Here is a 274531-nt window from a genome sequence, read left to right as displayed (position 1 = left end):
TCTGTATGGAACAGATTTTGAGATATTGCGAAAAAATCCGTTTTTGTATTTTGAAAAATTGGCCCTTCACTTCATCACAAATATCTCCAGTTGTACTCTACCGATTTTAATGATTTTAATATCATTTGATCGACAATTAGAAGACCTATCAATTATTCCTAGAACATTTTTTGATCACTATTACAATTAGATCTCTATTAGGTAATTAATTAAAAAATAATTGCTATTTCTTGCAAAATTTTGGAATTTTTTTTTATTTGACGGTAAATTACTCAAAGAAGAACGATTTTTTAAATATTTTTTATTCGTGGGTATTGAAATATGATCAATTACGAAAATAATGAGCGGTTGTTCATTGGAATCTAAATAAAAATATAGAAGTTATGAGTATTTTTGTAAAACATGGAAAAAAACAGTTTTTTTAGAGTTTTGCGTTTCACATATAGAAAGGTTATGCAATCGGTCGGAATTTCGACTTTTCAACCGAGGCTTGAAGGGCCGAATATCTTATACCATTCGACTCAGTTCGTAGAGATCGTAAAATGACTATATGTGTGTACGTGTGTGTCTATCTATGTATGTACATGTGCATGTGTCAAACAATCTCACCGACTTTTCTCAGAGATGGCTGGACCGATTTGTACAAACTTAGTCTCAAATGAAAGGTACTACCTTTCCACCGGTCGCTATTGATTTTTTATTGATCCGGTTTCCGGTTCCGGAGTTACAAATTGAAGAGTACGATCACACTGCAAATTCATATATACACTGGTACCACCATGATGTCCAAATGATGCAATACATATTAAAATGTGTGCAACATTACTTGTATTTGCGAGTCCAGATCGTTGATAACCCATCGGAGTCGTAACCGGAAGTCGAATAGAAATAACATTTAATAACAGTTTTAAGTGACGTAACACCTAAGTTTGGTCACATCGGTCCAGTCATCACTGAGAAATGGATGTACCTGTTATTCTGTATTTGGATTCTTCCGCCGGGGCTTCCGGAACCGTCAATGGTGGCCAACTTGGCCACCGCGACTTTGAATGATTGTTAGTGACTTAAAGCTACAAATCCAAGCAGTTGTGGTCACATTTTGGAAAAAAAATTCACCTTTTTACATTCATCGCCGTATACGTTGAAATCGGGATTTGCTGCGTGTTCGTGCTTATCACCGTGTAATTCTGGAACCGGAAGTCGGATAACTTAGAAATTCAACAGCAGCCAATGGGAACGTTGTACCTTTCATTTGAGACCAAGTTTGTAAAAATCGGTAAAGAATTCGCTGAGAAATAGGTATGACATTAACGTAGGGACTTGATAAGTTCCCCGGGGCATTAGGAACCATAATAGGTGGCCAATGTGGTCAAAGCGACTTCGGTGGGTCATCAATGATCTAGACACGCAAATCCTAGCAATGTTACACACATTTTAATATGTATTGCATCATTTAGACATCATGGTGGTACCAGTGTATATATGAATTTGCAGTGTTATCGTACTCTTCAATCTGTAACTCCGGAACCGGAAATCGGATCAATAAAAAAATCAATAGCGACCGATGTAAAGGTAGTACCTTTCATTTGAGACTAAGTTTGTACAAATCGGTCCAGCCATCTCTAAGAAAAGTCGGTGAGATTGTTTGACACATGCACATACATACACACACACACATACACACATATAGTCATTTTACGATCTCGACGAACTGAGTCGAATGGTATAAGATATTCAGCCCTTCGGGCCTCGGTTGAAAAGTCGAAATTCCGACCGATTGCATAACTTTTCTATATGAGAAACGCAAAACTCTAAAAAACTGACTTTTTCCATGTTTTACAAAAATACTCATAACTTCTATATTTTTATTTAGATTCCAATGAACAACCGCTCATTATTTTCGTAATTGATCATATTTCAATACCCACGAATAAAAAAAATTTAATAAATCGTTCTTCTTTGAGTAATTTACCGTCAAATAAAAAAAAATTCCAAAATTTTGCAAGAAATAGCAATTATTTTTTAATTAATTACTGAATAGAGATCTAATTGTAATAATGATCAAAAAATGTTCTAGGAATAATTGATAGGTATTCTAATTGTCGATCAAATGATATAAAAATCATTAAAATCGGTAGAGTACAACTGGAGATATTGATGATGAAGTGAAGGGCCAATTTTTCAAAATACAAAAACCGGTTTTTTCGCAATATCTCAAAATCTGTTCCATACAGAATTTTTTCAATCGCATTTTCGTTTTCAGCGGGCCATTTTACTACGGAAATGATAAAAATATTGTGAGGATACAAATCACTGTAAACTAGTGTTATTAATTTAGAAGTTGTCTTCATCGATGAAGGCACTATGCTGAATTAATGTCATTTTTACAGTACAAATATGATATTTATATCGCTTTGTGCTATTGGAATTCCCAGTAATAACTGCATAACATTTCCAATACAATGCAGACTTTTATTTTTTGTTAAATTTACCTATAACATAGATAATAAAAAATAACTTTTTCTTGGGACAATAGCGCTTTGTGGCATCTAGAAGCTAAAGTTGGAACGAGTTTTTTTTATTAAATTAGCTGTATAATTTTCTTTTTAACTTCGTCTCATTAGAATCCGACACTAACTTAGTGACAAGATTAAGCTATCGCCGGATTGACGCTAGCTTCAAAAATCGAAAACACTTTGTGCTGCTGAGCAAATCCCTAGTTTTTTTTTAATTTTCTTTCTATTTATACACATAAACCTCTAACAGAATATCAAAGCGACTTTTAGTATATTTTACGATTTGTGGTCTTCTTTCGAAAAAACCCAATAGCGGAACACGATTTATAGACCGATCTGGTGAACAAATGTGAGAACACTTGCTCGTTTTAAACTGAAACTGTCGGTTCGATCGTCCGTCGTTTCTTTCTCCGTCAAGACTCAAAATAGTTCGCTCACTGAACGATTCATTTAATCAATAATTCTAGATCGTTTATTCAAAACGACATATCTACAATGAGTGACTCTCTTTGTTTACTTTCTCTTTCGATTTTTACGGCGTTACTATAACACTTTTCACTTATTTTACAGTACAGATCGAAAGAGTCTGGTTTTGACTAGCATATTATGCAACAAGTGCGTTCAACTTATACTGATAAGAAGAAATCAATGTCTACCGTAGATACTGCTCTAAAAAAAATCCAGGTTTGGGGTGTGACGAAAACTTAGCTTTTCACAGTTCACAGGTTCGAATTGCTTGCCAAATACATTTTTTTACGGAATGCAAATTGTAACACGTTTTTACTGAAGAAAAATAAGGTTTTTAAAGAATTCGTCTCGTACTAAGGGACAGGGACGGGTTAAACAAATTTGTGACAATTTGTTGCATAGGGGGGGGGGGGGGGGGTTAATTTTAGGCTATTTTGCGTAACGTAATTTCATTTCTAATAAAGAAAACATTCCCCAAAAGCTTGGTTGCTAGGATCTTAATACCGAATGATTCTTGTCGAAAACAATGAATGCAGGTATATTTTTTGAAGAGAAAATAAATAGGGGTAATTAAAAAAAAATTAACAGTTAAAAAGTTATGATTTGGCAAGCGATTCTCACCTGTTGCAATTTTTCCTTTTCTTGAGGTTAATAAATCATTGAATACTGCTACGCAAACCAGTTTTGATCGTCATATTTCTGTAGGATTTCATTTTTTTGTATTGTTGAAAAAAAACTTTTCTTCGAATTATCTCAGCATCTGTTATCTGCGACACCCGTGGACACATTTGAATTAACATTTTAACATTTGAAGATTGAAGTTTTGCTCCCAAGTGTTGCTATTGCCGTCGTAGGGGAATAATTGATACCGACAGGTCGACACTACACTGGATCTTTCAATGTGAAAAATTAACGAGTCGAGGTTTTGCAGCATCAGGCATTTTCTTTCATTAATAACAACAAGGTAAGATAATAAAAAATAAATAAATAAATCTGAAAAACATAAAACCCTCTCCACCGTTTTGGCCGGAGTTAGCATCGACGCACTACCTCAAAACAACTCTCAGTAGGCTCACAGGAACGGGTATAGATTTCGTTGAATACTTAGTTTAGCTTAGCTTAGCTTAGTTGACCGCCCGTGAGTTTTCCGTGATTGATCAAAGCCTGTTGAAATTGCATATTAAACCAATTGTGATACTTGGGAGTAGTACATCATACTCAACGTGTAACCTAAAGAGACTAGGGTTATAGTATGATCAATAACGTAGATGGCCTCGCCCAAGCAGGTCAATTTTGTGATGGGAAGGAATGTTAGTTCAACACTTGTGACTATTATGACCGAGGAATTCTCTGCATCATCTTAGCAAGTGTCGCAGGATAGGATTGCACAGTAAACGCCAAAAATGTGAACTTAATTCACTAGAGGCCAAACCGTCAAATATATTCACAGGGTTTCTATGGAGGAATTGTTCGTATGAATATTCCCCACAGTCTGATAAAAATTGAAATTAGACATGGCTTACTATGATCGAGCTAAAAAAATTAACTTTTTATACTGACGAGGTAGAAAGTTGGTGTCTTCGACAAAGTTTTTGAAATACTCGTAGGGAAGAATTTTGTTGAAGAACTTGATTTTGTAGGACTAAAGGTTATCGATTCGTAAGGCGTTTTCTATGCCAACCCCCTTAAATCCAATTTTTTCGATATAACTTTTGTAACTTTTCGTGCAAACGATGTTCCAGACAAAGGTGTAGATATTAAAACTACATAATATTGGGGAAGACTGTATGTAAAAATACTCATTCGTTTCAAAGTTATTGAAGATTTTTACATTTTTTTACACCAACTTCAACTACATCTAAGAAAGAAAGGTGCAAATCAAAATGCACGAACAGGCACTTTTTTCACTATCTAGACTATGCACAATAAAGGTTTGGTCCGTGGCACTCTAGAACCCTATGAATAGGGTAAGCTTACTTTATCATGTTTTTTTTACTTTTTGCATATAGAATTTTTCTGGTTTTTCCCGTAAAATTTAGTATCCATGATCATTCCAAAGTTTTTATTACAAAGCAAGCGTACAAAATGTATAAAAGATATCCCAAATGAATGTGAAGAAATTCACTGCGAAATGTTAATGACAAGTTGGCATCTATACTCTCCCTATCAGACACGTTTCCATAATTAGGTTAAATGTCAAATTGCAAACGATATGTTTATTATGCGTAATAAGTATAATAAACACAACTACTAGCGTTCTTGATTCATCGGCGACCCAGAAGAAGAATGGATGGAAGAAGAGCAATACTGGCAAAGACCGACTATCATATGCGCGTCACACTTGTTGATACACTCAGAAAAAAGTAAACGTTATGCCTATTAATTTTACACATAGATTTTTGCAATTAACGGAGGCATATAGATACTATTTGCTGGCACATAAACCTAATGTGTGTATTTACAAGAAATATTAATCTTACATTCACATTTCATAACTATTAGGCACATAAAACTCCATTCTATAACAATATGCACATATAACTTATGTGTGTGCATACATAGTTTATACAGTTGACACATAGAAGGTATGTGTGCGCGTGATAACAATAGCATTTCTTCTTCATATGAATTTTAAGCGGTTTGAAGCAAATAGAATTAACGTTTGGATTTTTTTCAGTGTAGGGATTCATTGTGACTAGTGAAGGAGTTATCTGGACATCACATCATTGTTTTGAGAGTATATTGGAATTGAAGGAATCTGTATCTCTTCTTAATGCAGATCCTTGGCTTGCAACGACACAGCTGCCAGTGCCATGTGCCGAAAATGAAAACCAATATTATATTAAATTTGGAAGTATGTATAATCTCTCTGTATAAAGCAAAACTTGATTCATGCATAAAAAATCCAAAAGCGACGTGAAGAAATCTTCCAGTCTATTTCAGGCAGAGTCATCGATATAGAGCACTAATCTTACACGAAAAAATGTATTTTGTAATAGTAGTCATTACCTGGGCTATTGATCCGTACTATTCGACCGGCGAGCGAGCAATTTTTATTACATTGTTAGCACCGCCCCTTTTGATGACCTGGAACGATGCAACGCATAAAAGAAACAGTCTGTTTGAAGTTTTCAATGTTCAATATTCTTCCCAAAAAAAAAATCCAGCTGACTTGCCGATCAATGAACACCGTGCCCAAGTGATTGTCCCACAACAAATCGGTTCTTTCCACGACAATTCAATCATTCTATCTATTTAGTAAAAGTTTTAACTGAAATTTTTAAGCTATCATCTAATATTTCAAGAGAGATACAATCTTGTTTCGATCATTTTCTACAGCCATCAGTAGCGTGAGAAAAACTTTGTACCTGCGTTCAAAAGTGTGATACGACTTCACTCCGCGTCAAAAGAGCTCGAATCATTTCGCATCATCGTCCGAAGTTAGCCATTGCTGAAGGAGATATGTAGACAAGTATTCGCTGCCGAGAAAAAGATCTCCTCCAGTAGCCTCAATATACTATAGCCTTTGGGATGTCGCTCATCGAAAGCTAAAACAAAACGTGACGTTCAGGTTTTTTTTTATTTTTCCTTAAGCGGTCTTATTATCGCTAATTTTACCCGTGCTGCAAACAGGATTGCTTGCTGTGTTACGTTTTCGACCAGTGTTGCCAAATTTAATAAAAAAAATCGTTTAACTTTGAATTAGATTTTGGTTTTTCTTGAAACTTTTGCGATTTTGAAGGCTCATTATAGTTCATGATGAATTTCAAAAAAAGATCACAACGACATTTATGGAAACATGAGCTCTATGTCAAATAAATGAATAAATTTGAACCAACATTCTTCACATGTAGTCTTTCTTCACCCTCAAAAACGAAACAAATCGAAGTACAATTTCATCACTGGCGTCAAATATCGAAATCGTTAGCCTCCAATATCCAGATGCAACAACACTCGGTATCCAGGACCCATCCGGAGCCAAATTCCGCACCCAGTAATGTCCTTTCGGAAAGGGACATACCCACTCTTCCTCAACACGAGGCATATTGCTGTTGTCAATGAAGTACGACTGGTATTCCTTGTACGGTCCGTTTAATATATTGCATGCCTTATCCTTGGAGATCTTCATGGGGTACTCGTTCCACTGATTATTACCCAGTGGGCTATGCGCCGCTGTCAGCGATAGTTGATACTCGTCGGTTAAGTCTACGAAAAAATCGCCCGCTCCATCCAGTACCCAGGTGGTTCGATTGAACTTGCGTACCCGAATTCCGGAAAAGTTTGCCATATGGAATCCAGTTTGCTGCTCGAACCGTTCCAACTGAACCGTGACAGTGCAGTCCGCGAAGTAGATTGATTCCAGTACCAGCAGGCTTAAAAGTACCAATGTCAGGTAGAACATTGTAAGTGAACTGAAGCTGAAGCTCGACTACGGTTTGGGTTTTATAGTTTCACTGATTTCTGTTCCGTACAATGTATGCTTTACTTTACTAGCGTACTTGTAAACTGCTATCCAGATATTGATAACTCGGATAGAAACTCGACAAACACGAGACGGGCGCCCATAGAACAACAAATGATAGTCATCGAGGTCGCTGTAAACCCTACAACAAAGTCTGCTACGAAGCGTCCAGTCATTTATTATTGACACTAAAAGAGTTATCAATATCTGAGTACATACTAACGTTTTCGGAACTCCAGGTATACAATGAAACGCATAAAACAACACACGACACGTCAAGTCTGCAGTTTAGCTTCAATGTTCTGCTGGTCACATTTACTATTGTATCAGCTACTGCTACTGGGGTTGGTCGACTTCGTGGATTGCGTAACTAAGAGGAGTCACTGACAAAAAGGAAGCAATCAAAATGAAACACCAAACACAAGCTATGCACTAGTTTACGAGAGCAAATGTTGAAGCTTAGCAAGCCAAATGTGCTTTTACGGTGGTACAAAGGACGTCAACAACTTCCCGTACTACGAAGTCTGTCACTTTCAACCTTCCGGCTACAGGTTCAAAGATGATTCTGGTGAAATGTTCAAGAATTCACTTCAAGTTGAAGTGCTACCCGATCAAAGGAAACGAAACCGTAGTAGGGTGCATCAGTAAGTAAATATACTGTAATAGAATAGGAGCCGCCCGTATTATTATGAATTAGAACTAATTCTAGACTTTCAAATAGATTGGGGTTAAATACAGAATGTTCTTGATTGCTTCTTCTTCCAATTAAGGATGAGATTCGTCTCATTGAGTTACTGCGATTACTGATTCTGCTGCGTGGATCGTTCTACTGAACTTTCAACTACTGTCTTATCAGGATCTTTGTTTCCACATAAAGCAACTCGTGAATTTCTTGGATAATTGATTCAACTAACTTTTATTTATTCGCTTCCACATTCTTCACAAATATCCTTTTTTTACCCTCATAAACGCAATAAACTGAAGTACAATTTCATCACTGGCATCAAATATCGAACCTGTAAACCTCCAATATCCAGCTGGAACAACACTCGGTATGAAGGACCCATCGGGAGCCAAGTCTCGCACCCAGTACTGTCCTTTCGGAAAAGGACATACCCACTCTTCCTCCACACGCGGCATATTAGTGTAATCGATGAAGTACGGCTGGTATTCCTTGTACGATCCGTTGAATACATTGCATAACTTGTCCTTGGATATCTTCATGGGATATTCGTTCCACTGGTTATTGCCCAGTGGGCTGTGCGCAAATGTCACCGATGCTTGATACTCGTCGGTTAAGTCTACGAATAATTCGCCCTCTCCATCCAGTACCCAGGTGGTTCGATTGAACTTGCGTACCCGAAGTGCGGAAAAGTTTGCCATATGGAATCCAATCTGCCGCTGCTCGAACCGTTCCAACTGAACCGTGACAGTGCAGTCCACGAAGTAGATCGATTCCAGTACCAGCAGGCTTAGAAATACGAAGATCAGGTACACCATTGTAAGTGAACTGAAGCTGAAGTTCGACTACGGTTTGGGTTTTATAGTATCACTGATGTCTGTTTCATACAATGTATGCTTTGCTTTACTAGCACACTTGGTCGGTGTTAAGTCAGACCGGACCAAGTCGCAAAACATCAAAAAAAGAAGTAATGATAGCACTGGATAAAGAATTTCTTCATCTACATTCCACTTTTACCAAATTTGAAATATGAAACAATAAACAAGAATTATGGTAAAAATTATTTTCCAATTATAAGGATGCTGCGATTCAAACTTTAAACGCGTTTTTCTCGATATCAATGCACTGTCACTTAGTCCGGTCTGACCTAACACCGACCACTTGTAAACTGCTAACCAGATATTGATGACTCAGTTAAAAACTCGACAAACACGTAGAACAACAAATGATAGTCATCGAGGTCGCTGTAAACCCGGATGGATCTGCAACAGTTATACGAGATGCTATCGCGTTCAACAAAGTCTGCTACGAAGCGTTCAGTCATTTATTATTCACACTAAAAATTTATCAATATCTGAGTACATGCTAACGGTTTTGGAATACCAGGTATACGATGAAACGTATAAAACAACACACGTCACGTCTAGTCTGCAGTTTAGTTTCAAAGTTCTTCTGATCATTTACTATTGCTACTGCTACTGGGGTTGGTCGATTTCGTCGATAGCATTACTAAGAGGATTCGCCTGCTATGGGCCAAACAGGTTGCCAGCTTCACTGACTACGGAGTGACACAGAAAGTAAGCCAAGCTAATCTGGGAAGCTATGCACTACTCCACGAGAGTATATGTTGAATCTTAACGAACCAAGAGTGGTTTTATCATGGTACGATATGTTCATATGTTCAAAAGAGTTCGCTTCAAGTTGAATTTGCTACCCGATCAAGGGAAATGAAACCGCAGTAGGATGCATCAGTAAGGAAATATACAGTAATAGAATAGGAACCGCCCGTATTATTGTGAATTAGATCTAATTTTACACTTTCAAATAGATTGGGGTTCACTACAGGATGTTCTTGATTGCTTCCTCTTTGAATTAAGGATGAGATTCGTCTCACTGAGTTAGTGCGATTATTAATTCTGCTACGTGGATCGTTCAACTGAACCTTTAACTACTGTCTTATCAGGATCTTTGTTTCCACCTAAAGCAACTTGTGAATTTCTTGGATCATTGATTGAACTACTTACTACAAACTTTTATTTATTCGATCCAAACTTCTTCACAAGTATCCTTTCTTCACCCTCAAAAACACAATAAATTTAAGCGCAATTTCATCACTGGCATCAAATATCGAACCCGTAAACCTCCAATATCCAGCTGGAAAAACACTCGGTAGCCAGTCTCCATTGGGAGCAAAGTTTCGCACCCAATAAGACCCCTTTGGAAAGGGACATACCCATTCCACCCCGACGCGTGGGAAATTGGTGTATTCAATAAAGTACGGCTGGTATTCCTTGTACGCTCCGTTAAGAAAACTGCACATCCTGCTCTTGGAGATCTTCATGGGATACTCGTTCCACTGGTTATTGCCCAGGGGGCTGTGGGCCACTGTTAGCGATACTTGGTAGTCGTCGGTAAAATCTACAAATGTTTCACCGTCTCCATCCAGTATCCACGTGGTTCGATTGAACTTGCGTACCCGAAGTCGGGAGTAGTTCGCTAAATGGTTTCCTAACTGCTGCTCAAATCGATCGAATTGAACCTCCATGATCGAACAGTCCACGAAGTTGAGCGATTCCAGTAACAGTAGGTTCAAGAGTACTAATATCAGGCGAAACATTGCTGCTAAACTGAAGCTGAAGGTCGAACATCATTGTCGTTGTATGTGTAACACTAATGCGGCACTACAATAAAAGTTGAGGCTGTAAACTATTATCCAGATATTGATAACCTTACTACATAGTGTTACGTAATGCGAACTCGGACTAACTGAAACGTCATATGATGGTCGATAGTGACGCTATTAAATTGAATGTCACTGTAGCGGTTGAACAGAATTCGACTGGATTTATAAACGTCAGTCACGAAGGTACAGGTACGATTTGTAATGATTTTCGTGTTATCGATATCTAGCTGCATGCTAATGTTTGCGGAATTGCGTTGCGCATTGCGATCGGTTTCGAATTTCTACTGGTCATTGGAGCTGTGTGTGGTTGTCGGGCTCCGTTTGGCGACAGAAAATCACCTGGAACGGTTCCCATCTTGCCAACTTGATACGGATCGGAAAAAGCGAATTCAATGTAATTCTATGCGAAGAACATGAATTTTCACTCTATTCTAGACAAACATGTCAAACGTTCCTAAATGTGTGTAAATTGATCAAACATTTTACCCAAGAAATCAGCTCATGTTTCTTCTGCGAGTTCAAATCATACAGAATAAAGAAAAAAATATTCACTCTAGTTTCCTTTTTAGCAAATATCGCTGACAACTGTCTTTCGCGTCATCTGTAAGTTCCGCTTTTTTCCGCAATGGTAAGATTCCATATTCGGCCAAAACCGAACGGAACAATTGTGGTGCTTGAGAAAAGGCAACAGACGTTTTTCCTGGCTCTCCTGCACTTAAATTTCCTAATTGATGGTACCGGTTGCGATGTAAATGTCGTTCTTCAAGCCACAGAGACAGATAGCCTGTCATACGAAATATTTCTTTGCGAACTTCGACAGCTTGTTGTGCAGTGCTGAGCTCCTTCACGGTACTGATGGCAAACCAGCTAGACAAAAGAGAATGAAACGGTTAGCAGTTAAAGCAGTAAGCGATGCTTTTTTGAGTTACGGTTCTCATTCCAATGAATTGACAACAGTCAGACGGTTCTCTTCTGAATCTCTCACTCATTGGAATTATTATTGAGAGGAAGGGAAATTGACTGTTGTTTTATTAACAATATAAATACGGTTATGACGGTCATCTCATTACAAACAACGAGCTAGAATTAACAAATAGGCGGTTTCACATAAACAAGCTATGCATAAAAGAAACTGAAAGGTGGAGAAAAAATCAACAAAGCACCGCATGCTGCCTGAATACAGTACACTGATAATATTTAGTTTACCATACCAATCCAAAACAAATGGTACTCAATCTGTCTATCATTTCAATGCGTTCTTTCTCGCACGGCTTCTGTGAGAGATAGTTAACTGAAACACTATCCGAGGAAAATGGAAATGAAATAACGGTCATTTTTGTGGTGATACGGTCACTTCATATTTACCGTCCCAATTCAAAGACCATCGTGAGATTGCACAGCACTGTTGTTGTGTTTGAAAATCTTTGCCACCTTTTCTCTTCCAGTAGACGCTCTATTCTTGCGCTCAAACTTTCAGTCTTTTGAGTCTTCCGGTAAAGTTATACGTTTTTTTAACTTTCATACCTTTCTTCCGCTGTGAAATTATCTATTTATGTATTTACGATAATGTTTCGCCTGGAATATTTCGCCAGAAATAGCTGTCAAACCAAAGATTGGTTCAGTGGATGTTTATCGTTCTTTTACTATAAGTTTGTTCCAATACCAGGAGAAACTGGTAGTATTCCGCAGTAAGAAGCGTTTACTGGAACAAACCTTCTTTTTTACTTGTAAGCTGTTATTTGTTTCTGTCTTTTTCGTTTGTTCAGGTTTGTTCTAGTGGCTTATTTACTACAGCGCTGTGGTCACGATAGATGTGAAGAATACATTTAATAGCGCCAGCTGGGGAGCCAACACTGCAGCGCTGCACAGAATGAGGGTCCCCGACTATCTGTACCGGATCCTGGAGAGCTGTTTCCAGAGCAGATTGGGTAAATTTATTTTGGCCCTATTGGGAAGAATTCCTCACTATTTCAAACATGGACTCTGTCAGAAACTTGCTGTAAAGTCGACAAAAATGCCATATCAAATTCACTCAGTTGAAGCTTTTATTAATTTAAGAAACAAATCCTAGAAATACCCTTTCTTTATCTTCATGAATATGAGACACTTAATCAAAACATCGTCACTGGGGTCGAACAACATAGTCGTAAATCTCCAATAGCCAGCGGGGATCACATCCGGTACCCAGTCCGCTCTGGGAACAAAGTTTCGTATCCAGTAACGTCCCTTCGGATAGGGACAGAACCACTCGTCCCCGACACGCGGCATATTTGTGCTTTCCACGAAGTACGACTGGTAGTCCTTGTATATTCCGTTCATTATTTTGCAAACGTTGTCTTTGGAGACCTTCATCGGGTACTCGTTCCACTGGTTGTTGCCTAGCGTGCTGTACGACACGGTCAGCGAAAATTGGTACCTTTCGTTTAGATCTATGAAGAGTTCGCCTTCTCCGTCCATTATGGCGGTGGTCCGGTTGAACTTGCGTACCCGAACTGCGGAGAAGTTTGCTATGTGAAATCCATTCAACTGCTCGAACCGATCCAAGTGAACCTCTGTGATGCCACAGTCCACAAAGTTGATGGGTCCTAGTAGCAGCAGGTTCAGCAGTACCAATAGTGGGTAGAGCATTTTAGTTAAACTGAAGCCCAAGTTAGAACACAGTTGTGGTTTTATGCATTATACTAATGCTGTATGGTTTGTACAATGTAAACATCATATGCGACAGGAAAATTTATACGTGCACTTGTAAACTGTTATCCAGATATTGATAAATCGAACACTCAAAAAAAAGTAAACGTTATGCCTATTGATTTTACACATAGATTTTTGCAATTAACGGAGGCATATAGACACTATTTGCTGGCACATAAACCTTATGTGTGTATTTACAAGAAATATTAATCTTACATTCACATTTCATAACTATTAGGCACATAAAACCCCGTTCTATAACAATATGCACATATAACTTATGTGTGTGCATACATAGTTTATACAGTTGACACATAGAAGGTATGTGTGCGCGTGATAACAATAGCATTTCTTCTTCATATGAATTTTAAGCGGTTTGGAGTTAAAAGAATTAACGTTTGGATTTTTTTCAGTGAATGGAAACTCGATATATTTGCTGGCAAACAAGTAACATTTAGCCACAACCCATAGCGAGCTTTCCATTTCGTTTCAATGCTTCGATGAACACTGTTACTATTGGACTTGCTGCTTCTATTTAGAGCTGGGCTTAAGCCTAAAAAATCCGTGCGAAATTTCCAAAAAAATTCTAAAAATCTGTGAAATTTTCATCAAAGTGCCAAAAATCTGGTATTTTTGAAAAAGAATTTGTGACCAACAATTGCTAAATGTACAAACAAATCTTTGAATGTGGCAACCCTGATTTGGTCGTGCTCGGAGAAAGTGGGGCCCATATTATTGGCTCGAATCAAAATTCGTCGCAATGTCAATTGACGATAGGTTCAGCCGGAGTGTTCATTTGTGTTTACATTTTGCTAGCGTTGCCAATTTTGTGAACACAATCCAATGTGGCCACGCCACATCGCTTTTGCGCATGCTGTCCGACTTCGCTACCGCTCAGTCGGACTTAAACTAGAGATAGCCCCTACACGGAAAGGTAAAACAACCCACAGAATAAGTTCTTTTAACTTAAATTTAGTTAGTTTTCAGTTTGTCGTCGCTTTCGCACTTATTAGTGTTGTCAAAAACAAAGAGAGAGATTCGACTCAGTACGGGTCTTCCATGGAATAAGGTACTTTTTAGTTGTTTGAAGTTTACTCAAAATTAGGTAGATTCAACTTAAATTTAAGTATATTTAACTCAAGGTTGAGTATAAAAAACCTTTCAATGAGTTGTGATTTTTGCCATGGTTAAACGGAAACCACCTTCAACACGGTTTACCTAATTTTACCTTATTCCACGATACCCCGAGATTGAGTCAAAAGAGCTCAACTTTTGGTAGTTTTTCGTATCCGTGTTTACTTTCTCTTTCGATTTTTCCGGCGTCACTATAACACTTTTTACTTATTTTACAGTACAGATCGAAAGACGGTGATTTTAACTAGCATATTATGCAAAGAGCTGAGGGATAAATGTTAAAGTGACCGAATTATGAACAGAAGAGAAAGTAAACAGAGTAACTCATTGCAGATATGACGTTTTGAAAAAACGCTCAAGAAATGTGAACACAAATGAACACTCCGGATGTACCTATCGTCAATTGACATTTCGACGAGTTTTGATTCGAGCCAATAATAGGGGCCCACGTCCCGTTGGCTCGAATCAAAACTCGTCGAATGAAAACACAGTTCTTCTGTAGCGTCAAACTGGCGCCCAGGTGGTGAAATCCCTAGAGTTGAATGGAGAGCTGGAGCGTGGTACAATCGGAATAAAATTATCGAAGTCAGCAAAATGTAAGCACAAATGGACACTCCGGATGATGTTGTTAATCTTTTCCATTATATTCATCCAATACTTTATTTACGTTTATTCATATTATTTTGGTCCATTTATCAAATATCGTTCCATTTTATTTTATTTTTTTTATTTAGTCTATAGGAGCCGTCGCATTCTAGGTGTTACTTACGTTTAGTTTGTTTGTTAAATTTTTAGTTCAAATAAGTACTTTTTTAATCCATAATAGTATGCAGGTTTCATGTTGACTATATTGCTTGAATTCACCATTTTTATATTAGGTTTTCAATGTCTACACTTCATCAGCAGTAAATACACCAGGAGACTAATAAAAACGGGTCTTTATTGTACTGGTATCATTTATTTTCAGCAACACATGGAATGTCTCTATCATCACAACATTATTATATTAATTAAATTCATGGTATACGTTATATTAATTGCATGTTGTTATATGATATTCATTATAAATCATAATTTCCATTATATACATTATCCTGATAACATGAAATGCTATAAACACACTATATAACAATTGAATACTGGGAAGGGATGGGAGCAACAGGGTATCATACGAATTGAGGACTGGACGAGGGAACGTGGATAGCCAGCCCAAGTCACTTGAAGGAAACTTGTTTTCTTCAGAAGGTCTTATAAGAGTTTGACGCACCCTTCTCAAAACAAACCATCAGGTGGGTAAAGCATGTAAGCGAAATTTTTTACCTTTTGACTGGAATATTATTGTTGGAATAGACTCTTTTCCTACTTTTTCCTCTGCGAGGTATGCGTAAGTGCCTCTGCTTACGGGCCCGTCCAACCCTTTTTGATTTCCCTTTAGTAACAGCCATAATGTGAAGGTTTCACGATAAACTATTTCGGAGCTACTGTAAGTCTACCCGCATTCACTGGAAAAAACATTGAGCTGATGGTGGCTTCAAATCACATCACATTACATCACAAATGGACACTTCGGATGAGCCAACAAGGCTGGATGTTGTTGGCTCGAATCAAAACTTGTCGAAAGTAAACAAAGTTCATTTCATATCGCCAAGGTGGCGAAATCGTTAGAATTCAACGGGGTGCTGGAGCGTTGCCAGAAAATTTTTATTTCCAGATTAAATTTTACTAAACTTCCCAGTTAAGCTCAGCCGTCAAAAGAATTCGACGAAATTTTATATTGAGATTAATTTGATCAATGTTCTGCGGATTCTTAAGGGTTGCTTGGGGATTTATATAGTTGACACGGGAGAGGAGTATTAAGAGTTTAAGCAAAAATTTTAAATAAAAATCCACATAACAGAATGCAACAAAATTCAGTCATTTACATAGAGGCTGTACGGAATCACATTTTCAGGAAGTACAATAAAACATATAGTTAAACTTTTGTCCAGGTTTGTTTTATTCAATTTCATAGTCATATCCAAATGCACTTACCCCTTTTTACACTGTTCATAAGGTCTTGTATAGTCGTGAATCGCTGGTTGACCTCTTTTTAACTGGACTACTTTCAAGCAGGGTGGCCAGATAGAATTCCTTAATATCGGTAGGGTCACTAAAAGTTTGTCGGTAGTTATCGGTAGGCCGGGTTGTTGTCCCAAAAACGTAATATTGACATAGAATTGTAAAATACTGACAACACAGATCTCTGACCAAATCCAACCCAAAAAATGAATGTTGAGTAGGATGTGTCCAAAATCAATAAAAATCGGTAGTTTTCGGTAGGAATAACAAAATATCGGTAGTTTTGCCTTGGTCGTCTGGGAATCGGTAGGGAAGACCAAAATCGGTAGGACTACCGATAAATCGGTAGGTCTGGCCACCCTGCTTTCAAGTTGAACCTCCCCAAGTTGGACAGTTGTCCAAATAAAACGCATCTGAATGCCAAAATCCCATGTTAAAATTACTTCGACAATCAATCAGATTATGTTTGGAGATGTGAACAGATGCTTTTAGACCACCAACGTCTCTTTTGTGGAATTTTTGACATTTGTCAGTCGATTCAACTAGTGAATCGAATTCGTTTGTTGTACAGAGTGTGCGGTCCACCCAACGAATCAGCTCGTTTTATATGAAAATCCATTTTTCCCTTATTTTTGCTTCAGATCTTAGGATGTTTCATAATGTCCCAGCATTCCTCAATAGGGATCTTTAGGAGTGTGCGGGTTAGGGCATATTCTGATGCAGATTAGTACCGTGAGTTAATATCTCAGTCCTTTTTCAATTTTTTGGCCCGAAACTATTGAAAAAAACATTTTTTAGTTTGTTTTCTTTTAGGACAATAACACATCCAAACCCATGCGACTTGCACGACTCTATAGGTTGTCTTATCAGATCTACCATAGTTTGCAGATGAAACTTGGGATGGCAGGCTGCAAGCAAATTTAAAAAGTACCAGATCATGCTGTGTGGGGTGCTGTCCCGGTTAACAATGAGGCGAACGAGATATTTGCAGATACGTCATTTAGTAGGACAACTGTCAGTTTGCTGGTTGAATTTAATTTGGTTTTTTTTTAATTTAAAAATCATAAAAGAATAATTAAGGTGTAAGAATGATATGAGTGTACTCGTAAGGATACCCGCTACCAATACATATGAAAAACTGGCACAATTTTTCCAAATTAAAGATCCCTATTGGCCGCAATTCCAGTGCGTTCGGGGGACTGACCTCCTTAGTCTTGTACCACTCCAGAACATCTTTCGAGTAATGGTGCGAGGTTAAATCCGGCCAGAAAAGCGTAGGGCCATCGCCAAACCTCAGAAGTGGACGTAGACACCTTTGAAGGCATTATTTCAAGTACACCTGCCTGTAGACTGTTCCGGTTTTCATGGACGAGGTGGCTCCGCTTTCCACATGACGACGTTATGACGGACAGTAAAGAAAAGGAATCCAGGAAGCTACTGGAAATATGGTTTCACATAATCGCTCACCAGACAATGCGCTTTCATCAACAGCGTAGTGTAGAGCGTCTGCGCACGGGATTCCTGCCGTTCATCGCGAGTTGGACGTAAACCTGAACTAGTAGGATTCCTCTTGAAAGCTTTACACTATTCGAAGACCCATTTTGGTCACATTTTTTCCTTCCTATCTACGGTCAAACGTTCATCTCACCGTTTCAAAACACAACTTAACGTAGATTGGACCATTTCCATTTTCGTGCTAATGGAACGTTGAAAGAGGTCTGGATTTTCTAGGTTCGTGCGCAAGCTATGTTTACCCCGCTGATATGCCATTTTCGCAATAGTTGCACGATTTCTACTGTAACTAGTGCAATGTAAACAATACACATTGAACTAATGTCACCCAAAATTTCAACAGAAAATACCCGGTGAAAATAAAGGTACAGCAGTTTGACAGGAATGCAATTTGATTCCGTACACCCTTTATATTGCTTTTGGACGCGCCGTTTCATTTTAAATGACAAATGAAACTGACCGAATCTTCTGGAATGGCTGGAGTTGCTTACCGAAATAAATTGGGGGAAACGAGGCAAGATACTAGAATGTAGGACAAAATGCGCAGCTCGTAGTATTTAATAGGTTTCCTATTGAAATCTAGAACTCCGCCGGGGGGATTATTCTACTGTACCCTAAATGATGAGAATGCAAGTTTACCACTCAAGAATTTTAGAATCAGTATTCATGGATGATTGATTTGACAACTTACCGCGACTCGATCTCCACGTAATGTAATGTAATAAGTTCGTATATATCAATCCGTTTTTTTTATTTCAACCAACATTTTTCACATATAGCCTTGCTTCATCTTCATAAACACAATAAATTGAAGTACAATTTCATCATTGGCGTCAAATATCGATGCCGTATACCTATAATACCCAGATGGAACAAAACTCGGTACCCAGGCCCCATTGGGAGCAAAGTTACGGACCCAGTAACGCCCTTTCGGAAAGGGGCAAACCCACTCTTCCCCAACGCGTGGAAAACTGGTGCTCTCAATAAAATACGGCTGATATTCCTTGTAGTGCTCGTTGAGAAAACTGCACATCTTGTTCTTGGAGATTTTCACGGGGTACTCGTTCCACTGGTTATTGCCTAGGGAGCTGCGCGCCATTGACAGCGATATTTGATACTCATCGGTGAAATCTACGAAAACTTCGCCCTCTCCATCCAGTATCCAGGTGGTCCGATTGAACTTCCGTACCCGAAGTCCGGAAAAGTTCGTTAAATGAAAGCCCAACTGCTGCTCGAACCGTTCAAACTGAATCTCGGTAGCCGCGCAGTATATGAAGTTGATCGATTCCAGTAGCAACAGGTTCAACAGTACCAATATCAGGTAGAACATTGTAAGTCAACTGAGGCTAAAGGTAGAATACGATGCGGGTTATATGTGTTATATGGATGCCGTTTGGTTTGGTGCAATGTGTGCCAAACTACAATAAATGGCCTAGTTTGTACTTGTAAACTGTCATCTAGATATTGATAACTCAAATAGAAACTTGGAAGTTACCCGTGACGTGACAGGCACCCATGAAACGACAAATTACGGTCAATAAAGTCACTTTAAAATCGCATGGTTCAACATGATTGATGATATTGGGTACAACAAAGTATACCACCAAGATTTAATTCATTTTTAGTGACCCTATTAGAGTTATCGATATCTTGATACCCGTAAACGTTTTTAGAATTCTACGTATATGATGACACGTATAAAACAAGAAACACACGTTACATCACATCTGCAGTTTAGTTCCAACGTTGGTCTGGTCACAATTAGCTGTTTCTAGGGTTAATCGAGCCTTTGAAAAATGCTTCTATGGGTAGTCTTCCAGCTCTCCTTTGAACCCTAACGATTTCGCCACCTGGGCGCCAGTTTGACGCTACAGAATGAACTTTGCTAACATTCGACGAGTTTTGGTTCGAGCCAACAACCCTGTTCTGGGTCCCCTATTATTGACTCGAATTCAAACTCATCGAAATGTCAATTGACGATAGGCTCATCCGGAATGTTCATTTGTGTTTACATTTTGTTAGCGTTGCTAATTTTATTTTGATTCCTACGCCACATCTGAGACGAGACGGGCAGATAGCAAAAAATCGAACGTTAAATGCAGCCAGGAGATACTGTCAATCCAGCCAGTCCATTTAAACTATGTGAGGCAAAAAGAGACGAACGATAGAAAGAACAGAAAAAAAGAAACCATCTATCAGCAAGTCCCAGCGCCACATCGTTTTTGCGCCTGCTGTCCGACGTCGTTACCGCTCAGTCTACTTAAACTAGGGAAAGCCCTTATGTTTGAGTAAGTAAGCTTCCGACAGCGGGTCGGCGGATCCCCAGCGGCTTTGCGCCTAGTCCTAGTGCACCTAGAACAGCGGTTCCTGAAGGGTATCGGATGGTTACCGGAGTCCGGAAGGTTCAACTGGAGCCGGAATTCTTCTTGTTTCTAATTCATATTCCGGCTCCAGTGACACAACCGATTCTAACTCCTGTTGTGCTTAACTGGGAAGTTTCCTAAAATTTAATCTGCGAAATAAAAGTTTTCTAGCAACGTTCCAGCACCCTGTTGAATTCTAACGGTTTCGCCACCAGGTCGCTAGTACGGTGCTACCGAATGAAATTTGTTTACTTTCGACGAGTTTTGATTCGAGCAAACAACATCCAGCCAGTTTAACAGTCTATCACCCATTTGATGTTTCATGGATGTTAGTTTAGTCGAACTCCGCATCATATTCTATCATAGCTATGTTATCAATATCTGGATAACAGTTTACAAGCTTAAACATGACTATCATTGCAGGATGGTGTCGAGTTAACACATAAAACCCAATCGATTTCGAACTTCAGCCTCAGTTTACTTACCATGTACTACCTTTTACTGATAATTTCGCCCCTGCTGGTACTGGACTCGAACAACTTTGTGGACTTGGCCACGGAGGTTCAGTTGGAACGGTTCGAGCAGCAGGTAGGCTTCCATTTGGCAAACTTTTCCGGACTTCGGGTACGCAAATTCAATCGGACCACCTGGATACTGGATGGAGACACCGAATTCTTTGTAGACCTCAGCGATGAATACCAATTCTCGCTTACCTGGGCACATAGTTCTCTTGGTAACAACCAGTGGAACGACTATCCGATGAAGATCTCCAAGAGCCCCATGTGCGCTTTTCTTAACGGACCGTACAAAGAATACCAGCCATACTTCATAGATAACACCAATTTTCCACGCATTGGGGAAGAGCGGGTATGTCCCTTTCCGAAGGGACGTTACTGGGTGCGTAATTTGGCTCCCGCCGGAGTCTGGATACCGGAGGCGTTAGCAGGTGGATATTGGAGGTTTACTGGCTCGGTATCCGATGTCAATGATGAAGTTTTAATTAAGTATCTTCTGTTCATGAGGATAAAGAGAGAGCTTGATTAATGCTTGATTTTCCAAATAAATTGAAGTGCTGGTAGGGTAACAGGCATATTTTTTGAACAACGTTTAAATGAAGCTATATTATCTATAACCTTTCTCAGAATAATGGACCAGTTGTACGGTTTCTTAAACATCTATGTAATACTTGTTTAGCAGCAATGTCTTATTTTCTGCATAAATGAAAATAAATATTCTATTCTGTGCATCTATTCTCGCTGCAGTAATCCAATTATCGCCGCCTTGGCGTGTCAAATTTTACAGCATCGAAAAAAAGTCTGGTTGAAATGCTATGCCTTATATTCTATTGCGCCAAAAAATTCTAACTCGGTACTCAAATCATGGAGGCCATCGCCTTAATTTGCAAAGCGAAGTATTCTCATTTTTAACTCTATCAAAACGCACATGAAAGAATCCAATCAACGGTTAGAAAAAGAGCGCACTTAGCAAATAACCATGCGAAGCTAACACCTGATAATAACTAGTTCCACATCACACTTTGCATTGTCCCGAGCCGAATTTTTTGTGTAGATGAAAATAAAATCTCAGCAATCAGCAATCAGTTGAATAACTTGAAATAATTGATTGCATATACCCGAAAATGCATTACAATATATTTTCAAATTTATGTCTTAGTTTGGCCGCACTGCTGATTCTTTTCTGGGTGATGGATGCAGAAAGATTGTTTTAATTGTGGTAGTGTACCTAAAGTAAACATGGTAAAATAGTAAACGTTCGTATTTCTGGAACATGTATTACAAAACTAGGCATATCTTAGCGCTTAACGAGCGCTTTTATAGTGAATTAATCGTAAATGTATTATCATGCTAGAATTGGAGTATGAATCAGTGCAATGGTTAATACACTCTTTGCAAAATCAGGAGAAATGAGGCGGTAATTAAAAGCTGGTATATTTGGTTTTTCTATGAGTCGTTACGTCCTGTTTCGATTCACTTTGTGAATGAGGCGAACTGCCTCGGTTTCCCGTACAAGCATTTCCTCAAATATTAGCACGTATCAAAATATCGGTCATCCTGCAATTATAACATGGCGACTGTCTCTTCGTGGCGGCAGACGATTTTGAGCCCAGGTGTATTCTGTGTATCCAGTTTAGCAGCCGATCACCCATTTGATGCTTCATGGGTGTTATTTTAGTCGGACTTCGCATTATACTTTATCATAACTATGTTATCAATATCTGGATAGTAGTTTACAAGCTCAAACATGACTATTACAGTCGTGGTTCGCTGGTTGGACACTTTTTAACTGGACCGCTTTGTAGTTGGACATCCGCTAGTTGGACCATTGTCCAATTAAAAAGCATCTGAATGTCAAAATGTCATGTCAAATTCACTTTGACAAGCAAAATGACAAGAGTTAGAGATGTGAGCAGATGTATTTATACTACTAACATCTCTTTATACCAGTTTTTGACACAGCGAATCAAATTCGTTAGTTGGGCAGAGGCTGTTGCCTAACTAGCGAATCACGCCTGTATTGTAGTATAGCATCGACATACGCGAACGAACAAATTTGTCCACGAAGGTTCAGTTGAAACGGTTCAAGCAGCAGGTGGGCTTTCATTTAGCAATCTTTCCGGACTTCGTGTATGCTAATTCAATCGGACCACCTGGATCATGGATGGCGAACTTTTTGGAGAACTCACCGAACACAGCTCTCTTGGTAAGAACCAGTGGAACAAGTATCCCATGAAGATCCACAAGAATACGATGTGCATTCCAATTTTTCACACGATGGACAAGAGTCCATGTCCCTTTTCGAAGGGACGTTACTACGTGCGCAACTACGGTCCCAGCGGAGACTGGCTACCAAAGGTGTTATCAGTTGGATATTGGTATTCCAAATAGATTGAAGCGCTGGTCTATGCAAGCGTATTTCATTCCATGATTTATTCTGAAACCTGTAAGATATTTTAGGTCAGGTGCTTATGCGGATCCGCCGAACCTGTGATCCATTTATTTGTTCGGCTTATTCAAATATAGGGGCTATCCCTAGTTTGAGTCCGATTAGACGGTAGTGAAGTCGGACAGCGTGCATATAAAGCGATGGGGCCCATATTATTGGCTCGAATCAAAACTCGTCGAAATGTCAATTGACGATAGCTTCATCCGGAGTGTTCATTTGTGTTTACATTATGCTAGCGTTGCCAATTTTATTTTGTGTCCACCACCCAATGTGGCTATGCCACATCGCTTTTGCGCGTGCTGTCCGAATTCGCCACCGCTCAGTCGGATTTAAACGAGGGATAACCCCTATGTTTGAGTAAGCCGGGCAAACGAGTGGATCACAGGTTCCCTTGCTTCCGACGGCGGGTCGGTGGCCACCTCGCCCGGCGGATCCTCAGCGGCTTTGCGCAGCTTTGGTTCCTAGGCCTCGGTTATGCGGCTAAGCCGCATCGAAATGGTACCCCTTAAACATTCTAACTAGAATCGTCACCGTTGTGTCAACGGAGCCGGAATACGAATTAGAACCAGCCAGCATTCCAGCACCCCGTTGAATTCTAACGATTTCACCACCTGGGCGCCAGGTTGGCGATATGAAATGAACTTTGTTTACTTTCGACAAGTTTTGATTCGAGCCAACAACATCCAGCCAAGCGATGAACATATGATTACGGCCTAAAAGCCAACTGTCAAAATCCACTTTGAATGGAAAATCCAGACAAACCGTTACTAGTCCAACACAGTTCACAACAGTTTATGAAAGAGAAAACTTTTCTCTTTCGTTTACTATCAACATTTGTGATTGGCGTGTAACGGTTTGTTCGGAATTTCCATTAAAAGTGGCTTTTGATAGTTGGCTTTTAGGCCGTAATCAAATGTTTGTCGAGAAATGAACGGCTGGATGTTGTTGGCTCGAATCAAAACTTGTCGAAAGTAAACAAAGTTCATTTCATACCGTCAACCTGGCGCCCAGGTGGTGAAATCGTTAGAATTCAACGGGGTGCTGGAGCGTTGCCAAAAGATTTTTATTTCCAGATCAAATTTTACTAAACTTCCCAGTTTAACTCAGCCGGAATGCTGGCTGGTTCTAATTCATATTCCGGCTCCGGTGACACAACCGATTCAAATTAGAATGTTTAAGGGGTATCATTTCGATGCGGCTTAGCCGCATAACCGAGGCCTAGGAACCGAAACGGCGCAAAGCCGCTGAGGATCCGCCGGGCCAGGTGGCCACCGACCCGCCGTCGGAAGCAAGGGAACCTGTGATCCACTCGTTTGCCCGGCTTACTCAAACATAGGGGCTATCCCTAGTTTAAGTCCGACTGAGCGGTAGCGAAGTCGGACAGCACGCGCAAAAGCGATGTGGTGTAGCCACATTGGGTGGTGGACACAAAATAAAATTGGCAACGCTAGCAAAATGTAAACACAAATGAACACTCCGGATGAACCTATCGTCAATAGAAAATAGAGTTACTATATTAAGAGTTAGGTGCACACAAAAGCCGGCAAACTGGCAGCTCTTATTTCAGGAAAAAACACTGGCATCCCATGTAAATGTTCAAGATCTAGGTCATAATTTCATTGTCCTAAGTAAGAACTTTACGTGCACGAATAGAAAAACTAATTCGAAGATCTGATTATATGATTTCATACTTGTGGGAATATCCCTAATAAAAAATCTTATACACGAACTTTAATCCATATAGTGCAACGATTCCATATATTGTTTAGATGATACCCTGAACAGGTCGTTAGGCTCTTGAATCATAAGATGTTTATTAGGGATCTCTTGTTGTTACAGAAAATTTTTTTTGGTTCTTTTCGTTTCTCTACTCTCGATAACACAAGATAAGAGTAAAATAGTTATGACCATAATCACAATACCTTTTCCATATAAATGTGTGTCTCCGCCTAACTATGAATATAGTAACTATAATAGAAAATCCTCCCGATTTTCCCACCGACTAAATCGGCTTGCGTCGGCACAATCGGCCGACTATGCCGTCAATTAATCGGTCGATTGTTGCACCGACTCTTATGGACTTATCCAGCTGCGTTAGTATTGTGCCGTTTTGACGTTTAAATTGGGAGGAAAACAAATCATTTGCACTGTGAATTGGGAGGAAAACAAACCGCTTGTAGGCTTAAGGGGAGGGCGGTAGTATAAAAATGCGAGATCTCAGTGTGTGTATTTTAAACGTCAGATATCTCAATGGGGGTTTAACATGGACGTCTGCCGACGCGACAACCGATTAAATATGAACGACGAAATCTATTGAAATCGGTTTATTTCAACCAATTAAATCTATCGATTAGTTGGTAGTTTAAAACTGGAATCAGATTCACATAGATTAAATCTGGCGATTAATATGGTGACGAAAATTGTTCACCGATGAAACCCAACTTAGTAGGTTAATTAATCTGTCTACCTCGAAGCACCCTATTTCGTCGGTCGACTGGGAAATTTATGAACTGTCAAATTTTCTATGGGGCAGTCAATGTTGGATAGCGTAAGGTCGGTTCCAGGAAATAGTGCTAGGCGAATGCCGCTACGCGAAGCTTTAAGAGTTGTGTGAAGATCGTTATAATGAAGAAATTGTGCAGCGTTATGATCGTGTTGAATGGTTTCATTTAGTAGGTGTGCAGGTTATTGAAGATATCGCTAACGTCAGCTGGATTTGCCAATTCTACAAGACCACATTTATCCCCCAACCAGTACTGCCAACCAAACGTCCGAACAACATCGAAATCCGCCAAAGGGTAGCTTAACTCCATCGGTGGATCCAAGACCACAGTTGTATCTACTCGAAGTGGAGCATGTGGAACTCGAATCTGGGCGAAAAGTTCGAAATAAAGAGCTTCCTTGAACAAAGGTACAAGGTTCTTAAGGATTACGGTAACGAATCATCGCCATTGAAGTTGAAGATTCCGGATTAGAACGCCTCGTGTAAGCTCGAAGAAAACCCAGCTCTGGATGTCGTCCATCAAATTCGATATCTTCCAACTATTCGTTCCAAGCAGCATGATGTGCGTGCTCATTTATGTAGTCAGATGCAGTTGGCATAAGAGCAACATCGCTAGAGGAGTTGGTTGCAGACATGCGTTGCACTGTCTATCACGGAATTGATCGTCTACAAATCCTAGACCAATGTTCATTGCTTCAACGAATTCCGGTATACGGAGTGAATACTGTAACTTGTTCTGTTCCGCTTGCTTAGCTGCAACCCGACATCCAACCGTCGTTTCCAGTGAAATTTGGTGGTAGCTTCTTGCTATAGACACCGTATCGACCGCAGATAAATCCTAGACAAGCGTTCATTGCATTGGGGTTGATTGCGCACCTGTTGCTGTTTCTAAAGATTCTTCTGTAAGGAATATGGAAAACGTCGATCAGCTGGGGTTATCCGATAGAAGACATGGAGTTCAAAACGTTGTTGACGTGGACGGCGTTATTTCCGAAAGGGCGAGCTTTTGTAGATGTTACATATACGAGATTGTCACTTCTATCCATCCGGTCACAGCCGATATAGCCCACTCGACGTGTTTCGCGACAGCGAGATCTTAGAGTCGATGGAAGTTAGTGGAGTTAGATCTTGACGTAGCAGAACACCGCCGATGAAGAAACGTAGTGGACACATGTTCGTAATCTATCCGCGGCCAGTCATCGGTTTCGGAGCCCAGAAGCTCTCGGTGAAACGAGTTCTACTCGAGTGTACTCCCTAATTCGCCACAACGGAGCCGCACTCACATCTACATACTCATTTCGAAGCTATGGATCCTGTTAGAACTCCATAAGAATGTTCATAGTGTACCGAAAGTCACCCGAGTGCAAGGAATAAGTGGACGAAGATAATGGAAAGCCACCCACTGTTACGTTGCGTCTTCCTAAACGAGAATGAAGCTGCGCGGTATCCAGCTATCGAAACCATTCCAAATCATCAACGAAGTCCTACATCGCTACTGCAATTCTCAAAGCCACATACTAATCAGTCCGAAGAGAGTCTAGCGGCTCAAGAGAGATAGAGCATCGCCGCAGCCTCCTCTTCCATACTCTCGTTTAATCGCTATCAACCGCCCGTTTACCTACACGATGGTTGATTCTTTCGGACCATTAATGGTTCTGATTTGGACGACAACAGGAAAAACGGTGGGAGCTCCCCGCCACCTGTATAACTACTCGCGCCATTCATCTGCAGATCGGTTACACACTGATTATCGACTCTTGCGTCATGGTCATTAGGGTCATCTAGAACGATAGCGGCCTCAACGAAGAAGTAATCGAACAACTCGATTTAGAAAAAAAACTGGCTAACGAATTTAGCTTTAGTCGCACCCAGTGGACAAATCCGCCGATACAACTTCATAGGGAGAGCATGGTAAAGGTTTATCCTTAGCGTGAAACTAAATTTGACCACACTGCAACCCAGCAGATTTAATACCGACGGTGCACTACAGAACACCTTGATTGAAATGGGAAACATCATCGTCAACTCACGACCACTGACGGCCATACTCGTTAGTCTCGACAAATTTCCTGTGTTAGCGCCACATCATTTCAAGCTAGCGTCAGCAAACGGCTTGAGGTCTGGGGCTCAGTGCGATGACAACCCTGGATACAGGAAGACCTATTGAGCTCAGAATATGGCAAGCCTGTATCGGAAGCAATGGGCTCGTTATTATCACTTATATAACTAATCGCTGCGACGTCGTAGTAGTTCCAAAGTTTAATCGAAACAGGGACATTGCAATGCAAAGAGCTCACAATGGGCTGGGGTTCGTAGCACTACAGTATGGACAGCATCTGGTGGAATCTACGACCGTTCAGCGGTATCGTTAGTGGTTCTTGACGTAGATATTGGAGTGAATGAGGGTTGCTGGAAGAGCCTTCGCGCATTGCGTGCGTTACTGATTACGTTCCGTCGCGACGCGTCGCCAGTTACGACATAATTCATCCCACTCATCTTAAACGATTGTCTGCAATGCGAAGGGCGCAATCAACACGAAGGACTGTGATTCCCTTCACGACCTTCCAGCATTCGATCTGTGCAGAATTCTAGTTCAACAATTCACGGTATTCAATAAAAGTGATATTTGATGTTGTTCGCATAAGGCTACGCGTTACCTTTTGCGTTCTGTATCCAAGTGGTGCGAACCAAACTTGTACTGGAATTCGTAAATTTTGGCGAGATCGGAACCCGCCCTAGGAGATTTCACGGAATCGAACAGCCCTCACAACATCTGGTCCAATGGTCACAGCGACCAGTAGAACATTGAAGTCGCACAAAATGTGTGCTCTAAATTGGGTTTGTTGTTTTAAACGGTATCGGTAACACGATAATCATTACAAGTCATATTCTGTGCAGCGGTTACAGTTGCATTCAATTCAACGACAACACGGTTACCGTTCTGTGGAGGATATGTTCAGTTCATATACCTATTAATTCTACTTAGGTTAACCTATCAATATCTTGATAACAGTTTACAAGCACAAACTAGACTATTATTTTAGTATGGCATCAAATAAAACCACAATCGAATCCGAAGCTCGACATCAGTTTGCTTACAATGTTCTGCCTGGCATTGGTCCTTTTAAACCTGCTACTGGTACTAGAATCGAACAACTGCTTTACCACGGAGGTTCAGTTTGAGCGATTCGAGCAGCAGTTAGGTTTTCATTTAACAAACTTTTCCGGACTTCGGGTACGTAAATTCAATCGGACCACCTGGATACTGGACGGGGATGGCGAAATCTTTGTAGACTTAACCGATGAATACCAAGCAGCGGTGTCAGTGGCGTACAGCGCCCTTGGCAATAACCAGTGGAACGAGTATCCAATGAAGGTCTCCAAAAGCAAGTTCTGCAGTTTTATTAACGGAGCATACAAGGAATACCAGCCGTACTTCATCTACAGCACCAATTTACCATCCGTTGGGGTAGATTGGTTATGTCCCGTTCCGAAGGGTCGCTATTGGGTGCGAAACTTTGCCCCAGATGGAGACTGGATTCCAAGTAGTGTTCCATCTGGTTATTGGAGGTTTACGGGTGTGCTATCTAATGCCAATGATGAAATTTTAATTAAGTATATTTTCTTCATGAGGATTAAGACAGGATATTTGTGAAGAATGTTGGTTCAAATATATAAAAGGGTTGATATCTACGAGCGTATTTCATTTCACGTAGAGTTTGAGTTTATGGTAAGTTTTTCAAATTTGTTATCCAAGGACTTCGCTGTGATCTTGGCCATAGTCCAGCTTCAAACGATCTTGGTGTAAAAATAGCGAACAGTCTAGAGCATCTGAATTCAACCGGCGACAGAGGAAGGATTTTAAAAGGTTAGAGTTAACCGAAGTCCCATCTATGGTACTTTGATCGAAGCGTCTCATATGAGCCTGACTTTCGCGGATTTCTTAGGATCCAGTATAACTCCTAGTTGAAGATATCACATAAACTGTCCAGCATAGGTTGCTCTGTGGGCATAGCCTCCTCGTACTCTGCTATTTGTACATTCACTCGCTGTTTCAATTATGAGTCTAGTGCTTGTAAACGGCGAACTGTCATTGGATAGCTGTTGGGGAAGCATAGATCATTCACTTTCCATAGCAGGCGAGTTTCAAACCCAAAGTCCGACGACGGGTTGTCTCCTGCATTATTTTTCTAGCCCGCCTGTCATCGTTTCATTTGAGACTCTCGCTAGAAACAGTAACGCCAGCCCTTTCAATCATGAAACATGAACCTCCTCGGAGCTGTTCATTCAGGATCGGAAATGGCGTCAACGATTGGCAAGCGCCTTTTGTACTGGTTGGCCGCTCCAGCAACTGTAGATGCTATAGCCTAGTCGACATTTCGCGGCAATCGGCTCATTGCTTCCTTCTTCGTGCAATATCCCGCAATGTCTGCTTCGGAAGAAGTAGATGTCTTACTGTGCGGGATTTAATCGGTTTTCGTCGTACAGCACCCTCAACCTCGAACTTCACATGCTGGGATTTATACTCTTTTTTTGTCATATTTCCAGAGCACTGTAAGGCAAAGGACTCCGCTGCCCCGTTTACGCTTTGGCCAATACGACTAGCAGAATCTTTGACGGATGAAGCTTTGCAAGACTGCTTTCCGTGGTTGTTCAGATCCTGCAAAGCCCTTTCCGCTGCGCTTGCTACAGGCCTTTTCCGGTACAGTTGTGATTCGCTGGTTGGTCACTTTTTAACTGGGCCGCGTTTTAGTTGGACCTCCGATAGTTGGACCATTGTCCACCAAAAAAAGCATCTGAATGTCAAAATCTCATGTCAAATTTACTTTGACAATCTATCTTTCAATCTTTTATACTACTAACGTCTTCTTTGGAGTGTTTTTTACATTTGTCAGTCGGTCCAACTAACAAATCAAATTCGGTAGTTGGACAGAGACTGTGGCCCAACCAGCGAACCACGACTGTACTTTATTGTCCATCATAGAGAACGCTCCTGTTGATATTAGTTCCGATGAATGTGTCTGAACGAAGGTCTTGTCATTCGGCCTCTGCTTATCTAACTTAGGCAATTTACCGAAACATGACAGCTCGAAGGTTACTTCGCTTGCCGCGTTGACCAGCTCGGACATAAAATCTTCGAAAGTTGTTAGAGTAATCGTTGTAAGCTGCCCTTTGCAGACAGCCCACACAAGCCTTAGATTTCGGATGGCCGACCTGCTTTGAGGTGGTCCACGAGATCCTGTACCGCTAGCCCAAGCTTCATAAATGTTTCTAGCCGATCGTGCTACCGATGATGGTAGCTGTCGAATCTTTGTAATTCGGGCCGACCATAAAATATTTGCAAGTTTTTAACGACGACTTGTCCTACTCCGGTAGGAAGTAGTAGTCGGCTTCGTGTGCCGATTCAAGCGCGTGACCCGTCAGTGCTCGTTGTAAGCGGATAAGATGTTCCACGTCCGTGTATCCGCAAGCAGTCGTTAATTGCTAGAAACTACTGATGAATATCACCCAGTGTCCGGGGTGGTCGCTAAGCATGGGCAGCTCTTTACCGATTACCTGATGAGCTGCGATTATTTAATGTTGATGTTTTACTTTTTGCCTTTCTCATATAAAGAAAGGCTATGCAATCACTGTAAAAATCGACTTTTTAACCGAGGCCCGGAGGGCCGAGTATCATACACCATTCGATTCAGTTCGTCGAAATCGGCAAATGTCTGTGTGTGTGTATGTATGTGTGTGTGTATGTGTGTGTGTATATGTGTGTGTGTCATTTAAACTCACACAATTTTCTCAGAGATGGCTGAACCGATTTTCGCAAACTTAGTTTCATCTGAAAGGTATAACGCTCCCATAAGCTGCTATTGAATTTTTAGTTGATCCGACTTCCGGTTCCGGAGTTACGGGTTGAAGAGTGCGGTCACACAGCAAATTCCCATATAAACTGGTACCACCATAATGTTCAAATGATGTAAAACATATTAAAATTGATGTAACATTACTCTAGTTTGCGGGTCTGGATCACTAATGATCAATCAAAGCAGCTTTGACCACATTGGCCACCTATGACGGTTCATGACGCCCTCGGGGAACCCGCCAAGTTCCTAAGCTAATATCACACCCATTCCACAACGAATTCTCTACCGATTTTTACGAACTTAATTTCAAATGAAAGATACAGTAATGCCATTGACTGCTGCTGAATTTCATTCGGTTCTGACTCTTGCTTCCGGAGTTACAGGGGTGTTAGTAAGGATACACTGGAATTTCCCATATAAATCGGTACAATCGTAATACCTCAGAGGCTAAAAACTATTGAAATGGTCACCAAATTACTTCTAATCGTAGATCTAGATCACTGATTGCCAATCAAACATTCTTTGAATATATTGTCCACTATCGACGATTCCGGAATTCCGGGCATATTCCACAATTAAAGTCACATCGGTTCATCGGTGATGACTGAGCCGTTTTTCTCAAACCAAGTCTCAAATGGAAGGCAGAATATGCAGTTGCGTATTGCGTCGCCGCCCCCCCCCCCCCGTCTTGCCCTTACACCTCCCTCCTTCATCACTCCCCTCCCCTTGGACCACCCTCACGCCCAGATTTCCTTCATCCACCCCGTATACCGAAATAAGATGAAGGATTTCTGACGCATCCTCCACACCCACTCTACTAAACCCCCATTCCCTACACGTTCAAACGCATTCCACCAACCTTTGCAAATTATAATCACATGAAGATAACATTGAACTCATGCTTATTAAGCTAATTAAATATTATTCTTATATAGAAAGGTTATGCAATTGCTCCAAAAACCGACTTTCTAACCTCATATAACATTCGACTCAGTTCGCCGAGATCGCAAAATATCTGTGTGTATGTATGTGTGTATGTGTATGTGTGTATGTATGTGTGTGTATGTGCGGATTTGTTAACAAAATGTCCACATCGGTTACTCGGAGATGGCTGAACCGATTTTTACAAACTAAGATTCAAATGAAAGGTATAATATTCCCATAGGTTGCTATTGAATTTCATTTTCAACCGACATCTTGTTCCGAATTACGAGTTGAAGAGTATGGTTACAAAACAAAATTTGTTGATTTTTCCAAATCGGTTTCTCGGAATTTTCTGAACCGATTTTGACAAACTTAATTTTAAATGAAAGGTCCATCAGCTGCTGTTGAATTTTGTGTGGATCCGAGTTCTGGTTCCTGAATTACAGAGTGATACGTACGATCACGCAGCAAATCCCGATTCTAACGAATTCTGCGATGAATGTAAAAAGGTGATTTTTTTCCAAAATGTAAACACAACTGTTGAATTTGTAGATCTAGGTCCCCAACAGTCATTCAAAGTCTCTTTGGCCACACTGGCCACCATCGACGGATCCGGAAGCATCCAAAGTCAGAATAACGGTTATATTGGTTTCTCGAAAATGGCTAGATTTGCTCAACTTAGTCTCAAATGAAAGGTGTTGCGTCCCCAGAAACTGATATTAAATTCCATCTCCATCCGACTTCCAGCACCGGAGTTACGGGTTGTGGAGGTCGATCACATAGAAAACTCCGATTCAAACCGATACCGCGATGAATGCAAAAAGGTGCTCTTATATATACTTACCAAGTGTAATAAGAATGAAAGACATTTCCATAATGTTATATTGTACGAACCAGCTATTAAATCATAGTTTGGAGAAATGAGAAAGGCACAATTGCACCTCTAGGTGGATTAAAACAGGTTTTAAATGTATAATTACTTAAATCTATGGATTTTGTAATTTTAAAATTCTTGAATTTAAAATTTTTTTAATCCTTATATTTTAGATTTTTTTAAATTTTCATTGTTCAAGTAATAAATTTTTAATTTATTCATCATCAATTTTTAAAATTTTTGAATCTCTAAATCTTTAAACTTTAAAATTTTTAGGTTTGAAATTTTCAAATCTCGATAAACATATGATTACGGCGCAAAAGCCAACTGTCAAAATTCACTTTGAGTGGGAATTTCAGACAAACTGTTACTCGCCAATCGCATATGTGGAGAGCAAACAAAAGAGAAAAGTTTTCTCTTTAATGAAAGACATTTTAACAATTTTAACATTTCTCGACAAACATATGATTACGGCGTAAAAGCCAACTGTCAAAATTCTCTTTGAAAAGAGAAATCGGACAAACCGTCACCGGTCGCACACAATTCGCAGTTAATGTCCGATTTCTCTTTTCAAAGAGAATTTTGACAGTTGGCTTTTACGCCGTAATCATATGTTTGTCGAGAAATGTTAAAATTTTCTATTCCTAATTTTTTTTATATTCTTGAATATTCCAAATGTTTAATGAGTAAAGTTTGGAATTTTAGATTGTTATTTGTTTTGAAGCTTAAGTACATATTTGAATATTCCAAATACTTTCTTTTTCTTTTTGATTTTTATTGACATTTACATAAGCACAACGAAATCTCAGTTTTGTAGGCATAAATTTTCTTAATAAATAAAATTCTGAGACAGTTCGCTTACTGACTAGCATACTGGACGGTATGCTTATGATATCTTTGTGCTCTATCACACATTTCCATTGTAAGCAGTACAGCATTGTTAACATAACGCTTTCTTATAATTAAGCCCACAAAGCGAATAAGTTCCATAAGCTGGTGGTATCAGTAATACTCAAATAAAAAAAAGCGTGTTGGAATACATGTAGAAAGTATTTTTAGTGCTACTTCCTTTAACCATACCATAACTTAGTTAATCTTTAATTGTCATAGGTAATAATTTTTTTATTAAAAATTCCTGTTTTTATTGAAAACCCACTAACCGAACCAAAACAAATTCTCAAACACTACTCACCATATTGTATGGTACGAGTTGACATACTTAGACAGTGTAACGCATGCTGAACATAAACCGGCAACCCTATGCCTGCGCACTCATGCTGAGTGCACCCCACAATCTTTGCATCCGCCATTAACACATCCTTTTTCAGCATCCAACAATCAATCATGCAGAAGCACAGCCAGCTGGGTGGTCCCTTTCCCGGTAGCGCTTAAGATTTCACACATAATAATGCTTTACAAAATAGTAGATCTCGGATGCGGAAACAGAGCATATGTACGATGTGAGTTTCCTTGAACTAACAGCGCAAGTATTCGCTAAAAGGTATACCAATTATGGTCACAATAAATCGCAATAATCAGAAGCTGACCGAACGTTCTTCGGAAAGCACGTATTAATCACCCAAAATTCATTTTCACACAAAACACCTTCACAAAAGCAATTGTTTAAAACACTAATTTTCTCAGAAGCAACAACTACTACTAAAGCTGGAGTCCGCTTCGTGTATAATATTCCAGAGAAAGGGCTTCTATGTCATTCCCATTTTTGGACATGACCACACACATCACTACTAATTTCACATCAACTGTTTCATTTATAGTGGGTTCTATGGATTGAATCCGCAAATCTTCAAAAGGAGACCTACAAGAGTACAAGCTCTTTCCATATTCCAATGAACACCACCAGTAGCCCTTAGCTGGAATGCACTTCCTTTAAAAACTAAAAATAAACTGACATTTATTACTTTTAAGTAACTTGGCGAGATCTGCCGCAGGCGAGGCAGGTTATCTTAAACCAGAACTTGTTTATGTGTATTTAATATTAGTCCTTCCATTCGTTGAAAAACGTAGTTGTTTTTACTTGACCTCAACAACAGTTTCAATCGCTAGGTTCTCGTTAAAATTACAAATAACAAATGTGTTTTTATCATCCATACCCACGACATAGATGATAAAAACCTGTTTTAATCCACCTAGCGGTGCAATTGTGCCTTTCTCATTTCTCTAAACTATGGCACGGAGGCTTTTTATGTTCAACATAATCGTGGAAATGTCCATTACATTCTTAGTAGACTTTGCACTTATACACAATGGCATGCCAGCCACGAACTTGATGAGCTACGTGTCGACGGTGAAACACTTGAAACAAAAAAATATCATACTCCATTAGCCTAATCAGCATTAGATCAATGTTATCTGCTTGCTAACTCATTTTGTCATGCGGGGCTGGGTATGTGAAGAGGGCGAAAGTCCCATGAACGAACGACTCCCCAGCTTAAATTGGTATGGTTTGTGATATAGTGGTGGTTTAAAGATGATGGGGTTGAAAGGGAGGGGTATGAGGGCTGGATGGGGTGGTGGTCTGAGGGGTGATTTAAGGAGATTTTTAAAGGAGGGGCGCGAACAGTAGAGGGGGGGTGTAACCCCTCTCCGTAAACCATCAACTACGCCCCTGTTAAAATCCAGAAACCCTAAACGAGTCGAAAAAAAAATTTGGCCGGGATTAGGTTGACGTTTTTCAGAGTGATTGCATAACCTTTCTATATGAGAAAGGCAAAAATGTGCCAAAATCCAAAAAAGTGAATCGTAGTCAAGTTTTTTTTTCGAGTTTGCATCAAATCTCGACGTTTCATGCACCTTGAACACATTTAGCATCAAAAATAAAAATTCTATTTTTAATTTTTCCTATAGTTTATATGAGAAATTTCTGTGTGGCCGCACTCTGAAACCCGTAATTCCGGAACCAGAATTCCGATCGATCCAAAATTCAATAGCAGCCGATGGGAAGGTTGCACCTTTCATTTGAGACTAAGTTTGGGCAAATCGGTCCAGCCATCTCTGAGAAAAATGAGTGACATTATTTGACACATACGCACATACATACACACACACATACACACACACACATACATACATACACACACATACAGACTTTTTCCGATCTCGACGAACTGAGTCGAATGGGATATGACACTCGGCCCTCCGGGCCGGGATTAGGTTGACGTTTTTCAGAGTGATTGCATAACCTTTCTATATGAGAAAGGCAAAAATACAAGCCTCGACTTTCGCAAATAGACCCTAAGGGCCGATTTCTTCACCCTCGCTTAGCGCGTAAGCCTGGTTTAAACGTACTGGTGAACCTGGTTTAAAAGTTAAGCGAGAGCAAAGAAATCGGCCCTAAGAGATATCAGTAAAAAATACCAATCCTACACGGTTAAATAAAACAACCTGCAGCATAAGTTCTTTTAACTTACTTTTGAGTTGTGCGTCGCTTTCGCAATTATTAGTGTTGTCAAAAACAAAACGAGAGCTTCGACTCAGTCGAGGTCTTCCGTGGAGGAAGATACTTTTGAGTTGTTTGGGGTATACTCAAAATTAGGTAAATTCAACTTAAATTTGAGTATAAAAAACCTATCAATGAGTTGTGATTTTTGCAGTGGTTAAATGGAAACTACCTTCAACACGGTTTACCTAATTTTAAGTTCCCCCACGATACCACGAGATTGAGTCAAAGGAACTCAATTTTAGGTAGTTTTTCGTTTCCGTGTAGAAAGAAGCTGCGTTTCATTTTTATCTTGCCATTTACATGCCGTAGGCGGACGAAATCAAAATTTCTTCGCCAACCTGCCTAAAAAATATATGGGAACAGAATGAAGATTTACATACCATCAATTGACAATTCAATTCGCTCATTTTCCCTTCTTATTCTCACCTCACCTCACTAACAGCGTATAGACACTCAATCAGCTGTTCAGTAGATTGTTTATTAAATAATTTTGTTGAACGTTATCAGCGGAGTTCTTGTGGGTTTCAAAAATTCAGTAATATAACACCGCCTCAAAAGAATATTAAACACATGAAACAATATCATGCCGACGTCGATAGAAGATTTACCAGAAGAGGTAACATTGAATCACTATATTAGTTGTGCCATGCAGATAAATTGAACCGTTTTAACGTAGATGCTGCTAAAAATATTCTCCCACCTGGAGCTGGATGATCGCAAAACCGCGGGAACGGTTTGCCGTCGGTGGTCCACACTAGCACTCCGCTGCACGGATCTTCAGCTAGAGGTGGATTTTCGTGGACCCGATGGCGAGGACGTGTACCACCGCGTTCTACTGGCAAGTTCGCGACCTTACAAACACTTGGTTTTCTATTTCGGTTACGATTACGCAAAATGTGAACTCTTGCTTCACATTTTGGCCAGATTTGCTTCGACCGTGGACACACTGAAACTGCTGCCGAACAATTTCGTTCCGGTTGAAATCGAATTCCTAGCCAAAATAGTGGCACTCTGTCCGAATTTAAAGCGTCTGCACGTTGACGCATGTACGTTTCAGAACCAGTCCGATGTCGAAGTAAAAATTCCGCCGATGAACCATTTGTCCGACTTGTACCTGGAAAACAATCTGCTGGATTTACGAGAATTTGACTTTCGAGATGTGACACCGAACATCACAGGTTTGCATCTACAAATTGGCTACTACTCACAACGTCCTCAGCAATTTTTGCAGCATATTGGGCCTCGTCTAAAAGAATTAGAGGTTTGGTTTCTCACTGAGGATCATTTTCCCAGCGTTTGCGGAATGAACTTCCCGCTGCTAGAAAAAGTCAACTTTTACTGCGTTGATTCCAGTTTCGATGACTGCCATACGATCGAACAGTTGGCGAGGTTCTTCCAACAATGCAGCAAACTAAAAGAAGCAACCCTGCGATGCAATGTCAACGAACTTGTGCTGGGAAGTATGTCACAGCTTTGTGCGAATCTACAGAGTCTGTGCCTCAGTATCGAGGAACTGTCCGAGGAATGTTTTCTATATCTTAGCGAACTGCGTAGTTTGAAGGTTGGTAACTGAAATCGTTCATTTAAAAAAAAAATAATTTATCGTTTATCTAGCGACTCAGAATAGAGGACGCAAGGATCCATGCTCCCGATCCGAACTTTTGTCGTCCTTTCAAGAAGCTGGTGATGCTTACACTTTACTCGGTTCAGATCGATGATCCAAGCAAATTCAATAGGTTTGCATGCATTTCGTTTCCCGTGCTTGCCACGCTGGAACTTTTGCACGTTTGCTGTGGTATGAATCAGGCGACAATGTTCAAATTTCACAGCATCATTTGCTCCAGTCTGCTGTATCTGGAACGGTTGGTTTTACACGAATCGGTAAGGTCATATAATTTGTAGGATCGTTTCGTTTTCTTCTAATAGTACATTGATTAGGAAAAATTCCTGGATCTGGATCTGTTCTTTTACTTTGCTACCCTCACTAAGCTGCGCGAGTTAAGGCTAAAATTTCGTGGTCTGACTGACTACATCTGTCCGTATGACACGAATCTAGTTTTCGTTCGGAATTTAATACTCGATGTTGTACTGGTAGGTTAAGATTATTTGCGTGTAAATGTGACCAAATTCTCATTACATTCAAACAGATAAACGACGCCTGTCTGCTCAAGCTGCTGGAACTTTTGCCGGAGGTGAAACGGCTGCAGCTTTCCAGCGTGAACGGTTGCTCGGCGGATGGAATCCGGGCGGCCAGGGAGCGGCTGCCACTGTGTGATATTAGTGTTAAGCGAAGAGTGCGCATCGAAGAACGTTTGTCCTAGCAAACAGTTGTGCCGTTTTTTATTCTGGTCTTTACGAAGTTCTGAGAACGCTTACAGGATGTTGAATTGATTTGGAATACATTTTAGTTAAAAAAATGAACTACCTCAGCTAACGTGAGTTTTCTTGTCCCCGTGCTAACGATTGAGAAAATTGGGGAAAAAAGGCGCAATCGTCCAATACGAGTTGTGGTCGGAGGTTGGTTTTCTTGGTTTTTGGAATGGCAATAACTATCACTTGCCTCCGTGCGTAGAGTTATCGAATACAACCAAGTCCGACGGATTTTTCAGCAAGTTCAATTTGATTCCAGACATCGGGTGTTTCGTTCGCGAAATGAAAAGAGAGACTGACGTCTCAAATTTCATTGTTTTTGGGGGGGAAGGGGAGGAGTTGCTTCTCTAATCTTCCGGTCATCACATCGCATGCTTTGGTATACTTAGTATGTATAACAAACATGAAGATGTGACACAAGGTGCCAAGAGCGCGCTAAAATCCTGTCAATCCTATTTCTCATTGGATTGTCTGCTCTAAATATATCACCAGGGGACCATTCATAAATGATGTTGGATATTGACAATAGGGAAGAGCGTCACGTAACGAGATAAAAAAACTAAAATGAATTTTAGACATATCAGCGGATCAGGGATAAAAAACGTACAACATTGTTTATGAATGGCCCCCAAACAAACAAAGAATATTCCATAACGAATATCACGTAACATCGGTGACAGAGCATTGGGATCAAGGCCAAGTCCCTCCTGGGTCGTGCAAAACTGAGAAGCAACATCAATTTGGGCACAGATAGCAGACTTCCATTTATTTTCATTTTGTTTTGTTTTGTCTTTTCATTTGTTTCTCCTGCTACGATGTGTGCGGGAGAGCGGGACGGCCAAGGGAACGGAAAACCAGTGGCCCAAACAGATCAGGAACAGGAGGGAGGACTGCGAACAGGGAAACCGACAACAGAGGAGAAATCGTTTTATTTTTTTATAGCTACGATACTAATCACAATTGTTTTGCTTTTCTTGTTTCGTTTCAGCAAACCAAAATCTATACGGACTAGCACATACGAACAGTTAGGCTTTGTAGGTTCTCATCTTGAGAAATGACAATGACACTGTACGAGATGGCGCTGGGCCTGTGGCCTTCGACTGGCATGGTCCATTCTCATTGATTCGGAAGTCTTCTTGGCTGGTTGGTAGATATGTGCTCCTACTTGCAAGTTGATCAATTCGCTTGGGTGGGGGACATGTGGATCCTACTAGTTGTCGACTCTTTTGATCGTGAGTATGAGGCTAGTTCAGGAAAGGAGTGCAGGACTGGCACCTAAGAGATAGTTAATTATTCAGGACTTGTTCTTATGATTACTAAACTCGACCAAGCACACCGGCTCTCAGAAATGATAAGCAACCCTTTCGGGTCGGTGTGGTCTATTCGAGTCGAACCAGGCGGACATTCGGTTTATGGTTAATAGTGGATAAATATTTCTTATGCCTTTATTGGCAGAGATTCTTTTTGCGAAATCCTAAAATACCTTCACTGGTATAGCTACTCAGGATAATAATAATAGAAAAATAAAGGGTTTGCCTGGTCCATAATGTAATGAATATGTATATTGACTAGAACAGGGATAATCGAGTTATGTTATAAGATAGAGAAGAAACAGCACAGTTGATGGAAAAGTATTCGCGAGTAAGGACTAATACTGCTAGTATGTTTACCGTTTCAGTTAATAGTCGATTGATCTGCTTCGGACCTAGCAGACAAAAAGGAGATTAGGAAGAGACAGAAGCGGATTCAATGCAAAACGGCGTTACACGCTCTGAACTTGCGCCAAATAGTTTGTATGTATGTATGAAATTCGCGGACATCACGGCTGACTGCGATCTCTAATTTACTTAACAGTCGATTGATCCGCTTCTGACCTAGGGGACCCATGAGGAGATCAGGAAGAAAATAGAAGCGGAATCAATGCGAAGTTTTAATTGCGTCACTGACGACTTAGCACGCGTTGTTAGGAGCAGGATACATTGGACCAGACAAAATAGAGAACGTTACGTTAAGCTGCAGTCCCATCTGCCCGATAAAAAAAAAAAAACTAATCACAATTATTTTGCTTTTCTTGTCTCGTTTCAGCAAACCAAAATCTCTTTACTATATTTTCATTTTCTGTCTCCAATGTATCTGAAACTTGTGGGACTGGTTAACAGCCGGCGCCTGCTTGTGGAAGAAACTGGTGTGCTATACGGACTAGCACATACGAACAGTTAGGCTTTGTAGGTCCTCATCTTGACAGAGTCTAGATAGGCGGATGAACGTCTGCCAGGGTGTGGGCTGAGAAATGACAATGACAAGTTCAATTTGATTCCAGACCTCGGGTGTTTCGTTCGCGAAATGAAAAGAGAGACTGACGTCTCAAATTTCATTGTTTTTATTTTCATTTCTATAAAGGTACGCTACAATAGCGTAACCCTATTTTGGGAATAATTTTGTGCTGTACTAAATTATACCCGTTATTGTGTACACGACAATGGTTGGTAGTCAGGCCCCTGCTAGGCAGCCATTTTGTGCTAGCCAACATCTGCCTTTGTTAAAATCAAAACCCAATGATATTGCACGGGCGATATGGGCCTAGAAGCGGCTAGGCCCATCATATGTTGGCTACTGTCAAAGTCTGTATATCTCCATAGCGGATGACAGGAGTGACACCCCCTTGTTGGTAGTCCTTTTCGCTGCAACGAGATCAGATATCGACAAACATGATTACGGTTCAAAAGCTGTCAAAATTCTTTTTGAAAGGAAATTCCGCACAAACCGTTGCTGGCTAAACACAGTTCATAGCAGTTAATGAAAGAGAAAGCTTTTCTCTTTTGTTTACTACTAACATCTGTGATTGGTGAGTAACGGTTTGTCCGGAATTTCCTTTCAAAGTTTCAATTTTTTGAGGGAAAGCATTTAATTGCTGAGCAGTCGAGCAGTCCAATACTTATTATCTTCGTAACAACGATAACAATCCACAAGCACTTGTACTCAATCTTTATCGTGACTCCCAGCATCGAGCTAGAATGTATTCTTATCTTGCCAGGTTATCAGGTACAAATCAAATAACGACGATGCCATTAGAGCTTTATCTCTTTGAATGAGTACCCCGTATTAAAAACAGCCAATCCAACGGAAATTGAAACAATCCATTTTTCGCGTCAGTTGTGAATCATATTTTGGCCACACAACGTGTCTCAGCGATCGTCCTAAAATGCGTTGTTTGGTGAGAATAATCTATTTGTTGCTGCTTTTGCAAGTAGAAAAAAAAATCACTCACAAAAAGGTCCCAGAGAAGTAGATTGAATCTTTTCATTTCCAGTTTGCACAATCGATAGACAAAAAGTTCGTGACGTGTGACTTTGACTTGGGAGTCGAGGTTCTGCCGTATTTACCGGAAGAATGTCACAATTTGGACGAAATCACAAAAACTTTGCTGACAAGGGAAGCGGAAAGTTTCAAACAATTTCACGATAGATTAACGGATCACGAATCTCGAGCGGGTTTGGATACCGAGGACAACATTCATAAGGATTGGGCATTCCGGGAGAAACTATACGGAAAGGCTGAACCATTTCTATGTCGAAACGATACGGAAACGTTGCAAGACTACGCGGCCTGCATGATTGATAAACGTGCCGACATGGTTACAATGATTTTGGAAAGTGTCCAAGCACCTTAGACTAAAAAAATTGTGTTTCTTTCCATATAAATTTAGTAATAATCCTAAACAGTGCTGTGTCGTGTTTATTCAATACAGTAATTAATTGTAAAGCAAGAATTACACGTCATCGTTAAGCTCATCGACGAATTCAGCTACTAGATCACTCACTCGTAAGTCCACATCTTCCTCATTATCCATAACTTTGGGACGCTTTTCACTAGCATCAGAATCTTCTGCCTGTGGTCCTCCGTCCGATCTACGTTTTTGAACACCCACCGTCGGTGGAACGATTTTTGCGGCTGTTGGTGTTTCCTGTACTGATTCGTCCACCATCTGCACGTCATCGTCGCTTGAGTCGACATTCTCTGTGACCGAAATTTTAGCTTGTTCCGGAATTATTACAGAACCATTTACGACGCTATTTCCCGTTTCCGGCACTATTTCAACTTCATCGTCGTCGTCCGAGTCAATGCGAATCGCCTGCGATTCAGCCGTCTTATCGCTTGCCGATTTATGCAGTTCACCGGCATTGAAGTTTGCTTCATGCTCATCGTCGTCCAGTTTGTAGACAACCGCCGGAGTCTTATCCTCTTCTATAGTGATCTCTTCAACTCGAGCGATTGGTTCGTCTTCAACCGATGCTTCCGGTTCGTTATTCTTACTAGTCAACGACGATTCAGCTGGCTGAGGTTTTGAATATTGTTCAAATCTTATCGGCGGACTGTCCTCATCAAATGCTGTTTTCGTCGAGACAATAGAATTCAAAGGGTGCTTCTTTTTAGCCACCATCATGTCCTTGACGGTATTTTCTTCTACTGGGAAGTAAAACACCTCTTTTCGTGGATGTAGCAACGTTTCAGCTGTTCGCGCAAGGTCGGAGGCTTTCGAACGAACATCTTCGCTGGGATCCTGCACTTCGGCTAAATTGAATAAAACGATTCCGTACTGCAACGGAGGTGGACAAAGATGGTGAGGATTGATAATTAGGGCGCTCAGCGATGCAAGCAACGCCGCTCGGCAACCGGGTTCACAGTAGAGGTTCTGTCTGATTCCGGTGTTTAGTTGGGAGAATACCGAAAAGCAGAGCGACACGATTTTTTCCTGCAAGAGCTTATGCATGACGGGTTTGATGAAACAACCGGCTGCTTCCAATATTTTTCTTAGGCAACATAATGCGGCTAAGCAGAGCTCTTCATTACCGGAGTCTGTCTGCAGAAGTTTGGAATTGTCAAGTCGATTACTGGTATGGGTTTTAGCCAAGCTGGTCGCAGCGTTCTGTTGCTTTTGGAGTTTTTTTCTCGCTTTTGCGGAAAGTTTTTGCCTACGGATCAAAAATCTTTAGCCCCTCCCAAAACTAAATAACAACATTACTCACCCACTAGCGTTAACCTGCAACGTGACCTCCGCCTCGAACGGCGTTATATCCTGAACGATATGTTCCAGCACTTTGTCACCAATCTCCTCGATTCCGCTGGCATATTTGTTCGTCTCGCACCACAGTGCCATACTCTCGTAAACTTTCGTCCGCTGTGCCACGAACGACTTCATCCTGCCTTTGGCATCCACGGTCAGTGTACCTTTCAGACTCTGGTCAAACAGATCCGTCACTAGATTCCCAAACGGTAGCATATTTGACTTCAACACCAGTACCAAAGCATCCAACACTTTCAACATTCGCTCCTGAATCTGAGGTAGAAACATCCCGAGAGCTAGATTCTCCTGGATCGAATTTCTCGTCATAGTTTGGCAACTGACAGCATGTGCTCGGAGAATCACATTAAGAATTTTCATCGGTTTGAAAGGTTTCGCTACTGGATACGGTTCGAGAATGGCTCGTTCCAAGTAGCAAATCGCGTTCAATAGTCTAGTCACTACCCGTAGAGCTCCGGCAACCGGTTCGTCGTCTACCACTAGTTTGGGAAATTTAAGATATTCAAGATTTTCATCGACGTCAAACGACTCCGGCGTGTGGGCAAAGACTTTTCCCAGCAGATCGTGAATTGTGTCGACCAGTTTGCACTGATACTCTTCCCAGGTTTTCTTGTGGAGATTGCCGTGTTGGCCTCCGCCCCGAATTTGCTGCAGCAAAAGCAAACAAGTACCGGTGCGGTCCACAACGAGGGGATCTTCGCTGTCTACCAAGGAGAAGAGATAATCTTCGATTCGATTTCTTGATGGTCCACTGGGGCCCGGGTAGTAGCGCATGGCTGTTTCTAAAAAGTCCAACGTAGCAGCATTCGTTGAGGGGTCTACGGTGGTGGTAACGTTTTCCATTAACTTCGGAACGTTACTGATCATTAGTTTGTTGAGATCGGATGATTCTAGCGACTTGAGCAAGAGTTGTTCTGAAAAAATGGAAAGAATGTGGAAAACATTCGAGATTTGTGGAGTAAGTAATTTACATACTCAGTACATCGTAGGCTAGCGGAATGCTTGCAGTGTGGCCCTTCTGGTTGCAGATTTTGGCACATATGTTAACATAGTACTGCATCTTTTCCTCCAGCGTGTCCAGTGGGCACCGAGGCAGAAAGTGACACAAGGCGATAAGTCCTCGGTCGCGGGTCTCTACGCTACCAAGAAGGGTCCCAATTTTAACGAAATACGATGCGATCTCATGTTGAGGCTGGAAGCATTAACGCAAATAACGTAATATAAACAATGTTACAGTTGTTTGAGGGAATTCTATTCTCTGACCGGCAAGTGAGTACGTGTGTTGAACAATAATTTCCTATTCCTTAGAAATTATCGAGCAATAAAACGTAAAAGTGCACTTTCAATCGCATTTCGTGCCGATATTTATAATCTTATAACCTAGCCTAATTGTATTAATTATTCTGCATGTCGTCGTTTTCGATCGATCCTCTAAACATGCGGTAACTCACCTCCTTCCACATCGTTTGATGTTCGTCTAAAGCATCCAGTATTTTTCTAATGTTACCATCTTTAACCTCAATCGCGCCGCCAAATATTTTCGAAACTCCTTCCATGTTTGCAAACAATCACTATTTGGAGTTTTTGATTCTAATATAACACTAAAAAACGAAAAATTCCAGAGCACGTGCAAAACAGAACCGGCCGTCGTAAACAAACGACACTCACGCACTTTCAAAAACTTCAGATTCATCAAAACACTCAGTCGAATTGTCATTTGACGGTATACATGTTCATCAAATGCAGGGTGGTTCAAATAAATTTAAAAAAATACGAAGAGATTTGTAATTCAACGCTTTTTTGTGAAAAGGGCGATACTTACAAATGTAAACATAAAGTTTTTTTCGTACATGCGAATGAGGGCTTTAAAACGCAACAAATTAATCTAAAAATTTGGATTCTACAATATTGCTTTCTTAAACTACATAAAAAAATACAACAGGCGAAACTGTATTTTTATTAATTTAAAGTTTCGCCCTCCACGCTCCATGCAAACAAACAGGGCGATATTTATTTTGCTAGCAGTTTAAAAGCGAAACTGTTTTATTTCATATTTTTTTAGGATTATCAAGCTGATACCAGCTGTAAATAGTAACAATGATCGCTATTGAAAAAACCCGGACAAAAACGGTGGTGTAAAACGGTAGTTATTGTAAAAAAAACGTAAGGGCGATACTTCAATGCTGATAGATGGGACCGAAAAAGTAAACAATTGCCAAAGGGGCGATACTATCATTTTGTCGATTTAAATAGCAAAAACAAATTTTATTTTAATAATTTCAAATACTTTATGAAGTTTTGGGTTTCGATCACCGAATCATGCAATCTAGGATGTAAAAAACACAATAGTTCTTAAATAGGAAATAAAACCAAATCTGGAAACATTCACTGTTGATTTTCTTTGAATGGTGTCACTGCTAGTATCGCCCTTTTCAAGAAAAATTATTAGCTTTGTAAATTAGCGTTGAATTGTAAATTATTAGCTTAGTTGCATTCGATATGGTCGCCCTAATGAACATCTTATGATCCAAGAGCCTAACGACCTGTCCAGCATCAGGGTATAATCCAAACAATTTGTGGAATCGTTGGACTATATAAGTTCGTGTATATTTTTTTTATTAGAGCGGTGTTGAGTCAGACCTAACTAACAATTTACTTATTTCGAGAAGAAACGAGTTAAAAGTTTGAACCGCAGCATCCTTTACATGATAATTGGAAATTACTTTTTGTCATTATTCGCCAGCATTCAGCATTTCCTTCAACACTACAGCCAGTGGGAAATAACTGGTAATTTTCCACCGTGCGTAGCTACTAGATTGTGATCCGTCTGTGGAACGGCCACGTTGATCATGGTGACTTGGTGTCGACCCTTGTCACACATCAGTATATCTGGGCGATTGTGGGGCAGGAATTGGTCCGATAGAATAGTTCAATCTCGAGAGCGGAGCGCTCGAGAATTTGAAGCAATACTGTGATGTATTTCAGTTATATTTGAAAAGGGTTATATCTCAATATTTCAAAAGATTTTATTTTCCACTCATATTTTATATTCTTATTTATTTTTATTTATATCTATTTATGTTTCATATTTATGACATTGTTCTTCTCACTACAGGTTTAATGTCATTAGGCCAGCAGAGCAGAGAAGCAGCAGTATTTCTTTTCTAATAAGTCACCTGGATATATGCAAGTCAAGTATCGGTATAATATTGCATTCCCCACGCTTTCTTATAATACCAGCCTGCACTAGGCAATAGGCATACAAAAATAACATACAAAAATAACTTCCTGATAATGATTTACCTCAAGGCAAGATGGATAATCGCCTCCTCGTATACAATTTCAACTTAACCTCTGCAATCGGGCCATCTGTAATCTTTTGCAGGATCAAAGGCAAGAAATGTTTGAATCTTTTGCCAGATTTCTCAAGTTCTGATGGAGAGATATTCAGCTGTGATAAAAATATAATAAGTTTCGGGAGGTGGTAAACAGTATGAAGCAGGGAAATGAAATTACTGGCGACGGGCCTTTTCCGAAGGAGTGTAGAGTATATGTACCAGCTAATCGAGTTGGATGTGACGGGATCATCTCTGATTAAAGCTTGATTTTTTGGGATCTACTGACACATGCGGTTGTCTGTTTTAAAGACCCCAAGCTGCAACCAGTGAAGGTATTCAACTGCAAACGTTTGCAGTCAGCTTCAGTCGCAGCTGAAGGGAAAAGGATATGTCAATTTACTCTTAGCGTTTGACCTTCGCCGGTTCTGATATGCCGAACTCAAAACTCAACAAATGACTAAATACCTAACAATAAGTCGTCCCTTGTCCGTGTTCTTTGGATCCCCTAATATCGTCCCAACCACAGGCCGCTTTCTTTAAAGCTCAAGTCTAGAAAATTTCTCTCTTTAAATTCAACGACTGTATTAAGTTTGATAACTTTTTTTTTCTTAAACTTGGTCAGATCTTAACAAAATTACAACACTTGCTAAATGCTCACAGTTGCACAGAACAGAAAACAACTAAAACTCGTTGACTGGACAAAAAATCAGCCTTCTCTTATTTTGCTCCCTCGATCAAAACACCCACTTCAGTGGGCATCCTTCGCCGCCTGGGAGGCCTCAGCCTGTCGGTACTCCATGTAAGAAATGAACCCATCATGATCCTTGTCCATCAGCTCCAGAATAGGATCGATCAGTGATTGCAGCGTATCGTCATCCTGCGGAACGGACTCCGTCCGCTGTTCGCCTTCTCCGTGATGCTCCTCGCCTTCTTTAGAGTCTGCAAGAATAAATTAGTGCAAGGTTTTCGAATAACAACATACAAACTCCCCCGTCGCCTTTCTTGGTTTAGTAGCGCACTAGATAATGTTTATTAACTCGTTGCAGTTGCCATTATCAACCATGGTTAGTAAGTATCGAAAACGTCATGCAAAAGTGATAGCCAACTAGGATGAGGATTTTATGTACTCGGCCCATTCGATGAACCCGTCGTCGTTTTTGTCCATATTTCCCATCACCGCTTCCACAATCGTCGTCAGCTGCTCGTCGGTATAAACGTGGACCGGTTTTTCAGTCTCCTCCGTTTCCTTCCCATCCGAACCCTTGTGTTGTTCGTTTCCTGATTGCGAGGAAAGTGGTGCCGTGTTAGCGTTACTCTTGGAAAGCCAGGAAAGTTTAAGCACCCTTGCCGGTAAAAAGCACTTTTTATTATTCAAAATTTACAAATTTACAAGAACATAACAAAAACAGCACAACACCGTCATTCAGGGTCGTCCCTGCGGATAATCGTCGTTGCGGTTTGCATGAACATCGGACAGTCGATATTCCAAGTAGTCGACGTACCCGTCCTGGTTAGCGTCCATTAGGTTCAGCACTGAGTCGACGATACTTTCCAAATCGTCGTCGGTGTAATGGATGACGGAACTTTTTTTCCCTGTCGTCTTGTCGTCTGTTAGTAGGTATGGAATGAACATCGCATGCGGTTAGTACAGGATGCGCTTAGCAGTTCACAGTGCGACGAAGGTGGCGCAATGGATGCCGACCATCACGTGTGCTGTTATGTGTGTACCCGTCGATGTAACCTGTAGATGCGTTATACCAACACCAAAACAAAACTACAGTAAGATCGATGCTGTGTGACGATGTTTGAAGATTATAATGATTGTACATGATGAATGATTTGCGACAAGCACTATCTTAGGTCATCGTTTTACGTCTTAATTAAAAAAAAACTATTTGCTTTATATGTACAATCAACATCCCTTAATGTTATTGTTTGTATTTTCTATCAATTTTGTGCTTCTTAAAAATTCTCGTTGCTTTACATTTACAAAAATACACGATCATACGTATCTTGAGTCATACAAAAACGAGTTGAGAAAGTTTTTTCTTTCTGAAAATAAATTTGACAATGAGATTGTTGTTTTACAACATAGTCATAATAGTTCAGCTTCGCTCAGCCAGGAGGAAGCTGCATCTTGTGCCATTAACTAATACTTTCAATTTCAAATCTCGGAATGTTTCGTCAAATCATGATCCATGACCCCATGATTATGCGTTATGGTTTCTGGCTCGGTTCGGTTGGGGGACTGCTGTCCATTGAAAGGTGGAAAGTTAAAGAATCGAGATTGCAACCAGCAGCGATCACCACGATCACTGCGGGGGTTGCTGTTCGTCCTGAGTGGCCGCCTTGTGCTGCGCCCGCACAAACTCCGGATAATCGATGAAGCCGTCCTTATTGTGATCGTCCGAGCTAAGGATCGGATCGATCAACGCAGACAGCTCATCGTTGGAGAAGATCTTGTCCTGGTGAGCGGGTTGGCCGGGTTGTTCCTGGTTTTTACTTTCTTCTGGCGGATGCGGGCGTTCGTATGTGTGTTTGTGTGGATGGGTGAAAAAAAAATCGAAAAATATCCATTTGGTCAACGAGGTCGTTCACTTTTGAATTCAAATCGTTGGAACTAATGTGCTCGGGTTCTTGTAAATATTTTTTTTTTAGGAAATCAATACAAAATCACATGTTTTATATTTATTTTATTTGTCAAGGATCGCGACCTTAGCTTACAAAAGCCGTTTGACCTTTTCGTATTTAGAAAAAAAAAATGATAAAAAATAAACGAATTTTATTCACAGTGTGATTCATCGTCTCACTGATTAATCGCATCTTCTTGGCGATAGACGACAATAAATAATTTATCAAACTAATAAAAAAGTGGTTCTACTATCAAGTAGAACTAATTTTGGATTTTTCTCAACTGGCTAACATTTTTATCAATTGAGAACGTGTGTTTCCATGTGTCGATACTTATTTGGGAAATAAAATTTTAGTTATAGCACGCTTCACGTGACAAGCAAACCAAAACAAAATAGGTGATAATTGAAAGAGGCATATTTCGTAAGGTGTGATTGCGACTTCCTAATTCATCTCAGTTCCTCTATTTTGAACCCATTAGTGAAGGCGGCATTTGCATTATCTGCTCCGTGTATTGCCACAGCCTACAGTGATAATACTAGGAACAAACTCTATTTCATTTTTCATTTCTCGAAACTCGATATCAATCTTCGCCCTTATACCTACAACGGAAAACGGTTCTCAAATTCGTGGCCTTCCTTTTAGCGATTGCGACGCTGATTGGTGTGAAATGGAAAACGATTTTTTTGGTTCAAATGGAAGGCAACAAACACTGGACATTGGTTCCGATTTAGTCAATGTGATACAATGACTAATGAGATGAATACCGGATCGTTCACCGCCTAGATTGTAATTTTACAATTGCCGATACCCTCATACAGCTGCGTTGGTATTGTCCTGTTTCAATGTGTCAATTTGAAGAACATAATCTATATAGTGCCGCCTATTTATTATGAACCCTGTGCAACCGACAGCGGCTGTGTAGGATGGAAACATAGAAATGATTAGTGCTCTACGAACTATTGATACCAGTGTCCAGTCTTTCCCAGTTTGATACAATGTATAGTGCTCTAACGTTAGACCAGAACCCCACCGACATCAGCACAAATGTTGGCGTTCTTTCACTGCCATGGATGAAGAATTAAAAACAAAACATTACAAATTGTGGACATATTACTACAAATTGAACCGGCAAGCACATTTAGCCACAACGGGATGAGAAAATGTCTAGAAGCGAGCGGTACTCACCGTGCCAATGGATCAACGATTTGATCAGCTCACAGCCGTCCAGTTTATTATTATTGTCCGCATCGTGCATCTTGAAGTAGTGGAACTGCAGCTCCTGTTCGCTCATTTTGCTGGTATCGATCGGTACATCCATATGTTCAGCGATGTGTCTAAAATAGAAGGCAGTCGATAATGCGTTGCAATCCTTATCGATTACTAGGCACACTAATCTAAGCTTGTTGAAGGGAAATATTGGGGCGGCTAATTTTGGATTGATAAGCGATTTCTCTTATCAGTATCTGCTACTTACTGCTTCTCATGTTGGATGTTGTTCGTGTTCAACACCTGCTGGGGTTGGCCATGGTGCTGGGCCTGACCGGGATGATGCTGTTGCTGCTGTTGTTGTTGATGTTGCACTGGTGCCTGCTGTTGATGTTGCTGGTACTGCGGCTGTACAGGAACCTGCTGCTGTTGATACTGAGGTTGTTGCTGTTGCTGCTAGAAATTATGAATACGAGTTTAGCATTCTTATGAGACACTGATGTAGAGCACTGTATAGAGTATTTACATAATGTTGTTGCTGTTGGTGTGGAGGTTGCTGATTGTTGTACTGTGGCGGAGGTGGTTGATGATATTGTCCTTGCTGCTGTTGCTGGTTTCGAGGATGACCAATGGTGTATAATGCAATTAATGTTTTAAATTAATGAAAATTCCAACATCATTGAAATTCTTTGCACTTACATACTGATTAGGATTGACTCCCGGTACGACCCGCTGACCGAATGCCACCACTGCAAACAGTATCAAGGTTAACGCAAGCTGTTTCATAATTTCCCGTTGCACTGGTTTTCTTATATAAAAATAAAACTTTCACTTTCCAGCTTGCTTAATCTCGTGGGCTCAACGAGTGTCTTTCGTATAAATGTCAGATTTTCTGGAATAAACGTTACACAACAAACGGTTACAATTCGCTAGCTAAAGTTGGATCTAGTCTCCGGCAGCAGGTACAAACGACACGACACTTACCTGTAGAACGTATAATAGCTACTTGAGGCGCTCAATGAAATATCCACGTATGTTTCTTCAGCTCTGCCACTGCTGCTGTTGCTGTTTCATCTCACTGGCGTTTGACAACGCGGAATGTTTACAGAGGTGAAGAAACAAAAAAACATGGGATTCTGACATTAGTACAAGCGTGAGGGTGTTTCGATGCATGGTTGCCTCAACTGTTGTCTCGGTAGTTATTCGTGTGTAACGTTTTGAAACGCTAGAGTAACCAACTTGATGCGGACTTTTTTGCGTTTTGTTTTTAAAACTGCGTGAAGCGAATTGATAAAAACTTTTATACATTCTAGTGTATCATTTCAATAACATTCTGTAATTTTCTATTAAGTTTTCGTGGAACATCTCTGGGAAAAAATATGATTTGCGGTGTTACCTGCCTCACCTACTTCACCGATTTCTTTCAAATTTTGCATAAACATCCTATGTTAAACCCCAACGTTGAGTTTTTGAGATAAGAGGGTGTTTACTCGTTGACTCGATTAAGGGGGTGTTTACTCGTAAAAAGGCAAAATAATTCGTGAAAAATAGAAATTTTTATTTCAAATGAGTAAAAAAACCCCTTAATTGAAAAATTATCTCGAAAACTCAACGTAGGGGTTGGGCATTTTTTTACATAGAATGTGTATGCAATGTTTGAAAGAAATCGGTTAAGCAGCTTTTGTATGGCAGGTAACACCGCTAATCATGTTTATCCAGAGACGTTCCACAAAAAGCTTCGTCACCGAGTTTTTTGTCGATATTTTTGCATAGAAAAATTACAGCATATTACTGAAATGATACACTATAATTAACAAAAGTTTTGATTAATTCGCTTCACGAAAAGTTCTAAAAAAATGCAAAAAAAAGTTTTTTTCCGCTGAAACCATTACGAAAATCCGAAATAGGGATCTTTAATTTGGAAAAAAAATGCCTCAGTTTTTCATATGTATTGATAGCAGGTGTCCTTACGAGTACACTCATATCATTTTCAAACCTTAATTATTCTTTTCTGATTATTAAATTAAAAAAAAAACCAAATTAAATTCAACCAACAAACTGACAGTTCAATATTAATTCGTCAAAAGGGCGAAAGTGTTTTTTGTAAACAAACTTGTTTCGCTCATTAGTCTGCTGCAGAGTGGAATTTCATGAAAAATATGCGTTAATGTAAATTTTGACCCTTCGTAGAAGTAATTTCAATGGTTTTCTGCTTCGAAATTATAGTAAATTAAGAGAAACCATCAAAATAATAGTTCGTTTACAAATCTTATTCGCCCTTTTGCAAATTTAATATGGAGTTGTCCTACTAAATGATTGCAAATATCTCGTTCGCCTCATTGTTAACCGGGACATCACCCCACACAGCATGATCTGGTACTTTTGCAATCCGCTAGCAGCCTGCCATCCCAAGTTTCATCTGCAAACTATGGTAGATCTGATAAGGCAACCTATAGTGTCGTGCAAGTCGCATGGGTTTGGATGTGTTATTGTCCTAAAAGAAAACAAACTAAAAATGTTTTTTTTTCAATAGTTTCGGGCCTAAAAATTGAAAAAGGACTGAGATATTAACTCACGGTACTAATCTGCATCAGGATATGCCTTAACCCGCACTCCCCTAAAGATCCCTATTCCGGTAGAGGCACCTAGGCCGCCCTGAAATGAAGGGTACGCCGGGCAAACAAGAACCCGAGTAGTGGACTTAACGCTACTTACACAGAGGGAGGTCATTGAGTGTCGATTTATCGGTCTACTCGGTCAACTATATAAGGCTAATAAAATATATAAGTATAAATAAAAACCTACTAGGGTTAGAGTAGTAATAATTGTAGTTTTTACTATTATTGTACAATTGTTATGTGCTAGTCGTATATCTGTGTGTGTTAGTCTGAGTATTGGTGACAGCTGGGACAAGGAATGGATACAGAACTGACATTTATGATAAAACAGTTGGTAATCTTTTCTAGGATTCGTTGGTCATATTTTTCCGGTGCTCAATTCGTTCATTCGATTTGATTCATTCGGGAAAAACGAATTGGATAAATTAAAGTAGGATTAATTCATCGGTAATGGCATTTGCTGGCTTCTTTTACTTCCTTAGTCTGTTTTGATGTGCTTCCATTCGTCTGCTTTTCCACTACTCTTATATACCAAAAATATTAACGGTCAATTTATATATCTTTAATTAATATCTGCACCTTTTTTACTTTATTCGGCACGTCATGTTTCCTTCTACTACTAAAACTTAAATTAGATTCATGCTAACACTCACAATCTCTCTCATTCCAAACGTACAAACGTTCGTGGCATTCGCGATTACATAAACTTGGTCACAAACGCGAACATGCAATTGCAATCATCCACACATACTTACGCCTGCGATCTGGCCAACATTAAAACACCCCGGCAATTAAGCGAACGTTTTGGCATCTATAAATTTACAAACGCGGTCTTAAGCATTACCCGCTGCTTGTGCGATAATGGATCGGTCACGTCCAGAAGTCCCTAGTCCCGGTCCTAGCAGCCTAGATTCATGCTTTCAGTTGGACCAACAAAAACATTGCGCTCATATTCACTAGACAACACGTTCCATGGCGACATGACCGGGAACTTTAGTGATATGGGAAATCTCACTCTCTTCTTGCATTCAGCACATCAACATACAAACGCTTAAGACCTTCGCGATCATTCACGCACACTAAAACCCGCGGTCTCGCAAGCATGAAAACACCCCGGTGATAAAGTGAAAGTTTTACCACTAATATTCTTATAAACGCGGTCTCAAGCGGAAACTTACAGACGGCCGATAATGCATCGATCACGTCAGGAAATCTCTTTCTTCGGGTTTAACAGACTAGGTCCATGCCTTCAGTTGAACCAATAAAAAATGGCGCTCATATTCACTAGACAACACGTTCCATGGCGACGTGACCGGGAACTCTAGTGATACTCTCTTCTAGCATCTGAATTGTGCAACGAAAATTAAGTATCAGATTAACAATCTGTGTACCATCATCCATGAAAAACACGGGAATATGCGAATGAACACACGGTTATAAAATCGAAGTTACACACGCGGAGTTATATACACGTTAGCACACGCGACGTACAAACGCACAGCCGAGCGAACACGTTGCATTCGATTTGATACAAGTGCTTGAGCCCTTCGCGATGATACTCGCACTCCTCAAGTCCCTACGCTCGCACATATCTGAACCGCACAATGGATATCACATTCAGAATGACGGCCCGTAACAATTGGTCTTAAGCAGTGTTTTAGTGGGTGACATTCCCCATCTCGTCTGCAATTGTAGTTAGTGATTCTGACGGAGAGCCCTGCCGAGACCTTAGCTCTACAGCTCCAGTAGGACAACTCTCGAAAAAAAAAATACATATAATACATATTATAGTAAAAAAATGGAAACAAATAAACAATCAAAAAAGACAAGTTAATCTATTAAGAGATCTGTAAAGAAACATTGATATTACAACGACAAGGTAAATTGGTATTTTGAACATAAAAAGGCAAGAACGAACAACAATCACGCTGACAACATATAAGATTATTCATATTGACAATGATATTTATATGGCGCCCATGTGCTAATTCGACCTAGTTCAAACTTGTATCGAGGGGGCAAGCATCTTTGGGTAGGGCAGAAATGCCGATCAGACCAGCTCTACTCCAAAAAAATGTACTATAAAGAAACTATAAGATAACATTGTTTTAGAACGACGATCACAAATTGATTTTCGATCATCTCTAATAGCATCGAATGACATCCTTCCACATCCGAAGCATTTTTTTTATTTAGAAGAGAGAAAGAGATACTCGTAGCAATGTAGCATAAATAAATTGTGCATAATTCATGCTTTTTTTCTTATCGAACATTGACAATCTCTCAACATTCTGCAGATATGCTTTCAGGTGCACGAAGTGTTTTCTCTCCGAAATGTTTGTTGCCGGTGGGAGGCATGCGCATCACATGCCACGTGCTCCAACAAAGTCTGGTGGATTGTATAGAACTCGTAAAACTGTCCCATGCAGAGGCGTACCAACGAATGGGTACCAACAATATAAAGCTTTTTTCGGTTCAATAACTCAGATAGCCATGAATCTTTTTTGTTTCTGTGGTGAAGCTTGTATTGACAATAGACTCTATAGCGGCCCTTACACGTTCAATATTTTCGTCAATACGAGTATTGACGATATTGTTACAATATTTCAGTCCCGTTTGAAATCCACATCGTCAATAATTTTTTTTCCATTACACGTACAATACTTTTGTCAATACACTCTAGTATTGACAAAAATATTGAACGTGTAAGGCCCGCTTATGCTGCAATGTGATTACTTTTGACTCAGAAAGCTTAAAAAAAACTATCGGTATAACTCGGAAAAGCTAAGCTCTCGCACATCACACTGATCGGGAAAATCGTCCATCCACCCACACCAACACAAACAACCCATCAACCATCATCTTCCTCCTACAGCAGGTATGTATAAACTCATTTCTACTGACCGAACTCGATGAGAAATTTCGCGATAAACACACCATTTTCCGAGAGAAACGACGGCCACCAATTGAGTTCGAGTGAGCATAGATCTGCCTATCTTTCCTACCTACGGGGCCCCGATCTGTTTAGGACTCTGATAGTGCGGCATACGGACGAAACATCCTCCAGCACCAGTCTCACGAATTGGTTCGCTCCGTTCGGTTCGATTTGGTCCTTGCTTTCGGATTCACCCTGCTGCGCTGCGGCATAAGCTGTCTCGTCTATGGTATCGGTCGGTGGCTCTCCCTCCCCCGCACACGCATTCTCAGAGTCTGCAGCATTCTGCAGTACAACGGTGCGTGGTTCAACATATCCGCATCGGTCGGTTTCCTGCTGTACGGATTACGCCAGAATGTCACAATCTGTCGCATTCGGACGATGGGATTAGGTCGCTGTCGACCTAGCTCAACCACTTGAGGGGATCAACCGGAAAGAAGAGTGCTCGCTTTTGTTTGGATAGCAAATCAGTGTTGTGTTTGCTGAAGTCGGCCACAAAGTCGAGGTGAAAATTGAAGGAAAACTCGAATCGAAGAAGTATTTGCTTTGGCTGGCGGGCCTCCGGGGAAGTAGGTGGCGCAGAAGAAAGAGAGCAAAGCGAAGTGTTATTTTCTATATGCTACGAGAATCGGTCGTCAAGTGTCTGTCCGCTCCGCTGGCTGACATTAGCGTATCTATGTGAGGCATCCGAACGCAGAACAAACTCTGCTCGGTTTCTCTCGCAGACACCAGGTTGTAAACATATTGTGCCAGTCCGAGTGGTGGTGTTAGTGGTAAACAAAGGATCCGTTCTGCTGGGACGATCGAAGGTTTTCATTATAAATTGTGAGTTTGAATTTTTGATGAAGCTGAGTGAAAAGTGGAACAGAAGATTGTTACATTTTTTTCAATTTTACGTAAGAGAGGCCCCCGAGAAATAACCACATAAACCGGTCAGCAGTCGGCCGGCTTGAAGCAACAGAAAAGAGCGCTTTGTATATACACCGGTGGAGGTCAAACGGTGTGGTTCTCGGCGTACCAAGGTACAAACAGCTGGCGGTAAGTGAAGTCAGACGAGGTTATAAATAAATTCTACTCAGCTAGTGTAGATTCAGTTCCCGATAGAAGTCTGTTGAATTATACAGGAACCTGCTGGGGAAGTTATGATTGCTTGTGCTTTTGTGGGATCGGATCTTTTCTCGTTGTAACTATTTTATTCATTATTTGTCAATGTCAAAAGTGGTTTTATTTATTGAATATTGCAACACGTGCCTCTATAACTGTTGATATGAAACAATAGAACTCATTACAATAGTAAGGAGAGACAATATTGGTGAAATCGAACGATTCGCAGTAACTCTGTGTATATGTGACTCCTGTCAGCAGAATACAAATGGTATATTTTCGTAAGATATCAAGGCTGTTCCCAATGAGCTGGCCACTTCTAATTTTCCGATCGGTGTATTCTAAATCTTTGCTCTCAACGGAGTACTATGGCTCAAAACTTTTCATAACTTGCCCAACTTAGTAATCTCTAACCAATTGAATGTCGCTAGAACTAAGAAAAAGTTTCAAGATAAATGTAGTTAAGCATTGAGCAAGAGTTGGCTCTTCCATCATGAAAACTTCCATGCTATGAAATGATGAAAGGCGCTCAGAAAAAGTTCGAGGATCACTAGGAACAGGAAGAGTGAACGCTGCCCGACTTGCGCCTCCCCCAACTCAGGTGCAATAACAAAAGTTTGGGCGAAAGAAAATGTACGGTGAACTGGACTTTTTGACATCTTTAATATATTTGGGGTTCATAAACGGCCATGAACAACGAAAAAAATGTTTTAGACATAGGACCAATTCCCTGTTCAATTTTATTTTAATTCTATTAAAAGTTGCGGAAATTTCAAATGTACAACTATTATTGAGAAATTACATTTATGAAAGTTTCTTTTGATTTATACAAGTGCATTTTGTTGAATATTTTACATAGACTTTAAAATCCAAAAAATCTTAAAAGCGTGATGTTGATATTCCTCTGAATTTCTCATTCTTCAATCTTTTTTGACGTAGGACTACGTCTTTGTTTTCGATATGGGGGTGCACTCTGCAAATTCTACAAAAATGGTATGTAACGAAAAGTGGTCCAATTTTAAACGCATATAATTTAGCCATCTCACGATAAATTTTCAATTTTTTTGCGCAAATCGCCCCGAAATACTTCTAAGAATAGATTCCAATAGATAAACCCAAAGATTTTTGATATCATAGCATTAAAAAATTAAATAATATACAACCTTGTCAAAATATCGCGCATCAACACACAGAAGATAGCGCTTCCCAAGCCCTGTACGACGGATTGGTGTACCTAGCGCGCAACGCTAGCGAAGCAGATCACTGCGCTGTGTTTTTTACAGCCAGTGTAGCTGAGCTAGAAGTCCGTTACACTGGCTGTGGAGGGACGTTACCCTGTGTCGTCCAACAGGCGACCGCTCCAACTGCTTCCTAAATGCCGCTGTAATGTTGCCAGTAAATTTTTAGTTTAACTAGCACATGTATTTGCAATTTGCGCTTGAAATTAAGTAATGTAGTGGTAGTAATAAGCTTCCCATATTGGTTTAAACGCAAGGACAGTTTTTAAAACAGGATTTGATTAATTAGTTTAGCTCATCTAAGCAATTTTATCAATTCTGTAATTTAAAAGGAATTTTACGGAACTTGGTGAATTTGGCCCCACTTGCAACTGGTATAATCAACCTGCACAAAGTGTTGCATAACGCAGGGCTGTTTTTTGGAACAAAATCATTCAGCCCTTCGCTATGCAAAATCACGATATTATGACAGATGGGCTAAGCGCGGCCGTTCCTTTCAATCGGGAAAGGCCGCGTGGAATTTTGGTGAAACGCGCTAATAGTGCCGTAGTGGTACTAGTTGTCTCTTTCGCTCTACCCATCATCATCAGCGTTGACTTATTTTGCATTGTACGCTTGGGTTCAATGTTTGGGGTGAATGTGTTGGTAGGTAGGGGATTTGGCGGTAAAATGAACACGTTATGCAAAGTCATTATTTTCTAACTAATAAGTGAATGAGATATTACACCTTATGTTTCTTGTTAGACATGTTTTGTACATATCTGGTAAAAATACTTCGTCATAAACACATTTTTTCAAACATGATTCTTGATTTCTAAACATGTCCAAAAATGAGACATGTTTATAGCGAGTGGGTAAAATGAACATGTGTCCGTAGTAAAATGAACAGCTTCTGGTGACCTGCAAAATGTCCTGTATGTATGCAATGCGCAGCGTTGGAAAGCATTTTCCGATCAATGCTAATATCCCAACAAATCATGAGCTTTGCATACACACAGGGCATTTTGCAGGCAAAAAAAATTGTCACGGAAGAATTGAATTTTACAATCCTGTGGCATCGAAACACATCTACAAACTTGGGGTTATTCATGGGTGTTTGAACTTTTAGGATCTGTTTGAGAGCAACTAGAAAGTTTGTTCTATACATGAGATGTGATTATATTGTCTAAAATTTGATTTTTCTTCACCGGTCCGGGTGTTTTTTTCCCACACACTAAGTACTAAGAAAATAAATATTTTACATTAAGTAGTATAGTCCTACGTCTACAGTTCGTGCAACCCCTTAGGGCTGCCCCTTGTAGTTTTTAGTTCGCCCAGCAAGATATGATGAAAAATGGCGTATTTGGCGGATAGTTTCTTCCTATCAATATAATTTTTTGAGTCAGTGAAGAGAATTTTAATAAAATATCCCAGAGCCTGTGACGGTGAATTTCAGTCTAACGATTTGTAGAGAGGGCCTCCCGATTTCTGGTCAATGGTTATAGGCTTAACGGTATCGCAATCATAATTACTAGTATTTATTCCATAAAAACTCATTTTCTCCTTGACAAAGAGAACATATTCATATTGCGACATAAATTTTGGTATTATTGATATCGGGCCATCTCATCTTAAACGTACACGGGAATTTTTACTCTAAATTTATTGCAACAGTTCATGTTGGTACTTAGAACAAAGGTATCTTTTTTATTTCGATACTGATACTGATTACGTTCCAAAACATTAAACAAGCAGAATCATTTGATACGCAGAACAACTTGAAGCACGTTGTCGAATGTAATGACATTTTATACAGCATCCTAACATATGTAGACCGTGACACTATTGAAGTTAAGCTACATGACTTGGCACCGCGTACTAATCACGCTGTTATCAAACAACTCATGTCAAAATAGAGTGAAGTGGAAACCATTACGGAAGACACACGGACAAACATCTTCCCAGGTCTCCGCAACGGAGTTCTTGTGGTGAAAATGCGGCGGCCAAAACCTATCCCCTCATATCTAACCATTTATGGCAAAACACAAGGTGTTACATTTAATCAGCGAACAATGGTGACCTACCCAAGGCAGATTCCTACGTGCCAGTTCTGTGATCAACCGCTACACCACGGAAAACCTTGCTCGGAGGTTGCTAAAGAAAGTCCATCCGCTACGGCCAAGACCGGTACACAGTCGTCGTATGCTAAACTACAACCGGTTGTTAAACTAACGACTGCGGACCGCGCTTTAACAAACACTAACTCAACGATATGGCCCGGACCACTAAACCAACTACCGTTACGAACAGCGAAATTACAACAATTACACCAAATGCTTCCAAACCAACAACCACCACCACCAAAAATGAATCAGATGCCGATGAAGATCGATCTACAACAGCGACGCGTAAGCACACAAAAAAAACAAGTAAGAAAAACCGACCGTGAGCAACATGAATGCAGTACCGATGACGACATGGACGTGAATGAAAACGCGAGAGAAAGCGAACTGAATGACCCTCTAGTTGCGGCAGCAAACTAGAAACAACGCAGCTGTTTCACCGCCAAGGAAGAGGATCTCAACACGCAGCAGCAAGCTGCGTGAACAAGAGCCGTTGGATAGTCTTAGTGAAAATTAATTTTTATTTTTTACATATTATAAAAATCAAAAAAGACCCACAGCTCAGTTATACTAACGGATTGAGCCGTGTGAAATAAACAAAAAACAAGCACTACACTAACCGCAGCTAATAAAATAATGAGCTCAGAAACGATTTCTTGACATTACGGGACAAGTGAAAGTCGAAGTCATTTACTTTATCGTCGGTGGTGCTGGCAGTCGATTGGGAAGTAGTAGGCGCATCACAATGATTGGACACGCTGTGCGTAGATTCTATTGTTCCAGCATTCGTTGGTGCGTGAGCAACAACGCCGGTTTGTTTGTGATTTAATTGATGCTGCTGAGGCCTGTGGGTTGGCTGTTGTTGTTTCGTTAGAGGTTTTTGTACATGGTTTCCCATAGTGTGCCTTCTTGTTGCAGAACTGGCCCGTAGGGGTCTGTTCTTTATATGTGCAGAGCGTGATTTGAGATTTGATAACTCCTTTTATTTCGTATTGAAGGTTCAGGTAAGAGCAATAGGTTTCGGCACTCGCATTCTCGGGGCATACACGCCTTCGGAAATACCTGGAAAAATGTATTTATTTACCGGTTGCCAGCGTTCCGTATTCCGGCATGATGGTTGTAACAAATTCATTGCTAGTACCCGGGGAATTCAGTGGCGAATCCGAGGGAAGGGTTCTGAGGGTCCGGATCCCCTCCGAATTTTTTTACTTGTTGAGAAATTTCAAATTAGTTTCATGTTTATACAAGTTTCAAACTCAAAATCATGCTAAACCAAATTTGACCAACAAAACTTATAATATTCATTAAATAAGGCTATTACGTATTACGAATTGCGCAATTTTCATTTTAACATCGAAATTTCAGACTCCTACCGAAAAGTTTTTCTGGGTCCGTCCCTGCCGGGGATATATCGTGTAGAGGCACATCAATCTTATCATCGTCCATATAAACGGGCATTTTGATGCTAACGCTGTCATGGTCCCCTATTTGCTGATATTAGTGCTTAGAAAATTACTTTTTACTGATATCAGAGTAATAAACAGAAGCGGTGAGTTTAATTTAGAAAATCGACTTAATCCACCTAGCAGAGAGATGAGACATTTCTTACATATAACACTGTCGGATCGTTCATTAGTTTGCAGCACTTAAAATAAAATGAAGGAAATAAAGGAAATGAATGAAGTGAACAAAACGGAACAAAACGGAATAAAACGGAACAAAACGGAACGAAACGGAACGAAACGAAACGAAACGATTCAATACCAGCCGATGGGAAGGTTGTACCTATCATTTACGACTAATTTTGTGCAAATAAATGCAGCCATATCTATGAAAATGCGTAACACTTTTGACACATACACATACAACAGTACGTTCAGGTTGATGGTCATGCGGGCGTCTAGCGAACTATCTCGTCAGAAGCAGCCTACTTGATAACTGGAAAGATTCCCATAAACCTTCCACTCGAATAAGACAGCCAGTGTTACAAAGATCGAGGCACGAGAGGAGCCCGTAAACGAGCCCGAGCTAATACCTTAAGCAAGTGGGATAACGCAGTAAATGGTAAATGGAAACCATCGACTAATTCCATTTCTGGCGATATGGGTGAACAGAGTGCACGGTGAAATGAATTTCTACATGGTGCAGTTCTTGTCTGGTCATGGTTATTTCAAGAAGTATCTGAACAGGTTTGACAACGCGAGATCGCCGTTCTGCATCGCGTGAGGAGACACCTGAGCACGTGGTCTTCGAATACCAGCGATTCGACTCGAGCAAAACGAAATGATTGTCGGTGAGGACGTCAACATGAACAATAATTTCCACAGATAGTGTACAGACAAAGAAACTGGGACGCGGTGGACAGAACAGTCGTTCAGATCATTTCAGCGTTACAATGAATACGGCGGGAGAAGCAACGTAGCAGTACAGGACTTCGGGTCGTAGAGGCACAGATGAACCGGAAGTCATACTTCAACCGGAATCGTCGGACCAATCTTGGCACTCGACAAGTCAGTTTTATAGACCAGCGAGCGTGACCGGAGTAGGGTACATCCACCGCCTGGGACTAGATTGAGAGCACGTGTCATCGACGATAGGTTGTCGGGGCACCTAAGAACAGAACGTCATCCTCCACTCGAAATCGTAGGACGGACGATCTTCCGGAGACTATTCCGAGTAGTCCGTAGCGAATGGTGGGGGCGTCAATGAACTGGTCGCAATACACGCTAGCACACGCAATATACAAAGCCCACGCGCTCGAACCCGTTAACGTACAAACACTCGAGCCCTTCGCGATTATACACGCAATCATCAAGTCCCTACACAAATCTGAACCGTACAATAAATCAATATTAAGTCTTCAGAAAGGGTTAAGGAGATTTATGTACACAAACTTATTTTGCTCATTATTCCGATGCTGAGTTGATTTTCATGAGAAATACACATGAATCAACATCTTTACCCTTGGTAGAATCAATTTCAAATGTTTTCTGGGTTGAAATAAAGAGAAATCATGCCAACAAAAGATTGTTTACAAATCTTATTAGCCCTATTCAAAAGTTGATATGGAAATATCACATTTAAAATCACGGCCCGCTTCAATTGACCTTAAGCAGTGTTTCAGTGGGTAACATTTCACGTCTCGTCAGCAATTGTAGTGAATGATTCTGGTGAGGAGCAGCCCTTCCGTTCCGAGATCCTAGCTCTAGAGCTCCAATAGAACAACTATCGAAAAAAAAGTTCTTTAAGATATTTTAATAATATTCTAATAATTTTCATGCAACAACAACACACAAAACAAACAGGTAAGAATTCGAATTCTACCGAGCTCTAGTCTCAAGGTTTTTGGTTCTGTAATTTTACGAGCAATCTAGATTTACCTACCAGCCAAAGTGCGAACGCAACTCCCGTCTAATGAACTGTAAAAGGGACAACAGACGTGACGTACCGTGCTCGCGTGTAATGTTTATGGATAAGTTTTCGGCCCTAAGTTTACGAGTGTAATATTAATTTATACCTATAGTTCATTTTTCGCTTCCCCTTTCGCAATCTGTTTGCTGCCTATGGTGCGCTACTTAATCCAGGGAGCCATTCGGGTATTCTTTTTGTTCCTTTCTGATTATTCTACCCGATAAGCTTTGATTTTTATTGCCTTTTTCAATTGAAGGTAAAGTGTGAAAGTCAACAATTCATGGTTCTAGGTTCTTCTAAGTTCGGGAGGAATCGTTATTGATCGAAAGGACGTATTTTTTTCCCAGCGAGAACTGCTTCAATTAATTTTCATTTGCAGGAGAAAATCAAGGCTTGCTATACTGCTTTTACCGCTATTATGTCACATTTTTTATAGACTGACTGCTCGGAATAATGCATGAAAAAATGTCTGATTCGGTTGTTCAATTTTGAAACCCTTCTGTTAGTGGTTCCGTAATGTTTATTATTACTGGAGGAGAAAATTGGATAACCGATAGGTCATCCGCGAACATTGTAGCGAAATCGAAGCATGGTGCGATTATCCAAATCGGTCCTCCAGTTACTGATGCGACGAAATCCGAATACAAAACCACGACTTACTAAACCTATGATGTGATCGCATGTTTAAATAGTTTAGTTTACATCTGAATATCGTCCACATTTCGCAGCTCTCTCTGTATTTGCATAAACCCTATCAGCATTCAAGGATCATGTTTTCGCACTGGGTTAATTAAATTAAAATTGATCGCAAGCAGTCCGTCCCCGGTAATTTCCTGTCCCAGTCATAAACGGTATTTACCCTTTCAACGCTGATTTTAACAGTTTCCTTCTCAAGATACAACCATAGATTGTAACGTGGGGTCGTTCAAAAATTACGTGTCATATTGTTGGTTGGTTAAGTATAGTAGAAGCGGATCGAAAAGGTGCCAATCTGTTTTCTCTATGTAAAAGTTATCACTTTTGAACATAAATGCCACCGTAGTTTCTAGCCGACTCCCTGTCACCGCGTGTACATAGTGTATGTGTGTTTCGCCGAACGCATTCCGGTGAAAGTAACAAACAATTTTCCCTGCAGTGCACAACTCACGATAGCCGATTCTTGCTCCACTAGTCGGTAGAACGATTCCTACCGCACTAAACGCAAAGCACATACTATGCGGAGCTGGGAAAACCTCTATCGGAAGCCTTCCATCGTATGCCTGCAAGGCAGGCAAAGCACACACAGTCAGCCTCGATGCCATTTTCCACCGATTGGGTTCTTCTGGTGGTGTCAGTGTTACTGTCAGATAATAACCGTACCTTTCAATATGTTCAATGTTAATCACTTTCAATCCACCAATGTGTATGGCACATTGAATTTGAAATGCCTTTTCAGAGTTTTACCGCCACATGATTTCACGCTCTTTTGTGGTTTGCTACAGTAAAGAACCCTATTTTCCCCATCAGTCCCATGCACGCTAAATGTCACCACGTCACAGTTGCAAACAAAACAAAAACATCCTAACTGCCATCCCTTCCTCTGAGACTACATCGATCCCTCGATCCACAAGTAGGCTCTGGCTGTGGTTGCCCCTCACGTCACATTCGTCCGGCAAAAGAGAGAGAGAAGTACCTACTCGCGAGGATAGAATTTATCACAACAACTCACGCGATTTGATTGATCCACTTTTGGCTTGGCTTGCTGTTTTGAGTAAACTGCCGGTCGGTGTCGCCTGCCCGGAGGTCCTATACGGAACCGGCTTTCCATCAATTTGAGTGCCGCATTCTGGTGATGTTATTGAGTAAAAAAGGGTAAACTGATGACAGCCGGGGATGGTTAGATGGAGTTGAAAGTTTGACGACAACGTTTTGGGGTGAATACTTTTGACAGCCATTTATCGATCGAAATGCCATATATTCGTCTCGCAACCTTGAGACAGGACGTTTCCGTGGCATGGCCATAAGCGTCATGGAATAAAGATTGCCTAAAGCAATAATAATTATTCTTTGAAAATGGATAATCTTCAGTTTTCGTGAGTTCCAGATCATCGAAAAAACAACTCGTTACTCAATCAACTCTTCAGTTGCGGTCGAATTAGCAATAAAGTAATGTATCCTCCCAGAATATTCCACCCATCTGGGTCACCGCGGACAGGAAGTCGCTGGGAAAGTGACGATGTAGTGCTGATTATAATTATCCCCGCTAATTAGCACAGACCGCCATAGCCCAGACGCACGGATTGCCAAACTGGTTGACGACCGCTACGCGACCATCAGAATTTCCCGAGCGCAAAGTACAGATTTAGTCGACTCATTCATGCACGCAACATTGCGTGTCAGCTGTTTCATTAATCGTCTCAATTCAAACTGACCGTCTATCACGTTTGACTAATGTTTGATATTGCTAGGTGATGATTTTTGTTCACTCCGACAACCGGACACGGTCATGATTTAAATTAGAACACATCAGAGGTAAGAAAAACTACCTGGCAACTCCACTAGAGAAACAGCCGGTCAACAACAATTTTATGTACTGGTTAAACCGCAAAATAATGACTCCTATTCTTGTTATCAATTAGAGCTCAGAAAGTTGTCGGCCGAATGCAACATAGTAGGCTGCTCGGTGGGAAAAGTTTTCGGCGCTTGCATTGCAGCGCACAACACAATGAACCGGTGAACTATAGGTATCTACAAGGAAAAGTTTCACGTTTCACGAAAAGCAAAACAGCCACCCACATGGGAGGAGAAGAGGCGATCGGTCGAATTGATTTTCTGCCGAATGGACTATGAAGTTTGTTCCGAATTGAGATTAATTAAATTGATCCTATTCACCATCATGGAACAAAAAATGATGAATGATCGAAAAGGCCCCACATTTTTTTTTTTCGAAAACTAACTTTTTGGTATTTTGCAATTCCATATTAAATTTGTAAAAGGGCGAATAAGATTTGTAAATAATTTGTTTTTATTTTGATGGTTTCTCTTAATTTACTATAATTTCAAAGCAGAAAACAATTGAAATTACTTCTACGAAGGGTAAAAATTTACATTAACGCATATTTTTCATGAAATTCCACTCTGCAGCAGACTAATGAGCGAAACAAGTTTGTTTACAAAAAACACTTTCGCCCTTTTGACGAATTAATATTGAATTGTTCAAAGTAATGGTTAGTTTTTTATGCACTATGCTATATTTCTTCTTAGTGGAGAACAGTTTTGGTAAAAACTATGTTTTCTCCAGATTAAATTGTTCAAAGCCATCTTTGCGCTTGAATAGTAACTAAATTAGTTATTGAATTTGCGTTTCGACTTCGTGTCATCACAATCCGACACTAACTTATACCAAATACAAATTAAATACGCCAATGTCCCATACAAACGGGTGATCCATTTTTGGCTCACCGAACATGCAAATTACACAACCCAATTCGTCTTGACAGATTCGATATGGCGAAAAAAATGAGACTGGCAACATTACCAAATCAAAGTGTGCTGTGCTTGTTTTCGTTCATTTCCGATCGGTATCCTTGGTGTCCTTTTGCTCTTATTGATAAAACCACAACAACAATTTTTATCTAATATAGGAAATAGTTCCTCTGGACAATATTCGGTAAATATTCAAATTTTTAATAATTGGAACTATATTACCAATGTTTTATTTTATTATCAGAAGCGAACATTAGAGTCCGAGGTTTTAAAAGTGCTATATCTGCAACCGTTCGAACTACACGATTGTGAACTGGTAATCGACAGTGATCACCGTGATAACCTGTGCATGCAACTTTCTATCCGTTCGGAAGGAATTATGACCGCTATTTCCGCGCTGTGGTAGCATTTTACGAATTGCTTTCCAAGTGTTACGTAAAATCGTTTGTTCTTCTGGACGGCGGCTATGAAAAGAATAAACTAAAAAACCGTGTGCAAAGGTTTCCTGGGCAGGATTAAAATTATCAAGCACGTGAAAGAGATTTCCAGTCCACCGATTATTCCGTTGTTGATTCGGGAAGACAAAAGTTCCTTTCATGCGGTGTCTTTTTGAAGCGGATAACGAGATTGCATTTTTGGCTTGGAAGTGCACTTGGCCTCTATGTACTGAGCTACGATAGCGATTTCTATATTCACAATGTTAAGTATATACCGTACGTAACGGCGATACATAAGATCTATCGATAAGTTATAGAGAATGATAAGCATTATGCGATAGAGCTGATGGATCGTAGGAACAAACGTAAGCATCGATTTATGGTTAATCAGAGTGAAGGTGAGATCCTAATTGATCTTATTAAAGAGTCGTATCGCTACTTGGACTGCAGTCTGAACAGCCGCCATGCTTGGTAATGATTACATCGAAAGGCGCGTTCTGACCAGATACTACACTTCAAGGAGAGTGAGTAAAACTAGCCAAAAGTTGCTCCACAACAATGGATTGAGGCGATATTGCAGTGGCTGCAGCATCATTCGGTAAAGTCTGCCACTAGAGCCGTACTTAGGAGAAGAGTCGTGAAGGTTTGACGCGACAGCTTCTAAGTGCGATGTACGGGTATAACAGCGAGGAATGCAGCGCATTTGACTACTTTGGATTCGAGGAAGAACAGGAGGAGATAGCCGATTATGTTTCTAAGAAGTTTCTGGAGTACCTGGAAACGCCCGAAACAATCTTCCCGAGAGTACTGTGATCGATGTGATAAATTCAAGCAACGATGAGCAATATCCTCCACCACACTCTTCGGAGGTGCGATGGAGTCGTTTCCCAACGTGCTCAACTAAATATCAATTTAGAATCCAATGTCGTATTTACTATTCGTAGGTAACAACTAGACTAATAAATTTACCGGTGAATGTATCATACAATTGTTTTTCGTTGACTACTTCGGAAACAAGTCTTTTTGGGAGTTCTCAGGGATGTAATTCAACTACTATCTACTTTCGCTTACGCAGAACCCAGATAAACTCTTAATGACAAGATAAAATTACAAAATTTTGTGAGTGCTTTTCATGAGAACGCATGCTGTAGCCACAGCCAGGATCAACGAGATTAATTGGTATGGTTTGTATGTATAATTCTGAGCATTTCTTCAGGGGCATTTGCAGTTATCCTAGATGACCTGAAACATTGTTGTTCTCAACTAATGATCTAGTGTTGTAAATTCAACAATATTTAGGTGCTCATAACAACACATTATAGCGTTTGTCTAGTAATAGCAAAAACGGCATCGTTACATTTTGGATTTCGTACCTGAATTGCTCTTAGCGTGCTCTAGTATCCATGTAACAATAGATGTTTTAATGCACGGTACAAGTGCAATGTTTGATTAGTAACAATAAACTACTATAACACTTTAATTCATACTGCACCATTCATAATGTTTTATACTTTCCCTCAGCTCATTCACAACACCTAGAAGTTGCCAATGTGCTCATGCTTTTGTTAAACCTAAACGTACAAGTAAATCGTTAGAAACTATTTTAACAGATTTGTATGGGTTCTAATAATCTGCCTGTAGCTCTTTTGCAGACATTTGAATCATATCGAAAGTTTATTACTGGAATTTTAAAGCTTTAACTTCAAATGATAAAACCATATAGTACATTTAAATCGGGATGTTCTCCTGCCATGGAGGTTGCTCCAAGGAGAAACTACGCAGGACTAAATTTATTCCAAAGCAGAAGTTGAATAATCCATGCATAAAATTTGCATGAGTGTGGCCTTTCACTTACACACCCTGTAAAGTAAGTATAACTTTAGTAATTATGTAAAAATAGTATTGCCAATAGTAAATTTAACCCAAACCAATCCTTAAGTATACTCTGAAGTCATCACTGCCCTTAAAGATCGAACTGGCCTCACAAAAAGACTGGGATCGTCATCCACAAATGGTACTGGCTGCATCATTAGGAACTATGACCGTTTTAGCTTTAATTCACTTCCTTTTAGAATAAATTCCTTCCTTTTAGAATAAACATCTGCAAACTTTACATCGTTTTGATAAAAATTTCTGTTCCCATGATTCTGTCTAATATAAATAACAAAGTTGCTTTTCAGTGCAACCAGTTTTAACATTTTTCATCAAAGTACACTGTCACTTTGACAGTGTACCTTTTTCGGTGTACCTGGGTTATAAAATGTGTCCTCGAAAAATCGTCAGAGCATTCCGTATTAACATATTTGTATTTGCTTATACGATTGTCGATTGATTGACACCGGTGTCCCGAGCAAATACTCATGGGTTCAAACACCACATAGCCCCTTGAAAAGACCATAAACATGGTCCGTGCCAAAATTCACAACCATCAAGACACCATAAAATGGTCATAGTAACCCATAAATATACCAACGTATGGTATTTTATATGGGATCCACTAGACCATGGTGATGGTGTTTTCATGGGTTGAACCCATTTCAAACACCCATGTCAAACCCCATGAGCATGGGGGTGTTATGGGCTTTTCGTTTGCTCGGGGTAGTGGAGTGCACTGGAACTGCACCATTTTTGCACTTTCTAGCAGAAGTGCAGAAAACTGGGTATGTTCCATTGGCACTTCTGCTAGAAAGTGCAAAACCAGTGCACTTCACTACACCGGTGTCAAACAATCGAAAATCCTATTAGTTAACGGACTAAGCATGCGCCGGATTGACGAAACGGGAACAAATGCCGCACGCGTGGAACTGTTAAGGGGAGGTTCTCATTCAAAATTTTCAAAAATTTGATTCTTTTTTATTTGCATATGTACATGTCTACTATATTGTGTTAAAATTTCCACAGGTTCGATACGCGCGCCACAGGTAGAAACCTTTTCATGGCTTTATGCACGGTCCCAGAATGCTTCGCGTTGCACTGTACATGTGCAGAGGTCTCGAGAACGCATCTAACAGGTTGATCTGTAGAGGCATCGGGGACTAATCGTGAAAAGCGCTGAAAAACGAAAAATTTTGGTCAAAATTGTTAAAGTAACATTTGAGCCCGCCATATTGGAATCGCTATTTTTATTTTGATATATATTAACTCATTCGTGTTAATAAATCGCAAAACCTTTTTTTTTTCTCAATTTTGACTGAATTATCACTTATTCTAGCGGGGGTCCGTCATATTGGATTGGACATTTTGAATTTAAAGGACTAAACAATCGATCTCAAAATTTGAGATCACACCATTACGTTAAATTTGAATTTGTTTTTTACCCGTTGTTAGGTCATTCCTCCAATAAATTTAGTTTAGGAGAACTCGGGGCTATTCGGACCTACCAAAGCAAATCGTCCTTTTAGGTGTATATATGTGACATTTTGGTACCATAAAAGTTCATTTGCACCACTCCATGACAGCGCTGGGTGATTATTTGCAAAACTATGTTTTTTCCACCCTTTTACAATGTACGGGTTTACAATGTCATTTTTTTACAATGGAATTATGTTTACCTATGGAATATATAATGGAGAAACTCCTCAAGAAACATAAAAAAAATTGCGTTAAAAAATTAATCTGGGTAGTCACAGCTGTTGATTGGCGCATCGTGTATTTTCTTTGCTGTGGCGTGTGAAATTGTGTGCGTAGCCGCAAGCTGCTGCACGGTGGTTGGTGGAATAGGGGGTCCGAATAGACCCGTACGCTCATTTCGCACAAAAGTGGTGAGTGTCTTGAAAATATTTCTGTTTTCACCCAAACAAAAATCATACCATAAATGAGGTGCCTCAAGCTTTCCAAAACACTTACTTGTTATTTTTTTTTGACTTCTTTTTGTTGCTTTAATCACGGTTTTACAATTATAATGATTCTTGTTTTGAAGATGACAAAAAAAAAACGAAACACGTTAAAATTAATGTTTCAGATTTGGTTCCACGAATACGTACGACACTCGGAAAGTCTTACGAATTTCTGAGAAATCTAGAGGGTCCAAATTACCTCCACGGTCTTAATAGCCCCGGGTTCCCCTACCTAAAGCTTTATTAGTAGTTTTGTGTTTCATCGATCCTGAGGCAGCAGAACTGTTTTCTTCTATGTTTTTTCATTGGCCCTCAAAAAAAATCCAAATTTTACTTACTTTTTGGTAATTTGGATGAGAGTCTCCCCGTAATGTATCCGTCACACAAAGTAAATCTTTCGGTACAGTTAATGCTCATTTTGGGCCGCTCAAAATTATTTCATATTTTCTTCACAAATGAAATCGAGTTTTCTGTTGTAGTTTTGTTTTGTTTACCACACTCGATTATTTTTTTCGAGACCATTTAATTCTTTTCCTGTGCTATTTTCCTTCTGTAAAACATATTGGAAAAATATCGATGTTTCAGGACACTTTCTCGCTATTTAACGTGAAAACTAAAACTTAAGGAAAACAAGAAAATATGGAAATGCTCATTGAAGAGAAAATAAGAAGCAACACTCCCGATGGCCCGCTGTCCGGAGCTCAAGTGGCTCGTTTAAAATTCTCGGAAATTGATCGCGAGCGACTTTTGTACCTATTGCTAATATCGTATTGTCTAGCATACTGATCTTTTCCCTATCCTACTAACACAATTCCTTTCCCGTGGTGCTCGTGGAGATGCAGAGGCAGTCCAGTCTTCTTCAGCAGCGTGTGTTGTAATTTTCTCCTTAGTGAAGAAATATTTTTTCTCCCAAATTGTTCTACTTAGAGAGAATTACAGTGTATAGTGTATTTTCTCTTTGTTCGTCTACCTGTAAGTTCGGAATGCTTTCCGATTTCCAGAAATACGCGAGGTTAGGCGTTAGAAATGACAAAAGCTTGATGAAACCCGAAATTTGCGGTTTTCGGTACAGGTTCCTCGACGAGTTATCAAAAGAATCATTGAGGAGCTCTCTTTGGAGAACCGCCCGACTTATGCACAACCGGAACAGTAATGAAAGCGTGGAATATTATAACAGCTGGATATTCGATATCGCCAAGAAAACCCGCTAGAGCTCTGTGCCGATACAGAAAACCTATCTTGTAGCGTTTCCTCACGATATCTCAAACGAACCGTTTTCGTTAATGCAGCCCACTTACTCCTTTGTCATGCAACAATAATACCCGAATTTAGACAGAATTGAATTTAATTTGAAGAATCTGCATGACTACGCGAATCGGCCTCCGATCACAACTCGTATCGGCCAATTCCGATGCTGAAAATTGGGCGAGTGACAGGCGCCACGAACAAATGCGATATACATCATAACTCGGGGTCTACTGAACTAGGTGGTTTGAAGCTTTGCACAATTCTTTTCCACACCATTCTCCAGGTAACTATGAGAGCTTTTTACAAAATTATTCTTATTTTTTTTTACAATAACATGTTGGCGGACTTTTTTCAGCGAAAATTGGATTTTTGTCTTAAAAGTGCTACGAAAAATGCAAAAATCGTTAAAAAGAATGAGCTACGGGAGGTCATGTTTTGTTCAGCTACCTGGGAAATTATGTAAACAAACACAACAAAATTTCAAAACGATTAATCCTGTAGATTTTGTGTTGTGATGTACACCACAAAAGAAGTTGTTTTCAATGCCTCCGGAGGTTAACTGTAACTCGCTCAATTTTTATTATTTTGCAATGCAATTTTGAGAAAATATTGTTCAGTTGCTGCATTGTTACATGAAAATTGAGTGAATATTTTAACACTCTCTGCAAACAATTAAAAAAAATTGTGAAGGGATGTTAACCGAATTAACCTACAGTTTCTTCCAATTTACCAAATTACCAATTGGAGACGCGAGTGGGAAAATACAAAATTAACAGTACTAAACCGATTATTTATTATTACACAAATTTGTACGTAAATGGTGTACTTTACGATAGTCGCAGTGTATCTATTTGAATAACCAGTAGTTAGCGTAACACTAAATAAATCGTGCGCGTTATGATTGTTTTGAATCGGCATTCTATTCACACGTTTGGCCGCTATGGAAATAGCACAGTTTTCTATTTTTGTTTATTATTTTGCAGTTTAATAGTAGCAAAAGTCAACCTTATTACGAAGCCAGTCTACGTGTGCAATTACAACCATTTATAAGGATAGTACCTGACACTAGAGAAAGTAAATCGCACACAAATGCACGTTGTATAAAATTCGGCATTTTATTCAAACGATCGCCGGGGACACTGACATAACAGCAATACTTCTCATAGACAGCTATCCACACTTCAAGTTGCTTATTCCATAAATCGTATTAGTGCAACAGATAATAAATCTCCCAAATTCTCGGCAGCCGGCTACCCAGAGCAACTATAACATTTCTCCTTTTTTCTCCTTATGGTGAAATATAGCATAAAACTATAACATGACAATGCTATTGGCACACTTACAAACAAATTTCCTATTCCCGTGATACATGGGGTGATGCGGAGGATTTCTCGGTCACTAGCAGCAGCATGTATCGAGCTAATATTCCTTCATTTCACGGAAGATCCCAGAAGTTAATGCTAGTTGAACTGTGGACCACAAATCAAATCACAGCTAAAATATTTAGTTTTTACAATCCAAGCTCGATACGCTTCGGGAAAAATTATTTTTTGTGATCCGTTGGAAAATTATAGTGCTGTACACGAGAACGATATTAGCGTTCGATCAAATAATATTCGACCACTCGCGCCTTCTTCCTTTCCATGCATTACACATAGTATACTGCCGGTGTCAAAACTTAGTAGATACTACATGATTCTGCAGCAAACATTTTGGACTTGCTGGCTTGCTGCTTCTGGTTCAACAGCCAAGTGCAAGGGCAAATGGCGAAGAAAAAGTGTGGGACAATGTATTCTCTCGTTGTTTCCGCTTTTTGAGCCTGAAGGAATTGTTTTCAAACTATGTTTGCCTTTTAATTACTTTGTGTCCATAGCCGCCTACAAGGCACATCATTTTCGAACGTTTGATAATTCGAGGCAAGAGATGTTGTATCGGTGCACCCGAATGAAAATGTATAAAATAACAAAACCATAACCGGGACAAGTCAGTTGCTTTGAACGTTCACATGTGTCGTGTGAACTGTTTGGATTTTTTTGTGTCTAACTGGTGCTAATTTGGATACTAGTTTAGATATATCGTCTAACTAGACACCTAGATGGTGCTAGTTACTGACGAGATGAATTCGAAACACAAAAAATAAAACTTAATAAAACCATAATGTTTGCCGTTACAGCAATTTGGCAATATTTTACAGTAAAGTCTAATGTTATAAAGTCATGATTCGCTGGTTGAGCCACATCTTCTGTCCCACTAACGAATTTGATTCACTGTGCTTCCTCTTTTGAATGCAATTTGTTCAACTGATAAGATGAAATTTTGACAGTGGTGCACTCTTTGGTTAAAGTAGATTAGTTGGAACATGCTTATCTGTAAGTATAACTGTAATCCTATTAGATTTCTGAAACTTTTCTAATGCAAACTGCAGTTTCGAACAAAACTTACATGTTTAGTTAGAACTTTGTATATGATCTGTCCCGTTCTAGACAAAGTTATGTAACTATACTCAAAGCAAAGCTTGCTATGTCATCGATCTAAAAATATCGGCTGTAGGAATTTTATCGGCGCTTTGACAGAAAAAAAGAAGAAGAGCGCACCGATATACCATGTCACACAATGGTGACTCTTCCAAAGATAAAATCATCCCACTCTAGGCGGGATACACACATGAGTGAGAGCTTACACTACAAGCGGCACTATAACAGGATCAACCGAACCAGCACAGAACTCGACCAGGTCGACCAAAGAGCAAACACGATGAGTTAGCAAAAGCACGCGGCTCGAGGGGTACTTCAGATAATAGGTACAGGAAATATCCTTGTTTGAAAAAAAAAGAAGATAGATACACATGTGTCTAGTTTAATTTAAATGAGGTTTGAAATTTTTGCGGTAGGAATTATTTTGTTATTTACATTTTTTAATCTTATTTCATGTTTTTTTCATTTGTAGTTTACAAAGTTACCACAATCACACGACTTAAGAGTCGCTTCAAGAGTACAACAAAACTTGAAGCGCTTTATAATGAAAAGCTAGGCATAGTTCAACTAAATTTACACATCAAACAATCAACAGACAAGGCAAATCGGTAACCACCTCTAGTACGTACATTATTGAGACCTCAATTTATCTTCACCTAGGTCTTATACAGAAAATTTCAAAACCAGCCAACTGTCTTGCAAGACATTTCTGGAATCACTGCATCAATGGAAGTTTTGATCGAATCAATTAATGCTGTATATGGTCACGAAAAGACGATGTTCTTAATCGTTTGGTATCTTGCAAGGTGCAAAACGTCGCTTGGAATACTTGAATATTGAGCATAGTCAAACGAAAACAAAATTCCGAAAACTTCAGGAGATGCTCGGGGCTTTATAGCTATAATGCCCCGTATATGTAGTTCGCTACAGGGTTGCCAGATGGCTGAAAAACCATGCTTTTTAATGGGACAATGGTCCTAGTAACTCAGGTTCAACTAAAAGGTGGTCCAGTTAAAAAGTGTTCAACCAGCGAATCACGACTGTATACAAGCGACAATCCCAATCTTGTGTTCTCTGTCTACTACTGTGACGTCAGTTACCCTATGCGTAACTCTTCTATTAAAACTTTGGTTAATGTGTGTATGAAAGTGTTTAATGGTTCTTTGAGATGAAGTATTGACCGATTGTCATTTTTTCGAAAGTTTATCTGAGAAATCATGAAGTTGAATTAGCTTCTTAATCGGAATTTCAAACCCGTCAACCTCCGCAAGGAGATAACCCTGACACCAATCGGCCATCCCCTTTCAGCAGTTTCAACTCAATTCCCACACGTTGTTCGTTCGATGATAGAGCGAGAGAGCCCATCAAGAAACGCTTCAGAGGTGGTCATTTGGGCGAACAAGTCCCATCAACCATCATCGTCGGAAAACATCTCCTCCGCTGGCGTCAGCCGTGTTGTAATTGATGAACGAGGAAAGCCTCATAAATCATTCCGCGTGTCAATGAATGAACGAACTAACCCTCAGCCGGCCCGTGGGCATGGATTCGGCATAGGTAAGTTTGACTGTGAATGAGAGTGACGTGTTAACTAGTTTGAAGGGTACAAATCCTATCCGGAAAGAAAAAAACTGGAATGAGTGCCGAAAATCGAGGAGATGGACCAGACCGAGTCGATCTGACCGCTCCCTCACCCCCTACTCGCGGATGACCTGGTCAGGTTATTTATGCAAGCGAATTCACTGAAGCGTGCCAGCTTTTCACGGCACACTGGCAAATGTGTGTGGAATACTGCCAACGTTTGGAAGCCGCGCTAGGTCGTCGGGCTCGTGGAGTTTCATGCTCTCTTTCCTCGAGTAGGTATCTGCTAGTGGATGGAGGCACTGCTGGTAGACAGTAGAGATGTTTTTCAATAAAGTTCATGGCATTTTTCGTGATAAATAAGTAGGTGGTACAGTCGAGTCCTGTTTTGTGGAAACTGGAAAGATACAAACTTACGAAACTGGAGCTTCATTGTTTATCAATGCTTAATCCCTCTGGATGAATACTCGACATGTCTATCATTTGTTGACCATTTAACTGTCAGTGTCAAACTAATCGAGCACAAGCTCTGTCAAAAGCACTCAATCCGAAGAGAAAATAAATGTGACGTAGTGTAAATATTATTGGCCTTATAGAACATGGCATGGAGATGTATATCCTCACTTTTCTGACAGGAGAGCTTGTTTACTTGGACTTCTACCCAGTGCAAGAAACTTTGTTCGGATTCTAACACCATGTAAAGTTCGCTGAGCTGTCATTTTTTCGAGCAGTTTTACCAGGGGTAGTTGTTGTCCAATCACATATGTTTTGCGCATACCTAACATTTCGGCTCGGTCCAGCACTCCAGACCCCGTTTTTTGGTTACTTCACCCCAAAAAGAGAATATAGGGTAAGCGCTTTCGCATGTCTCGTGTACTAGTCGTTGACATATTTGTAAAAGGTACTATTTATTGCTAGTTAACCGTAATAATCAGGTTCGGTCCAGCTGATGTTGGGTACGAAATACTTGCTAGACAGCGTCCCCCTGATTTTTACTTAGATGAAGTTAGCTTGCAATGTTCTATCAGTTTACAGTCGTGATTCGCTGCTTGGGTCACAGCCTCTGTCCAACTATCGAATTCGATTCGCTATAGTTGGAACAACTGACAAAGTCAAAAACTGGTACAAGAGGATGTTAATAGTTTAAATGCATCTGATCACATTTCTAACTCTTGTCAATTTGTTTGTCAAAGTGAACTTGACATGAGGTTACGACATCCAAATGCTTTTTAGTGGGACAATGGTTTTTTTAGTGAGACAATGGTTTTTAGTTGGTGGAGGTCCAACTAAAAAGCGGTCCAATTAAAATGTGTCCAACCAACAAATCACGACTGTAGTGTCCCTTTTCAAAATGTGGTTATATAAAACGTTACAAAGTTCTTTACAAAGTGAACGTGTCCTCAATCTTATGGCATGATAATAAAGGAACCTCTGGCACGAATTCAGAAACATTTCGGAATACCGCCTTGTAGATAAGAATTCCAAACCTTATCCATTTAAATTTTATTTATTTATAAAATAAATAACTTGTTTTTCCTGCTTTCCATTATTTTTTTTCTAAATGAAAACAAAAAAAACTTTCGTTAAATATCGGCTTGAAGTTTTTCCCTTACCTTTTCTACCGTCTTCAAGCTCACTAACGCCGTCCGATATTTCTACGATAACGTGCTTGAAATTCACAAAATTTCGTAAACCTCTTTAAATTTGAGAAAATTTGTAAAATTTCACAAAATTAACAAAATTTCATAAATTTGACAAAAATTATAAATTTTTACAAAATTTGACGAATTGTCCAAAAATGTCAAATTTTACAGAATTTCACACAATTCAAATTTACTAAATTTCACCAATTTTACAAACTTTCATGAAAATTAAAAAATTAAATGAATGTCGTAAATTCACAAAATTTTACAATATTTCACCGAATTCCACGAATTTGAAAAAATACGAAATTTCACGAAATCTACAAATTTTAACAAAGTTTACAAATTTACACTTACAAAATTTCATCACATTTATCAAATTTTACAAAATTTCCAAAGATTCATGAAATTTACAATAGAATAGAATAGAAAAAAGATTCATGAAATTTACAAATTTTTATGATGCGATATTTCACCAAATTTACAAAATTGCCTGGAACTTACAAAATTTCACTAAAATAATAAAATTTACAGACTATGTTCACTATATTCACAAAACTTTATAAAACTCACAGTGTTGTTAAATTCACAAAATTTCCGCAAAATTTAGCAAAACTTGACCAAATCCACAAAATTTCACAAAACTTAACAAAATTATTCAAGATTCACAGAACTTTGCAAAATTTCATGAAATTTCAAGAAAATCACAAATTTTGATGAAATTTACATATTTACCGAAATTTACAAAATTTCCCAAAATTGGTACAATTTTTAAATTTCAGACAATTACACGAATTTCACGAAAATTATAAAATTAAAAAAAGTCTCGAAATGAAATTTGACCAATTTCACGAAATGCATAAAATTTTACGACATCCACAAAATTTCACGAAAAGCACAAATATTGCAATATTCACGAAATTTTACAGTATTTCACAAAATTTAAATATACAAAATTTCCCGAAATTAAAAAAAAATACGGAATTTACTTAATGTTCACGACGCGACGATGTTTCACAAAATTTCGAAAAAAGTACAAAATTTCTGAAATTTACAAATTTCTCACGCGTTTTATGAGAAGGACCAATAAGCATGCTGCAAAAATCCACTTTGAGAGGAAATTTCGGGCAAGCCATTAATCACCGACACAGCAACAGATGAAAGAGAAAACTTTGCTTATTGGCCCTTCTCAAAAAACACGCGAGATTTTAACAATTTTGACAAGTTTGCCAAATTTTATGAAATATATAAGATTTCAAAAAATACACAAAAAATGCAAACTTAACAAAATATTACAAAATGTTATACAACTAACAAAATTTCACGAAATTTGGACAAAATTTACAAATTTTTGCGAAATTTCACAAAATTTAATCAAAATTCACGTTTACAGAATTTACAAAATTTCATTGAACTCACAAAATTTTAAATTTCATGAAACTAAAATTTACAACATTTCACGAAATTCACAAAAATTTACAACATTTCGCAAAACTTACGAAACTCACATATTTTACTAAATTTACAAAATTCTACGGAACTTTCCCACAGTTTACAAAATTTCACAGAAATAACAATTTCACGAAATTTGAAAATGTTTACGAAAATCATTAAATTTTACGAACTTTATAAAATTTCACGATACTGTGAAGACCTGATTTTATGAGTCACCGATTTTATTAGCATCTTGATCCGATTTTGTCCGTATTGTATGAAATTATGTTTGAGCTCTATCGGATGAAGCAAATGAAATCCATGTAAAATCTTTCTTAAGAATATTTTTTTTGCCTTAGATGCAAAATATGCGAAAATATTAAAATCATTTTTTTTTAAATTTTTCACTGAAAGACCCCTTTAAGAGAAATGTATGCCAAATAATTAGAAAAGGTTATAAGGCTATGTCTAGGGACTGTAGAGGAATATTTTAACAGCTTCGAAAGAAAAAAATATATTCCGATTTCGTCAAAATCTGCATTTTGTCAGCCTAACCAAGGGGCTGATAAAAACGAGTCTTCGCTGTATTAAAAAAATGTCACAAAATTCAGCTTACGAGTTTCACAAAAATTTTCTAAGTTTCACGAAATTCTTAGAATTTTATGAAATTCACGAATCTTTACAAAATTTACGAATTTCTTGCGCAATTCATAGAACTTTGCGAAATTTCACAAAGTTGCAAAATTTCACAAAGTTGCGAAATTTCACAAAGGTGACAAATTTTGAACGAAATAATAAAATAAACATTTCACGAAATTCAGAAAATTTCACTGAATCCGCAAATTTCCACACGTCGCGAATTTCACAAAAAAATTTAAAAATTCACAAAATTTCACGAAATTTACAAAACTTTTCAAAATTTACAAATTTCTACGTAATTCACAAAATTTGACGAAGTTCAAAAAAATCCACGAAATTCACAAATGTTGTCAAAGTCCACAAAATCTTACAAAATTTCACCAAAATAATAAAATTCACAACATTTCACGAAATTCACAAAATTTTACATAATCGGTGAAATTTTTGCTAAAGTTACAAAAATTGTACAATTTTACGAAATTAACAAGATTATACCAAAATAATAACATTTAAAAACATTTCTCGAAATTTCCTTAAATTCACAATATTTTATTTAACTTACAAAATTTCACAGAATTAACTGGATTTTACGAAAGTCACAAATTTTACGAAATTCACAAATTTAATGAAATTTGCAAAATTTACGAAATTGTTAAAAAATTAAATTATATAAAATTTACCAAATTTTAGAAAATTCACAAGGTCTTACAAAAAGTAAAAAAATCACACGATTACTTCACGAAAGCCACAAAATTTGACAAAATTTAGAAGCACATAAAATTCAGATTCTCACAAAATTTCGCAAAATTCACGAAATTTCACAAAAATCCTGAAATTTCATGGGGGTCACAAAGTTTTACCAAATTCACAAAATGGATCAAAATAACCAAATCTCACGAAATTTACAAAATTTCTTGAATTACTGGCAGATACCAAAATTTGGTATAAGGGAATGTTAGTTTAAATGCATCTGTTGACATCGCTAAGGTTTCGACATTTACAAAATACAAAATTTTACGAGGTCTACCAAACTGTACAAAATTCACGAAATTTTACGGAACTTTTCACGAAATTCACAAGTGTTGACTATATTTACCAAATTTCAATAAATTTGCAAAGTTGACAAAACTTTACGAAATTTGCAAAACTTTACGAAATTTGCAAAATTTCACGAAATTTACCAAATTTAACCATATTCATAAGATTTTTACTCAATATCACAAAGATTAATAATAATTAATAATAATAAATTTTACGAATTTAAACAAAAAATTAGAAATTCTCAAAATTTCATGAAATTTTCAAATTTTGTAATAATAACAAAATTTTATAAAAATTACAAAATTATTCGAAATTTACAAAATTTCACGAAATTCTCAAAATTTAGCGAAAGTTACAAAATTTGTCGAAAATTTCAAACTTTTACGAAACGCACAAAATTTACATCATTTACATAATTTACAAAATTTAAAAACTTACGAAATCAACAAAATTTCACGAAATTCGACAATTTTCTGAACTACTGACAGATGCAAAAATCTAGTATAAGGGAATGTTATTAGGTTAAATGCATCTGTTGGCATCACTAGCTCTAGTGAGTGATTGTCAAAATGAATTTGACATATAGTTTTAACATTCCGATACTTTTTATACGGACAAAGGTCCAACGAGGGAAGATCCAGTTAAAAAGCGTGGACCGAATCCACGTCCAACCAACCAGCGAATTACAACTGTAATACCATTGTAGTATTTGGGGAATAAATAAAATAGGCAAATTTTGGGTATATCTTCTTTCTCATTTCAATGCAAATAGTTGCACAGATATGCACTTTCATTGCATCCAAAAATGACAGTCGTGGGTTATTTCGGTCTCCTATGTTGTTGTTTTTTTATTTCTACTCCTTAATGTCATTCGTAAACGTGGATTTCAATAAAATAACACCCGTTTTGATAGTTTCTGTGTTCTAGGTACTGAAACTTTAAAGCGAATCATTTTTATTACCTTCTGATGGTTGTCAGATGCCAATCATAAACTTTTTTTCTCGCTTATATTTCTACAGTTTTTATTTGCTTTCACTGGCTTTGGATGGTTTGAGAATGTCTTTTTTAATCTATCGACCGAGATAAATGACAACATTAAAATAGAGTTTTTCTCCGAAAAACATAACCAACACGCTTGTTTGTTTCGACCACTAAAATTCATGCCATCGAATCCCCATTCGATTTGACATGTTTTTATAATTCACAAAACCGAAAATTGCTTTTGATACGAGTAGAACGAAAACCAGTCATGTGCAAATGGCACAATCAAGCATTTAGACTGAAATTGGTATCGAATCGCCCACAGCAGCCAACTATGGCCTAACAAACAAACCCCACACGTTACAGTCGGATCCGACGTACGCCATGCGGAGGCAGATGGACGTGGAAACGGGTTATCTAATCGACAATTAAAAGCTGCATCTGGTTTTCAGTTTCAGTGAGCATTTAATTCATTTGTATTGTAATCACAATTAAATCTAACTATCAACACGGGTGATCCGGAATGCGGTCCAAAGCAGCAGAAGGGAAGTTTAAATTGTTTTGTTTGTTTAGTCGTTTATGGCGTTCCGATTGGCAGAGCTAAATTTGCGCTCAGTAGAGTTTTCCTTCGAACTTTCTTTCCACAGACTGCGTTTGGTATTGGAATACCGAACTCCCAGACTTCCCGTTTGAGAAGTCTTACCAGCTGTGCGTACGATAGTGGGTGGAAGAATGTATATGTTAGGTGAGCTTTAACAAAAATATAATATGTGCTTCGCTGGTTGGACACTTTTTAGTTGGACCATTGTCCAATTAGAAAGCATTTGCATGTCAAAATCTCATGTCAAATTCACTTTGACATTCAAACTGACAATAGATAAAGATGTGAACAGATGCATTTCAACTACTAACATCCTGTTTTACCAGTTTTTGATATATGTCAGTCGTTTCAACTAGCGAATCAAATTCGTTAGTTGGATAGACGATGTGGTCCATGTTCATCCTTCGAATTACGACTGTAGTTGCTCAAAGTATTAATGGAGGACGAAGAGAAACAGTAAAACATTGAGCAAACTTCCCCTTATTACCTACTAAAAGAGACTGTAAAAATTGAATTTACAAACGAAAATAACACTTCAAAATAGTCCCAACTTTTCGCCCGTACTATCACGGCAGAAAGTGCCCTTAATACTGACAAACTCCTAGTCGGTCATTGCGTTTTCCGCGAGTTCCGCTAGCATTTCAAACTTTCTAGACGAACTATCTCCAACAGCATAAAAAGCTCTTACTACTAATTCATGATGGTCATTTGAAGCATAGAATTATGAAAAATCATTTTCCATTATAGATAGAGTACCGAATAACGGCAAGTTTCGCCTCATCAGAATATAAACTACCAAGTTTTAATTACTCTTTCATGAAAATAGCGACACTCTATTTCGCACATGTAAATTGCACCAACCAGTGCATCCCTCTCTGGCGCCAGTAACCAAGTGCCGCAATCAAAAAAAAAAACGCCTACTACCCCTGCCAGCATGCTGCCTACATTCACTGATCATATACATACTTCCGTGGAAGTTCCGTGCAGGCCCCGGTTGCCTTTCCGTTAGTGCGCAGGAGGTTCCCGTGTTAATGCTAAGGATAGCTTTCAACTTATTTGTCCCTAATGAATGACTTCCTCGTCATGCAAGCCGAATTTCCGGTAGTAATTTGTTCCCTATACCATCTAGGCGTGTATGTACATATGCAGCTTAACCAGCTCCCCCACTGCACCAACCGGTAGCTGCCAATTCCGGTCAATTTCTTCCACTCTGGTGGGATGGCATGCGGGCCAGCATAGTGCGCGCACTAACTGTCGGTCGTGCTCCGAGGAAAAAGTTTCCACTTTACATATGCGGAGTGTGTTTGTTCGTCGGCGTTCATCGCGTTAGTTCCGGCCATTGCTGCACAGCTGCACCACACACTTGAGGCGTGGACCGTCATTAATTTTGTCGGTGAAGCGTTTTACTAGTGTTTTTACTTGTTTTTTTTTTGCATAGGAATAATGGTTTGCAATTATTTGGATGATATACACGCACGATTTTGTTATTCTTTTAATGTAAAGTTTATTTTAACACAATGTCAAAATCACATCATAGTACGCTTTGGGAATTGTCAATGTAGATATAGAGTGCTGGAAGAGGAACTTCCCCTAACTAACTAACGCCATTATTTGCTATCGGAATCTCCAAAAGAAATGGTTTGAATCGATTTTCGAATACGATAAATAATGCGTATAAGATACTCCGAGAAGAACACAATAAATGACGAGTAGTTCTCAAAAGTTCCACGTTTCAAATATAATATATTTATGTGCTGTGCTGGTACATCTGTAAAGGGCTAAAATGTTGGTTGTTTACAACCTATCGTAAAACCAATCAATTCTTATTTTATTGCAACAGTTTTTTGTGCTATGTATGAGCTAGCTTAATTACACAGTGCTACAGAATAAAAAAAATGAATGTACTTTAAAAGTGGTCTATTAAAGGTTGTAGATCTCGTCTAATACAACACAAAACCACGTTTGATCAATTTATTATACCCTCAAAATCTTGATTTTTTACCAAAAAAACCATTTCATTGCTTTCGTTTTCTCTTAGTCTTAAATTTGCCGGAGATAGCCAACAAAATTGATACAGTAGAACCTTGCGGCAATTGAAACATAGTAACAAAAAATCATTTTTCAGGATCAGCGCTAAAAAAATTTTTACGCGGCCAACAAACAGATTTTAAATTGTTTAGGTTTTTTGGAAAGAAGAAAAAATGACCTTTTCAACGGTATGCTATATTATATACATTTGTTAAAAGTACTATGCGGTTTTGGGGCAACAATATGACACTACCCATTATTTTGCGTTTTTTTTTCAATAAAAATATGAAAATTGCTCTACATTTTTATTAGCGTCTTTGTTTAAATAGAAATTTAGGGAGAACAGTTAATTCTGCATTCAACGACTTATTAGTGATCAAAATCGGTTGAAAACTGGCACAGTTATCATTTTTTTTCCCAAATTAGAAACTTACTCGCATGTACTTTTAAGGGGACAGCCTCATACAGGGTGTTTCGTTCATGGTTAAGAACCTTTCGAGGGGGGTTGACTACCATATTTGGAGAAAACTATCGCTCTACACATACCATCAAATCTCAACCGTTACTAAGTCATTGAACTTTTTGTGTTAAAAGCTTAGTGGTCTTAAAATACCTCTAACTCAAAAAATATACTTTGTATTTCAAATCTTAAATAGTAATAGTCAAGTGAATTTAGTGTTCTTTTAGAAGTAAATTAGATTAAAGTTAGTGGTTTTATTAGCGTTTTCGTTATTTTCCTTAAATATTAAATAATAAACATCATCATTATTATCATGGAATTAAGGTTGCACAGAGAATGCGCAAAATTCGCAAACGAAAAAAGCAGTTTTTTTCCACACCGTATGTCAGATCTTCATAAAAATCAATCAGCAGTACTGTAACAACATTCTACATACGCTGATTGATTTTTATGAAGATCTGACATACGGTGTGGAAAAAAACTGCTTTTTTCGTTTGCGAATTTTGCGCATTCTCTGTGCAACCTTAAGGCATCTCAGCAAGTTCTACAATTCATTCTTTGACGCCATTCAGTTATCTCTTTTTGTTTCGGCGCTGATTTTGAGTTATTTTACTAAGTTACTAATTAATTTATTACACTTAATTAAAGTAATTTATTACACTTAATTAAAAGATATTTGTACATATATTGATAGAAAATTGGTAATAATGACACTTGCAAGTCGATTACAGGAAAAGTTTAGTAATGAAATTAGAAAGAAACGAGAAGAGATAGGAATATGATGTTGAGTAACAAATTATGAATCGTCCTAAAACCCAACTTTTGGATAATAGATATTGCTATAATGATAATTTATTATTATGAGAAAATTAACAAAAACGTCATCAAAAACACTAACTTTTAACTACTTTACAACTAAAAGGTAATTAATACTAATTAAGTGAAAGATGTGAGAAGCCCACATAACTTCAATTGTAATGTATACTTGTACCAAAATTTGATTTAGGAATCTCCATGATTTTGCTTGACAATTGCAACATTTTGATACAAGAGCAAAGTACAAGGTTTTCCTAACAGCAACTTGTAATATATTTTCATAACTCATACTACACTCAGGTTTTTTTCACACGGATTTTCGAATTAACGCGATTTTTTTACGCGGACTTTCCAATTAACGCGTTTTTTACGCGGATTTTCCAATTAACGCGTTTTTGCAGTCCTTTTGAATGCAAAAGACTTAGATAATTTTCGGAAAGATGGAAGAGACGGATCTGGAAGACTCCTTATGGCCCGGACCTCAACAATGTGGAGATGAATTCGAAACACAAAAAATAAAACTTAATTTAAGTTAGGTTTTGTGCCTTTAATGCACAAAGTGGTTCAGTCCAATTTTCCCTTATGGGAATTTAAGATTGCATAAGTTTCTGGTACTTACTCGTCAAGTCCATTCCGAAAATACCCATATTGTTGAGGTGCGGGCCATAAGGAGTCTTCCAGACCCGTCTCTACCGTCTTTCCGAAAATCTTCTAAGTCTTTTGCATTCAAAAGGACTTAGAATATTGTTGCGAGGTCCGCGCAAAAAAAGCTTCCAAAAATATTCTAAGTCGTTTGCTGAGGGTTTTTACGCGGATTTTCGAATTAACGCGGCTTTGTTACGCGGATTTTCCATAAAACGTGTTTTTTACGCGGATTTTTTTTGCACGGTGCGTATTCCCCACGTATAAAAACCTGGTTGAATTTGCAGTCACAAATACAATTTTCTCATTGAATATGATTTTATATGCTATTTCAATTCAAAATGCTCATAACAAAAAAATTATAAAATATAGTAATTTTCGAGATATTTTAATTTCTGTTTTAACAACACAATTATTTTGTTTGATGTTTTTATAAGTTATTCGCGTTTCTCCAGCAGAAAGATTAAACTGGCACAAAAATTTACTTTTTTGCCCAAAATAAACGTGATTGGTTGCTTCTGGTTTACTCACAACATTTTTTGTGAGTTTGTTAGTGGTAAAATATGAAAACTCGATAATGGAAACAATAAATTCAGTAATTAATGCCGTTATCATCATCATCATACCAAAATCTGTAGATACATAGGTTAAGATAAAAGGATTAACATTGCCCAAGACTGCAAATTGATCCTATTTTGCAGTAAAAAGATATTCTAATATAAAGTTATGTGTTGCTTCTATTTATCGCACATGTTTAGAATAAGAAATTTCCAAAAAATTTGTAGTCCGTAAAAGTTAAATAACTTTGTCAGGGAACCTCCAATCAATATACAATCTTCAACAGAGCTATTAGTTATAAAAAAGCTCAAAGCAATAAACAACAAGCACCACTTTTTTATATATTTTATCGAAATAAAACATTGTTATTCAATGAAACAGTGAAAATAGCAATATTTTCAAGTGACGTGCCCGTAGTTCCGGTTGGAATTTTAATGAAAGAAACAGCTTAAACTTCATGTTTTTGCTTACATTTCTAAAATCTGGTTAGGGCATTATCGGACGAATTTTGTTTTTGCGCCACTCTAATTTTCACATTCACCTCGAAAACAGAAGGACGGATACGGCAATATTTGAAATCAACAACCACTACATTGAGCTCGAATGTTCGTTTTTGGCTCCAGAAACCTCACCAACAAATCTTCGATTACTGAAACATTGTGTGTGAATTTTCATCACTTGTTTGCAGACTTGTGTTATTAGGCCTATTTTGCAGACGTGCAGAAGTCAATCATTGTAATATTGGCAAATATTATGAAGTTTTCCATGGCCAAGCACGGTGCTCTTCGTTAATTACTGATTTATAATCATCACATTCTATCTGCCATCTTTCGTTTCATAATGGCATACCGAGTGTTTAAATTGTATGTTAATCAAAGAAGCACAATTTTACAAAGGAATTATGACGCCAGGACTTCGCTTTGCCAAGAAATGCTAAATTAAAATTAAATTAAAGAACATTACAAAACTTGATTTATTGAAAGAGATGATGTTTTCACTAAAAAATGAAGCAATTTTGCAAAAAAATCTGATCAATGAATAACGAGAAAAAAGTTTTGTTTTGTTTGTTTAAAAACACTGGTAATTTAGCGCACAGCCTGGAAAATCCGGGGATTTTTTAAAAATAAGTCGACACCATCGGATCGCAACTCATGGAATCTTATTACCAAAATTTCCGCACCTTCCACAATAACTCAATGCTGTCACATGTGTGTGAGTGCGTTTACAATCTATCGCTTAGGTTTAGGGAAGGCTCAATTGTAGCTAGTTAGTGTTGGATTCTTTTGGGACGAAATCAAAACACAAATTTCATAACTAATCAAGTAATGATAATGTTCAATTAATTGACCAAAGTAAAAATATTCATTCTGCAAAACAACCTGAGACGCGTAGTTGAGTGTGACGTAAGAATCAAGATCCCCGGGTATACAAATGACGATAAAATTGAAGTACGATGACATGATCGTATACCGCGTTCCTGCGGTATAGCCATACAAGCATTTCCTAAACATTTCTAATGGTGTTTTTTGGTAAAATTGCGAGCGGCCTGATTCTACAATATAAAGCACAATATAAATATAAAAAATAAAGTTTGATCATTTATTCTACGAAATTGAACTTGACCATTGTGAAGACCTGATGAAATTATTATTTCTTCGCGACTTTTGGAGTCCTTTAACCCAAATGTGTTTGAACTCCTGCATATTCCCAGCTGCTTTACCAGTCTTTTTGAAGCCACTTTTCACAATCACCCAGTAACGTTCGTTGGGCCGAAGTTGAGAGCAATTTGGTGGATTGATGTCTTTTTCTATACCATTTCCGTGAGCCAAGTGAGAGTTTTTTTGGGGTAGTGCGCCGACGCTAAATATGGCCAAAACAGTGGAAGGGTACCATGCTTCTCATATAAAATAGCACACTCATCTGATGACTCTCAGATCGAATGATTTCCGTATACATATTTTATATAGTGTAAAAAAATGCTTGATTCCAAAACTGCAGGAACATATTGCTTGCCATACTAGCACTTCTCGACCAAATTTTTCCACTTGAATCGACCTCTCCACATCGCTTACATACTTCCCTATGACGGCAATATGTTATTGTGGTCCTGGAAGGATTTTGAATCTTATTTTACATAGTTCTCGTTGTCCAACAAAACATCCGGTCGCTGTAAAAATCACGAATGCAATTCCCGGGCCCTTGTTACAGCAAGTTACTTTTGCTTTGCACTTGGTTTGGCGATTTTCTACTTTCTATAGGTCTTCATTGCGACGGTCGCTCCAGCTTTATTGGCCAAAAGACGTATTGATTTATCCTTCCTAATCAGAGATACCGCTTTCTGCTCCGGTTTCGTGTTGAAAGATTCGGGTGTTCTGACTCTTCCTTCCAGTGCATTCAAAGAATAGCGTTCCCCAAACTTGCTTACGTTTTACACTACCGTGATGAATTCCAAAGCGCTTCTTCAATTTTCGCCTTAGCCAATCAAACGCACAGCATGCTGCGATGAGCCACCACCACAAATACCTGTGTACAACGCAAATGTATATGAATAGCCTATTTCCGATTCAGTCCCCTTGTGCAGATCATTTCACTACAAATCTAACCACCTCCGTTAAAGACCCGCGATTCTGTAAAGCTACGAGCTACCATATTCAACCGTGTCAAATAACCGAATTATATAAAAAACACTAACTGCCTCTTTTTAACCTGAGAGAAGTTGATCGGATAATTTTTCACAACACGCACTACGGATAAAAATCATGGAAAATAATTTTCCGCGCTCACGACCTTTCAATTTTCATGAAAAATGTTGGCGACTTACACTGTCGACGCCTAGTCGGATCTCCAAATTGCTCAACCCTGTCACATCATATACAAAATTAAAATGTCGATACAACTTGTTTTCTTCCCGCATGAATAAACGATTCAATCCCGGCAAAGGAAATGATGTGGGTTTTTCGCGAGCACCGCATTATCAACGAACAAAAAAAAAAACGATTGATAATAGGTACCTCTTGGGAAAATATTGAATGATCGGAACGAAAAAAAAATGTCCTCTGAATGTGGTCCTGTTTACCAGCCGAACGTGCTGAAGTATGCGCCTAACCCGATGCGATGGGTGCGGAAAGCGGTACTGTCACGGGGTACCTCTACCCCCCCTGGCAGTTAATTTGCCGGGTGTAGGTACATCGAACCCGTTCGTTTTTCTGCCTTTGAAATATTGCTCCTCATTGCTGCGGCACATGATGAATGATAAGGTGTAATGATGATGACGCTTGAAAATTGCCGCAGATAGCGGCGTTTTTTTTCAAGTGACCTGTCAATATCGGCGCCTTGGGTCGAGTTTAGTAGGGTAGCCATTTTTAAGAACTGGTAAATAACATTGTTGTGTAAGTAACCATGCGTTTTCGGCAGATTCCTGTTCAGTGGAGACGCGTGGTGTTTTGTGCATTAATCTTGTGAAAGCAAAGTAACCTTGCGCATATCTTGTGCAACTGCACCGAAAAGAGGGATCGATGTGTCACAATATGATATTACCTAATTGATATCCATTATTGGTTAGAAATTAAAATAACTTTACTTTCTCTTGTCGTTTGCAGACCAATTGCCAAAACAAAAAAAAAAAAAACAGTCAACAAAGAAAGCAACAATCGAAGTAGGCCAAAGAAAGTAGTGAACGCACGGAAACGATTGACTGACAACCACATACGCCACCAAACACAAGATAGCACACCGCAGAATTATTGATGGAGCGCAAATTACTGTACGCCTTTCGAGGCTGGATTGCCTTCGTAGCGTTTATGGATCTGGGGACAGCGGTGCGGTGCTACATCGAACGAAGAAGCTTTCTAGGGGACCACTCCGAGACGCACTTCATCGAAGGTAGGTTGATGATTCTTTTTTTTCAGGAAACAAAACCTGAGTGCCACTGCATTTTTTATGTCGCTAGTGCTCTGCAAATCACTTGGTTTTAAAATTGTTTCTTCACATTATTTCATTGGCAATTGTCTTCCTCGAAGCTTCGAACAGTGTGCTTTCGAATAGGAAGAAAAAGCCAAGAAATAACTATTATCACGACATATTTATCTTCTCCGAGTCATATAGCTCTAACCGTTACCTTTCGCATTTCCCCTGTTTCTTTCTCTTATTCTTCATGGTTCCGCCAGCAGGAGATTACACCATTTCGAGGATATTGGGAATTTATTGCATTCTGAAAGCAGTCGCCCTGGTGCACTGCACCCTGTATATACACTACAAACCGTAAGTATGACCCAACCTGACCTTCGTGGTCTTATCAGTAGCTTTTGCCAATTGGTTTCACAATTTTCTGTGAATTGAAACGAATGGAAAAACGACGTTGAGATCGATTGAACAAACGTTGAAATTTTCTTTCCAATAACCGAAAACAGAAGGAACCCGCTTCATTCTCTGCCATCCATCGTTTATCAGTTCGATCCATCTCATTGAACCGACCGATTTCGTTTATAGTTTTGATGATTTTTTTATATTCTACGTCGAATCTACTCACACGAACGTTTTCTTTCATTTCATTTCCGCCCCTACCAACTGACTGCCGTTCGAGTTATAGTTATTTAATCAGTCGATTTTTCGTTATCTTTCAACAGCGTTGTGAGCATGGGCGGCTGCTCACTGGCCATCACTATGATGCTGTACGTGACAGAGGCCCTGTACTTCCGGTCGACGACGCTCAACTTTTACGTCATCTTTCCGTGCATCCTCAACTGTGAGTACACATGTTTATTATAACACTAACAACCAAGCGCTTCCGTCAACAATTTGACTAATGACCGGGCGCCTACCCTTTGATGGTGAACTAGAAAAAAAATTGAAATTGCAAACACAAGAACAAAGACATAGACGTGCTTAGAAAGTGTTTAATCTTTGCACCAAACAAGCAACTACCAGTTGCCAGCCTGTACGGTACAATGCTTTCAGCTACCTAGAGAAAATAGGGCAGGGAAAGTGGGTTTATAAAATACTTCAGAGCTAGGACGAAAAGGGAATGCAATGGGGAAAGGATTGTTAATTTTCAGCGCGTTTCTCTTCGTGAGTCGGTGACGCTGTCCATGACCAAAGAAAACTGTAAGAAACAGCATTCTTACGGCATCTGAAATTTTTAAATTTGCTTGCAATATTGGATTAAGGTTTTCCAAAAATATGTCAGGCTTAAAACCACTTTTTAAGACTATGTGGAAATTAAATCCGTTGTGTCCAGAGTTTGAGAGACATAAATTGAAATTATTTTATTCCCGGAAGTAGTTTCAAGATCTGATCTATCGATTAAGCCAGTTAAGATACTGACGCCTATCATCAGAAGGTACGATGGCACGGTTGGGAAGGTTACAGGTCGAAAGGGTCAAACAAAATGCTCCGTCACTGACGAAACGTCTGTTTTGTCAACTCTGCCAAACGATAGATTAGTTTCTGAGGCAAGTGAGACAATGTCGTTGCAACAGTTTTGAAACTTTTCAAATCTTGACCCTTAACGGTTACTCCAGCATCCAAACCGGCACTTGAAGTAGATTTTGGTGACGAAAAAGCGTGAAAAACTGCTTTATGAGCGAGTTTTGAGAATAGAATTTAAAAACAGCTTATAAAAAAACCTAACAAATTTCCGAAAAAGATTATGATTTAGCAAAGAATATGCTGTAGTGGATTTAAAACGCAGCCTTTCATCACACCTTCAACAATTACGTCCAATGTGTACATGGAAAAATGTTCGATGAAACGAGTTTTGCAATTCATACGTTAGACTAAGGGCAAGGTTCTGTTTTGGCCCGATTAGGCCAGCTGTCACCACTCTAATGCTGTGTTAGGGTGGAACGCACTAATTTATAATTTTCACCTTCGAATGCACACGGAAAAAAACCGTTCAAAAATTCATGAACAAAAGATGACGATTTCGTGAACTGAACGATTTTAATATTTGTGTTTCCAAAAAAAAAAATCGAATGTTTGGTTGGGTTACTGTTGTTGTTCCCTGGACATGTTTAATTTTGGTTAGTGTTAGCAACTATCCAAAGAAGGACTAAATTCCAACGCGGATACAAAGATTATTCCGCTTGTTAAAAAGACATAGACGTCAACTCTTCGAAACATCATATCCTTCAAAGTTGGAGTTCTCCCAAAGTACCTTGATACCGCTCTTAACGCAGACACATGGCCGCTGTTCAGGAAATTCGAGGATAGCCGTACCCAGAACATTTGGTGTCCGCCGACTGATATTACTCCGCATTCAGGAGAAGTATGCTCTCCGCTAATGCAACCCGGCCCACCAACGACCCTGCCGAGGACTCCACAACGATTTGCAATGCAACTGTATCAAGCAACACTGCCATTAAGAAGGAGTGTCGCTGCTGAGCGCATACAGAGACGCAACGCAGTTGGTACTATGAAAGCCCTTGACAGTCAAGCAATTGCAGTCTTCAGTCGTCCCGGTCCTGTGTGTAAGATGGATGAAAGGGTCTTCCAATCTGGGGGGAAATGGGAAGTATACATCTGCTACGATCGCTTCAAGCGTTGATGTATTCTTCGGTTCCAGTAATTTTCCGTTACTCCGACATCTTGTGATCAGATATAAACCGTTTCCATCGCCGACGACGATCGTCATATTCTGAGGTGCGACGCAGTTGATTCGGGGTGCCTCGGATCCCCGACCGTCAGCCGTTCCGACACTGTTCGTGGGATTCATGAAAGGACCCTCCAACGCGCTCAAAACGTCAACATGGCTTCGCTATCTGCTGAACCTGATCCGTCCTCCAACAACATCGCCTATCACGCAACCGCGGGCTGCAGTTATGATGTCAACTCCTTGACCGAGACGTGGCTCGCCAACTGTAGTTTGTCTCGCCAGGCGTTTGGTTCAACATTCGATCAGGTGGTTGTGTGCTTATCGGCGTCCATCATGCAATTAAATGCCCGAGTGATCAACGTTGTCTGGTTTTAATAACCTGTACTAGGCTGTGCGACAATTGTGTTTGCAGTCTCAATAAGTGGGTGAATTGCTCTGGTTCTATCGCCAACACCAACAAATCTCTAATCTCTCGAACCGCATTGAGACACATTTTCCGGCTAATTCTGGTCCTTTAGCTCAAAACGGGCTGTTTGTCAACTGATTTCCGAGCGATCTGCCCACTCTAAAAATAAGTCGCGTGAATTACGCTAACAGTCGCGCCACCACAACCGCTGTTTGTATTTGAGCGATTCAGCGGAAATTAAGACAGTTGCTGATGAGCGGCAACAGTTCCGGGTTTATCTGAGCCACCTCGATCCGAGCCATACAATTGCGGTAAGCGTCGCTATGACCTAAGAGTGCCTGGGAATAAACGACACGCCCAAAGGGATCTCACTAAACTGAACATTGTTTCCTTCCTAGTGGAGCTTCCGAGTGTACTGTAGGTCGTTGCACTCGAAGCGTCTACTTGGGCAAATGGAGTGCTAGTTCGCGAATGCAATTTTGACCAGCAAAGACAGCATATATTTCGTCAATATGCTACATCGAATACGCCGCTTGTATTGTGGAAGCCCTCGAGCTCTCCCCCACACATTCCATCTATTGCAGCTAGTGTTCACTAGTCATCCCAGTCCTGCGTGCGGGAGTGGAGAAAGGGTCATCCACACTTCATACAGTGGCAAGTATCCTTTAATTTCAAAAAATTCCTGCTCTAAAGTGTTCTTCGATTCCAGTTCACCGTCAATTGTCCAACTGCGTTGAGTACAACCGTCGGTTTACCGTATCTCCGGTAACCGGGACGCTGTCCCTACGATTAGTAAAAGCGACGATGGATCGGGTGATGTGCTTTGTTCGAGTATCAGGGACATTCTCGAGTCCCTTTGAATCTCAAAGCGGGTTACGGCAAGGTGATGGGCTATCGTGTCTGCTGTTCAACGGTGCGTTAGAAGGTGTATAAGGAGAGCGGGGATAGACACGAGTGGCACGATCTTCAGAAAGTCCGTCCAGCTTCTTGGCTTCGCCGACGACACTGACATAATGGTACGGAAATTTGAGGCGATGTCGGAAACGTACATCAGACTGAAGGCTGAAGCCAGCAGGATTGGACTTGCCATCAACGTTTCGAAGATAAAATACGTGAGAGGAAGAGGTTCTAGAGACGACAATGTGGATCTCCCATCCCGAGTTCGGATTGACGGTGACGAAATCGAGATGGTCGACAAATTCGTGTATTTGGGCTCACTGGTAACCGCCGACAATGATACCAGTAGAGAAATTCAGAGACGGATCTTGGCGGAAAATCGTGCCTACTTTGGACTCCGGAGGACGCTCCGTACCATCTATGGTGGCGTGCAGATGGAAGACGGAACGTGGCGCAGGCGAATGAAACATGAGTTACATCAGCTGCTGGAAGAACCATCCATCGCGCATACCACAAAAATAGGACGTTTGCGGTGGGCTGGACATGTTGTAAGAATGTCGGACGACGACCCGGTCAAGATGGTTCTTGAGGACGACCCTACAGGAACAAGAAGACGGGCGCACAGTGGATCGACCAGATAGAGGACAACCTGCGGATGCTTCGAAGACTGCGAGGCTGGCGACAATCAGCAATGGACCGAGTGGAGTGGAGACGGCTTTTGCATACAGCAAGAGACAACAAGGCTCTAGCCTGAACGATAAGGTAAGGGACGCAATCTCCATCACAGTCGACCGGAACCCTAGCAATGGCCGAAATTCCACTGAAGGTGATGTTGTATTAATATTAGTTAGTCGCAGATTGAAGCACGAGTTGTTGAGAAGACTTGCGTTTTAGTGACTCCGCTTCTTCACATCTGTACAGCATCTATTGCCAGTGGCATTTTTGCATCTTACTGGAAGTCCGGTCCGCGAACATGTTCCTAGTGCCTAGAAAGGGAAATAAGTGAAACGTCAATAAATACCATGGAATTACTTCATTGAGTGCTGTCTCCAAGTTGTTCGATCTGGTGGTTATGGAATTTCTACAGAGTCACTTCAGGCAGTACCTAAGTGACGATCAACATAGCTTCACATCTAGGCGTTCGACAGCGACTCACCTACTATGCTTACATTCTACATAAAAGAGAGTATAAAACGTCACGCTCAGACCGATGTTATTTACGTTTTTGATAAAGTGAACCATGATTTAACAATCGCTAGAATGAGGAGATTTTGAATCAACGGTAGTTTGTTGCAGTTGTTTTGATCCTACCTTATAAATCAAAAAAGAGTGGTGGTCATTGGAGATTATCAGGCATTCACATTTACGTTAGGAGTAACCCAGGGAAGTCACTTGAGACCGCTTATGTTTCCGCTTTACTTTAACGACGTCCATCTAGTTCGTAGGTGGTCTCAAAATGTTTCTTCTGATCTGACTGAAGATTATAGGTTACTCCAACAACAATTTGAAACCCTCGCTGATTGGTGTAGAACAAACCGCATGTGTGTAAATCCGAAGAAGTGTTTGATGATATCATTCTCACGAGAAAGGTTTTAACAACCGTCTATTAGATACAGAAATAGAACGCGCTAGTCATGTGAAGGATCTAGGAGTGATATTAGACACGCAATTTTGGTTTAAATAACACGTCTCCTATACCTACAGCTATCAAAGCATCTCCAATGGTGCATCTTCAGGATTTGTCGTGGAGAGATTCTATTCGTCTGCACAGTTACGAAAGCCGGTGCCAGTTATTTCATGTAGACCCCATGCTTGTTCTAAGGAATACATCAAGGACTTTGTTCGTTTCTGACAAAAACAAAGAACACCCATGATCCAGCGTCAGTCAATCTTGAAACCCGTGGGCGCTTGAGGGGTACAATGATTGCAGGCTTACCTGGCCTCAGCTGTTTCATCGAGCCGAACATAAAATAGCATGAAGAACTGTGTGATCGCTGAAATCAATGAATTTTGTGTTCCTTACGAAATAGTTCAGCGCCTTTTCCTTTTCAGCGGGAATAGAAATGATCCGGTGGCATTCGTTCGATTTCTCAGACCGGTAATGTCGATGTATTCATTGTTGGTTGGATATTTGCTGTGAAGACAGAACCTACTGCTGCAACCAAGGCGCGGACAACAGCTTATTTTATTTTCACTTTACCACTGAATTATATTTTTATTGCAACAATATTTTTTTCGGCAAAAACACGACAGTTGGAAAAGGACCAACTAGTTTTTATCAAGGCCAACTTTGATCTACGAGAGTCAGAAGTCATGGAGTTGACCCAAAAAGTTGTCAACATTTTCGACACTGCGTAGCAACTGTTGTAGCAATCGACAACAGGAATTAGGTGCGACGTTGTAACCATTGGAAAGCCGTGTCGAGTCCTTATCCAAAACAGAAACTTGGCGGCGGTGAAAGCAAGAATGGCTGCAATACACGTTGTGGGATAATATCTCATACAGGAAGTGGTTTTAAACTGAGTGTCGTGATTGAGAAAATGAATGGGATCTTTATTTGTAGTTGCTACACAGCCCCTAGATGAACTATAAATCAGTTTCTTTGGATGCTAGATAGGCTTATCCGTGAGCTGATTGAATGAAAGCCGGAAGAGATTTCAACCTGGGAAAAATCAAAGTTTTCAATGTTCAATATCAGACCCACCATGAGCAAAAACTACGTGCTGATATGAACAGTAGGTTTATAGTTTGAATGGGCATCTATTCGTTCACCGTTTGTTTACCTCGTAGAAAACTTTTCCAAACTGACTAAAACTTACATTTGTTGACAACGGCAGATAGGTAGGAGAAACACACAGTGATCCTGTTCAGAACAAAAATTTGACTTTAAAAACTGAAAAGAAAAAATAATTTTAAATCACAAAAATCTGGCTTTTTATGTAGGCATACCTAGAAATAAAATTGTGATCCAATTTTAATGTTTCACATTATGCAGAGTTATGATATTCAAGGAATGCTCGCTTCATGAAGCCATATAAGTGAGTAACGACCCGGAGCTAGAAAAAAAAACCTGTGGGAATCCATGGAATTGTTCCAACTTCCACTTCCACACCGAAATGAGAAATGTGAATTATAAATTTTCAACCGTCTCCCACACGCTTCCGAGAAGGGACGATGCACATTTCCATTGCACTTTGCTGCCCTTCGCAATTATAGTGCCAGCTGGCTCGTATAATCGAGTATAAGTGCAGTAATGAAGGAATTGTGTTCGCCGAATGGCTAACCGCGGGAGTAAAACTCCGATGATCGGCCCAACCGATTGTTTTTTTTTTGTTGTCGCAATTTTGATTGCTGCGTGAATCGTAAAATAAAATTCAATAACTCATATCTGAAATCTACAAATCGGACCTGTAAGGGCCGATTTCTTCCCTCTCGCTTAGCGCTTAAGCCAGGTTTAAACGTACTGGTGAACCTGGTTTAAAAGTTAAGTGAGGGTGAAGAAATCGGCCCTAATTCCTACAATGTACTAACATTTCTGTTCTGTTATTAAAATACTCTAAATATTGAATCCCGTTTTTTCATTAATTTTTCATCTTCTTTCCTAAAGCAATGACCCTGGTCGGACTGCTGTACATACCACGGAGGCTTCGGCTGTGGCAGCACCGGTCGTCGGATAACGACGACGAAAACTCGCAACTGCTGAAACACATGGGAGGCTTCAAAAAGCGCTCGCGGGCACAGAAAAACAAAACGCCCTGAATCGTTTGGGTGGTGTAGTCCAGTAAAGAATGTTTCATCTTTTCCCATTTTGGCTAAATTTTTGTTTAAAAAGAAGGAACTAGCAGGTAAGTTCGAATCGGTTAGAAAATCGTCTAGTGGATCATGTTTTTATGGCTCGAAAAGACACCATTCTCAAGTTAGGTGCAAACGCAAAAAGATTGAAACATAAACTCAATGTGAAATTAAAAAGCTTTAATACATTTATAGAGAATACAGAAAGAGCAAAAAAACGAAATTAACAAAACTGAAACCAATTAAGATTAATCACTTGGATCATCACGTAGGGTAATTTGGTAGTTATTTTAAAAATTAATCGATTGAAAAATTGCGATTTCGCACACAAAAGAAGCGAACAAATGGCAAAGAGAATAAATTATCATCATATAGGAACGTAGGATATATCAATTGACAAACGAACCGCTTTTACACTTCCCACTGAAAGCAAATGAAACAAACCACTAACACACGCACACGTGTGGCTAACTAGCAAAATGCACTTTCCCGAATTCAAAAACAAAACACCCACATCGACTCTTACACATTTATCAGACCTTTTGTAGTCCAGTAAATAACCCACCATCGTTTCCCCTTTTTCATGACCCTTTTTAGAAACAATAAAGCGGTTGCCGTAGCAACCAGTAATAAAATCGCAAGTGACAGCGCCGATCCCGGAAGTTGATGTAGGTGCGATTATTTGAATGCGCTTCCGGGGTTATTTTCAACGTGTGTCGGTACGTTGAAGGTAGAATTTAATTCTCTCTCTCGTGGATGTTCGGATTTTCCACCGTACCAAATACACGTTGCTCAAGGGAAAAAGAATGCTCCGTCACTGACGCATCAAAAGTCCGTTAACGCCGTTTCAAAAGTTTGCTAAACCATGGATCAGGGTTACCACATATACAGATTATTCTGTATTTTATAGATTTTTCAAGATAATTTACAACCAAGATTCTGTATATACAGATTACAGATTTTTCGCTAAAATACAGATTTTACAGATTTTCGGTGTAGGTTAGTGGAACCCAGCCTATCAGAATTTCATATAACGCTTAAAAAGCATCCTATGCAGTTAACCGCTAAAGGCTAGTTTACAGTTTGGAAAACGTGTAATGGGATTTGGGTTCCTGTGTTTTTTAAATGGAGCTTGGGTTTTTAAATCCCGTGACTACACAAAAATGACAGTTTTCATGAAGTGTAAACCCAACCGCAGGAAACACCAGGAGATTTTAAAACTCTACACAGAAATTCGGCCGGGAGCAATTCAACACAAATTGTTTCTGACGGGGAAAATTGTATTTTTATGAGGTTTAAAATGTGCTATTTTGATACTGTTGGTGCTTTTTAGAAGAAGCAGAACTTTTGTTTTGACAGTTTGGAGAGATCTCGACGGAAAATTTTCCCTGATCAAATCCTGACACAAATCCTGTGACCGATTTCCCGAACTGTAAACTAGTCATGCAATAAAAACGCCAAATTTAGAATTCATTTGTTCTCCAGATAAAAAAAAATCAATCTGATTGTTTTATTTGTGATCGGTTATCACAAATAATTTTTTACTGTCAAAATATTGTTTTTTGGGAACCTTCTAGTTAATTTTTGAATACAGATTTTCGATTCAGAATTTTTCTCTCGCCATACAGATTTCCAGATTTTTTCACGAAAAAATACAGATTCCAATGTGGCAACCCTGCCATGGATTGCTGCCTGTAACGAGCAAGGCAATGTTGTCATGATATTGAATTTGAAACTTTTCAAATTGGATCTGACGCTGCGTCAGTAAAGGACGATACATCAACTTCTGTCAACGTCAACGGAACGTCACCGTTCCGTCACACACAACATCAACGGCACGGAACGTTTTGACGCACGGCACATGTGAACGGGTACAAGAGAAAAGTAGTAAACTTATCCTGACGGAACGGTGACGTTCCGTTGACGTTGACGGAAACTGGTGTCTCGTCTGAATCGTCCTTAAGGAAGCATTCTGTTTGACCCTTAATCATTTCGATGTCCCGGTAAAGTACCTCACTTGCGATTTGATTACAACTCTAATCGAACAGTAAATAATTACGAAAAAAGAAAATCAGGAAAAGTGCTTTTTTCACTATGAATAACATACATCTGTGCGACAGGTTTTATAATAGAAATAAAATACTAAATCTCCCGCTTCAGAGGCCTCAGATGAACTGTAAACAAATATTGCGAATTTTAAACAATACGAAACTTTTAACTTGTACGTGCAGTGACTCAAATTTGAATTCGTGCACCTCTGGTGTATTTATTTAATATTGTTACACGCCTACTTGCGTCATTGAATATAGGTATTGTTTGGTAAATAAGACAGTGGAATTACCATTTGTAATTTTTCAGCATTTGTAATTTAAAGTTTGCAAGTTTCCGTACACTACACATAAAAATGACAACTTGGTGTTAAAATGCATATTCGAACACCTTTGAAAACTAATTAGTAATTTAAGGCCTGTTATTTCTTTTTTTACTTGAGAAAATGTTATGACAACAGAAATATGTTATCAGTCAGGAATCAGTGGCGACTGGCTCAAATCGCACGTTCCCCATGTTAATTGGAGATTTGTGACTTGCCGTGATTTATCTTTTCATGATTTTCCTGATGGGAAGGATTGGGGAAATGGTAAGGTTAGGGATAATCAAAATAACGACACAGAGACCATAGACAATACGGAAGTATTCTTCACTTCCAAGGGAATAAAATACACTTCTCGATGAAAGGATATATCAAGACCCCCGAGAGGATATTGCGATAACAGAACGACAACACCGCCAAAAAGATACTGTTATTCAAATTCGGCATAAACCGGTTTAGATTTGAAAACTTTCACCGTGACTTTTTGGAAGATTCTATACAATGAGCCGAAGCATTGTTCGAGAGTCCACCTCTGCGATTGTGCTTTTTTCACATTGATTTTATCAAAAATTTTACTTATTTTTAATGTATTAGAAGTGGCACGTTTCTCGTAACTGTCTGTATTTACTGATGGTGGAAGAAGTAACTATTTTACGATTCACCGAAAATCCAAAAAGGAAGCGGAAAGAATCTGCACGGATAAATGGTTTGACCAAAAGAGTGGGAATTTACATTCTAGCAAAGTCCACACAATTAAATCAAATTTGGAACTACCATTTATTCAAAATTGAAATATTACACAGCAGAACTGCACGAGGGTGCTATATCTAGTCGTTTAAATGATCAAAGACGATGTACTTATGATCAGATGGCGATGACTCGAGTTCGTTGGGTACGACCCATGCATAGTACCGTCAGAGCAGCGAGTTACATCTAACGCCACTTCTCTGCCAGATAGTGCAAATGTTGGGGGATTTATATGCAGATTTGTGCTATCTGCTTGAGGGCGGAGAAAGGGTAATTCGGTAAAGAAATCGTTTGTGGCGACACAGAGAGTTTCAATATCCATTTTCCATATAATAATGCCCCAACTGAACAATATTTCCTCAAACCCTCATTCCCTTTTACAAAATACCAGAAATATAGCGATAGACATTAAATCTCCGGAGGCGCCTCTTCGAAAACTTGTTTTCCGATGCACATCATAACTCAATATCTACTACATCAATCGTTTTCAAATTTTGCGTGACGACAGAAGCTTTTTATTTTTTTTTCGATTTTTAGTTTTTCGTAGCACTTTGAAGCCAAAAACTTGACTTTCGCAAAAAAAAGTTAACATATTAGTGTTATTGTATTGTAAAAACAATAATAATTGTTATTATTATGTATCAGTGTGCAATCGGGCTGTCTCAACAACATATTTCTGCAATCTATGTGCACTAACTGTACGACGGTAGGTTGCCCTTGTCAGTGTGTGCAGTGCTTTATGGTCACACCTATGACCGCGCACCTGGCTTCCCATGAGCGTTACGGCGGTTCTGAGGCTGTCCTTCCATGTTGAATCAACACTTGTACTTGGACTTGTGCTAGTTGTTCTCTGATTTACCTTGAGGGATTTACACTTGTGGGAATCTGCTTATCGCGGAACGAAGAATTTGCCAAAATCAATTAAATGAAAACGATTCCTATTTAAAGGTGGGCTTCGGGCGAATATACCATTAAAAAAATAAAAATGACTAATAATTGACTGGAAATTTATTTGTCAAGCAAAACAGTAGCTAGGGCTTTGCGTTTCTTCTCAGCTTAGTTACAAATCGGGAGTTGCACAAGGAAGCAGTAGGGGAACATTTCTGTACATGTTGTTCCTCAAGGATACAGAACGAATACATGTGGTGTTCGGCGTAATGTAGTTTATGCTAAAAACCTGAATATATACCTTGCTGTTCACTCTTGTGAAAATGCCTGGTAGAGTCTCTAGTGTGACTTTTCGAAACGGCATCTACCGCTAACATAATACGATTATCGAATCATGCGGATTTTAAAACTCTCTCAACTTGAGGTTATGATTTTGCGAATTCTAATTTGAGTCACTGTAATTGAAATTTCGCAGCGTAGAATAGAATGTGTATGCGGATAAGATTTCGATAAAAGCATTTCCTATTGTAGATAAGTATAAGGTTTAAAATTTAACAATTATGCGAAGGGTATTCGAATAGTTTAGCAACCGATGTTTTATGTTGGTAGGTGTCCACCTCCACCCCTAGATTTAGCGGTTTATTTAAAATCAAATGATTGACTAATTGAGAACGTTCGCATTTTAAAAATGAACGGACCAGAGTCTGACATGCGAAGGAGTGTCTCGATATTTTTAGGCATTGTGAATTAGGACCGTACAATATTGATAGTTATGAGTTGGTAGACTACTTTAAAATTAGATTATTCATTGTGCTGCTGAAAATGATGTGTGGTCGATATCAGTTATAATTAAACTCAGGATCCATGAGCTCCAGCTATCAAGTTCTTATCTCGTTTTCTATTCTCAAACTTATCTTAGATCGAAAACAAATATGTTCGTCCACACCTCAAGACCTCTACGGTCAATAGGATTTACATTATTCCAGCTGGTCGAGTTATGATCAAATGTACTGTGATCTTGTGCCGCCAGTCGCCCGACCATGTTCCTCGATTGGGCAGAGCCAACGAGTGCGGGGTCTTCTCCGAAGTCGATGACCTTTTCTAGGTTCTCTAGTGAACATAAGTTTAGCTGGTCTCTCTTCCGGCATTCGAGCTACATTTCCAGCCCATTCTAAACGGGCATGCCTTCCTATGTTAAATTTCTACATCCATATGTTGTTGGATACCTATTTTTCAAATAGCGCATTTGCAACCCAGCGTCAGGAAAATATAGACGTCAAAATGCAACCTTTTTCATAACAAAGAAAATAATATATTTTATATGTGAGATTAACTAACCTGATTATGAGTATGTTAAAGTGGAATAACTTTGATAGTTTTAAATTCTGACAGGTTTCAAAAAATCCAATGCCCCACTTTTAACTCACTCTATTCTGCTTCACTATTCAGTTTCGTGTGTCTCCTACCGAATGACCCTATAATGATAACAAATGCATTTTTTTAATCCGCAGCGCTCGAGTAAATTAAATTTAAATAACAGCGGCAAATAAAAATTCACATAAAAAGTTTCGTTCCAAAGTTTTCTATCTTTGAATTGCGGCGTGTAAAGACGACCGTTGTCTGTCTGTTAGTTTAAAGTTGTTTGTTAATTTCATATAATACAGTTGAATGGTTTTTGATGAGCTAGGAAAGAGGAAACATATTATCAGTCGAACTAGATACCACAGAATAATCGAATAATATATCAGTAAGGTTGAGAAGTGAAATTCAAACTAGGTGAGTGCGAAAGAGAACACGATGCGAATGAAGTTGACATCAATCTTATACATATAAAAAAAAACAAAACCGCTTAGCACAAATGAAAGTAAAGACACGTGTTTCCAATTTATAGATTGTGAGGAGTTTCTTTCCTTGGTCGGTCTTTGATGACACAACCCCTTAAGAAAAAAAAAACTAAATTAAAGTCAGTTTTTATTGCCAAAATAAAATAAAATGCACAAGCTGAGAGCTATCGAATACTGAACATATGCGGCAATAGGGTTGTATCAATACGGTAAAAAAAAAACAATACAAGCAGACTTGTCTGTTATTTGTTGCGAGAACAGTAAATAAAAGGTACACCATGCATGTGCTGCAATGCCGCAACAACACTCTCGGACCCGGCATAAAAAATACGCTCAAACACATTTGTGGAGTGGATGCATTTTTTGTTTGTAAAGTCCCTGATGAAGACATGGCGAAATCGTGTAGGTAGGTAGATAAACAGATCAAACTCTGTTTCTGACACTGTCTGCGCTTCGTGTGCGATCTGATTAATTTAAAATCAAGTACGGAAGTAAATATGAACCTGTCACCCACATGCCACTGCATATGGCCTAGTAGTAATCCGGTACGGGGGCACAGGCGATGCGTACAAAATCGGCATATCGTACGTGTCCATTGCTGGAAACATTGGCCTCCCTGAAGATGTTATCCACCTGTAATGGAATTCAGTTCAACCATTGTAAACACGAACCCCAGAGATAAGATAACAACCACAAGGGTGAATGAATCACTCACCTCTCGAAAGGACAACCCTTCGCCCCAGTTCTGCAGTAGATGGCGCAGCTGCCGAGCCGGAATTGTACCCCGGCCGCTTTTATCACCAGCTCGGAACGCTTCTATTACCTCATCCGGAAGATTTTCAACGCGCGAATGCTGATACATCACCTCCAGAAAGTCGGCGAAACTCATGCGGCCATTCTTTTTCTTTAAGTACGCTGTCAGCTCCTGGATCGTTGGGGACAATCCGAGCGACCGCATGATTACCGTCAACTCATCCAGCGTAGTGATGTGACCACTTCGAGCGAACAGATAGAAACACTCACGGAATTCTGGAATTATCGAGTGAAAATGGTTAATATTCATGCAGCTCTAGAAGCGTGACACCATTAGAAAGTGTACACGTACCATCGATGTCTTGTTCTTTGAAGTAGCGGGCCTAAAATGATAAAGTCAGCTGGTAATGTTTGAATGCTGCATTAGGAATCGTTCGCCGACTTACCATTTTTCAGTAGGAACCACTTTTGCAGGAAATATTGCAACAAAACCAAATTGCACAAGTGGTCTACGGTGTTTAAAAATATTCGGATGAACCACTTGTTGCTTCACTGCACATGAACAGTTCGATGTTGAACAGACGTCCCACTTTGTGTATAGAAAATTTTCAACATCGTACTGCACCCACCCGCCCATCGTACACGCAGAAAAATCTCTTATGTTATTTAAGGTATGTATTGGATTAAGAGAGAGACAGAGAATGGGCAAAAATCAAAGCAATTTTTTTCCACATCGTTTGTTAGATCTTCATAAAAATCAATCAGCTTATGTAGAATGTTGTTACAGTACTTCCGATTGATTTTTATGAAGATCAAACACACGGTGTGGAAAAAACTGCTTTTTTCGTTTTCGATTTTTGTGCTTTCTCTGTTCAACCTTAAACCAATAAAATGTTTACTCTAGAGACTAATATTTCAGTTATTGAGTTCACCATCCCCATTTTCAATAGTAGTAAAATAATAATAATAAACATAAACAATAACGACCAATTTCTTCACTAGATGAAAATTGGTTTTCGCTCAAAATCAGTTTTCAGGGGGCTAGTTAACAGTTAACCAAAAACCGGTTCATTCAAATGATGAAGATGTCTTGATTGTATTCAATAACATTTTTTTGGTTAAATGTTGGTAAATTTTTCTGCGTGCACCCATAAAGCAACCTCTGTCCAGGTTGCACCCACTGGGCTGGGAGTACAATGCGCAAGATCGATTCTCGTTCTGCAGTAGGCGGTGAGTATTGTGATTTATTTACCGAAAGTATATTTTTATTTCTCTTAAAGCGTAAAGGGATTTTCTGTATTTGTATGTTTTAGTGACGATAAACTTCAATTAACTAATTTAATATGTGCGCGGATTTTCAGAGGTATCTGGGGCGGAGTCCACGTTGGATTTTGTAATGGACAACCATCTGGATGACGGACACCGTCGTGTTTAGTACACTTCATCTGGTAAAAAGGCTTTTGTGACTGGATCTGGAAGACTAAAAGTAAATGAAATGCCAAAAGTAAAGCAGAAAATGATTGGTTATTACTGCAAAAAGAAGGGGCACTTTCGGCGGAACAGCCGGAAATTGGTTCAATATCGACTGATAAAGGAAACGATGGAGAAAGCACACATTGCTTTATATAGCGTTATTTAAGGAGCTCTGTTTGATAACTGGAAGTGTTTTGTGGTAGCTAGATGCTGGTATTACCGCCTACATGATGAACGACGCATCAATGCTGCCGGATGTGGACAGTTCAAGAATGTCCACTGTGTGTCTGGCTCGAATCAACGTTAGACTTGACAGCGTATTCCATGTTTTGACGCTTTCTGGAAACCTGCTCTCTGTGAGTAAAGTTGCAGATTTGGGTTTTACCGTAGTTTTCGAGAAGATGGGTTGTCGAATATTAAGATGAGGGAAAGTTGTGGTAGTGAGATAACATAAAGATGGGTTGTACTTGCACTGGTTGTACCACCTCAAGCAGTTTTCGGAAAAGGTAATGCCCAAGAGAAGAGACGACAATAGGCTTCTTGCTCTTCTTAATTTTATCTACCAGGCCCTGTCGTAATTCCAAAGACAACAAGCATCCATCGTTGCCAGATTCCATTTGCATGATTTTCACAATTGCTGAAAATAATAAATTGTACCTCAAATATCGACCCTCAGACAAGAATTCGCAATACTAGCTGCATTTAAACATTGAATTTTAAGTTTATTTGTGTCTCTCTTAACAATACACGTAGCTATATCGTCATTCAGGGTATTTATTCAATTCGCATGAAATGTTCATGTATATGAAATGTAGCCAAAATAAATTCAGCAGCACTTTTTCATCCCGTTTGAAAATATTATGAACGCTCTTGACTGGCAAAACGACCAATCAGAAGCTGGTTCAATATTGAGGTTAGGACTGGATCATATTGGCTACGCGATTGTCTTCTCTTCTCTTAGGGTAATACGGGCGTCGCCTCACCACGGCAATCTATCAACATTTATGACGCCAAAGTCTAGGGCATCGTGATATGCAAGCAGTTTCTCGAATAATCAGCAAACGCTTGGGTATCGGTTTGAAAATCGATACTTGCGATTTGTGGGCCTGAGTCGGAAATCGTTCCCGAGTATTCCTGGTCCATACAGATTTTGGGGGTCTCATGAAAGATACCACACCGCGCGGTAAAAAGGTTTACATGGCGATAGTACATGACTTCGATCGATACATGACGATCTACCAGCTCAACCGGAAATCGGATGAAGAGTTAAAGATTCGAGAGTACTGCAGTCTAATGAATATTCAGTACGATCGTTTTCCTAGAATTATTCGATCAGTTGGAGGTGGCAAGTACTCCATGGAGGTGATGCTTCATCGGTTGCAGTGGCTTCTACTCAGAACGGGGAGCCAAAGTTTTTGTTGTAATTGTCCGGGGTGATGCCGGAAGTACCAGATGATACGATAACAGAAATGGTCAAGTCAAGACAAGCTGGTTTCTAGAAGAAGAGATGTTCGCACTTTAACGTTCGTTTCCTTCAAAGTTGGATTGCCTATTGATAAAAAAGACAAATCAATGACTGTTTATATATGGCCCGTTGGTACTCGAATCCGCGAGTTCGAAGATAACACGATCAAGGGGCTTGGGAATCCCACCCCTCAACCGACGGCAGAAACACCGAAAGCAGCAAAGTAGTGCCTGCTCTGCCAGTGTCTCCAAATAAGTCAAGTTTCAAACCGACACTTTTCCTCGCCTGCCCATTCACGTCGCCAATTCCAATCCTAAGTCCGACGGTTTCTTGACGGTCTACTATCCAAATGCTCGAGGAATGAGAACAAAAACTCAGGATTTCTTACAGACGCGTATGATGTTATTGTTCTCACAGAAACCTGGTTGCGCGCTGACATGCATAACTCGGAACATTCAACGAACTACACAACTTACTGTTGCGATCGCAACTCTTCCTCTAGTCAACTTCGTCGCGGGGGCAGTGTTCTTATTGAACTAAAAAATAATCTCACCGGCACTACTAAAAACGCATGATTTTGATGCTTGGAACAAGTTGTGCGCATTTTACTACTAAATTGCTCTCTGCATATTTGTTGTTTATATCTGCGACCTAACAGCAGTCCAGACCTTTACAATGCCCACTCCTCTGCAGTTCATCAAATTCTGGATAAAGCTAGTAGTTCAGACAGTGTACTCATTGTAGATGATTACAACCTTCCCCATCTCAGATGGATATTCGACGATGATCTCAATTGCTACCTGTCCGAAAATACCACAACAGATTACGGAAACGATAGTAGCTGGGGGACTGTGTCAAATCAACTCACTAACGCAAATGGACGGACGCTCGATCTGGCATTCGTGAACTACACCGATGTAGTCGAACTTCTCGAGCCTTCGATCTCCATACTCAAAGTAGACGCTCGCCATAAACCCTTTGTGCTAAGGTTTGAAAACACTTGCCGAATCCGTCGACGGTCTCAATTTTAACTTCAATCGCTGCAATTTTGATGAAGTATCTGCGGCCTTCGATGCTGTTCACTGGTTCGATCTGTTAAGTGCAAACGATCTGGATTATGCTGTCGCGGTGTTCTACGGAACTGTACATGAGATACTCCGCCTCATAGTCGCTGAAAAACGTGTCGATAGAAAGACAGACTACAGGTATCCGTGGTGGAATTCCGAGCTTCGTCGTCTACGCAACATTCTGCGACAACAACGCAAGCGATACTTCTGTCACAGGACCGGAGAAAACAAAGCTGTTCTTCGCCAAATCGAACTTCAATACGAAACTGCCCGGAATAGTGCATTCGGCGAGTATATGTCATGTCCAAAGCAACCTTCGGTGCGAAGCATTTTGACGTATTCTGTGCAAGTGTGGGCTCCTCATCACAACGTCCAAATAAACTCTAGAAATTTGCCGTAAAACCTTGCTCATCTAACACTTTATAACAATAGATACATGCTGCTTGAGTTACCGACGATAGAGCTCCGCTGCACATTCTTGCAAAGAATGTTTATATTCGATATGTTGTGTTGTAATATTGACTGCCCAGAGATTCTTGCACGGATTAATGTGTTTGTACTTCCGTGTGCTCTAAGAAACTGTCCTCTTTTGTGGATTCTTAGACACCGTACGGTTTATGGTCAAAACAATCCTGTGAACAGTTGCTGTTACAAATTCAACTAAACCTCTCAATTGTTTGATTTTAATGTCACCAAATCTAGTTATAAGTTAGCTATTAGGAATTTTTAATAATTTAGAAGTTAAATAGTATCTATCGAAGATCGGAACAAATTAATTAAAATTAAAATTCATCGCAGATGGAATCAACTCTGCATACAAATTATGACACATGATGAAACCGTCCTATATGCATCTGAGAATATTCGGTTCAGAGACTTATGTGCACATTCCAAAAGCGAAGAGGCATAAGCTTGATCAGACAGCAGAGAAACTATATATTGTTGGCTATGCTGAAGGACGGTAGAACTATCGTTTTCAGGATTTGGAACCGGATTCCATCACATTCAGTAGATATGCAAAATTTCTACAGCTAAACCTAACCTAAATGAAGCAATGCATCAGCAGCTAATCGAGATCGGAGGTGCTAGGAAAGGAAATTTGGAGGTTCCAAAAAACACACCTAGTTTTAGTAAGGAGAATGAGAAGACTGCGAGTATCAGTCTGACTCTGAGTCGGCCTTCGAGTCGGATCTCGATGCGTCGCAATACGATTGTACAATACTGATGGTGATCGCTCTTTTAGAATGTTTCCCTTGGATGAAATTGCAAGACATTCTGGGCGTGTCACGAAAGGAATACCGCCAACAAGGTTGATCGAGGAGATTTGCTGTTGGAAATAATCCGGGATCTTGAGGAGAAGTTGGAACCACGAACTTTTCCCGTGCCAATGGCCTCTGAAGGAAAAGAGAAATGGCAAGAGGGTTTGTTATATGAACTCAAATTTCATGCTGATACAGTCGTGATTCACTGGTTGGGCCACAACCCGGTTCAGTTAAAAAATGTCCAACCAGCGAATCACAATTGTAAAATTATTGTTTTTTTTTTTTAATTCAATGGCCTACTAATGTTTTTTTCGAATTCAGATAAATTGTCGAAAAATCTCGCGAACAAACGGAGCGAGTCATGTGTCGTCTCACACACCCAATTGCTCCTCTTCGTCGAATCGACCATCAAACAGTCATCAAAACAAAGCGGAACGTCAAAATTTTCCCGTGCTGTATTTTGGTGCGCCTCTCGCACGTAACGTAAAGCAGCTGCAATTTGTATTTCGATTATTTTGCTCAAACAGGGCATAGGATTGTGAAAAGAAAATAGTTGCAAACGGTTCTGACCGCACCATCGGCAGTGTCGAAAGTGGACGGTAGCGAGTGTGAAGTTGGCGCAGTGAAACATTCCGGAACACTGAACGGTCTGAGAATTTCGCCATCACTGCGTTTACCAGCAGTATCATCCCGAAAGCAAGAAGGTGGAATGCGATGCTTGAAGTGCAAATCGCTGATGCTGCTTCGCGTTCGTAAAGGAAGAAGAGCAGCGAAAGAGATGAAAACAAACTATTTTTTGGTGAACGAAAAGAAAATCGAAAAAGATTGAAGAGCGAGCTCGGCCATCATCACCATAATCATCATCGTCATCGTCAGGGGTGGCAATAACATAAGCAGCATCTTGCTTGACCGAAAAAATAATAACTGCGAGAGCCACGGCTAAGAAAGAAGAATACTCGAGTACTTTCGGCAGAACAACGAGTGAATGGCTGAAGGGGAACAACTGAGAAACATCATTTCGATCATCACGCGCACCACCAGTACAATAGTTAATCATTTCTCTTTCTTCGTTTTTCTCAAGCTGGGACTGTGGGTCACCTTTTTTCGGTTCATTGGAACTTTCTCGTGCCGAAGGGTTATTTATTGTTACTAATTTTGAGTCGCAAAAATGCTTTCACGCAAGAGCAAGGATAAATCCATCAAAGATGGGGTAGTCGGGAAATACGTCAAACGAGACACGCCACCGGAAATACCAAGTGAGTAGTAATTGAGGTAGCATTAATTTGAGTTGGAGAGAATTATTTTACGGGTCTTTATTTTGCAGTAATCAACGCTTTAACAAGTGAGTCGCATGGCAAGCTTAAGCTAAATAAAAGACGGAGCTCCCAGCAAACCAGTAATGTAGGTCAGAATAACAACATTTATATGCCGGGCCCGTTGATGCCGAACAATAACATTAACAATGTGCAAAAGTTTGGCAACATGAAGGTGACGGCTTCCATGGGAGGTTTAGGTCACGAGGGGAAATATACGCCCAGCAGTAAGATTCCAAATCTGGTGCAGAAATTTGTCAATTTATCACTGCCGAGTGATCAACCGAATATCTTGAATCCAACTAGCAGTGTGATGATGATGGCTAACAATAAGAATCAACTACCACAGCAGCAACAGTCGTTTATGATGCCGACAAAACCGTCTAATTTGAACCTGGCAGCTGCTACAACCAACCCAACAAACCTAAACGTAATTGAACGCCACAACAACAACAGCCACGGCAATTACGTTGACATTGAAACTATCGATCAGATTCTGATGCAGCAAAATGAAGTGGACAAAGCGGCACATCAATACCGTATCCAACTGCAGCTTCAACAAGCTCAACAACAGCAGCACTTGCACCAACAGTATGTCTCGAATTTCGAGCGTAAGTGTTCCTACAATCAGTTACATCACAATGCCAACAGCAACAACTATCGCAATGGGTTCGAAAACTACGGAAATCTGCTGAGAAACAATAGCCCAACGGCAGCGAACAGTAGTGTCAATCTGTCCAGCGATCAGCAGCAACCACTTTTTGCCCGGCAGTACTCGGCACGACAGCAGTTACCTGCTCCGAAAGATCACTATCATATCTATGAGAACCCAACGCAAATCAACAGATCGGAATCTCCGATATATAGCAATACAAACTCGGCTACTGCCATCTACCAGGGTTACAGCAGCAATTCATCACACCAGTCGCTATTCGCGAACCAAAATAACACCTCGAGTAACGTGGCGGCTGTTTCGTCCTCCATTAGCTATCTGGCAGCACGCAGTCAACAGCCGCAACCTCAGCAACCTCTGTACTCCAACGTTGAAAACAACGGTATGACATACGGAGAAGCTCTACTACACAACGCCCGTCATGGTTCCTCGACTGCTGCCATACAACGGCAGCAACACCAGCAGGCCACCTCGGAAAGCAGCAACTCGGCTGTTGAAGAGGAATTGCCACTGCCACCCGGCTGGTCCGTGGATTACACTCTTCGTGGTCGCAAGTACTACATTGATCATAACACCAAAACTACTCACTGGTCCCATCCACTGGAACGGGAAGGACTGCCAACTGGTTGGGAACGGCACGAGTCGGCCCAGCACGGTACCTTCTACTACAAGTAGGACACTTCGCTGCCTCGAGACAAACATGTACAAGCTCGTAATGTTGACTTTTCTAATTATATTTACAGCTGCATCACCGGTCAGGCCCAGGACAGTCACCCGTACTTGACGTCTTGTTATTTGCATCATGCTACTCCGGTAGAAATTCCTCGTCCGTTGATAACGTCGCACACTCATTTCACGCCGCACAGTGCACTGGTACCGGCGAATCCTTACCTTCTGGAAGCGGTTCCCGAATGGCTCGAGTTTTATGCTAAATGTAGGAAGGGCCCAATATGTCGCAGAAAAAAAGAAGCTTAATGTTTTGTTGCTTTGTTTTTACCTTCTAGCTACACCGGAAAATGATCATAAACTCAAATGGGACATGTTTCAGCTGCAGCAGCTAGAGGGTATCGCTGGAATGCTTACCAAACTGTTTCGGCAGGAGTGCCATCTGATTGTGGTGAAGTACGAGACGTTGAGGTAATTGTTGCATTGATTTTTGAGGGAGCGGATTCGTTTGGGATGGAAGTGATGTCATTCAGAACGATGGTCAACTTGACGTTTTATCAACGGGCCAGAAAAAGAATGTCCTCAGGGCTATTTTTCCTAGCCTTCGCAAAAATCGGAACAACCCAATGTAAAAGCATGGGCTAGTGCCACCATATGTTGACTACTGTCAAACCCTGTACATCGCCATAACCTTGCCAGAGGCCTGCCGTCCTCTTCAAGCTGTGTTGACTAATTTGTGTTTTTACCATTACAGTTAACCTCGTTTTTTATGGTTTGCTGGCAAAGGGTGTACAGTCGTGATTCGCTGGTTGGTCACTTTTTAACTGGACCGCTTTTTAGTTGGACCTCCGCTAGTTGAACCATTATCCAACTACAGTCGTGATTCGCTGGTTGGGTCACAGCCTCTGTCCAACTAACGAATTTGATTCGCTGGTTGTAACAACTGACAAATCTTGAGCGTTTTTTTTCAAAACGTCATATCTGCAATGAGTTACTCTCTTTGTTTACTTTCTCTTCTGTTAATAATTCGGTCATTTTAACATTTATCCCTCAACTCTTTGCATAATATGCTAGTTAAAACCACCGTCCATTAAAATTTGTCAATTTAGCGATAAATGTATATACAGGACTAGGGGCAGATCACTTGTGATGCATTTTTGAAAATCAGCGAAATTAAATGCATTTATTTCCATCAAAATAGAAATTAATAATGTATTTTGCGTTGCGTGTAAGACGTCAAAACCCTACGAAAAAACTAGCCCTACATTCCACAAAACGTCGAACAAAGTGGATCAGCGTAGGACCTTTTTCGAACAAACTTTTCTGCGAGGGAGTGCAAAGTTGATGCAAAAATGGAAATTAAATGCATTTTTTCTAATTTGATGCAAATTTTTTATACATTCCTAGAGTGATCTGCCCCTAAATACAGGACGTTTCCTCGCCAACTGCATGCTTCTATCATTGCCGTTCACATCTGTATCATAATCTTGGTTACTACCTTGATACTCACGATCAGATGTTCTTCCTTGCTTCTTAACCATACGGGTCACGAGTGTGAACTCTTCATCCTTGGTAGCAGCTTCTTTACTGGTGATACTGATTGTAGAACTTGAAGTTCTTGATGCAGCTTTTGCAGGTGTCATTATTTCATGAAGAGCAGCTACAAATTTAGCAATCGTTTGTGATTTAGGTAGGCATCCTCAGTGGTTTCTGGGCAGGGTTGTGTCCGTAATGTGCCGTCTGTTCACAGAACTGAGACGTATTTATTTGTCCATGATATGTACGAAGAGTTCTCTGTGTAATTAATGCTACCAGTGCTACTTGCATTCTCACCACAAAAACACCATTAAAAATACCTGCAAAGTAGTTTCTCTATATGTTCTCCGTAAATTCCACTTCTCTGAAATATGACATGAATCTTTTAATGACTTTTTGTAGGTGCCAGACCATGCGGTATCGATTTTTCCATTGTCCGTCGTTAAGCGGAATGAAATTCTTTACCTGGGCCAACTTGTGGATCCTTGTTTGCACTAATTGTCCAACATGCACGAACTAGATAAAGGTGACTTCCGTAAGCCTAAGCTCCATTCTCACTTTCAACAAATGTTTCACATCGCGTATTATGCGAAAAGATCGAAAGCCGATGGCCACCGTGTTTTATTGCAGTAGTACGTTTACTTGCAAAAACTCAATCATTTTGATAGATCACCACGGCAAGAATAAAAGTAACGGTTGCCCTTATTGTGTGTGTATGTGCGTATTTTTAGAGAGCATTAAAAATCTTTCAAGAAAGCCCTGAGACGGGAAAAAATGTACAAAAACCCAAATGTCTCAGGGAACGGGTTTGGGCTGCTATCACCCGACCCGTTCAAAAACACTGCTATTGCGCAGAACCTGATTCCTCCCCGGCACTACCTTACAGCATTACTTAGTAGTTAGTTCCTTTAGTAGGGTTACAGCCCCATTCCTCGACACACCAGCAGTTCTCTACCATCCACACAGACTGGCAATTTCTGCATGGCAGTCGGAAAGCTGGCTGTGAGTCGAGACTTAGTGCTCCTCCCCTACGAAGACAATCTGGGCGGCAAACTTCAGATTCTCTAATTCACCGAGCCCTTGGGCTCTCTTATGTCATGCAGCACCACGACTCGGCTCCCTTGTGCCAGTTAGCACCGCAACTCCCTTCTCGCACCATTCAGCGCCAAACTTTAACTCAACTTTGGTAATTCGTTCATGAACTGTACACTGTACACAAAATGAGCTTGAATTACTTCACGAATACAGACTTTAGAGTTAATAAATAACTTTGTTCTCAATTTTTTAGGATAGCGATCCGATCGATGATGGAGGAGAAAAAACGACTGGCTTATCTGAGCAGTACCGACTCAAATGCTTAGTAGAACTGTGCACCGATTGATACAACAACCGTTGATTGTATTTAAGAAAGCTATTATAACCTACATGACAATCAAGAGATTATCTATTGTGCCTACACGTGGAACCACGTTTTGATTGCCTAAAAATTGTAAAGCTTGTAGTTTTTTAAACAACATTATCAGCACGATTTTAATTATGTATATCCATCGCAGTTGAAAAAAGAAGACTCGAGCGAGGGTTGGTAGCAGTAATTTTTTTAAAACATGCGTTCAGTAACGGTTTTATGTTTCGAAAAATTGTGATATCCAATAGTTCCTTGGTAACTAGGAAAGTATACTATTAACATACAGTACGCCTTCATCAAAACTGGTCAAAAGTAGCAAAATGAAGAACTAACGTTGCACTTTCTGCAAAATGACTGCTAATTAGAGCATAGGCTTTCCGAGTTTTACAGCAAGACAACGGAATATTTTAATGTATGTTTTATTATAATATCGGAAATATATAAAAACTATATCTACAATAAACCTAATAACCGTTGGTTCATTCTGAAACCTTCTTCACGCCTTCTTCCTTCCTTATGATCTCCATGTCTTTCAATTCGTATGCATCCGTTTTCGAAAATCCACTAAACTTCAGAACTTGCGCGTTTGGCAAATTGAGCTGCTTAGCAAACCGGACAGCTAAAATCAAAAGCTTCTTGTTTATTTACTGTATTTCGCTTATGATACACATACGAACCCTGCGGCATAGCTTCCTCCTCGGCCGTTTTGTACCCGTAGTACCTGGCCCAATCGTTCTTGCCGGTGTATACCATGTAGCCAACGAATCCGAGCGCATTCCAGGCCAACAGTCCATAGACGACACTCAGTCTACCCTTCCAACGTGCGGCCTTATCGATTGGCAGTGGGTTCATCCGACGTCGGATCCATCTGCGAAGCCAGCGTGGTTGCTGGAACAGAGTCATTGTTTGCCTGGAACAGGGACATCGGTAAAAGATTCTATTTGAAGTTCTGATTACAGCGAGTTATTTACCTTCGGTTTTTCAACTAGCCATCCGCCTGAACAAAACTCTTGCATAATCAGAGATGTTAGACGATTGTATTTACGTTTAAATTATACCACTTGTTTGACATTTCGTGAATCATCTGAATCTGACATTCGTTGTCATTGTTCTAGAGCACCATCGTCTGATCAGTGTTATTTTTTCGGCTTGGTGTGATTTATTCGTACCAAAAAATGAGAAAAATTCTCGTATTTCCGCTGCTGGCAGCTTTACTAGCACTTCTGCATCGGACAACAGCCGACTCAGCCATCGACGAGTACGATGAAATTGGTCGCTACACTATCGAAGGTAAGGTTTACCCACCGGAACTATTCGGTGGGTCGGATCTGACCTGGCAAATCGATACGCAGATTTCCATCAATGGCGGCGAATACAAAGGTTTCCTTAAGGACGATGGTTCGTTCATTATCTCTTCCATCCCGTCCGGAAGCTACGTGGTAGAAATTATAAATCCCGATTATTACTACGAATCCGTGCGAGTTGAGATTAACCCGAAGGGAAAATTCCGGGCTCGAAAGTTGAATTACGTGCAGCCATCGCAGGTCGTGCAGGTGCCTTATCCACTAAAGCTGAAGGCACTGATGCGCTTCCGCTACTTCCAGCAGCGCGAACAGTGGAAGATTACTGATTTCCTGTTCAACCCGATGGTGCTGATGATGATTCTGCCACTGTTCATCATGCTGGTGCTGCCAAAGATGATGAGCGATCCGGAGACTAAGAAGGAAATGGAGAATTTAAATCTCTCTAAGGTAGGTTTCACACGGAAATAAAGAAAACACCAGAAACAATAAATTCTTTTCGTTACAGATGACGAGTGACATGCCGGAAATCAGCGAGATGATAACATCCTTCTTTACCGGAGGCACACCTTCCGCGAGCGCGGTGAAGGACAAAGAGAAGTCTAAATCTACTGGCAGTAAGCAGAGCAAAAAGAAGAACTAAGTTGCTGGCTTAGAATTAGATGAATAGTAGTGCATAGAGGGGAGTTTTCTGCGTATTTATTGTAACATAGAACGATTTTCTGAGGTACGAATAAATCAATAAACTAAAAATATTTAAATCGTTTTGAGGTAGGAAATCACATTCCGTTTTTTATATATAATATGCGAATAGTCTATCTTTGAGTAAAAATACCAATATTTCATTGTAATTACTTTAATTCAATTGTATATTAAAAACTTCAAAGATTTCGTAAACAAATCGTTACAAAAGACTGAAATAACTTATGCTAACAGCAAAAAGGCTTTCTAGAATTGCTTTTAATTCAAAAATAACTGGAAGCGCCTTACAAATTCTTAAGCAAATCTTCCGCCAACTGAGCCACTTTGCGGTTTCTCTTCTTGCTCTTGTTCCTTTTGGCTTTGTGGCGGCCCACACGTTTGACACCGTTCCGGTGTGCGTTCTTGAAACGATCCGCAAGCAATTGCTGATCCTCATCAGCTGCTTCGATTACTTTAATAGTTGGTAGTTTCGATTCGATCTTCTCCCGGTACTCGTTGATGCGTTGAATCACATCCTTCTCGCCCTCGTCACTCTCCGATGCTTCGCTATCCGACTTGAGTAACTTTTTTGGTTTTACCTTCCGCTCCGGTGGAACCTCCTGAGGAACCGTAGCTCGAAGCAGTTTATTGTTTTGCTTCTGCTTCTTTTTGTAATCTTTTCTGTACTTTGCCGCCGGATCCATAGTCTCATCTTCCTCGTCCTCTTTATCAGCTTGCATTGCAAGGGCTTTCAGTTTTTTCTTATTCAATTTATCTCTCTTTTTGATAGTAACTGAACCGTGGTCCAATTTGCGAATCTTGTTACTCAGCATATCTAGTTCCTGCTCGATGGTTGGACCAGGATCTGGTTCCACCCCGTCTTCCTCCGGCAAAGTTTCGAAGAATCCCATCGTGCTGGTCATTTCATCGACTAGATCACTCTCCATCCGCTCAGTAGCTTTGGCTTTCTTTTTATTTTTCTTAACGACATAATTCGAATTATGTATCATATCCTTGAGCTCATCTTCCTCTTCCTCCTGGTGCCGTTCTACCCACTTTTCCTCGTTTCGCTTTTTCTTCTTGGACTTTTTTCGTTTCTGCACCTGTTGCCAATCGTTATTTTTGATAACCGATTCGAATGACTTGGATTCCAACTCCTGCAGCAATTTGCTATCCTGTGCTTCCACGCGGGCCAACTTACCGGAAAGTGTCAGTCCATGCCGAGCGCCTTTATGTGCCGTTCTACCGCCACAGGCGGCAAATAATTCCTCATCTGTTAAAATCTTCGAGAGAAAAATATAAGGTTTGTCTAGGTCTGTTTTAGTCATATGTCCAAAGCCTCACCTTTGCCGGTTTGAACTCAATATCCTCCGTCTGGATGTGTCCTTCTAAATCTTCCTCTCGACCAACGTTGCCTAACAAGGTTGACGCCTTTAGAAACCCTCCGTAGTTAGCCTTCCCGGAGGCAGTCTTCTGCGCCAGCTTTCGAACCGAGTAGCTCTTATTCGATATTTCCACGGCATCTTTCTCCCGTTGGGTAATCTTTCCCGCTGGACCAACCTCGATATTGTTGGCCGCTTCATCGAATACCCGTTCCCACCATTTATTGGTGTGTTCCTTAGCTGGATCGGCACCGAAACCAGTGCTGTTGAATTTGAAGCTAGCCTTGATCGGTTTGACGATTCCGTCCGATTTTTTGCCTAATCCATCACCTAGTTAGACAATACGATGAAAAGAGCTATTACAATTAAACCAGAACAAAGAACAGCCAGGTTACGACCCGTTGCAACTTACCATCTCTCCAGCCGTACTTCTGAAGTATATTTTTGGCGAAATCCATTTTCCAAGCACCACGATTCGTTTTTCAGTGGAAACTATAACATTGATAATTAAATTTTCTAAATAAATATTCCGGAAAAGTCACTTCAAACGAGGATAACGCGTGGCTGTTGTGCACCCTCTTTTGGCAGCAGATGAATTTATTTTGTATTCACTGATCATCCATCAGTGAGCTGCTGTCAAGTTTCAACTTTGTGGAGATGCGAGTAGTGTATCGAACGGAAAGTCCGCAACCCGGAAATTATTGTAACAAAATATTATGGTCTCGTGAGTGTTTTCAACATACAATGTAGTTTTTCTTTAAATTTCTTACTTATATTAATTTGGAAAAATTCTCTCTGATTCGCTAGTTGGACCACCGCAGATATTTCCACACAATATACAATGGACCGTTCTTTAGTTACAGTCGTGATTCGCTGGTTGGCCCACACTAATAGGGCATGTTGTTGACGAGTTACGGCGGGTTGCCTAGAACAATGTTTCAACAGCCTACCGCTCGCCGGCATGAATTTTAACCCTTTTTAAGTCGCCATTTCGTTTACTGGGGGGCCACAGCCTCTGTCCAACTAACGAATTTGACTTGGAACAACTGACAAATGTCAAAAACTGGTATAAGGAAATGTTACCCGGTCAAACCATTCGGAATTGGATTCGGAATCCTGAATGGAGTCAGTATGGATTCCAGATCAAACGCAACAACCGATTCTGAAACCGATTGATTCGGAATCGGTTGTTGCATTTGATTTGGAAACCATACTGATTCCATTCAGAAATCCGAACCGGTTCCGGAATGAGTTTTACTGGATAGTAGTGCAAATGCAACTGATCACATCTCTAACTCTTGTCACTTTGACATTTGACATGAGATTTTGACATGCAGATGCTTTTTTATTGTACAATGGACCAATTAGAGGAGGTCCAACTAAAAAACGGTCCAGTTAAAAAGTGTCCAACCAGCGAATCACGACTGAATAACATTAGATTTTATGGTACACTATTGCAAAAAAAACATTACATGTAATGTTTTGTAACTTCACTTCTCGTATAGAAATGCACAGTAACGAAACCATAATTTTCTGCAGAACACAGATTCAGCAGCTTAACCCATCTCAATTTCCCGGTCAAACCATTCCAAATTTGATTCGGAATCCTGAATGGAATCAGTATGGATTCCAACTCAAATGCAACAACCGATTCTGAAACCGATTGAGTCGGAATCCGTTGTTGCATTTGAGTTGGAATCAATACTGACTCCATTCAGAAATCCGAACCGGTTCCGGAATGAGTTTAACTGCCCTCTAAGAACGGTTGGTTTCAAAATCGTCCAATGAAGGACGTTCCTTGGACCAATTTGGACAACGTACAAATAACCGTTCAACAAACGTCCATCGTTGGACCCGTGTTGAACGATTTTGAAACAATTTTTTGGACGTCTCAGTGGGTGGGTACAGCTACGCTGCCAGCACTGCACACATTCCACTGCTCGCATCTTGCCGCAAACAAGTTTTCTGGTATAATTTTGACATCTCTTCGCCATTTTTTCTTCTTTTTTCAATAATAACAATCAGTCATCGAGTGTGTGAAGAGACGTCCGTCAGCAAAGCCGAAAGTGTTGTCCTTGCCGTGTCAAAATTTCAGTCGAATTGTGCATGTTTTTATTTGATTTTGGAATGCGTTGTTGACCAGAAAAAAACTAACCAACAGCAAATAGTGTAGTATGTTCTAGTGTTGATCTAGTGTAATCGTTCTAAGTTTGTGTCGCGTTAAAGTAAAAGTTTAACTGTTATTCATTACTGGTGAGTCAGCAAGTAGTAGCCGATAAGGGAACCACTCCCTAAGATAAACGCAGTTATTTTTGTTTTCGACGGCAGATAAGGATGTGGAAATCGACAGCGGGTCGCGATATCGACGTCAGCACCCTGGCGCCGGCCGAGGATGACGACTGGGAGACTGATCCGGATTTTGTGAACGACGTAAGCGAGCAGGAACAACGATGGGGCTCAAAAACGGTAGAGGGCTCGGGGCGCAGTGCCGGCGCAATAGATATGCAACAGTTAAGAGAGGAAACCGAGCGGGCTGATGCGGACAAGAAGCAGAAGGATGGTCCCAAATCTTCCCACGGGTATGGTGGCAAGTTTGGCGTCGAGAAGGATCGAATGGACAAGTCGGCTTTGGGACACGATCACCTCGAGAAGCTGGAAAAACACGCCTCGCAGAAAGATTATTCAACCGGGTTCGGTGGTAAATTTGGAGTACAGAAGGATCGGGTTGATGCATGTGCTGCCAGTTGGGATCATAAGGAAAAGGTGGAGAAGCATGCTTCGCAGAAGGACTATTCGGCTGGGTTCGGGGGAAAGTTTGGAGTGCAGAAAGATCGAGTGGACCAGTCGGCCGTTGGCTGGGATCACGTCGAAAAGGTCGATAAGCACGAATCGCAGAAAGACTACAGCAAGGGGTTCGGGGGAAAGTTTGGCGTGGAGTCGGATAGACAGGATAAGTCAGCCGTCGGATGGGATCACGTTGAAGCGCCACAGAAGCATGAAAGTCAGCTGGATCACAAAGTGGTGAGTGTATGGTTTGCGTGGTGAAGTCAAAGTAACATTAAACAGCAATAAAATTGAACAATAATTCAAGGGCTTTGGAGGTAAATTTGGCGTACAGACCGACCGTAAAGATAAATCCGCCCTAGGTTGGGATCATGTCGAGAAGACGCAGATGCATGAGAGCCAGATTGACCATAAGATTGTGAGTAATGATAGAGTTAACCGTTGGCGCTAGTTGATTAGGTGGCGGGTCACAGTCTTTTTTTGGTGGTGGTCTTTAAGTAACATGTTTGTGTTGTTTTAAACCCCTGGATATTGCGTTAAGATTCGAGAGCTTTGTTAGTATGCACGTAGAAGAAATGTAACTTCATTTCCAATCGATTCATATAAAACTTTCATTAAAATGCTAAAGAAGAAAAAAAGCTGCTGGAAAAAACTATCGACCTTTCTGAATTCTGCTTTTAGGAAAATAGCTTTGGTTTTTTCACTACACAGTTGTTTCAGCACTACCTATTGGAGCGATAAAAAATCGCCCTAATTTTTTTTTGGCTTTGGAAAACATGATAAAGCAGATAAGAGCATAACCGGTAAGTTCGGCTTGTTAGCTGTAATTTTTAATTTGATTAAGTCGGCTGCCGAATTTCTTCGACAGTGCTTTATCGGTGTTTTGTCAGATCAAATACGGCACTAATGACCAGAACGACAAGACTTATTTATTTCCGTTGAACATTTTCCCTGCAGACCTCCGAGGAGGCATATATTGCATATACCTCTGCCTGGAAAACTGTAGGCCACGTTCCCATTGATATCGCTTTGGTCTCCATTTTATCTTGAACTGTGGTCAAGACAGGTTCCAACGTGGCTGTGATCTTTCGAGTCTGGAGCATTTGAAGAATCTAGTCCCTTAATCGATTTTTTCACTGCCCTTTTAGCCAGGGCCTTTCAAGCACTCGGGACGTGAAGAAAAGCACAAATTACTAATTCCTTGAAATCGAAAATTTTCTCTATAGCTGTCACTAAGATATGTAGGGCTGTTTCCGTAGATTTGCCCTTTTGATATGCAAACTGGTACTTGTTTAGCGGAACATTCGATAAGTGCTCTGTTCGAATATAGTGAATCCAATAATAATCTGTTTCAGAAGTGTTGATGTCACTGATAGGTCCAATGGCCTTGGGTAGTACCAAGTCTTTTTACCTGATCCTGGAATAAATATTTTCCTAACTTCTCTCCAGCTTACAGCCCAAGAATAAGACTGGATCTTGGGATGTTTAGTAGATCGTCTACCGTCTTTTGTAGACATATTGGAAGAATATTATCAGGGCTGGAGCATTCGTAGTGTTCGAATGTGTAGATAGCTTATTTAATTAGAGATGATGTAAAAATATGACAGGTCAGTTTCTGTGATGCCTCACGAATCCTGTTAGGACGGAGTCTATCATCATTCTGACCTGTAGTCACCAAATGTAACAGGAAAGTAGGTGTTTATTAGAACGTCAAATCTTTCATCATTGCAAATTGTAAGAAAACCATCGTCTTTTTTCACACGCCATAGGCCATTTTGTGATCCCTTGATAAGGCATTTTGAAGGGGAACTGTTCCTGGAAAATTTCCGATGATTTCGCAAAACTCGCGCATTAATTTTTTAGCTTTTCTCAACTCACCGTTGTATTTGATTTGATCCTCTAGTCTGCCCAGTGTAACAGAATTCGTCTAGCTCACCCAAAGCTCAAGAAAGAAATCTCACAAATCAAGGTTATATTAAATGTATGGGAGAAGAAAAGCAAAATGCTCTCACCTACATTACTGCTGGATCAGACGGTCATCATTCGACCGGTGCCTCATAAGTCTGATATCGCCGTGTCGTCACGCAGGTTCAAACGCCACTACTTTCCGTACCAATCTTCTTTCCCGTTGACTCCCGGCCCCGACGTCGGCTGGGTCAGCAGCACTAGTGCACTTTCCTTTCGACCAGGTGAACCCGCTTCCTCTTCTGCGAACACGACACGAAACACTTAGCTGGCGACTTTTCCCGATCGCGCCACTTGCTTGAATCACACAACCTTCCTCAGATTTCACTCTTCGCACGGTTCCGTTTCACCTCCAGAACGCAGCTCCTTGCCCTGGTCATGTACTCCGAACACGACCTCCTCACTCGCGCATCAAAGCGATAAAATGTCCCGAGCACTGTCTCAGGCGGAGGGTGTTGCTTCTCCTTGACCGTGTGCTGGTAGTCCCGTCCTGAGGACCCGAGTTCTCGTACCCGACAACAACCACTAGGCGAGGAATTTCAAAGTCACGTTATCAGCAAAAAGTTCCCCGCTGCCTTGCTAACGTACAGCGTGACCTACCAGAATTACGAGCACCACCGCTTCGCCCGCGCCACTGGCAAGGCCGGCACCAGAAAAAAAAGAACTTTATCGTTCGCGCGCTACTGCTTCCAATTCTTTCTTCCACCGAACCACGCGACACGTGCCCTCACGGTGTTCCAAAAAACGACGAAGAGTGACACCATTGTTGCTTTCAAGCAAGCCGTCAAATGCGCACCTCTTGTAGTGCACGTTGATCTCTTATTACTTCCATTGAACATTTAAATTACACATTTTACTGTAACACCAGTTACCAGTTATATTGAACTGGCAGCTTCCTTACTAAGAATTGCTAAATTTTTGTGCCACCAAGGAACTTCGCAGCATACAGGCCTCGTTACAAGAGACCAACTGTCATTACAGGTGGGTCCTCTTTTGTAGGTCATTTGCCGCATTATCCAGATCTGCAGAAGATTGGATCTTATCCCGTTTTTTTTAAATGTTCCAGGTGTGAGCAGAATACACACCAATTTGTTTGCCTTATTTACATGTGTTTTGCGCTGAGTTTATTGGCGTCTATGGCGAACATTATGTGTCTGATCCGACAGAATAGGTTCGTCAGAAACGTGCCAACTCTTTATCTTTTCCGGTATTTGAGAACTGTTACCTATATTGACAACATTTGACGGAACGAATTCTAGTAGGTATTGATATCCGTACTACTCCTTATTTTGTAACGTGCATTGGCGTCACACTCCATGATGAGATGAAGGCCTTGTTTGTGCTTCTGCAGTACTTTATAAGGGTGCTGTATCCGTATCGATAGGGAAGTAGGCGGATGCGATCACAATCTCTTGCTTGCCCCTAGCCATCGGTACCTCCACTGTAAATGCAACGACGTTGATTATTCCGCATATAAAAACTGCAACTCTTGGAGTGTGCTGTTCTTTTAAGAATATTACCTTGTGAGCTGAGGAATTTAAACCAAAAAATGTGTTTATTCACCCACGGCTCCTCTATAAAAGCGATGTCAAGACGCTCTTTAGTGAACCTCTGGGCATGGACGCTTGTGGCACCTTTTGCGTGATGAAGGTTCACTTGGATACATCGAATGCCGCTCATTGTGCTGGTGTTTATCGGCCGTTGATTCTTGGTGCCAATACTTTGCACCCTTCATTTTGTCGACGGCTGGTCGTTCGTATTATCGCTAGTATTCGTCTTGCCGTTTGTGCACCTTCGCCTACAGGGAATTTCCGATCCTTTCCTCGCGTTTCAGTTCGTGACCCGCTTACGGTAGGGTGCATTTGTGTGAGACGGGGCTGCCTCCGATGCACTCGTTACCGTTGCTGCAGGTTGGCTACGATCAGAAGTTCGTCGTGAAGTGTCACACGTTGGGCCACCCACAGGAGATTTTTCTGCCGATGCCTGCTTAGAACTGCCACGTTCGGTGAAGATCGGGGCACCCTTCAACTGGTGCATTCTAGCCTTACTGAATATATAGTTTAGTTTGTTAACACTGAAACCTTATCTACCGCCAACAGCGTTCTTTGCCGAAATTATCGTTCTGTTTCTGCACAAGGCGGAGGATGTTTCTATCGGATCTGTCGATTTTGACAGGAAAATAGAAGATGTACATCGTCTATTTGGAATCTACGACGCTTGAACGACTTTCAATGAAGCGCCTTCCCAGAGCTTGATCGCAGTTGCGGCATCCTGCAGCCATTCAGCTGTATCCGTCTGCTCAGGTGATTTCGAGATACCCTTGATTGTGTGTGCACTAGGTCTAAACCTAGGTCTCGTATTGCTTGAGCTCCGCTCTAGGTCGCTATCGATCAGTGCGCATCGAGTACCATTAGGGCCCCTTACATGCACAATAAAAGTGTCATTACTAAGTAATGTCATTACTAGAAATGTATGTGAATTTCGTCATTAGTGTCATTAGGTGCCCTATTAGGGCGCCGTACACGAGACGTTAGTAATATCATTACTGAGCAGTAATGTCACTTTTAATGAACGTGTAAGGCGAGTAATGATGGAATTCCCATACAATTCCAATAATGACACTACTTAGTAATGACACTTTTATTGTACGTGTAAGGGCCCCTTTTCAGCTGTTCATAGCTGAGAGTATTCGCAGAGTACTTAACCAAAATGATAGTGATCGAGGTCGACTTGCCCATTTTTTTTGAATGTTGGGCGGTGCTCAGTTTTGTTTATGGCAGTTTTGGATCGTTTTTGGATGGGCTCCTTTCTGTATGTTCGGTTACTCTGTAATATAAAAGTTAGCTATACGCAAATATTGTCCCAAAATTGCCGCCAATCATAAATGGTTTTCAAAGGGGGTAAAAAGAGGTGCACTCAACTTAATAACGTTGGCCGTCGTCATCATACGATCCCGGGTATCGCTTGAGGGTTTTCTCGCCGTTGTCCTCTATGACGTGAAACGCCTGTGCCAGGTTCATGTGTCGTTCGCGATAGAGACGACTACTTTTGTATAAAGAGTACCATATTTTCACTTAAACGATGTGCCGGTTGCGGGGAAATCACTTTTTGCTACCAGAACATTTAGCACTCACGCAAAAAGATGCCCAAAATGCGGAATTTTCCACAAAAAAATAGCTCCGATGACGACGACGTGAAAAAAGCACTTCACCAACAGCACGCACTTGCTGCCTCTCATTTTCCATGTTTTTTTTCCTACCTTTGACGTTAGGTCTGTTCCAGTACCAGGACCTCTACGTCCGGTCTTTGTTGCCCTTGTTGCCAGACAAGTTTTTGGTTCTCAAGCGAGTGTTTTTATTCGAACACCTTCTTGTCGGGTATGCCGTGCACGTTTATCACAATTACCTCAATGAGCCATAATTTAATTTTATCATTTAATTTAATATGCACATTGCCTTAGCCATTATGTGCAAACATAACAACTCGGTGTCCATCAAACGCTGGCGCTTGACTAGTGATTTCCCTATTGGGATTTTTACCAATTTTAGCGCTTCAGCGGGTTTGTAGTCGTTTCTCGGCAGCAACCCATAGCATTTCTTCATCGCGCCGCTTAAGTGACGAATTCTCTGTGTTCCTCTTGTTTTATTTTTTGAGCACTCCGGCCCACTATCTGCTCCGCAAACTGTCAGTATCCGCCTTGACCGCTGTGCGATCATTCTTCTCTCTAGTTATCAATAATACTTACAGGCCTTTTTCGGAAGTGCGGTATCTCTTTCTTCCTTATAAAACTTGTTAACTTTGCTTATCGTATCTCAATTCTTCCAGCGTTTTGATATTATCGTTTGACCACCTCGATGAATCGAATTACCAGCGCGATATGATATCTTTCAATTGTCAGCAAGTGCAGGCAGGAATTGTCTTCTTTGTTTTCCAGTCGTCGATGTACAACCAGTTGATATATATATCATGTAGTGGAAAAATTCTAGGATTGCCTTATAGTTCTCGACCATCCGAAGCGGAAAAAAATATTGTGATAGCTGTCACTCTTTATATTATATAATCAGTCTTTAATTTATGAACACTATGATATATGTCTCCTCAGTGGTGAAAAATTCGGATAAAAACTAGTTTTTCTCCACTAGGGTGAAAATTGTTTAAAACCACATGCTCGTGAACAGCATAAACCTATAGTTAAACTTGTTATGTAATTTGCATTTAGAATTCGTCTAATTAAAATGCGACACTACCCGCGCTAGCTTCGTTCTGTCACTTAGTTTGTGTCGGATTCTGAGGAGACGAAGTCGAGACCATAACATCGTAATCCATGTTATGAGAATTGCCTGACAATAGCTTAAAGGAACATCTTATCTTAGCCTTTGAATTAGCAGTAGTTACTGTCTGAACTGCTTAATGCTAAGTGTGTTTTTTTATAAATACTTAAGCCAATCTAGGAACTATTAACGAATGAAATTTGGATGAAAACAAACGTTCAGCCTGTTACATTGACACATTGTTAGCACATACCTAAACCCGACTTTACTTCACCAGGGATTCGGCGGTAAGTTCGGGGTGCAGAGCGATCGGATGGACAAATCGGCTCTAGGTTTTCAGGAGCAGGACAAAATTGGCACCAACTACACGAAAGTTAAGCCGGACATCGGCTCGGCGAAACCATCCAACATTCGAGCTCGGTTCGAGAATTTCGCTGCGGCCGCCGAGGAAGAAACCAGGAAAAAGGCAGAGGAACAGAAGCGACTGCGAGAAGAAAAAGACCGAAAGGACAAGGAGGAGGCCACTAAGCGATTGGTTTGGTCATGTTAAATTGTTTTTAAAATGTGAGTTATAGCCGATGTTTATTTCTAGAATAACGTCACCGAAACCAATGAGCCCAAGAAACCGGAACGAAAGGGGCCGATCAATACTGGTCGCGAACAAGGCGTTGGAAGCACTATCAGCAACTTCAATAAGCAGCCGGATGCTGTACCGGAAACAATAAGGGTCAGTTAGGCTTAGCTTTACCTTTCCAATTCTCACTAATTCCGTCTCACGCAACAGAAGGAGCAAATCGTACTACCAAAGGGAGACCCACAGCCAGTGGTGCAACCGGATGTCATACCGACGACTGTGTTGCCCGTTCAGCATCAGGAACCAGTTAAGCATCAGCTACCAGCTCAACCTCAGGAACCAGTTCAGGTGGAAGAAGTCCCAGCTCAAATACACACTTTCAAAAGCCAGCCGGTTACCGAGCCAGAGCCACAACCAGAACCCGTGCCGACGGCTGTTAGTGTAATAGAGCAACCGGTATTGTCCCAGCCGGAACAACCGCCTCAACCGGAGGTTATGCCCGATCAGGAAGAAGCAGAGGAATTCATTCTGTCCGCAGATAACCCGGGAGTGCAGGCGATTGCCCTGTATGACTACCAGGCTGCAGCAGATGACGAAATTTCATTCGATCCGGACGATCGAATTACTCACATTGAGATGGTGAGTTACGCTATGGTTCTCGTCAGCAAACAACTGTTCGTTGACCGTTTCTTTTTCGTTATTTCAGATTGATGAGGGCTGGTGGAGAGGATTGTGCAACAATCAGTACGGGCTGTTCCCGGCTAATTATGTGCAACTAATTCAGTAGACTTGCACATCGTTGAAGACTCCTCAGCAAGCGCTCAAAGCATTTAACAGGAGTTCTATTATTTATAGGTTTATGTTTAATCAAGCGCACATCTTATTCTTCACAGACACACGCATTTGGACTGATTTGCCACAACGAGTAAGGACTACTGACATTCCGTGACTAATGCGGGCATTTTTATTTTGCAACCATTTTATACTTTATTTTCAAAGATTTTATTTGAAGACATTATTTTAAAACAGACTGCGTACTCTTTGTTGTGTATCTCGAAATAATCACCATCCCTCTTCCAAGCTTTGTTCTAAACAGTAGGGTAGGCTGCGTCAAAACATTATAATCAGTCAACCAGTCGTATAAACAACGGAACACGAAGAAATACTAATCATATAGTGTAATTTGTTCGAAATATAACTCTAAAATCTTACTTATTAACAATATTGCCCGAACTTATTTTTGATTCATCTAAAATGTTCCGAACTTTAACAGAAACAGACGAACTGTCCCCTAGTATATACAGCGTTATCCGAACCATCAGCACTCCATGAAGCAGTAGAAATCATCTCCGCCAGCCGTGTGTCCACCGCTCAGATGGTCCGTCGAGAAGCAATCGGTGGCAAAATCCCGTGAAGCGTCCTCCAGCAGATTTGCTGTGTCGAACGGATGTTCCGCCAGGACTGGCTGTACGGCCGCTATCGATGGAGTTAGCTCGGGCTGCTGCTGGGGTGGAATATCTGCCAGCATCACCGACAGGTCGTCGTGTGGTTCTTCCTCAATCATGTCTACTACCCGCGATGGTTCCGGGAGACAGAGCGGTGAAGGTGGCGGGGGCGGCGAAAGAGGCACCAGTGGCAACGGTGGCGAGTGCAGCAGAGATTGGGGAATCATTTCCTCTAGTGGTGGATGTAACTCGGAAACGAGCTCATTTGGTTCATCTTCCGCTGATGGTGGATGTGCATTGGCGTAGTGCTTTTTAAGATCCCAAGAAAAGCGAAACTTACTCGAGCAGATTTTGCAACCGTGCGGAAGTTCAGCGGTGTGTATCATCATGTGCGATCGAAGCTGAAACGGATGAGGGAATCGCATTGGACACATTGTACACGGGTGCTTCCGAAAATTTGCGTCGTGTGAGCGAGTGTGTTTGTACAGGATTTCCTTGGTGAAAAACGCTTTTCCACATATTTGGCAGCTGTACCCGCGAACATTCGAATGGCAGTTCATGTGGTCTTTCAATCGGTACTAAAATACAATGAACAAAGATAAAACTGGGTCTGTTCCGTACGGTATTATTTGGTGAATATTTGGCGTAATGATTCCTAATAAGCATTATACAATATGAGATACACTCGATTACACTTACCATTTTGAAGAATTTCTTCTTGCAAATATGACACTCCACTCGTTTGTCCTGCTCATGGAATATCATGTGGGACCTCAGCGAGCTTCGCCCATTGAAGGCTTTTCCACAGACGTGACAAACCGCCCTTTTCGGCACAGCTGGCTTAGTATTCACGGTCTTAGGTTTCGCGCGTTCCCTACTCTTCGGCATGAAATCCATCTGCACCTTGCTATGTTTGTGTCTGTGTACTCGCAGACCCATCAAACTTGGCAGTGATTGACCGCAAATCTCGCACGGAAACGATCCCAATCGTTTTGAGTTAATGGTTCCCACTAGATCACAAGTCTGCCGATGTTTCTTCAGCTTAGTGCAACTTCCAAAGATCTGCTCGCAGTCCAAACAAATCCACTGCAGCTTACCATCGACAACTCGTCGTCGCGAGTCGGCACGTTTTTTAGACTTTTTAGGTGTTGCCTTTTCCTTAGTACTCGGAACTATTTTCGATTTCCTCGTTTCAACATTTTTCTGAACCGGTTTACTCTCATGCTTCGATTCTTCCGTCCCCGAGGAAGAATGTTCCTGGAAATTATCCAATTCCGGTGCAACTGATTCATCCCTTTCGCCAGAATCTGTTGGTGGACTAAACCCTCCATAGTTTTCATCAGGCTTGCTAAAATCTAAATTGAGAAACTCGGAAATAACTTTTCTCTCGGCCTGTAACGAACTAATGCGCTTCTGAGCTTCCTCACAGCGGCAGCGAAACTCGCGGATGCGGCCCAAGAACTCGACACAGCTAGCGCAAATCTTGGTGCAGCAGGTGCTTGCCTCTATTCCAGCGATGGTCAACTCATTGATCAGCACCAGATGCAGCTCGGAGAGGTCCAACAGTGAAGGTTCCTCTTTGGCACACAGTCGGCAGATGTTAAACAGTAGCGATGCCTGACCTGTGACATCGTATCCAACAGTCACACCGGAGGTTCCGCGTTTCAGGATCAGCTCATCCACTGCCGATTCGATTATGTTGGTGATGAGGCTGTTGTACTCTGCGATGTTCATGGGCTAGAACAATGGACGATATTGATAGTGACCTATCGGCGGATTGTACTGTATGCCTGTGTCTCACCTGATTCAGATTGTCCATGATGGGCTAGTTTCATTGCAAAACGAACAGGATAGATGAAACGTTTCCTTTCTGCTGCAGTGACAACGATTTGTTTGTTTACTTATTGGTGACGGTTACTTGCGTTTGTGTGCGTATGTTGAATTTGTTTTGATCCGCCAAACGACTTTTTTTGGAGGGTATACTGGGGTAAGAGTATTTTTTTACTTAATTATCGTTTTCATTAAAGCTAAAAATTAAATATCTTTATTTTCGATTTCTGCAAATATTTGTGTTCAATTTGGTTTCTCAATCTTTTTTGCTATTTAGTTACTGTTGTGCATCGAATAATTAACCCATTCATGCCCATGTTGTTTGTGGACAACAACGTTTTTAAACAGCTACAACTTTTGATTAGAGCAAAATTTCCTCACAAAAACAAGTAAGGCTAATAAATGTGACTATTGACTTTCATTTGAGTATTAATAGTTTCAATGACCAGCTCTAGAACTGAAGCTATTGCAATTAGTCTGATTGGATTCCGATGGAGCAGTGCTGCCAGGAACAGTTTACGTTGACGACGGAAAATGATTTTTTCATATATCTTCGTTATGTGGCAATATTATTGAAAATTGATAAAACTTATCAATTTAGACTGTCTTTGGCTACATTTTCCACACAATTGGACTATTGTAAATATTCTAGGAGAATTGTATTGAGCATTGGAAGGTAAAAATTGAGCAGCTTCTAGCACTGCGAGGGAAGCACCTATCTTTATGAAAAAAGGCTTTTCGTGTTTCTTGACCCCACCGTTATCAAGGAAAAATTGTTTTGAAACCATACATGCATGAGAAAAAAGTTGGGCATGAAAGGGTTAAAAGGCACAGTTTAGTTCCAGCTCTTTATTCTACGACTGTCTCTCGAGAACTTATTCGTCATTTCTTAGGATACCAATTGCTTCCCGTAGCTTCATTGCTTCCAAGGATTTGTTGAAAGCTTCCATCTGCTCAATTGGACAGTACCGAATGGTTACAATACCGAAAAACCGCCAAGTTTTAACGTAACAGTACTTGTTGACGTTGTGTTTTGACTTCAGAGAGATCCTGTTTGCCGTCGTAATTATGATGCAGCTGTTGTTTTATTCATTGTCCACAATGGGCACCGTCGTCTCAAGTCGTCTAGGAATCTTTGCAGGTACCACAGCTCTTGTAAAAACTCCGTTAGTGCTATGCACTCCGCTTTAATGCTTCCTCAGACAACGAGTACATATAATGCACTTGATAATTCAACCGATGTACGACTTTCTGTTGCTAACATAACTAACCCAGTCTGCGTCCACGAAGCATTCCAGTTGAAGCCTGCCACCCAGACGCAGATCGGGATCTGCCATACCTTTGAGGTAACGAAGCACCCGCTTCAATTCGTTCCAATCTGGTGTTCTTGGTTTGATGGCTGGCTGCCCGAGAATGGATGTCGAGTTCGAAATGTCTGGGCGGATATCGACGAAAATGTACAACAAAGCTCCGATGAGACTTTAAACACGAGACACTTTGCAGTTCTCCATGTTGATCCGCGTTGAGATATTCTGCAAGTACGACTTCTGGCTTAAAATGAACCGACCAGCTTCGTGTCGCATGTGGATTCCCAGCTTGCTGCTCACCCGTCTATAGAAGTTGACGTTCAATATTGGATTATTATTATTATCAATATTCAATATTGGCATATGCCAGTTCTTTTATTCGTGCATCCTATAGATAAGTTATAGTGTCGGTAAAGATGATTTCAACGGCCTTAGAATTATGTACAGTACTACCCACCAAACAGGTAATCCCCATTCCATAGTTGCATGCAACCCGTGCTATGGAAAAATTGTTGAAAGGGTTTAAGATATTCTCAATGACGAACCGAGCTTTGGAAATACCGGGTGACCTCCCCAGTATTAAGCCCTTTCCTGCAAAGATCTTTTTTCGCCGATGATCGCAGATTGGTTGTATTTTCGTTGGATGGGTGACGTTTTACTGAGCTTCGATCATCGAACTTTGGTGCGTACAGACGAACTTGTCTAGAGGTCGTGTCGAGGTCGTGTGGCATTCGACGATTTGAAATATTTCAGTCAAATATTGCTCCCATGTTGAAGGATGCACATGAGAACAGGGATCCCTAAGCCGAAGTGTAGCTCCGTGCCTAAGATTTATTGACTGGAGGGTCTAAAATATGCAAATCCCGAACGCAGCATGATGGGTTTGGCCCCTGTTGTTATGCGAACATGTACGCACTCCAGCCGAACACCTTTAAACGCCACAAATCCGGCTTGATGCCGAATCAGATCTCATACGGCACAGAACAAACCGATGAAGATGGCAGCCGGTTCTGAATGTGCGCCGCCGTGCTCTCCGCTTCCGCCCAAAAACGTCGAGTTAAGTCTGCATCCAACAACATAAATAATCCCATCTCGTTTAACGTCCTCTTTCTACTTTCGACAAAGCTGCGAACGTTATCGAGTTGCGAATTCCGCCTTCGAATTCCTTCCTCTGCGTAGAACTTAACCAAAGCATTTCTGGTGTACTCGCAGGTCTGAACAGATGACCATCGGCTTCCAATTCAAGTTGAGTTTCGGTGAACCTCACATACTCTCGCCGAAGACTGTTGGTAACTTGGTTCAATAGGCTCATTACCCTAGGCACCTATAAACCATCGAAAACTTTTTGACATCAGAATTCCACCCATCTCGTCAATCGAACGCAAACACATAATCAGAAAATAATGCACAACTACCGCTTATGTGCATCATGAACCGTCAGAATCATATCGTTTTCAAAGCTTGTACGCATCTTACATCAATTCCATTCTTACGAGCTCCAGGCTAAGCACATCTTTGTTTGCGCTTCCTAAGTGATCATCAAAAGATTGAACGACTCTGGGAGTCTTCGCAGCAGTATCAGAGCAATCCTTGAGGCACTCTTGCATCTCGAAACCATAATTTCCGAGATGGGCATACTATTTTTCAATTTCTGCCCGGTAAGTATCCATATTATCATTCACCTTGCAGTTCCGGTTCGTGATCCACAGAAGGGCTTCACGCTGCCCTAACGTAGTTATCGCATAGTGCTCCTTCAGCGCTGCTCGAGTTGCCTTCGTCTTCATCTTGTCATGAATCAGTTCGTATTGGCTCTCATCTACCTTGGTAGTCGAAGTTACAAAAACTTCACAATTCCATATCAACATTTGAATAGGGCTAATAAGATTTGTAAACAAACTTTTGTTTTGCTGATTTCTCCTAATTTGTTATCATTTCAACACAGAAAACATTTGAAAATGATTCTACCAAGGGTAGAGATGTTGATTCGTGTGTATTTTTCATGAAATTCAACTCGGTGGCGGAATAATGAGCGAAATAAGTTTGTTTACAAAAGTCTCATTCGCCCTTTTGAAGAATTACTATTGAATTTTCGCTCACTGAATCACAGCGAGGAAAAACTCTACTCTAGCGGGGAAATTAAATAGATCAAATGTTTGTTGTATGGTAGCGGCGGTTGTGTGTGAGCTCGCTTTAGAGGCAGTGATACGATCACTGTCCACAATGTGATAATCATGTGTTTTCCTAGGTTTCCCATAGCCCCATAGAGTCCGAAGGGTTGCAGGTTCGAATCCTGCTTCTGGGGTGTTTTTTCACATGATTGCCTTTATTTAACTCACCATTTCGATCTGGTTTCTCTGTTGAATAACTTCAAAAAAGTTTACTAATGAAAAGGTTCTTCTATGTCGTTGCTTTACAGAACGTAGAACACGAAATTTTCGAAAACCTAGTTCTGGGAAGATTTAAACAAACGATGGTGTTTTTAGTAAACTCTACCGCGCGATTCAATGCATTGTATCATTAAGTACTTAATAACAATATTTCACATAGCTCTTGGCAAATCTCAATAACAAAACAGTTTCGATATTTTGAGATATTTTCATGATATTTTTAATGTATTTTTGTAGTATTTTTATGGCATTTTGAAGGTATGGTATTTAAATAGAATTTTCATGATGCTATTACGGCATTTTTAGGGTACATAGTTTAAAGAGTGGGTCATTTGGTATAAAATTATTTGGCATAAGGTCATTTGGCATACTGAATGTTTAGCATAACGGACATCTGGCATAGCGGATCTGTGCTCCTACATCCAATTCATTATTATCAGAGTAATAGGATCTCACTGTACATACAACATAAGTTCACCATTTTACATACCACTGTACATACAACATAAGAAACCATTTTCTAACTCGGAACACATACCGGCGATAATATACTACTGACAAAAAGGCAATTTTGTCTTTACCACAACTACGCTGAATCAATCTGATCTAATTAGATCAGGTTTGCTTGCGAGGGACGATTGCTCAGCGGTCTATTATGCGGCAAAGCCGTATTACACTAGCTACGCCTCAAACACTACAACAGTGAAGTAACCGATGGTTTAGTAGGTGTAAATGTTAATAAATTTGGCAGAACCCATTAATAATAATGCTGTTAATTATCGTACGGGTTAAAGTATATCGTGATTGAGCTGATTGGATAGTATATTTACACCATATATAATTTGGAAGAACGGCTCATGACATAAAGAAGGGTAATAAGCAAATAATTTTTGTTATTGACACGCTGTTTTAAAAAGCAACAACTTGCTCTCATAAGGCAAGAGTTTTCGTGATCTGGAGATGTGATACGTTTGCCTACAGCGGGAGCGAGCCGTACGACCATTTCCTGAAGATGCAAATAATTATGCCAAATGACATTTAGTGTGATCATTTAGTAGAATTATGCCAAATGACCGTTTTCCTTGCCGTTTTCCAGAAGTTAAAAATAATTATACAAAATGTCCGTTATGCCAAATCACCCGCAGTGTAGTCACATCTCAAAATTATGCCAAATGTCCGTTGTTTGCGCTTACATCCAATCCATTATCATCAGAGTAATAGGGTCCCACTGTACAGACAACATAAAAGCAAAAATTATGCCAAATAACCATTATACCAAATAACCATTATACCAATTAATCGTTATGCCAAATAATATTCTATTTATAATACTTTTGATACATGTTTTCTCAATATTTGTGGTATTTTTGTTATATATTTATGCTACTTTATGGTGTATTGATGGCATGTGTGTTGTATGGTATTTTTATCTTTCTATATTCTCTTCTCATTCAGACCACAACCTAAAAAACGTTCCGCTTGTGAACAGCAAAACAAAAGAACAAATTCTTCCTGTGCCGCTTTGTTACTTACACATTGCAAAAGCAGCAAAGTTCTGCTGCTCACCCCACTGTGAAGTTGAAATAAGCGAACCACAGCGGAAAAACGTATACCCCCTATAGAAAAATATTATTGCGATTGACTGTAAGCAAACTCGCCTTAGACCTACAATACGCGAGGTGAAAATGGAGCTTAAGGAAGTGTTCCACATACAGCTTCATAATACGCGTAATTTTATTCAATAGCTTAACTGAGGCAGAGAGCCTAATTGTGAACAACAGCACGCAACACGAGGTCGAGTATGGCAGTATTAAAAGGGCTAAAACCAGGGTCCTCATATATACGAATACGATATATCAACGCGAGCTAACTCAGAGTTTATTAATGTCGTTTTTGCTTGAAGCGAAACTGAATCAGATTCTAACCCCAACTACTGTCAAAATGTATGAACTGGCGTTAGAACCTGACTCAGTTTCAGGGTCAAGCAAAAACGCCATAAAAGAATCATTCCGAAATATGGTGAAGTGAACTCCGTTACGAAAGATATGTGAAGTCGAAAATGAAAGTTTTCTCCTAATATTGACTATCTCGAGATAATCTAGCATTTTGTCGAGATATTGCTGTATGGGAAACACACGAGTGCGAACGAAACGAAAAGAAACGTCAACATGTTTTCACACTCGCATTGACGCAAATAGAATGAGCGCGTATTTAGGCGCACGGTCTGATGGCGTATGGCCAAAAAGTCGCAATGTGGATTTTAGAAAAGATTCTCAATAGAAATATTATTTTTTCCCTTCATAAATAATGGTATAAGAATTAGACTAAAATAATGTATATTCAAAAACATATCGAGTTAAGGAGCATATGTGAAAGCGATCGAAATATGAAAGGAAGAGAAAATAAACCAAGAGATGTTTTCAGTTGCAGTTACGCTGATTTGAAAAAAAAATGGGTTCCATTAGTCGCCAACTGACCAGAAGGTAAGTAGTATACATACTAAAGAATATTTTTAAGCAACCTAATTTTGACCATTTTCAGTTTCGCTAACCTATTGTGAATAGAGCAAATTGGATTTCACAAATCCATACAACCTTCTAGAGCAAATATTTCGTCTTTGTATGTTTTCCGATCTCTCATTCATAAATTCAGCGCCCGGCGTTTTCCACATAGGGTGATGTGCCTATTTTGATAATTTAGCAAGGAAAGTGCTGCACGGTTTCATTAAATACTTGGCCTACACAATTGCTTAGATTTCTAAATAACAATACAATACAATAAGTGGCACAAAAACAACAATAATAAGCTCATCACCCTATTTAGCAGATCACTAACACAATTTGAATACATATATAAATTCTCCAAATTTCGCAAAATCTGTTTTGATTTCATCGGACATTTTATGTTCCATTATAGGTACTACTTGTTATCAGTAAAGTAGCAATTTCTACATTGGTGTGATTCTCGTCATTGTTACCTCACGCTTTGTTGTTATCTAACTTGGTACTGTATAGACTCATTGCTATATACCTATAAATACCAGAGAGTTGATTTGCTTTCTTCTCACCAGTCCGTGTAAGAGCTTCGTGGTTTGGTGTACTATTGTCCGCCCGGAATGCGTACATTGTAGTAAATTTTCTGGATTACTGGAAAAGAAACTTTACTGAGCACAGGCGACCAAATATACAATAGTTTGGCATTTATTTCGATCAATTTATTACCGTCATTCAAACATCAATCTCACCGACAAGATGAGCATTTTCGCTGGAGTAGAAGTTGGGCCACCGATCGAGGTGTTCGCTCTAAATCAGGCCTGCTTAAAGGATACCAACCCGGACAAAGTTAACCTGGGAGTCGGGGGTAAGTTGTAGAAAAAATCGATTGTAAATATGTAAAAGAAAGTGGTCCATTTCTGCCGTATCATATACATATTTTTGGAGCGTGTGAAAACTGTACAAAGGTTACTCAAGGTCAAATACAGGTCAGGTTGGAGAATGAATATGTATATAATTATTATACCACTCTTGCGTAAACTTAATAGCTACTGTTTTGTCACACACTGTGACGAGTATACACAAAAGACTCGAATGCGAAAAATAGTCTACCTTGTTTTAAGGTTGCACAGAGAAAGCGCAAAATTCGCAAACGAAAAAAGCAGTTTTTTTCCACACCGTATGTCAGATCTTCATAAAAATCAATCAGCGTATGTAGAATGTTGTTACAGTACTGCTGATTGATTTTTATGAAGATCTGACATACGGTGTGGAAAAAACTGCTTTTTTCGTTTGCGAATTTTGCGCATTCTCTGTGCAACCTTAAACGAGTATAAATAAGCCAATTGAAATGCCAATAATTGCTGCGCTTAATCATAAATAGATCGGAGAATAAAGTGACATTCTCTTATCACGCACCTAAGGCCAAATAACAAGTGGGAATTATCATACGGCTTTGACTAAATGAACTCTTCAAGTATCTCCAAATTCTCTGATAAGGTCTAAAATACTCGCACAGAATAACCATAGCAACAAGATGCACTGAATTTTTAATTGCTCTGTTTCATCACAGCTTACCGTACGAATGAGGGAAAACCGTGGATCCTGCCGGTGGTGAAGAAGGCCGAGGCTGCAATCATAGCCGACGGTAGCTTGAATCATGAGTACCTACCGGTGCTAGGAATGGAGAACGTCACGAACGGTGCCAGTACTTTGCTTTTGGGAGATGATTCGGAGGCTATCAAGAGTAAGCGTGCCTTCGGTGTGCAAACATTGTCGGGAACCGGTGCCTTGAGACTGGGCGCCGAGTTTCTGGCGCGGATTCTTCACCGAACCACTTTCTACTATTCATCGCCGACGTGGGAAAACCATCATAAGGTATTTTTGTATGCCGGGTTTACGACGCCGAAGACGTATCGCTACTGGGATCAAGAGCGGCGGGGTATCAACTTTGAAGGCATGATTGCAGATCTGGAAGCGGCACCGGAAGGAGCCGTCATTATACTGCATGCGTGTGCCCATAATCCTACCGGAATTGATCCTACGCGGGAACAGTGGAAACAGATCGCCGATGTTTGTGAACAGAAGAAGCTTTTCCCGTTCTTCGATTCAGCCTACCAAGGATTCGCTAGTGGCGACCCGAATAAGGATGCCTTCGCTGTGAGATATTTTGTGGAACGTGGGTTTGAGCTATTTTGCGCTCAGAGTTTCGCCAAGAACTTTGGATTGTATAGTGAGTTATGAATTTTTGTGGTGTCCTGAATATATAATACTAACTCTTGTATCATCTATAACAGACGAACGTATCGGAAATCTTACCGTCGTCCAGAGGGACACAGCAACCAGTTCTGCGGTGGCTTCGCAAATCACACTGTTGGTTCGTGGTATGTACTCCAACCCGCCGGCCTTTGGCAGTAGAATCGTGAGCCGGGTGTTGAATGACCCAACACTACGAGCCGAATGGATGGAGTGTATCAAAACGATGAGTTCCCGTATCATCACCATGCGGCAGGCTCTGTACGATGAACTGGTGGCACTGCAAACTCCTGGAACCTGGGAGCACATCACTCAGCAGATTGGCATGTTCTCATATACGGGATTGAATGGTAGGATCTGCTAGATAAATTTTAGCAAATTAATTCCAATTGGACGTATTTGTTTTCGACAGAAAAACAAGTGGAAATTCTGATCAAGGAGTACAGCATCTACCTGCTAAAGACCGGTCGGATCAGCATGTGTGGCCTGAACGAGAACAACGTCAAGTACGTTGCTAAGGCAATAAATGATGCGGTTTGTCGAGGCGGGGCAGCATCCAAGATCTAGTTTGATTGACGGGGGATAGACGGGGGATTTCTTCGGCTTCCATATAAATTTATATATCCTACCGCTTTTAAGCAAGCATATTATGTTTCACTTGTTCCTTGTTACAATTATGTATTAGATTTTTTCCCTGTAAAAACATCGGGAGTTTTGGAAGTATTTTTTAAGTACTGAAAAGCAAAGCTTTCATATCTGATTTAATCAAAGCAACCGTAACAAAAATAAACAACAAAGGTCCTCCATGTTAACACTTTGAATACACGCTGAACTCATTTGCAATATGAGACCAACAACAAGTAGCGAAGTTTTATGAAAAAGTGTACAAATTTTTCTATGGAAATATGATTAATAAACGTAGGCAGATCCGTTTTTCTTGTAATGCAAATATAAAACAATATCATGCTGGGGTGGGCGTAGCGTATTGGTAAAATCGATTGCCTTGTACGCAGCGCACCTGGGTTCGAGTCCCGACCCCGCACATAGGGTTAGAAATTTTTCATAGAAGATTTTTCTAACCCGAAGAGGCGAATGACCATAAGGTTAAAACCTCTATAATCGAAGTAAAAAAAAAATATGCAGAGAGACAACGATTTATATTCCAAATAATTGCAATGAGCAAATAGATATCTCATAAATAGAAACAGACGAAGGATAACGGTTTTGTCATTAGTAGTTTAGAGAAATTCCCTGCGCAAATACAGATTTCTTAAACCTTTCGTCATATCAGCGATTCCGCCAAAATTGAGCAAATCATACTTCAAGAGAACTTCAATTTGAGAACAATTCCACCAGAAATCTTGAGAAGCTTTTCTTCAGAATCTTGAGATATGTTTATTTTCCAGAATCCTAAACAATCCAATAGAATTCTGAGCAACAAAACGTAGATATACAGATAAGGATTCCTTCGGAATGCTGAGATAGATTTTATCGAAATGCTAAAAAGAGTCTTTAAAAAGTTTCGAATAGAATCCAAGGAAGGACTACTTCAGAATCCAAAGCAGAGCTCCGACAGAATTATAAGATACATGGTAAGTCAGAATCCTATGCGAGTATCAGAAACCGTCTTCAGAGTAAACGATTTTAAATGACATTTTCTGCGTTGAAAAAGTAATATAAAACCTGCATGGAGGTGGCTTGAACCCCCTAAACCAGTCCTGGTGCACGGTTCTGATTGGAGTGATACCCGCAGAGTATAGCTTGAAACGGTTCCAAGATCCCATTTTCCAGCAAATATCCTACCGTAAAACTTCCACCATAATTTTCTCGACATACTGATTCCACAGTAATACACTGTGCACTTTACTCCCAGGTATTTTGTGTCTTCGATAGTACGTCTAGACACACTTTCAGTCTGGTGAAAAGTTTTTGTTACAGATCTTATCTGGTAGCTAGCGGCAGCTCAGCTGGATCATACAACAAGCGTGTGTTTACTATTGTAAGGTGAAAGCTTCCACCGCAGATTGTAGAAGATAATTCAAGATGATGTTGCCATGCATGTGAGTTTTTGATGTTTTGAATTACGATGTGTGTTCAAAGATATAAGAACGCGAGGGATATGAATAGAGACTGATACCTGGAACAGTTGGGAATCTTTTAACCTGGAGGTAGTCAATTTCAAATTAATTAAACAAAAACAAAACACAATTACTATTGAAGGGAAATCGAATTGATCTTAACTTATGAACATGAACATTTCGAATAATACTTTCAAATCTTCTTGGCCTTGTAATCTGAAAGATTTTCTTCAAACAAATTAAACAATACCAAGTTCAAATAGGGTCAACAGAAACCAAACTCTATTCTGTACATATCCGTAAATCCAACACACAGTCACTCGTTCTAACATCCTATCTGTATGCGCCTTTCAGTAGGAATCTATCTGGGAACAAGATCAGCAAGAAATTTTGATTGGGAATCAAACTAGTTCCCAACCAACCATGGAAAGTTCCAACGATAAAACATCAGGTGGTGAGTTGGGATTTTTCCTTATATTTTTGGGACCCCTAACCAGACTAAAGATAATCCTTTTCAGTATCCAACTCGGTAACTTTCGACGATGCCCTCTCGTTGACAAGTAAGTGACAAGATTGTCATTTATTCCAAAATAATGTGTTAGTTACTTCACAGAGTTCGGCCAACTGAACTACGTTCTAATCATCATAGCGGGGACAATTCTTACAGCATTCCTGCTTGAAACTCTAGGAATCAGCTACGTCATCGCGGTGGCCGAGTGTGACCTACAGTTGTCTACCAAGGAGAAGGGAGTGCTCAGTGGGATAGCTTTCGTGGGAGTTATCATCAGTTCACACCTATGGGGATTTCTAGCGGATACTATGGGCCGCCGGAAGGTGATTGTTCCCACGCTTTGTTTGACGTTCGGGACAACTGCTTTGTCCAGTTTCGCCACAGGCTTTTGGTCGATCGTCATTTTACGTTTCTTTGCCGGCTTCTTGTAAGTTTTCGAATGTTTAGTGTATAATTTGAACTAATTCACTTTGAAAATGTCACAGTGTTTCCGGTTCATCGGCAACCATCTACGCGTATCTTGGCGAGTTTCACAACCACCGCAACCGATCTCGTGCCATTATGGGTGCTTCGTTCGTCTTCGGAATAGGTTGTCTGCTACTACCAGCGATAGCTTACGTCGTAATAAATCGGGAGTGGGCGCTTGTTGTGCCGGTGCTGAACATTGTCTACCGTCCGTGGCGATTGTTTCTCGTCGTTTGCAGTCTGCCATGTCTGGTTAGTGGTCTAGCATTGCTTTGGCTACCGGAGAGTCCTAAGTTTATGCTACATCAGGGTGATATGAAAGCAGCGATCGACACCATCCAGTGGATGCATCGTGTCAACTGTGGTAAAACAGTTTCGCCACTTTTCATTGATTTAATTCTCGCGGATGAGGAGGACAAACAATTCGAGGAACGTCGAGCTGTGCTAAGCAGCTCCAAAGGTTTCAGTGCTATGATGAAACTGGTTTGGGATCAAACTGCTCCTCTCTTTCGGAAACCTTACCTGAACATAACAGCGATTGTGTGCTTTCTTCAATTCGGAACATATTTCACCTCGCATGGGCTATACATGTTCTTTCCGGAGATTCTGAACCAATTGGTAGAATCACATGCTGCTGGTGTTGACCGGACCACCGTGTGCAATGTGGTTTATACGCAAAATAGGCTGATCAATTCGGAGGTTGTCGGTGATCAAAGCTGCACACCACAGATGCTGAATGCTACCACATACGGACTTTCGTTCATACTTGAGGTGATTTACGCACTGGGGTTCGCAGTGATAGGTGTGCTCATCAACGTGGTGGGGAAGCTATCGATTTTGGTGTTCGTTTTCGTGGGTTGTGGTTTATCCGGAGCATTGATGGTTGTAGTGGATACGCCTGTTGGTGGTATGTCACTTTACATGATACTGGTGATGGCAGGGTTTGGTGGAAGTGTGGTTACTGCCGCCACTGTAGATCTGTTTCCAACAAATTTAAGGTGAGAAGTGTTTACTGATATCGTTGCCTAGCTTTATTTTCTTCTTCTACCACAGAGCAATGGCTGTCTGTATCGCGCTAATGTTCGGCCGACTTGGAGGGGTAGTCGGGGCAAACATGCTCGGAATGTTGCTGGACACTCACTGTGAGTGGAGTTTTGGGATGTCAGGTGCTATCCTTATGATCTGTACTGTGCTGTCATTCTTCATACCGAACATCAATGTTTGCACGCGGGGGAACGAACCCCTACCGACACTGTCATCGAAACCAGAAAGCTGCGACGAAGTAGGTTACGTGACTCGCAAATCACATCCAACCTGTGAATCTGTTGAAAATATTCAATAAAAGATTTGATCAACACTTGTTTTTGGACACATTTTATTTCGTAGAAACTCCAGATCCAGGAACCCTACTTCCAGAATTTATTTTTATTCATTGATTATAAAAATATTCGACATGCTTTCTTTCATATCAGGCTAATAGAACTGTAGCGTATTACTAGATAGTTTTTCGTCCGTCCAGCTAAAATCCCGGAGTTTATTTCTCTCCTGAAACCGTTGCTCGCTGTTCATCACGCCATTTTCGCTGTAAGGCGGTCATGACCTGCTTCACCAGTCTGTTGACCGCGTTCCACGTGTTTATGTCGCTTGTCATTCTGTAGACGGCATTATTCGGGTTGATATCCGGTCCTCCCGTTTCAAGCATCTCCCTGCGTGTCGCTTCGAACCTTACGCATTCGAAGACCATATGCTCCGGTGTTTCCCCGACGTTTATGCACTCCGGACAAAAGGGTGACACCGAGTGTCCGAACCGATGTAGGTACTGTTCACTATGCCTCCTATTTACCCAGGTCGAGAGAACCGGTATGAATCTTCGAGTCCACCTTCCTTATATCGGCCCCCGAGTCAACTCTCAGTGGTTTCCGTATTCCCCTGGTCTCCTTCCGCTTATAGCATTCGTTAACTTCCACTAGGATGGCGCCGATCGGGATCATTCCAGCGATAACACAGACTGAGTGAGATAGTCCTGTACGCGCTTGCGACCCGCATGGCCACGAGCCTGAACGTACTACTCAGCTTTACTCCATTCCGCTGTCTACAGCGCCGCAACACAGACAGTGCCTCTGTACCTCAGTATCGATTTTGATACATTAGCCAGAAGACGCCTGCTTGGCCCGGTGTTCGGCATAATTATGGCTAAAGCATTTATAGTTTGTGTTGGAATTCAGTCGAAACTGCGACATCCATCATTACGCCCAGCTATTTCAGTGCCCGCTTCGAAACTGCGACATGGTTTTCAGGGAGCGAATTATCATTTAAGCAAAATACTCGCCTGAGAAGGAAGTTCGAAAGACCCCCTCACGAACTTCAAACGCAGGACCAGGACGACTAAACTGACAGTATGGTCGACATTAACACCAGAAAGGCGGGACAGGATTGTCAATGTCCACCTAACTTACTTATACAGTATTACGCTTGCAAAATTCGCTACAAAAGGACAGTATGCATTTCTAGACGACAGAGAACTTCGGTGGGATGCTTCCTAATGCGGATGAAGCAATACTACCTTTATTTTTGCGTTCCTTTGCCACCAGTAAAAGGATTAGACGACATGGTAAAGCACATATCTGCGACTAAAATTAGGAACGCGCAATTTGAGTAAATTCATTCTGCATATGCGGAGCCTACCATGTTACCATGAGCCTACCAAATCTGTGATAATCACATGTGAATTAACTCATTCCATAGCCAGTGAATTTGACTTACCTGAATCGATTCCATATTGGTGATATTTACTCGCAGAATATTAAGTTTGAATTCCTGCAAGTAAAAAGAAATATTAAATGAAACACTCTCCACTAACATATTCATTTGCTGGTTTATTCAGTTAATTTATAAATGTTTAGCTCTTGAAATGCATCCTAACAAACGTCTTTGATCAGTACATGTTTTGGCTGGTAGTAAAGAAGAACAAAAGAAAAAACATTCGCAACAGATTATTTTGCAAGCCGTTTGATATATTATCTTATCTTAAACTCCGTTCCAGTGTCCGACTCATATAAAAAACCACCCACTCGAGCTCATCTCTGCGTCTAACTACCAGTAGACCTCTTTTCTAGTTTCGTATCAAAAGTGCTCTTAAACCTAAATCCTGTCACCATTACCATTTATCTGTGTTAAGACGTTGTTCGTATCCTTACTTCAATGTTACGTTTCTTTAACAATCTTAGTCTATGTTTATGCGATAGAAGAAGGGAAAACATGTCTGGTCATGTAGTTTTATTAATAAATAACGATTAAAGAAAAAAGTTGGAATCAAAGCGATTCTGTTGGTTACAGCAGTTTTGCGTCTCATTCGTAATTTCACTTTTCACTTCCCTAGCAGACCCACGGGACTCCCTCAAAACAATAATAATAAATAAGTAGTAATCTAACAATACTTTTCCAGTGGAGGAAATAAGTGCCTGCAGCGCTCATATAGCATATGTGCATAACGCCGAATATTATAAGTTCTTACTTTCATAAAGGTGATCATTATATGATGTGTTAAAGTGCGTTAACTAGTACTATTTCATTAGTTATCTAACGCGAAGACAAAAGGTCCGAGCTAGCTACCAACTATAAAAAGGGACGTCGAAAAAGGCTTACTCCTAGCAAAAGAAGCATTCGTTAATAAATCAATGGTTAAATTAAATACAACAATGTTAAAAATGAGTTATAAAATCAAACAAAAAAGGACAAAATAGTAATAATAGTAATATTAATGGACGCGTTCATCTCACAATTGTGTAAGTTCTGATACTTGTTTTGATTATTTTTACTCGTGGTGCTTATCAGCAATAAATATTTTCCTTTAATCTACATCTAAAGCTACATCTTTTACGCTTCTCAGCCGTGTCTACACTATACAGGAAGAAGGCTGGTATTCGCGTTTGATAAAAGCAAAAATGGAATCATTTCCCACAGAAGCAAACGGAAATGCCGACCTTTTCCATGATGGGGCTGCGCAGCGTCTGCTGCGTTTGCTCCGTGGCGGTGTACAGATCTTCTTCGCTACTGGTGCTGGCCAGAAGCTACCACCAGTCTCACTTGAACTTGGACCGGCCCGGAAGGGTGGGACTGTCCGGTGGCGTACCGGTGCCGGGTGTGTACTGCTGGTGGTGGGGATGATGGTGTTGATGATGATGGGCTAGCACTGGCCCGACCCCGCCGGTCGATGGAACTGGTGGCGGTGCAGTTTTCGGTGGTTTTGTCACCACCGGCTTGAAAGGGTGGTGCAACTTGCGCAGCGGACGCGGCGAGGGTTGTTCCAGGGAAACCGATGCCATCACGGTTTGTTGAGTGACCTCGCGTGCTGTGGCTACCATCTCCGGATGGTGGATCCAGGCTGATGAAGTATTAGGTTAAATGAACAACAATGCTTCTCCTTTGATTTTCTAAAGGTAACAACTTCAAATGGTTGTTATACTTCTGTCTCGAATTTTTTAATTTTAATCCAGATATTTAGCTGAGGGTGAGTGAAAATAACTAGCTTTGTATTCTGTATAGTACGTTAAAAATAAGATGCGAAGTCAACCCTAACAAAAACTCCCAATCTCACGATGGAATTTGGATCTTCAAGAAGGGTCACAAAATCGAGTGTAATAACGATCTTACATGGTCTATAAAGTACTCTTTAGTGTTCCGTTTAGCAGTCTGCGCCCGTTGGTTAAATCTTTTGTCGGCGAATGCCATAGTGAGTTTCGAGAAGGACGATCAACGAACAACCAGATGTTTACCCTATGACAAATCAGGAATATATTTCGAGAATACAACTTGCGCGCTCTCCAACTGTTTGTGGAATTCCACGCGACGTACGATTCAGTGAGAAGAAACGCACTGTGGAAGAGAATGGTTGAACATGGCTTTCGGATAAACTGATTAGACTGATTCGTGTAACGTTGGGTGAGTCAAAACCAAGCATCAAATTAGCTGGAGAGATATCCGACTTGTTTGTGACGTTAGATGGATTGAGGCAGGGTGATGCACTCTCGAATCTATTGTTCAACATAGCGATCTGATGTGCAAGAGAACGGAACATCACGAAATCTCACGTTTCTTGGTTTCGCGGACAACATCAACATCATAAGCGTTGAGCGTAGAGCAGTGGAAGAGGCATTTGTGTCTTTAAAAAGGGAGGTTGTGAGAATTGAACTGACTATGAACTCTCAGCCAGCCCCTTTGCCCGGAGTGCGTGAATGTCTTCGAATGCCCTAGGTTCGAAGAAATTCGTATGTCTGGTGTGACAATATTGTCGAGGAGATGTGCCACAACGAGCATATCTGGGACGCTGCCAACAGAGAGTTTACGAATATACTCTCCGAGCTGCAGAGAAAGTGACGAAGGGACCAGTAGCGCCGGTGGATAGAAAGCCACCGTGAAATCACAAATTGGGTTTCGAGAGAAATTTCGCCGCCGGGAAACTCTCCGTCGGTGTAGACTAGGTCCACCGGCGGGAACCAGTTGAGTAGTACGCGACGTAGTAGCGGGTACCAGTAAACCGGACGTCAGACTTCACCAGAATTGCCGGACTGACTTCAACACCCTCCACCGCTGGGACTAGATCGAGTAAATCGGGACGAAGCGTGAAGTTAAATGGCTCACGGAAACAAACATCGATACCGGGAGAAATCTACCGCCGTGGAATTCACAGTAAAGTAGATTCACCAACGTGGATTATCCGACTATATAGCGACAAAAAGGGGAGCCAATTGCCTCACGAAACAGAAATCGTTACCGAGAGAAATTCCGCTGTCAGGGAACTCACCGCCGGATAATATACGAGTAGATCTCGATAAATCTGGGAGCCTAATTGTTCGAGGAAGCGGGTATCGATGTCGGGAGAAATTCCTCCGCCAGGGAACTCTCAGTCGGAGTAGGGTGAGTTCACAGCCGGGGTCTATCCGAGTAGATCGTCACAAGTCAGGGAGCTGAATGACTAACGGAAACAGGAGCTAAATCGCTCATGGAATTAGTTCCTAAACGGCTCATTGAAGCGAGAGCTCAACGGCGACGTAAAAGATGGCTACAAGAAGCATGTGAAGAGTCGAGAGTTAAATCGAAACGAAAAGGTCCAGCCATTTAATGGACCAAGTGAGGTTCCGAGATACAGCAGAAGAAATAGGTGCGACGAAAGCACAATGAGTACTCCCACGAAGTAATACCTCGATATAGTTCATTGAAGGAAAAGGCGAAAAAAGAGTAAGAAGTGTTTTTAGTGGTTAGGCACGAAAGTGAATCGTGAATCCCACACAGTGTCAATGCACTACGGACGAAGATCGGGTAACCAGGAAATCTAATACACTTGGTTGAAATACAGAGTACCCGACTTGCTCGGCCACGATGATGATGATGTTCACTTGCTGGAATAAACTTGCCGCGTTCGTGTCGGAAAACCAGAACGTTATCAGACCTCACTGGAATAAATTACGAAAGCTTTTTAAATCAGGATTAATCAAGACTTTAATCACCCACTCGATACTATGTTGCAATCTTGAGGACTTCCAGCAGTTGGGTCAGCCATCAACGAATCGGATCCAGAGTTATAACCGAGTAACATAACGATAGAAATGTTTAAAAATCTTTTCGACCGAATTTTCAGAAGAGAAACTCCTGTACAGTTGACTTTACTCTTATCCAATCCAAATTTTTAGTATGTACTTTTACCTCTGTAGTCTGTGAATTGTACTCTATCCACAAACACGATGCCAACCAGACTTTCTGAGATTCATTTGGTTCAAGTGGTTCCAGGTTACATCCACAAGAACCACACTAGCACCCTTTTTGTACTTTACGATTATTATCTCAACTGACAGTTATTCTGGTTTACCCTGTCCTATGACAACAAACCGCGCACGAGATACTTACTCTTGGAAGATGTCCGACTGTGATGATCGATAAGGGCAGCTGCTAGCGGCGCGCCAGCGCTACTCAATCCGCCCGTGCCGGAACCTCCGATAACCCCTCCGGTCACCGCAATCTGTGGTGGAATCGGACTAAAAATCCTCGCGGTAAAGTCCTCGAAGGTATTACTTTCTTTGTGCCGTAATGCCACCGTGTCCAACGAGCGGTTCCGTTCCTCATAACTAAAAAAAAATTAAAAACCAACGGTCAATGATCTTCAAAACCAACCAAACTATTCAACTTACTACTGCTGATACAGCGAAAGCGAAGTCCTCTTCGCTCGGCTTGCGTTGATCGCCGAAGCTCGAACCAAGCTCGCCAAACAGGAACCACCCACCACCATCTCGTCGGACAGCGGTCCGAACCATGGAACGTCCGGTTTCTTGCTAATCGTCACCCGAAAAAGACCACTTTTCATTGGATATATCACGATCAGTACATCGCAGAATTCCGTAGGCAAAATGTCTCTCCTATAGTCGCGATTGTGTTCGCTCCACACAATGTGAACCTCGTCATTGCCCAGGTGTCGGGTCTTGTTCAACATCGCCTCCGACGTATCGGATGGCATTCGTGTTGACACGTGGTAGATGACTTCCAGGAACGGTGTCGCATAGTACGGGGCAGTCTGGCCGCAGCCCTGCCTAGGTAAACCTCCGAGGAAGCCATTGTGCGATTCCAACTCCACCTCCCAGCCAAGTGCCGATACGAACATTTCATAAGTGCTACTACCGCATGCATTCCTCAAGATACTTCCTTTATCCTCCTGTCCGTTAGCAACATAGATTACAGCCATTTTGTGCGTTTCACGACACTTCTGATTGTCCAGATTACGAAGTTCGCGCAGAAGTTTGTCCGTTCGCTGCAGCAGATGAGTTCTTTTACGCCGCTCCCAGCCAGCCAAACCGAGCTGGCTAAATAAGATTCGCCCGAACTGGAATGATTTTGTTTCGCTGGAAGAGTTCGTCGATGATCGGTCAACCGAAGTCGTATTATTGAATCTAGTCGTTAATGTTCCACTTGGTCCAAACGGTACCACAGGTAGGTTATCGTCTATGAACGAAGCGTATGCTACGGATCCTCCGAGGTTGTATGCAGGGGACTCACCTAACAGGCCTACGGATGCGTTTTGCCGGGCGATGTACTCCGTTTCAAGCGCTCGTTGATTTAGGATTATTGAGATGGTTTGTGCTTCTAATGGTGGACCAAGAGGCGAAGGGCCGGCGGTGTTTAGAGGTGAACCGCTGGCATCCAGACACTCCGGGCTAGTGTACCCAATGTATTGAAGCAAATCGTCCAGTTGATCTAGATCAGGTGCTAGGTCTTTGGCCACCGGTAATTGATGAACAGGTCTATGTCGGAGGGTATGACGAAGAGGCGCTATCGGAAGCCCCACAGTGGACATCATTGGGTCAATGGAGGCAGCTGCTCCAGCGAATATCCTTGAGAATCCTCCGTCTGTTCGGAAGGGAAATGCTGAGTTTGGCTTTTCAGTGGAAGGGGAAAAGTCTTTTATTTGTCTACTCGTATCTTCAGCGGTAGGACTTGGTTCTTTGTAGAGGATTGATGCGTCCCAACAGGCTTTACCATTTAGGTCTCGAAGCAACAAACGTACTTGTCGGTTGGCTGTGATCAGACCTGCGGTAGCTCCACCTCCTGGTAACTTGAGAGCAGATAATTCAATAAAACTTGCCACCAGTTCTGGACTTAACATCAACAATTGAAGATTCGGAGAAGCCAAGACCTGTGATGCTCCTAAATCCATTGAATCTCGATTACCCCATGAGTTTTCTCGATGCAAAGTACTGGTACTACCGCCAGTTAGATCGTCCTGTTCATCAACCATCGAGCTGAGCCGTGTCGCACCGATACCCATGGGAAAATGACCCAGATTGGTAATCAAATGCATTGCAACCGTTTTGGCACACAATCTAATCGCAGATTGACAATTGGCAATCCATTCCGAGGTTTGGTAGGTGGGCTCCGTGGGAGAATTCTGCTCCCGAACATCATCTACAGTGATTGTCATGTCGAAGTCTTCATCGGTAGTGAATAGCTTGATCCGCTCGCCGTTGTGAACACCCATGGCGATCTTGTAAAGAGCCTTGAATACTACCTGTATAAGCGGTTCGTCGGAATCGGTGCTCTTGGGTCGCTGAAGGGTTTCCACCGAGAAGGACATACAAAATTCACCAAGCGTTAGAAGCAAAGAAGTTAGTACGGTTTTGTCCGAGTCTTTCGGATATGGAACGTTTTGGATTTCCAATGACAGACATATCGTGTCAATAATCAGCTGTGGTAGGCGGTCTATTCGTTCAATGCGTTTTCCTTGTTCAGCGCAAAGTTTGAGCGTTTCAGAGGCTAGCCGGGCGATGATGCGATGCTTAAACTGAAGCGCTTGCAGAATTACTTGGAAGGCTTCACGAATACGGGGACTGAAGGCGCTTTCTTCGCGCGCTGAATTTGACCCGGAATGGTGCAAAGGAATTCGTTGCTTGAAAGAAGTTGATTCTGAAGCGGTGGAGGAATTAGATGAGGACGGATTGGTAAGGTTTTGAAGAATCCACTGGCCGAGAGAAGCTATTGCGATAGAACGAGCTTTGGCTGTAGGTTCCCGGCGTGCACAACGTAGGACAATATTTAATACGTGTTCCTGCAGATCTGGACATTCCATTAGGTCGATGTTGGGCTCCGATGGCTGCAGAACAGGTCCAGGAAGGGATGTTTTGGGAAAACAAAGCAGGGAGCCGAGTAGACCTGCAACCTGGGATCTGGGAGCATGTGGTCCAGTTTCCGACGAGGTCAGAACTATCGTTGAAGCGTGAACCAAATCCAACAAAAGTAAGGAATGTCCCGGAAGTAACAAACTCAAAAATCGTGGCCCTCCGAGATATCTCAAGGCAGTGTAGGCCATCGCTCGATCCTCACCGGAAAGAGCCTGATGAAGCGCATGGTAAAACAACGGCAGCTGATTGTTTCCTAATGATGCCCCTGCCTTGACGATTGTACACAGTAACTGCATAGCGTACAGCTTACCTTGGCTGTATTGGCCATCCAGTGTTAAGGCGCCGTAACACCAAGGTGCAACAAGCGCAATTGGTGGAACAAGATTTACCGCAGTAGGGACTACCTGGCCGTCCAACGAGATTCCTTGATTTATTCGAATCTTGATCAAACTTTCCGTTATGTTTACCAGGTACTGAAAAACCTGCGCGTGTAATTTTGGATTCAAGATCTTGTTAACATCCCCCAAAGCTCCAAGCATTCTCCTCCACATAATAGCGGCCACATCCGGTAGCCAACCGCGAGCGGTTCCACCAGCCAAAATGGATCTCCTGTCAGCGGAAACTGCGCTACTCTCATCTTGAGTATCGATGCTAGAGCTATCGGCTGTCAACACATCTATTTGCATGGGAGAATCCTTGATCGAGCCACTCTCAATTCCACTCGAGGCCGTTGGTGACGGACTTCTGGATCCACACCTATAGCTGTCGCTATCATTTCCTATTGCACGACTTTTACCCGGCGTAGGACGAATGGAGTCCAACGAAAGAGCTCTTCGAATAGTTGGTGGTCCCATCATCAACGATTCGTCGCACTGAGAAAACCTTGATAGTTCCAAATTCTCGTTGCTAATGCTCAATCCACCGCCAGAATTATTGGACAGCATCCGATTCAATGAATGCTCTACCGCCATCGGAAGTGAGGCTACATGTTGCTGATTCTGTGCCTGATTCTTGCTTCTTACCCTTCGTCTTGTTCGAGACTTTCGGAATGGTGCCAAGCTACCCTCGCTGTAGCTTCTATTCAGGGACGGTGTCCCTGGAATACTCCTTACCACTTGACCGTGGCCAACGATCCTCACATCATCGCCGACGGTCTCGTCCATGGACATTTTGCCATTGTTATTGCACTGCGTCACCGAACTGTCCGGCTTGTCATTCTGATTCGCGACCGAGTTCTGAGTCCAATTGGAAGGCGTTCCCCGTTTCCTCTTACCCTTTTGTTCCGCCAACCGATCCAGCGGCAAATCCGACAGATTAATGTTGTATACCTGCCTGGCGAGAACACGCGTCAAAGTTTGCATCGTCTTGTCCCATTCAACGATTAGCTCTTCGCGGTGTGTCAACGAAGACAACACTTTCAGGAACTTGTCCCAGAGGCCCGGATTCACCACCACATTCGTGTGGGCCCGAATCCATGTGACGATCAACGTTTGGAAGATGGGTTGGGCTAACCGGCCGCCCAGGTTGTTTTTCTTTGCGTTCGGCGGTGAATTCTGGAGAATTACGGATGTTACCTACGGAGGAGGAAATGAAATGTATTCAAGAGATAACGCATATATTTCCTAGATTGCTTGTCACCCAGAGTAAACAAAATATAACTCACCTGTAACAACACTAACAGCAGTTGCTCCCACGTCTTGCCTTCCATGCGTGTCTTCATTACCATCGTCCGGTAGATGTTCAATACCCGCTTGCAGATATCGGTTTGCTCATCCAGAGGCGTAGCAAAGCCATCGCTATTTGTCTTTGATTGAAAGTGAATGTTCAAGTGCGCCGTATTGATCATGAACACATTTACCGCGTTCGTAACGAACACCTGCAGAACATTCTGTAGTCCAGCTCGGATCATTACATTTTCCTTACTGATGGCTCCCAGGTAGGAATCGGTTCGAAGCCGCTGACTGTTCGGACGTCCTCCCTGATGGAGCTCACCGGAGCTACCACTTAGCGATGCCTCGCTAGTGTCCGGTTCCAGCAGGAACGGTGGTGGCGGAATCGTACTCATCCAATCCCGGTAGACGGAGATCGCAATTCGCATAGCTTCGATTTGACTTTTAGAAGTGAAAGACATCAGGAACGCCTGCCGGTAGATCTCATGAACAAAGTTTACCGTGTCCCGGCTAGAGTAAAGAACATCTCGGACCAGCTGTGTTTGTGTATAGCCCAAGTGTCGTAGATTCGACAGAAGGGATGCATTTTCTCCAACGACTTCATCATCGATTTGTACGTTATCCAGTTTCGTACTGATGTGCCTTTCATGGGTATACTTGGCGATCCAGATTACCAGAACCACTATGCATGAACTCATTACTTCCTCTCGCTTGGAGATATTTCGCATCGCCGGTAGATCGATTTTGGGTTCGTAGATCGAAGTGGAATAGTCAAAGTTTGGGCAGAACACAGGTAGGTACTGCTCCCGAAACTTTGTCAACAGGAAGTTAAAGGTGCGGATATGTTTCTGCGGGTTGTTATCTCTCCACTTAAGACAACCACAGGACTGCACCATACAGTCCAGCAGGATTTCGAGTCCATCGCGCGGATCAGGAGCGGCCGTTCTCTCGTTCGAGCTGGGTGGAATAACGGGCTGAATCTCCGGTGACTTGACCGGATGTGCACCGGTATCGTGAAAAACGGAACCACCTAGCTCGCCCTTCATGTTCGGATGATTCAGAACATCCGTCGCGATGAACTCCGAATCCGACGACAGTGGACCGTTCTTTCCCTTCTGCGGTACCGTTAGTCCGGGAACCAGCTCGGTAAACATGCCGTGAACAAAGTCCGGTGCATTATCACCGAGTGCTTGATACCAAAGGAGAAAGTACCGGACGCCCTCTCGGCGCAGCTTGACACTGTTGCCATAGTGCAGCAGTTTGGCGAGTATTCGACCGAGCGAGTGCACCTGCCAACGGCGGGCGATCAGTTCCGGCAGCAGACAGAGGATTTTGCTCAGCAGCCATAGTGAACCATCCAGTTCCTCGCGGTGCGTTTTGTGGACTGTGTAATTGGTTGGAGTGGAGAAAAAGGAAAAAGAGATAGTTGTAGCTTAGATAGTGGAATGGTAGGCGGAAGCTTCACAATCGAAATAAAGCCCATAAATGCAAAATACTTCAAAAAATAGAATTTAAAAGAATTGAATGCGTTTACGATTAATTATTATTGTGAGTGTTCAATTTAATACTAAATTTGAAGGATTTACGCCTTCAATAATATAAAAAAAACATATCCATGCAATTTTTTTGGAATTACCCATTTTGTGAATTAGGAATTTTTTGTACGAGAGGGCACAATACCTAACTTAAAGTTCGTTTTTTCTTCTTTTCCGATTCTCTTCATCAGTTACTAGCATCATTTTGGATCCAGTTAGATGACAAATTTAAACTTGGCACTATTCAGACGCTAAATTCATAAAGTTTCGTCTTGCTTGAACATAAACAACTGGCTGATTCCAAGTTAGGTCTCGGAAGGCAAACACAGAAATTGTGAACTAAAGAAAAACTAAAACAAAAATTAAAACGTCAATGTCATTTTTTTAAAATCAATCATTTTTTTCTAACTGGTACCAAGATCATCTTTATGTTTAGATTTATCATCTTTGGTGGGCGTAGGAGAAGACTCGAGTAAGGTGCCTCCAGATCGACCATCCTGAAAAAGGACACTACTTCCGTCCAGAACAGATATAGTTCATGAAACTTCTTTCAAAAGTATACCTAGAGTAGTCTGGAGTAATTTATGAACGAATGTAGTTTTTCATGAGCGAAATGTTTATTAATTTGGTGTTGATGGGCTTATTTGAGTATTTCAATATTACGCTATTAAAAAACCCGTAAAAATCAAATGGGTCTCGGAAAACTTGAAAACTCCCATACATGAGTCAGTCTATTCCGGGCCGAGCTGCCAATAGAGAGCACCTAAGTGACTCTATTAAATACGGTGAAATTGTAAATAGAGATGCCGCGTGCTCGTTTCAATCATGAGTTGCTCGCATGTCAAGCGAGCAACATCATGACTATAACGTCCGGACGGTACAATGAGTAAACGTTATGGATTTTCGGCAGTGGTGGCATTAGCACGCACACAGTTAAACCGTGTACGAATTTTCAGGTGCCAGTACCACTTGGGTAGGGTGGGTTGAGATTAAGTTGAACACTGCATCGTGCGGCCAGTGTAAGCTGTTTGCAGCTTGTGAACTTGCGTTGGGATAAATTAATTTATTTTTATGCTTGTGTGTACGTTGGGTTGGAAAATGGCTACTATATTAAACTGTAATGATGGATTTTTCGGAAGCAGTAATAAGGGAAAAATGCCTATTTGGCTCTATTAGGGAAGATGCCTAATTTGCTATTTCATTAATTAGTTCGCATACAATCGATGGAATGCGTATAAATTGCCCCAATCATCGCCCTGCCATTTCAAATGGGTTGGGTGAAAATTCGTCAGTATGCGTTCTGGCCCTGGACCAGCCGCTGCGTTGTCGTAATAATCAAAAGAGAAAGTAAACAAAGAGGGGCTCTCAATGTAACTTACGTCCTATTCTAAATTTTCTCCAGAATTGATCACGCTGAAGGTCATTTGGCATAATTTAATTTATTTCCAGGATAACGGTCATTTGGCTTAATTTCTAATTTTGCGTGATTTCGAATTTTGCGAAGTGATCTCAGGTTATTTGGCGTAACAGGTAAAAGTGTAGTTTATCAGATGAATGACCTATAAGTTTAAAGCTGCACTAATCAATAATAATAATGTGTTGTTACCCATTACCTGATATTGATTATGTTTCAAGTGAATACATTTTATAACTGATTTTGTCTTCTTTTATATACAAGCAATTCTTTTGAGTTTCATTTTCGAAATTTTTGTGTTTGTTGACATCAGCCGGTCGAGCTGGCCGCCGACCCGCCATCGGAAGCGGCGGCCCCACGCAAGCAAACCTGTGATCCAATCGTTTGCCCGGATTACTTAAACATAAGGGCTGTACATTAGTTTAAATCCGACGGAGCGACAGTGATGTCGAACATCACGCATCCTGAAGCGATATGGCGTAGCCACATTAGGCATAAATGTTATTTATTAATTGGTAAAGTAGAATAAACTAGTTAATTTTGGTTCAAGTTCAATTTTAGTACTATTGGTAAACAAACTAATTTAAATTCATTTAAATGTTTAGGTAGCAGGCATTATGCTTAAAAATTTTAGCTACATGCCAGCTGCTTACAACTGCATAAGTAACTCACCCTCGAACGATGAACATTATTACCAACATACAATCAAAATGCACAATACATACAGGAAGATATACTCAAAAAATATCCTGGTAATTAATAACGTTATCACTACCAAATGACCTTATGCCCAATGACTTTATGCTAACTGACCAAGACTCAGTATTATTTTACTATACCCGGGGAAACTACTCCGCCTTGGTGCAAACTGGAAAAACGTTTTACGTATCATCGCATACGATGTTCCAATAATAGTTACACAATGATCCGTAGAACTAGATTAATTGAATAACAGGTAGATGTATCACGGGGATTTGGATATTCACATCTGGACCAGTTTATTTTCTAGTCTATTCTATTAAAAGTAATGTCCTGTAACTACGCTCGTTGTCGATTGTTCGGGGTTCAGGGCTTCTTTGTGCACTTTTTATCAATTATTCTATTTTGACGAATTATAACTCCTTTAATAATCGATGGATTTGTATCATATCAGCCAAGATTCAGCCGTCATCGTGTATGTATTATTGATGCCAAATATGAGCAGAATTGCTATAAAAGTGGTATAGCGTTTTTTAATATTTCATATGGACTTGCTGGCTCACAAATGGAGCTCCTTGGTAGTGGACACATCAGTTCTCAGCGTACAAAAAAGGTAAGTACACCAAGGTTTTTTTTTACACGGGGGATACGTACCGTGTAAAAAAAAACCGTGCAAAAAAAACCGCGTTAATTGCGAAATCCGTGTAAAAAAAACCGCGTTAATTGCGAAATCCGTGTAAAAAAAACCGTGTTAATTCAGAAAACCGTGCAAAAAAAAAACCGCGTTAATTCCGAAAATCGTGCAAAAAAAACCGCGTTACATTCAATGCAAAAGACTTAGACGATTTTAGGAAAAGGGATGATTTCGGAGTTTTATCAAAAATGTTCTAAGTCCTTTTGAAGGCAAAAGACAGACGATTTTTGAACAGGTTTTTTTTGCACGGATTATGCAAGTAGCACGGTTTTTGCTTTTTCCAATTCCTTAGGTTTTTGGAAAAGTGGAAACGTCGGATCTTGAGGTTTCCTTTTGTCCCGCACTTTAACAATATGGTTGTTTTCGGTACAGTGTTAACGAGTAGGCACCAAATATCGATGCCTGAGGCCATTTGGAATACCAAGATGACGACTTCCGGTCTAACAGAATTTTCAATAACCCAATCAGTATGCATATTTTCCGAGCGGGCCTAATGAGCGCATGATAGAGATCAATGTCTGAGGCCATTTTGAAATACAACATTGAGACTATCGGCTTAGCGATATTCTGTATAACTCACAACATGGAGTGTTTTGGAACTGGATTGACAAATATACAGTTGCCAGAGGTCTGAGTATAAATATCCAGCGTAAAACAAAAAGATACATTTATTTTTGTATACTTTGCATTTATAAGATAAGAAAAATGTGCTCATGAATGGATTTACTCGAATTTGAGTTGGTTCGTCTGCTAGAGCTCATCGAGCGAATCTTCATGCGAGACTCAAAGTCGAATCAAAAAGCTGACATAATCAGAGGGAAATAATAAAATCAGGTCTTCGCTGTATTATTAAGGGGGGCGTCTGGTGTAAAGTGCTCAAACCGAAAGTTATTTTGTTTTACGATTTTGAAGGCAAGGAAACAATGCATCTTTTATGTAATGTTAAGCTTTAAATTTGTACGTTTATTCTGTACGAAAAAAAATATTTGCGCGGCCTTATTCTGCGCGGCGTGTGACGTGAGACGACGAAACTCACCTCACTTTACGTGACTTTTCTCACCCGATTCTGAGAGTCGACTCGGGTGAGGTGAGATTCCTCATTGCGGTTAAATGGGAGTCTCACGTCACCCGAAGTGACTCTTCAGAATTGGGTGAAGTCACGTAGAGTGAGGTGAGATTAGTCGTCTCACGTCACACGCCGCGCAGAATAGGGTCGTCAGCCACGCAGAGCCACACATACGAGCGTTCCAAGAGTAGACGTCCAACCATTTCCACGTCGAGGAGCGCCGCGGCTAACACGATGACTCTTGATAAAATTGTTTGACACAGGAAATTAAGTAAAATTTGTAAAGCTTAGACTTGTAGTTACTCGATGAACCCAAAAAAAGTTCGAGTTTAGGAAAATGGCTTCATGTAAACCGAAAAATCTCATATTTTTCTGTAAAATTCGTGCACTTTTCTTCAAAATAATAGAGAGAACAATTTTTTCATTCTGTTTTCTGTGGTTCACCGACAGGCTACATATACTGTGTATTTTCATAAAAAAAATCAAGTCAATTCTTTGATTAGTTTTTGAGTTATCGTGTTCGCCAATTTGAAAAACGCGGTTTCGAAAAAACGCTATTAAAGGATACTCCATATCAAATTGCATCACGGAAAAAATGACGTGGAAAACAATCCATTTGGTATTTTCTCTTAAAAATTTGGGTGGAAGTAGTTTAAAGTGTATTGTTCACACTGTATTTTTATCGCTGTCAGTCTTAAGAAAATTGTTGCCGATAGATTGAAATCTGCGTGTGTCACAGCAAATACGCGCGAGGAATGCATGGCTGTTTAAAACAAAAGAGGTCACCGAGATTGCGGGAGACTATTCTAGAGGCTCAATACTAACAATTAAGCGGATAAAAAAGAAGTCGATTTTTTTGCCCACTACACCAGACGCCCCCTTAAGATGAATGAGATGTACACTAAAGCAGAGATGATGCTTATAGAGATGCGCGAAGACTGAAGCCAAAAGTTCCAATCGAACCCAAAACAACGGTTCCAAACTAGCAATGTAAACAAATATGGCGGATTTAGGAAGTAATGCGTGGGGAGTATTGAGATTGAAATGAAAAGAAATGCATGTCTGCATCCTGCATCCTCGATACATTTTTTCTAGTGCAACGAAAAACATGTAGACAGGCTCAGTAACGTAAATCAATTCGTTTCCAAGTTACATGATTGAGTATTGTGGGAAATATTTCAAAAAAGGAATTCGCCAAGCATTCATTAAAACTACAAGTCACTCGCTGTTTACACAATATTCCTGGTTGCCAAAACTACTAGCAGACAAATAATTTGTAAAACCGTGCAGCCAAATTTACTGTTTTTCTCGCCGCGTGTCTTTATATTTAAAACATCGTCTTGGCACTAAAATAGAAGTCACCATCTTAGATGAAAACATGACTTCCGGAATTGACATCCGGTATCTATTCATTAACGCTATTACAAAAATTCTCACATTGTTGTGGTAATTGAAAATTTTACTAAACCGAAGTAGCCATCTTGATTTTCGAAATGGTCTCAGACATTGATATTTGGCACCTACTCGTCAATCCCGTTCCAAAAATACTCATATTGATTGGGCTTTGGAGAATTCCACAGAACCGGAAGTCGCCATCTTGAATTTCAATATGGCACCAGACATCGATATCTAGCGTCTATTCGTCAACTCCATTCCAAAAATACCCATATTGATTCGATTTTAGAGAATTCCACTGAACCGGAAGTCGCCTTCTTGGTTTTTAAAATGGCCTTAAACATCGATATCTGACGTCCACTCATCAATCCCGTTCCAAAAATATCCATATTGATGGGGTTTCAGAGAATTCCACCGAATCAGAAGTCGCCATCTTGGTTTTCAATATGGCCATCGATATCTGACGTCCACTCATCAATCCCGTTCCAAAAATAGCCATATTAATGGGGTTTCAGAGACTTCCACTGAACCGGAAGTCGCCATCTTGGTTTCCAAAATGGCCTTAAACATCGATATCTGACGTCCACTCATCAATCCCGTTCCAAAAATATCCATATTGATGGGGTTTCAGAGAATTCCACCGAATCAGATGTCGCCATCTTGGTTTTCAATATGGCCATCGATATCTGACGTCCACTCATCAATCCCGTTCCAAAAATACCCATATTTATGGGGTTTCAGAGAATTCCACTGAACCGGAAGTCGCCATCTTGGTTTTCTAAATGGCCTCAGACATGAACATTTGGCATCTACTCGTTAATGCTGTTCCAAAAGCAATCACTTCCACTTTTCTAAAAATCTTCGAAATTATTTGCATTCAAAATGGAAAAGCAGAAACCGTGTAAATTTGAAAATCCGTGCAAAAAAACTTGGTCAAAAACCGTCTAAGTCTTTTGCCTTCATAAGGATTTTTGCTAAAACCGTGTTAATTGCGAAATCCGTGCAAAAAAAAAATTGATCAAAAATCGTCTAAGTTTTTTGCCTCCAAAAGGACTTAGAACATTTTTGCGAAACCCGTGCAAAAAAAATTGTTGAGAAATCGTCTAAGTCTTTTGCCTTTAAAAGGACTTAGAATATTTTTGCGAAAAACCGTGTTAATTGCGAAAACCGTGCAAAAAAAAACCGTGCTAATTGCGAAAACCGTGTAAAAAAAGCCGTGTAAAAAAAAACCGTGCAAAAAAAAACCGTGTAAAAAAAAACCTTAGTGTACAACAAAACAAAGTAACGAATCGCGGAAACGCTAAGAACAAAAAAAACAATGCTAGACCGACAAACACATAATTTGACAAGAAGTAACTACGGCGAGTACCCAGCGGAAAAAGTTTCCTTTTAAGGGTCCTATCGTAACTTTGCAGGAAGTTTATAATAATTTAAATGTATTTATTATTTATTTCTAGAAAAAAAATGCATTTATCAATTACTTTTACTAAAAAATGTTAACCAATTCTTAATAAAGGAATAAGCTCTATTGGTGGTGAACGAAGTTTAAATTAAAAATTCTCTTATTTTGCTTTTAAAAATTATTTTCAATTATTCTTTAATTCGATATAAAATAAAAATTAACCAATTTTATTTACTTTTATGGAAATATCATTAATTTATACTGATATCGGAGTTTATTTTTCAACTATATCTATTTATCGTATTTTCTAAAATGAGGGATTCATTTTAATTTAATATTTATAACGGAACTTGTCAAAAAAGAGTGGGTTGATACTGCATATTGTTTTTCGTTTATCTCTAGTATATCAAAATTGGTTTCTAACAGCATTTAATGATTTTTTGTATTATCAATTCTAAAAAACGGTGGGATTAAAAATGTTGTAAAAAAAAATCAAAATAAGGGACTATTTATGATGTTCATTTGATTGCTAACTTGATGGCGTAATTAGTACACAAGGCCACGTTCTCAAGTTATGCACTTTTTCAGTCAAGTATTCTGAAATAAAGGTTTGAAACCTTATTTTTCATGGCCAAGATCACATTATTTCGCAACCACCAACTTTGGAGGTCCAATGTATTGGAAGAATTTATACAATATAATACAGTGCATCTCTTGAAAAAAAAAAAGTAATTTTGGTGATTAATCCTCCTGGAAATAATTATGGAGAATAAACTCGCAACATTATTTAGAGGCTTGGCATCCTCGGTAAAATTGTTGATAATGACATTAAAACAACCTTTTTGAAGACACAAAAATCTTTAAAGGCTCGTAAAAAAGCAATCTTATCGTACTAGAAAGCATTTTTCGCCATTTTTCATCATTTTTCTTCTTCTTTCAAAAAAATAGTATGTTGTCTTAATACACTCAAGATTTTCTGTTCTGTCGAGCGGTCTCATTTTACGAGCCTCCAATCACTTTTATCGACCCTTGAAGTGTTTTGTTTTTTTTGGTAAACAGTGTTAAGAAAAATGACAAAAGTCATACGCAACATGGTTGAAAGACATAGCTCTACAAATGTCAAAAGTATAATAAAACTAATAAAAGTGCGTATGTTAGAAAATATTGAAAAACTAAAGTGTGCAAAGTAATTCCACATATCCAAAGTAGCGCCGCACGATGGTACTTATCTTATTACCGTTACTAATCTTTTATCACTAGGGCATGTGGCAACATGCTTCTGTAGGGTAAACAGGTCTAATACGCCCCCCTTAAGCAAAAATAGCTATATTTCACCATTCGACACTATGATCTCCGCAATAACTACTCTAATTTATTGTTATATTAGTTAGAAATTAGTACCCGTTTAATTTTTTAATTAAAAACATCCTGATACAAGTATTATTAAACATTTTTCAAAGATACCTAATTTTTTTTCTTTCACCCAGGGCAAAATGCCCCCGGTTAAAGTGTAATATGCCCCACAACAAGAGGATGGTATGCCCCACAGCAATCGGTGAGTATGCCCCACAACAATGGGTGGGGCGTTTTAGCCGGTGATGAGCTGTTGTGAATGTATCAATAATTCTTCACGCACACATAGTTTTAAGCCAAGCTAAAAACTAAGATAGTAACTATAACATTCTAGTAAGCTACTTGAAATAGTTCTATCAAATCCGACTGTTTCTAATTGGTTGTAATGCTATTGTAAAAAATGGAAGCTTACGTCAAAGTAGCTCTTTTCAAACTTTTGTGTATATTGTTGTTTTGCAACATATTAAAAATACCAAACTAACTTAGTACGTTGATTTCATGAAACGATACTGTTATCAGTTATTTTGACTTTTTAGATAGTTCAGGAATCCTGGGAATTGAAGAGGGGCATTTTGCCCCGGTGGAGCGTATTATACCCTTTTACCCTAGATATTTTATAAAGCACGGGCGGACAGAACTGGGGTTGCGCCTACTGAAACGCGTACGTTAGTAGGAGATTTTGGTAGGCGAGGGAATTAAGTTATATTAGAGCAGTTTTAGCAATAATTTATTAAATAGTTGCGATGCTAATGTATAGCGATTCTTGGTAGTCACACCAAAAGTAACATTAGTCAGTAGTCATTAACATTTCGCAGTGAATTTTCTTATTCATTTGGGATATCTCTTATACTTTTTGTACGCTTGCTTTGTACTGTAAACTTTGGAAATAATCATTGAAGTGTTAATAAGAAGCAATACTCCCAATTGCCGGTTGTTCGGAGTTCAAATTGCTCGTTTAGAATTATGGGAAATTGATCGCGAGCGACTTTCGTACATATTGCGATGATCATATTCCCTAGTAACAATTAAGGTTTTATGGTACTCTTGAAGCCTGCCTTAAAATTTAGATTGCACTTGTAGTGTGCTATAAAACTAGAAATGCTACTTGGGATTGTCTATAGATGAGTAGATACCTCTATTATATTCCACACGGCTTTATCCTTTTATGCAACGTCCCGCGGAATAATAATGCTTTTGATAGATTAAAATTCATTCGCGATTTGTATTGCAAGCTCTTGAAAAAAAGTTACATTTTTAATATCATCATGTCCTGTACATAAGCTTGTAATTTTTTTCGATGCTGCGAAATTTCGAGAATCGAGAAAAGATGCACGGAATAGAACTTTTATTATCATTTATGCAGATAATTGAGTGATTTTATATTATATACCTACAGATGTTTGAGAAATAGCACACTGATACTTTACACTATGCAAGGTTATAGATAATATAGCTTCACTAAGAAGTTGTTCAAACAATAATACGACTCCCACCTCAATAGGACCAAAATAGGATTAGTACCCTAAATGAGTTGCGCATGGAATTGCAAACAAGAGAAAAAAGAGTTAAGGAGCAAAGGCGGCCTACACAGAAAACTTCCATTACTTAGCAGTAGGTAATTTTAAATCTGTGCATCCTACTTCCTCCAACAAAAAACGAAAGAGAGGGAGTCCAAATTTACCCAAAAATAATGAGATCTCGAGTACTTTTGCAAATGGACTTAAGTAACATTGAGAGCCTCTCTTTGTTTACTTTCTCTTTCGTTTATTATAACGTCATTACAACACTTTGGACTAATTTTCCAGTACATATCGAAAGCCGACGGTTTTTACTACAATATTATGCAAAGAGTAGAGTAGTAAATGTTGAAATGGCCGAGTAATGAACAGAAGAGAAAGACCTCAAAGAGAATCTCTCATTGTTACTTACGTCCATTTGAAAAAGTACTCGAGAGATATTCCCCAAAGCCGACTAAACTTCATCCCATTAATTTTGAGTAAAAAAATCATTCCCTCTCGCTTGTTTTCCGGCAGTGAAATAAGGACAGCAAATTAAAATTACCTACTGGTAGGTAATAGATTTTAAGTGTGTAGTTATTGACGGAAGAGAAAGTAAACACAGAGAGGCTCTCATTTGCGACATGCCCTTTTCACATGTTTATCCAGAAGTGACAAAAACATAAATTTGCTGCACTCGTAATAACTTCAATCAACATGTGAACATAAAAATATGAAACGAAATGAATCTACCAAGAAGCGTAAGAATTTACATTTAATTTAATGCGAAGATCGGTGATGTCAAAACAGACAGAGTCAAATCAAAACAGCGAAACCATCATGCAGGCCACATTAGACACTGAAGCTGCAAGTAGCGTCGAAACGAATCATGCTATCAAACGGAACCCATCAAGCCGATGCGGCGGCGGGCAGTCGTGGTGGTGGTTTTGGTGCTGATAGGCTAGATGGATGGGATAAAACGGTAAACAAACGCCCAAAAGCGTGTGGTTCGGTATAATTGTGTGGTGCGGAAAAGAGTGGTGCTTTCAAAATGCAAAACAAAACAAAACACCTCCGCATCTCTTAAGAGACGCAGAACCGATCCGAGCGAAGTAGGTACCAATGCTGCACTTACCGATGTGGAACGATTGTTCTGCAAGGATTTTTTTTTGTTTGTTTCAGTTCAATTTTGTTGTTTAGTATTTTTGTGATGCGGCGAAGGCATTTTTTATTCCGTGTTCCGTATTCGGAGTATTCGCCGGGGGCGGTACGGCCACATTTGCATAGAATATCAATTCGACCCGATTCGCCAACGTAGAATTGGTGATGGAAGGCATTTGAATTAAACACCCACGGAAGAAGTAAGAAAGAATAGAACATATAGAACGTATCGCTTCCAGATTATTCGATAAAAGTCGATTTGCGTTTACCCCAAACACATGGAAAATGATGCTGGATAGTTGCACAAATTCGATTACTATAAGAATCAAAAGACACGTTCATATAGACATGGTTTAATATCTTGGTTACTGCGATATTGAGAAAAGTTTGCTTTTTTAATTTCATCGCAGTTAAAACGAATCATGTGGTTTTTAAGTGAGAAAATCACGCATATAGCTATTCTATATGAGTGGGCAATATCAGGAATTAGGCATTAACATTGATTTGAACGGGTTGTACTTGACGCGTCAGGCTTTACAAACAGGTGCGGGACGCAAAAATCTACATCGTATCAGACTGGGGTAAAGAATCGGTTCAATTTAAAATAAACAAAACTTCATAAACTGAAATTGAGTGTCTCACCTCGCTGTCGTAGATTGGTTTCCGCCTGGACGAATGTGTCGTATAGGATGTAGTAGACATGGCTATAGTTGGCTTCAAACAGATTTTTTGCTTCCTCGCCGTCCACGTGCTCTGGGGTTGGGGGAGAGTAAATGATAGGGAAAATAAGTAAATAATTTCACTGGATAGGCAGTTATCATAATTTAATTAATGGGTTGAGGTCGTGATAAAGATTGATTACATCATTTAAAAACAAACAACGGCTCTTATCTTCCTTGTTGACATGTTGTTATCAGACGTAAGAATGTCATAAATCAAGTGTAACTAGCGTGTTCAATTATCGACATCTCCGCTGAGCTATTGATTCTATTCGCCTCACAGTGCTGGTTACAGAAATTTACATAATCACTTTCGTTAAATCAGCCGTTTTCCTTTTATTTGTAAGGCCACAGTTCCTTAAGGTTGGACAGAGAATGGGCAAAAATCGAAAACGAAAAAAGCAGTTTTTTTTCAACACCGTGTGTTAGATCTTCATGAAAATCAATCAGCTTATGCAGAATGTTGTTACAGTACTGCTGATTGATTTTTATGAAGATCTAACACACGGTGTGGAGAAACTACTTTTTTCGTTTTAGATCTTTGGCTATTCTCTGTTCAATCTTAATTCATCTCAACTCCGCAACTCATCTTACCTAACGCATTGGCGCAGATTGTAGAATAAAAAGAGAAGCATTCGATTCGAATTTTTGCTTAACTCAAACACGAGCATTCGACATTATTCACATTAGCTCAGTGCACAGTGGTCCAGGAAGGGAAATTAGCGGGAAACAATCAAAGGAGGACCGGCATGCAATCAAATCACAGATTACCATAAATCGATAGAATAAAAAAAGTTATTCGAACTGATGAGGGGGGAGGGGAAAGAGGCTCTTGGGTAAATCAGAAAAAAAACATGTATAAAGTTCTTTTTACATCAGCCGCATTTGATAGTGTCGATAAAGTAGTTTATTATACACACTCATCACATTTTGCCCATCGCATAGTGTCACTCGAAAACTATAACTGTACTATTCGAGAAATGGTTGTCTGTGGTTAAAATACACCAAATGATCGAAACGATTTGTGGTATGGTACCATGTTTGTTTTGCGTCACGATTTGTCATATTGTAAAAAACATTAAATGAATTGTGTGTAGTGTAAGATTATACTAATCGCACAGCATGGCGAAGAGATGTTTATGGTAGAATGTTTAATGTACCTTGTTATATCCAATAACAATGTAGTACCGCAAAAATGGATTATAAGATCACCATTCCCCTTATAATATACCCTAAAATTTGCTTGAGGAAATTGGCATTTTTGAATGGTAACGTTACTTAACGACCTATTTGGCAAATGGTACAAGTGGCGCTGACCATAAGTGGAATAGTCAATATGATTGCCGGTAGCGTTGGTTCATCGTTTCGCTAATGATAAGAGGAAACTTCAGGGAATGGTTTTTTAAGGTCCAAATACCATCTTACAGGAATGGTCACCAAATATTCGGGTGAGAACTGACATGCAAGTAAAGTTTTCAACTTGTGTAAGAAATAAAACTGTCGCTTTGAAATGACAACAGCAAGTAGCAACTTGCCACTGGCCGGCGCTTCGATCGGCCAGCAATCACTATACGGGACTTGTGTGCAAACTTGGATACAATGGTGACTCACGCATGCGAACCTGTATGCGAGGGTGATTTTCAACGTATTTTCACTTAAATGTTTACACAGGTTTTTCGGGAAAGTTTGTTCAAGCTTATATGTCTGTTCTCTGTGCTTAAAATTTTCACTTTGTCTAAAATGGATGTCGAACAAGATTCGTCTTCGAATACTTACTATTGAAAATCATACAAATTGACTCCTATATGAGCTTCTTTCAAATCAAAAATAATTCACTAAGTATTCTAAAGAGTTCGAAAGAACTGACGAAAAAATACTCAGTCAAGACGGATACCTCGAAAGTTCACCCAGATAAGCTCTACGTTGTAATATCCAATCTAAAGCAAACAAATTAAATAGCTGTCGACTAGTATTTTATAAAGGGGTTTTCGTGTATATATTCCCGCCCACAAAATTAAGATCGATGGAGAGGTCACCACTTCGAGTTTGTCAGGCGTAGATCTATTGAAGCACGCTGTTTCAAGGACCCCTTCATCAAGTGAGCGAAAGGTTTCGAACGGCAAAGGCTCGGTGTGGCAAGCGCGCAGAGAATCTTTAGAAAGACTCGCATTAGGAATGTTGAAAAACCTGCACTTCTTTGGGGAAAATCCACATGATACATTACCATTCCTCGCGAGCATACACTACCCGGAGAATCTGAAACATTCCCTTAAAAGACACTCAAAGCATTCTTTTGCAGAAAAACTGCAGAATACTTTGTGTAGCTAAAATATGCTGCCTTAGCTCAGGAAGAATGAAACTCTGACATCCCCTTGTGGCAACATATGTTACTGCATCTATAATGACATAATTTGATACAAAGCCTAAACAAACAGCCCCTGATCTTAGTAATTCGAAATCCAACGAGGAGTTTTCAGCGCTTCCAGGAACACCCAAAATATCAAATGGCGCAACATTTTATCAAAACATTCAACTTAGTGCAGGCCTGGGAATGCTTAGGTTGAGCTCCGGGCACTTTGTGTTATTACGGAGATTTAAATTCTCAAAGTACGGCATGGAACCTTCTTCACCATTTTTATTTCGATTATAGAAATGTTAATATTAGGGCCATTCGCCCCTTTTTCCGATTGGAAAAATCTCTAAACCCATTGTGCGGATGTGGGAATCAAACCCAGGTGAGCTTGGTACAAGGCAAGCAATTTACCAATTAGGCTATGTTTGTCTCATTTTTTCTCGATGAAATTTAGTAGGCGGCTTGTTTTGCTGCTCTTGATTGCGGTCTGTCCCATTAGTTTCCGTGAACTTGAGAAAACGAACGATAAATGTTGCAGTAATTGTCGCTATTTTTTAATTTGAAGTCTACATTTGAAATTTTCGTGTCGCGAGACTCAACTACGTTCGTTATTTTTTGTTTATCTATTCTACATTTACATAAATCTGAATGGAAATGACAGGACCGCAACGCGGTCTCCTGGAGCCTTTGGTGGTTGCGCCTTTTTGGTGTTAACATTAGCTGTCTTTCCCAGTTCGGCTTTCGAACATTATTTTAGTGTGTACTTGGAAATGGCTCACTAATTTCGATTTTGTTTAAAACTTATTCCTATTATTATAGGAAAGAGTGTAAGTTTTCAATCAACCCAACTCGTCCCATTTTAGTAAAAATACACTTGTGTCTGTCCTTAACTCCCATTTAATCAGAGATCACTTATGGGTTGTTAACAACAATACATCAGCCGTTATTCTACTCCTCCCAAACAATGCGTATTGCCCATGCATATTAAACTCCCCGGTATCAGTTCCTAGCTTATCGAAGTGAACAACGCTGAATTGTGTACTTTGTGCAGTTGCTTATCAGGCAACTGTCAAGTAATCACTTCTCATTCACAGTTATACATATTAATTTCTATTACATGACAGGGTGATTGAAACAGAAGATAAGCGACAACCTACCCCCCCCCCCCCCTCCCAACCGACGGACCACCTACTCATAATGCAAAGAAAACGCAAAAATGTATATTCATAATAAGAAATTTATATTCATAACACGAAATACCTCTAAAATTGTGATCAATCCATACCACAAGTTGCTTCGGCTATGACTGTATAGGCATAGCATAACAAATTGAGCAGATTGACGTGACCATCCATCGGTTGGTTGTCGAACGCGAAACATGAATTGGGTGGGTGGCTAGGTAGAGTAGGTTACAAGTATGCGATTGTCCATTCACAGTCTTCTCGTACCACCGTGTATATTTCGTTCTTTGTGTTCCGGACACTTTCAACTATGATTGAGAATTTTGCGTGTGTGCTTTCGATTAATAGTTAGCGTATTTGCGCGAATGCTGGCACTGAACATATGCACACATGAACCGTGTTGGCTATCATTGTTGCCAGTTTTGCTGAAATGATTGTGTTGTGCCCAGAAATTTTTTTTTCGAAGATTCAATCGACCCTGAGTCGATTTCTAGTCCCATTAAGAGAATTTGCTCAAAATTTGAACCATATCAAAAAAGTCGAGCTAGCGGATCAACGTGCGTCATTTGGTATTGATTATGTTCAAAATTACCCAAGCACATTCATTCGTTTCGCAGAACATGAAATACGTCGTCGAATATAATGGCAACAGCAAACACCCTCCCAAAACAATAGAGTAAAACTATGAATGATAAAATCATTAATTGGGCATTCCACGAAACGTTTGGTTTACAATTACAAGAATACATTCAATAAAATAATTTAGCAATATCTAGAAAAAAATAATTCGATTTTTTTCAATAGATCGTGTTTAACAAAAAAAAACGATAGTAATTAACAGAAGATAAACAATAGTTACCCTTACACAAGACGTTAGTAATGTAATTACTGAGCATTTTAATGATCGTGTAAGCCGGGTAATGACAGAATTACCAATGCCAAAAATTCCAGTACTTAGTAATGACACTTTTTGAACTCGTGTAAAGATCCCCTATTTTTTGGAAAAAAATCATTAAATACGGCTACACTTCTATTCCGTACGGCATCACTGCCTCCAGTCGTTGACGGATAAACCGCGTATACATGTGTGTGTGAAACGCACGGGGAAAAAATCTACATCACAAACATTACACGGGGGCACCGAATCGACGATGCAAAGGGAAAGGTGCGAGAGCCACAATATGTAAATTTTATCCACTTTTGCTAAATATTGGTCCGGATCCGTTTCACTTCGCCCCGAAGGTTCCCCGCATACCGACATGACTCACCTAGGATCGTCTTTAGGTGTCGCAGCCGAGCGGTGGAATCTTTCTTGCTGTCCTGGATTTTCGCCGTCGACTTTTTCAGATCGATGTTTGATTTTTTGGTAAACATCTTTCTTCTCTTCACTTTTCACTGCGAAAACGATGCGTGCAAGTTTCTCAGGACCCCAAATTGCTGCTGTCGACTTTCACATCCTTAACTATCGGACTTCCTGGGTGTTACTTGCGGTTTTCATCGTTTTGCAACCAGCTGCGCGGAAAGGGCAACACAACACACCGAATGTTACGGGATTTTTCACCAGTTTGTGCCGTTTTTTCAATAACACCACTTTCTGCGAAAAAACGCGATTGACATTTTGATGAGCTGCCACACTACTATATCAATAACAGAGAAAAAATCGCTGATCAAAGAGGAGAACGTAAAAAAGTTTCACTTCACGAGTACACACAATAATGCAAGAGCAGGACGAAGACTGGATGTGCTGTCGCGGCGAGTTGTTTTACGAAAAATACTATAGTTTGACAGATCCAATCGGCAGCGATGCCAGATTTACAGACATGTCAGCATTTTTTTCTGTACTAGACTCTATAATCAAATACAAATTTGTATTTGCCATAATTAACATTGTTTGAACGTGAGTCCTTCCTTTGAAATAGTATTTTGTAAGGGATGCTACATTGAAATCTGTGTTTCGACCAAGAAAATCTTTTTACCATCTATGATGACTAAAACAGGAAAAAAAATCTGTGATAAATTTCCAAAAAATCTGTGAAAAATCACGATAGTTCCAAAAATCTGTGAAATTTTATATTTAAGTGCCAAAAGTCTGGCATCTGTGAAAAAGAATCGTGATCAAAAATTGTGAAAAAAAATCTGCGACATTACAGAAAAATCTGTGAATATGGTAACCCTGATCAAGAGTACTGATTCGAAATGTAAAGGTAAACAAAGTTTTTTTTCAGCACATCATGTGATTATTGCATAACTAACGAATACCGGAAACCTGAACTCATTATGCCCTATAACAAGCATTGTACAAAAATTTTGCACTTGAGACCTTTTAAATTAAAAGGACATATGCGTGAAATATTTCAAAACTTCTCCAACTGAATGTTCCAACTCCAACTGAGCTCTATCGGTCAATGAAATAAAAGGAGAATTTTCTGCTTCATTTAATGACCCAATTGATTACTTATACCTGAAATTGCATCATAATATATTTTCAAGTTTATCTTTTAGTTTGGCCGCACTGCATACATACACGCTTAATTAGGTTTTACACAAACCGACGTAACCCCACAAAATGAGCTGGATGAACTTCGTTTGACAATTCTCGGTGGTTTGTTTACATGAAAGTTGCGTGAGTTCGAATGTAATAGATGAGCACCCGTTGCACTCGCACTCACGCAACTGACAAGGTAAACAAACCACCGAGAATTGTCAAACATGAACTTTATTCACCATGAGTTCATTCGTGTCGTCATCTTGTAGAACTCAATATTGTTCTACCGAACCCCAGCTTTTTCGCAACTTTTACCGAGTTTTATACAGCCGAGCTCTCTGCCAACAAAGCTTTTACCGAGATCTCAGTAGAAGTGACGTTTGATTTGCTGTAGCTCGTAAAATATATCGCTAATAATATAATCAATAAATTAAAGCCAATTTTTACTGATAGCTGTGCGGAAAATACCGAACTGAATTGAGTGTTTATGCTTAGTTCGAAGCCAAGAGGTGCAAAACGGGGTCTCATTAGGCACTACTGCTTCAATAATGTTCAACCTTTAAAACTTCTGAATGATTTTTAATTGATTTTCTAAAAAATGTAAACACGTCTTCGTTTGACACTATCGATCTTCCTTGACAGTGAATTTAGCCACATGGGTTAGCATTTTTGACAATTATCCCAGCAAAAGGATAGAGATCAAGATAGTTTAATGGAAGGTGTTGTTGCGATAATTAAATTTTATTTAAAAAAATATTTGTGATTTTGCGCAGTTAAATTGCGTATCTTTAACGTCAGCTGCATTGGAAAAATCGAGAACAGCAGTCCGGAAGTCGCGCTTATGGCCCACTGAACGAGCAGCCGCTGATGCCTTAAGACGAGTTCGCTAGATTTTCAGAGCAGCGTGCACTCAGTGCAATAGCGCGGCTGCCGGAATGTTAATGCCCAATTATTTCAAGTTATTCAACTGATTGTTGATTGCAGAGATTTTAGTTTCATCTGTCAATAAAATTCGACTCGCGACAATATTGCGTATGCAATGTTTGATGTGAAATATTACAAGATGTTAGCCTTCGCACGATTATTTCCTGAGAGCACAATTCTGGAAGCTTTTCTTCTAACAGCTGATGAGGTTCTTTCGTGTGTGTGATTCGTTTTACAAATCAAAAGATGGTGTCCATAATCAAAGGGCATTGCGTTTCAGATTTTTTTTCGAAGCTAATGCAGGCAGAATAGATGCATAGAATAGAACATTCATTTTCGATAATGCTGAAAGTTTTGAACAATTCTGCCAAATAAGCATTGTATAGTTGTTAAACAGTACACTGATAGTTTATTCTGTGAGATTATAGATAATATAGCTGCATTTAAAAGTTGTTCAAAAAAGTTGGCCCTCTCCCTTCTAGGGTACAAATAGGCTCATTACCCATTACCCAACGTGGTTATCGGAGAGACAAGAAACCACGCATGAAAACACGCACAAGTAAAGTATGTTGGTAAAATATTGTGGATAATCTGGTGCCTATACTGCTAATACTAATGTCGTTCTCTTTGAAGCGGAATGAGACTAATGTTTGTTTGAGGCGAAACTGAGTCAGTTCCTAACCCCAACTGCTGTCAAAATGTATGAACTGACATCGGTTGGGGTTAGAACCTGACTCAGTTTCAGGTTCAAGCGAAATCGCCATAAGAAGAATGACATATAGATAATAAATTACAAATATAGAACGAAACGATCAGAAGAGAGTGGATTAGCTTAGGGTGTCTTCCAAAAGCACCTAGAATTAACTTACTGCACACCAAGATGCAGCTCGCATAATTGCTACCTATATATCCCAAAATTTACCAGAGCCACACGTATACAACCTCTCAAAAAAGAATGTGTCGAATGCGTGATGCTGCTGCAGAGAATGCAGGTTACTTGCTTCCTCGTGTTCAATGAAATAAAATCGCTACTTTTAGGGGGTATGGGGGTAACACAAACAGCTGAAGTATATTTTTCTTTAATACCATAGATTATCTTACTCGTCATATTCCAAGAAAAAACAGTTATGATTTAAATTTTGAAATCTATTGAAGCACGCAGCTTTGCGAGCGTCATAAAATTTAAATGATGAACAAGGTTTACTCCCCTCCATGTCATTTATACTTCGTTTACACACATTGAATGATGCAAAGTTCGGATAAGAATGCGCAATAAAAAAAACTGCATGTTTATTTTTAAAGCCTTACTAAACCTGGAAATCCATCAAGGGATCATACATAAATGACGTAGCATTTTTGAAGTGATTTTTAACACCCCCTCCCCCATCGTAGCATTTCGTCACAAACCTCTAAATACCCCCCTGGCAATTACGTAGCTTGACGGTAACCCTGCCCCCCCTTGTCTCCGTATTTTTTTTTTAAATTCTATTCTATTTCCCTTTAAAAAAGCTACGTAGCATGACATGACCCCCTACCCCCTGTCGTCACACATCATCACAAAATACAAAACTCTCCCCTCCCCCATATAATGCTACGTCATTTATGGATGTCCCCAACAAAAATTAACACCCAGGCGCTCAAACGCTGTTTTAGTATGATTTTTGCCTTTCTCATATTTTTTACCAATATAAGCGTGAGTTCAATGCGTTCAATGAATCTCGACTTGTTCAAAATAATAAAACAAAAATTTCATTGAGCATCGTCATAAGATGTAGAGCTAACCCCCAGTTCCCCTATCAGAATTTTGATTCAAGTTCATGGACTACCGTAACAACTGCAATGTGGAACACAATTCTGACGAGAAAGTAAGTGAATGTTGTTTCGGCAACTTTCACAATGTGGCACTTTTCGGACGTTTCTGGTTTATTTCAAGCTGAACCGGCGCGCGGGAAAGAACGTTCCCAATTTTAAGCGTTGATATTATTTCAAACGGTAAAATTGTTGTGCATTGTGATAAGTGGATGCTGAAAACTTTTGAAAATGTATGGGAAATATTTTATATTTGTGTTTCTACTGTTCGATTGTGGACCTTTGAAATCTGCTGTGATAAAACCGGGGTTTAGACGAGGTGGACTACATTATTTTCAATATGGTCCTGGAATTCATAATTTGTTTGTATATATTCCTGCAATAACGTCAACCACAATAATGTCGACCACAACTAAGGGATCTACAACAACTGTTCTAACCACATCAACAACAATGGGTAGTACATCCACAACGGTTGCACCTACGACTACTACTGTGGCAACAACATCAACAACTGCAGGAACAACATCTACAACAGAAGAACCAACGACAACAACTGTGGCGACAACATCAACAACTGCAGAACCAACAACTACAACTGCTGGATCAACATCAACAACTGTGGTGACAACATCAACAACTGCAGAACCAACAACTACAACAGTGGCGCCAACATCAACAACTGCAGGAACAACATCAACAACTGCAGAACCAACAACTACAACAGTGGCGACAACATCCTCAACTGCTGGAACAACATCAACAACTGAAGGAACAACATCAATAACTGCTGGAACAACATCGACAACTGCAGGAACAACTTCAACGACTTCAGGAACAACATCAACAACTACAGAACCAACAACTACAACTGTGGCGACAACATCAACAACTGCAGGCACAACATCTACAACTGCAGGAACAACAACTACAACTGCCGGAACAGCTTCAACGACAGAACCAACCACTACATCAGTGGCGACAACATCAACAACTGCAGGAACAACATCAACGACAGCAGAACCAACGACAACAACTGTGGCGACAACATTAACAACTGCAGGAACAACATCAACGACAGCAGAACCAACAACTACAACAGTGGCGACAACATCAACAACTGCAGGCACAACATCAACAACTGCAGGCACAACATCAACAACTGCAGGCACAACTTCTACAACTGCAGGAACAACAACTACAACTGCAGGAACAACAACTACAACTGCCGGAACAGCTTCAACGACAGAACCAACCACTACATCAGTGGCGACAACATCAACAACTGCAGGAACAACATCAACAACTGCAGGAACAACATCAACGACAGCAGAACCAACGACAACAACTGTGGCGACAACATCAACAACTGCAGGAACAACATCAACGACAGCAGAACCAACAACATCAACAGTGGTGACAACATCAACAACTGCAGGAACAACATCAACAACTGAAGGAACAACATCAACAACTGCTGGAACAACATCGACAACTGCAGGAACAACCTCAACGACTTCAGAAACAACATCAACTGCAGGAACAACATCAACAACTGCAGAACCAACAACTACAACTGTGGCGACAACATCAACAACTGCAGGCACAACATCTCCAACTGTAGGAACAACATCTACAACAGAACCAACCACTACAACAGTGGCGACAACATCAACAACTGCAGGAACAACATCAACGACAGCAGAACCAACGACAACAACTGTGACAACATCAACAACTGCTGGAACAACATCAACGATTGCAGAACCAACGACAACAACTGTGGCAACAACATCAACAACTGCAGGAACAACATCAACAACTGCCGGAATATCTTCAACAACAACAGAACCAACCACTACAATAGTAGCTACAACATCAACAACTGCAAGAACAACATCAACAACTGCAGAACCAACAACTACAACTGTGGCAAAAACATCAACAACTGCAGGCACAATATCTACAACTGCCGGAACAACATCTACAACAGAACCAACCACTACAACAGTGGCGACAACATCAACAACTGCAGAAACAACATCAACGACAGCAGAACCAACGACAACAACTGTGGCGACAACATCAACAACTACTGGAACAACATCAACGACAGCAGAACCAACGACAACAACTGTGGCGACAACATCAACAACTACTGGAACAACATCAACGACAGCAGAACCAACGACAACAACTGTGGCGACAACATCAACAACTACTGGAACAACATCAACGACAGCAGAACCAACGACAACAACAGTGGCGACAACATCAACAACTGCAGAAACAACATCAACGACAGCAGAACCAACGACAACAACTGTGGCGACAACATCAACAACTACTGGAACAACATCAACGACAGCAGAACCAACGACAACAACTGTGGCGACAACATCAACAACTGCTGGAACAACATTAACAACTGCCGGTATATCTTCAACAACAGAACCAACCACTACAATAGTAGCGACAACATCAACAACTGAAGGAACAACATCAACAACAGCAGAACCAACGACAACAACTGCGGTGACAACATCAACAACTGCTGGAACAACATCAACGACAGCAGAACCAACAACTACAACTGTGGCGACAACATCAACAACTGCAGGAACAACATCAAACACAGCAGAACCAATGACAACAACTGTGGCGACAACATCAACAACTTTAGGAAGTACATCAACAACAGCAGAACCAACGACAACTGTGGCGACAATATCAACAACTACAACTGCTGGATCAACATCAACAACTGCAGGAACAACATCAACAACTGAAGGAACAACATCAACAACTGCTGGAACAACATCGACAACTGCAGGAACAACCTCAACGACTTCAGAAACAACATCAACTGCAGGAACAACATCCACAACTGCCGAACCAACAACTACAACTGTGGCGACAACATCAACAACTGCAGGAACAACATCTACAACTGCCGGAACAACTTCAACAACAGAACCACCCACTACAACAGCGGTGACAACATCAACAACTGCTGGAACAACATCAACGACAGCAGAACCAACGACAACAACTGTGGCGACAACATCAACAACTGCAGGAACAACATCAACAACTGAAGGAACAACATCAATAACTGCTGGAACAACATCGACAACTGCAGGAACAACCTCAACGACTTCAGGAACAACATCAACTGCAGGAACAACATCAACAACTACAGAACCAACAACAACTACAACTGTGACGACAACATCAACAACTGCAGGCACAACATCTACAATTGCAGGAACAACAACTACAACTGCCGGAACAGCTTCAACAACAGAACCAACCACTACATCAGTGGCGACAACATCAACAACTGCAGGAACAACATCAACGACAACAGAACCAACGACAACAACTGTGGCGACAACATCAACAACTGCAGGAACAACATCAACGACAGCAGAACCAACGACAACTGTGGCGACAACATCAACAACTGCAGAAACAACATCAACAACTGCAGAACCAACTACTACTGTGGCGACAACATCAACAACTGCAGGAACAACATCTACAACTGCCGGAACAACTTCAACAACAGAACCAACCACTACAACAGTGGCGACAACATCAACAACTGCAGGAACAACATCAACAACAGCAGAACCAACGACAACAACTGTGGCGACAACATCAACAACTGCTGGAACAACATCAACGACAGCAGAACCAACAACTACAGCAGTGGAGACAACATCAACAACTGCTGGAACAACATCGACAACTGCAGGAACAACCTCAACGACTTCAGGAACAACATCAACTGCAGGAACAACATCAACAACTGCAGAACCAACAACAACATCTGTGGCAACAACATCAACAGCTGCAGGCACAACATCTACAACTGCCGGAACAACATCTACAACAGAACCAACCACTACAACAGTGGCGACATCATCAACAACTGCAGAAACAACATCAACGACAGCAGAACCAACGACAACAACTGTGGCGACAACATCAACAACTACTGGAACAACATCAACGACAGCAGAACCAACGACAACAACTGTGGCGACAACATCAACACCTGCTGGAACAACATCAACAACTGCCGGCATATCTTCAACAACAACAGAACCAACCACTACAATAGTAGCGACAACATCAACAACTGCAGGAACAACATCAACAACAGTAGAACCAACGACAACAACTGTGGTGACAACATCAACAACTGCAGGAACAACATCAAGCACAGCAGAACCAACGACCACATCAACAACTTCTACTGCTGGATCAACATCAACAACTGTGGTGACAACATCAACAACTGCAGAACCAACAACTACAACAGTGGCGACAACATCAACAACTGCAGGAACAACATCAACAACTGAAGGAACAACATCAACAACTGCTGGAACAACATCGACAACTGCAGGAACAACCTCAACGACTTTTGAAACAACATCAACTGCAGGAACAACATCAACAACTGCGGAACCAACAACTACAACTGTGGCGACAACATCAACAACTGCAGGAACAACATCTACAACTGCCGGAACAACTTCAACAACAGAGCCACCCACTACAACAGCGGTGACAACATCAACAACTGCAGGAACAACATCAACGACAGCAGAACCAACGACAACAACTGTGGCGACATCATCAACAACTGCAGGAACAACATCAACAACAGCAGAACCAACGACAACAACTGTGGTGACAACATCAACAACTGCTGGAACAACATCAACGACAGCAGAACCAACAACTACAACTGTGGCGACAACATCAACAACTGCAGGAACAACATCAAACACAGCAGAACCAATGACAACAACTGTGGCGACAACATCAACAACTTTAGGAAGTACATCAACAACAGCAGAACCAACGACAACTGTGGCGACAATATCAACAACTACAACTGCTGGATCAACAGCAACAACTGCAGGAACAACATCAACAACTGAACGAACAACATCAACAACTGCTGGAACAACATCGACAACTGCAGGAACAACCTCAACGACTTTTGAAACAACATCAACTGCAGGAACAACATCCACAACTGCCGAACCAACAACTACAACTGTGGCGACAACATCAACAACTGCAGGAACAACATCTACAACTGCCGGAACAACTTCAACAACAGAACCACCCACTACAACAGCGGTGACAACATCAACAACTGCTGGAACAACATCAACGACAGCAGAACCAACGACAACAACTGTGGCGACAACATCAACAACTGCAGGAACAACATCAACAACTGCAGGAACAACATCAAACACAGCAGAACCAATGACAACAACTGTGGCGACAACATCAACAACTTTAGGAAGTACATCAACAACAGCAGAACCAACAACTGTGGCGACAATATCAACAACTACAACTGCTGGATCAACAGCAACAACTGCAGGAACAACATCAACAACTGAAGGAACAACATCAACAACTGCTGGAACAACATCGACAACTGCAGGAACAACCTCAACGACTTTTGAAACAACATCAACTGCAGGAACAACATCCACAACTGCCGAACCAACAACTACGACTGTGGCGACAACATCAACAACTGCAGGAACAACATCTACAACTGCCGGAACAACTTCAACAACAGAACCACCCACTACAACAGCGGTGACAACATCAATAACTGCTGGAACAACATCGACAACTGCAGGAACAACCTCAACGACTTCAGGAACAACATCAACTGCAGGAACAACATCAACAACTACAGAACCAACAACTACAACTGTGACGACAACATCAACAACTGCAGGCACAACATCTACAATTGCAGGAACAACAACTACAACTGCCGGAACAGCTTCAACAACAGAACCAACCACTACATCAGTGGCGACAACATCAACAACTGCAGGAACAACATCAACGACAACAGAACCAACGACAACAACTGTGGCGACAACATCAACAACTGCAGGAACAACATCAACGACAGCAGAACCAACGACAACTGTGGCGACAACATCAACAACTGCAGAAACAACATCAACAACTGCAGAACCAACTACTACTGTGGCGACAACATCAACAACTGCAGGTAAAACATCTACAACTGCCGGAACAACTTCAACAACAGAACCAACCACTACAACAGTGGCGACAACATCAACAACTGCAGGAACAACATCAACAACAGCAGAACCAACGACAACAACTGTGGCGACAACATCAACAACTGCTGGAACAACATCAACGACAGCAGAACCAACAACTACAGCAGTGGCGACAACATCAACAACTGAAGGAACAACATCAACAACTGCTGGAACAACATCGACAACTGCAGGAACAACCTCAACGACTTCAGGAACAACATCAACTGCAGGAACAACATCAACAACTGCAGAACCAACAACGACAACTGTGGCAACAACATCAACAGCTGCAGGCACAACATCTACAACTGCCGGAACAACATCTACAACAGAACCAACCACTACAACAGTGGCGACAACATCAACAACTGCAGAAACAACATCAACGACCGCAGAACCAACGACAACAACTGTGGCGACAACATCAACAACTACTGGAACAACATCAACGACAGCAGAACCAACGACAACAACTGTGGCGACAACATCAACAACTACTGGAACAACATCAACGACAGCAGAACCAACGACAACAACTGTGGCGACAACATCAACACCTGCTGGAACAACATCAACAACTGCCGGCATATCTTCAACAACAACAGAACCAACCACTACAATAGTAGCGACAACATCAACAACTGCAGGAACAACATCAACAACAGTAGAACCAAGGACAACAACTGTGGTGACAACATCAACAACTGCAGGAACAACATCAAGCACAGCAGAACCAACGACAACATCAACAACTTCAACTGCTGGATCAACATCAACAACTGTGGTGACAACATCAACAACTGCAGAACCAACAACTACAACAGTGGCGACAACATCAACAACTGCAGGAACAACATCAACAACTGAAGGAACAACATCAACAACTGCTGGAACAACATCGACAACTGCAGGAACAACCTCAACGACTTTTGAAACAACATCAACTGCAGGAACAACATCAACAACTGCGGAACCAACAACTACAACTGTGGCGACAACATCAACAACTGCAGGAACAACATCTACAACTGCCGGAACAACTTCAACAACAGAACCACCCACTACAACAGCGGTGACAACATCAACAACTGCAGGAACAACATCAACGACAGCAGAACCAACAACTACAACAGTGGCGACATCAACAACTGCTGGAACAACATCAACAACAGAAGGAACAACATCAATAACGGCTGGAACAACATCGACAACTGCAGGAACAACTTCAACGACTTCAGGAACAACATCAACAACTACAGAACCAACAACTACAACTGTAGCGACAACATCAACAACTGCAGGCACAACATCTACAACTGCAGGAACAACAACTACAACTGCCGGAACAGCTTCAACAACAGAACCAACCACTACATCAGTGGCGACAACATCAACAACTGCAGGAACAACATCAACAACTGCAGGAACAACATCAACGACAGCACAACCAACGACAACAACTGTGGCGACAACATTAACAACTGCAGGAACAACATCAACGACAGCAGAACCAACAACTACAACAGTGGCGACAACATCAACAACTGCAGGCACAACATCAACAACTGCAGGCACAACATCAACAACTGCAGGAACAACATCAACAACTGAAGGAACAACATCAACAACTGCAGAACCAACAACTACAACTGTGACGACAACATCAACAACTGCAGGCACAACATCTACAACTGTAGGAACAACATCTACAACAGAACCAACCACTACAACAGTGGCGACAACATCAACAACTGCAGGAACAACATCAACGACAGCAGAACCAACGACAATAACTGTGACAACATCAACGATTGCAGAACCAACGACAACAACTGTGGCAACAACATCAACAACTGCAGGAACAACATCAACAACTGCCGGAATATCTTCAACAACAACAGAACCAACCACTACAATAGTAGCTACAACATCAACAACTGCAAGAACAACATCAACAACTGCAGAACCAACAACTACAACTGTGGCAAAAACATTAACAACTGCAGGCACAATATCTACAACTGCCGGAACAACATCTACAACAGAACCAACGACAACAACTGTGGCGACAACATCAACAACTACTGGAACAACATCAACGACAGCAGAACCAACGACAACAACTGTGGCGACGACATCAACAACTACTGGAACAACATCAACGACAGCAGAACCAACGACAACAACTGTGGCGACAACATCAACAACTGCTGGAACAACATCAACAACTGCCGGTATATCTTCAACAACAGAACCAACCACTACAATAGTAGCGACAACATCAACAACTGCAGGAACAACATCAACAACAGCAGAACCAACGACAACAACTGTGGTGACAACATCAACAACTGCTGGAACAACATCAACGACAGCAGAACCAACAACTACAACTGTGGCGACAACATCAACAACTGCAGGAACAACATCAAACACAGCAGAACCAATGACAACAACTGTGGCGACAACATCAACAACTTTAGGAAGTACATCAACAACAGCAGAACCAACGACAACTGTGGCGACAATATCAACAACTACAACTGCTGGATCAACATCAACAACTGCAGGAACAACATCAACAACTGAAGGAACAACATCAACAACTGCTGGAACAACATCGACAACTGCAGGAACAACCTCAACGACTTTTGAAACAACATCAACTGCAGGAACAACATCCACAACTGCCGAACCAACAACTACAACTGTGGCGACAACATCAACAACTGCAGGCACAACATCTACAACTGCAGGAACAACAACTACAACTGCCGGAACAGCTTCAACAACAGAACCAACCACTACATCAGTGGCGACAACATCAACAACTGCAGGAACAACATCAACGACAGCAGAACCAACGACAACAACTGTGGCGACAACATCAACAACTACAGGAACAACATCAAGGACAGCAGAACCAACAACTACAACAGTGGCGACAACATCAACAACTGCTGGACCAATATCAACAACTGAAGGAACAACATCAACAACTGCTGGAACAACATCGACTGCAGGAACAACATCAACAACTGCAGAATCAACAACTACAGCTGTGGCGACAACATCAACTGCAGGAACAACATCTACAACTGCAGGAACAATATCTACAGCTGCCGGAACAACTACAACAACAGAACCAACCACTACAACAGTGGCGACAACATCAACAACTGCAGGAACAACATCAACGACAGCAGAACCAACAACTACAACTTCATCAGTGGCGACAACATCAACAACTGCAGGAACAACATCAACAACTGAAGGAACAACAACAACTGCTGGACCAACATCGACAACTGGAGGAACAACCTCAAAGACTTCAGGAACCACATCAACTGCAGGAACAACATCAACAACTGCAGAACCAACAACTACAACTGTGGCAACAACATCAACAACTGCATGAACAACATCAACAACTGCAGGTACAACATCTACAACTGCCGGAACAACTTCAACAACAGAACCAACAACTACAACAGTGGCGACAACATCAACAACTGCAGGAACAACATCAACGACAGCAGAACCAACAACAACAACTGTGGCGACAACATCAACAACTGCAGGAACAACATCAACGACAGCAGAACCAACAACTACAACAGTGGCGACAACATCAACAATTGCAGGAACAACATCAACAACTGAAGGAACAACATCAACAACTGTTGGAACAACATCGACAACTGTAGGAACAACATCAACGACTTCAGGAACAACATCAACTGCAGGAACAACATCAACAACTACAGAACCAACAACTACAACTGTGGCGACAACATCAACAACTGCAGGCGCAACATCAACAACTGCATTTACAACATCAACAACTGCCAGAACATCTTCAACATCAACAGAACTAACCACTACAATAGTAGCTACAACATCAACTGCAGGAACAACATCAACAACAGAAGAACCAACGATAACAACTGTGGCGACATCAACAACTGCAGAACCAACAACTACAACTGCTGGATCAACATCAACAACTGTGGTGACAACATCAACAACTGCAGAACCAACAACTACAACAGTGGCGACAACATCAAGAACTGAAGAAACAACATCAACAACTGCTGGAACAACATCGACAACTGCAGGAACAACCTCAACGACTTCAGGAACAACATCAACTGCAGGAACAACATCACCAACTGCAGAACCAACAACTACAACTGTGGCGACAACATCAACGACTGCAGGAACGACATCAACGACAGCAGAACCAACGACAACAACTGTGGCGACAACATCAACATCTGCAGGAACAACATCAACGACAGTAGAACCAACAACTACAACTGCTGGATCAACATCAACAACTGTGGTGACAACATCAACAACTGCAGAACCAACAACTACAACAGTGGCGACAACATCAAGAACTGAAGAAACAACATCAACAACTGCTGGAACAACATCGACAACTGCAGGAACAACCTCAACGACTTCAGGAACAACATCAACTGCAGGAACAACATCACCAACTGCAGAACCAACAACTACAACTGTGGCGACAACATCAACAACTGCAGGAACAACATCAACGACAGCAGAACCAACGACAACAACTGTGGCGACATCATCAACAACTGCAGGAACAACATCAACAACTGAAGGAACAACAACAACTGCTGGACCAACATCGACAACTGGAGGAACAACCTCAAAGACTTCAGGAACAACATCAACTGCAGGAACAACATCAACAACTGCAGAACCAACAACTACTACTGTGGCAACAACATCAACAACTGCAGGAACAACATCAACAACTGCAGGTACAACATCTACAACTGCCGGAACAACTTCAACAACAGAACCAACAACTACAACAGTGGCGACAACATCAACAACTGCAGGAACAACATCAACGACAGCAGAACCAACGACAACAACTGTGGCGACAACATCAACAACTGCAGGAACAACATCAACGACAGCAGAACCAACAACTACAACAGTGGCGACAACATCAACAATTGCAGGAACAACATCAACAACTGAAGGAACAACATCAACAACTGTTGGAACAACATGGACAACTGTAGGAACAACATCAACGACTTCAGGAACAACATCAACTGCAGGAACAACATCAACAACTACAGAACCAACAACTACAACTGTGGCGACAACATCAACAACTGCAGGCGCAACATCAACAACTGCAGGAACAACATCTACAACTGCCGGAACATCTTCAACATCAACAGAACTAACCACTGCAATAGTAGCTACAACATCAACTGCAGGAACAACATCAACAACAGAAGAACCAACGATAACAACTGTGGCGACATCAACAACTGCAGAACCAACAACTACAACTGCTGGATCAACATCGACAAGTGCAGGAACAACCTCAACGACTTCAGGAACAACATCAACTGCAGGAACAACATCACCAACTGCAGAACCAACAACTACAACTGTGGCGACAACATCAACGACTGCAGGAACGACATCAACGACAGCAGAACCAACGACAACAACTGTGGCGACAACATCAACATCTGCAGGAACAACATCAACGACAGTAGAACCAACAACTACAACAGTGGCGACAACATCAACAACTGCTGGAACAACATCAACAACTGAAGGAACAACATCAACAACTGCTGGAACAACATCGACAACTGCAGGAACAACCTCAACGACTTCAGGAACAACGTCAATTGCTGGAACAACATCAACAACTGCAGAACCAACGACAACAACTGTGGCGACAACATCAACAACTGCAGGAACAACATCAACAACTGCTGGAACAACATCGACAACTGCAGGAACAACCTCAACGACTTCAGGAACAACATCAACTGCAGGAACAACATCAACAACTGCAGAACCAACAACTACAACTGTGGCGACAACATCAACGACTGCCGGAACGACATCAACGGCAGCAGAACCAACGACAACAACTGTGGCGACAACATCAATAACTTTAGGAAGTACACCAACAACAGCAGAACCAACCACTACAACAGTGGTGACAACATCTACAACTGCTGGAACAACATCAACAATAGCCGGATTAACAACAACTGTAGGAACATCAACAACAGCAGAACCAACGACAACAACTGTAGTGACAACATCAACAACTGCTGGAATAATATCAACGACAGCAGAACCAACCACTACAACTGTGGCGACAACATCAACTGCTGGAACGTTATCAACGACAGTAGAACCAACAACTACAACAGTGGCGTTAACATCAACTGCTGGAACATCATCAACAACAGCAGAACCTACAACTACAACCACACTCACAACATCAACAACTGTAGAACCGACAACTACAAGCGCAGGACCAACAACATCTGCTCAACCTACAACTACGACAACTGCTAAACCTATAACTACGACAACTGCCGAACCAACAACTACAACTTTGAGTACAACATCAACGATTGCAGAACCCACAACTACGATAACCGGTGAACCTACTACTACAACCGCAGGCGCAACATCAACGACTGCAGAACCTACAACTACAGCTGAAACAACAACATCAACGGCCGAACCTTCAACTACGACAACAGCTAAACCTACAATTACAACTGTGAGTACAACATCAACGACTGGAGAACCTACAACAACGAACGCAGGCACAACATCAACTGCAGATCCTACAACTACGACAACTTCAGAACCTACAACTACAACCACAGACGCAACCTCAACGACTGCAGAACCTACAACAACAACAGCTGAACCTGCAACTACAAGCACAGCATCAACAACTGCAGAATCTACAACTACGGCAATTGTAGAATCTACAACTGGAACTCTGAGTACAACATCAACAACTGCAGAACCTATAACAACGACAACTGCAGAACCTACGACTACAACCGCATTCACATCAACAACTGCAGAACATACAACTTCTACAACTGTAGAACCTACAACTACAACCGCAGGCACAACATCAACGACTGCAGAACCTACAACTACAACAGCAGGCACAACTTCACCAACTGCAAAACCTACAACACCAACAACTACTGAACCTACAACTACAACTACAGCCTCAACGACGACTGCAGAACCAACAACTGTGACAACTGTAGAACCTACAACTACAACTGTAGCAACACCATCATCAACGGCCGAGCCTACAACTACGACAACAGCTGGACCTACAACTACAACAGTGAGTACATCAACGACTGTAGAAACTACAACTACGACAACTGCAGCACCTACAACTACAACCGCAGGCACAACATCGATGACTGCAAAACCTACAATAACGACAACAGCAGAACTTACATCTACAACTGCAGCCGCAACCTCAACAACTGTAGAACCTACAACGACGACAACTGCAGCATTTACAACTACAGCCACAACCTCAACGACTGCAGAACCTACGACATCGACTGAAGCTATAACTACAGTAACCGGCACAACATCAACGACTGCAGAACCTACAACTACGACAACTGCAGAACCTACGACTACAACCGCATTCACATCAACAACTGCAGAACCTACTACTACTACAACTGTAGAACCTACAACTACAACCGCAGGCACAACATCAACGACTGCAGAACCTACAACTACAACAGCAGGCACAACTTCACCAACTGCAGAACCTACAACGACAACAACTACTGAACCTACAACTACAACCGCTGGTGCAACATCAACAACTGCAGAACCTACAACTACGACAACTGCAGAACCTATGACTACAACCGCAGGAACATCATCAACAACTGCAGAACCTACAACTACGACCGCAAGCGCAACATCAACAACTGCAGAAACTACGACTTCAACCGCAGGCACATCATCAACTGTTGAACCTACAACTACGAAAACTGCAGAACTTACAACTACGACCACAGAGACAACCTCAACGAGTGCAGAACCTACAACGACGATATCTGCTGAAGCTATAACTACAACCGCAGGAACAACATCAACAACTGCAGAATCTACAACTGCAGAACCTATAACTACAGCCGCAGGCACATCAACAACAACAACAGAACCTACAACTACTACAACTGTAGAACCTACAACTACAACCGCAGGCTCAACATCAACGACTGCAGAACCTACAACATCAACAACTGCGGAACCTACAACTACGACAACTGCAGAACCTACGACTACAACAGCAGGCACATCATCAACAACTGCAGAACCTACAACTACAACCGTAGGCGCAACATCAACAACTGCAGAATCTACAACTATTACAACTGTAGAACCTACGACTACAACTACAGCCGCAACAACGACTGCAGAACCAACAACTACGCCTACAACTACAACTGTAGTAACACCATAATCAAGTGCCGAGCCTACAACTACGACAACAGCTGGACCTACAACTACGACAGTGAGTACATGAACGACTGTAGAATCTACGACTACAACAAATGTAGAACTTACAACTACAACCATTGGTACAACATCAACGGCCGAACCTACAACTTCGACAACTACCGAGCCTACAACTACAACCGCAGGCACAACATCAACGACTACAGAACCTGCAACTACGATAACAGCTGAACCTTCAACTACAACCGTAGGCGCAACATCGTCGACTGCAGATCCTACAACCACAGTCACAAGCTCAACGACTGCAGAACCTACAACTAAACCATACACCGGCGCCGATAATGTCTGCTCAAATGCCTCAGGCCAAATATGAGCACATTTCGTTTTCTTGTTGTTCGCTCACCTATATTTAGTTTTCACGGTATTATGTATATAAAATCGGAATATAATCGATCAAACAATAAAAAGTTACATAGATAAAATTCACATCTTTAATCTACAATCCGGATAGTTCACATTTGTTTAACTTTGCATATTGATTCTAGACTACAGGTAAAAGTAGTTCATAACCTCCAACCTTATGTGCTGGTTTGGGAATCGGGCTTATATTTTCACTTGCAAAACAAAAACATTTGTGAGCGCACCAGCATGGTGATTGCGATTGGCACAAGATTTACAGAACCCATTTATTCTCAATTGAAAAAAATTAATGTTTGTGTCCTGCTGCAAACGCATCCTCAGACGCAACATTAACGACTACAGAACCTACAATAGCAACAACGGCGGAGCAGAAAACTGCGACAACTTTTTCATTGATAAAAATTCCAACTAGAACCACTCATACAAGTGATTTGAAAATATTGCAGTATTCACAGTTTCACCGAGTTAACCCTGTTTCATTTCGACAAAATATGTCGACAAAGATAGTAATTATTGTTTATTGCGTTGAGTATTATTTATTTAAACTTTGAAGTATGTTTGTTAGTTACCAAAACTCAGAAAAAAATAGCTGAAAATGACTATTCTCGGGTATATAAAGAATGCATCATTGAGAAAGTTTGACATCCAATGTGAACATTTATGTCGCTGTATAGTTATGTCATAGTGTGCTCGAGCTCTACCAACATTCAGAATTTTTCGATCACTTTGAAAAATTACATACATTTCCCATACAAATCTTCAATCACTTTGGGGCACGTGTTAAAATGCTCCAATTTCACACAAGGAACTCGATTCGAAACGCTTTTAAGTGCTAACACCTTGTAAAGAAGCTCGCTGAACTGTAATTTTGTTCCAATCCAGACTATTCCAATCCCAATCTTATTAATTTTTATTTTGAAGGGATTGTTTATTCAAAATAATAAATATTAAGTTTATTGCATCAGAAAATTATGGAGCGTCGTTCCCCGCGGATTGGATAGATTTGTTGTACAGTCGTGATTCGCTGGTTTGCTACGTTTTAAATGGGCCGCTTTTTAGTTGGATCTTCGCTAGTTGGGCCGTTAACCAACTAACAAGCTTCTGAACGGCAAATTCATTTTGACAAGCAAATTGTTAGAGATGTGACCAGATGCATATAAACTACTAACATCCCCTTATTGCAGTGGTTGACATATCTTGGTCGGCAGCGCGAAATTAGCGAATCAAATTCATTAGTTGGACAGAGGCTGAGGCCCAACTAGGAAATCACGATTCTAAATCATATATGTAGGCTACTACCGAGGTATTACGGGGATTCTTCAAACATGTTAACGCTAAGCAATTTTCGGTAACCTCCAAATACTACAATTTTACAAAAAGGTTGCTTTATTGCACGCTAAATCTGGGCGCTTATTTGAACTTTACGATCTATCCAGGCTCGACTGACTACCGGTCGATCCCATCAGTTCTTTCACCTTGACGCCGGAAATGTTCAAACAACCCAGTTCGTGAGTCGTCTCGTTAATTCCGACGACCTGTCTAAGCTGACCGATGTTGCAACTGGGATGGTACTCGTTCAACAGGACGCAACTTCCGTTGTAGAACACCAGTGAACCGTTCGGATACCGTGGGTTGTAGCACTGGTTCGGGATGCAATCTGGATGTTTCGCTTTTGGGGCCAGATAAATCATGGTACCGTTCTCGCAGTATCCCTGGGTGTACATTTCGTAGCACTGGCGCGTCGGTGGATGGTAGACGTAGGCTGGTTGGAAAAAAGAATGATCATAGAATTAAACGTGCTATCAGGCATTCGCATGTATGTACACTCAAGAAGCTGTTCACGCGGGGAAAACATTCAAAACCTTAAAAAACAGTTCAAAAACTTTTCATTGGCTAAAAATCTAAAAAACGAAAAACTAACTCGGAAATAACCGCGTTGAAAGCAACTTGAGTATCGTACCGATGATGGAATGATAGAAATATGCCTTTATAAAAATTTCTCATGAAAATGAAGTATGTACTTGAATACCTATTATAAGAATTGGAAAAATAGGAGTGTGTGCGTAAGATTTCCACCCAATTTAACTCCATTTGTCAAAAATTCCACCTGATTTAACCTATTCTCGCACTAAAATAACTGCACGGGGATTGTCATGGCTCTAAACACGGCACACAGTAAAAGTCAATTTGTTTCGACTTATCAGTCGACATCGTCGCCATGCAAATCGATGTTTCACATTCATCCAATGCAGGTACTTTGTTCGACGTTGTGCGACTTTCAATAGATCGTTCAACAAGTCTCCATTATAGGACCTGTGTTAAACGATTTTGAAACTATTTTTCGGGCAGTGGTTACGAACTTAAGAAAATTTTCTCTACTATAGGCTCTAGCGAAAAACTAGCAAGCAACCATCGTTGCCAGAACCTTTTTGCATGCTTTTCACAATTACTGAAAATGATTGTACCTCAAAGATCGCACCTAAACCAAGGATTCATAAATCTAGCTGCATTTAAAAATCAAATTTTATTTTTATTCGTCTCTCTTAACAATATACTATGTATATCGTCGTTTAAGATTTTCATTCACTTTAAATAATATGTTAATGTGCATGAAAAGTGCCCAGAATAAATCCAGCAAAACCGTTATATAACCCTTTTGTAAATATAATCAACGCTCTTGATTGACAAAACGACCAATCAGAAACTGGTTCAATATTGAGGATAGGACTTGATCAAACTAGCTCGCGGTTGTCTTCTCTTCTCTTAGGTAGAAACAAGGCAATGTAGGCGATTATCAAAATTAGGATTGTTTACGTATTAAGAACAGTATTTCTGTTCAACACATCGACACAAATGTTTGGATGAAAAGAGAAGGTTTTAAAGTCGAATTTTCGCTTCACTCAAACAAGAGCGTTAGAAAAAAACTGCATGCGCTTAAAATCGAGCCCGTATGGGCAGATCACAGTATTGACTACTTTATTCATCCAACCATAATATCAGATAGTTATCAGTAGATAAAAGTCATATATAAACACTCGGACGATTTCACGAATAATGAAAAAAGTGATGGGACGCACACCAGATTTGAACTCATGCTCTTGCGCATCATAGCATTGACTATTGGCACTGTTCTATTCTTGCACATGAGAATGGAGTGTTAAAACTCGTACAATCAGCACATCCGCGATTCGACGCTATCTTGTGTGTAATGAATGAGCCTCAATAGTGCGATTAATGACGTTGGTGAGGAATGAATAAAAAGCAGACGGTAAATAAAAACTCGCGGTGCGTTGCTATACCAACCAGCATAGGCACGTGAATGTGGTGACAATCCTTTGACAGTTGTGTTGAAGAAACGCATATACATATAGCAAGAGATGAAGTGTTTTTATATGCTTGCAAAAATTGCTAGCGATGCTAACATTATTTATAAGTGATTGTCGCTTGCAATTATTGTAAGAGATTTTAGTGTTGGGTGTAGGGATACCAAATGGGCTAAGAGCAATCCAGAATTTTAACCGATTTTCGCCGGTATTTCGGTTCATAGGACACAGAGAAAGAGACGTTCACATTATGTGTAAAAAAATTGTGTTCTTCACTTTATTGACAAAAAAGTGCTGGAAGAAAGTGGCCAATAAAAGAACACAGAATATTGCTAATCTTTTCTAACAACCATATCGCGACTTTTTAGACATGCGCCACCGGGCTGTGCTCCGAATTACGCGCCCATGCATTTTGTATCAGTACAACCGAAAAACGTTATGACTGTGCTTTATTTCTCCTTAGTGGAGAAAAAAATTAGGTAACAAATATTACAGTTCCACTAAAGAGTGAATTGTTCTGATTCACATTTGAGATTCAAAGACACAAAGTCTATAAATAAATTAAATATGGAATTTGCGTTTCGACTTCACTAAGTTAGTGTCGGATTATGATGAGACGAAGCTTCGTCTCATCAGAACTCGCCACTTACTTTGCGACAGGACTAGACTAGTGCCGGATTGACGCTACCTCTGAAAACGAAAACACTATTAGCGATGTCCAGCAAGAAAAGGAGTTCTGATTAAGCTGATGAGCATAAATGAAGTCAAAACTTGTCCTTAGTGCGCAAATGTGGTTGAAAACAATTTTGTCCTTAGTAGAAAATAGTTTTTACATGCATTTTTCTCCGCTAAGGAGAAATATAGCATAGTGCATATTGCATTGGCTTGCTAAGCCAAACCAAGTTTCGACTTCATTAATTCTCATTAGCTTAATCGGAACTCCTTTTCTTGATGAATATCATGCAGGAGTAGGGGTTTGCTCAGAAACACAAATAGTGTTTTCGTTTTTGGAGCTAGCGTCAATCCAGCGCTAGATTAGTCCCGTCACTAGGTTAGTATCGGATTCTGATGAGACGACATTTGAATGTTTATTTTTGTTTCGCTCGCAGTCCAATCTTTCCCATACTACAAAAACTCTGTGCAATGCTAGATTCTCGCAGTGTTGACAATATTGATACCAATTTAAACGCAATCTATTGGTTAAAGGTTGAGTGGTTAATGGTAAAATAAGGCACTCCTACTGGTGAGATGAGTAAGGGACCATCTACCGTACACAACAAACATCCAACTTTTGTTGGATTTTACTTATTATTGAGAATGAAATTCATATTCGTATACGTGCCTAATCACACTGTTTACTCAAACGCCTGACTAATGCCATAAATAAATGATTCATTATGTTTTAACGTGGTCTTTTCGCAATCAATATTTCACAGCACAAACTCAAAACCAAATCAGATACCTACTCAATTAAAGTGCCAAATAGTCCTCAGTTGAAGAACTATATCAACAAAATGACTCAATATACATATAAGTATGATAGTGTTGATAATTAAGACAAACACAATTAAGTCTCGTAGCCATCGTAGCACGTTAAGATAAATTTGCTTGCGAAATGAAACATTACTATCTGCCATCCGGAATACGCTAATTTTCGTTACCCGAATCCAGGCGAACCATCTTGTTTGTAATTAACGAAATATGCGTTAAATTCCAGTACAGAATATTTCAAAGAGTAACGAAACAGAAACAATCGGAGATTACAGAGTTCAGGTCATGGTGGTATAAGCAGTCAGTCACTCAGCGGCAATGTAGTAGTGTTATTACTTACTTGGTTTGCAATCACAGACCCAGTCTCTTTCCTGGTCGCCTGGGTAAAGTATTTCATTTTTCTGACATTTGTTCGGGATATACACCGGGGTTCGATTCTGCAACAAACTTTCGTGACCTTAGCACCTCATTAGATTATCATCGATGCGAATTAATTGATACTTACTCTAGCATTGTGCATCGATTCGATCATTGACGGATCAGCAGGAAATGCAAACAATTCCGAATTCCCGTCCGGTCCCTCACGTTGTCCGTCCTTGTACGGTGATTGAGGACGGCTAGGAGCCACTAAAACATACAACAGTGCTAAAGTAAGATGCAATAAGTCAGAATATTCAACCTGAAATCGGTAGAGAAGCCACATTTCAAGGTTTAGAAAAGGTATGATATGAATCACCGCTTTGATCGCGTCTGCGATAAGAAGAGAAGGCTTCGGAGTCGTTGTTTTACTACGTCTGTTTTGCACTTACGAAAATTCCCTTGAATTTGGCCGTTAAATTGTGCTCTGGGAGCAGGCGAGACCGTGCACAAATTGATAAGAACGACACAGGCTGCGATGAAGCATAATATTTCGCACCGGATCATCTCGACTTGCTTCCGTGTGTTCCGTCACTTTGCACTGACGTTGGTTGCTGACTAGAATCGATTAAGCGGTGGTATACTTGCCGCTCTGGGTTTTCCCCAAACCGATCACTACTTGCACAGTATAATTGTATTGAACTTGATCGTGCGGCGAGACGAACCTGCCTAACTTGATTCGATCGTTCGTGCTGTCGAGGATGACGGAGATGGGAAGAGAGAAAAAAAGAATGAGCGCGGACGATCGTGCGTAAAGAAAAGAGCCTTCTCCCGACTAGATCTGCGACATTACTGAAGGCCTGACCGGACTAGATCGTCCATCCACCGGACGACAAAAAAAATTCGCTCGACCGGAGCAATCGTCCCATCTTTATCAATCAATTTCTTGTCCACCGAAGTAAACAACAACAAAAACAATGCTGATGATGATGATGATCATCTATAGGGAGTCGAGAGCGTTCTTTTCGGTCGATGCTGCTGCCCGATTCCAGGTACGTCACAGTACAAACGGTTTCAGTTGTGAAAAACGAGATTTTTGATGTGGGTAGAAGAGCTATTCGGATAATTTCAATAGTAATAGTAAAAGCAACTTTTACATTCTGTCATCGAACTTGGTCTAGTGCAACAATTTTATTTACACTAAGAATACTGTCTGAGCAGAATTCGTACATATGGCGAACATTCGCAGAGTAACAATCCGGGTGCTCCGATTCGGTGAGATTCTAATCAAATTACAAATTACAGCAGGTTTGTACACTTGACATACTACCGCTCTACGCATAATTGTCCCATGTTCTATAGGATTCCCTATATATATATATATATATATATATATATATATATATATATATATATATATATATATATATATATATATATATATATATATATATATATATATATATATATATATATATATATATATATATATATATATATATATATATATATATATATATATATATATATATATATATATATATATATATATATATATATATATATGGGACAATTATGTGAATAACGGCAGTATAGCTCTTGGTTCATCCCTTTGCGTCATATTCCAGTTGCTACTGTGCCGCTCAGTATTAAACGCAGAATTTTTCTTTCGGACACACCGAGAACTTATTAATTTGCCTATATTGTAGGGACAAGCACTCTTGGCCGTACAGAGAAATAGGGAGTATCAGCGTTATATATAGACCAAGTTTTGTGCACATCTGTAGGCTACGAAACTTTAGCGTACAACGCAAACCATAGGCAAATGCAACATACCTACCAAGGTCGAACCCTCGAAAACAGGGCAACAACCGCCATCTAGTAGTCGTCGTCGGTCACTTTCATAGAGGCGAGCGAGTGCGTAAGACGTGTTTAAGTTAAATAATCAATAAGTGAAGTAAATAGAACAACCAAGCTTCAGCGCCATTCGGGTAATCCGATCGAGAGGCCATCTTGATGCCTACTCTAACTCCCAAATACATCAAGTAGTTCTGGGCTTGCTCTCCAGTCACAGAACCATCTTGATACCTACCTTAATTTGGCATGCATAGAAGTTTACGAACTCCCGGAGACACACCGCACCTACGTCTAACCGCAGAAGACCATCGTTTAGTCCTCTGGTCGTCGACGAAAACCAGGGACAAACCATTACTGGCCGAACAAAGTTCGATTCTCTTTTTTTACTACCTAGAAACTGGTAACGGTTAGTCCGGAATTTCCACTCAAAGTGAATTTTGACAACGCAAGCAATTTGATGCTATGAACAAAATGGCGCTCATTTTAATCTAAATAGTTTACAGCTTGGTTCGGTGGATATTGTAACGGGTGAACACTTTGATATGTTACTGGTTGTTCAGTAGGTATAATTTTTACTGATTTTTCTACATTACAAAAGTTATGTCAAAACGTGTTTGGTACTCAATAACAACGAGCTGAATTTTAGCAGAACATCCGGAGTTTATCAGTTAATAAGAAAATAGCGGAAGCAGTAATTGCCGATCTGCAAAATAAAGAAAATAAGTGTGTACGCAGCTGACTAAATATAACAAAGCACATTATTTTTTTACTGCACTTTGTTCATTACGATATTCAAAGACGCGAAATTATCGTGCTCGGAGCTGTATCTTCTCGTAGTTTCTTCATAGATTTAAAAAAAATTGGTTATTGTCCTGCTACTAATAAAGAAAAAGATGTGCGACAAACTGCTTGCCACTGTAATGGGCACAAAAACGATCAGAATTAATTGAATACAAAGAATGTAATATTTTACATGAATTACTTAGAGATGACCTAAGTGTAATTGAATCCCATATTGGCAATGCCCGTAGTTATATTTTTTCCTTATGTCCCGAAACTTAGTAGGATCTAGTACCGAATGTCAGGGTACGTAATAGCAAATAGACAATTCGTCAAGCTGGATGAGAATGGCCATTTGTTTGGAATTAGAGTATCATGGGCTTCAATAAGTGCCAATACCTTAAAATGATTTAGAAGCCAGCGTACAACGCAGAGAAGAGGCGATGAAAATGTCTATCAAAACAAGCAACGTATCGTCATAAAACCGGACTAGAAGGGATTTCTGGTTGGTAGATACGCGAGTCATGGTTATCACGTTTCCTACATTCGCTGGAAATTCACACAGACAAAGCCGAGAGAGTCATTAGTTCGGTCAGCGAGCAAGTAATATAGCTTCTCACCATAAACGATCGTTGATGACGACATGTTTGCCAGAATACCGGATTGGCGATGGATTTCGTCAGAAGGTTGTGAAGATTTGAATTTATGAATAGTTTCCAGCATCAATATGGACTTCTTTTGGAGCATCGCTCAAACAAATGCAGTGAGTTCCACAATTATTTGGAGAAAGATAAACTCGTTCCAATACAATGTTTACTAACTAGATTATCAAAATTTGTTTGAAAATATATGGAAAATCGATGAAGAAAATTTGGTTAGAATTTGCAAGCTTAAACCGAAATTATCCGCCTATACGGAAGCACGATAATCATATACCAATAGAACTGATTGTTTTGATTCAGACACATGGAATTGTGTTTACCAGATAATGAACATGATGCGAGTCGCGTGCTGTATGGAATAAATATTCTTTCAAAAATCCCTGTTACTCATTCAATTGAATAAAGGTCTATTTACACCCTCGGTGAAAACGAACGTGAACTTTATGCGCGACAAATTGTTTTTTTTTTTAAATATCTCAATTATAAGTGCATAGAAATTGATTAAAATGGAACTAAACGATATGTACTGTACACTTTGGGAATTTGATCACGCAGTTTGGGCCGGGATTTTCTGCCGGATTTTGATCGCGAACATTTTTTCGCCGTTTTCTCTCCTCGGTTGCTTCTAAAAATTACTACAGGTTTCAGGAAGACGCAGATTTTCAAATAAAATAATAAGCAACAATTTTTCCGTTGTAAACAATTCATGTTGAATTGTTTCCGACCGGATTGTTGGTTTGGAAAAAAATTAAAATCCGTGGCGTTTGTCGCGGTTGGGTTCACACTTCGGGAATCTTAATTTTCCGTGTAGACTTTTTCCGCCACGGAAAATCGAATAATCTAAGATTCCTGAAAAGTAAATCTAATTTTGATAAATCTCCAAATTAAAATTCCGACCGGAAACAATTCAACGTGAATTGTTTCCGACGGGAAAATTGTTGGATTTATTATGTTTGAAAATCTGCACTGTTCTAAATATAAAAAACCTGACTTTTTAGAAGCAGCAGAAGTTCTATTTTGACAGTTTGGAGGGATCACGGCGGAAAATTTGCCGTGATCAAAAGCCGGCACAAAGTCCTGGCCTAGGGGCAGATCACTCTAGGAATGTATAACAAAATTTGCATCAAATTAATAAAAATCTCGACAAACATATTACGGTTTAAAAGCCAACTGTCAAAATTCACTTCGAGTGGAAATTCTGGACAAACCGTTACTCACCAATCACAGATGTTGGTAGTAAACAAAAGAGAAACGTTTTCTCTTTCATCAACTGCTGTGAACTGTGTGTGACCAGATACTGTTTGCCCGGAATTTCCTTTCAAAGAGAATTTTGACAGTTGACTTGCAGAAATGAATTTAATTTCCATTTTTGCATCAACTTTGCACTCCCTCGCAGAAAAGTTTGCTTAACAAACGTCCTACGCTGATCCACTTTGCTCGACCCAATGTGTGGAAAGCACTACAGTCGTAATTCGCTGGTTGGGCCACGGCCTCTGTCCAACTAACGAATTTGATTCGCTAGTTGAACCGACTGTTGATTGTTAGATAGATTGTCACAGTAAATTTGACGTGAAATTTTGGCGTTCAGATACTTTTTAGTTGGACAATGGTCCAACTAGCGGAGGTCCAACTAAAAAGTGTCCAAGCAGCAAATCACGACTGTATTCTAAGTTTTATCTTTCTCAGATTGAAACTGCTCAGATTTTTTTGCAGATTCAGATTTAATAGATTCAAATTACCTAGTACAGTCGTGGTACGCTGGTTTGGCCACAATCTCTGTCCAACGAACGAATTTCAGTCGGTAGGTGGGACAACTGATAAATGTCAAAAACTGGTATAAGGGGAGTTTAAATGTAAGCGCACGTACCAGTTTGAGAAAGTCATGCAAAGCATCCGAATAATCTCGAAAGTTGCCAGTGTACATAATATTTTTTGATCATAGATACGAATATCCTGCCTATCACATGTTTGCTATGTAAATCCGTCAGATAGCACTGCATTGAATTTTCTCCACAACGAAATAAGCTAGGATCGTAAATAATCATGATAAGGCCACAGCTTGGTCAACTATTATGTTCACGATCCAAACGACAGGATGAGTGAGAGGTCAACTTTATTACGAAATCTGATGTAATTCTGAACTATTTACTGTAATAAATGCAAGTTAATGGAAAGCTCCAGAGACAGTAAGGCTTTCGCCATTGCCGGAGTAACTTAGTCTAGTGTGGCAGATCACAACGTAAAGATGCCAGGCAAGTAAAAATCCGAGAGACTAATAGTCGTATTCTGTAATATGATGTTTGTTTTCAGAGGAGAAGCAGATCAGTGTAACATTCGACGAAGCCCTCTCTATGGGAAGTGAGTTTAAATACGTTTCGACAGTTATGGATACCTAAAGTTAAATGAGCTGTACATTCCAGAGTTTGGCAAGTGCAACTACATCCTTATTCTAGTTGCGGGAGCGATCGTATCTGCTGTTTTGTTCGAAACTATAGGTACAAGTTTCGTGATAGCAGTCGCAGGATGCGACCTACAAATGACTACACTACAGAAAGGAGTGCTCAGTGCCGTAGTGTTCTTAGGTTGGCATCACCTCAACTACAGTGAAGCTTGTCGATTATTAATCCCTCATTTACAGGCATCATCGTCAGCTCTCACCTCTGGGGATTTCTGGCAGATACCCAGGGCCGAAAAAAGGTTATCGTTTCAACACTATTTCTGACATTCGCTACGACTTTCGTCTCCAGTTTTGCCAACTCCTTTTGGACGATAACTGTTGGTCGATTTTTTGCTGGATTTTTGTGAGTATACACGCCGTTAGGCAGCGATCGTATAAGTAACGGAACGTTAACACAAATAGCATCTCTGGACCATCGGCAACTATTTACGCCTACCTCGGAGAATTTCACAACCATCGCAACGGGTCTCGAGCCATTATGGGGGCAGCTTTCGTATCGGGGATCGGATGCCTATTTTTGCCCGTGATCGCATGGCTCATAATCAACCAGAATTGGGAACTTCCGATTCCTTTTCTTGACATTGTTTACCGTCCGTGGCGCTTGTTTCTGGTAGCCTGTGGTCTTCTAGGTCTGATAAGTGGTTTTGCTTTACTGTGGCTACCGGAAAGTCCAAAATTTGTGTACCACCATGGTAATCTAGAGCAAACTATCCGAACTATCCAGTGGATGCATCGTATGAATTCAGGTCGGAGGGAACCATCTCTTCAGATCAACTCGATCGTAGTGGACGAAGAGGATCAACAGTTCGAGGAACGTCTACGTCAGATGAGCAACGCCAAAGGATTCCGAGCTTTTATGAAATTAATCTGGGATAAGACCGCTCCATTGTTTAGAGTCCCGTACTGGACAAAAACAGTACTCGTGTGTTTCCTTCACTTCGGTGCATATTTGACATCTCACGGCATGTTTATGTTCTATCCGGATATAGTGAACCAGCTGATGGAAATTCACGAAACCGGTATCAATAGGACGACTGTGTGCGAAGCCGTCTACACTCGAAGGTATCTGGCTCAGTCGGAATTCGCAGAGCTAGGTTGCTCGCAGCAGTTGGACCTGGCCGCGTACGAATATACACTGATACTGGAGGTGCTATTTACTGTGCTATTCGTACTGATCTGGATGTTGATTAACGTAGTGCAGAAACTTACCATTTTGGCAGTTAGTTTCTCCTGTTGCGGTCTCGCGGGACTGATGATAATTTTTGTTGACATTCCGGTAGTTTCCATATGGTTGTACACTGTGATGCTCTTAGCTGCCGCTTGCGGGTATGTGATAAATGCCTTCATAGTGGAACTGTTCCCGACGAACATTAGGGCATTGGCCGTGTGTATTTCCTTGATGTTTGGACGGCTGGGAACTGTCGTTGGAACGAATATGCTCGGGCTGCTGCTGGACAGTTACTGCGAGTTTACTTTTGCGATTAATGGGATGTTATTGCTGGTGTGTGCTGTACTATCCTTTTGCATCTCTAAAAGTCATAATCGCAAAGAATCTGAGTTTAAGCCGAACTCGAAGCAGAATTCTTCGGGGGATTAGCAAATACATTTCAATGAGTGATCATTTAAATGCAACAATACTTAAGTGGTTTGCACTCATTCCAAATTTACTACATGTTACCGCAACGTAGATGAAATCGTTTGGAAACTTCGTCCGGCAATAAGATATCCGTGTGAATAGGGTCGTTAAGCCACGTGTTTTTGTTCATTTCCGATGCATCCAACACTAATGATATTAATCAATTTTTTGTGTATGAAGTGATAAATAATAAATATTTTTTGTAATTCAATAACCATTCAACTCCCTTGATGCCTTTGTTTTTACAGTCGTGATTCGCTGGTTGGACACTCTTGAACTGGACTGCTTTTTAGTTGCACCTCCGCTAGTTAGACCATTGTCCAATTAAAAAGCATCTAAATGTCAACATCTCATGGCAAATTCAATTTGACAAGCAAACTGACGAGAGTGATCAGACACATTTAAACTACACGCAGCCATAAAATAACCTACAGAATAAGTTCTTTTAACTTAAATTTAGGTACTTTTGAGCTGTGCGTCGCTTTCGCACTTATTAGTGTTGTCAAAAACAAAACGAGAGATTCGACTCAGTCGAGGTCTTCCGTGCAATAAGGTACTTTTAAGTTGTTTGTGGTATACTCAAAATTAGGTAAATTCAACTTAAATTTAAGTAAATTAAACTCAAGGTTGAGTTATTATTTTTGCCGTAGTTAAATGGAAACTACCTTCAACACAGTTTTTACCTTCCTGCACGATACCACGAGATTGAGTCAAAAGTACTGAATTATAGGTAGTTTATCGGTGGCGTGTAGAGTCTGTGGTATTATAAGGTCTGTTCCAGTACCAGGAGAAACTGGAAGTACTCCGGACAAAATCGTTCCTGTACTCTCTTCTTCTCTTTTTTCTTCTTCTGGTAGCAAACCGGAGTAAAAAGGAGCAAAGATTTTTTGCTCCTGTTTACTCCGGAGTGACTTCCGTGTACTGGAACAAACCTATAGAGTCCCGCGCAACAGTGCCTAAAATGATGCCCTCTTCTTTGTTCCTGGTTGGTTTTTTGGTGTAACTTTGAGTGACTTGACCCGAGTTAAAAAATGGAGTTAATTGAAAACCTACTGCTTCATGGCTTATAGCACTTTATTCATAATACTATTCCATGTAATTTATTTTATATTGTTACTAAAAAGTAAAATAAACTGTATACAGTTCAGGCGGTTGAAATATTTCGCCATGATATTATTTTGCTCAACACTAATACTTTTCTTGCATGTTCTCCGAAAGAAGAATGTTTGTTTACTTTGCACGATAGGTAGCCATCTGACTGTTCGATAGGTAAATCCCCTCATACCAGTTTTTGACATTTATTAGTTTTTTTTTTTTTTTGTCATTTGTTCGTATCTTAAAATACGTTTATTTAGGCCCAAATGCTGTAGCTTAACGAGGCCGATAATTCATTTTTTTTTATATTACATGTCACATGTTAGTGGGGGAAGGGAAAGCCGTATTTAGGGGCGGCTTGCTCCCCTCTTATGTAAGTAAAGGACAAAGGTAGGAAGTGGGATACATATTGTGTAATTGACATCGTCGTTTGCTGATTGATCATTGTGGCGGATATGCACACTTTGTTGTAGTGTTGTAGTTTCCAGCCTGTAATCGCAGGGGCGAGGGGAGGGTCGATATTTCGGATAATTATTGGCACTCTATATCATCTGCATGTGCGGTATGTCATGATGTTCTGGATAGACGGTTATCAAGAAGAGTGTGCACCGAAGACTCGTGAAGCAATGCCATATTGTAGATACAGGGATAGGTTGGTGAGATTCTACTGTGAATGAGAGAGGGTAAAATGTATTAAACTTGGACATCAATGGTTTTCAAAAAGATATAGATAAGAAAAATATAGGGGTGGTCACGGCTTGCCAGGACGTCCCGGACTGGCACATAGGGTGATCTACCTCGGGCCCGAAGGGAATCTATTAGTTGGGACCTGGCAACACAGTACTCTGCGCACAGCCAAACAACATGCTCGATGTCGTGATAGCCGTTCTCACAAACACAATGATTATTTTCAGCAAGCCCTATACGACGGAGATGCGCGTCAAACGAGTAATGGTTGGACATGATCCTTGACATCGTACGAATAAAGTCCCGGTTCACATCCAACCCCTTAAACCAAGCATTCGTTGATACCTTCGGGATAATGGAATGTAGCCACCGTCCCAGATGCCCATTGCTCCATGAGGTTTGCCAACTATCGAGCGTCCTCTGACGAGAGATACTGAAAAATTCGTTGAAGCAAATTGGTCTTTCGTAAGTGTCGCCTTCTAATGCGCCCACCTTGGCTAAAGAGTCCGCCTTCTCATTGCCCGCAATAGAACAATGTGACGGGACCCAAACCAAGGTAATCTGGTAAGATTTTTCAGATAAAGCACTCAGATATTCCCGTATTTTCCCCAGGAAATACGGTGAGTGCTTTCCAGGCTTCGCCGCACGGATGGCCTCAATGGAGCTGAGACTATCCGAAACGATGAAGTAATGGTCTGAGGGCAGGGTGTCAATGATCCCGAGAGTATACTGAATGGCAGCTAATTCTGCGACGTAAATTGAAGCAGGATCATTGAGTTTGAATGAGGCAGCAAGATTTTCGTTGAAGATACCGAAGCCTGTGGACCCGTCGAGAATTGATCCGTCAGTGTAGAACATTTTGGCGCAGTCGACTTGATGGTATTTGTTATAGAAAATATTTGGGACCACTTGTGGGCGAATATGATCCGGAATTCCACAAATCTCTTCCTTCATGGATGTATCGAAAAATACAGTTGGATCAGAAGTATCTAAGAGATGAGCACGGTTGACGTTATATGTAGATGAATTGATGTTCTGTGCCATGTAATCGAAGTACAAGGACATGAATCGGGTCTGAGAATTAAGCTCGACAAGCCTTTCGCAATTTGCAATCACCAATGGGTTCAGAATATCGCATCGAATGAGCAATCGATATGAGAGGTCCCAGAATCGATTTTTCAGCGGAAGAACGCCCGCCAGCACTTCGAGACTCATCGTATGGGTCGAGTGCATGCAACCCAAGGCAATACGCAAGCAACGATACTGGATTCGCTCCAGTTTGATGAAGTGTATGTTCGCAGCGGAGCGAAAGCAGAAACATCCGTACTCCAACACTGATAATATCGTTGTTTGGTACAACCTGATTAGGTCTCCTGGATGGGCACCCCACCATGTTCCAGTTATTGTACGGAAAAAGTTGATCCTTTGTTGGCACTTCTGTTTCAGATACCTAATGTGACATCCCCAGGTACCTTTAGAGTCGAACCATACCCCGAGATATTTGAATGTTGAAGCCTGAGCAATAGTTTGATCCATTAATTGAAGCTGTAGTTGCGCTGGTTCACGCTTTCTAGAAAATACGACTAGCTCAGTTTTCTCCGTGGAGAACTCGATACCCAGTTGGAGAGCCCATGCAGACAAATTGTCCAAGGTATCTTGCAGTGGTCCTTGCAAGTCGACGGCTTTAGGACCTGTAATAGAGACCACACCGTCATCTGCAAGCTGCCTTAGCGTGCAGGAATTGACAAGACATTCGTCAATGTCATTCACGTAAAAATTGTAGAGGAGAGGGCTTAGACATGAGCCCTGGGGAAGGCCCATGTAGCTAAATCGTGATGTCGATAAATCGCCATGCGAGAAATGCATTTGTTTTTCAGACAACAGGTTTAGCAAAAAGTTATTTAAAATTGGCGAAAGACCATGCTGGTGCAACTTCTCATAAAGAATGTTGATCGAAACTGAATCGAAAGCCCCCTTAATATCCAAGAATACTGATGCCATCTGCTCTTTGTTAGCATATGCCATTTGAATTTCTGTTGAGAGCAACGCAAGGCAATCGTTCGTCCCTTTGCCTTTGCGGAAGCCAAATTGTGTATCTGACAGTAAGCCATTTGTTTCGACCCAATTGTCGAGCCGAAACAGGATCATTTTCTCGAACAACTTCCGGATACAGGACAGCATTGCGATCGGACGATACGAATTGTGGTCGGAGGCTGGTTTTCCTGGTTTTTGGATGGCGATGACCCTCACCTGTCTCCAGTCATGTGGGACAATGTTACCCTCAAGAAACCTATTAAATAAATTCAACAAGCGTCTTTTGGCAGAGTCTGGCAGATTCTTCAATAAGTTGAATTTAATTCTATCTGGCCCCGGGGCTTTATTGTTACATGATAAGAGAGCAAGTGAGAACTCCACCATCGTAAACGGTGTTTCGTTCGCGGTATTGTAAGGCGACGCGGCGCGGTAGATTTTCTGTGCCGGGGCGGAATCCGGACAAACCTTCTTGGCGAAATCGAATATCCAACGGTTTGAATATTCCACGCTCTCGTTAGTACTGTTTCGGTTTCGCATACGTCGGGCCGTGCCCCAAAGAGTGCTCATCGATGTTTCTCTTGTTAACCCGTCGACAAACCGGCGCCAGTAACTGCGTTTCTTAGCTTTCATTAAATTTTTCATTCGCTTTTCTAATATCGCGTACACTCGATAACTAGCAACTAACCCGTCGTTCCGGAAAGTTTTATACGCGGCAGCTTTCTCCGCGTACACGTCTGAGCACTCTTTGTCCCACCACGGGTTGGGAGAACGTTTTTGGGTGTTCACGTCGGGTACTCGTTTCGTCTGAGTTTGAATCGCGCTATCGAGAATCGAGTTGGACAAAAACTTATATTCTTCCTCCGGGGGAAGTATCTGTGTTGAATCGATAGTTTTGGATATCTCAGCAGCGTAGCTCTTCCAATCAATGTTTCGTGTGAGGTCATAGGGAACATTGATTGGTGTCGATGGTCTTGAACCAGTGGTGATTGCAATTACAATTGGTAAGTGGTCACTACCGTGGGGATCAGATATTACCTTCCACTTGCAATCTAACCGTAGTGATGTCGAGCATAAAGATATGTCCAGTGCACTTGCTTGCGCAGGTGGTCTAGGAATTCGTGTCATTTCCCCTGTGTTCAGAATTGTCATATTGAAGTTGTCACAAAGGTCTTGAATTGTCGAAGATCGATTATCGTCGTATAGACAGCCCCACCCCGTACCGTGAGAGTTAAAGTCTCCAAGAAGCAGGCGGGGCGAGGGAAGGTGTTCAATCACGTTGGAGAATCTTCGATATCCCATCATGGCCCTAGGAGGAATGTAAATAGAAGCAATGCAAAGATCTTTGCCTTTGATTGTTGTTTGACAAGCGACAACTTCAATGCCTGGCGTCGAAGGGAGGTTGATTCGATTGAAGGAGTAGCACTTTTTGATCCCTAAAAGTACCCCCCCATATGAGTCTTCTCGATCCAAGCGGATAATGTTAAAATCGTGGAAGTTGAGGTTTATATTAGAAGTTAGCCATGTTTCACATAGGGAAAATGCATCACAATGATTGTAATTTAGCAAGTGTTTTAATGAATCAATTTTGGGGATAATACTTCTGCAGTTCCACTGTAAAACAGTGATCAGATCCCTGATTCCGTCTAATAAGTTAGCCATCGAAGGATACGATCGCTGTAAGGAGGGGCCATTGTTCAGTCAACTGTTTTAAAAATGTTCTTACTGTTGGTAGAATAGCAACCAGCAAGCTTTTCATAGGATCGGTAATGTTGAAAGCTGTGAATATCCAGTCCACAATGTCAGAAAATTTAAGGAATCCCGTTTTAGGTTGAGTTTCTGACTGTAAAATTGGAGCACTTGGGATTTTTGGTGCCCCGGGGAGTGCTGGGAACTCCTGGTTGTATCTCAATTTCCCAAAACCAGGAGGTATTATCTTCGGATTTGTACCAGCCCTTCCAGTTGATGAATTATTTTTATTTTGTACCCTTGTTTGGGACAACCTAGGACCCTTACGAGGAAGTTCAGGTGAGCTTTGATTAGGTCTTTTCCTAGAGTTTCCAAGCGGAGCCAAAGAATGCCCCTCGCAAGGGTCGTTAGAGGCGTTATCGTCAGTTGGCAAGAGAGCGAATGGGTTTTCGGAGATAAGTGGAACAGCTCTTTTAAGCATTTCTGCGTAAGAGCGTCTGGAGCGATCTTTGGCGGATCGCTTCAGTTTATCCGCGCGAAGTTTGTACGTTGGGCATGTCAAAAGTGCATGCGGATTCTCCCCACAGTAAACACACTTCTCAGCAGGGCTACTGCAAGTATCATCCGCATGGCGTTCCCCACATTTACCGCACCGTTGCTTGTTGCTACAGTAGGTGGCCGTGTGACCTAGCTGCTTGCAATTGGAACAATTCATGACCCGCGGTACAAACAGGCGTACAGGTAGACGAGCTCCTCCCACTTCAACGTAGCTCGGAAGTGCAGATCCGGCGAAGGTTACGCGAAACGAGTCTGATGGATAGTAATTACCATCTTCGATGGACTTTGAGTGCAATTGCTTGCACTCCAAAATCTGAACTGATTGAAGGTTAGGGTCCTTAAAGCGGCCAGCCCCATCATTCATCAGATCATCGACAGTTAGACCCGCATCACTTACCACACCGTCGATCTCCACATCACGAGAAGGGATGTAGACGCGATACTCCAGCGTAAAGAGGCTATTTCTAACGATATCATTGGCCTGTTTCAAGTCAGTAACGACTACGCGCAGTTTGTCTGACTGAACCTTTTTAATCTCGGTTACGGCCGAGTAACGTTTTGTCAGCTCCCGTGCAACAGTTATGCTGTTTAACGGTTTATTTTTGGGCCGAAAGTATACCACCCAAGGACCAGCGGATCCATCCTGGTAAACCTTGACTCGGGGGGGCTGTGAGACATTGGGGGAAAGTGGGGGAAGTGGATCAACCATAACATTATCTGTCTCAGTATCAGATATACGTTCTTCTTCTTCATAATATTCCTCTTCGGAGGGTGATCCTTCTGTTTGTTCCATTTTGTTGCGGGAGCAACACGCTCGACCGCACTGTTTAACTTAAATCAAAATAAAAAATCAAAAGCAATAAAAAGAAAAAAATCGATAAGAAAAGTAAAAAACGAAACACTTCACCAGTTGGTTCCTGACGAGCTGGTAGGTGAATTGATCCTTCGTTTGTTTTATCCGTCACCCGCGTGACCTTCACACAGTAGAGCTGATATAGCTCGTCTAAACAAAGCCGTCTTTCAGGCAAGAAAAATGTTTAGTAACGCACTTCACTGCACTACTTTAACTGATATCGCAGGTAACAATTATCACTCGCGTGACTGTTTATTAGTAATGCTTTACTGCAGCCTCTGCCACAGCAAGCACCTTCGTACCACCGAAAAAACTAAACCACACCGGAGAGAACAAAAAGCACTTGTTTCCCGGTACAAAGTTGGGTTACGAATGACATTTATTAGTTGTTCTTATTACACTGAGAAATAAAAATATCCACAGTTAGCATACTTTCTATTCCCGTCTCTTTTCTTCTGCTGTGATTTTTCTGCATTCTCTAGCATATACTTCTAGTAAGCATACAATGAGTGGATAGACCGAATATGTCCAATGCATAAAATTTACAGCAGAAGAAACGAGAGGCCGATAGAAAAGTATACTATCGATGCATAAATAAAAATCAGCGTGTAGCGAATCGTCTCTACTAGTTGGACAGAGTCTGTGGCCCAACCAGCAAATAACGACTGTACTTCCTGTTTCTCCTGGTACTGGAACAAACCTATAACTACCCCATCAGCAAAGTAAATATTAAACATAAAATATTCATATTTCAAAAGCTACAAACATTTTTGGCCACACTTTTTCGAGAAGATCGGCGTTCACTGCGGATAGCAATCGATCGACCAATGAAACAGCGATTAAATAGAGAAAGAGAGAATACCATAAGAACCGATTACTTCTGATGGCTTCGTTTTCGATCGTTGCCAGCCCACCATCGTCATAATCATCATTGATGGCAACGACGATCGGTCGGGGACTTCGAATCTAATGAGGATTGTGGTAGTGCTTAGTGCATATTTGGAAGATGACCCAAAAGGAAGTGTTGCTCGCTGCCGTCGTAGTTATTCTTCTAGTCACCGGGATCGGTTTGGCATCCGGGGACGACCTTTTTGGGTACAAGGAGGATCCAGAAGACAATCCTTCTCGAATTAATACCGAGGTAAGTGTAATAGATGCTAGAATTAGTACTTTTACATCTAGAACGGTGTGATGGCTGAGAACTAAAGTTCTATCTTTTCCTTTTTATAAGAATGATATTCTGTTTTGTTTAAACAGTACGATCATGATCGCAAGCTCATCTGTTTAGATTGGGGTATTTACTATACGTTCAGCTAGTGATGGCGAGTTTAGCAGGCGACAAAGGTCATGCTGATAGCCCTGGTAATGATATGGTTTGACAACATCACAGATCGACAGAAGGCGCAACCGAAATCATATTAGTAAAACAGTTATGTACCTATAAAAATGTGCCCGGCGATATTTTTTTAAACCGAAAACTATTTGAATTAAAATAAGCTCATCGCAAACATTTTCAGGGTCGAGCTCCTATCTACATTCCGAACCATTGCGGCGAAAACGAAATCCTTTATCCAGGGGACCGAGGCAATGATTGGGTCTGCGACTGCCGCCCAGGTAAAAATCCTTTTTTTGTACAGAGAAAAAGCAAATTTCTATCCGTTCTATTTTAGCGCACGTTTACCATCCTGCCACGCGTTCTTGCTTTCCGCTGTACACCAAAGCCTACTGCGAAAGTGGACAGTATGTTGAAATACCGAGCGGTGCTAAGTTGCCCCAGTGCACCGACAATATTTGCAAGGAGAGAGAAGTTCCGTACAATGGAAAGTGCGTCTTGTTGAACAAAAACAACGAGGGAACCTGTCCAACGGTTCAGCGAATTCGATATGTGATCGGTGTCAACGAAACCACCCTGCAGCTAGGCTGTATCGCTCATGGTCCGATTGACCTGAAGCGAGCCACGTCACAACGTGGAGACTACACCACTATTGGCGAGCAGACGATTCTAACCAATGAGGGAACGATACTATTCCTGGCGGCGGTTAAGTGTGCCCCGGGATCAGCTGCCCGGTTTAATGGGACTTGTTCCGAGTGATTTTTAAAATTAATTTGATTGCCGTGGGCCTGGTTTGGTGTGGTGTATGTCGTACTTCCTGACAAATGAAGTCGTGGTCATAGAATTATGGTAAACTATCAATAAAGCTATAACTGAGCAAATGATCCAGACTATCCATGCAGGAGTAATATTACTGATCTTTAAACAAGTTGACATTCAAAGAGTTCAATAATCGCTAATCATTTCGATAAAGTATCCTACTTTTACTGAAACTAACTCAACTTTTTCTCATTTTTTCATCAAACGCCCTTAAATTTATAAGTAGATATTCGCAGGAGTTTCAGTTCTTCTCAATTGTGGAACCACCACAGAACTACCACTTTTGTAACACTGGGAATTTATCTCTCCCGAGAACACATTTTCATTCGCTTCAAATACAAAGAACATACCCACAAATCGTGGTGGTTTGATTTACCCCTGTTAAATAATTTTTAGGAAAAGTACGGCGAATTCAATCGCCGCTCGTCTGTCTTTGATTAGCCTATGACAATACGATTAACTCTCCTCTAAACCGATTCTTGGAGGATTCTAAAATAACTGTGGATCCAACTAAAACGATTTTTGGAATTTATGAGATTTCAGTAACATTTTAACAACGTGGCGAATGTACCGAAAATCGAACTAATAAAATAATTATGATTCTACTTTGATCCGACTGATAAAATCATTTAGAGGGATTACAATATAATGAAGAAAACTAAGTAACATATATCTGAGGGAAAATACGCAGCCTGAGACTTTCCGTGTTTTTTGTAGAATTTTGTTTTCCCACAGGATAACAGACGTTCGATCAGCAGCGTGTGATTTTATACCAGGAATTTCACAAGTAGAACTAAAGCTTAACCCTTAAATGCATGAATTCCATTTTTATTTGGCGCCTATGTTTCACAACAAATAATACTTTTTTTGCATTTTGGCAATTACTTTTCACCATATCCAAAATATTAATCAACATAACTGTTTTGCATGAGCATGATGACCGTACAATTTATAGTTGCTATACCGTGATTGCTCAGAATAAGAAAAAAATGTACAGCGAATCAACGAATGGAGCCTGAGAGTAGCTGTCCATACTCAATGTGCCCGGTTGGAGGGTTCTATAGGGAAGACTGAGGACACTTGATCACCGGGGAGACTTGATCCCATCCTTGTAACTCAAAGGTGGATCAGAATACATTAATAGAATATACTATAAAGCTGCGTAGTTTTATCTGAACATATATTTCATTAATTCGAAAAAAGAAATTGTATAGATCTGCAGAAGATTTATTTTCTAAATTTTCAAACTTTTATTGAATTGATAAAATCATACATACTATACTTTTGCATGCAGAATTACAGGAGAATGCCAATTATGTGAATTCGTTATGATTGAGTTGATATTTTAGTTCAACTATATTTTTACTAAAGTTTGCTGAAATAAATGCTATGGTTTCACTTGATCCCTTTAAATTCATGGAGATTTGATCCCCTTCGCCATGATTCATACACACAACTGAATATAACGGCAAACGCTACTATAACCAAAGGCTTCAAATGGGTAGGGTGGTAATAGAAGCAGGGCAAACATAGACTCATTACCCTACATGCTCTTTTAAACACGTTTTCAAAGAGGAATCAAGTATCCCCAAATTATGGATCGAGTCTTCACTAATCTAAGAATTTTCCATTTGTTTGTGTTTTCCAGAAATGCTCATAGCTCCTGTCATGTGTAATGTTACCATGTAATTTTTTAATGATTATCAGTCATCGCTAGAAACTACATAAAACTACGAAAATACTTAGTTTTTTATCATTTCACGGAGTTGGATTGAAAAATAAAAAAGGGGATTAAGTCTCCTCAGTCTCCTCTACAGTTTGCACTTAAAACGTATGTTTTACGTTTGAGGAAACGAATACGGATACGAAAAACTACCCAAAGTTGAGCTCTTTTGACTGAATCTCGGGTTATCGTGGAATAAGGTAAAATTAGGTAAACCGTGTTGAAGTATTTTATTCCACGGAAGACCTCTGCTTTGTTTTTGACAACACTAATAAGTGCGAAAGCGATGCAAAACTCAAAAATACCTAAATTTAAGTTAAAGGAACTTATTCTGTGGGTTGTTTTGTTTTTCCGTGTTCAGTCTTGATTCGCTGGTTACGCACTTTTTAACTGGACCGCTTTTTATTTGGACCTCCGCTAGTTGGACTATTATTCAATTAAAAAGCATTTAAATGTCAAAATCTCATGTCAAATTCACTTTGATAAGCAGACTGACAAGAGAGATAAGCAGACTGACAAGAGTTAAATGCATCTGATTACATCTTTATCTTCTGTCAGTTTGCTTGTCAAAACGAATTTGACATGAGATTTTGACATTTATATGCTTTTTAATTGGACAATGGAACTAGCTGAGTCCTAACTAAAAAGGGGTCCAGTTAAAAAGTTCCAACCAGCGAATCAGTGCTGTATCCGAGGCGAACGACACTCCGTGATTTGTTGATGAAATAAACTTACAATTTGATATTCTGATTGGATTGATAAAGATTGGCATTAGTTCGGAATATATTATAATATTCTATTCTAATTACTATAAAATGGTAAACACCAATAGTAATTGTAACCATCTAGCAATTTTTAAAACACCAGTTATATGGTAATTCTGACCATTGGATGGTAATGTAGAAATTGTACAAAATACCAAAAATAGTATCACAACATAGTAAGAAATACCATGTCTCTATGTCAGAATGAGCATGGTATAAATGACAGGAATCATATTTAAGTTAAGCATGATATATTGTCTACCAAAATTCACTGGTACACCCTTTTTAATTTGAACCTCTAATATAGTAGTTTATACCATGATCTTTGTTTCAGTGTACTTTTGAGTCGAAAGAAAAACTTTTAAATTAATAAATAATAATAATCAAAATAAACGTTTTATTTTAAAACTAAGCATGTGTTGGTTGTTTTTGTTAAGAGCAAAAAATTCTTATTTTTACTAACATTTTTTTTTCTGTGTGTAGGGAGAGCAAATTCCGAAACGCATACAAAAAAGATAAGTCCAATTGTCTGAGAATCTGTCAAACGTGTTATAAATCTGGAATCACTGCATCACATCAGCTGATTTCAAAATTTGATTGGTTATGTTCTGAGAGGTTGAAATTATGCTCAGTTATGTTTTTGTTTACATACGTATCGGCTAGTGAGGCATATTGTGCATCAAAATGCATTCTAGAATTTCGGTGGTAAAATTACTTTTCAGGATAAACGCTGTCCCTGAGAACATTCAAAGACAGCTCGCCTCGGAACCGTTGAGGCAGAAAAAGAAAAAATCATTTATAAATGAACCTGTTGATGGAACATCAACAACGACCAACGGAAGTCGTATCCTGAAGGAAATGAAAGAATATTTCAAATCCATTGGAAACATAACGATACTAGGGAAATTTCCGCCCGAGCTGCTCACAAGAAATAAAAAACACCTCGAGCGGTTTTACCTAGCACATACGGAAAGTGCGGAACTAGTAGCGAAGCACATCACCGCAGGTCTCTCCCCGGATATGCTACTGGTCGAGATAAATCCCGGTCCGGGTTTGCTTACCCGAGAGCTGCTAAAGTGCGATATCAAGAAGCTACTGCTAGTAGAAAGCGAAAGCCACTTCGAAAGTGACCTACAAAAACTGATGGCCACCAAAATGAAAAGCGAGTGGGACTTGATGCTAGCTCATTTCAATGGAAACTGTAAACTGTCGTATCAAAACAGAGGAATAAAACTAGAACAACTTTTAGCAGAACAATCACAGAAGCAAGATGAGGTGAAATTTAAGCTGTTTTCCGCCGTGGATTCACTTAAGTTTTTCAAATCGCTCACTGGTTCCGTAGCTTCCCAAACGGGACTTTTCTCGTTGGCCAGGTGGGAGATGGTGGTAGCAGTTCCACCGCTCATTTTTATGGTAGCAAACATCTAGCGTAAATTTGGGTTCAATTTAAAATTTACTGATTATTTTTACGGTTCCAGCAATTGACGTGTAGCAGAAACGCCGGTTACGGAATGTACCGCAGGCACACGGTATTGTTTCAGATATTTTTCGAGCATGAGTTGCTGGCCACAATTCCACGACGGCACATGCTTCCGTGGCCACCGAGGGCAATGAAACGAAAACCGTACACCGTTCGCATGCGATACGAGCTGGAACACGCGGATGAGTGGTATTTGGTGCGAATAATTCCTCGAGGAAATCTTCTAGATCTATGCCCACCGGATGACTTAAAAGCGCTAGTTTTTTTCATCAGTCAAAGTCTGGCCTGTCGGACGAACCGCATTATTCCGACGATGGAGTAAGAATTCATTGATTCAGTGCGCATTATTTTTTTAACTCGTTTTATTTTCAGACAATGGATCCCCTATAGCGGAGCCCGATTGATTCTGAATCAAAACTACGTTCCATCGACAACGGAGGCACCCGTCATCGAAGCGGAAGATTCGCAACCAACAGTTAATCGAAAATCGTCATTCTTTCGGAAGAATGACCTTCCCGAACGGATAACGATTTTTACCGAGTTTGGTGAACTTACTCCCTCACAGATGCTCAGCTTATTCAACGAGTTCAAAAGTTGGCCCGAATACCGACAGTCACACTTTCTAACGACGATGGAACAACACGATTCGAAAGATCATGCACTTTCGAATGTCGAAGGGGCAACTGAGACAGACACAGCGGAGGCAGCTGACGTCGAAGATACGGGGATTGTAAAGCCGTCGGTGGTTAAGCAAGCGAAAATTGAAGATCCTGACTCGTAGGAAATGTACTCGGTTGTTGCGAATAAAACGTTTAATGTTGATTACTGGTTGATTTACTCAATACGTAGTTTGATTGTATTTATGTTATTGATTTTATTTTCTTTTGCTCTTACGTAGTAAAATCACAAACTTTTTTACTTTCAACTTTCTCACTTCGGTTATCCCTTTTTGGTTTGGTTCTTGTATTTCTTTACTCTGTAGGGATTGTGTCAGTTTTTTATGTCCGTCACAAGAAATAATGGTCGATTTTTTGCTTATTCTCTTTTATATTAATGCATTAATCCGCAACATCGTGACAACGGGTTGTGTTGCAACAGTTCTAATAGTTTCGACAGGCACACGTACCGTCAACTTAATCACAGTACAGCTCGTATCTCTTATCTTGGTTTTTAAACCTTTGCATTTTTATTTTTTTTTTTTGTTGAAAAATTCAAACATTTACCGCCATACGATAACTACACTGAAGCACTTCATTGCAATTAGGGTTAGCTCATAATGGCCAATTCAAATAAATTTAAAGTGAAAATAAAAAAAAAGAAAATAGGATGTCGAAAAATGAGTGATAAAAAATGTTTCCAAAACGTGCTTCGATATCTAAAAACCCTTAAACATAATTTCGATAGCAAAACAAAAAATAAAACCTTTTTTCTGCTTCCGGTGGTATTGGATAGGTAAAGTTTGCTGTTCGCCTGAACATTTCTTTTTTTTTCCTTAGACTTTCCAGACTCAGTAATCTTTGCTCTTCGTGTTATCCCGGATCCCCCGTCGTGTGGTAATAAGATTCGTTGAACGTTTCTTGCGAGAGTAGGACCGTAGCTTACGATCCGACACGGTTACTTCCCGCAAATTTCGAAATTTCCGAGTATCTACAACAGATTCAAAATTATTTAAAAATAACGTTATTATTCATTGGGGACGGCTAATTAACTTACTTGGGGTCTGCGCTTGCTCGTACGACTTAAGCATTTTACTTTGTTCCTTTAGTTTCCGTAAAAGAACTTCATTCTTCTGTCGCTCCATGCTAAGCTCTAGACAGAGCTGGGCTTTACTTTTAGAGTCAATGGGAGACAGAACTCTGAGAAAAAAATAAAACAGAATTACCATCACAATTCACGAACTTTTCAAAATGCAGTCGATATACTCACGAATGATTGAAAATAGTAGACGACGTTGGTCGCTTGTCCGGATCCGGATGCATCATCAACTTGATTAGTTCATTGAACTCACGACTGATCCTGGGTAAATCGGGAAAGGTCCCATTCCGCAGCACATGCCACCCGAGACCGTTTTTCGGCAGAGGACCACCACCGGCTGCTTCGTAGAGGGTGATTCCCAGCGAAAAAATATCCGCTTTCGGTAGATGGGAAAAGTCCTCCTGCAGAATTTCGTTCGGCAGGTAGCGACAATCACCCTCCTCCACCTGTGGATCGTTAACCGAGGTTACGTGGCCAAGGTCACCGATTTTAAACGTGATCAGGTACTCATTATCCAGATCTTCGTAGATGTCTTCAAACCCATCGTCCGTACTGTCGGGATGATGGACCGTTCCGGAGCAAGACGAGCGAATTGGCACTTTGGTGAGGAAAATGTTTCCTGCCTTCAGATCCATGTGAACGAGCTCATTCGAGTGAATGTATTTCAGTCCTTCGGCGACGTGCAGCAACAGCATACGGAGCTCCGATTCTTTCAAGGACCTTTCCTGTAGTAAAGTTTGTAAACTCCCTCCATTGCAGTACTCATTCTGAATTAGCATGTGATTGTTTTCCGCCCATGCTGAGTAATATCGCACGACGTTGTCATGTTTTCCCAGAACCGCATGGGCATACACTTCGTTCAAAGCCGTCTTTTCAAAGGAACTTCCTGCTACCGGTTTAATGCTTTTCTTGATTGCATAAACGCAGCCATCCAACCGATTTATACACTGGTAAACTTCTCCAAACTCTCCGACGCCGAGCAGGGACAGCTCGAGGAACTCTTTCTCATACCGGGAGATGTTCGAATCTTGAAGTGCCAATCGCTTTGGAGCCTGGCGTACTTCACCGAAATCATCCTGTAGCAAGTTGCACGTTTTAAGTGCAGTATCAACATTTTTCTCCGTCTGAAAAAAGCCCCAACTCTGCCGTGTCGATTGTCTGACAACCTTGTTGCAGGGGAAAGCTGATGGGAAGCTAACATTCATCAGATTTTCGTTCCCATCCTGACCGGAACGCGTCCGTTTTTTTGTTCTCATAAACATCCCCGGAGGCGTAAAAGGATTGACGTTTGCCGATGGAATCACATTCTCATAATTTCGGTGCAACGGAACCGCTCGAGGTTTCTCGTAAATCACTTGCCCATTAGTGTCGATTGGTTTGACCAACAAGTCCCCATCTTTGGTGGAAGCATCGGCCAGTGCTTTCGCAAAGTTACTTTCCGACTTTTGAATGATGGTTTTTGGTGTAGCTGGCGAATCAAACAGCCGCAGTGCACGAACTTTCCGGTACGGTGGTGATATTGACGGTTGCTTCCGAGGGCTGACGGCCAACGCAGTACGACGGAAATTGCCACCGTCGGGCGAAGTTCCAAAGGTTAACTTTCGAGGTATTACGGTAAATCGATCTGGGGACGGTAGCTCGACGCTTGAATTCATATCAGGCGACGAATTGACGCCTCTGCTTTCGTTAAAAATATCCATTGACCTGAAAGTAATTGTTTAGATACTTGATATTTTCCGGGTGGAGTAATTACTTACTTCTTATATTTGTGTGAATTCAGAAATTTAACAATTAACAATAATTATTATTTAACAAAGGAAGCCTGGCTGCGAAGCAAGCAAAACATCTTCCGTGAACTAACCGAACAGAAAACGAAATGTTCGACGCTATCGCTAATGACGTCTAGTGGTGAGCACACAAGTTCGCCGTCTGACGACAAAACCACACACAGATGGTGCGACAACTATCCCATGATATCCCAGTCAAAAAGAAGGCGGAGAAACACATGCGATTTGCGTATGCAATTAAAAAGCGATTTCAACACTTAAGCGGACCCTACACGAGACAGAAATATTATCAATAAATATATTGACAAGACTGCTTCAATCCATCAATCCCATTTAAATTCTACAGAATCAATATTTTCAACATGACCTTACACCAGGTGGTTATGTATCTTAACATTAAAAAAATCAATTTTTCTACATACATTTTTTCTCGAAAACAGTAAAATTTAATGTGAATGCACTGTATCAGTTTTTTGCTGAACAGTGAAATTTATTGTTACATGAAATTTTATTGTAAATCTACTTTGTTTGTAGGGTAAATGCTATTGTAAAATTCTATCCGGGCCGCTTTACGACCGATTTTCACCGAAAACCAATTTTCAGATTGCCGGTTAATCATTGGCCGAAAATCGGTTTTCAGCAAAAACCGGGTTTCATCCAGGTTAAACCAATTCTCTGGCGTTTGAAATTTTTCGTAAATAATTGTTATTTGCACTTTCCATACAGGTGATTTAAATTGGTGCGATAAAGGGCGCATTCGGAAGGCGATTTAAGGGCGTGTAGCGTGGCTAAAAAATTTCGGCGGCAAATTGCCCAAATGTTGCAGTTGAGATCGCCCCCTATTTGCCGACAAATCCGAGTTGGCAAAAAGCACCCGTTAGCCAGCAACTTGCCCTTTTTGACAAAACGACATGACAAACTGGATGAATTTCCGTATAAATTCGATCGTGAACCGACAAATGGGCGAAACTAACAAATGTACACAAACAGAGATTTGATTAATATCTGAAAGAGGAGTAAAAATGCTTTATAAAAAATATAAAAACTCATTTATAAATATTTCACACTTCATGAAAATCAATAAAAAACAAAACGGCGGATCCGACTTTCGACTGTAAACAAAAAGCCAGGTGGGTTACGCCTCTGCATTTCTAAGGTAGTGTATACAGGCGAAATTGACAGCATCATTGTTTACAAGGTCCGTAAACAGAATCGCCCTAAAGAAAAACCAAGTGCTTGTTACGCCCAGGGGGAATAACAAATTTTCCCCTCCAGCGAGCACGGCGAAAGCCACATTTGATTTTTGGCGACACTGCAGGGCGAAATTGAGAGTCGTCAAAACAAGAGGGCGACTCAAAAATGGCCTAATCAACTTTTCATAACAACACTCGGCGAAATAATCTGTTTTCAATTTTATCAACGAAAACGTTATTATATAAAACATTTTAGTTATGCTTCCGAAAACTAGTATTGTTTCAAAGTGTTTCAATACATTTGAAGGCGCAGTATGCAAACACTGTTAAAATACGATTTAATTTTCTGAACCGAATTTTCAAAGCTATTTTTCTCGATTCGATATCATTGCGACTTCGGCCCTTTGGTCGATTCATGATCGAATTATTTGCAGATATTGACCACACTGTTAAAGATCTGAACATAAGCTTTATGTACTCCATGCACAAGATAGGAATGAGTGTAAAAATAAAAAAAAAGATTAGTCGCTCACATAAATTTGTTGCGGAATCTGCTATATGTTTTTATGTGATAAACACAGGAGTGACTGTATCGATTTTGTTGGCTATTTTCCGCAAATTTAAGACTAAGAGAAACGAAAGTAATGCAGTTGAAACACAGACTAACAGACATAACACTATGAGGGAATTCCCAAAAAACATCGATCCGGCCGTTTTCCCAACACAACACTAGCTCCACCTTTTATTCACAGTCCCAAACACTCATTTGGTTTGGGAACAATTTTTCACTAGTTGTCTATCCCCCATATGCTTGTTCATATGTCGGTGGCGCCATAATTTCAAATGTGGCCACAGTCCCAACTACAAATATATTTAAAATGACCGTTAAAGCGGGCGAAGCATTGTTTTCGAGTGTTATGTCTGTTAGTCTGTGGTCAAACTGTTTAAATCGCCTGACCATGTTCGTCCGCATTTTTTTGACCGGGCAGATTATAAAACATTTCGACTACAGCGCCGCCTATGTGTTGTTTCGTCCTTTGGCAGCAAAGCAATTGAACAAAAACATCGCACACTGTTTACATATTGAAACACTTTTAGATGAAAATTCAATTTAAATACTGAGTTAAAATGATTAATAGAAATTTGGCAATTCTCATTATTTCTGACTGAAACAACTTGCGTCAAATTACCTACTGATATATTATTGGTACCGAATCTCCTCGTAACAAAACACATTGTTTAGCTGGAAACTTTGCAGCCCATAATAAGCAATTATAGGTGTACCTGTTCAATCGGTTACTTGTTGACAAAGCTCCCAGAGCTAGTTTGTCAGAGCCTCCAAGGCAGCAACAACATCACCTCGATGTACCCGCAATGTTTCCTCCGCTTTCGACCGACTAATTTCCATCTCCTTTATCTGAAATGTTTATGTTCAGCGGAATCTTATAGTCAAGAGCACCTTTACAACTTACTATCAGCTCTATATCCTCTTTTTTAACGTGCACTTTCTGAAGTTCTCGTTCTTTGGCTAATTTTTCCTCGTTTTCCTTGATTCGCTTTTCCTCAAACATATTAGCCGCCTGAAAAGAAGGCAATATTTGGATTCCAGTTTGTCCATCACCGAACAAAAATAAGGTTAGGTTTGCTGCTTACTTACATTAGTGATCTCCTTGGATGTGATTTCTTTTTCCTCGGCATAGTCAGTCACTCGCTCAAGATCCGCTGCCCCGCTATCGTGTTTGGAGGCTTTCTTTTGTTTCTTATCGCCAGCATCATCGATACCGTTGACTTCTTCCTGATCGGCCATGGTTTTCACAGAAAACGTAAGAAAACTATTCCAGCTGAAGAATTTGTTGAAGAACACTTCGAATTTTTCGTGTCCTGGTGGTTTATTATTACTTTACTACACTGAACCAAAGCGCCCATTAAATTTTAGCGAAAATAGAACACTGTGCGATGTTTTAACACGTGCGTCAGCTGTCTAGAATAGGGTGACCAGACGTATCGATAGTTTCTTAACCTTAACCTGCCCTGCCGGCCTAACACAACATGAGACTAGAAAACTCTACATGCCACCGAAAAACTACCTAAAATTTAGTACTTTTGACTAGAAAAACTCTAGAAAGCGAACTGCGGAGACTCCATTTTGGATCGATTGGATTCGCGTTTAGCTGTCAAAAAACGAATCCAATCGAACATTGCCTATCCTTATAACATTGGACGTGTTGCCATACAATGCCGGGGCATACGTTGCCAAAAATGCTGTTTTTCTCTCCGCAGTTCTCTTACTATGAGTTTATCTACTTTTGACTCAATTTCGTGGTATCGTGCAGGAAGGTAAAATTAGGTAAACCGTGTTGAAGGTAGTTTCCATTTAACTATGGCAAAAATAATAATCCAACCTTGAGTTTAATTTACTTAAATTTAAGTTGAATTTACCTAATTTTGAGTATACCCCAAACAACTTAAAAGTACCTTACTGCACGGAAGACCTCGACTGAGTCGAATCTCTCGTTTTGTTTTTGACAACACTAATAAGTGCGAAAGAGACGCACAGCTCAAAAGGACCAAAATTTAAGCTAAAAGAACTTATTCTGTAGGTTATTTAATGGTTGCGTGAACTAAGGAGACTCCATTTTGGATCGATTGGATTGGCGTTTAGCTGCCAAAAATCAAATCCAATCAAACATTGCCTATCCTTCTTATTATAACATTGGACGTGTTGCCATACAATGCCGGGGTATAAGTTGCCAAAAATGCTGTTTTTCTCTCCGCAGTTCTCTTATTAGTTTTTTTTAAACTGTGCCAAAAAAAAAATTATATTTGAATATTTCAATTATTAAGCGAAAAAATCGAAGAAAGTATATGAAAATCGAAATTTATTACATAATAAAGTTACACAAGTCGAGCGAGTGAGTAATAGCATTGGCTTTTTATTTTGCATATTTTTGTTTCTCAGTGTAGGTCAGTATTGACCTTTCTATTCCCGTTGAAAAAGAAAAGGCGCTGAATATTATTTCGTGATGAAAACAAAATATTTTGCACTGCAAAAATCGATTGAGGTTAGGTATTTTGTGATGAAAACAAACCAATTTCCTTTGACTTGCATCTGTGGTTGCAAATGAGTTGTCAGAAATCTTAATAGTACAACACTCAAATTCAAAGACGCCAGATGGCTCCCAAAATCTCATTACTAGTCGTCTACTCTTAGTTTCTACCGAAAACTACGTAAATTAATTTTGGGTACATCATATTACACCATTATTTATTTTTTATTCAGGTTCGGTTTAAAATCTCAATTATTTGAGCGTCTTCAATGGGTCAGTTATCGTTTTCGCGGTTTCAATATTTTAACCCATTCATGCCCATGTTGTTTGTGGACAACAACGTTTTTAAATAGCTATAACTTTTTATTGAGGCAAGATTTGCTCAGAAAAACAAGTAAGACTAATAAATTTGTTTATTGCCTTTTATTTGAGCATTAACAGTTACAAGGATCAGCTCTACAACTGAAGTTATTGCAATTAGTCTGATTGGATTCCGATGAAACAGTGCTGCCAGGGACAGTTTCCGTTGACGACGGAAAACGATTTTTTCATATATCTTCGTTACGGTGCAATATTTTTGAAAACTGATTAAACTTATCAATTTAGATTGTCTTTGGCTACGTTTTCCAGGCAATTGTACTATTGTAAATATTCTAGGAGAATTGTATTGAGCATTGGAAGGTAAAAACTCAGCAGCTTCTAGCACTGCAAGAGAAGCACCTATCTTTATGAAAAAAGGCTTTTCGTGTTTCTTAATCTCACTGTTTTCAGGGGAAAAAGTTTTTGAAACCCTACATGCACTAGGAAAAAGTTGGGCATGAAAGGGTTAAATGCCATGTCAATACTGCATTTTTGGAACAAAAATACTTCTTTCGATAACTATTTATCGATAAACTTTATAAGTCTACCGATATAACGAATTCAGTCTGGCCACCCTGGTATAAAATCGTCGATTTGTTTTTTTAAACTGTCAAACGTTGATTGCGCTATTATAACGAGTGAAACATAAACAACACATTAACATTATTTGAGAATTTACGATTTTTCCGCTGTGTCCTGTAGGATTTAGTTAAAAAGTGATACTAAAGCATTTTTGCAAACATGTCAGCTGCGTTCAGATTGGCAAAGAAAAAATATACGCAGCAAGATCTGCGGCGGATTATGAATGAAACTAAAGCTGGTTCTGGAAAACAGACGGATACTACGACTAAAAAGATCGATTCTCCACTGGCTAAATATCCTTTTGAAAGATTTTTTTTATAGATAATAATATTTGTAATTATAATTTTATTAAATACGATATTGTAATTTATTTATCAGCAGAACGAAAACTTGTCAGTTACATAAACTTTGTATCAAGTCAAGGAAAAATATTTGATATTCTGTCGGTTTACACCTAGTATTAGGACAAGGAAATGTACTTTGTACGATATAAGTTAGTAGGTTAGAGAAAAATTTTAAAACTATTTTCCTTAACCAATTATAAACCTACACGTACAACGAGGCCGGTCAACTCACTTGTGTTTTGTGTCGATCGATTGTCCGCTCGGAAGCTGTGTGGAAGGTTCACATCAACTCAAAACAACACAAGGAAAACATCGAGGAAGCCAAGAAACTGAAAAATAAAACGGCACAATCTGCATCTGCTGCTGCCCAGTTAAAATCACAACCAACTCCAGGATCAACTCCACCACCACCTGGTGCCTTCAAGCGACCATCATCACCTTCAGTCTCCCAGATAAATGCCAACAGTAGCAAGAAGCTGAAAGGAATTCTGAAACATTCGACCAATGAGCCGAAACATCCCGATGCTGGCGTTCTTCCTGAGGATTTTTTCGAATCAGGTGCACCCATCAGAAAAGATCTAGTCAACATTCGACTGCCGAGCGGCAGTAGGCTGAAAGAGGAAACTAAAGAAACGGAAGCAGTCCCGGTAGAGCCCCCGCTGGAAGATGAAAAGATCCCGGAGGGTTTCTTCGATGATCCGAAGGCGGACGCGAAGGCGAGGAACATCGAGTACAAGGATCCTAACGATGAGGAGTGGGATCGCTTCCAGAAGGAAATCAAGGAAGCAACGACCGAATCGATGGCTATCATCAGTGAGGAGCAGGAGGAATCTACGGTTGAGCGCCAGATAAGCGAAATCGATGAACAGATTCGGAACTGGTCACGGGTGCTGAGTTTGGAGAAGAAGAAGGATGAGGTAAGACACAGGACGGCGACGGCACTGGAAGCCGGCGAAAGGATGGTCAATGTGAAGAAGGAGAAACGCGAGCGTGACAGTGAGGATGAAGATGATGACGGGGATTTTGACGAGTTTCCGGACTGGAGAGCGAAAAAGTCGTTCAAATGATTGTCGTTAACGTTTATCAGTATATATGAGGTTGTAATTATATAAGAATAAAACTGTTGCATAGAAAGGTTAGAACATGAATGTCTCGATTTTATCGGTCCTCCTTTCTGACGATTTTACCTACTTTTGCGCCAATATTCAAATTCTAGGATTCGTCACCTAGTGACGAGTAAATTTTGTTGTTTTGTTTTGTTCCCGAGCCAAAAGACAAGAGTTCGTTTTCGCTTTCTCGTCAGCAAACCTAAGCTTCTGTGCTTGCTTCCCGGGACATCACTCGGGACAAGTCAGTTGCTTTGAAGTTCACATGTGTCGTGGAACTGTTTGGAATTTTTTTTGTGTCATAACTAGTGCTAATTTGGGTACTAGTTTAGATACATCGTCTAACTAGACACCCAGATGGTGCTAGTTACTGACGAGATGAATTCGAAACACAAAAAATAAAACTTAATTTAAGGAAATGTTGTTCTAGTCACTGGGTGACGTGACTGTGAGAATAGGGCCCCTGCATATCAATCCTTAGAAGGAATCTATCACGCAGAGAATATGTCGTTGTCATTGTCATTTATCAGTCCTCGCTCTTGCAGATCTTGGCATTCTCTATATAACCTTTTGTTTGATAGCCCGTTTGACAGCAATGATGACACTTCGTTAGTCTATGTGTAAAGAGTATGCAGAGTAATGAAATTCTTCATTTTCTACTGTGCTGTCGAGTACTGAACTCAGAATTTTCCTCTCAAACACACCCAGCAGTAGGTAGTCTGCTCCCTTCAATGCCATACAGAGCAAAAGGGAGTACCAGCGATTTGTATAGAGCAAGTTTCGAGCACACTTAAACAATTTTCGTATGTATTCTGGTTGCAGTTGAAAATCGAAATATTAAACCTTTCGCTTTTTTTCCTTATTTGCAGATAAGGCAACTAATGCGCATATTGTGTACATGTTAGAGAATCAACTTGTGCATCACCTACATCAGTTACGCTTTAGTTGCGTACGCTGAAAATAGGAGAAAAACAAAAAGGCCCAAGTTCACTATTTTGATTTTCAACTGCAACCAGAATATAATTAAACACCTGAAAATTCTAAGTATTTTTATTTTTAGAGATTTATTATGAAAACTTCTAGGAAAACTGAGTTTTTTACCTTTTTTTCAGAGTAATTACACACTAATTTTTTTATGTACTAGTGGCATATTTGATTTTCCATAACCATTTAAGAGTCATTTGACTCTTGTACTCCACGCGTGAGTTTAACTTCTTTCGCCAGCTCTGGTTCTATTCGCAGACGTTACGCGGCTAGTCACTATTGCTCCGTCATATGCTTTTCACCGAAGATTAGCACGCGACGGAATCGAACCAAAATAGCGAAAGAATTGAAAATATATGCTGTTGGCTCCAACCGCAAAGTTTAGAACAAACATCGGGCAAAATAGAGGCCCTGTTGGTCAGAAATCGGATGGTCATGAATTGACAGTTCATGGATTTATTCACATCTTTACTACCTGCTGATCGAAAATTTGAAACTACTTGTTACTATTTATTCAGTACCCATGTAATTTATTGATACCCCATTATTGAGCTTTTTTCATTCCCCACACGATTCCTTTGCATCCTCTTAAGCTTTTTTCTTGGTTCAAGACCAATAGTCGTTCGAGAACTGATCGTATATCGATCTTTTTTTCTGCTTTGTAACATTGCGGAATTGAATGGTTAAATCTTTAAAATTGCCTTGTACGCAGCTCACCTGGGTTCTATCCCCAAGCCAGCACGTGGGGTTAGATATTTTTCTACAGAGATTGTTTTAACCCGAAAAAAGCGATGAATGAGCCTAAAGTTCAAACTTTAATTAAAATAATAAGAAAATCGAGAGAACAACTCCATGCCATACCGTGAGAATTGAAGTTTTTCCGAGTATCGGAAGGTGTTTCGCAATAACACAATGTGGCCGGTGTCTAAGCTTAGCCCATCGGGTTCTGCGCTAGGTTGAATCTCTGATTGAAATTTGAGGTTTTTGGTGTTCCTGGAAGCACTGGAAGCTCCTCGTTTGATCTAGAATTACTAAGATCAGAGACGGTTTTCTTATGATTGTATCAGTGTTTCCTCGAACTGTTATATTTAGTGCACCACCCCTCCCGCTTATTATTTTTGGGTACAGTAAAAAGGGGATGTCAGATTCGCATTCTCGCTGATCCAACAGCTCATAATATTGTACCGAGGTTGAAGCGGCTTATAAATATTATTTAACGTTAGCCGGTGATGGCGCCGTTGATCTATACTTTGTAGGCTGAACTGTAGACACGGTAGCCCTCTATACAATACTTGTTATCAGTAATATAGTTTACTTGCTTTAGATAAAACATAGCTTATTTGTGATATCCGTCGCGATTGAATATTTCTGTATCAGCTCTTTGGAATATCTCTTTTTCCGGCTAGTTCATTCATGCACGAACCCTGAGCCCGGTGCATTGTTTAGGAGACAGGGGACGAGAGATATAAGAAATTGAAAGACGAGTCAGGCGATAGTACAGCAAAAATGTGGTCATCGATCTTTCGACTAGATGCTACCGATAAAGATGGACGGCTAGATGCTACCGATATCAAATGGCATAACCGACAACAAATGGTGTGAAGAAAGTGGTCTTGATAGGCGCCCTTATTTTTGTTTACGACGAATGCGAGATTCGTTCAAAAGTGGCTCGAACGAATAGTGAGCCCATTTGATTTTGCTGTCGTAAACGATAATACGAACCACTTCCGTTCGAATCCCACTTTTGACGTAAACAAGAGTAAGGTTAGCGCTGAACTGAGGTGCGAACAGGAACAAATATTTTTAAAAATCTCTTCGATTTTTTCTACGATTGAGGCGGGTTTAATTGCCCAATAAATAGTCTACTCAGTTAAGGTTGGACAGAGAAAAGGTAAAATTCGCAAACGAAAAAAGCAGTTTTTTTCCACACTGTATGTCAGATCTTCATAAAAATCAATCAGCAGTACAGTAACAACATTCTACATACGCTGATTGATTTTTATGAAGATCTGACATACGGTGTGGAAAAAAACTGCTTTTTTCGTTTGCGAATTTTACGCATTCTCTGTGCAACCTTAATCGATTTACCTGTAGGCTCCAGAAAAATTGCTTTGTTCGTCGCCGTCAGACACTTTGCGTCAACTGATTTCACAGTCTTCCTAGAAAATGGCCGCCTAGTAGGGGTAGGATTGTCTAGTAAACTGCATAGTAACGATGCTTTTACTGCTCCTCCTAATTCACGAATGATCTTTGTCCTATCGAAGTGAAAGTCTTGTTCATCCATTTTGTGTCAGTGGAATGTTATTCATAAAATATGATTCATGTATACCTAGTATGATAGTCATGACTTACCATCCGTGGTTGTAAAATAGTTCACGAAATCATCCATGTATTCGGGAACTGGATCATAATTCATAGTACATGCTTTATAATCTATTTTATTTACTAGTGATATTTAGAAGATATCCCTAATCATTTTCAATTTCATGTAACACAGTAATGAAATTTTCATGTTAACTACTTCACAAAATTTGAAGTAATATTCGTGGAATCATTTTTGTTCGTTGCGCTTTTTCATGAAATGATTGATTGATTGTATATTGTCTTCGATTAAAATATTACATCGCACAGACGAAAGAACTATAATCTAACTATAAACTATTTTTTAATTTGAAAGACTCTTTACTTATACTAAAATCAAAAAGTGGATAAACGTTGTTGAAGAGCTGGCAGCAAACATCCAAAGGATTATTGTGGCCGTATAAAGGGGGGAACACGAACGTATTGCTACACCGAAAATGTCATTCCAATTTTCTTATAATGTTTAAAATCAAACCAAAATTTTAGGGTAGTTTTATACATATATTTACTTCAAAAATCAGAAGAAAAGTTAGTCGATGGAGCCTTGAGTGTAAAATTGAACGCATTTTCGCTTGATGCCCTCCATCAAAGTCTTTACAGTGTCATCCGGTACCAGTTTCTCAGTTTTTTTCCATTTTCTTAACATGTCCTTCTCGTCTTTGACTGTCTTCTTGCTCCTCCGAAGTTCCCGCTTCATCATTGCCCAGTCCTGCTCCACCGGGCGCAGCTCCGGACAGTTTGGCGGATTCATGTCCTGTGGAACAAAATGGACAGAATTGGCTTCATACCACTCCAGGACACTTTTAGAAAAGTGGCATGATGCCAAATCTGGCCAAAATAGCGGAGCATCGTCGTGCTGTTGCAAGAACTGCAAAAGGCGCTTCTCGAGGCACTCAGATTTGTAGATCTCGCCATTTACTGTGCCCTTTGTCACGAAAGGTTAACTCCTCAGTCCGCAAGAGCAGATGGCCTGCCAAATGAGATATTTGGAGGCGAACTTCGACATTTTCTTCTTCTTAAATTTGTCGTCCACATAGAACTTGCTCTTGCCTATGAAAAACTCCAACCCCGGAATTTGCTTATATACGTTTCGTCGTCCATCACACAGCATCCATATTTTGTCAGCATCTTCTCGTAGAGCTTCCGTGCCCTAGTTTTAGCCGTCGATTGTTGCCGCTCATCGCGGTTTGGGAAGTTCGGTACCTTTTATGTATGTAGTCCAGCTCTCTTCTTTGCATTCTGGACGTAGCTCTGCGACGTGCCGATATTTTTAGCCAAATCACGGCTTGAGACGTTGGGATTTGCTTTCACCATCCGCTTCACCTTTCCCTCCGTCTTGTTGTTCGCCGGTCCCGGTTTTCTTCCAGCTCCTTTACCGTGGTCCAACGTCAACCGCTCCTGGAACCGCTTCAACACTCTGGAGACGGTTGAATGGTGAATGTTCAACATTTTTCCCAACTGCCGGTGCGACAGGTCAGGAAATTCCAGGTGTTTGGAAAGAATTTCCATATCAACTTTTGAATAGGGCTAATAAGATTTGTAAACAAACTTTTGTTTTGCTGATTTCTCTTATTTTGTTATAATTTCAACACAGAAAACATTTGAAATTGAATCTACCAAGGGTAAATATGTTGATTCAAGTATATTTTTCATGAAATTCAACTCGGCAGCGGAATAATGAGCGAAAACAGTTTGTTTACAAAAATCTCATTAGCCCTTTTGAAGAATTAATATTGATTTGTTCTCTCGACTCGCGTTGGTTCACCTCCATTTTCGTTGAATCGAAAAACACGACTTCGAGAAAGTGTGCAAAATTTGGTTGATTTTTACGCAATGGTAAAAAAAGTTATGCCCTGTTGAATGTGTCGCAATAATTTCGTGTTCGCCCTTTAGCGTACCATGTGTTGAGCGCCGAAAAAAATCATTTCTCCGGAAAGACCTTCCTGGAACGCTTAAGTCACGCTTTGCTAAGAGCGCAGGGCAATCTATATTGTCTGTAAGTAAGTCGAAGATGAAGAGTCGTTGAAGAAAGATTCGCCCATTTCGCAGCGTAGGGAGATTAATGAGAGCGCAGCGAACTTCGTATGGAGGTAGTTGTAATCGATTTTGCCAGGGCAAACCTGATGAAGTTCTTCTGTACCCCCGTTCAAGACGATTAATGTGGACGGTGTGATACGGGGCCCAATCAGTAACCCCATATTCCAGAATACTGCGTACCAGTGCGATGTATAGAGATTTTAGACAGTCAGTGAAATCACGGGTGTTGGTGCTTGATGAGTCCAAGTACAGCGTAGGATTTAGCTATGGCAGAAGAAATATGTGCGGTAAACCGTAGTTTGCAGTCGAGAGTGATACCTAGATCCTTGACAGATGCGACTCGTTCTACAGGAGCAGAACACATCAGGTATTCGAAAACAATGGGCTCGTGCGAAAGTGCTTATGCTGCATTTCTGGATGTTCACACTCATGCCGTTTCTGTCACACCAATCCATAACCCTTTCGAGGTCCATTTGCAAAGTGCAACAGTCAACCATAGTTTTTATAACACGGTACATTTTCATATTATCAGCATACATGACTTTAGTCGACGACAATTCACTGCAGAGGTCGTTCACGAAGAGTACAAAAAGAAGAAGTCCAATATGGCTTCCTTGAGGAACACCCGATGTAATGTGGAAGGGATCCGATAGTGTAGCTCCAAGTCGCACCGAGGCGCTACGGTTGGCAAGGTACGAGGAGATCCAATTAGTCAGCCGGTCCGGCAATCCAGTCCGCCTTAGCTTTTCCACAGCAAGCTGATGAGGAACACGGTCGAAAGTTCATGAAATCGTGAATTTATGAACGGATTTTTTGCCGTGAAAAGAGGTGTCAAACTGGGGCCTCGTCAAGGGCACCGGAAGACTACGTTACGGCCCTGCCTGCAGCCTGCAGGACACAAATATCTCCTTTACTAGTCTGCGATCAAGTCCAACGATTTCGATGTCATACCCGAAGCATGTGGGAAAGCGTGATGACGGATCCATTTTTTTGCAGGTCAAAACTTCGAATCGTGCACTATGTTGAACAATAAATAATAGAGTGCATCACTCTTCTTCGATTCATCTAACGTCAAAACCCAAAGACGATGTTTTAAATCAAAAGACAGGCGGAGAGAAACAGTAAATTTGGCTGACAATTTTAACTGTTAGTTTTGGCAACCAACAATTTTGTGTAAACATCGAGTGACTAGTAGTTGTGGATGAATGGAGAACAGTGAATCAAGTTATGTACGGTATGCAAAGTAGGCTCGATGGCGTTGTCTAGAATCATATACATTTGGAACAACATCAGATGTTGCTGCAAGCTGTTCTGAACTCTCATTAGACAGTTTGCACGATACCACCCACGTTACTGCTTGGTAAGACCAAACTGGTGTCGATTGTGGTTGTCCGGCGTATCCTTGATGATCACATCATTAGAATTTCGGCCAAAGATCGGCAAACAGCCTCAACTGATTATTGGAATAGAATACAGTAAAGACCCGTTTTTATCAGCCCCTTGGTGAATTTTAGGCTGATAAAACGGGGACATTGACAAAATCGGGACATATATTTTTCTTTGTTTTAAATAAACCGAAGCACTTAAAATATTCTTCTTTTGTCCCTAGATATAGCCTCATAACCTTTTTTGTTTATTTAGTTCAAATTTCCATTAAGGGGGTCTGACAGTGCAAAATTAAAATTTCTCTTTTTGCATATTTCGGATCTCTAAGATAAGAAAAATATGCTCAAGAAAGGATTTATTCGAAATCAACTTGGTTCGTCCTCTAGAGCCCATCCAACTACCAACTACCAATTTTCGTATAAGGCTGACAAAATGGGGTCAAAAAAGCTGATAAAATCGGAGGTAGACAAAATCGGGGGCTGATAAAATCGGATGCTGATAAAATCGGATCTTCACTGTATTAATGTTCAATGAAGAAATTAATTGCATCATCGTTTCAGATAACGTTAAAATGAATTTGACATTCAGATGCTTGTTAGTTGGACAATGGTCCAACTAGCGGAGGTCCAACTAAAAAGCGGTCCAGTTAAAAAGTGACCAGCCAGCGAATCACGACTATATTTTATGACTAAGGCCCTACGGAAAGATCTGCGTCGAAACGACATTTGGACAGGAATTATCACTGTTTGTCAATTAAAACTATTTGTATTAAACTTTTCCTACTACTTTCATATAAAATCAAAAATGCACATTTCAATATAATGCAATAAATAAAACTATTGACGCCTAGCAGACGTCAGACTGCACTACGGAGGAAAGATTTCGGCACAAATAAGACTAGACATCGTAGCTGTTTTGTTAGTTTATGTAAAGTAAATATGTTTTTAATAAAAGTTTTAAGTTCTGTAAAGTGATACATCTTAGCTAGTATATATTGTTTTTTTGTTCAACCCATACTTGAATTAATGTCGGTTCTTGATTTAATGTTGTTTTTTTGCTACATGATCTTTGCCTCTACAATATTTTGAAAGTAGAAGTTTTTCGCTTACATTTCCATGTTCAGCTCATCTGCGTGTATCTGTGTAGGTGTGTTTCTTTTGATGCTTCATTTTGTTTGTTCATTGAGAACAAATCTTGATTTTTTGTGTAGCATTGTTTTTGTATTTTTTATCTTTTTTTTCATTTGTTATAAATAGAAGATAGAACAAGAATAGTCTCAAGATTTTAAATTCATTTTTTTGGTTTCGTGTTTTTTAATAATCATAGAAAATAGTTCGATAGCGCATTTGGAGTTAGTATTCTTTGTAGTAAATAAAAGCTTTCGCGCATTTCATATTACATTCGTCGCTTGTCGTAATCCTAATCTATGGCTTCTGATTTCTATTTTAACGTGTGTGGGTGTGTTTTTGTGAGAGTGTTTGCGTGAGAGCTATTGAAACAATCTAAGGATGAGTGAATTCTCGACTATTCAGTGCGAGTGTGTTGTTGCACACGCTAATATTCTATTGTATCTCAAGTCACGCTAATTACCTTCATTTTTGCTTGGAGCAAAACGTGCCAATTTTGAAATTCTTCCCCAAATTTCAAAATTTTAACGTTTTCAACTCAGATTGATGCAGTTTTTTTTTGGTTCGTGCCTTAGAACTAAACTATTTTCAATTTATATAAGAGAGCTTATTTCTACGAAGCTATTTTGTTTGCTCGCTAGGCAAATCGAGTTGTGGCGTCTTTATTTTCATTTCTTTACTAAGTTAATTATTCTGTTCATAACGAATATTATTTAAATTGATACAGGATAAGGGTTTTAACTCGGTAAGGGAGGTGGTGTTTAACATTGAAAAGGTAATAAGAGTTTTTATGAGTTTCGCCGCTGCGAAAATGAAAGGTATTTAATCTATTTAATGAAATTAGATGTTGATCTCACAATCACAAGATGCTGCTACAATTGAGTCATCTACTGTTTTGTTAGAGTTTCTGTCAAAGCTTTTGTTTTTTTTATCAACATTTTATCTCTATTAATCAGTTATTCACCATCGATTAAAGCATTTTCGTTCTGTTATTATTTGGTCGATTATTTCTAAAGAATGGAATTAATATACACACACAATTGGAAAAGCATTTGGTAACTGAAGCTGGGTATGGGGGAGTTCGATGCAATAACGTACGGACAGTTGTGTTTACGTCACTGAGATCGATTAGCTCGCTACGGCTGCAATATTGCAATACATATGACTCCGTGGGTTTCGTGAATGATCGAGCACGAGCGAACAAAGCGCATACGGACACAGCAAAGTGCGAAATATTTCTTCCAAAATCTTCCCCTATTTTGGGAGAAACATTCCAGAGATGGCGCTCCGGTTTTGTTTTGTTTGGTCTGTTCATATCGCGGCTTGCTACGGAATGAAGTTTGATGTTTGTGTGAAATTCAATCTGAACTATAGGTAGATTTATTTTTATAATATCACATGCGCTCCACATTGCCAATAGAGTAGTCGTTTTTATAATGTTTTTGCTTAATCAGTGGTAACCAAAGCGCAATTTAAATCAGCGACAAATGAATGTATCTTAAATATTATGTATAGGTTTTCATATTTATCAAAATTTGTTCTTAATTAGAAGTATTTGAACCTTGAAGCACTAGTGCTAAATGTTTTATGCTGTATGTTCACTTTTATGTGACTCTAGGTGTAAAGCAGTCATTGTTCTGTTGTTTAATATACTTTTGTTTTTTTATACAAATAATTTCATATAATTTGTTATGTCCTAGAATCTTTCCATTCAAACGCTATATCAGTAGAAGTAAAAATGTGGTTCTGGTATTAGTTTAAATCATTTTTTTCCATCTTCTGACCTTCCATGTGCGGCATTGCGGCGGTGCTGCCATCTTTCCATCTTGCTATTCCTGTTCGGTAATTCTATAGTTCAGTTGTTGTTTTTATCATGTAATTCGAAGCTTCTGCTACGGACACTACTTCAAAATTGCACTAATTGTTGTCTAGTTGTAATATTTTTTGTTGTATTTTTTTCAAACCGTACCCTACGTAATTCATCTCTTTTCGGATCAATATTAATATGGAATGTCCATTTATTTTTTTGTTTGTTTACACACGATGATGGATTGTCATTTCGATTTGCGCGTGTTTTATCTTTCTGTTCAAGCTTTAAAATGGATCAATATTTACCGCTGCATAAAATATGTCAGCGCATCTAATCTTTTTGGTTTTGTTTCAGATAACAAAACAAACTAGATTCTACATGAATTGGCTGAAGAAAATATATTTGCCCCTACTGATTTTAAATTTTTTTCAATGTCACTAATGGTGCTACCTCTCTCTGGTGATCTGACAGCTAATATATGTTTTACTCTTCTTTTATGGTTTTCAAGATACAATGGCGAGAAACACAAAAACAAACCAAAACTGTTCTAACAATTTTTGTAATAAATTCTGACGCGTAGTCCACTCTAGTACTTCACTAAGGTTCTACTGCCATACTGACTGTGGCCTACTACTACTTGGATAGGCTCAAAACTGGATTACTTGACAAATACAATTCATTCATTTGATGCTACGATATGACGATGATTCTTCGCATCCTACGGTCTAGTACCACTTTATTTATTGCGGTATGCTTTTATCATTTCATAGACTACACACTTCGGAAGATGCCAAGGATAGTTTGTCTCTAGAAATAGCGTTTGTATTCTGTCTATATTTATACTGACAGTTGTTCCTTCGAGTTTCGTGGAAAAAGGTTTCTCTTTGTCGGTCTTTTTACTTAGTAAGCCACGTGGTAAGGATTTCACGATTAGAATTTCTCACTTCGTCGTTAAAGATCACTTGATTGGTTGTGGTGCCTGTTAAAATGGTAGTAGAATGTTATCTATCAGTAAGAATAGCGGTTCGAAACTCTTTTTCTTGCTTCTTCTCTATATCTGTTCTAGGATAATTAGGAATCTAGTATTATAATGGTCCCTAACGAGTCGCGACAAAGTTGATGCAGTCGTAATAGATCGCTTAGGATCGAATCTCGGAAATCTCCACGGTGACGCTTTCATTGTGGTGGTTCGTTCCGTTGTCCTTAGCATGTTGGCTACGATTCGAGCGCATGGAAGCCGCCGAAACGTTACTGCTACCACGTGAACCTCGGCGAGATCCTGCTGTATGAAGTTTCGGGTAACGGTGAAAAAAGAATAAAATAACAGATAGTACAGATTAGAAAAATTTGGTTCAACTACCGAGAATCTCTACTGTTAGAAAATAGAAGTGTGCTGGTCCTGGTTGAAGCATAGCGGAAACATCTACTGAAAACATCTCAACAGGATCATACGCTAGCTGAGTCTTAATCTAGTACTACAATTTACGATAGCAGTTTAGTACGTTACAGAGAGACTAATTATATTGGATAGACTTAGTAAAAAAAGACCACTAGTTTAGAAGAAGTTGTAAAACGATTTTTTCTTATGAAAGTACACTATACTGGCCTCATTGTTCATCCTTTGTTCTTCGATTTGCCGGTATTTCGACAGCCACTGTGTGTGTCGTGTTCGAATTCTCCCCGTTGGGTAGTTTACTTCCTAGAAACGCGTTGACAGTCACAAAATTGTTAGTAAATTTAACCAGTAGGAACCAAAAATAAACACACAACTAGATCACTCAAGACTACAGCTACGGATAGCTGAGTAACTGACAACTGGTACTGTTACATCATCAAAACAGGCTCGAAAAAGATTCAGCTAGCGTTGCAATGTGAGAAGAGCAGCCGCTAGTCGACTTGAAGTGCCGGAGCTTACCAAAACCCACACTACCTGCTAGGATTCCAAATCACGCAAAACGCTCACAGTGCTAGACAACAAACAACCTAAATAACGTCAGTCGGTAACAGTACGCAGTTAGTTCTACGGTAGAAGAACACCAATCTCGAAACTCGCCACAACAAGAACAACAACGAACGATTTGACAGAACAACAATCGGTAGTAGAAATCGGCTTCCCGCATACAGACCTAGCTTACCTATCGATGCGTTCGGTGAGTGGGGACGTAGCGAGGCCATGCTCGGTTGTCGCGACGGCATCCGTACGGACATTCGGGAACCACGGCGTTCCTGGCCGTGGAGCAGCTTGTTCTCCCGTAGTAGCGATACGTTCATCAGCCGGGGGTTCGGGGTGTTGAAGATGGTACGGTTGTCGCGCCAGCGGGCCCTGCAGGAGAAAGAAGATAACATCAGATGATGTTAGAAGCAGGTAAGGGATGACCAGGTGGGCGACATCTATGGTTGTCGATAACTCATTAATTAGTATAGTAATTTGGGAATATATGTTGTCACAAGATGGAATGAACAGCAAACTCCAATTCTGCGCAAGCCGTCATTCATGTTTAATTCTGAGCGTACGGTTCAAATAATGGAAGGAAATTAGCTCCCCTATCGCATTGGCGTCTTCAACTATGCTGCCCATGATCGCATATTTGTCCTATTTTCTATGGGATTTCCTATCTTTATGGGACTGTTTTGCGATCATGGGCAGTATGACACCCTAAGACTTAGTGTCTGGCATGTTCTGTATTTTAGAATTAGAGCTCCTGAACGGTGGCGACTCTTGATCGGGTGGGAACGGGCGTTTGTATGTTGGTGTTTCAGACCGCGTTTTCAATTCGTAAGTGTTAATATGATCAAACCGCCAGGGCGTTTTTATGATAGCGAGTTCGTAGGCGTTGGTATGCGCGAATGACTGCGTTTGCGGCCGCTGTTGTATTATAGCAAAAACATCGAGCGTTTGTATGTTATTATGCGCATTGTTTTTTTCGCGTGAGTGTTTGTATGTCGCGTATGCGCTAGCAAGTTTGTAATTCTGCATGTACCAATGCATTTTTATAATCGTGCGGTCCGATTCACCACTATCAAGACGTATTGCAATCAACATCTTAAAGCAACTTTCTGTTAGAGATCAACATGAAAAGCTACAATTATGTTCAATGACTATTTTTTTGCTGACAAATTAAATTGATATTTACTAGTATTTATTGTTGATAATTGATGCAGTATATCCAATCTGATGCATGCCATATAGGGTGATGAGCCTATTTTCACCATACTAAGCAAGGTGCCTCACTAATTCGGTAATTTCTTGCCTTACAATCAATGAAATGCGTAAAAATTGACATCAACCGCTTTGCTTAGTTGTTAAGAACCAATATAATAACACAAATGCGTTGAAAACAGTAAAATTCTCGTGTTTGAACCCAATGAAAACTCGAATCGAAAACCCCTATTGTTGCGCTACCATTTGACTCAATGCGTTGAACAAAGATGGCAGACACTGCTCTAACCAACGGCTTCAAATGGGTAGGGTGATGATAGAAACATGCCGCAAATAAGCTCATCACCCTATACAACCAAGGGAAGGATTCCAATTTGGTGGCCTATCTTTGAAAAAATAAACCCATGGCAACAACACAGAAACATGAAGATCAACATTTCCTCAACGATAATCTTTTTTTTTGTTTAGACCAGCAAATGCGAAATCCATCCCAACTTCATCAAACCAGGTTTCATTGACGGAAAGAAAAGCTGGTAGGTAAATAATATGGACACAACAACAGCACACTCCGGCTAAGAATGAACATATTTATTCAGTGCGAGATAAATCTGCGGCGATTGTGTGAAATTTGTCAAAAGCTTATCAAGCGGGATTTATTGCGAATGCGAACGAACTAGCTACTAATGCAATATTGTGAAATCCTAAAGCCAGCTAGCATAAACACGACCAAAACAAAATCAGCAAGTGCTGTGGTTAACCAGTTGGAACCACGATTCTATTATGTAGACTGTATGGGGAACTGTGGATAAAATTAACCGGTTGTGGGGAAGTAAATAGGTAGCCAAGTGTTGGAAATATTTGTTGAATTATGAAAAAACTAATCAATCTAGTTTACATTTTAACGACATTCAATTAGCTAGAGATTACTGGGTAGGGAAAGTTATGAAAATTAGAGCCATAGTACTCAAGTGAGAGCAAGGATGTGAAGTAAACAGATCGGAAAACTAGAAGTGGCAGTGTCATTATAACAGGCTTAATATCGTACGGGCTTAACTTTTGTCTTTTGCTAATGAGGGTCGAGCTTAGGCAGCATAACTACAAATCACAAGTCCATCTTTACCGTGACAACCGACATAATAGTAAATACCGCTACTTCCATATGGAATACCATACTTTGCAGTATACATCACCAAAAATGGCAACGGCTATTTTAGAGCCACCCTACCCACAATTTAAAATAATAGAAAAGTCTTGTACAGTGACAAATTTTATCGTGAGAACGAAACTATATCTTTTATATTGTATCCCGCGAAATAATTTAAACATATTACCAAGGCTTAATTCAATAAGAACCTAACTTTTGACATTACTTTTGCTGTTTTCTTGTCTTACTAGCATATCCTTTAGATGATTTTCAGAGTTTTTGAAGACGGACATTTTCTTCTAATAAATAAAAACTCTAGCTTCTATTATTAAAAAGACATAAATAGGAGAAACCGGGGCTATTCGAATCTACCTAGGCAAATCGCCATTTTAGGTGGATCGATGTGAAACAATTTATCGGTCAAAGGTCTTAATTGTTAGTTTGAAGCCTCAGCTACATCATCTGAATCATCTGTCAAAATTAATGTTTCAAAATGGCGCTTCCACGAATATGTATGGCAGTCAGAAAGTCTTACGAATTCCTGAGAAATCGAGGTAGTCTGAAATAGCCCCACGGTCTTAATAGCCCCACGCTCCCCTACTTATAATTTCAAAAATTGATTTGTTTAAATAAATGTGAAATCAAAAGAAACAATTTGCAATCGCCTTTTTTGTTCAAATATGTCTCGAATCATGACCTGATATGTATTTGAAAAAAATATGTTTCTTTTAGTCCAATTAGTGATAGTAGAATTGAAGAAAAAAATTGTTAGATATGTTGTACAATGAAAAAAATATTCGCCCTGAAACAATCTTAAAGTTGTCTGAAGATTGCTTCAGTTTTAAATCAATACAGCAAACGTTATATTAATAAAACAGTTTTACTAAGAAACACTACGAAATAGCCTAATTTTAAATATCTTGTAAAATGAAAAGTATTACATAGGGCTAACATGTTTTCAACATACTTTTTTTTAAATTTATTGCTGCTACAACTTTACTGAAGGTAATATGGCTCTATCTAGAATGATCACTAGGTTATTTTTTATCTTGGTGAAATTAGAACCACCCTAACTGTAGTTTTAACAAAATGAAGGAGCTCACAAACTACGAAAACTTTTCCAAAGACTGACCAAAACACTGGATGTGGCGAAGCAAGAATCCTAGATCCAACTCTCTGGTACTGACGGAAGCGTTTCTGAGTCGGTGGCATTACATTAAGTAGGCACTATTTTAACATTCCTGGCCTCCTTTCCTTTTCGAGCGACTTAGTGGAATGACTTATAGCTACTAACGAGATAATCATCAATCGGATACCAAGGCAAAGCATTGTGCTTCGCCACGTAAAGCGTTTAAATGGGCCCAGTTCACGTTGTTATCCAGATTGATTGAGCTATGAATGAAAAATCATTTGTACTTTTATTGAAGTATACCAGTTTGTAAATAAAGGTTTTTGTTTCGGGAAAATATTTGTGATGGAAACTTCATACAAATGTTTCCAGAGAACAACTGATCTGATGTTTTTTTAATGTGCCGTGCGACAGGAATTATCAAGAAATATTCTGCAGTTCTGGAAATCTGAAATTTTACCAGGCGTAGAAAATGCATAGATGAAGCAATTCAACAAATTTAAACTAATACAATTCGAAATAGCATCAATTTAATTTTTTATTAAACGTTTTATTTACTTTAATATTTAAGGTCAACTGAGAAAGCCTTAAAAATGTATTTTTTGCTACTCTTTTTGGGTTAATCGCGAAAATCAATGTATTCGGAGTATTGTTAGAACTCAGCTGATTGGTTTTGAGCCGTCAATGTTTTATTAGCTTAACTCAATTAAAGGCACTTCTTGAATTAACACTCGTAACTTCAAGCCTCAAAATTAGTCGTAACACTATTTCGAGTATCTATATCACCACTGTAGATGGCGTATGACTATCTTTGAGGATTGGGTTAGAAGGTTTCTGCAATTACGCAACGATCTACTCATTATTCAGAGTCTTTGCGTTTTCGAGACATCAGTTGTTTACTTGTACACACAAGTAGTGTTACGTTTTCGATTTAGCGTCCTGAATGATCAAGTCGGTCAGCCAGACACTGACGAGACGAAATAGATGTCCATCACTTACTATACTTTTTTGTACTAAACGTTTGGCAAGCATAGATTCAATTATTTATTATTGTATTTGAAACAACAAGACAACCAATAAAATGTACTTTGTTTCAGATTGTGATCTTTATAGTGAGAATAAGATTCATGAAAAACTGCAAAGAAAGGCTACGTTTTTTGTTTACATGCTTTCGATTTTTCTCTGCCATTCAAATATCTACTGATTGACTCTTCTTATGAAAGCGTTCGCAAGGTCTTTTTCGGTCGGTACCGGCACAAAGTCACTAACCAACGCGCATGGAAACAGATCGGTTCGATTTTTTTATCTTTTCAACAGAAACAGCTCGATGCTTACCATTTGATTGGCAAAAACATGGTGACCGATGAACGTCGGTAAGCACCGAGCCCAGTTGTGTCATTTGCTAGTGGTTAGTTTGCATCGTGCGACCATTGGAATCGGACGTTTCGTTTAGGACGTTTATCTACTACATACAGTCTTCTGTGACGAAGGGGAGTGACCGCGCAACGGCCTGTCAACGTTGTTTCAACGAGTGGTGAAATCAGTATTATAGTACATAGAAGCATTTTTTCGGCTGCCACGAGGTATACCGTTTGGTTTCTGGAGATTAGATATTAATGCGCGGGGTGTTGGTTTGTGATGAGTGTTCACGTCTTAACATAATTAGTATGTAATTGTTTAGACTATTCTGACGATTTGGATGATTGCCAATACGTAGACAGGAGGCACAATTCTTACCGGTTTTTGGATTAGTGAATGAATTAAGAGAAGAGCAGAATGTTTCGTGTTTTTGGGTGTTCCAAAAATCACTTAAATCAGCATACGTTCAAGAAATAAACTTCTTTAGAAGAATGGTTACACTCCAAGATTATTGGCCCTCGTGAAAATAAAGACGTGGGTGAGTGAAAACCGACAAAAAAAATTCTAATGAGGGGTCATAAATAAAATTCAGAAGGGCAGACGATGCTTCGTAAAATTTCTTTAAACTCTATTACAGTGTCCCATTAAAGTCGGCATAAAATGTAGACTGGTTTTCTTCAACAAAAAAATTGCTTAAGCAGCGTGCATTCACAACCGTCAGACTGGAAGAACCTTCATAGTAAAATCCGATTGTCGTCTCAGCCGCATGTCACGGCGGTCGTACGGACCGCTAGCCTTGCGAGCATGTTACGACATGTTTTAACTGGCAATTGTTTTTTGTTTTATCAAAATTGACTTTTTGGAAGTTACCTGATCTAACACCATTTTGACGAAACAAAAGTGGTAGAAGCTCTACCACTTTTGTTTCGTAATCAGCGGTGTGGTGTGGTTCTCACGAACCCATACTGCAATGGAAACATGGTTTGGATGCACGAGAAAGGCACAATCGCACCCCTAGGTGGACCAAAACTGTTTTTTTAATATCTTTACGATACTTATACTTATCTTTACGATACTTTACGATACAATTGATAGGAAACGTAAAACAAATAAACTTTTTCTCGTGCATTATTCGGTGATTTAGTAGCGGTTGATGTTGAAAAAAATGGTTATCAACAAAGTGTGTTAATCAAGGTGTACGCCAATCTATTGCAAACGCATCAATTTTAACATTTATTTTTCTCCACTAGGCTATGTTCTCACGAGGAACTCCAAGTTTCGACTAGTAGCAACATTGAAGACGCTCTTTATCATTACCTATTGATATTCATTTTGCAGAACGCATGCGTGACTGAGATACATCAATATTTAATCATGAAAGGCGACTAAAATGTTGTTTTACAAAAAAAATCAAAGGTCGTAGCAAATTTAGCAAATTCACTCCGAAGGAGAAAGTGGTCCTATCACACTAACCTTTCATGTAAGAAGTGAGCACGATGACTTCTTTTGACATGATGACATTTTGTAACACAATGATGTGGAGATGTAGAGAATTCTCTGGTAGCGACATGTATCGGACTAACATTCCTTCCTTCCCCAAAAGATCTGCATTCGAACATAGCTGGTGTCGGTATTGATCACCATTCACATTTTGTTCTTCTTCGCATATTCTGGTTCTTTTGAAAAAAAACCTAGATCCAATTGGTGCATGTTTTATTCCAAGCACTGGCAGCATGATGCTCTGCCAATGGTTCTTTGTTGCCTTTAGTAATTTGCCAACAACTGATCACAGCATAAAAAGCGCTCTCTTCTGACACTGAAAAAAAAAAAATTAAAGGGTTGTGTACAGGACACGACCACGGTGACATTAAAAATGTAGCTTTTTTCAAGAGCGTGCAAATGAATTTTATCTATCACACATATCGACTCAAGTTCTTGCTCACTCGCCTGTTTTTTATGTTACAATTTGCTATATACCCTCCCCATTAAAACATAATTTATTGAAGGTCTTTTAACGGTAATCTATTAATTAATCAAGTATCTCACTAGGTCATTGGCATTATTTGGCTAATCCATCTAGTAAAAATAGGCTGGTCTGTCCAGAAAATATATTTAAAAGAAAAGTTCCATATTTAGAACCGTGACGAGGAAGCCCACGCCCAGCAACGGAAATATACAGATTCTTCATGAAATATGAAATTTCATTTTCCATTTAAATTTTCAATAATGTATTAATGAACTTAAGTAAACAATCTTAAGGTTAAGTATTTCTTGATCGATTAGTGGTGAAAAAAATGAAAATATTTGATAAATTACATTGTTATGCAACGTTCGCACTACCAGTTAAAACGGGTTTTATGCTATCTTGGTGACATTTTCTCTTGTTGCTAATTATTAAAACGTGTTATAACTCTGTAGTGTAAACATTGTATTATTAAACCAATTCTGCAGCGTTTTATGTTATATAGGTGTTTTATGTGGTAATAGGACTGACATAATTATATCTTCAGTACAGCGGTTTGTTGCATAATTTCAAACAGATATATTTTAAAATTTAAATTAGTATACCTAACCGTTCTATTTGTTGTATACTTTAAAACGCAATTAGAACTGTGTTTTAACTACATAGGACAGGACAGATACTCTGACTGGATAAACTGGGAAAACAATTAAACAAAAGTGTTTGAAATTAGAAAACAAAAAGTTCTGCTGGGAATGTGATTGTTTCCGATGCAATTACACTCAGGTTTTTTTACGCAGGGGATACAGGCCGTGCAAATGAAAACCGCCTAAATTTCAAAAAAACGCGTAAATGAAAACCGCGGAAATTTCAAAATTCGCGTAAAAAATACCGCGTAATAAAACCTGAGTGTACTCCCCTATATAAAATACTACGCTGCTGAACAGTGCAATAACTACAGAAGCACGTTGTCAGATGCCTTACTGATAAAAAACATATAACCAAAATATGAAACATATGAAAACCAATAGGCTCTTTACCCTAGGCAGCTACAATGCGCCGTAAACATGGATTAACAAGTTACAACGCACCCGCATGCATAAAAATAAATATATTTTTTTCAAACGCAACACTCTTAAGCAGCACACACCGTATTGAATTAAATCCAAACCACCCCACCCACCCACTTTGCAAATCATTCTGTGACACCGTGCTGGTACCCGAAAAATCCGCACACGGCCACCGCTGCCGAAAATGCATAGCGTCTACCGCTTATTGTAGTGCCCACACGCTGCAGCCATGATCTTACCCGTTCGACATAAGAATAAAAACTGATTCAAACGGGTACGCGTCACCTCTATTTATAAACTAACCGTATATGGTTTAGTCACATAGGTGCGAGTGTGTGCAAATGCCAACGTTGCCGAAAATCGATAGCGCTTATTGCATCGCCCGGAGACGATGTTGTTCGTATGAGACAAGAGCAACAACTGATTTAAACGGACATGCGTTGCTTCTATTTATGACTTTTCGTGTTTCATTGAGCAACTAAGCTGCCCTCTTTTGACGGCTGTGTCTGAGAAATCTGCCTCACGAATGGTATTTTTCCCGTTTTTCGTGAACTTTTTAATTTTACCAATTTCCAAAAGTCTACTTTTATTGGGGAGATATTAAATTATTACCAATATTTAAGTTAGGTGTTTCTGAATCGGTTGGTGTATGAATGATTAAAATCCATCTAGTAATATCGGAGTTATAAGCGTGCAAACCTTACATAGTTTCGTTACATGGGAGATAGTTTAGATTTTAGAATGACACCTAGCCCCAGATAGTGGAGTAAGACATTTTTAATGTCAAAAGTTCAATGTTCTCTCATAAACGCAACGCCTGCTTCTCTCCATCTCTCAACTGTAACGCGCGTATGAATGAGAGAATGGAGTATTTATGCTGCTCGCTCTATTCACTTGCTATGCCGTAGCTATATTTTGAGGTGGCGTCGCTCTTACCGCAAAACGGTCAGCCAGTCATAGTGCAGTCATCGTTCGCCGAGGTAAGACAGAGTAGATTTTAGCTGGTGGCTCGTCTGTTCGGTTTTCTCCGTCTGACCCATTTTATGATGGGCTAAGAAATCGAAAGTGTTTTTTTGTTGTAAATAACTGTAGATGTAGAAAGATTTGTTATTTTTCAGGAAACAAAGTGGACATTTTTTTAATCTTCTTTTAAAACAATAATTGAATCAAGAAATCAAGTTCAAGCCGAGTCATGCTCACAGGAATACATTTCATAACTGAAACAGTAGATTCAGTGAATTAATTGACATGCTTTTTCGTATAGTTGTTCAGTTAACACGGCTCAATGCACGAGCTTTACGGAGCCGTACTTTGCTTACATATTTGCATTGGTGAATAATTTTCTTAACTTCATCAGTTCAGCGTGACATTATTCATGCAATTTAAATATGCTGTATTTCATATAAATGATTTTTTTGTTTTGTCATACCGAACTCAACTAACCCAAACAACTCACATGAGTCGTGTAGGTGCAAACAAGCACACCCGCCTAACTATAATTGCTTTCCATGTGTAACAATGTGATTCCCACAACATTCAATGACATACTTAACCGGTAGTTTCCCATCTATTCACACAGATCATTTGCCAGTAGTCGCCACAACACACGATGAACCGGGACAAAGAATTCAGCAAAAACAAAAAGGAAAACCCAGTTCGAAATGCGTCCTTCCTGTCGCGGCGGACCTTCTGGTGGTTGAAGGAAATTTTCCGAGCCGGTTTACGGAACGAGATCACGGAAGATCTACTGTACGCCACACTACCCGAACACAAAAGTAACCGCTTGTCGGTCAAATTCCAGCGACTGTGGACCGAGGAGCTTCAGCGGCCCCAACCTAGCCTGTTGCGAACGTTTTTCCGAGCGTACGGAAAGGCTACGCTATTCTGGGGATTGTTGGTCTCGGCAATCGAAATTGCCAATCAAGTGGCTCAACCGCTCTTCCTCGGTGCGCTGGTTTCCTACTTTTCACCGGGACAGACGGAGATTAGTGAACGTGAGGCGTACTTTTATGCTGCCGGAGTGATTTTCTGGTCGCTCGTTCCTGTACTGACATTCCATCCGTATATGTTATACATTTCCGAGATCGGCATGAAGCTTCGCATCGGTAGCTCCAGCTTGATTTACAGCAAGGTTAGTAAGGTTATCTAAATAATCCATGGTGTCGCGTGTCAGTCAACCGAAGATAACGCGCACGGTAAATATTAAAGTTCTGTGCAAATTATGAACTCGTTGTTGACTGAACCGTACTGGAAGTTATCTGTATCTTCTACCAACTAAAACTACCTGTTTTTCAGTCGATGAAGCTGACGAAGTCGGCAGCCGGCACCGATGGTCTTAGCGGAAAGATCATCAACCTTCTATCCAATGATGTTAGTAGATTCGACATCGCTCTCTTCTTCCTTCACGATCTTTGGAAAGGACCGATCGCATGTCTGTTGTTGGGATATTTCATCTATCTGGAGATAGGCTACTCCGGTCTGCTCGGAATGGCATTCCTGCTTAGTTTTATTCCCCTGCAAGGTAAGTTCTCGGATCTTGACTGATTTTCTTTTGTCACTTATTGTTGTTGTTTTCCCTCAGCCTGGATCGGTAAAATGGCCGCCACCTACAGGATGAAGGCAGCCAAACGAACGGACAGCCGGGTGCGCTTCATGAATGAAATCATCCAGGGTATTCAGGTGATTAAAATGTACACCTGGGAGAGTTCTTTCGCTAAGATGGTGAAACAGGTTCGACGCAAAGAAATCAACGCCATCCGGGGTGGAGCCTACGTACGAGCTACGCTGACCTCCTTCTTTGTGATATCACGAGTTTCGATCTTTCTTAGCTTGCTTTCCTACACGTACACGGGAAATCTAATCACGGCTCGTAAGGTGTACATCGTTTCCAGTTACTACAACTTTTTAAATGAATCTATGGTGTTCTTCTGGCCGCTGGCAATCACTTTCTGTGCGGAAGGCTACATTTCGGTGAAACGAATTAAGGATTTCCTGCTGATGGTGGAGGGAAAACCAAAAAGCGACGCAGCTTCGAACGGTCAAGAGCCTACGGTGAAAAGTAGTGTGTTGATTGAGAATGAAGAGAAGAAGTCTGCGGCGAATAATGGAATGGTTGAGCATAGTGAGGAAGCAGAACGGTTACTCATAGCGAGGAGGGTTGTGAATTTCAATAGCGAGAAGAAAGGGATTGTAATGGAAGACGTTACGGCTAGATGGTTTGTGAGTGAAGAAGAGTCAAACGTTGGCGTAACTTCGGTGACTACTACGATCGAAGCAGGCCGGCTATGCGTAGTGATCGGACCGGTCGGTTCAGGAAAGACCACTCTTCTACAAGTTATGTTAGGAGAGTTAGAGGTAGATGCGGGATTAGTACAGATAAATGGAACGATAAGTTATGCAGCACAGGAACCGTGGTTGTTTGGAGATAGCATACGGAACAATATTCTGTTTGTTGAAGAGTACGACGAACAAAGGTACTTAACAGTGATCAAGATATGTGCATTGGAGCGAGACTTTGAGATGTTCCCGCATGGAGATCAAACGATCGTCGGAGAACGTGGCATTAGTCTCAGTGGAGGACAGAAGGCAAGAGTCAGTTTGGCACGGGCTGTCTACAAAAAGAGCGACATCTACTTACTAGATGATCCACTATCGGCTGTTGACACTCATGTTGGCAAACACATATTCGAAATGTGCATCCGCGATTTTCTAGCCGATAAAATTTGCGTGTTGGTGACGCATCAGTTGCAGTATTTAAAGGACGTACAGCACGTTTTGTTAATGGAAGCAGGATCGGTAGAGACACAGGGAACGTTCCGAGAGTTGAAAAGGACACGGCTCGATTCAATCACGTCGCTGAGTTCGGAGGAATCGGAAAATAAATTTGAGGAAGACTTCAAAAAAGTGACAGCTCATAGCGAAACCACGGCTCTGGATGAAGAAAAGCAAGAAGAAGAAAAAGAATCTCAAGGAGAGGGTACAGTGAAGCTGTCAGTGTACAAAACCTACATCACAGCGATCGACAGCTACTTGTGGATATTTTTCATCACATTATTTATAATCTTAGCACAATTGGCTATGAGCGGGCTTGACTACTTCGTAGCTGAGTGGGTCAACTGGGAGGAATCACTGGGTGCCAACTCAATCTCGCTAAAGGATAATCAAACCATTGAGGATCTACTAGATACCAACGTAACACTAGAAACGGAAGCTTCGCCCAATCACGATGAAGAAAGGCAACAGTATATACTAATATATGCGGTCCTACTTGGGGCGTTTGTTTATCTGATAGTTCAGCGCACTTTCTCATTCTACTATGGATGTTTACGAATCTCAAAGAGACTTCACGATCGTATGTTCCGTGGCTTAACCCGAGCAACAATGCATTTCTTCAACACTAACCCTTCGGGGCGAATCCTGAACCGCTTTTCCAAGGATATTGGAGCAATCGACACCTCCTTACCATTGTCTCTTTTCGAATGTTGTGTGGTAAGTATATGGACCAAGTTATTATTTATTAAGTTGGTACTTACCCATTTATTCCAAACAGTTCATACTGGACATGATCACCGTAATATCACTAGTCTCGATCGTCAACTATTGGTTCCTTCTACCCACGGTTATCGCTGCCGTCATCATGTACTACTTCCGCCGGATTTACCTCACCAGTTCGCGGGTTGTCAAACGCATCGAATCGGTCAACCGATCGCCACTCTTCTCCCAGACGAACGCAACTCTACAGGGTCTGTCGACGATTCGCGCCTTTCAAGCACAGGACACGCTGATCCATGAATTCAACGAACAAATGGATGTCAACACGTCCGCCTGGTACATTTTCATTACCACAACGAGGGCGTTTGCTTTCTGGCTGGACTTTCTATGTGTGATGTATATAGCGGTTGTCACTTTAACCTTCGTCAAGTGGGGACAGAATGTACTTGGAGGAAGCGTTGGTCTAGCGATTACCCAATCGATGGGCTTGATAGGAATGTGTCAGTGGGGTATGCGGCAATCGGCCGAGCTCGAGAATCAAATGGTTTCGGTAGAGAGGGTAATTGAATATACGCAGCTGAAATCAGAACCTCCGCTGGAGACGGAATCCAAATACAAACCGCAAAGGAATTGGCCCGAGGGCGGCGTCGTGAAGTTTGTGGATGTGGAGCTAAGCTACTCGGATGACGGGGAAAAGGTTTTGAAGGATTTGAACTTTTCCATTCAGCCAAATGAGAAGATTGGGATAGTCGGTCGGACAGGAGCTGGAAAATCTTCGCTTATTCAGGCGCTGTTCCGGCTCGCTCCCTATGAAGGAGTGATAGAGATCGATGGTATCGACACGAAAACGCTTGGTCTGAAGGATTTGAGAAGCAAAATATCGATCATTCCACAGGATCCAATTTTGTTTTCCGGGACTCTACGCAGTAATTTGGATCCGTTTGAGGAGAAGAACGATGAAGAACTATGGAATGCTTTGGATCAGGTGGAATTGAAAGAGGCTGTTACCTCTCTGGCAGGTGGATTGGAATGTAAGATGTCCGACGGGGGCAGTAACTTCAGCATGGGCCAACGACAGCTGGTTTGTCTAGCAAGAGCAATGCTTAGGAGGAACAAAATTCTAGTTTTAGATGAAGCTACCGCCAACGTAGACCCGGAGTAAGTATTCCTACTGCTTAATACTTTTGATATGAAAATAACCAATTCGATCACCCGTAGGACGGATAAACTAATTCAAACTACGATTCGCACTCAATTCGCGGACTGCACAGTATTAACCATCGCTCACCGGTTGCACACGGTCATGGATAGTGACAGGGTACTGGTGATGGATGCCGGTCGAATGGTGGAGTTCGGCCACCCTCACAGTTTGATGCAAGAAGCGACCGGCTATCTGAGGAGGCTGGTGGAACAAACCGGAGTTGCAACGGCCGCTTTGTTGATGCGGATTGCCGACGAGCACCATAAAATTAAAGTTAAAATGTAGTCACTAAATAGTAGCACAGCTGAACATAACTTGAACACAGGAGCTGCCTTTATTAATCAGGATAGGTAAAGGACAAAAGTGCTTAAAAATTGTTACGAATTTGTTTTATAGAACCTCAATTTTACACTGTTTTAAGACATAGAAAGTATGATCATCAATATAGTTTAAATGAACCTGTCAATTATTGAATCTACAATACATAAATAGTAGTCAAAAAACAGACAATAATCTTTTTTCCTTTTTATACGAAATACACGACACGGTGTAATCTGGTTAATATTTACATTTATTTCTGGAAACTTTTCCGTTGTACTGTGCTATATCTCTCACTGAGAAGAACATTGGGTTGAACTAGTTGTGCAGGTCGTTGGAGACTCATCAGTACTTCCACCGTCTACATTGCCGTACAGTCTAGGTGGCCATGCGGTTGAGTCGAGCTTCAGGAAAAGGCCATTCACGATAATTTTCAATTTGTCAGCGAAAATTTCAGCTGGCGTCTTTGGACCCTTGATCTTGGCCGTTACGACATGGTATGCGTTGCCCCAGGGTTTAGCGTGTGCTTCTCTGCATTCAAAAAAAATTCATCTCGGGTTTTTGGAAATCCCAAACATCGGGTAGTTACGATTTTTATTCGGAGCCAAACAAAAATTTCTTCAGTTTGGTTTCGAGGAGCCAGGGCCCTTCGGGCTCTGTGACTGGCTACGTCCTTTCCCGATTTGGCTCAAATTTGAAGCAGACGCTCCTGGTGGGACTAGGAATCGACTCATCATCACATTATTATCACTTTATCATAGCCCAGTATGTCCATTTCAGATAGATTTAGAAATGATACTGTATTATATTGAAGAAAACCGAAAACTCGGCCGTAATACCTCTATGGTAATAAGAAAAAATGCTCTAATAGCAAGACTGTTAATACTAAAACGGTCCCAACAAAAATTCAAAGTCAAATCCTCTCTGCGTCGCGCTCATGTTTTATCAGTTCTTATACACAAAATATTATTGTCATTGTACGGCGCATCAAGCAAAGCGAACACAATGTGGATAAAGACGAGTTTCGATTTTCTCTACACGACATTTTTCGTATTTGAAGATCGGCTCACACTCGGCTAGCGTCAAAGCACAGTCAGAAAAAACCGACTCGGAATAATAGTGGTGATGCTACTAGTACAGATTTATCTAGAAAAGTAGAGATTTTTTAAGCGTTTTTGATACAGATTCTGTACGGTACAGATTACAGATATTTGTACGAAAGTAAAGATTAGAACAGATTTCTTTACATTACATTAGGGTAAAAAAATTAACCCCGCGTTGCATTCCAGTAAACAGCAGATAAAGCCGGTTGTCACGGTAAAGATAGATACGTCTACCTTTATCAGGACACATGTTAGTGAACTCGGGTGATTCGTAGTTATTCTGCCTAAGCTCGACCCTCATTATCAGAAGGCAAAGATTAAGCCTGTACGATATTAAGCCTGTTCTAATGACCCTGCCACTTCTAGTTTTCCGATCTGTTTACTTCACATCCTTGCTCTCACTTGAGTACTATGGCTCTAAGTTTCATAACTTTCCCTACCCAGTAATCTCTAGCTAAATGAATGTCGTTAAAACGTAAAAAAGAAAATGTGACTAACATAGTCGAAATAAAAAAGGAAAAAAGATAAACGTTGAGTTAGACAGCTGACAGAGTGATGGCGAGAATCTGAAGTGTAGCTGGTACTGACTGAGCTGGAATTAAAGCTGACATTAGAATGCGATATGCGAGAAGCCCGTTTCCAGTAAATCAAAAGGATGAAGTCTGAGTGAAAGCTGAGCGAATCTTCTCGAAGTGCCTACGTTTACTCTGACATGCTCCATTTGATTTACTGCAAGCAGGTTTCTCGCACCTTTTGAAATTGCCCGCCCCATCTCAGCTTCTTGCAGCCACTCTGTTGGCCACCTTAGGTTGCGAACAAAGTGGCGGCGAGAATTTGAGCTGGAGCTGATATCGACATTACCTAGGCAAACTCATCCCACATTCTGACTGGTTTCTTGTGGAATTCCAGTGCAAATAAAACAATCGAGTCGCCTTGTCATTGTATGGGTACAGAATCCGGTACAGATTTTTCTATAGAAGAGTACAGATAGAAAAGATTTTTCAGCTCCCGATGCAGATTTAATTGTGGCAACACTGTGGGGTATTTCGGTCGGTGTTCAATTGAAATTTCTTTTCTACCCCAGACAACAACAGCAAGGTGGTGACTGCACACCACATGAACAGTCTTTCCCGTAATGTACGGGAAGCAAGACCTACGGTTTGGATCCACGTATCCGAACCGAGCACCAAGTTTGGGCCTGGTTCAGGTCCGGACTTGGTAAGGGAAAAAAGGGATGGGCTAGATTAGGGGGCTGGTCCGGATCCGGGAACTTATCCAGGTCAGGGTACTGGTTTATATCCGTAAACTGCCTAAAATTTTTATTTCACGATCCAATCTACACAGTAAAAAAGTAATCCTACATGCACTCGAAAAATACCGTTAATACCGCAATGCAAAATTGCGTGGTCTGTTACCAAAAAGACAATAGAATATTACCCAAAAGTAAAAGAAACATACCCGTCGGATTTTGGGTGTTGTTAATCGACACTTTAGTACTTTCAAACACTGGCTTTAGTGTTTTCAAAAATTCTAACGGAGATCCTTGAAAATGAATACAAGCTCCATTCAAAGGCGTGTTGTAACGTACTATTATAAACAACGAGCATCCAGCTCAAACCGGTTCCCCAAATAAATGTGTATCTTATCAGCAGAACTGCCCGATTGCTGTTATTTGAACGGCATAAACAAGGTGACGGCTGTACATAAATACGTAGCTGCCAACAATGGGAGAGCCCATTTGTGAGCATTATTCTATAGTGGGGTCAGTTTGCATCATTCCACGAACGGAATCGGTCACGTTCAGAAAGTATTTGTCTACAAGCTGTTGGATATCCACGTTGTTTCAGCGAGTTGTGAAATCCGATAGGAACACATTCGCGATTCTTTTGGCACGTGATAAGTAGCGAGCTAATAGATGTTAAAGAAAGTAGTTCTAGGTATGCATCAAAAGTGTGTCTTTATAGTTATTGTTGAGTATTGCTTCCGCTGTAAATTAGCTGTACCATAGTGCATTTCGACGATTGTCAATATGAGTGATAAGAGAACAGCATTCTTATCAGCTGCCATCAGATAAGTTAATCGATTATGAGCAACTAGGATCCGTGAGTTCAAAGAAGAATAATATCTTCATAATAGGTAGGAATCCTCGGTTAAACCCATTCCAGTGGTGTTGAACCAGAAATGCGGTTGGTCAACACACCGAGTGGCGAACCAAAAACTTGTTGGACCAGGCTGCAATATATGTACTTTTTCCAAAAGTTAAATTTGGGCGCCAACCCGAGAAGTCCTTCTTCGGGACATTTCAAATCATTCTTTGTTTAAATTAAGAAATAAAATCTCGAAATGAAAAAATTGATAACAAATCTTAATTTGTGAAATTGAATTTTCAATGTCACCCTATCGAACGACGGAATGAAAATAGCATCAACAAGAAGTGTTGCCAACACGAACGCTACACTAGTTGCGTCGTCGGTGTCGGCGGCGGCAGAAGACAGAGCAACTTCGTTCGTCGTTGGTTCAACCGGTGAATTCCAGATCTGTGTGAAGCGACGACGCCTGCTACGGAACGATCCTGCCTCCAGACTTGGTTGGAAATCGCGTCGCAGTAGCCGAAACGAATTGTGAATCGTGATTTGTTAGGATTTCGCTAACAAGTTTGGTGATGATAAAATTAGTTCTACAGTGATTTGGAGGTGAATTGTTTTTTTCGCTCAAAAAGATGAAATTTCAAATTTTTACTATGCTGCGATGTCCGACTACAGGTCAGATGTATACCGCGATGATGGGAATTTTCACCAACAAAGAACAGCTCCCTTCCTTGGAGTAAGCAAGATGCTAAGGGCACAACAAAAAAGGTTTTGCGCTGCTTTCGCCAGTTTAACGTGAAAAAGCCGGCCCAAACCAGCGCAAGGCGAAAACTATGCAACCGGGCAGCATAAATGCAGCATAGAAAGAGAGCGCTCGTCTGACCCTGAAAAAAAGTTCAATGTTCTCTCAAAACACTACGCCTTCTTTGTATTCTCACCCGTGCGTGAGAATGAGAGAATGGGGCGCATTTATGCTGCTCGCTTGCTACGTCCGGTGTATGCTACACACAGTGGGGTGGCGTCGCTCTTGCCGCGAGCACGACACAGTCAGTCAGTCATAGTGAAGTTATCGTTCGCCGAGGCAAGACCGAGTGAATTTTTGCGCGTGCTCGTCAGTCCGGTTTCCTCCGGTTCGACCCATATTCTGATGGGTTTAGGGATAGACAGCTGTTTCTCTTTTCTGCTAGACTGCGTGTAAGTGCAATGACTTTCCAAGTATCAACAAATCGGCGCAGTGGCGACGTTTATAGCTTTGCGGGCTGGCAGGGGATGGGATGTGAAGTAAACCTTTCTAAACGCAGACAAAACATGTGGGGAAGTGTGTGAGGCGTGTTTGGTATGACGACGCGTCATTCGAGCGCAAGAATTTTCTTTCACAGAATGATTTAATCGATAAGCGGAGTCGTGATTCGGGGTGCAATTTTCGTGTAAACGGCAAACTATTGGGAACGGGAACAATTATTCAGCATAATACTGCGAAATCCAGTGCTGTTGTAATGATGAGCTTCCGCATTGAAACGAGTGAAAAAGTAGTGGTCAGCAAATCGGTTCGATCCAGTAGTCCGAACGAGTGCACATCACTGATGGCGATTGCATGTATTTCGCGGAATTCAGTCAAATCGCCGCTCCCGCGTCCACTCGTGGCAATGAACTTATGGATGATGCTTTTATGTCTGTTATATCGTACCGTGCCTACCGTTGTGTACAATCGGTCACACCTATCTAATTACCATTGCTTTTCAATTGTAAAAAATGTGATTGCCATAACATCTAATGCCGAACCTCTCCATCTATTCGCGTAGATCAATCACCCGTACCAATAGCCGCCATTTCACCACACAATGAACCGGGACAAAGAATACAACAAGAACAAACCGGAAAACCCGATTCGTAATGCGTCCTTCCTGTCGCGACAGACCTTCTGGTGGTTGAAGGAAATTTTCCGGGCCGGTTTGCGGAACGAGATCACGGAAGATCTACTGTATGCTACACTGCCCGAGCATAAAAGTGGCCGCCTGACGATCAAATTCGAGCGACTGTGGGCCGAGGAGCTTCAGCGGCAGCAACCTAGCCTGTTGCGGACGTTTTTCCGAGCGTACGGGAAGGCTACGCTGTTCTGGGGACTGCTGTTCTCTGTGCTTGAAACGGCCAATCGGGTGGCTCAAGTGTTGTTCCTCGGGGCGTTGGTATCGTACTTTTCGCCCGGTCAAACGGACATCAGTGAACGCCATGCCTACTACTACGCTGCGGGAGTGATTTTCTGCTCGCTTGTTCCTGTAATTACATTCCATCCATTTATTCTGTACATTTTCGAGATCGGTATGAAGCTTCGCATCGGTGCCTCCTGCCTGATCTACAGCAAGGTGAGTAACCGAGTAAGCTTATCTAAATAATAGCCTGGTGTCGCGTGTCATCAATCATGTGCGTAGATAAAGCGAATGGTAAATATTGCAGATTCTCGGAAATTAGAGCACCGTTGCTAACTGGGCCGTGTTGGGAGTTATTATCTAACAGCTTTTTTTTTGTTATTTCCAGTCAATGAAGCTAACGAAATCGGCAGCCAATACCGACGGGCTAAGTGGAAAAATCATCAATCTCCTATCCAATGATGTGGGCCGATTCGATATTGCTCTCTGCTTCGTTCACGATCTTTGGAAAGGACCCGCCGAATGTTTTCTGCTGGGATACTTCATCTATCTGGAGGTGGGATATTCCGGCTTGCTCGGGATGGCATTCCTGCTCAGTTTTATTCCACTGCAAGGTATGATGTACATTATGAATAAGGTATGCATTAAAAATGGACTTATTTCGGATGGCGATGAAAAAACAACAACAAAAGATAGTTCAATGGATCAAATTTTCCTTAAAACTTACACTTGTTACGCCTGCTACAATAAAATTTTGCCCTGCCGAGTAGTCTTGCGGTAGTTAGCTGGAACCTTAGCCGTGACCGACGAAAAGATGGATGTCAGCAGGTTCTCAGGTCATCCGTGGCCTCTGCGATCAGCGATATTGGAGTAGATCTAGAAAGAGGAAGCTATAAAAGCCGGGTCGACCGTATCCGGCGGACACGCTGTTCCTCACGATGTCCAACTTCTTCACTCAGGGGTGGATCTGGCACTACGAACAATCCATCGAACGTAGTTGTTCCTCGTCATTACAGCTGAATATATCGTCGTGGTTCGTCAAGGCTGTTGAAAATTAACTGATAACTTTTTGATTTTTTCCGCACAAAATAGGATTGCTACGAATCCATTTTTTAATGCATGCCTTACCAGCACATTCCGATTGTCACTCTAACTGTCGTTATTCTCCCGCAGCCTGGATCGGTAAAAAGGCCGCCACCTACAGGATGAAGGCAGCCAAACGAACGGACAGCCGGGTGCGCTTCATGAATGAAATCATCCAGGGTATTCAGGTGATTAAGATGTACACCTGGGAAAGCTCATTCGCTAAGATGGTGAAGCAGATTCGGCGCAAAGAAATCAACGCCATCCGGGGTGGAGCCTACGTACGAGCTACGCTGACCTCGTTCTTTGTGATATCACGAGTTTCGATCTTCCTTAGCTTGCTATCTTACACGTACACGGGAAATCTAATCACTGCTCGGAAGGTGTTCATCGTGTCCAGGTTCTACACTATCTTGAATGATTCGATGGTGCATTTTTGGCCGATGGCAATTACTTTCTGTGCGGAAGGATACATTTCGGTGAAACGAACGCAGGATTTCCTGCTGACGATGGAGGGAAAGGCGAAAACCAAAGCGACAGAAATTGCCCAGAAAATTACGGCTAATAGTAGTGTTTTGATTGAGAATGAAGAGAAGAAGTCTGCGGCGAATAATGGAATGGTTGAGCACAGTGAGGAAGCAGAACGGTTACTCATAGCGAGGAGGGTTGTGAATTTCAATAGCGAGAAGAAAGGGATTGTAATGGAAGACGTTACGGCTAGATGGTTTATGAGTGAAGAAGAGTCAAACGTTGGCGTGACTTCGGTGACTACTACGATCGAAGCAGGCCGGCTATGCGTAGTGATTGGACCGGTTGGTTCAGGAAAGACCACTCTTCTACAAGTTATGTTAGGAGAGTTGGAGGTAGATGAGGGATTGGTACAGATAAATGGAACGATAAGTTATGCAGCACAGGAACCGTGGCTGTTTGGAGATAGCATACGGAACAATATTCTGTTTGTTGAAGAGTACGACGAACAAAGGTACTTAACAGTGATCAAGATATGTGCATTGGAGCGAGACTTTGAGATGTTACCGCATGGAGATCAAACGATCGTCGGAGAACGTGGCATTAGTCTCAGTGGAGGACAGAAGGCAAGAGTCAGTCTGGCACGGGCTGTCTACAAAAAGAGCGACATCTACCTCCTGGACGATCCACTATCGGCTGTTGACACTCATGTTGGCAAACACATATTCGAAATGTGCATCCGCGATTTTCTAGCCGATAAAGTTTGCGTGTTGGTGACGCATCAGTTGCAGTATTTAAAGGACGTACAACACGTTTTGTTAATGGAAGCAGGATCGGTAGAGACACAGGGAACGTTCCGAGAGTTGAAAAGGACACGGCTCGATTCAATCACGTCGCTGAGTTCGGAGGACTCTTCGACGGAGAATAAATTTGAGGAAGACTTCAAAAAAGTGACAGCTCACAGCGAAAGCATGGTTCTGGATGATGAAAAGCAAGAGGAAGAGAAAGAATCTCAAGGACAGGGTACAGTGAAGCTGTCAGTGTACAAAACCTACATCACAGCGATCGACAGCTACTTGTGGATATTTTTCATTGCATTGTTTATAATCCTAGCACAATTCGCTACGAGTGGTGTTGACTACTTCGTAGCTGAGTGGGTTAACTGGGAAGAATCGTTGGGTGCCAGCACAGTCTCGTTTAAGAATAATCAATCCATTGGGGATCTACTAGATACCAACGAAGCACTAGACACGGAAGCGACGGGAAATCACAACGATGAAAGATGGGAGTACATTCACACTTACGCCATTCTACTTGGTCTGTTTGTTTATCTGATTGTCCAGCGCACCTTCTCATTCTATCACGCGTGCTTACGAATCTCAATGAAATTTCACGATCGAATGTTCCGTGGCTTAACCCGAGCAACAATGCGGTTCTTTAATACTAACCCTTCGGGGCGAATTTTAAACCGCTTTTCCAAGGATATTGGATCAATCGACACCTCCCTACCATTATCTCTATTCGAATGTTGTGTGGTAAGTATGCGGAACAAGTTATCATTCAATACGTTGACACTTATCCGTTTATTCTAAACAGTTCATACTGGACATGATTACCGTAGTATCACTAGTGTCGATCGTCAATTACTGGTTCCTTCTACCGACGGTTATAGCTGCCATCGTCATGTACTACTTCCGCCGGATTTACCTCACCAGTTCGCGGGTTGTCAAACGCATCGAATCGGTCAATCGATCGCCACTCTTCTCCCAGACGAACGCAACACTCCAGGGCCTGTCGACGATTCGTGCCTTTCAGGCGCAGGACACGCTGGTCCGAGAATTCAACGAACAAATGGATGCTAACACGTCCGCCTGGTACATTTTCATTACCACAACGAGGGCGTTTGCTTTCTGGTTGGACTTTCTGTGTGTGATCTACATAGCGGTTATCACCTTAACCTTCGTCGTGTGGGGACAGAACGTACTTGGAGGAAGCGTTGGTTTAGCGATTACCCAAACTATGGGCCTGATAGGAATGTGCCAGTGGGGTTTTCGACAATCGGCCGAGCTTGAAAATCAAATGGTCTCAGTGGAGAGAGCGGTCGAGTATACGAACTTAAAATCAGAGCCGCCGCTGGAATCAGCACATAAGTACAGACCGCAAAGGAATTGGCCCGAGGACGGTATGGTGAAGTTTGTGAATGTGGAGCTAAGCTACTCGGAAGACGGGGAAAAGGTTTTGAAGGATTTGAACTTTTCCATTCAGCCTAATGAGAAGATTGGGATAGTCGGTCGGACAGGAGCTGGCAAGTCTTCACTCATTCAGGCATTGTTCCGACTAGCTCCCTATGAAGGAGTGATCGAGATCGATGGTATTGATACGAAGACACTTGGGTTGAAGGATCTGAGAAGCAAGATATCGATCATTCCGCAGGATCCGATTTTGTTTTCCGGGACTCTACGAAGTAATTTGGATCCGTGCGAGGAGAAGACCGACGAAGAACTGTGGAATGCTTTGGATCAGGTGGAATTGAAAGAGGCTGTTTCCTCTCTGGCTGGCGGATTGGAATGTAAGATGTCCGACGGTGGCAGCAACTTCAGCATGGGCCAACGACAGCTGGTTTGTCTAGCTAGAGCCATACTTAGGAAGAACAAAATTCTAGTTTTAGATGAAGCTACCGCCAACGTTGACCCGGAGTAAGTATTTCTACTGCTATATACTGTTGATATGAAAATAACCAAATCGATCATCCGTAGGACGGATAAACTAATTCAAACTACGATTCGCACACAATTCGCCGACTGCACAGTATTAACCATCGCTCACCGGCTGCACACGGTCATGGATAGTGACAGGGTGCTGGTGATGGATGCCGGTCGAGTGGTAGAATTTGGACACCCTCATAAGTTAATGCACGGAGCAACCGGCTATCTGCGAAGGCTGGTAGAGCAAACCGGAGTGGCAACGGCCGCTTCGTTGATACGGATTGCCGACGAGAGCCATAAAATTAAAATCAAAATGTAGTGGCGAAGTAGAAGCGTACCCTGACACCACTTAAAAACAGGAACTGCCTCAATCAACTAGAAAACTTAAGGGACTAAAGTGCTTACAAACTTTTTTTACGAAATTTAGCTGCTAGCTTTTACAACCTAGACCACAATTTTATACTGTTAGAGAAGAGATAAATAATTAGTACAAAAATGGCGTCGTTTCTAATGTCACAGCCTTTACCGCAGTGCATTTTTGTATTAATTGAATCCGTCGTTCTGTTCTGGCGATTCATAGAGTAAGGCACTCATCATGTGCGCGTACGATCGTAGCACTACTCCTACAATTGTTCTTTATACTAATAACCGGCTGTCGAAATAGAAGGTATTGTAGTACCAAGGTTTTGCCTTTTAAATCCGTCAATCATTGAATTTGTTCCCGTTCAAATGGTACTGATGGACCTTTGATACCATGTCAGTAGTTTCACTTTCAGAATGACGAAGTTTGCCAACAAACAACAATCATTCATTCGGTCCTTGATTGGCATGCGATTAATAGGCTGTAATTGGCTTTGTCTCCCGTTTTTTTAGTGGATGGATGTGAGTTTCATTTGTCTGCGCACAGTTCATGGCGAACACAACGGATTCGTGTGTGATGATCGTACATGTAGAAAGAGCGTATGAATGAATGGAAGCCAGGACCGGTTCGAAAACAAATAACAAGATAACCTTTTGATTTCCTCTTTGCTATGGTTCGCCGCCGCATTACGAATGGTATCTCGTTTAGGCGGAAAATCTACGCACAATGGAATTGCTATTTTTAGAAATATTACACTGTGTTTGGCAGCCGAAGCGCGCTTTGGTTTGGCTCTGTTTATCGGAAATTCTTCTTGACCCTTTAAGCACCAGTTGCATCATATTTTGGGGGAAAACGTAGTTGAATGTTCCGCGGCCTCAGGGACCAGATGGGGATACGGCACTAAAGCCCCACTTCGAAATTTTTCAAAAATAACAACAAACAAATTATTTCCAGCCACCAAAGACAACATCACGCTTCTGTTTCTGCTCGAGTCATCGCGAAACGAACGATAAAGGCAGTTACTTTTATATGTGCCTTGTCACACTGACAAAAGAAACTGTTACTTTGTTTCGTCCCGATTCTCGTGATTTATCGAAAAAGGATGAAAAAATATAAAAAAAAACTGAGGCCATAATAAAGTTTGATATTAAAATGACAAGTTTTTAAATTGCACACAAAACCGTGATGTTTTTAACAATCAGGGCCAAAAGTGGTAAAACTTCGTTTTTACTGAGATGCTAGTTCTTTTACTCACGAATTAAATACATTGGTACATCGGATGCCAATTGCTGCTAAAACATATTAATCAATCAATCAAATATGTATCTATCAATGTTTGGTTCCCATTTTCGCTCTTGGATTTCGGTCGATTTCTACAGTTAATATTTAATGTCGGTAGAAGTTTCAAAACAACATGACGATACAGCAAACAGACATCAATAAGCGACCAAGGAGAGCGACTAAAATGTTGCGACTGGTTGAATCTATAAGACAATAATGTTTGGATTCTATGTATCCAGTATGTGATAGTCTCTAGTTTTTTTTATGCTTTATGGAATAAAAAGAGAAAGTTGGATACTGTCGGAAAATTGAAGATCTTTTCATGCCAACAGCATAAAAACAAAGCTTTAAGACTACCTTATTTTATCCGCTACAGGAGACAGAGTTTTGATGCGTACTACAATGTTGCTGGATTTTAATTCTTCTAAAATTTTGGACGTTGTATCTCTTCGAACAAAAAGCTTGTTTCTGCCACGTCTTTTCAATAATATCTGGAATATGATCGTCAACTCCAAAGGAAGCTCTACAAACTCTTGTTATGATACCAAATAGCTAAAATTAGCAGTTCGGACACAGTGAGGGAAAGTTAAAAAAATTGTATATAATTTCTGGAGAAATTTTAGAATAGGACGTAAGTAACGATGAGAGATTCTCTTTGAGGTATTTCTCTTTTCCTCATTACACCGTCATTTCGCCATTTACTACTCCACTCTTGGTGTAATATTCTGATAAAAACCGTCGGTGTTCGATATATACTGGAAAATTAGTGCACAGTGACGTTGTAATAATCGAAAGAGAAGGAAACAAAGAGAGGCTCTGAAGGTTACTTATGTCCTATTTTGAATTTTCTCCAGATTTGACCACCATTAGCAGTGGTACCAGAATAATTGAATATTTCGCCAATAGGTTTTTGCTTATTATCTTTTTCCGCAAGCGTTGGAGCGTTTTACGGTCTTCGAAACTGCGTTTTCTTATTAAATCTCATATGAATAGCATATATCGATTTATTTTTAGGAGGCAATGGGAGGAATTATTTTGTAAAAGTTAATTTTCTCGAGCGAAATCCCATGTAGCAAATAATTTTACCAGTCATGCTCAAATTTTGCACAGATATTCTAGGACCCAAATTCAATGTAGTATGATTTAGATTACAAATATCAAAAAAACGAGTAAGCGCCAAATTCACGCGATTGCACAGAATAGGAGTAAAGCCATGTCAAGTGATCCTCGATTTTTTCGCAAAATCACCGATCTTCTTAAGGTATATTTTATTGTATAGGGATTATGGTGAATAGCTTTTGGTATTAATATTTCGTTACAATTCCTTTTTTTCTTTAAGATATTAACCCTTAAACTTTATTGCATGATAAAATTGAAAATTTTATATCTCAAAAACTACTGAAGATAATTCAATGAATTTTTGCATACTTATGGAATGATATTTGCACTATCTTATAAAAATATTTTTACTTTATAATTGCGTGAATAACGGTACTTTGCATCTATTTAAAATTTTCAATTGTATTTTTTCTTGTGTTCTTCACGCTAAAAATTTTCAAAACGTATGTTAAGTTATGCGGCAATCTTTCACCTTCAATAATCTGTATTTATAATTTTTCATTTTTGTTCCTATCGAGAGTTATGGAGGATTTTGTAACAGTGCGCTGTTTCAACGCACGGCCCACTTTGATGCAGCCCGCGAGAACGTTCATATTGGCAACGTCGCACGTCACTACGTCAGAAAGCGCATCGTGTAGGAAGTGCGCATCGCATGACTAAAAGAAACCATATCTCTCGATTAGCGCAAAAGGGCAAACTTTTCAATACGAATTATCGAAGGTAATTTTTTTCCGGATATTTTGAGATGCGTTAAATTTTTTTGACTGAAGTGCACAACGAAAATTATAGTTGTTAAATATATTTTATATTATTATAATTTAACGCTACTAACGATTAACATCTTTAAAAACACTTTTGTTAGTCAAAATACATCTACGTTATATCCAAATTCTTTTTTAGTCTACAACATTACTATATGAAAGTGGAAAATCTTATGCCAACAGCATTTTATTTCACGTTTTTATTTTCACCGAGTGAACAACGATGTGTCTTTTGAAAAAAGTTTACGTAAAATCTGTTGTTCAATCGCATCGATGTTGGGGTTTTTTATCACTATTGCTTCTGTTAATTCTGTTGATTGGTGGTTCTCCAAGTTCTGGTACGATATTATTTATTTTTGTCGAATTTCAATTATTCATCAACGATCTTTATTTCAAAATCCTCGTTACAGTTTTCCGCATGTACCTGTTGAGTCATCGAATATTCCAGTTCCATTACTTTGGCAAACACTATAAGAAGAAAAATTAAACGCGTAAATTTTCCTATATTTTAAACGCGTTATAGAGGAACCCATTACTATAAACATTGGATGTAAAATCGAAAATTTAAGGAAAATTGTGTTTTGTTCATGTCCATATTTATTTTCGTTGTATTTTTTGCGCCCATTACGACATATGCTACACATGTGTTGACCAATATAATTTTTAAATTTATCACTCCACATGGATGCCATAAAAACAAGATACGACGAACATATTTATGAATTTTTTTTAACGGAATACATCATTCGTGTGATCGACCCATATTTATAACATAAATCAATCGAATGTTTTTTTGAGCAAATATTGTATATCTTGAGATAATATAGCATTTCGTCCAGTTCTCTCTATATGGGAAACACCCAAGTGCGATCGAAACAAAAACAAACGTCAAAACGTTTTCTCACTCGCACTGATGCAAATTAAATGAGCGCGTAATTTAACGCACGACCCGATGACGCATGGCTGAAAAGGCGCTATGTGGATTTAAGAAAAGATTCACAATCTACCTCTTAGACAAAACCAAGTGAAAATAAAACGTGGTGAAATATGTCAATTTGTGAAAAATATGCTAACGCAGATTAAAACATGCCCACTGCTCAACTTTGCTCATCGGCTGGCAATAACCGAGCGCACTTGTCCGAGGTATTGAGTGACAGAAAATTAAATAACTCTTGAACAATATAATAACGCTAAAGAGCATGCAAATTACTCAGAAAAAATTCACTTTCAATTATCCATAAAGAAAAGCTTGTCTTTTTGCTTTAATCTCAGAGATGCCATTTTTGAACATGAGATACGCTCCTTCAAAGCGATGCGCATTAGGACGTTGCGACGTGCGGCATTGCCAATAGGTACGTTCTCGCGGGTTGCATCAAAATGAGCCATGCGTTGAAACAGCGCACAGTTACAAAATCCTCTATAACTCTCGATAGGAACAAAAATGAAAAATTATAAATACAGATTATTGAAGGTAAAAGATTTTCGCATAATTTGACATAAGTTTTGAAAATTTTTAGCGTGAAGAACACAAGCAGAAATACAACTGAAAACTTTAAATAGATGCAAAGTACCGTTATTTACACAATTATAAACCAAAAACATTTTTATAAGATAGTGCAAATATCATTCCATAAGTGTGCAAAAATTCATTGAATTATCTTCAGTAGTTTTTGAGATACAAAATTTTCAATTTTATCATGCAATAAAGTTTAAGGGTTAATATCTTAAAGAAAAAAAGGAATTGTAACGAAATATTTATACCAAAAGCTAATCACCATAATCCCTATACAATAAATTATACCTCATGAAGATCGGTGATTTTGCGAAAAATTCGAGGATCACTTGACATGGCTTTACTCATAGGTAAAATAAGCGTTGAATCGTTCCTCCACCTCTACAAATCGCCTACGAGAGCAGAAATTTCCGGGCAAATTTGACATTCTCTTCTCTCGGACATTCAGCATCAGAATTGATACATTTTCGCATTAATTTTTTAAACCGCGCAGTTTTTAAAAAAATCTGCACACATTAGGTATTGTTTTAAATAACACTTGAAGACGAGAAACGTCAGAATATTTATCACAATTCTTCGTCCACTTGGATTTTGAATCATTTAATTTCAACAGCAGCGTGGTTGTCATCCCCTAGGAGATAGATAACATTCCATTGTCTTTCTTCGTGTAGTACTCGGCGGTTAGAAATATCACAGCCAAGAATTGATCCATTGCTGGATTGCTACTTCTATGCCGTAGAAGCGGGCCCGTAGCATTATTATAAAATTGTTACAGCCCTACCCAGAGCCAACCAGTCCTACACTAACTTCAATCCCTGGTTGAAATGTCACCTGAGATTTTTGATGTCTCTGGAAATGAATTGTTTCATTTTAAATTTCCAAGACCTGGAACTGTTTCTTCGACTGCTTCCTTGGGCTAGTATACTTACAAGCACTCTCATCTGCTTATTACTTTAAGCAGCAGTAAAAGATGTCCCCACATGGTGGATATCCTGTGCCAAGAGAACATAATAATTTGTCATGGTGAGTGGTGAATCTCTTTTCAATATTTCTGCAAAATAGTATTAGAGCGTTGTGTAAAGGAACGTTTACGATTCCTCGAGTGCCGTGTTGGATGGGAAATATCAATTTCTTCTATTCAGTACGATTGCAATTCAAAATCTGCGCTCACTGGAGCAAGCAGGTTTTGATACAGGCAACCCGGTGCCTCCGTAGATGCATGCATTAAAAACTGGAATCGGTGACGACACCGTCGATCGCCACGTTGTGAACGGGCATGTACACGTGGTAGTCCTTCATAGAGGGCTTGGCGTCAGTAACGTCATTTGCTTGATTTTTGTGATGGTATCCAACGGGGAAAACAGATCGAAATGGTGAGTTAAACATAAGCAATTATGTGAAAACATTCCCCCTAGAGGCAGGATTCAAATCTGCAACCCTCGAAACTCCGGCCCAATGCAGAAGCCCTTATGTGATCTGTGGACTATGATGACGTCCCAGAAAGAACACATGATGATCGCATTGGCGACAGTGATCGTGTGACCTCGCTCTAGACACGGACAAAAAACACCGATTGACTCTTTGAATATTCATAAAACAATTTCGCCGATGAAATATGTTGGAGTTGAGTTGAGACTAGGGCTTGCAAAGACAGCTTTTAATATTTTTGTTGCCAAATGTTTTTCTGAAAAATGTTCCCCGCTTAGTGCTTTTAATATTTAAAGTGAGATTTTCAAAAGATTTTTTTTTCTTGAATTGACACGTTTAAAGCGTTTTTAAAACAATTGGCATACAAACATTAAAAGCTGCATTTCCAAGCTCAAGTCTCATTTTAACTCAAAAAAAATTCCATATCCCAGACAGGCATTTTTTTAGAGATTATGTGAAAAAATTTCCCGCAGGGTATCTAGCGGGAAAATTAAATAGATGTAATGCGTTGGGTGGCCGCGGCTACCCAACACATTACATCTATTTAATTTTCCCGCTAGATAGAATTTTTTCACATAATCTCTAAAAAATGCCTGTCTGGGATATGGAAATTTTTTGAGTTAAGATGAGACTTGAGCTTGGGAATGCAGCTTTTAATGTTTGTATGCCAATTGTTTTAAAAACGCTTTAAACGTGTCAATTCAAGAAAAAAACTCAGTTTAAATATTAAAAACAACATTTTTCAGAAAAACATTTGGCAACAAAAATATTAAAAGCTGTCTCCTAAAACCCAAGTCTCAACTCAACTCCAACATATTTCATGGACGAAATTGTTTTATGAATATTCAAAGAGTCAATTGGTGTTTTTCACAAGTGAAAATTTATGCACGACCACTTTGCTCAACCCCTTAATCATGTCTGATTGAGCTCAACTTTTTCATAGAGACTGTTTTCTAGATGCTAATGCTGCTGATGTGTGTCCGGTTACAAAATTCGATGATCACTTTTTCCTCATACATGCCATTGGCATCCTAATATATACAGTTTCCTGAATAGATGCACACTCTGTCGCCTTCAAACACCTAGCGTCGAATGATTTTGTGAATATACAGTTGAAGATTTGCGGCTGGAATTAACATAAAATGAGCGACAAACTAACACGAACATCGGTCGAATTAGTTTGAAATATGGCGTGGGAATTTATGGAAATAAACATAACAATTGGTGAAGAAACAAATATTCAAATAAATTCTTCGTATTTTTGTGTAGCCTCTATGATGGATTGCCCTTAATGCGCAAATTGGTCTCATTCAATTTTCCCTTTTGGGAATTAATATTGCATAGTGCTAGGCGTTTGGTTCCCTAACCAAACAACAGAAGTTCGTTCCCGCTTTCTCATCGGCTAACCAGTGCTTCTGTGTTTGCTTCCCGGGACATCACTAGGGACAAACAAGTTGCTTTAGGCGTTTACGCGTGTTGTGTGAACTGTTTTTGTGTCTAACTAGTGTTCATTTGGGTACTAGTTTAGATACATTGTGTAACTAGAGACCCAGTCGGTGCTATTTACCACCCTACTTGGGACCAGCCAGTTGATTAAGTGTTCACACAAGACATGTGATTTTTTGAATTTAGTGTGTAAGTGGTGCCAAGATTGTGTCAGTTACTGAAGAGGAGTCGCAGAAACTTTCATGTGTAGATCTGAAAAAAGCACATTTGGTACATATTGATATGACGTTTTACAGCAGAAATACGTCCAATTTTTCATGCAAGGTACATGAATAGATCAACAAAAAGACGTACCACATCTGAATAAAATTTTATAAATAAAATTCACATAAAAAGTCATAGTAGAATCAAAAAAACATTTTTTCCGCTCCCATGACTGCAAGGGTTGACCGTAATGATTTGGTAAACCAAGCGCACACGGAAGCTTGCTGAACCCCACCCTCTGTCCGCACAGCTCGGAAGTGGGGCACGCGAAATCCAACATGACGCCACTCGGAATCGATTCGAACCTGTTTCGGACCAGTCAAAATAGTGCTTGATGTTGATGTGTGCACTATTGCTCTTCATGTTTGCTGCTAGCTACAGTAGGGAAGTAGGGTTGATGTACCAATTGTCACATGCTTATGGAAAACTTTTGTTAAAATCGATTAAAAGATCTACGGTCACTGTTTATATGTTAAACGAAACGCTTTCAATCCCTATTTCCTAGAAAAAAATATAAAGACTGCTTACTAAGCAATTTATGTATTTGAAACCGCTTGTACTGCTATAGGAATGCATGTACCAATAGTTGTCCCATAGCTAATTTCGGTTCCTATTGTTCCTTAATTAGGCATACTATTGGTACACCTCAACTATAGGAGCACCGACCCTACTAAAAAGTTGAGAATGTTTTTTGTACCACTGCCACTTTGACTGTGGATTACGCCCCGATCAAGTCGACCTTGACTGAGTGATGACGAGTAGATTTCGGGTGGAATAAAATTGACGTATACATTCGGTAGGTAGATACAGAACAACACACCTACACAGACGAACGGATGGTGACTTTGTTGTCGTCGTCGTCGTTGTCGTTGGTCGTGAGGAACGAACACGGTGAAGGTCGCGCTCGTGGATCAACGCATTCCGAAACGGTGGGTGATGGGTTTCATTAACAGTATTTTTTGTTTTGGGTTTTTATCGGGCCGCCGGTGGCACAATCCCACCGATACTATCAGCTCTTGTGCTTCGGATTTATGCGTAATTGGTGTTGATGGTTGGATTTGACAGCGGAACGCGATAATGAATTTATAGATTGGAATAATTTGGACTTGGAGGATTATTGCGTGTATGTAGGTGGGATAGTGGATTGTGATGGCCATCTAAGCGGTTTCTGGACATTAAACGCATTGATTGAGACGGCGTCGATTCTATTGTTTTTCATGGCATCAAAAACTGAATTTTGTTCTGGTAACTGTATGTCACCAACCGAAATGTAGGGGATGCATGCTCATCTTACCTCCAGTTTCCCTAGGACGTGATACGGTTAAACAGTACTATCTCAAAATACCGCGAGTTCTAAATACGCTTGAACGTTGATAATTAACCAACCGAAATCAGCAGGACAATTAAGGCGGGTGAATTAAAATGAGGTTAATTAAAAAAATATGTAAAATTTGTAGATAGTGTATAAGTTGCCCTACCGTACCTCTCGGCCCTTTCCGATGGAAACGCATGGCCGTTCACTGACCAACTGTGGTTCCAAGCGTCTCCATCCGAGTTAAGTAGAGAAAAAACTTATCGCATCATATTTCAACGAGTGGATAGCG

The 274531-nt window shown here is 40.4% G+C and overlaps 32 protein-coding genes across 50 annotated transcripts in view; 16 read left to right on the top strand and 16 right to left on the bottom strand.

Annotated features, from left to right (window-relative positions):
• Nucleotides 1-6828: 6828 nt before the first annotated feature.
• Nucleotides 6829-7386, bottom strand: LOC131695407 (uncharacterized). Its single transcript, XM_058983891.1, has one exon. It carries the CDS (start codon nt 7384-7386, stop codon nt 6829-6831), a length of 558 nt encoding a protein of 185 aa, XP_058839874.1.
• Nucleotides 7387-8385: 999 nt separating this feature from the next.
• LOC131695406 (uncharacterized) lies at nt 8386-8946 on the bottom strand. Its single transcript, XM_058983890.1, has one exon. It carries the CDS (start codon nt 8944-8946, stop codon nt 8386-8388), a length of 561 nt encoding a protein of 186 aa, XP_058839873.1.
• A 1238-nt stretch (nt 8947-10184) lies between these two features.
• LOC131695404 (uncharacterized) lies at nt 10185-10745 on the bottom strand. The gene has a single exon (XM_058983889.1). It carries the CDS (start codon nt 10743-10745, stop codon nt 10185-10187), a length of 561 nt encoding a protein of 186 aa, XP_058839872.1.
• A 2133-nt stretch (nt 10746-12878) lies between these two features.
• On the bottom strand, nt 12879-13439 carry LOC131695403 (uncharacterized). Its single transcript, XM_058983888.1, has one exon. It carries the CDS (start codon nt 13437-13439, stop codon nt 12879-12881), a length of 561 nt encoding a protein of 186 aa, XP_058839871.1.
• A 5536-nt stretch (nt 13440-18975) lies between these two features.
• On the bottom strand, nt 18976-19536 carry LOC131695402 (uncharacterized). Its single transcript, XM_058983887.1, has one exon. It carries the CDS (start codon nt 19534-19536, stop codon nt 18976-18978), a length of 561 nt encoding a protein of 186 aa, XP_058839870.1.
• Nucleotides 19537-21055: 1519 nt separating this feature from the next.
• LOC131695401 (uncharacterized) lies at nt 21056-21613 on the top strand. The gene has a single exon (XM_058983886.1). The coding sequence runs from the start codon at nt 21056-21058 to the stop codon at nt 21611-21613; it is 558 nt and encodes a 185-aa protein (XP_058839869.1).
• Nucleotides 21614-29136: 7523 nt separating this feature from the next.
• On the top strand, nt 29137-29691 carry LOC131695400 (uncharacterized). The gene has a single exon (XM_058983885.1). The coding sequence runs from the start codon at nt 29137-29139 to the stop codon at nt 29689-29691; it is 555 nt and encodes a 184-aa protein (XP_058839868.1).
• Nucleotides 29692-37606: 7915 nt separating this feature from the next.
• On the top strand, nt 37607-39565 carry LOC131695483 (uncharacterized). Its single transcript, XM_058984012.1, has 5 exons — nt 37607-37768; nt 37829-38713; nt 38767-39033; nt 39091-39243; nt 39300-39565. Exons 1-5 carry the CDS (start codon nt 37736-37738, stop codon nt 39471-39473), a joined length of 1512 nt encoding a protein of 503 aa, XP_058839995.1. The 5' UTR covers nt 37607-37735; the 3' UTR covers nt 39474-39565.
• Nucleotides 39566-42339: 2774 nt separating this feature from the next.
• On the top strand, nt 42340-43284 carry LOC131695440 (uncharacterized). Of its 3 annotated transcripts, XR_009306643.1 has the most exons (3): nt 42340-42497; nt 42557-42769; nt 42833-43284. XR_009306643.1 is itself a non-coding variant. In XM_058983938.1 (2 exons), exons 1-2 carry the CDS (start codon nt 42725-42727, stop codon nt 43190-43192), a joined length of 372 nt encoding a protein of 123 aa, XP_058839921.1. In that variant the 5' UTR covers nt 42360-42724; the 3' UTR covers nt 43193-43284. The 3 variants fall into 3 exon arrangements, 2 of the variants coding, with proteins under 2 accessions (XP_058839921.1, XP_058839920.1); XM_058983938.1 differs by having other exon boundaries at nt 42360-42736; XM_058983937.1 differs by having other exon boundaries at nt 42368-42769.
• On the bottom strand, nt 43238-46262 carry LOC131695438 (proline-, glutamic acid- and leucine-rich protein 1-like). 2 transcript variants are annotated; one of them, XM_058983935.1, is made up of 4 exons: nt 46057-46262; nt 45581-45797; nt 44550-45519; nt 43238-44495 (listed from the first exon to the last, which is right to left on the bottom strand). In XM_058983935.1, exons 1-4 carry the CDS (start codon nt 46159-46161, stop codon nt 43292-43294), a joined length of 2496 nt encoding a protein of 831 aa, XP_058839918.1. In that variant the 5' UTR covers nt 46162-46262; the 3' UTR covers nt 43238-43291. The 2 variants fall into 2 exon arrangements, with proteins under 2 accessions (XP_058839918.1, XP_058839919.1); XM_058983936.1 differs by lacking the exon at nt 46057-46262 and adding an exon at nt 45869-46005.
• Nucleotides 46263-48508: 2246 nt separating this feature from the next.
• LOC131695444 (multiple coagulation factor deficiency protein 2 homolog) lies at nt 48509-52901 on the bottom strand. Of its 7 annotated transcripts, none has more exons than XM_058983954.1 (6): nt 52768-52901; nt 52483-52675; nt 52310-52393; nt 52052-52239; nt 51763-51911; nt 48509-48882 (listed from the first exon to the last, which is right to left on the bottom strand). In XM_058983954.1, the coding sequence occupies exons 2-6, from the start codon at nt 52567-52569 to the stop codon at nt 48692-48694; spliced, it is 699 nt and encodes a 232-aa protein (XP_058839937.1). In that variant the 5' UTR covers nt 52570-52675; nt 52768-52901; the 3' UTR covers nt 48509-48691. The 7 variants fall into 7 exon arrangements, with proteins under 7 accessions (XP_058839937.1, XP_058839939.1, XP_058839938.1 ...); XM_058983956.1 differs by lacking the exon at nt 48509-48882 and adding an exon at nt 48912-49221; XM_058983955.1 differs by lacking the exon at nt 48509-48882 and adding an exon at nt 49246-49551.
• Nucleotides 52902-57483: 4582 nt separating this feature from the next.
• LOC131695498 (uncharacterized) lies at nt 57484-106653 on the top strand. 2 transcript variants are annotated; one of them, XM_058984039.1, is made up of 6 exons: nt 57484-58161; nt 58238-58374; nt 92672-92954; nt 93239-93332; nt 93698-93816; nt 100575-106653. In XM_058984039.1, the coding sequence occupies exons 3-6, from the start codon at nt 92819-92821 to the stop codon at nt 100724-100726; spliced, it is 501 nt and encodes a 166-aa protein (XP_058840022.1). In that variant the 5' UTR covers nt 57484-58161; nt 58238-58374; nt 92672-92818; the 3' UTR covers nt 100727-106653. The 2 variants fall into 2 exon arrangements, with proteins under 2 accessions (XP_058840022.1, XP_058840023.1); XM_058984040.1 differs by having other exon boundaries at nt 57484-58374; nt 93242-93332.
• Nucleotides 106654-106719: 66 nt separating this feature from the next.
• Nucleotides 106720-107967, bottom strand: LOC131695499 (calmodulin-like). Its single transcript, XM_058984041.1, has 4 exons — nt 107809-107967; nt 107715-107745; nt 107325-107638; nt 106720-107242 (listed from the first exon to the last, which is right to left on the bottom strand). Exons 1-4 carry the CDS (start codon nt 107809-107811, stop codon nt 107141-107143), a joined length of 450 nt encoding a protein of 149 aa, XP_058840024.1. The 5' UTR covers nt 107812-107967; the 3' UTR covers nt 106720-107140.
• Nucleotides 107968-113082: 5115 nt separating this feature from the next.
• LOC131695497 (protein salvador homolog 1-like) lies at nt 113083-118693 on the top strand. Its single transcript, XM_058984037.1, has 5 exons — nt 113083-113885; nt 113954-115286; nt 115359-115549; nt 115620-115752; nt 118106-118693. Exons 1-5 carry the CDS (start codon nt 113798-113800, stop codon nt 118176-118178), a joined length of 1818 nt encoding a protein of 605 aa, XP_058840020.1. The 5' UTR covers nt 113083-113797; the 3' UTR covers nt 118179-118693.
• LOC131695500 (uncharacterized) lies at nt 118626-119293 on the bottom strand. The gene is made up of 3 exons (XM_058984042.1): nt 119194-119293; nt 118900-119132; nt 118626-118841 (listed from the first exon to the last, which is right to left on the bottom strand). The coding sequence occupies exons 2-3, from the start codon at nt 119123-119125 to the stop codon at nt 118702-118704; spliced, it is 366 nt and encodes a 121-aa protein (XP_058840025.1). The 5' UTR covers nt 119126-119132; nt 119194-119293; the 3' UTR covers nt 118626-118701.
• Nucleotides 119294-119322: 29 nt separating this feature from the next.
• LOC131695456 (ER membrane protein complex subunit 7 homolog) lies at nt 119323-120278 on the top strand. The gene is made up of 2 exons (XM_058983971.1): nt 119323-119973; nt 120032-120278. The coding sequence occupies exons 1-2, from the start codon at nt 119398-119400 to the stop codon at nt 120164-120166; spliced, it is 711 nt and encodes a 236-aa protein (XP_058839954.1). The 5' UTR covers nt 119323-119397; the 3' UTR covers nt 120167-120278.
• Nucleotides 120279-120363: 85 nt separating this feature from the next.
• LOC131695450 (G patch domain-containing protein 4-like) lies at nt 120364-122216 on the bottom strand. Its single transcript, XM_058983963.1, has 3 exons — nt 121999-122216; nt 121549-121916; nt 120364-121487 (listed from the first exon to the last, which is right to left on the bottom strand). Exons 1-3 carry the CDS (start codon nt 122042-122044, stop codon nt 120510-120512), a joined length of 1392 nt encoding a protein of 463 aa, XP_058839946.1. The 5' UTR covers nt 122045-122216; the 3' UTR covers nt 120364-120509.
• A 1394-nt stretch (nt 122217-123610) lies between these two features.
• On the top strand, nt 123611-132407 carry LOC131695377 (src substrate cortactin-like). 3 transcript variants are annotated; one of them, XM_058983841.1, is made up of 7 exons: nt 123611-123839; nt 123915-124607; nt 124678-124788; nt 130884-131141; nt 131199-131333; nt 131391-131819; nt 131887-132407. In XM_058983841.1, the coding sequence occupies exons 2-7, from the start codon at nt 123921-123923 to the stop codon at nt 131965-131967; spliced, it is 1701 nt and encodes a 566-aa protein (XP_058839824.1). In that variant the 5' UTR covers nt 123611-123839; nt 123915-123920; the 3' UTR covers nt 131968-132407. The 3 variants fall into 3 exon arrangements, with proteins under 3 accessions (XP_058839824.1, XP_058839825.1, XP_058839827.1); XM_058983842.1 differs by having other exon boundaries at nt 123893-124607; XM_058983844.1 differs by lacking the exon at nt 124678-124788.
• LOC131695376 (zinc finger protein 628-like) lies at nt 132363-134562 on the bottom strand. The gene is made up of 3 exons (XM_058983840.1): nt 134427-134562; nt 133325-134362; nt 132363-133203 (listed from the first exon to the last, which is right to left on the bottom strand). Exons 1-3 carry the CDS (start codon nt 134442-134444, stop codon nt 132499-132501), a joined length of 1761 nt encoding a protein of 586 aa, XP_058839823.1. The 5' UTR covers nt 134445-134562; the 3' UTR covers nt 132363-132498.
• Nucleotides 134563-141007: 6445 nt separating this feature from the next.
• Nucleotides 141008-144116, top strand: LOC131695487 (aspartate aminotransferase, cytoplasmic-like). The gene is made up of 5 exons (XM_058984017.1): nt 141008-141152; nt 141220-141509; nt 142215-142874; nt 142939-143247; nt 143310-144116. Exons 2-5 carry the CDS (start codon nt 141401-141403, stop codon nt 143462-143464), a joined length of 1233 nt encoding a protein of 410 aa, XP_058840000.1. The 5' UTR covers nt 141008-141152; nt 141220-141400; the 3' UTR covers nt 143465-144116.
• A 144-nt stretch (nt 144117-144260) lies between these two features.
• Nucleotides 144261-148746, top strand: LOC131695486 (synaptic vesicle glycoprotein 2B-like). Its single transcript, XM_058984016.1, has 5 exons — nt 144261-145429; nt 145494-145535; nt 145589-145913; nt 145972-146949; nt 147005-148746. The coding sequence occupies exons 1-5, from the start codon at nt 145399-145401 to the stop codon at nt 147291-147293; spliced, it is 1665 nt and encodes a 554-aa protein (XP_058839999.1). The 5' UTR covers nt 144261-145398; the 3' UTR covers nt 147294-148746.
• A 61-nt stretch (nt 148747-148807) lies between these two features.
• On the bottom strand, nt 148808-175467 carry LOC131695485 (probable Rho GTPase-activating protein CG5521). Of its 2 annotated transcripts, XM_058984014.1 has the most exons (7): nt 175020-175467; nt 170141-170251; nt 169473-169490; nt 157277-158667; nt 153136-157187; nt 152855-153072; nt 148808-150335 (listed from the first exon to the last, which is right to left on the bottom strand). In XM_058984014.1, exons 1-7 carry the CDS (start codon nt 175123-175125, stop codon nt 150034-150036), a joined length of 6198 nt encoding a protein of 2065 aa, XP_058839997.1. In that variant the 5' UTR covers nt 175126-175467; the 3' UTR covers nt 148808-150033. The 2 variants fall into 2 exon arrangements, with proteins under 2 accessions (XP_058839997.1, XP_058839998.1); XM_058984015.1 differs by lacking the exon at nt 169473-169490.
• A 19750-nt stretch (nt 175468-195217) lies between these two features.
• Nucleotides 195218-199963, bottom strand: LOC131695417 (uncharacterized). Of its 2 annotated transcripts, none has more exons than XM_058983905.1 (4): nt 199478-199963; nt 199174-199313; nt 199009-199105; nt 195218-195616 (listed from the first exon to the last, which is right to left on the bottom strand). In XM_058983905.1, exons 1-4 carry the CDS (start codon nt 199590-199592, stop codon nt 195276-195278), a joined length of 693 nt encoding a protein of 230 aa, XP_058839888.1. In that variant the 5' UTR covers nt 199593-199963; the 3' UTR covers nt 195218-195275. The 2 variants fall into 2 exon arrangements, with proteins under 2 accessions (XP_058839888.1, XP_058839889.1); XM_058983906.1 differs by having other exon boundaries at nt 199174-199295; nt 199478-199940.
• Nucleotides 199964-200085: 122 nt separating this feature from the next.
• On the top strand, nt 200086-206632 carry LOC131695416 (synaptic vesicle glycoprotein 2B-like). Its single transcript, XM_058983904.1, has 7 exons — nt 200086-200300; nt 200735-201016; nt 204267-204576; nt 204635-204682; nt 204745-204906; nt 204963-205125; nt 205185-206632. The coding sequence occupies exons 3-7, from the start codon at nt 204570-204572 to the stop codon at nt 206377-206379; spliced, it is 1575 nt and encodes a 524-aa protein (XP_058839887.1). The 5' UTR covers nt 200086-200300; nt 200735-201016; nt 204267-204569; the 3' UTR covers nt 206380-206632.
• A 7491-nt stretch (nt 206633-214123) lies between these two features.
• LOC131695452 (uncharacterized) lies at nt 214124-215557 on the top strand. The gene is made up of 3 exons (XM_058983966.1): nt 214124-214472; nt 214849-214945; nt 215002-215557. Exons 1-3 carry the CDS (start codon nt 214338-214340, stop codon nt 215421-215423), a joined length of 654 nt encoding a protein of 217 aa, XP_058839949.1. The 5' UTR covers nt 214124-214337; the 3' UTR covers nt 215424-215557.
• Nucleotides 215558-218567: 3010 nt separating this feature from the next.
• On the top strand, nt 218568-220292 carry LOC131695431 (dimethyladenosine transferase 2, mitochondrial-like). The gene is made up of 3 exons (XM_058983924.1): nt 218568-219383; nt 219449-219768; nt 219823-220292. Exons 1-3 carry the CDS (start codon nt 218655-218657, stop codon nt 220229-220231), a joined length of 1458 nt encoding a protein of 485 aa, XP_058839907.1. The 5' UTR covers nt 218568-218654; the 3' UTR covers nt 220232-220292.
• Nucleotides 220293-220299: 7 nt separating this feature from the next.
• On the bottom strand, nt 220300-223095 carry LOC131695429 (wee1-like protein kinase). Its single transcript, XM_058983923.1, has 4 exons — nt 222963-223095; nt 221377-222909; nt 221164-221306; nt 220300-221097 (listed from the first exon to the last, which is right to left on the bottom strand). The coding sequence occupies exons 2-4, from the start codon at nt 222903-222905 to the stop codon at nt 220958-220960; spliced, it is 1812 nt and encodes a 603-aa protein (XP_058839906.1). The 5' UTR covers nt 222906-222909; nt 222963-223095; the 3' UTR covers nt 220300-220957.
• Nucleotides 223096-225366: 2271 nt separating this feature from the next.
• On the bottom strand, nt 225367-226100 carry LOC131695424 (huntingtin-interacting protein K-like). The gene is made up of 3 exons (XM_058983917.1): nt 225843-226100; nt 225658-225765; nt 225367-225602 (listed from the first exon to the last, which is right to left on the bottom strand). The coding sequence occupies exons 1-3, from the start codon at nt 225990-225992 to the stop codon at nt 225507-225509; spliced, it is 354 nt and encodes a 117-aa protein (XP_058839900.1). The 5' UTR covers nt 225993-226100; the 3' UTR covers nt 225367-225506.
• A 2097-nt stretch (nt 226101-228197) lies between these two features.
• Nucleotides 228198-229660, top strand: LOC131695460 (zinc finger protein 830-like). The gene is made up of 2 exons (XM_058983974.1): nt 228198-228467; nt 228727-229660. Exons 1-2 carry the CDS (start codon nt 228334-228336, stop codon nt 229583-229585), a joined length of 993 nt encoding a protein of 330 aa, XP_058839957.1. The 5' UTR covers nt 228198-228333; the 3' UTR covers nt 229586-229660.
• Nucleotides 229661-237685: 8025 nt separating this feature from the next.
• LOC131695481 (uncharacterized) overlaps nt 237686-274531 on the bottom strand; it is a 98994-nt gene continuing 62148 nt past the window's right edge. The window contains exons 2-3 of the mRNA XM_058984010.1: nt 241465-241652; nt 237686-240611 (exon numbers count right to left, since the gene is read on the bottom strand). Coding sequence (XP_058839993.1) covers nt 240469-240611; nt 241465-241652 — 331 coding nt within the window. The 3' untranslated portion in view covers nt 237686-240468. The remainder of the gene's footprint in view (nt 240612-241464; nt 241653-274531) is intronic.
• On the top strand, nt 246225-255299 carry LOC131695478 (ATP-binding cassette sub-family C member 4-like). 3 transcript variants are annotated; one of them, XM_058984006.1, is made up of 6 exons: nt 246225-246345; nt 250731-251282; nt 251447-251672; nt 251733-253639; nt 253701-254800; nt 254861-255299. In XM_058984006.1, exons 2-6 carry the CDS (start codon nt 250761-250763, stop codon nt 255126-255128), a joined length of 4023 nt encoding a protein of 1340 aa, XP_058839989.1. In that variant the 5' UTR covers nt 246225-246345; nt 250731-250760; the 3' UTR covers nt 255129-255299. The 3 variants fall into 3 exon arrangements, with proteins under 3 accessions (XP_058839989.1, XP_058839988.1, XP_058839990.1); XM_058984005.1 differs by having other exon boundaries at nt 246281-246345; nt 250711-251282; XM_058984007.1 differs by lacking the exon at nt 246225-246345 and adding an exon at nt 250116-250131.
• Nucleotides 258073-265286, top strand: LOC131695477 (ATP-binding cassette sub-family C member 4-like). 3 transcript variants are annotated; one of them, XM_058984003.1, is made up of 6 exons: nt 258073-258201; nt 260154-260714; nt 260887-261112; nt 261672-263584; nt 263646-264745; nt 264806-265286. In XM_058984003.1, exons 2-6 carry the CDS (start codon nt 260193-260195, stop codon nt 265071-265073), a joined length of 4029 nt encoding a protein of 1342 aa, XP_058839986.1. In that variant the 5' UTR covers nt 258073-258201; nt 260154-260192; the 3' UTR covers nt 265074-265286. The 3 variants fall into 3 exon arrangements, with proteins under 3 accessions (XP_058839986.1, XP_058839987.1, XP_058839985.1); XM_058984004.1 differs by lacking the exon at nt 258073-258201 and adding an exon at nt 258863-258957; XM_058984002.1 differs by lacking the exon at nt 258073-258201 and adding an exon at nt 259360-259545 and having other exon boundaries at nt 264806-265285.

The sequence above is a fragment of the Topomyia yanbarensis genome, unplaced genomic scaffold (genome assembly GCF_030247195.1).
Source record: "Topomyia yanbarensis strain Yona2022 unplaced genomic scaffold, ASM3024719v1 HiC_scaffold_4, whole genome shotgun sequence".
Classification (NCBI taxonomy): domain Eukaryota; kingdom Metazoa; phylum Arthropoda; class Insecta; order Diptera; family Culicidae; genus Topomyia; species Topomyia yanbarensis.
The sequence above is the reverse complement of the archived record's forward strand: the minus strand, read 5'-3'. Positions and strand labels throughout refer to the sequence as shown.

Bases quoted from the DNA above. Each gene is read 5' to 3' on its own strand.
- LOC131695407 (XM_058983891.1), bottom strand. From the start codon at position 7,386: ATGTTCTACCTGACATTGGTACTTTTAAGCCTGCTGGTACTGGAATCA.
- LOC131695406 (XM_058983890.1), bottom strand. From the start codon at position 8,946: ATGGTGTACCTGATCTTCGTATTTCTAAGCCTGCTGGTACTGGAATCG.
- LOC131695404 (XM_058983889.1), bottom strand. From the start codon at position 10,745: ATGTTTCGCCTGATATTAGTACTCTTGAACCTACTGTTACTGGAATCG.
- LOC131695403 (XM_058983888.1), bottom strand. From the start codon at position 13,439: ATGCTCTACCCACTATTGGTACTGCTGAACCTGCTGCTACTAGGACCC.
- LOC131695402 (XM_058983887.1), bottom strand. From the start codon at position 19,536: ATGTTCTACCTGATATTGGTACTGTTGAACCTGTTGCTACTGGAATCG.
- LOC131695401 (XM_058983886.1), top strand. From the start codon at position 21,056: ATGTACTACCTTTTACTGATAATTTCGCCCCTGCTGGTACTGGACTCG.
- LOC131695400 (XM_058983885.1), top strand. From the start codon at position 29,137: ATGTTCTGCCTGGCATTGGTCCTTTTAAACCTGCTACTGGTACTAGAA.
- LOC131695483 (XM_058984012.1), top strand. From the start codon at position 37,736: ATGCCGACGTCGATAGAAGATTTACCAGAAGAG. The intron at 38,714-38,766 runs GTTGGTAACTGA...TCGTTTATCTAG, and splicing joins GCGAACTGCGTAGTTTGAAG to CGACTCAGAATAGAGGACGC. The intron at 39,244-39,299 runs GTAGGTTAAGAT...ACATTCAAACAG, and splicing joins TAATACTCGATGTTGTACTG to ATAAACGACGCCTGTCTGCT.
- LOC131695440 (XM_058983937.1), top strand. From the start codon at position 42,725: ATGCGTTGTTTGGTGAGAATAATCTATTTGTTGCTGCTTTTGCAA. The intron at 42,770-42,832 runs GTAGAAAAAAAA...TTTCATTTCCAG, and splicing joins ATTTGTTGCTGCTTTTGCAA to TTTGCACAATCGATAGACAA.
- LOC131695438 (XM_058983935.1), bottom strand. From the start codon at position 46,161: ATGGAAGGAGTTTCGAAAATATTTGGCGGCGCGATTGAGGTTAAAGAT. The intron at 45,520-45,580 runs GTATGTAAATTA...CCATTTTTTCAG, and splicing joins GCTAGCCTACGATGTACTGA to AACAACTCTTGCTCAAGTCG. The intron at 44,496-44,549 runs GTGAGTAATGTT...TTTGATCCGTAG, and splicing joins TTGCAGGTTAACGCTAGTGG to GCAAAAACTTTCCGCAAAAG.
- LOC131695444 (XM_058983951.1), bottom strand. From the start codon at position 52,569: ATGAAACAGCTTGCGTTAACCTTGATACTGTTTGCAGTGGTGGCATTC. The intron at 52,394-52,482 runs GTAAGTGCAAAG...CCTCGAAACCAG, and splicing joins GAGTCAATCCTAATCAGTAT to CAACAGCAGCAAGGACAATA. The intron at 52,240-52,309 runs GTAAATACTCTA...CATAATTTCTAG, and splicing joins ACCAACAGCAACAACATTAT to CAGCAACAGCAACAACCTCA.
- LOC131695498 (XM_058984039.1), top strand. From the start codon at position 92,819: ATGGAGCGCAAATTACTGTACGCCTTTCGAGGCTGGATTGCCTTCGTA. The intron at 93,333-93,697 runs GTAAGTATGACC...ATCTTTCAACAG, and splicing joins CTGTATATACACTACAAACC to CGTTGTGAGCATGGGCGGCT. The intron at 93,817-100,574 runs GTGAGTACACAT...TCTTTCCTAAAG, and splicing joins CTTTCCGTGCATCCTCAACT to CAATGACCCTGGTCGGACTG.
- LOC131695499 (XM_058984041.1), bottom strand. The intron at 107,639-107,714 runs GTACGTGTACAC...CGATAATTCCAG, and splicing joins CAAAGAACAAGACATCGATG to AATTCCGTGAGTGTTTCTAT. The intron at 107,243-107,324 runs GTGAGTGATTCA...ATTCCATTACAG, and splicing joins AAGGGTTGTCCTTTCGAGAG to GTGGATAACATCTTCAGGGA.
- LOC131695497 (XM_058984037.1), top strand. From the start codon at position 113,798: ATGCTTTCACGCAAGAGCAAGGATAAATCCATCAAAGATGGGGTAGTC. The intron at 115,550-115,619 runs GTAGGAAGGGCC...TTTACCTTCTAG, and splicing joins GCTCGAGTTTTATGCTAAAT to CTACACCGGAAAATGATCAT. The intron at 115,753-118,105 runs GTAATTGTTGCA...TCAATTTTTTAG, and splicing joins GTGAAGTACGAGACGTTGAG to GATAGCGATCCGATCGATGA.
- LOC131695500 (XM_058984042.1), bottom strand. From the start codon at position 119,125: ATGACTCTGTTCCAGCAACCACGCTGGCTTCGCAGATGGATCCGACGT. The intron at 118,842-118,899 runs GTTCGTATGTGT...TTTTGATTTTAG, and splicing joins GGAGGAAGCTATGCCGCAGG to CTGTCCGGTTTGCTAAGCAG.
- LOC131695456 (XM_058983971.1), top strand. From the start codon at position 119,398: ATGAGAAAAATTCTCGTATTTCCGCTGCTGGCAGCTTTACTAGCACTT. The intron at 119,974-120,031 runs GTAGGTTTCACA...TTTTCGTTACAG, and splicing joins AGAATTTAAATCTCTCTAAG to ATGACGAGTGACATGCCGGA.
- LOC131695450 (XM_058983963.1), bottom strand. From the start codon at position 122,044: ATGGATTTCGCCAAAAATATACTTCAGAAGTACGGCTGGAGAGATG. The intron at 121,917-121,998 runs GTAAGTTGCAAC...TTGTCTAACTAG, and splicing joins GAAGTACGGCTGGAGAGATG to GTGATGGATTAGGCAAAAAA. The intron at 121,488-121,548 runs GTGAGGCTTTGG...TTTCTCTCGAAG, and splicing joins TTGAGTTCAAACCGGCAAAG to ATTTTAACAGATGAGGAATT.
- LOC131695377 (XM_058983841.1), top strand. From the start codon at position 123,921: ATGTGGAAATCGACAGCGGGTCGCGATATCGACGTCAGCACCCTGGCG. The intron at 124,608-124,677 runs GTGAGTGTATGG...CAATAATTCAAG, and splicing joins GTCAGCTGGATCACAAAGTG to GGCTTTGGAGGTAAATTTGG. The intron at 131,334-131,390 runs GTCAGTTAGGCT...CTCACGCAACAG, and splicing joins CTGTACCGGAAACAATAAGG to AAGGAGCAAATCGTACTACC.
- LOC131695376 (XM_058983840.1), bottom strand. The intron at 133,204-133,324 runs GTAAGTGTAATC...ATTGTATTTTAG, and splicing joins AGAAGAAATTCTTCAAAATG to TACCGATTGAAAGACCACAT.
- LOC131695487 (XM_058984017.1), top strand. From the start codon at position 141,401: ATGAGCATTTTCGCTGGAGTAGAAGTTGGGCCACCGATCGAGGTGTTC. The intron at 141,510-142,214 runs GTAAGTTGTAGA...GTTTCATCACAG, and splicing joins AGTTAACCTGGGAGTCGGGG to CTTACCGTACGAATGAGGGA. The intron at 143,248-143,309 runs GTAGGATCTGCT...TGTTTTCGACAG, and splicing joins CTCATATACGGGATTGAATG to AAAAACAAGTGGAAATTCTG.
- LOC131695486 (XM_058984016.1), top strand. From the start codon at position 145,399: ATGGAAAGTTCCAACGATAAAACATCAGGTG. The intron at 145,536-145,588 runs GTAAGTGACAAG...GTTACTTCACAG, and splicing joins CGATGCCCTCTCGTTGACAA to AGTTCGGCCAACTGAACTAC. The intron at 145,914-145,971 runs GTAAGTTTTCGA...AAAATGTCACAG, and splicing joins CGTTTCTTTGCCGGCTTCTT to TGTTTCCGGTTCATCGGCAA.
- LOC131695485 (XM_058984014.1), bottom strand. From the start codon at position 175,125: ATGTTTACCAAAAAATCAAACATCGATCTGAAAAAGTCGACGGCGAAA. The intron at 170,252-175,019 runs GTGAGTCATGTC...CCCCAACCCCAG, and splicing joins ACACCTAAAGACGATCCTAG to AGCACGTGGACGGCGAGGAA. The intron at 157,188-157,276 runs GTGAGTTATATT...CCTCCTCCGTAG, and splicing joins TGCTGTTAGTGTTGTTACAG to GTAACATCCGTAATTCTCCA.
- LOC131695417 (XM_058983905.1), bottom strand. From the start codon at position 199,592: ATGATCCGGTGCGAAATATTATGCTTCATCGCAGCCTGTGTCGTTCTT. The intron at 199,314-199,477 runs GTAAGTGCAAAA...ATCTTACTTTAG, and splicing joins CCAAATTCAAGGGAATTTTC to CACTGTTGTATGTTTTAGTG. The intron at 199,106-199,173 runs GTAAGTATCAAT...AGTTTGTTGCAG, and splicing joins AATCGATGCACAATGCTAGA to AATCGAACCCCGGTGTATAT.
- LOC131695416 (XM_058983904.1), top strand. The intron at 204,907-204,962 runs GTTGGCATCACC...CCTCATTTACAG, and splicing joins CAGTGCCGTAGTGTTCTTAG to GCATCATCGTCAGCTCTCAC. The intron at 205,126-205,184 runs GTGAGTATACAC...TAACACAAATAG, and splicing joins CGATTTTTTGCTGGATTTTT to CATCTCTGGACCATCGGCAA.
- LOC131695452 (XM_058983966.1), top strand. From the start codon at position 214,338: ATGACCCAAAAGGAAGTGTTGCTCGCTGCCGTCGTAGTTATTCTTCTA. The intron at 214,473-214,848 runs GTAAGTGTAATA...AAACATTTTCAG, and splicing joins CTTCTCGAATTAATACCGAG to GGTCGAGCTCCTATCTACAT. The intron at 214,946-215,001 runs GTAAAAATCCTT...GTTCTATTTTAG, and splicing joins GGTCTGCGACTGCCGCCCAG to CGCACGTTTACCATCCTGCC.
- LOC131695431 (XM_058983924.1), top strand. From the start codon at position 218,655: ATGCATTCTAGAATTTCGGTGGTAAAATTACTTTTCAGGATAAACGCT. The intron at 219,384-219,448 runs GTAGCAAACATC...TTACGGTTCCAG, and splicing joins TTCCACCGCTCATTTTTATG to CAATTGACGTGTAGCAGAAA. The intron at 219,769-219,822 runs GTAAGAATTCAT...TTTTATTTTCAG, and splicing joins CGCATTATTCCGACGATGGA to ACAATGGATCCCCTATAGCG.
- LOC131695429 (XM_058983923.1), bottom strand. From the start codon at position 222,905: ATGGATATTTTTAACGAAAGCAGAGGCGTCAATTCGTCGCCTGATATG. The intron at 221,307-221,376 runs GTGAGTATATCG...TTTTTTTCTCAG, and splicing joins TCTACTATTTTCAATCATTC to AGTTCTGTCTCCCATTGACT. The intron at 221,098-221,163 runs GTAAGTTAATTA...AATCTGTTGTAG, and splicing joins CGAGCAAGCGCAGACCCCAA to ATACTCGGAAATTTCGAAAT.
- LOC131695424 (XM_058983917.1), bottom strand. From the start codon at position 225,992: ATGGCCGATCAGGAAGAAGTCAACGGTATCGATGATGCTGGCGATAAG. The intron at 225,766-225,842 runs GTAAGTAAGCAG...CCTTCTTTTCAG, and splicing joins CATCCAAGGAGATCACTAAT to GCGGCTAATATGTTTGAGGA. The intron at 225,603-225,657 runs GTAAGTTGTAAA...TAAACATTTCAG, and splicing joins AAGAGGATATAGAGCTGATA to ATAAAGGAGATGGAAATTAG.
- LOC131695460 (XM_058983974.1), top strand. From the start codon at position 228,334: ATGTCAGCTGCGTTCAGATTGGCAAAGAAAAAATATACGCAGCAAGAT. The intron at 228,468-228,726 runs ATATCCTTTTGA...ATAAACCTACAC, and splicing joins ATCGATTCTCCACTGGCTAA to GTACAACGAGGCCGGTCAAC.
- LOC131695478 (XM_058984006.1), top strand. From the start codon at position 250,761: ATGAACCGGGACAAAGAATTCAGCAAAAACAAAAAGGAAAACCCAGTT. The intron at 251,283-251,446 runs GTTAGTAAGGTT...CCTGTTTTTCAG, and splicing joins CCAGCTTGATTTACAGCAAG to TCGATGAAGCTGACGAAGTC. The intron at 253,640-253,700 runs GTAAGTATATGG...TATTCCAAACAG, and splicing joins CTCTTTTCGAATGTTGTGTG to TTCATACTGGACATGATCAC.
- LOC131695477 (XM_058984003.1), top strand. From the start codon at position 260,193: ATGAACCGGGACAAAGAATACAACAAGAACAAACCGGAAAACCCGATT. The intron at 260,715-260,886 runs GTGAGTAACCGA...TGTTATTTCCAG, and splicing joins CCTGCCTGATCTACAGCAAG to TCAATGAAGCTAACGAAATC. The intron at 261,113-261,671 runs GTATGATGTACA...ATTCTCCCGCAG, and splicing joins CAGTTTTATTCCACTGCAAG to CCTGGATCGGTAAAAAGGCC.